This window comes from Patiria miniata, unplaced genomic scaffold (genome assembly GCF_015706575.1).
Source record: "Patiria miniata isolate m_02_andy unplaced genomic scaffold, ASM1570657v1 HiC_scaffold_5, whole genome shotgun sequence".
In the NCBI taxonomy this organism is placed as follows: domain Eukaryota; kingdom Metazoa; phylum Echinodermata; class Asteroidea; order Valvatida; family Asterinidae; genus Patiria; species Patiria miniata.
This window is the reverse complement of record NW_024037072.1, coordinates 31,175,326-31,387,173: the sequence shown is the minus strand read 5'-3', so window position 1 is coordinate 31,387,173 and position 211,848 is coordinate 31,175,326. Positions and strand designations below refer to the sequence as shown.

Genomic DNA, 211,848 nt, shown 5'->3' with positions numbered 1-211,848 from the left:
AGTATTGGGAACTTTGGCAATGGTACCCAGGAAATTCCAGGCATTCCTCATGCACGTGCTGTATCTAAGCTACTGCATGGGGTATTTTATAGCCAAATAACATTTTGAATGGTCATGTTTAAGTGGTCATGTTCAGTTTACAACGTATATACAGCGATAAATACAAGCCGCACGTCCACCTGTGCGTTTCAAGATGGCTTCAATGCACCCCGTGATAAATTATGTCATGATGTTGTCATCCTGCTTCCAGTTTAGCGTCATCCCATAACAAATTATCTAAGGATGTTGTCGTCCTATTTTCAGGATGTCGTCATCCATAATAAATTATCTCAGGATGTCGCCATCCTATTTTCAGGATGTCGTCATCCCATCAAAAATTATCTTAGGCTGTCGTCATCCTATTTTCAGGATGTCGTCATCCCATAATAAATGATCTCAGGATGTCGTCATTCTATTTTCAGGATGTCGTCGTCCCCTTACACATTATCTCAGGATGTCGTCATCCCCTAATAAGTTATATCAAGATATCGTCATCCTACTTTCAGTATGTCGTCATCCAATAATAAATTATATCAGGATGTCGTCATCCCCTAATAAGTTATATCAAGATATCGTCATCCAACTTTCATTATGTCGTCATCCCATTATAAATGATCTCAGGATGTTGTTATCTTGTCTGTAATATGTCGTCATCTGAACAAGTCGGATGGCACTTCCAGAGCTCCGTACTCCGTAGAGACTTCATGAGACATCATAATAAATCAATTTTGGCAGAAAAAAACAGCGACTGGCATAAGGTTTAAAAGAAATCCACTCTGCCGCCAGGCCGAAAAAAAAAAGGAAAAATCAAAATGAAATTTCCACTTCCGCTGTAGTTTCATTGAATAGTCTTCACACTGCAATTTATAATAATGGAGTAAGTTATATAGCGCACGTATCTACCAACAATCAGGTACTCAATGCGCTGGAGATTATGTCTATTATTAAAGAAAGGTAAATACAGTTTATGATAAATTTATTATGAGACCCATTATGTAGCACCTTATAATGGTTTACAAGGTGCTGCGGCGCATTGCAGCCACTGCCAGAAACACCGGGGCAAACCCCATATCTTAGCGATAAGTGTTACTCGGATTTTAACGTGCATTACACAACACACGGAACCTAAGGCTTTTCCTCCCATCCGAAGGACGAAGCAATTAAAAGTGCCTTGCTCAAGAGCACAAGCACCATGTTCACATGGTCAGGATTTGAACCCATGTACCACGGCACACGAGTCGAACACCGTAACCATTGGACCACAGCACCCCATTCTATTCCTCGAAAAACGCAATATATGAAAGGTTTGTATTTGTATTTAAAAAAAAAATTTTTAGGGGGGAGCCCCCGTCATATTTTCAGCCGGGGCCACTGGCCCCCGCGCCCCCTCCGGCTCCTACGTGCCTGTATACCCCCTGGGTAACATAGTTTTCACAGAGAGCTGTAAACACAGTAAAGACAATTATATTATCCCAAAATAACTGCAAATACAAACCTGTATTTTGCAGGGTAACTATAAAGGTAACACCTCTATGTTCAGACACTATGTTCCGAATCCTCTATGGTCCGACATCCCTATGTTCCGACTGCACATATTCCCATTCCTAACCCTAACCTTAACACTAACCCTCATAGAGAGTAACACAATCTTAAGCGCGGGTTGTCGGAACATAAGGGTGTCGGAACATAGAGCAGTCACCATAATTAATAACCAAATGTTTGAGACCACCAACTTGAACTTCGTACGGAGAAACTGGATCATTGTTACATATTTTGTTATTGATTAATTCAACTATATGTGCCTTGCCTGTGAGCTGCAACACCTGGAACTGGAACGAGGTTCCCGTATCTATTAGCTGCGTGGCACCCCATCAGCCGAATCTTGAATAAAAAGAGGACATTTTGTAGCTCTCTACTACTTTCTTGGGAACAAGTGTTTCGCTGCGAGCTAGACATGATGAAGTCGCTATTCGTTCTGGCGTTGATGACGCTCTGCGCTGTCGCGCATGGCAAGAGTTATGAAGGGTAAGTTTCGCATTTTGTATATTTTCTTTCACTCAAACTCAAGGTCACAGAACTGAGAAAAAAATTAATAAAATGTGTTGCTATATCATGCGGTGAGGTACAACAATCGACAAAACGAAACATCCCGATTTGTTTGTTAGTTAAGGAGGCCCATCCATAGTCATTTTGCAGGATATATTTCTCCATTCCACACCGCAATTTTACGCCTACACTTCGCATCGTTTCTTCTAGTAATGGAATTAATAAAAATATAATAACAATAATTCGCATAACTGTTATTCAAAATAAAGTTTTTGGTATTATATGCAGCTTATAAACGTTTTGTGTTACTAATTTGGCGCGATTAATACATGCAGCAATTTTTGCGCAGAAGTATTTGTTTTATTTTCTCAAGGTAGCCCCAACCCAGCCTTGAAAAAAGACCAAAAGCTAAAAAGTCAAAAGTAACTACTTTTAGTTTTTAGCAAATGCTTTCCAGCAAAAGCGTTTGCTTCATTTAATTCTTAGGCCTACAAATGCAAGTAAAAGAAAAGGCAGGTATTGTAAAAGCAAATGCTATAGCTTTTATACATACGACCAAATAATAGCACGAGGAGAGCCATCGTTTTCAATTTTGTATATAACGTTTCCCGAAACGTTTTTTTAACGTCATAACGTTTTTTTCTTTAATAAAGGTACCAAGTATTCACCATCACACCAAAATCCAGAGCCCAATTAGAGCAGATGCATGAAATGATGGACCAAGTACGTAAAGTTGTTATATATCGACGCTTTACTTGTTTATGTAGGCCTACCTTCTCCGTTTTGTTTGTTTTAAATCACTGAATAAAATTAAACTGGAATACATACACGGAATGTGCTATTTGCAACTTTAAGTTGATGTGTGCGTGCTTTGTTTAAAATTTCAAAATTTTCTTTTCCAAACGACATTTAAAGGAAAACAATGTCCTCTTGTAACAAATAAATTTGCTTGTTTGTTTTTGCAGGCCTTTGTACAGTTTAAAAAATGGTGTTTTTTTTTTAAATGGCGTGCTCTGGTTCAGAAATTGCGCACACTATTCAAAACGAATTAGGAGCGTCCCGCTTTTAATTCAAAAGTTTTAATTAATTAATTAACTGGGCCGATTTTTATTCGTGCGATGTCTCGTTGGAAAGTTCATAACTAATGTAGTGCTAGAAAATTATCAATTAAATTTAAAATCTATATTTCAAGGTACCACACCCAAAAAGCACGTATGTACCAACTTAAAATCTTTTGGAAGAAAAAAAATCAGGCTATTCTTTTTTACTTTAAAAATAAAGAACAGCAGACTGAAAGTTTTATTTTATTTCCCGCAAAAGTTTGACAATTAAAATAGATGCATTATTTAGGCTATATCGATTTTGACGGTGTTTTTCATTTTCATGACTCGGTCTTCCCTCTTCAACAACAAATTTCACCCAATGTTTAAGTTTCAACTAAAATAACTGACTTGATTTCCAGATAAGTTTTAACTATATCTTTAGCCAGTTTATTCCAGGAGGCATGGTAACCAATATACCATTCGCTCGATGTACATGTACATTTTGTTTTCGGTTAACTTAACGGAGTACAGTAAACTATAATAATATCAGTTCTGGTATGGATTTTGTTTTTGCCAGATCTACCACAGACTTCGGCTTTGAAGAATGATGAATCCACAGCTCTTTTTTCATTTATTTATTATTATTATTAATATTTATAATACATGGATATTGAAAGTGTGTGTAAGGACGTTTTACGTAGAAATTACATGGGCATATACCTAGCATGCTTGCATACAAAATCTAATATTCCGACGGCACTAAAACACCATGATCATTGGAAATGTGAGTAGGCCTACGGAAACGCCTGCTGTTCCAAATGCTTTCTATCACAATAGACATGCGCACTATTGAGCCGTAAGGCAAAAAGCGAATGCGGCCCACTGAAAATGTACAGGGGTCCAAACAGTTTTGCCATTTTCTCTCAATTTCTCTAGGATTTGTCCAATTTTTCATTGCAAAAGTCCCTGAAATCGTCATATGTATTACTTTCTGGTCTAAGAAGTTTTTTGGAATACAAAATAAAAACTGAAGATAACCAATGCTTTCACCCCGTGCGCACGATGCTTTATCACGGCCTTAATTTCATTTTCACCCAAACCAATCACAGCTAGACTTCTTGAGAACCGGCCCCGTTGGGGAGCCCAGTCAAGTGATGATTCCGGCTACGGACGTGGAATATGTCAAGGAGGCTTTGGAGGCCGTACAGCTGGAGTTTGAAGTGCACATCAAAAATGTCCAAAGTCTTATCGACGAGGAGACGAAAGCCATCATGTCACGTGAGAAGGCACTACCTTGGCTACCTTCGATTACAACAAATACCACAGCTATCAGGAGGTATGACATCCCTGCCCCAAACCAGCGTCTTTATACTGTTATGGTCTCGGGTTCATCTCGTGTAGTTTTTTCCCCCATCGCAATTAAGCCCTCGCGACATCATACAGTGCTCAGAGTATATAGTGCTCATGATTCGTCGGTGAACGGCATCAACCTAATATTGGCCTTTAGTGAAACTTGTATTCGTGTAGGTCCCCCTATTTCATAATTATAACCCACTGTGTGCAAAATCAAATTCCTGTTACTGTACCCTTAAGGAGACATTTTTAGTCATAAGTTTTACCTTTATAGGGAGACACTGGATACTAATGAGGCATTTCAATGTCTCCCTAATGTCACAACTCCTTTTTAGAGGCAAAATGTTAATAGGCTAGATCGATTGCTCATGGTCCAAAGCGTAAGGTAGCAGACCAGTAAATAACTTCCATAGACCCCAATGGTAAATGCTCCCAATTCAAAAATTCGGGAAAAATATTCACAACTCTCCAAGGTGTTCGAGACACACATCAAATTAAAGCTGATTTCTTCATCTTTCATTTTCTGTTCAATTTTTAGGAGAAATTTCCATCTGAAGATGATCACCCCTGAAAATAGTCCTGAAGCCCATCGCCATTTTGAAAAACGATGCCTATACTCCATTGCAAAATAAAGCGCTTTTAGGGTCCAAATTACATCCAAATTACACAGAACTGTAAGCTCCCAGTCCTGTGCACGGCTTCCACCCATATTTTTTACAAACCCTCAAGTTCATGGCCCACAGCATGCTCAAAACTGAAGATTTTGAGGGCATGCAAATCGTGATTTGGCCGGCGTAGGCAATTTCGGACCGATTTACTGGTCTGCAACCGTAAATACACCAAAACCCAGTGGGAATATCCCCCTAATGACTTAATTCTTATTGCTCACTAACATTCTCTTCTCTCTCTCCCTCTTTTTATTATTTTTTATTGTTTAAAAAATGTTTGGGGCGGGATAGTTTCCTAGACTAAGGAAATATCCCTTTCCACAGCAAGGGTCTGTAACGAGCGAGCAGATCATGCAAAAACATGTCTGCGTCTTGATCTCGAGATTCTGACTATTCAGCGGGCGCCTTCTATCGGGTCTTCCGTAACCCTGTGTTGTGTTACAGAAAATGATATCGAAATTGACCAATCAACAGCTTAGTCCACATTTCGGATCGAAATGACGTCATAGCCCCTAAAGACCACTCCGATTTGCTGGCGCACGGGGTCGCATACAATTTACATGCTACGATATATCGAACGTTCAACCATGGTTTGGCCCACGTGAATGTCTGACCTCAGACTTATAAAGGGTGAGTAAAAAAAAGCGAAACCCAAATGTCGGGACTGCTGTTTTAGTGAAGTTCTGCATGTAGCACCTTCTAAATCTAGAATATGAAAGCCCAATTCATAAGCTTTCGTTTAGAACAAGAATCATTCAAATCACTCACGTACTTGTTAAGTTACGAAATTTTAAACACGACCACTGTTATAAAGTTCTGCCCACGGATCACAAAAAAATTGTGCGTTCTTTCAGCAAAACGAAAACAATTCACACACGTCCCTTTATGATTTGATTTCGTTTTGCTGAAAGAAAACTTAACTTCTTGTGATCCGTGGACAGAACTTTATAACGAAGGTTGTGTTTAAAATTAAACTTGAACTTTTTGAATGATTTTGTACTAAATGGAAGCTTATGAATTGGGCTTTCATATCCTAGATTTTGGAAGTGCTATGCAGACCTTCACTAAAACAATGGTCCCAACATTTGGGTTTTTGGTTTTTTTTTACTCACCCTGCATAGTTTCCTTGTATTATTCTAACACTCAATTCCAAGGTGACTTCGTGAGCTAGCGGAGATTGGTGGAGGAAGTCTGTGCTAGTTCTTCCTCCCATTCACCTTCTCTTCCATCGTGGGATACGTCACTGTATCACATGCATTTTGGTATAAACTCACCTTTTTTTCCAGATCATGGACTGGGTGACTAACTTCCGCAAAGCCGAAACTAGCAGTGCGCTCGTTATCGAGGAAATCAACGTTGCCTCGTCATACGAAGGTCGCCAGATCAAGGCATTGAGGGTGATGAAACAAACCAGCTTTTTGCTTTGAGATACAAATATGGTGGGCACAACAGTAGGGCGCAGTGGGTTCCAGTACGGTATAATCTTACCAACTTTTACCCCAACCAAATTGCGCCCTCCTATTGTGTCCCCGGTCGTTCACCATATCTAAACAAGCTAATGATATCATTTTTTTCACTGTTGTCATTATGGTGGAACGGATGTTCATTCCCACCAAAAGCTGAAGAACCAAAACAATCCTTCAAATTTGGGGAAATTTGACAATGAAATAGGAAAGGTCCTTAAAGTTAGTACTTTTGTTAATTTTTTGGTACAAGCAATTATTGTGAGTATCTACTTACTTACAACTTCATGCAAACAAGCAAGATTTGCTTTATGATGCAACAAAAAACATCCCTCAAGTTACGAGTGCAGCTGAAGGTTCAGTGAAAGAATTTTCCAAGAAAAAGGGAAGGCAAAACGACAACTGACCCGAGACCGTTCCGTTAAGCCTCGCCCCATGGCGTTCTGACCAATCACAGCGGTGATTTATGTCCGATATGCGTGCACAAGCGTATGACACGCGCAGCTATGAGCACCTGCATATAATTGTCAAAAATCTTTTGCAATCTATGGTGAGCACGTGTTAATTGCCCACGTGCGCAGTGGGCGGAGCGAAGCGGTTCGTTAGTGTGTTCGTCGGTGACTTCGTCATGCACGCGCGCGTACCTCTGAGTACTAGCCCCATTCGATAAATACTCAAGTTGCGTTAACTTCCGGTCCAATGGACCGATCCAGTAAGCCCCTCCAACTACGCACGTGGCAAATTAACACGTGCTCCTCTCCAATGCCACACTGCATTTTTCTGCCGCGCGCATCATACGCGCGTGCACGCATGTCGGACTTTTGTGCACGCATGTCGGACATAAATCACGGCTGTGATTGGTCAGAATATCATGGGGCGGTGCTTATTGGATCGGTCCATTGTTCCAGTGGCGTAGCCACGAGGGGGGGGGGCGTGGGGGGCGACAGCCCCCCCCCCCCATGAAACCTTGTCGCCCCCCAGTCGCCCCCCCCCCCCCCCCCACTGAGATTTTGAATTTTCTAAAAAAAATATCATTGATCTACATGACGCCCCCCCATGAAATGTTCCAGCCCCCCCCCCCCAGCGCCCCCCCCCCCCCCACTGAAAAATTCCTGGCTTCGCCACTGAATTGTTCCAATGCTACTTAATGTACAGTGGGCGTGGTTTAAACTGAAGTGACGTCACACTTACCAACCAGATAAAGAGCGCAAGATACCTTTTACCAACCTTTCAATCAAATTAGCGATAATGAGCCCCAATTTCCGCTATTGGGCCTGACATTGGAGCAGAAATGGCAAATTCATTGACATAAAGAGTGTTGCCTCTTCTTCTAGTTGACTACAGGGAGCGGGCGGCTCGGTGCTTACACCCAAGGAGGCATTCATGCCAGAGAATGGGTCTCACCGGCTACTGTCATCAACCTCCTCAAAAAGGTAAGACCGTGCTGTGTTGTGTATGCAGGTTTTTAAGTTTGACCAATAGTTTTGTGAAAAAAAGATTGTCAAACATTTTGATGAAAACAAAATTGCCGCTGGTATTTGCAAACTCTCGAGAAGGTGATGCTGGATTTGCGACTGGTATGAAAGAGAACAATGCAGAGTTGAATCGACTCAATCACAAGTCAAATCACAAGTTTAAGCCACAAATAATATTTAGGGATGACCAACGAAAATGGAACGCCTTTGTCACAATAAAGTGTCACGCTTACGATTGACTTTTGATTGACATATGATGATGATATGACTACAACTCCACTCCAACCACGCTTGACTTCAACATGACTATAGCGAAACGAATTTGGAACATTTCTGAGGAGAAACATGCATACGTTGAAAAGGATGATTTTGGAGAAAGGGCTCTGCTCTCTAGCTATAAAAGACAGAAGGCTTCCCTATTTCTAACCTGTATTAAAATAAAACAGGATAAATTGTGACTGATTGGTGACGAGATGACAACATTTGATTGACAAAACAACTCCAACCTGACAACGCTGTGTTGTCAATTAAATGACAGTCAGTTGATCCTCCGTTAGAGAAATTCCTTCTTGAAACCTTCCTTTTTACTTGGTCCTCTTACAATTTGCAGTTCGTCGATGCCTTTAAGGCCGGGGACAGTGTCGCCACTAACTTTTTCAACAAGTTCGACTGGTATGTCATTCCTTCATTAAACGTTGACGGCTACCACCACACTCGACCAGAAGCGGTAAGCCCCAAATTGAGAAGGGATAACGCACGGATCATAGGTTTGATCGAGTATTACTTCAAATTCAATTTAGGCTGCAACTGCGAAAGTTTTCCTTCTGGGTAAATACATTGCTTTCATAGGGTCTTAGGTCATTCACAAGGGGACAAAATCAACCCCCCAAAAACACAACAACAACAAAACCAACAGTGAACAAAACAAAAAGTCGACCGTCCACTTTTTCTCGATTAAGCTTCTCAACAATAAATGGATTTTGCCCTTCCCCTTTCGCTCGGTCCACTCAATTAATGTATAAATATAACGTCCCAAATCTCTCCTCCCCATGTCTGAAAAGAGTGTGTTTCTAGTAAAGCAGAAGTGCGTGGTATCGCACTGGAGATAATTCGTCAGTCACACCACGAAGTAACACCCGTGTACATACCAGTAAAGACTAGCAATCGGAGAAAAGAGCATCTAAAGTTGAACGCCTTCTAGAACAACACTTTCTGTCAACATCGCAGAGTATTTTTAGTTGGGTTTCTCGTTGTGGACACTTGATGTATTGATTTTATTGAATTTTTTGACCCGTTTGTATTTCAAATTAGCAAGAAATAAGAGAAAAAAGGTGAGTGCTAGTTCGTGAAACCAAAAATTTTTGTTTTCACGAAGTCGCACGCTTCAATGTATTACAACACTGTATTACAACCGCATTACTTCGTGGAAACGGAGGTCAGCGTGCAAGGAGAGTGTTACTTCGTGAAAACGTTTGAGCACAGTGAGCGCCATGCATTTCAATGGTAGGCTAATGGAACTTGAGTACTACCGGAACTTCATGAAAACAAAAATTGTCAATTTCGCACAAAAGTTACTGTTATTATTAATAGTAAAGTTCTTGAAGCTTTGAAACCTCGTGAAATGGTAGGCCTTGATTAATAATGTTTAAAAATAAAAAAAAAACTGAAAACCGAAAAAAATATGGTTTAACAAGTGGAGTGCTACTTCGTGGTGTCGGTGACAAATTTCGTCCCAACTCCTCCTTTCAATGGTTTGAGGATACTGTTTTATATTATTAATCTCAGTAATTCTCCGAACCTCTCCAAAAGTTGACTCAAATTAAAACAGGCATCTTAACGATATTCACTTCTGATTCTTGCAGTCGAACACTGACCGTATGTGGCGTAAGAATCGTCAACCAACCTACACTTCATCCTGCACAGGAGTCGATATGAACAGAAACTATGGATACAAATGGGGTAGGGTAAATGTGCAGCCTTGAGGTCAACTCAACTTTCAAAGATAGATTCAAAATGAGAAGAAGTACAAAGAAACTATAAAATATCCCGTTTAAATAGGAGTGTTTCCAGTGGCGCACCCAACGGGGGCCCTCGGAGGCCCCCCCGGTCAATTTTGGTGTTGTTTTACTCCCACGTTTTGACCTTGTGATATGTATGTGGCCTACTTTCGAGTTGAGGAGCCTAACAAACTAGGGGACTTTATAAAGAGCTGTTTTTTTAGGACTGATGCTTAATTGTTGATGTATTAAAAAAAATCATAAATTATAAGGGGCCTATGCACAGCTGGTGAATTCCCATTCGCCATTGCTGGAGTTATCCTACAGACTGCCAATATCAGAAACTGCTTTACATATGACAATAATGTAATATCATTGCTTAAACGAAAATTGCTTTTCTTTTTATTTCAGGTGGAGATGGTTCCTCTGGTTATCCCTGCTCTGAGGCTTACCGCGGGGGAAGCGCCTATGATGCCGTCGAACTCCAGCGGGTCACCAACTGGCTCCTAGGTCTGAAAAATGGCGGGCAACAGTTTAAGATCCACATGGATGTGCACAGCTACAGCCAGTACTGGGTCTATCCGTACAGCTACACTTATTCCTCCTCTGCTAAAGTGCCTGATCTTGCAGACCTGGTGGGTAGATGGGTCTAGTCCCTGGCAAGACATTAAGCCAAGACAAACGTTTTCCCGCTTTTCAACGTGGCTTGCAATTACCGGGGGCGAATTATTTTTTCCCAAACGAGATCGGACAATATCAAAAGAGGGCGCTCTCACTGCGTTATGCATATTCATGATGTCCAGTGCCCAATTTAACGGCTATAAGCAACCGAATTTGCTTAGCACAAAAAAGCCTGGCTTTATTAAGGCAGTTTACCGGCCAAACTCCACGTGATTTTCATGCTATAGCAAACAACAACTGAATACTAATCACGAACAATATACATGACATGGAGTTTTGGTTGGTATTAACCTGCTTTTATAAGCCAGACTTTTTTTGTGCTGTGCAATTTTTTTAAATAAAACCTTTTCGCCCCCCAGTCGCCCCCCCCCCCCCCACTGAGATTTTGAGTTTCTAAAACAATTATCATTGATCTAAATCTAAATAGTCGCGAATGATCCACATGATGACCACTGAGAAACGACCCTTCGACCGGCGACCGCAGACCAGTAAGCTGACAACCGGCGTGACATAGCGCATAATGTTTCGAAAAAAAATTATCATTGATCTACATCCCCCCACTTTTTGAAGGGTGGGGGACACAATATCAAATGTCCCCCCCCCCCCCCCCATTTTTGAACTCGTGTCTCAATTACAGGGCCCTATTATGTACTACAATGTATCTTTTGCTTAGAAAATATTGGTTAAAGTGGTCATAAATTGCGTCAGATAGCACCACAGAGCATTTAGAATCCAAAATTTTGGGGGGCCCTTAAGCGGGCCCCGAACCCCACGCCTATAGCTCAAATTCTGGTAGCTGATTCAATGACTCCAACCGCGAAAACAATGTTCAAAATTTTTTCTTATGCCTTTAGCTAAGAAAACCTCGAAAATTATGTTTAAATTATTATCTTTTGTGCTCAGATGATTATTGGTTAAAGTGGTAAGAAATTGTCTCAGATCACACCACAGAGCATCGAGAATCCATTTTTGGTCGGGGCCCTTAAGCGGGTCCCGAACCCCACGCCTATAGCTCAGAATACCGATAGCTGATTCAATGACTCCAACTTCGAAAATGATGTTCAAATAATTATCTTTTGCTAAGAAAATATTAGTTAAAGCATGGAGGAAAGTGGTAAGAAATTGCTTCAGATCACACCACAGAACATCTAGAATCCAATTTTTTCGGGGCCCTTCAGTGGGCCCCGAACCCCCACGCCGTAAGGGCTTCGCGCTTCGCGCTCGCATCAGATCTGATCAAGGTATGTCCCCCCCACTTTTGAGAAGCGATTGACACCCCTACATGACGCCCCCCATGAAATGTTCCAGCCCCCCCCCCCCATAAAAATTCCTGGCTACGCCACTGTAACCAGGTGATCCGAGTTCGAATCTAAATGGGCCTTTTTCACTTCTTCTTATTTTACCTTTTCAAATAACTGAGGAAGGACCATTTCTCTTGGGTTTGTGATGTGGAGAACAAGGCATTAGATATGCATGTATTCACCAATCAGAAGATGGGAAGTGGATGTCGTTTGGGGGAAAAAAAGATTCGCTACCGGGGGGGGGGGGAGCGCAATTTTTTCCGACCCAGAAGATTTGGGGCCCAGAGATGTGTTTGAATGAAATGAACTAAGTTTTATCCTCTTTTATAAACAGCTACTGAGTGAAAAAAATCACACTGAAAAAAATGATCTTTTTGAAGACCATTACGCCCACTATAAGTATCCCAACAAATTGGAATTTGGAAAAGATTAGTATTTATCGGGTTTCTTTGATTGCAAAACATGCAAGTGTGTACCATACTGTCCAATTCATGGCCAATGTGAACACTCTTTGTGCTACTATGTTTTTACAGGAAAGAGTAGCCAAAGCTTCAGTCGCCAAACTGACAGCTGTGCACGGCAAATCATATCAGACCATGACCTCCGGAGACTGGTGTAAGTACTTCTTCAACCACACTCTAGAAATTGTTCGGTCGGATCTTTACCCTCTCATTCTATCAAATGATGATGCATGACTGTTACCTTTGATAGATGTGTGCATGTAGACTAATTTAAGTACCAGTTTCCTGCATTAGCAGTGGTGTAGCAAGCAGGCCTGGGGTGTTGGGGTGGTTGTGGTAAGAGGGGGGGTACCACCCTTAATGCCCCTTTGTATACAAGTGCCCCTTTTCACCAGCGTTTACCCCCCCCCCCCCTCACCACCACCATATTTGTAAAGAGTGCCCCTTGTTTTTAACACAAGTGGGTACTTACGTGGTTGCGGGAAGTTGATGTTGCGGACAGCGTGCGGGCAGGAGGTAAATTACTTGAGCTCTGCGTTTTGGTAAATGCTTATGCGCGAAATGTACATGGTCGTATGAGCTATGCTGGGTATGAGCTATGCTGTTGTACATTGCCTGTGTGGTTGTACATTGCTGATTGATGTTGCTTGAGGTTACCGACAATACTGTTTACAAAATTCATTGTGCAAATAACAGGGTAATTAACAATCATTCACAATCGGCAGTAGATTTCCAACAAAACGGACCTGCAACCTTGACTTGGCCTTGAAGGTTGCTTTGGGTGATCTCTTGTCTAGGGAAGAGCCTCGGTTTGAGAAGATTGTCCCCAGCTCCTGGAAATAGGGTCGTTTTTCATTCCGTTCTGATTTTCACTCGAGCTTGATAAAAAAAGAAGGATTATCATGATTCAGTCACTTTTATAGCCTGAATAAATCCCCGTCATTTGATTGGTTGGTCGTTGATCATGAATTTTCTCCTGGTACGCGTCATTGAATTAATGTCCCAACGCACGGCCTGGGCACACGGCAAAAATAGAAGTTCCCTTAGGACATCAGCCTGGGGGTTTGGTCAGTATCAAATCAGGGCATAAATGATTATAATGAGCATGCGCAAGGTATACCGCCCCTGTAGTGGTAACAAGCATTTTGATGGACATTTTGAAGGGAAAAAAGGTGATAACACCCAAAAAGCTGCCACTGTTGCAATGCTATCACATATTTTCCAACTCCGAAGGTGTATACCTTGCCAAAATTCGCTATGACGATTATTCCCCTCATTTGATACCGGTGGTCAAAATTTTGGACCGACGCTGATAGCCTACCTTCCATGGTACATGGAACTTCTATTTACCGTGTAAAGGCACTTCTTTTCGTGCAGTGTGGATGGGCCGTGGGTAGGGATGAATAATTCAACACAGGTGATCAACGACCAACCAATCAGATGACGGGGATTTATTCAGGCGTTGCTTAAATCAATATTGAAATCCGTACGCCTGTTTTTTTTTCCCCCACAGACCCAGCAGCTGGGGCCAGTGAGGACTTTGGTTATGAGATCCTAGGAGCCAAGTATTCCTACACCGTGGAGATGCGTGACACTGGGTATTATGGCTTTGAGCTTCCCGAGAACCAGATTCAGCCTTGCGGTGAGGAGACCTATGCTGGGTTCAGGGAGATGTTCCGCCAGGTTCTGCTTGAGGTTTAAAGACTTGTCAGGGGGTCAAAGGATGCAGAACTGTACCGACAGCTCATTACAAGTGAAATGTTTATGTAACACCACAATCTGCACTCCTACAGACAAGTATAGTAATGATAATGAACTTGAAATCTCTAAAATAATGAAGTTAAATTACAAAATAGGTAGATATATAAAGCCTGAAAACCATGACTGTTGGTTCACACAGTGAAATAGCTAGGATACTCCAGAAAGGACAAAATATGCATAAACTAGCCATTTTGATGGATTTTCTTGGAGAAATTTCAGAAGTAACACGAGAAACAAACACATTTTCAAAGAACAAAGGCACAACATTTCGCAGACAGAAAGTTGGACAAAACAGACAGAACAACTTATAGCTGAAATATTAATGCTTGATAGTTCATTAAAAAAAAACCAGATATTTGAAAATATTTGACAAATGCAGGCATTTATGAGCCGGGTGAAAATATTATGAAATGCAATTCTAGTATGACATTGAATGGGAGGTCTGCGGTAACACCATGTGAATGAAAGATATCTCAAGTGAGTTGTTCTGAGAAGAACCAGTTAGCTTAATATCGACGTTTTGAACAGTATGCTCTGCAGCGCTCATCATCAGGAAACTCTCCAGTTTGACATTACAGTGTAGTGTTTTGACATGTATTGTATTAACAATAGTCATCAATATGATTGCACCTCTGCCTCGGGAATTGCAAGGGGGAAAATGTTTTTTTTCGATGTTCCTCTAAAACTTTTATTCCAACATAAAACATTTATCAGTTGGAATCTTTTGCCCTTTTTTTGATTTTCATAATTGAAAATTAATAATCATTGGTTATGATTAATGATCCAAGTTATGAACAAAGAAACGATACTATACCTTTGAATACGAATGAAATAAAGGTGATTTAACCACAGACGAGATTTTGTTTGGACTTAGTTTTTCCATTAAGTGTGTCATGGGCATCGCTGGGATAGGGCAAGGCGGGGCGCTTCCCCCTCCCGCCCCAACCCCCGAAAAAAAAAGAAAAAAAAAGAAAAAAAAAAAAAAAAAAGAGGTGTGAAGTCATATTTTCTATTGATTAAATACACATTTAGCAAATTGAGACTTTGCTAGAGAAAGTACAAGGATTTGTGGGGGAAATGTGCTTTGTCCCCCCCCCCCCCCGAAAAAAAATCCTAGAGACGCCCATGATGTCTGCATGTGGTTTTTATTTCAATGAGAAATGTAGTTGAGTCCATATCGAGTTACAATTATAAAAGGGTACAATGCGGGCGATTCACAATGCAGTGCGCCACCAAGAGTTTGCCACGGAGAGTTCATTTTCCCAGTGCATTTGTGGGAGATGGTCGACAAATTCGCAGCGGGGACATTTGACATTGTTTGTTTTTTCCGGTCAGTTGTTTTCGAAAGCGTATGATTCGAATATATGTTCGCCCTTTTTTCCCTTTTGATCAATATGGTGTTTTTTATGAGCCGGCAGAACGATATGCCCCAATATAACAAAATTAGCTCAAGTTGTCTACTGACACTCATTCAAATGGACCGCGTTTTGTCGACCGTAAACTTGAAAAATAGACTCTCCATGGCAAACGCTTGGTGGCGCACTGCATTGTGAATCGCCCGAAAGGAGTGGAAAAAAAGTCCATCCTTGACTTAGGCCATGCTCAATGTAGGAATGTCAAGTCCCTTTTTTATATCATCATCGTCTTAGTGAAATGCCAAGTCTAGATCCCAGACTGGAGTGTATTTCATTATTCTTCTACAGCTTGCACGACAAGTGCTTTCAACAAGACAAATCAAATCCAGTATTGGGAACTTTGGCAATGCTACCCAGGAAATTCCAGGCATTCCTCATGCACGTGCTGTATCTAAGCTACTGCATGGGCTATTTTTTTGGCCAAGTAACATTTTAAATGGTCATGTTTAAAGTGGTCATGTTCAGTTTAATACGTATATACAGCGATAGGATAAATGTTATACAAGCCGCACGTCCACCTGTGCGTTTTCAAGATGGCTTCAATGCACCTCGTGATAAATTATGTCATGATGTCGTCATCCTGCTTCCAGTTTAGCGTCATCCCATGACAAATTATCTAAGGATGTCGTCATCCTATTTTCAGGATGTCGTCATCCCATCATTATCTCAGGATGTTGTCATCTTGCCTGTAATATGTCGTCATCCTGAGATAAAATAAGTAAGTATCTGAACAAGTCGGATGGCACTTCCAGAGCTCCGTACTCCGTAGAGATTTCATGAGACATCATAATAAATTTTGGCAGAAAAAAACAGCGACTGGCATAAGGGTTAAAAGAAATCCACCCTGCCGCCAGGCCGAAAAAAGGGGAAAAAACTAAATACCTACAATGAAATTTCCACTTCTGCTGTGGTTTGATTGAATAGTCTTCACACTGCAATTTATAATAATGGAGTCTTATATAGCGGACGTATCTACCAACAATTAGGTACTCAATGCGCTGGAGATTATGTATATTATTAAAGAAAGGTAAATACAGTTTATGAAAAATATGAGACCCATTATGTAGCTCCTTATAATGGTTTACAAGGTGATGCGGCGCATTGCAGCCACTGCCAGAAACATCGGGGCAAACCCCAGCTCTTAGCGATAAGTGTTACTCGGTTCTTTAACGTGCATTACACAACACACGGAACCTAAGGCTTTTCGTCCCATCCGAGGGACGAAGCAATAATGGTAAAGTGCCTTGCTCAAGAGCACAAGCACCATGTTCCCATGGTCAGGATTTGAGCCCATGTACCAAGGCAAACGAGTCGAACACCGTAACCATTGGACCACAGCACCCCATTCTATTCCTCGAAAAACGCAATATATGAAAGGTTTGTATTTGTATTTTTAATTTTATTTTAGGGGGGCGCCCCCATCATATTTTCAGCCGGGGCCACTGGCCCCTGCGCCCCCTCCGGCTCCTACGTCCCTGTATACCCCCTGGGTAGGCATAGTTTTCACAGAGAGCTGTAAACACAGTAAAGACAATTATATTATCCCAAAATAACTGCAAATACACACCTGTATTTTGTAAACAACAAAAATGTTACTTGTTTTTGCAGGATAACTAAGGTAACACCTCTATGTTCAGACACCTATATTTTCCGAATCCCCTATGGTCCGACATCCCTATGTTCCGTCTGCACATACATGTATTCCTAATCCTTAACTCTAACCCTCACCGGGAGTCACACAATCTTATGCGCCAACCTCGTCCCTAGTGCTTACTTTATTTCCAACCTCGTTTCCAATAGTAAGCCCTGGATAGGAAATTTTCTCCTTGTATCCTGATTCGGTTAATATTAATATGAAATGTGATACTGCATGTTGTCTCGTTAAGATCGTAACAGTTTAATTGAAATAAAATCGTGTTTTCTTTACTCACGCCATATGCTCGCGCTGCGACGAATTGACTCTCTTTTTACACCAGACACCGCATACAAAAACAAACGCAAATGTAACGCACAGACAGGCACCAGACAATTTCTCATTTGCATACGTGCTCAAAACTCTTGCACCAGGGTGAGAGAACATAGGGGTGTCGGAGGAGCAGTCGCCACAACTAATAACCAAATGTTTGAGACCTCCAACTTGAACTTCGTACGGAAAAACTGGATCACTGTTATTATAAAATGGATTACTGTTACATATTTTGTTATTGATTAGTTCAACTATCTGTGCCTTGCCTGTGAGCTACAACACCTGGAACTCGAACGAGGTTTGTTCCCGTATCTATTAGCTGCGTGTCACCCCCATCAGCTGAATGTTGTATAAAAAGAGGACATTTTGTTGCTCGCTCTACTTTCTTGGGAACAAGTTTCGCTGCGAGCTATAGACATGATGAAGTTGCTACTCGGTCTCGCGTTGATGACGCTCTGCGCTGTCGCGCACGGCAAGAGCTATGAAGGGTAAGTTTGGCATTTATACATTTTTTCCTTTCACTAATGAGAAAAAAGTCTTATGAAATATGTTGCAATATCATGAGTTGAGGTACAACAATCGAGAAAACAAACATCCCGATTTGTTTGTTAGTTAAGGAGCCCCATCCATAGACATTTGCATAACACGGAACAACAACTGCCGTGCACGAGCGAGTGTTTTAAAGAACGTGATAGCGGAAATAGTAGTGCCAACGCAGGATTCCTGACATTTTGCTCCAATTTTTACTTTGATAAAAGGCTACATTAACTCTCACTGCAGAGTTCTTTTTTATTGGGAAAGTATATGCCTTGATTTCGTAATTGTGTGTAACTTAAAACTTCATCAAATAGCCTAAGTAATTCTTTCGAATTGTGTGATTTGTTTCTCTCTTTGCTTATTACAAAAACGTTGGGCAAAATGGGTTGATATATAGACCAACGTTTGTCAACATATCAACAGGTTAAAGTCTTGGGCAAATTCTTCCCAATAGTTGGACAATTTTTACCCAAATGAGGTAATTTCAAACCCATAATGAAAAAAATATGGGTAAAAATATATTGCCCAACAGTGTTTTTATCCAACAATTTTTACAGTGTGCATACACCATTCGCCTGACTTGTTTATGTTTTAGAGGTGGTATATCGACGAAGTGTACAAAGAGAGAGAATTAATGTTGAAACTTAGTTTGAAATGAAACCAGGAAGTCTCATGAATCCATATCGACCAATGGAAGGGATGTGTGCAACAGAAGCTCAGGAAATTAAGTTGACAAATACATAATAGAAAGGTTTGAGTTTAAAACATTTTTTCTATCAACACGAGTTGCGAGGGTCTGTGGTTTTTTTGGTCACCATCTGTTACAAAAAAACAACCAGTTTTCTGTTCTGGTACAATGTGTGCGGAACAAATTATTCCACAAATTGTAAAGCTCATCGAAAGGTTGTTAAAGTTGCTGTATTGGTGTTCTTCAAAAGTTCGATATTTATTTTACATAGGCCTATACAGGGTGGATAAAAAAAACACCGAAACCGAGATATTATTACTAATTGGAACAGAAGTAGGGCACATGTGAATCAAAGGGACTTTAAAATGACTCCCTGTTCATGTCCTTACATTCACGGTTGACTGAGAGGCGACCAATTTTATGAAACGGTCTATTTACAGAATTGCGCCTTTTCATTGTGACGTCTCTTTTCCCCCACCTGCCTTGATTGGCAACCATAGCTTTTCACTCCGTGGCAAATGCCACCATAAAAACCACAATTGAAAATTGGCGCAATTCTCTAAATAGACCCTTTCATAAAATTGGTCACTGCTCAGTCAATCGTGAATGTAATAACTGAAGGGTGTCATTCTAAAGAGGAGATTCAACCCTAACAGAAGACATATCCCTTTGATTCACATGTGCCCTACTTCTGTTCCAATTAGCAATAATATCTCGGTTTCGTTTTTTTATCCACCACGTATATATATATTTTTTGATATCTACTTAATTTTGAATTTTTTAAGTTTTATTTCAGAGCAAATGTTACAAAGCGCACATTAAGATACGCCCGAATTATTGTTAGTCAACAAATAATTTGGACTTTGTAAAATGAAAATACCATAACTAAACATGTGCGGATTGTTTTGTTTGATGTCTCATTCAAAAATATATTTATTTTTTTTTGAAAAATATGTATTTGGGGGAAAAAAACTAAATCTATTTCGGGATGTAGGCCTACGTAGCAAGGGGCGAGAGCCACCATTTTTAATCCTGTATAACGTTTCCCGCAACTGTTTTCTTTAATTAAGGTACCAAGTATTCACCATCACACCAAAATCCAAGGCACAACTGGAGCAGATGCATGAAATGATGGACCAAGTACGTATGGTTGCTATATATAGACACTTTACTTGTTTTATGTATCTTCTCCGTTTTGGTTGTTTTAAATCGCTGAATAAAATTAAATTGGAATACACAGATCGTGTTATTTGCAACTTAAAGTTGGTGTACACGTGCTTCTTCAAAATTCCGAATAAATTAAAGGAATAAAATGTCCTATAACAAATAAATTTGCTTGTTTGTTTTTGCAGGCCTTTATACAGTTTTAAAAAAATGTTTTTTAAATGGTGCGCTCCAGTTCTGAAATTGCGCGCACTACTCAGGGCGAATTAGGAGCGTCCTGCTCTTAATTCAAAATTTGAAATTAATTAATTGATTTACTTGTCATGGGCCGATTTTTATTCGTGCAATTTCTCATTGGAAAGTTCATAACTAATGTAATGCTAGAAAATGCATCAATTTAATTTGAAATCTTTTTTTCAAGGTGCCACACCCAAAAAGCCCATATATACCAACTTTAAATCTATTGGAAGAAAATAATCAGGATATTCTTTTTACTTTAAAAAATCAAGAACAGCCGACTGAAAGTTTTATTTTTTTTCCCGCAAAGTTTGACAATTGAAATAGAATTGAAATAGAGGCATTGTTTATATCTATTTTGACGGTGTTTTTCATTTTCATGGCTCGGTCTTCGCTCTTCAACAACCAATTTCCCCCAATGTTTAAGTTTCAACTAAAATAACTGACTTGATTTCCAGATAATTTCTACTATCTTTATCCCGGTTATTTCAAGTGGCATGGTAACCAATATTTCGTTCGCTCGACTATATATGTACATGTACTTGTTTTCGGTTAACTTAACGGTGCACAGCGAATTTTATTAAAATCAGTTCTGTATGGATTTTGTGTTTTGGCCAGATCTACCACAAACCTCGGCTTTTAAGAATGAGGGATTCACTTACTCTTTTTCTGATATTTATTATCGTTAACATTTATAAAACAACGATATTGAAAATATGTGTAAAAACACATTACATAGAATTTACATGGGCATATGCCTATACCAAGCATGCTCGCATACAAAATCCACTATTTCGACGGCACTAAAACACCATGATCATTGCAAATGTCAGTGCGCCTTGGTGCTTCAGTTGCGAGTCTTTTTGAGAAGCGCATGGTCCTTCTGGGACTGTGCTGGTGCTTTCGTGGACTGTTCTGACGGCTGCTGTTCCAAATGCTTTCTGTTAAATCACAATATACAACGTCCCTAATGAATACAAATTCATGCACGTATGCGCATTATTGAGCCGTAAGGCCAAAAGCGAAAGCGGCCCGAAAATGTACAGGGGTCCAAACACTTTTGTTATTTTCTCTCAATTTCTCCAGGATTTGTAAAACTTGTCGATCTTTGCAAAGTCCCTGAAATCGTCATATGTATTACTTTCTGGTCTAAGTGGTTTTTTTGGAACACAAAATAAAAACTGAAGATAACAAATGTTTCCGTCGATGCGCACGATGCAATATCACGGCCTTATTTTCATTTTTATTTCACCCAAACCAATCGCAGCTAGACTTCTGGAGAACCGGCCCCGTTGGGGAGCCCAGTCAAGTGATGATTCCGGCCACCGACGTGGAATATGTCAAGGAGGCTTTGGAGGCCGCACAGCTGGAGTTTGAAGTGCACATCAATAATGTCCAAAGTCTTATCGACGAGGAGACGAAAGCCATCATGTCACGTGAGAAGGCCACTACCTTGGCTACCTTCGATTACAACAAATACCACAGCTATCAGGAGGTATGACATCCCAGCCCCAAACCAACCGGCGTCTAAGTTAAACTGTTATGGTCTCTGGTTAGCTTTTTCCACCATCGCAATTAAGCCCTCGGACATCATATTGTGCTCAGAGTACATAGTGCTCATGAAATCGTCGGTGAACGGCGTCAAACTACTAATGGACTTTTAGTGAAACTTGTAGGCCTATTCGTGTATTTCATAATTATTACCCACTGTGCAACTGTGGTCGCATAAAATTATACATGGTACGATATATCGAACGTTCAACCATGGTTTGGCCCACGTGAATGTCTGACCACAGACTAGTATAGTTTCCTGGTATTATTCTAACACTCAATTCCACGGTGACTTCGTGAGCTAGCGGAGATTGGTGGAGGGAGTCTGTGCTAGTTCTTCCTCCCATTCACCTTCTCATATGTCACTGCATCACACGCAGTTTGGTATAAACTCTCTTACTTTTTCCAGATCATGGACTGGGTGACTAACTTCCGCAAAGCCGAATCCAGCAGTGCGCTCTTTATTCAGGAAATCAACGTTGCCACGTCATACGAAGGTCGCCAGATCAAGGCATTGAAGGTGATGAAACAAATCAGCTTTTTGTTTTGAGATACAAATATGGTAGGGCGCAGTGGGTTTCGGTATAATCTTACCAAATTACCGCACCCAAATTGCGCTCTCCTATTGTGTCCCCGATCTTTCACCATATCTAAACAAGCTAAATAATATCATTAAATTGTCATTAGTGGCGGAACGGATGTTGGTGCATCCCCAACAAAACCTGAAGAACCAACAAAAAAATAACCCAAGAATTTGGGGGAATTTGACATTGAAATAGGCAAGGTCCTTAAAGCCAGTACTTTTGTTAGTTTATTGGTACAAGCAATACATATGAAAATCTGCTTACTTACAAGTTCATGCAAACATACAGAAATGTTTGCTTTTTGATGCAACAGACAACACCCCTGAAGTTACGAGTGCGGTTGCAGGTTTGAAAGAATTTTCCAAGAAGGCAAAATGATAACTGACCGATCCATTAAGCCCCGCCCCATGGCGTTCTGATCACAGCCTTGATTAATGTCAAAGGAATAATCTTTTGAAATCTATGGTGAGCACGTGTTAATATTGCCCACGTGCGTAGTGGGCGGAGCGAACTGGTTCGTTAGTGTGTTCGTTAGTGACTTCGTCATACACGCGCGCGCACCCCTAGAGTACTAGCGCCCTTAAATACTCAAGTTGCGTTAGCTTCCGGTTCAAATGATTCTAATCCAATGATACTATAGTGTACAGTGGGCGTGGTTTAAACTGAAGTGACGTCACACTTACCAACCAGATTGAGAGCGCAAGATACCCTTCAAATTAGCGATAATGAGCCCCCAATTTCCGTTATGGGGCCTGACATTGGAGCAGAAATGGCAAATTGTTTGACATGAAGACTGTTGCCTCTTCTTCTAGTTGACTACGGGGAGCGGGCGGCTCGGTGCTTACACCCAAGGAGGCATTCATGCCAGAGAATGGGTCTCACCGGCTACTGTCATCAACCTCCTCAAAAAGGTAAGACTATGCTGCGTTGGGTATGCAGGTTTTTAAGTTTGACCAATAGTTTTGTGGAAAAAAGATTGTTAAACATTTTGGTGAAAACAAAATTGCTGCTGGTATTTGCCAACCCTCGAGAAGCTGATACTGGATTTGCGACTGGTATGAAAGAGAACAATGCAGAGTTGAATCGACTCAATCACAAGTCAAACATTTGTCAAATCACAAGTTTAAGCCACAAATAATATAAAGGGATAAACAACGACAATGGAACACCTTTGTCACAATAACTTGTCACGCCTAAGATTGCATTATGATTGACCTATGATGATGATATGACTACAACCACGCTTTCTTCCCTATGTCTAACCTGTATTAAAATAACACAGGATGACTTGTGACTGACTGGTGACGAGTTAACAACATTAGATTGACAAAACAACACCAACCTGACAACGCTGTGTTGACAATAAAATGACAGTCAGTTGATCCTCCACAAGAGAAATTTCTTCATGAAACCTTCCTTATACAATTTGCAGTTCGTCGATGCCTTTAAGGCCGGGGACAGTGTCGCCACTAACTTTTTCAACAAGTTCGACTGGTATGTCATTCCTTCATTAAACGTTGACGGCTACCACCACACTCGACCAGAAGCGGTAAGCCCCCAAATGAGAAGGGATAACACACGGATAACAGGTTTGATCGAGTATTACTTCAAATGCAATTTAGGCTGCAACTGCGAACGTTTTCCTTCTGGGTAAATGCATTGCTTCAATAATGCATTAGGTCATTCACAAGAGAAAAAATCACCCCCCCCCCCGAAAAAAAAACCCAACAACAACAACAGTGAACAAAACAAAATGTTGACCGTCCCCTTTTTCTTGATTAATCTTTCCTTCAACAATAAATGGATGTTGCCCTTCCCCTTTAACCCGGTCCCCACAATTAATGTATAATGATAGAACCCTAACTCCCCCTCCACATGCCTAAAAAGAGTGAGTTTCCAAGTGAATAGTATCGCACTAGTTTCGTCCCAACTCATCCATTCATTGGTGTGAGGATACTGTTTTGTATTATTAACTCAGTAATTCTCCGAACCTCTCCAAAAGTTGACTCAAATGAATGCAGGCATTAACGACATTCACTTCTGATTCTTGCAGTCGAACACTGACCGTATGTGGCGTAAGAACCGTCAACCAACCTACACCTCATCCTGCACAGGAATCGATATGAACAGAAACTATGGATACAAATGGGGTAGGGTCAATATGCAGCCTTGAGGTCAACTCAACTTTGAGCTAAAATGAGTGGAAATACAATTCACAGATATTATATGGATGTATTTAACACACAAATGTACCTCATTTTCAGATGTTTATATAAAAAAAAGAAACGTCTCTCCAAGGGTTTTTTTTCAAAGAAACTATAAACATCTTTCGTTTACTTCGGAATTTGACGGGAATATCTTGGTTGAGAAAAAGGAGTGATTCTAGACCAACACTTATTGAGGAGCCTAACAAACTAGGGGACTTTTCAAAGAACTGATTTTCTTTTGGGACTAATGCTTAATTGTTACTGTAAAAATAAAAGGACATCAAATATGGCTTGTGAATGCACAGTGTCTATTGTGTACAGACTGCCAATATCAGAAACTGCTTTACATATGTAATACCATTGCTTAAACAAAAACTGATTTTCAATTTATTTCAGGTGGAGATGGTTCGTCTGGTTATCCCTGCTACGAGACTTATGCCGGGGAAAGCGCCTATGATGCCGTCGAACTCAACCAGGTCACCAACTGGCTCTTAGGTCTGAAAAATGGCGGGCAACAGTTTAAGATCCACATGGATGTGCACAGCTACAGCCAGTACTGGGTCTATCCGTACAGCTACACTTATTCCTCCTCTGCTAAAGTGCCTGATCTTGCAGACCTGGTGGGTAGATGGGTCTAGTCTCTAGCAAGACATTAAGCCAAGCATTTTTGTATCGGATATGTTTTTAGCTCAAGACACAGAACAACAAAAGTGATTGGGACACATAATTCAACGGCTAATACACACAAACAAAATTTTTCTCGCTTTTCAACGTGGCTTGCAATTACCGGGGGTGGAGGGCAAATTTTCCGACCAAGAATATTTGGGGACCAGAGATGTTTTTGAATGAAATTAACGAAATGTTATCCTCTTTTATATACAGCTACTGAATGTAAAACTACGCTAGTTAAGTTCAGTACGCCCACTATTAGTATCCCAACAAATTGGAATTTGGAAAAGATAAGTATTTATCGGGTTTCTTTGATTGCAAACAATGCAAGTGTGTACTATACTGTCCAATTCATGACCAAGTTGAACACTCTTTGTGCTACTACATGTATGTTTTACAGGAAAGAGTAGCCAAAGCTTCAGTCGCCAAACTGACAGCTGTGCACGGCAAATCATATCAGACCATGACCTCCGGAGACTGGTGTAAGTACTTCTTCAACCACACTCTAGAAATTGTTCGGTCGGGTCTTTACCCTCTCATTCTATCAAATGATGATGCATGACTGTTACCTTTGATAGATGTGTGCATGTAGACTAATTACCTGTTTCCTGCATTAGCAGTGGTGTAGCAAGCGGGCCTGGGGTGGTGGGGGTGGTGGACCTGTGGTGGTGAGTATTTATACCCTCCCAACATTTTGTAAAGACTGCCCCTTTGTATACAAGTGCCCTTTTTCATCCAGCGTTTACCCCCTCCCCCCCCCCCCCAATATTTGTAAGAGTGGCCTTTGTTCTTAACACAAGTGGCCTTTTTGTAAAAATCAAGTGCCTTTTTTTTGTTACCAGTGACCTTTTAAGAGTGCCTTTTTGGAATGATAGTGTCCATTGTCTGATAGTGTCCATTGTCGTCCAGTTTGAACAGCATCCCCATAGGAAGATGGTCCCCCCCTTGATTTTACGAAGGTCAATTTCAGCATGGGTGTGCAAGTGCCATTTTCACGCCGGCACCCGAACAGAAACAGAATCAGAATCATCTACAGCTATTTCCCGTACCGTCAAGCGAGTAAATCCTCAATAATGCAACCTCAGCCACCGCAGCTCGATGCCAACCCGGAGCATGCGCCCTTTTCAGGGCAGTCACTTACAAGTGTCATATGGGACGACATCTCCCTGTTGCAGTTGAATGTGGAAGGCCTAACAAAGGCCAAGATCACTGTCATCGAGCACCTAAAACAGACCCACAAAGTTAGTGTTATTCTCCTCCAAGAGACCCGCGTCAGCAATTCCTCCTTCCTGAAGGTCCCAGGTTACACGTCAGCGAACAAACAAGAACATGGCTTAAACAACTGGACGGAATAGCGTGCCTTTCTGCTGCCTCAAACAAAAGAAGAGAGAAGAAGACTAACTTTTTATCCCCCAAAATAAAAATGCCCATGCTACGCCACTGATTAGTTCGTATAAACCCACCTGACTGTGTTTTAACCAATCAGGACAAAGAATTGGCAAGCAGTGTATTATAAAGAGTGATACTTTCTGCTTTAGCAGCTCCTGGAAATAGGGTCGTTTTTCATTCCGTTCATTAAAGGTGATCAGGCTAGTTCTGATTTTCACTCGAGCTTGATTAAACAAAGGCTTATCATGATTCAGTCACTTATATACAACGCCTGAATAAATCTGTGTCATCTGATTGGTCGGTTATTGATCATGAATTTTCTCCTGGGACGTGTCATTGAATTATTTGTCCCACGCACGGCCTGGCCACAAGTTCCTTCCCATGTTAAATTGAAGTTCCATTCCATGGTTACACTTTTGGCGGCTCTGACCAATCAGATGACGAGGCTTTATTTAGCCACTCGTTTTGGCCTCTTGGAATGGACCATTCCATCCATCACCGAATGAAATTAGTCTAACCATTGCACTCACAAACATTCGTTATTTGTATAAAAATTCAAAGTATTTATTTAACAATATACATGTACAAGTAATGAATGTTTATGAGTGCAATGGTAAGAATGATATCATGAGGTGACCGATGAAATGTTCCACTCCACGAGGCGAATATGAGGCAATTATTATTTGTTTTATGGAACGCCTGAATAAATCCTCGTCATCTGATTGAAAACTAGTGTGACCAGGCAATGTTTTTTTTTTCCCCCACAGACCCAGCAGCTGGGGCTAGTGAAGACTTTGGTTATAAGATCCTAGGAGCCAAGTATTCCTACACCGTGGAGATGCGTGACACTGGATATTATGGCTTTGAGCTTCCCGAGAACCAGATTCAGCCTTGCGGTGAGGAGACCTATGCTGGGTTCCGGGAGATGTTCCGCCAGGTTCTGCTTGAGGTCTAAAGACTTGTCAGGGGATCAAAGGATGCAGAACTGTACCGACAGCTCATTACAAGTGAAACGTTTATGTAATACCACAATCTGCACTCCCTCAGACAAGTATAGTTATGATAATGAACTTGAAATCTCTAAAATAATGAAGTTAAATTACAAAATAGGCAGATAAGTAGAGCCTGAAAAACCAGGACTGTTTGTTCGAACAGTGAAATAGCTAGGATACTCCAGAAAGGACACAATTTGCTTAAACTGGCCATTTTGATGGTTTTTCTTGGAGGAAGCATTAGATTTCAGAAGAACATGACAAACAAACACATTTTCAAAGAATAAAGACACAACATTTCGCAGACAGAAAGTTGGACAAAACAGACAGGACAAATTATAGCTGAAATATTAACGCTTGATAGTTTGATTTTTGAAAATATTTGACAAATGCAGGCATTTATGAGCACGGTGAAAATATGAAATGCACTGAATTCTAGTACGACATTGAATAGGAGGTCTGCGGTAACACCATGTAAATGAAAGATATCCCTTAGTGAGTTGTGTGATTCTGAGACGAACCAGTTGGCTTAAAATCGACGTTGTGAACAGTATGCTCTGCTCGTCATCAGGAGACTCTCTGGTATATCTGATATTTCTGGTGTTTTGACATGTATTGTGTTACCAATAGTCATCAATATGATTGTACCTCTGCCTCGGGAATTGCACGGGGGGAAAATAGTTTTTTTCGATGTTCCTCTAAAACTTTTATTCCAACATAAAGCAATTATGCCCTTTGTGAATTCACAATTGAAAATTAGTAATCACTGGTTACGATTAATGAACCAAATTATAAACAAAGTACAGAAACGATATTATACCTTTGAAAATGAATGAAATAAATGTCATTTAACCACAGACAAGTTTTGTTAGACATAGTTTCCATTATGTTCGTATGTTGTTCTTTTTTCAATGAAAACTCTGGTTCAGTCCAGGTGGAGTCCAAGGCAAAACAATAAAATGGTAGACTTCGATAGAAAAAAAAGTCTTGAAGTCAGGCCCTGACTCCCGGCCACCCTCAATGCAACCCTCAATGCAAGAAAAGTCCCTTTTTTTAACCAGTTCGCGCTGGGATTATTTGGACACTGACCGGACCCAGGCGCGGGATTGTTTTTCACAAAGCTTGATGCCAGACGGGTTCAAGCCGTCATCTGCGGGTAGCACACCCTGATATTTCCAGCCTCGCTTGCTGCGAGCGGGTGGCAGACAGCATGTATATCCATCATCCGTTACATACACACGTCATCCGACGTAAACTGGGTAATATCACCATCGTCTTAGACATACTAAGTCCTAGACTAGATCTGCATTTTATTCTTCTTTTACAGCTGGAGCATGACAAGTGTAGTAAAGCCCCTTTGGGAACAGAGGTTGCTTTCAACAAGACAAATCAAATCCAGTATTGGGAACATTGGCAATGCTACCCAGGAAATCCCAGGCATACCTCATGCACGTGTTGCATCTAAGTTTCTGCATGGGGTATTTTTTAGCCAAATAACATTTAAATGGTCATATTTAAGTGGTCACGTTCAGTTTCTCTCACGATCTACAATAGATATCTCTCCAATGACATCACTGCCTACAGATCGTCACATGCATCGGCATTTTGGTAGTCACATTTGCGTGACACGCATCGGCTGTGCCATATTTCCGAGAAATTTCGAGCAACATGCACGCCTGATGGCGTTAGATGTGATTTTCCTACGAAGATGGCTGTCTATGAGAGGGTCTATTAAAATCACCTCATTCAGCATCATCCTGCATTGCAGCTATGGGGGTTGCTTGCAGTGAATGCCTTGTATATGAAGAGACTTCCCTGGTACTGCGGAGGTTGGCAAACTGGACAGCTGGAACTAAATCAAGGAAAACATGTACTCCATTTAACTGTAAACTGTGGCAGAAACTGCCGTCTTTTTTTCTTCTTTTATATAGGTTCTCCTGGCTATTTCAAAAGATTTTCATTCAAATTCACCATCTCTATCATTCAATTTCGTGTTTGAAAAATTCACACACTTTTAACAAAACCAATTTAGTCATTTACCCTTCAATTTTAAAGTTTGGTTACCTTCTTTAGTCACCAGGTCGAGAATATTTGTCATTACGGATTAAATGCGTCTAAGCTGTTGCCGAATGGCAGCATTCTGAGGTCGAATTCGTTTGATTTCAAAATAACAAGGTTTGGCTTAGACGAGACGAAATTGAATACTCCGGGACGAAAAGGTGTGCTCTTTGTTTGAATTTGCTTGAACTGAATTTGAAATTGTCTGACAAAACACGAAATTAACCATTGGAAGTGCACTTAATCAATATTGATGAATGAATTTGAACATTTAAAACAGCCAGGAAAACCTATATTATAAAGACATTGAAATTAGTTATCTTAACCAAGTGAAATTAAACATATGATGCTGTGATTTCAGAGTACTTCAGTGTAAGACTGGTAATTATTTAACTTATTTTGAAACGAAGAAGAACTTAAAGGAAAACAGAGGGTTTTGATTTTTTAGAATCGTGGACTGCAGAACTCGGACTGTAATTTCATCAACCCACCTTTGGGGTGCTTGAGTTGGTACTCATGTAGCCTAGGCACATTGTCTCAGTAGTGTGTGCCCACACTAACTCCACGCCGTCATCCAGGCAGTGGCTCAACACAAGAGCGCCCCCTAGCTTCTCGTCAACGGATGCCAGAAATGGTGATTCTGAGATATGGGGAAAAACACAGCACTTTAATTAGATCAAAACTTAAACATTGTGAGGCATTGATTCTTTTCTTTGCATCCCTATTCCCTTGAGATTGAACTGTTGATAATCTTGAAATAAAAATAAAAAAATTTAAAAAAAAGTGAAATAATATTAACAAAAGTGAAAAAGCTGGAAACAAATAATTCGCAGTTCTCATGCTGACACGCTAGACAGTCGTGTTCTGTCTGTCAGCGCCCCCAACATTTACTAGCCATGGTGCTGTGTTTCGTGTTTAGCATTTGCTGGCCACGACATGTCTAACGACTTGTCTAATAGGATTTCGGACGGATATTCATTTATGCGCCCAGCGAAATGCATATTCATTACGTTTCCATAGAGAGGGCCAATGATACATTTCACTGAACCGTTGAGGAAGCATCCATTATTAGACTGGGGATATCTTTCTCTTGATCAATGTATGTTTCTCCCAGATTTTCAGTATGACAGTTTTAAGCTCAGTTGTAAATTAGAAAATATCATATGCCAAATAAGAATATTAGGATGGAATATCACACGGCCCAGGAATTAGCCTTTGACCTCTCAAGGAATGGGATTCGCTTGATGTTTTACTGCATTCACCACGCCCAGAAACGTTTCTGCACGTGCTTAAACACGCGAACAACTATGCACAAGACAACTGTGTGGTTGACATGAATGTTCATTAGTCTCCTGATCCTAAACCAATTAGACTGCTCCATCCAAATCTGGTAGCGAGTCCCATAGGTTGTCAGTAAATGGTATCGACCTACACTCATATTGGGGCTGAGGATGTACAAAGCATCCCTGCAAGTTAGTGCCATATTACCCGTTAAACCATTGCCATGACGTCACACTATTGTTAAAAGTGTGGATTCGGATCTACGTATCTCTTACACTGGTCACAAAGTGTGGATTCGGAACGACGAATCTTTAGTAAAGTGTGGATTCGGAATTACGAATCCACACTTTGAACACCTCGGACAATTGTTCTCCATAATGAGCCTGGATAGGACCGTCTGCGTGACAATTTGCTTTCCGAAAATTACCAATGCATCTTCACTATCAGATTCTCCGCTGTCACTGCAAAATCTACATTTAGTCAAAAAGAAATCGTCATCTAAACTATCCATTTTGACGTTAGGAGCATATATACACACAAAATGACTTGGTTGTACGGGTGTACAACTTACGAGTCCACACTTTCTCGTGTATTCTCCTTAACCTACACGTATCCCTGGGATGGTATGCTGTATGATACAGCCGGTGTGTGGCGGGCGAAATAGAACTACATCCGGCCGATTACCGACTTGATTTCAAGTCTAGCTGAAACCTAGATCTCAGGCTGATATACTCACACGATAATTATAAAAATAAAATGTATCACCTTCCCACCAAGTTTTGTCACTCTTGACTCATTCGGTAGTAGTCTTGGCCAAAGACGCTGGTCCAAGACGCTAGTGATCGATAGTGGGTTGTGCATATCTAACGGCATGGTTAGACCAGCGCGCCTGCTCGCACTAACGTCTTGGGAAACCTGTAGTAGCCGTTTTTATTTTTGTTTATTTTCTCCCTAGGCTTTCCTATGGAACGAATCAGCGATCGCAAAATGGTTTATAGTCAGTGGCGCGCTCGCACGACGGTTGTAAATATACTGTACGCGCTACTGCAGTGATCAAGCATTGCTAATAAGATATGCAACGCAGTTATACCCCGCACGAGCACCGGTATCTTATGGGAAGCCACCTTTTTGTTGAAGATTTTAATATTTACACCACCGCCTTATTTACATAAAGTGGCCACGCCCCATTGCTGCAAAGTTCCCAAGACGTTAGTGCGAGAAATTGAAAAAAACAATTGTGCAAGTGCACTCTACAACAATGCAACCTCGCTATTTATCACTGACATCTTAGGGCAAGACTTATTTGGTAGTGATTGGTGAAATAAATGTATAATCTAAGATCTACATATGAAAAGAAATTCCATCAATGTTGAATTGAAAACTAATGTGTTTCATAATTGAATATTAGTCAATGAGGTCTGTCATGAAAATCAAAACAACTGCTCGAAAATCTGAGAATATTTTGTAAAACTGTTTTTTTGTTTTGTTTGAACAGACCTTTCTGCATTCCTGGGGTTATTGCACAAAATATACTTGTAATTCTCCTTGTAAATCAACTTGATCAGTTAAACTGTTCTGAAGTACAGACTTTTTCATCCTGTGTTTGGCCATTAGCACGCTGTGGTGAATAGTCAACAATATCCACATCACAATCTACCATAAATTGCTTCTTGACCAAATCTGGCATTAAACGTTTCCAGCGTACAAGGATTTACCCAAGAATCTCTCCGTGAAGACCCTCTGTATCGCCATGGCAGCGCCATCGTCGGACTGCAGAAGACTGTCACAGCACTCCTTGGCGAGCAGGGTTTTCACGAGATGCTCTCCGCAGCCGGATGTAGAACAAGCCACTGACGGCTTGCCGTCATTGTTTCTGTTCTGGGCCCAGCAGCCGCAACCATATGATGATGCCTGAAAATAGTAGTACCAATGAACAGTAAATATTTACAAAAGGGAAGTTAATTACAGACATCCAAAATGCTTTAAATGCCGTCACTGGAGTTCTCCAGTGTAAAGTGTGTGCTATATTGGCACAATACATGCAAGCCGCAATAATAAAGTCATGGCTCTGCGCCCAAGAACAAAAGCACCTAGGGCCATCATGGTTCCACCTACCATAAGCAAAAAACTCCACACTAACTACACGAGAAAATGCTGAATATTACATTTAAGGCCATTTTCTCCATATTCTGGTATGGAGCTTGCCCAAAAAGTGGTGCGGCGACACGGGTCCCCCCCCCTACTTTTTGTTTCTTCAAATGTTGGCTGATGTTGCAGATGACGCTTCGATCCCCTTAAAACTCTCAAAAATATCCTACAGGGTGGAGCTTGAGGTGACCTCAGTAAGGCTTTAGAATTTTGCACCTATTTACGATATTGACCGACACAAACATTCTTCTGGAAATTTGGATAGTCAAGACAAAAATCAGAGAAAACGGTAACGTCAGACCATATATACAGCGACATCGACATCGACATTGTGCATGTGCTGCCAGGCTGGTCATAAGTCTGCTCCCTTACATATTGCGCTAATTAAAAGCATTTACAGGTTCAAGCTACACGACCATCGCTCCCTCAGTCTGGTTTCCAGACGCACAATTACAAAATTACAACACCGTCTGCAAATCGTGCTTGACTAAATTTAGTGCAGAATATATGGGAGCCGAGAGAGCCCACATAAAGCTTATACTCAATCTTAACCCCATCTAAAAACATGTTAAAATTGTGCAGCAGTAGAACTCCAGTCAAACCAGAGAGTTTGGCGGTTTTGAGACATCATCTTTTTAAAATTTTGCCGACGTGCATGGCTATGGCGATGTGCGTTCAGACCAGAAACCGGAGACTTTTTTTGGGGGGGGCTAGTGGGTCAGAAAGGATCTTTGGAATTCAAGCTATACATTCAAGTTTGTGCTTACATCGTTATTCATAGTAGAGCAGAAATTCAACACAAGTGAGTGGAGAATGCTGATCATACACACAGAATTCTAAAGTCATTAAAAGCTGGGCCCAGTTTGTGCAGCCCATCAGCGAGGGAGTCCACTCCACTGCTTTCTCTTACCTGACCCACTCTACCTGGATGTTTGAGGGCGATGCCCCCACTGGACACAGCACTGCTGACGTTACCACTGGCGTCCACACACACAGCACCTACGGTGTCCAACGGTGAATCTCTGCAATCAACAACATCATCAGTTGGAATGCTGACAGCATCAAAGCATGGAAGTCGCACCTAGTGGGGAAGGAAAAGCAAACACGCCATTCAAGCCATTGGTCTTGTCAGGTATATCTGGAAAAATCAGGAACTCTCTTATGGCTGATCTAGACAAAAACAAATTGTCACCGTTTTCACGAACTGACACTCACATGCTATTGGGTGTCAGTTCGTGAAAACCACGTAATCAACAATTTCAGTTTCACGAACTGAACCCAGGTGTGCGCACGCACATCGAACACTGACGCGAAATAGAATGATTTTGGTTTTCACGAACTGAAACACAAGCATGTATGTGGCAGAAATACAATTAGGACTTACACAAAAAAATTTCAAAACCCTTTTTACTGGTGAAATTAAGATCAGTTTCAGTTAGTGAAAATTACAATGTACGGAGTGCGCGCTAGACGTGCTGCACTGTGCCATGTGTCAGTTAGTGAAAAAGAAAATAAGGCGGTTCTGTAAAATACGCGCGTGCCGCGCACTAACGCTTAACTGAGTGTCAGTTTGTGCTGTCGGTGACAAAATGGTGCGTCATTCAGGAAGTCAACACAAAAATGAGAGAAGCCAAATAGCGGCTGCCTAAAGTGTCTTTACATGCCTTAGGCTCGACCATGTTGTAGCTGTGTCCTTTGCAATTCAGCTTCTGCTAGGAGTCAATTTACCCCAAAATCTATTGAATTAATTTTAATACATGCAGTAGACTTTCAAACCCTGATAGACTACAAATTCCCGTTAAACCATAAAATGATTTACATGGTTATTTGTCCAGCTGGGTTTCTTCGGTGAGCTCAGTTCCGCTGCAGACAGCCTCCTCTTGTGCTTGCGATATGCAGAGAGGGCGCCCTTCGTCAGCAGCACACTGGTCGCAGTCTCCTGAATGCCGTGATCCCGTGCCCACTGCAATGCCCCATTACCTACCAAGAAACTGTTAAAAAATCAATCTAGGTAAAATCTTTATTTTGGGAACTTGCGAAGAGAAATGAAAGCAATGACATAAAGTTAATTACATATTAATACCAGTCTGCTCTAATGCATAATTTAAAATTTGTAATTAAACATAACAAAATTGTTGAAAATTTATAATTTTTGACTTGTTTTGACTTTTTGACCCAAAAGTATTTATGAATTGGAATAGATATGTGCTTGGCCAGTATTAAACAAGTCCATGTTAAGACCAGCGTGGGGCTTGGTCGCATTTAATGGCCCGAGCCGAAACAGCGTCCATTATAAGATAAATCTTTATTCCCTTAATTTTTTTCCTGAAACATGAAAAAGGCTGAATTCCTTTACCTAGGTGGGATTCTTCCACATGACAGTGATCCTTTCATCTGTTCCAATATGAGCGCTCTGCAGACTTTACTGGGATTCTGTATGCCTGAGAAATAATAAAGCAAGTCTTACAATATTATCTGGTACATCGTATCCATTTCTGTACATTGTATCCACGGTCATGCCATCAAACTTCTACATGGTTCATCTTTTGAAAAAGCACCAAGATATGTAATGTACTAGTCTGAGTATCACCCTTATCCACGGAGCCAAGTCTCCTGTACAACGTCTGATATGTCTAAACATGCAAGCCGCGCGCCAGCTAATCGGAGTCGACTTTACTAAATCGTGACGTCATTTCATTCCCAAATCAGGACTAATGGCTTGATTGCTCAATTCGAATGCAGTGTTTTGTAATACAACAACCGCCAGGCGCATATTGCGTAACATGATACAGAGCGCGTGACAGTTTTTTTAAATCCATGTCTATGACGCGCAACGGGTGAATGACCGAAGACCCGATACAGAAAGCGCCCGCTGATTGGTACATATCTAGAGGTCAAGATGCGGTTGTCTTGCATAATTAATCAGCGAATCTGCTCAAATGTAATAGACCATGGCGAAATTACATAGACTAGTAATGTACCAGCACAGTCATAGACTTCACGTCACCTACTCTGTGATAACGAAACCTCTCCTTTAAAAACTTGACTTAAGACCCCAAACTTGGCTGATGAAATGTTTGTATTTTCAAAGTTTACAGAAATTGTGCTCACTAAAGACTGAATAAGGGTAATTAGCAGTATGACTTGCCAGATAATGCTCCAACGGCCCCATACTGCAGGCTCCGCCCGTCCATTATGCTGGCATCGCATTCCACATTGCCGCACAGATTCAGGTTGGACCCCACGCCTGCATTGGTGAATGGACTGTCCTGAAACAGGTGCCAATCAATTATGCAAATTAGGGATTCATGGGCGAAGATGTGTTTCCATTCAAAAGAACAAGCGGTAAAAGACGCGGTGTGACATTACAATATAAAAGCAAATAAACACAGGTCAAACACTTCCATGCTTGGCCACAAAATGACTGTACTATCATGCATCACAGTATATTTAGATACTTTTTGTGAAATGGGGATTGACTCTTATACAATGAAAAAAAAAAACACTGAAAATTTACAACAAAAAAGAGCAAAATGATTTCCGACAGGTATATAATATGAAGTTGAAGTAGTACTTTTTTTAGAAAAGTGGTTACTAGACAAAAAGATGTTTCAACTTTACACTGAGAGAAATTCACCTCTAGGATGCCAACGGTGGTAGTAACTACATCCAGAGCAGAACACTTATCACGTATCATCTTCATAGCCTAAAGAAAACAACAAGGAGGGCATCTGATGAGAAATTGCAGAGAAATTGTGGGTAGCGAAGTTGGTCAAGCATCAGCAGAGTTTTTCATAGGTTGTTGATGACTTCTAAATTCAGTCAATTTTTGAAACCATTATCTGAATTATCTGATGATGTTTCCACGTTTTGATCTGACAGCCTTAAAGGGACATTACACAGCCTTAAAGGGGCAATACGTCCTGGAATATGTCCCATTGGGCTACAAAACGCATTTTCAACGAAATTTTAATCAGAAAGAACATTTAAAAGTACGATTTAAACAACCACACAACTATCCTTTAAAAACTAGTTGTTTTTGTGTTATTCTTGTGTATGTTGTGCCCATTCTTGAAAATCACGCATTCTCGAGAATGGGCGCGCATTCTTAAGAATGAGCGCCCATTCTTAAGAACGAACACGCGTTCTTAAGAATGAGCGCTCATTCTTAAGATTGGGTGGGAATATCATGTGCACAATTTATGAATTTTGCCCAATCTTAACAAACATTGCACGACATAATTATGTTAAATGAATTGTATAGCGGTTAAAAGGAAACAATTCATATAAAGAGGAAAGAAAATGTTCCATGCTTCTGTACTCGTATAACTACGATAATTTGAATCAAATTAAACCTGTTATTATTGCTTTTTCTGCCCACTATGGGAAGTTTTGTAATAACGGAGGACTGGGAACTAGTCTGGGAAGTGCTTTGTTTAGGCTAGATAAGTTACAAGTCCCTGCATGTATCATATGCGTGCCACGAAAAAAAAACGATGTCCAGAAGCTGCCAAAATTGCTCTTTTGACTAGATAGAATCCAGCTCTGCGACGTTATGGTGGGGTGTGAACAATAAATTGGTGGAAATTTAAATGGGAAATAGCATAAGCACTATGGGATGTCGCAGTATTCATTCTCATTCTTCACATTCTTCATTCTTACGTCCCCCCCCCCCCCCCCCCCGCTTTTATTATCCCAAAAATCAGAATTCTTTGCACTAGTATTATTATGTCTCTTATTTTTTCCCGGTCCCCCCCCCCCCCATATCAATACGCCTTTACTTATCATATCCACTCTACTTTACAGCGCCTTGCGTTGCAATCAGTGAACGAGGATTCAGCTAGACTTGCCAAGCGCAGCCGGTGCTCGGCATCGACAAGACCGTTATCTTGTCGCGCATTCTCAAGAATGTGCGCTCAATCTGGAAGAGTTATTTTTTGCCAAGATTGAGTAAGGATCCAGTTGCACATTCTCAAGAATGTGCAGGCCCATTCTCGAGAATGCGTGATTTTCAAGAATGGGCACAACATGTATACTCATGCGAGAACGAATTTCGGGGTCCACATTTGCAAACCCCAAAAATCGGGTTGTTCAGTGATAGTTGTGATTCCAGCCGTTAAGTGTTCACCTTCGTGTAAGAAACCACATTTTATGCATTGGTGCTGTGTATGTGACACATGTGTATCGTACAAGAATGAAAATGACATGAAAAAAAGTATGCGTACTTCGTTGTGTCCAATGTAAACAACCATGTTTGGTTTTTTTTCTCGGGAACATTAGGTTTCCTTTCAACTAGACCATTTAAATAGCGTATGTAAACAATCCAAAACATTAAATTTTGGGGGATTTCAGGCCGTAGTGCCCCTTCAAATTACAAAAACTAAATAATCAAATTAAACCATTTCACTTCTCTTGTTTATCACTAGAAATGAATAGATGAAATATGGAATAGATGTATAGGGCCTACCTGCACACAAGCTTGATGACATACTGCTTTATATTCTCTCTGATTGACAGTGGAATGATACCCAGCTCCTGCACCAAAAAAAAAAGAACTTACTTTTCATAAAAACCTGCAAACATAACTAAAATTACTTATTACTTGTAATTCTGTGCCTCAAATGAAATCAAAGTTAGAATTTAGTTATATATAGTAGTGTTCCCTAACGTGGTGCACTTCAACGTTAACCCCAAATTTTCTTAAGCATTTTGTTTTTAAACTTCTTTGTTGACAAGGTTGGCGTAGCGGTACTTTCCCCGCCTTCCACCGCTGTGACCCGGGTTCGAATCCCGCCTGGGCCAATATGTGGATTGGGTTTTCAGTCCCTACCTGATTCCGTGGATTTTTTCCCAGAATATGCACTGTGCACTTATCAGCTTATATAATGTGAAATATAATGGGGAAATAATGCCAAAATAAATTTCTCTGCTAACTTTGTCATGGGTAGGTAAACTTGAGATTTATGCACGGTAATGGTTAGAGCTTGATAAAATTTCACTTCCTGTGAAATTTCAGGTAAAAGTTTTGCCCTAGCAAGGCACTAGAACAGGTATCCGAATTGTCTTGGAACTGTTGTGCCCATTCTTGAAAATCACGCAATCTTAAGAATACGCGCGCATTCTTAAGAATGAGCGCGCATTCTTAAGAATGAGCACAAGTTCTTAAGAATGAGCGCTCATTCTTAAGAATGCGTGGGAATATCACGTGCACAATTTATGAATTTTGCGCAATCTTAACAAACATTGCACGGCATAATTATGTTAATTAAATGAAATGTATAGCGGTTAAAAGGGAAACAATTTATATAAAGAGGAAAGAAAATGTTCTATGCTTCTGTACTCGTATAACTACAATAATCTGAATCAAATTAAACCTGTTATTATTGCTTTTTTCTGCCCACTATGGGAAGTTTTGTAATGACGGAGGACTGGGAACTAGTCTGGGAAGTGCTTTGTTTAGGCTAGACAAGTTACAAGTCCCTGTATGTATCATATGCATGCCACGCAAAAAAAAACGATGTCCAGTTAGTCCAGAGGTTGCCAAAATTGCTCTTTTGACTAGATAGAATCCAGCTCTGCGACGTAATGGTGGGGTGTGACGTGTGAACAATAAATTGGTGGCAATTTAATTGGGAAATAGCATCAGCAGATTAGCACTATGCCATGTCGCAGTATTCATTCTCAATATTCACATTCTTCATTCTTACGACAAGACCTTTATCTTGTCGCGCATTCTTAAGAGTGTGCGCTCAATCTGGAAGAGTTATTTTTTGCGAAGATTGTGCAAGGATCCAGTTGCACAATCATAAGAATGTGCATGCGCATTCTTAAGAATGCGTGATTTTCAAGAAAGCGCACAACAGAACCGAGTTGACCTGGCTGGGACAAGTTGACCATGTTGACACGCGTTACGGACCTAGCCCTATTTTATGGCCACACACTGCAGTACCAGTAGAATCGCTTTTTATACCCAAATGTACAGCAATGAATCCAGATGTGCAGTTTTGGTCCTCCATCACTCGCGATCGGCGTATGCGGGTTTAGTAGTGGCGGTAGTGCGCGTAAAGTAAAGATCAATCGATTTCACGAAGCTGATTCAAGGGCGGCGCCATTTTGAAGAGACTGATACCCTACATACTGTCTACGCATTATTACTTTATTGAGGCAGGACTTCGCTCTTATCTAGTTCCCTTAACTTAAATGCTGAAATCTGTGCATAAATCAAGGAACAGACTATTCACCCTGCTCGTCAATTTTGTGTTACGTGGTGTTGTAAACAGAACGTCAGAAAGCAGGTGGAAATTTCACCGTAAAGTAAGATTGAATCGGCAAACTTCAGTTTGGGAAGAATGTTTTCCGACGCCAATTTTGTACTATTGTGGGAATTTGTGAACAAAGTCAATGTGGGCTAAAATTCGAATGAATATGTTTGTTTTATTTCTCCATGGTTTGTCCGATCGTGTCTGTCTTTTTGTTCTTGTGATTACGTTGTATTGTCCAGGCTGTTCTACCTACAACAAGCCTTGGCTTATGTGAACAGCCTTGCATTTCCTATAGTCATGATAGTATACTATTACATATATTTTTTTAACTTCGCTTGCTATTAGTAATCTTAATTTAAATAATTAGATTCAAAGCATTATTTTTCTTCATATTTGTATTCGTATATTTAAATATCAATGTATTATACTTATATTTCCAAGTTTGTCTTGGTTTATTAAATGAATGTAAACTGAATTGAATTGAATTGAATGAAAAAACATGTCACATGATTTGAAATAACTTGTTATCCCTAGCATGCCTATCCACAGCAGATAGATAGCGGATGGTGGCCTCACTAGTCTCTGTGGCCACTTCTCCATGCTGTGGCATGCTATGCTAATCTGGTGGTCAAAGTGCTGCAGGAATTTGACAGTTTCCTTTTTTTCCCTCAAGGTGCATTTTGGTTTAATCATGCCCGTTTTTTTTCCCCTCCGAAGCAGCACCTCAATGTCTCTTTTTTCTGCCCCAGTTTTCAGAACCATAGTCTCATCTCAAGATTTGTATGACATCAATAGACTCAAGTAAATCATTTGACCCAGATTTTTGTATTTACGTTTGTTTTGTTATCAACAGCTTCACCCGAAGGGCAGTGACTGAAACAGGTATGGAATCTCAGCTGAGGGAGTATCGGGCCCGCAAGGCGAGGGAGAAGATGAAGGAAAGCAACAACCAGCCAGGAGTATGGACACGGATTTGGGGGACAAATACCACGTCAGATGGTCACGATGCTGGAGATCTGTCAAAGGATTCTGCTTCATGTGTATGTATCTTGGTTCTCAGCATGTGCTCAAGTTTTGTATGGGAGATCCTATCGACCTTGTGGGTTAACCCTAACCCTGCAGGGTATTTGGATAGAAACCCTGCCAAACTCAGCAACATGCAACATTTGTGTAAGTGACAAGCCTGCCCAGTGCAGCAAGATCCATCAGGTCAAAAGTCTCAAGGCCAAAGTGCCTCATAGTCAGTGGTCACCGAATGCAGCAGGAGATACCTGTGGCATTGTTCTATGGAACTAGCTCTCATTGTCTCGGTAGTGGCCGTTTATGCACTGGTATCGGTAGCTGAATGCATCAAAGTGCACCAGACTTTTCCACCTGATTTTCTGTGTTGCGTCTGGCAGGGTTAGGGATTATTAAGGCAGAGTTATGCGGAGAGCAATGGTATGAGCAAACGTTTTGCTCATTCATTTTACTAGGTTCAAATACTACAGAACACTGTCGGAGACACCTGCAATGCATTTTGTACATTGTCAAAGGCACCACAACCAGAGCTGTAGACTAACTTTACAACATGGTCTTTCAGTACAAGACCTCTCTCTCAATGTGAAGATGCTCTGTAAAAGATCCTAACCCTAACCCTGCTCAATCCAACAGGATCCAACTATTTTACATACCTGCTGGGTTCTGTTGGATTGAGCAGTAAACCCCTTGTATATATTCCTGTTAAAATCTGTTGGATTCAGCAGACAACTGGAAATATTCAGAGTCGGATTCTGTTGGGTGCTGGTAAATAACGCCAAGTTGGACTCTGTTGGATCCAGCAGACAACAGAAACATAAGGCACAGTTGGATTCTGTTGGATTGAGCATGCCAGTCATTTTATATGTTCAGGTACCCAACAACTTGGCAAGTTGGATTGTGTGGGACTGTATTGGATTGAGCAAGAAACTCATATGAGTAACGGTCGGACTCTGTTGGATTTAGCAGGGTAGTCCTGGGGAACTACTAGGGGGTTAGGGGTAATTACCTTGTCATTGAACTCTAAACTGGTATGCTCCTTATTTATTGATCCTATTGATTACGTTTCTTGGGTATTTGAGTTTTCAAAAACAGTTCTCATTCAGTGTTGATTTACTTTGCATTTTTTTCAGAAATTGACGACACCTGCTGTCAACAGCCTTCAGGAACACACTCCTAAGAATCGTGTTCTCCAGTTCATAGCCCAGGACAACTCGTTTTTTACCAATTTGTTCGTCTTGAAACTCCTCCTATGGATTGTTCTCTTTGCTCTATTCCTTCACCTTGAGTTTGCGGCGGTGTACGTCGTCGTGTCGTCCTTGTACATTATTTACTCTACCCTGGGAACCAGGCAAACCAGGGCACCAGGGGAACTCAGTGCCTACTCGGTGTTCAACCCAAACTGTGAAGAGATCGAGGGAACTCTGACGGCCGCTCAGTTTGAGCGGGAACTGAAATACGGGATCGGGTCAACGAAGAAATGACACTCAAGTGGATTTGAACAAGGAGGGAGATTTTTCATATCACAATAAGCTGTATTTGAAGAACAAGACAGGTTTGATGTGATAATATTCAGTTTTGAATATATGCCATTTCATTTGTCAGTACTCAGCCACTGAAATGTGTTTTCAAAGCAGCAACTGCCATGCTTCTGTTTCATCAAAGGGAAATTTCTGAATATAAATTTTCAGTATAATACATGTACATGTACTACTAAGGGAATAATAGTGTGATGGAGTAGGCCAAGGCCCCTAACTGGTTTGAAACATTACATTTATAATTAGTATACCTCATAAATATTCATGATCGAGAGCCAAACTCTCACTGGTCAATTTACCAACATTGTTTACCAAGCGCACGCATGAGGAATTTGAGGATGCGTGAATCCGCATTCATAAATACGCATTCGTAGTAGACTGTCGCACGGGTTACCCATACGACAGTCTACTACGCATGCGCTTTACAAAGCAATTGTGGAACTGTCGGTTGGGTGTAGTACGCATGCGCGAACATCGCCCAAGCAAGCTACACACGAAGAGAGATAGTTGCACAGTACGAGTAAATGTTAATTTCTCGAGCTCAATGATGCCGAACTGGAGAATATTTATGGACAATAAAGATGCCTCCTGTACAAAAGAAAGTTGCCCACAAACTACTGTATTTACAACTGTTGTTACTGTATTGCAAACGAACTGAAATAAAAAAAGTGAGGTTGAGCAATAAGATTTTTTTGGTGAGCTGGACAAGTTTCTCCAAAGAGGTGCACACTGCCAACGAAAAAAAAATGGCAGCTGAATATGTATGAGGTATAGTAAAACAAATATAACATGGTTTATTTTGGGTGGACAGTTGATATTAGCTCCCCTCGGTATTGGAACTTGACAAACTAGTTCCCGAGGCTAAGTTTGTCAACTTCCAATACCTCACGGAGCGAATATTGACTGTCCACCCTCAAACCATGTTATATTTGAATACTGCCCCATGATTTTTTTTAAACAAAGAAACATGGAATTTTTTGCTGGGAGAATTTTTGCCAGAAATGTTTTTTTGTTATTGTAACCTTCAAATGAAGGTTGACTGAGGAAGAAGCAGTATATCATTTTTGGATTTTTTCTTGATGTGACCAGCCACCTTTGGTGGACTGGTTGTTGAGTTTAGTTTTTCTCTTGGAAGGGCACAACCTATATCTCCCCCCCCCCCCCTTGTCTTAATTGCGCAATGGAATGTAGTGACGTCTGGCAGCTTATGCCCCAGGGCAATTCCCATAGCTGACCAGGGCCTACACCCAAGACCATAGTGTAGATAGGATCACTTTGCCACTCACTTTCCCACTGAACACTGTTCCTTGAAGACCTACTGCAGATCCAGACACCAAACCTGTTTAGCTTTTGTTCCAGTACATAGCATCTTATTGGTGAGTTTCATCTCTGTCTTCTTGTTTTTATTAGGTACTTGATAGTTTATTATTAGCCTGATTGAGCTACCTTGCACCTTTGATTAATTTGACTGGACACTCAAGGAAATCAAGTTGTTTTGTTTGTTGAGTATAATTCTGGCATTTAGAATTGTGTTCTAAATTGATTTGTGATTATTTCTTGAACTGATTGCGACCAACGATCATTGCAGTGGATAAACTTTGTTCACTGACCATTTTAATGATGATGAATATTTACATATATGTAGCTTTAGGATTATTAAATTCATAGATTTACTAGTAATAATTCGAGACTAAGGAGGAGACCGATTTGGTTGAGTCAGTTGAAGTTCAATCTTTAAGTGATTATTGAATGATGCCAGTGTACCTTTATTAAGTTGGAAATGCTGGAAGTTGCATGGTGTTTTGGCTGAACCTTCTACAGTAGTTTAGACCATGTGACCACAGGCCTATGCTTTTGTGTATATAGTTCAGCAAGCAGTGCCTCTGCTTATCAGTTAGCTTGATCAGACACCACAGGTGGTTGGGCTCTGCTAGAGACAATGAGGCCCTTTAAGAGATTATGTTACTGTCTTCTGGAGTAAAACCCCCTTAGGGCTATTTAGCTGAGTGTGATGCTGGTATTTAGGAAGTGAGTTTATCAATTGCCATATATCGATGGACTGTAAGAGTGCACAGCATTGCATGTATCGATATTGATGTTTTAGCGATGAAGTTGCTTTGTTTCGATTAAGTTTGTTCCAGTAATTGATATACAATCATTGGCACATCGCCACACAGGTTTATTCAGTGGAGCACTGATGTTTTGAGACTTAATAGTTTTCTCTTTGGAGACTGTGTTCTTTGAGTTGCTAGAAAGAGCACAGGTATGTGTTAGTATAAGCCTCATTAAGTATTCGCTCTCTTTTTTAGTTGATCTTTACACAAGTTTATGTTTTCCTTTATTAGAGTGAGTTACTGTATAACGACTTAGATTATTACTTGTTTAGTTTTAGTTTTCATTTTACTTATTATTGTTTCTATTTCTTTCCTTTTCTTATAGCCAATATACCAACCCCTTTTTGTTTTGTATGGTTACTGTTGTTTCATGCAATAAAATCAGCTTGAAGAACTTGATCCGGTTACATGCGTCGTAGACAGGATTCAAGCTTCTATTAAGGGGTTGGTAATATAACTTGGCAAACCTGCAGGTGAATTACAGAGTGTGAGATTGTCACCAACCCACACCATGGATGAATTGGAGGAGCGAGTGAAGGTGCTGACAAAGCGCTTAGATCAGCAAACTGGCCCGGGCACAAAAACTAAAGTGGTGGTGGTCCCCAGAGAACGAGGTGCGAAGCTGTCAGGGCGACCTCGTACCGATAAGGACCCTGAGGTCATCGAATGGGCAGAGGATATGCGGCGCATGACCAGTGACCTGACCGAAACAGAAGGCGTCCAGTTCATTCTAGACCACCTTGAGGGGGCAGCAAAGGACGAGGTGCGGCTCTGCCCTGCTGCTGACAGAGACACGCCAGACAAGATATTAAAGCAAGTCGTGAAGACCCTCTGCCCCCAGGATACCCCATCGTCCCGCTGGGGGGAGTTCTACGCAAGAGTGCAGCGAGGCGGGGAGTCAGTCCAGGATTTCTCTCTGCAGCTGATGAAGCTCCTGCGGCGGGTGGCTCTAGTTTCCCTGACCGATGGCATAAATGACCAGGATGCCGTCCTGTGTGAGCGTTTTGCAGCTGGCTTAGCTGACCCTACACTGCGGAGGGAGGTCCGACGGGTCATACAGGAAAACCCCGGCATGGAGTTTTCAGAGCTCCGTAGCAAGGTGATATCATGGGAGAGTCCATCCACCACAGCTGTGACGAGGGCGGCTAAGGCCTCGGAAAGTGCCTTGCAAGCCCAGCTCGACCGCCAAGGAGGCCAGATACTCGCTACGCAGGAGGCAGTGACCAGGCTGTGTGAGCAGGTGTCGTTGCTGTTGTCACACCAGAATGCTGCTACAGCAAGACCAAGCAGACCGAGCCGGGGACCAGTGAAGTGCTTCAACTGTGATGGTACAGGCCATTTCGCAAGTCAGTGTCCTAGCCCCAAGAGGAGACAACAACCAGCGCAGGCAACGGATCGCTGGGCTGATGCACCCCTATTCTATCCATCCCCAAAGGACAACGAAGACCGCCCCCCTCAACCAAAGATGTCCCCAAAAGCCAGCCCTCCATCGTAAAGAGCCAAGCGGTGGAGGGGAGGGAAGGTGGCTCCCCAACAAATGCCTGCACCGTGGAAGAGATGTTTAAGAGAGCAGTTGCAAGGAGCCCCGAGGTGACTGTATCAGTAATGGGTCAGGATGTTCGCTTCATTCTTGACACTGGGAGCGAAGTGACCATCCTGCCAGAGAGTATCTACCGATCTTTGGATGGTGGGCAACCGCTGCAAGACATATCCAGATGGCTGAAAGTATATGCAGCAAATGGCATTGAGCTTCCGTATGCGGGCTACACGGAGTTGGATATGGATGTACTTGGGATCCAGCTAGGCAGGGTGGCAGTACTCGTTTCACCGGCATCAGGGGCAAGTGGTAGTACCATTACAGGCTTGCTCGGCTGCAACGTGATACGAGAGGTACGCTCAGCCCTGCTGGAGGAGAACGGTAGCAAATACCTACAGTCACTACGTGACAAAGGACCTTGGGCGAACGCCTTGCTGGCATGTGAGATGGAGGACAAGGAAAGTGCCAAGACAAGATTCGTAAAAGTTGGAGGGAGGCAGCCGATCCTCATACCAGCCCAGAGTAACAGGGTGGTAACTTGTACAACGACAGGGGCGCCGAGAAGAGCACCTCAATCAGAAGTCTTAATCGAGGCTGTGCATGGGCGCATTGGGAACCTCCCGCGGAATGTAGCAGTAGTGAATACCTGTTCCTCCTTCCAGGGTGGACTAGTTTCCACTAGGGTTGTAAATGTTGGTGAGGAGGACGTATGGTTGCAACCCAGGACACGACTCGGAGTCATGTCTGATGCAAAGATCCTCCATTCGGAGGAATATACCACGCAAGAAACGAGTAACCACCAAATGGTTGACCCTGAAGAGGCCACTGCCCATGCGAACTGCATCACGACAGATGTACCGTCTGATGGACCCCTACCATTCAACATTGACATTGGTAATGCCACGTTAGAACCAGACCAACACAAGCATCTCACCAAGTTATTGAGGCAGTATGAGGATGTGTTCTGCCATGATGACGAGGACCTCGGTTACACATCGACGATAACACACAACATCCCTACTCATGATGAACGACCGGTCTGCGTGCCTCACCGTAGAATTCCCCCGCACCAGATGGAGGACGTGAAAACACATCTCCAAAAACTTCTACGTCAGAAAATAATCAGACCGTCAACAAGCCCCTATGCAGCCCCTGTAGTCGTCGTCCGGAAGAAAGATGGGAGCATTCGACTCTGTGTCGACTACCGGGCTCTGAACAAGAAAACCAGGAGCGACGCTTACCCTCTACCCCGTATTGATGAGGCGCTCGATTCCCTTAAGGGAGCAAAATACTTCAGTTCCATCGACTTAGCCCAGGGCTACCACCAGGTAGCCGTTGCCGAAGAGGACATCCACAAGACAGCCTTTCGAGCAGGTACTGGGGGTCTGTATGAGTACTTGAGGATGCCCTTTGGGCTGAGCAACAGCCCTGCGACCTTTCAGCGATTGATGGAGGTGATTCTGGGTGACCTTAACTACAGCAGCTTGCTCCTCTACTTGGACGACATACTGGTATTCTCGAGTGGGTTTGAAGAACACCTCCAACGACTAGAGGTAGTCCTTCAGCGTCTGAGGCACCATGGCCTCAAGGTGAAACCTAGTAAGTGCCACTTCTTTCGTCAAGAATGTCAGTACCTGGGCCACATTGTCTCTGCAGAGGGTGTTGCAACCGACCCAAGAAAGACTGAGGCAATCAGTCAATGGAAGACGCCAAAGAACGAGCATGAACTGCGCTCCTTTCTGGGGCTTGCAGGTTACTACCGGCGATTTGTCCAACACTTCAGCCGAATAGCAGCACCCTTGCATGCCTTGTTGACCAAGCAAGGATGTCAGAAGGGTAGAGGACGCCGCCGCCCTAGTCCAAGCCAGAACCAGGACTTTGCCAACCGCTGGAGTCCTGAGTGCACCCAGGCTTTTGAGACTCTACAAGAAAGACTAACATCCCCACCGATTCTTGGGTTCCCAGACTTTACCAAGCCATTCATCCTGGAAACAGATGCCAGTTTCGACGGCCTGGGGGCTGTCCTATCTCAAGAACAAGAATCAGGGCGAGTGGTGGTCTCCTATGCCAGCAGAAGTCTCCGTCCAACCGAGCGAAACATGCAGAACTACAGCTCCATGAAGCTTGAACTACTAGCACTGAAGTGGGCTGTCACAGAAAAATTTCGTGACTACCTCCTGGGCGCAGAATTTCTCGTGTTTACGGACAACAATCCGTTATCATACATCAAAACGGCAAAACTCGGAGCCACAGAGTTGAGATGGGTTAGCCAGTTGTCTCAGTTCAACTTTCAGATAAAGTACCGGTCTGGCAAGGCAAATGCAAATGCTGATGCCCTCAGCCGTCATCCAGTACACATTGAAGAGGCCGCACAAGAATTGACCCAGTCTGCACCCCTTCATGAAATCTCTGGCGTGCAAACCCGAACCGTGAAAGTACGCAGCACTACAACAATGGACACACCCCCCACCACTTCGACATTACCCGGATACTCCCCAGAGATGCTCGCTGAACTACAGAAGAGAGACCCTACCATTGCTGGCTTCGCGAGGAACTGGAGATATGGCACAAAGCCCACATGGCTTGACCTGAAGCACGAAACGAATGCGGTCAGGGCCCTCGTTAGAAGGTGGGACAGAGTGGCCGAGAAGAATGGGGTGCTCTACATCAAATACCAAGACCCCCTGGAGGGAGAATACCACCAGCTGCTGCTGCCTGCAGAGCTCCAGCCAATGCTCCTAGGGGCTCTGCATAATCAGGCTGGCCACCAAGGCCAGGAACGCACTCTCGCACTCCTACGAAAGAGATGTTGGTGGCCCGGGATGTCGGCTGATGTGGAGAGGTGGTGTAAGAGTTGTGAAAGGTGCACAGTGGCGAAGGCACCAACTCCCAGGGTCCGTCCGACTATGGGTACTCTCCAAGCAGACAAGCCACTAGACATCCTAGCCATCGACTTCACGACACTAGAGAAGGCGTCAGATGGACGCGAAAACGTGTTAGTCATGACAGATGTCCTCAGCAAGTTCACGCAAGCAGTCCCATGCAGAGACCAGAAAGCCTCCACTGTTGCCAAAATCCTTATAAAGGAATGGTTTCAGAAGTATGGAGTTCCCCGCCGTATACACAGTGATCAGGGTAGGAACTTTGAGTCCCAGCTTGTGAAGGATCTGTGCTCAGCCTACGGGATCTCAAAGAGCAGGACAACAGCTTACCATCCAGAGGGCAACGGGCAGTGTGAGAGATTCAATCGCACTTTGCACAACCTTCTCCGTACCCTACCCCCTGAGCAGAAAAAGCGTTGGCCAGACCATCTACAGGAACTAACGTTCATGTATAATTGCACCCCTCATGCATCCACTGGCCTTTCCCCTTTCTACATATTCATGGGTCGGGAACCACTGCTGCCAATTGACCATGTGATGATGTTTGATGAGGGTGTGATGGGAACGCCACCAACAGAGCCTTGGGTGGCATTACATCAGCAAAAACTGAGACAGGCAGCTGAAATGGCCATCGACAGCATACAGAGGAAGAGCGCAGCCAGGTGTGGGAGACGGGACAACAAAGCGAACGACAAGGGCATTGCCCTAGGTACCAGAGTACTCCTACGGAACCACGCTCCTGGTAGGAACAAGATTGGAGATCACTGGAAGGCAACGCCCTACAAGGTGATTGCGCGACCACAAACAAATGTGTATGTGGTGCAACTAGCTGATGGTACTGGGCCGATGAAGAGGGTTACCCGAACGGAGATCCTTGACACAGGAGACAGTGTTCCCAATGGTCCTCTCCACACTGATCCTTCTCAACAAGACAATCTACGAGACGAGGGAAATGCAGCAGATCGACAACTGCCGGAGATGGTCATAACCATGTATGCTTCAGACATAGAACAGGGACCCACCAGCGACCCCACAGATCCAGTATCACCATCCCTGGCTGATAGCCCCGTCATAACAGAGGAAATCCCCCAGAAGGCCCCTGGAGGGCGAGCAGATCCAGTCCTAACATCCCAGCCTGATGATTCTGTCTTAACAGAGGAGACCCCCCAGCAGGCTGCTGGAGAGCCAGCAGATTCAGTCCCAACATCCCAGCCCGATGATCCTGCCTTAACAGAGGAGACCCCCCAGCAGGCCGCTGGAGAGCCAGTGGACCCTGCCCCTCTTTCCTGTTCCAGTATCCCTAATTTAAGTGGAAAGACTTCAGCCGGGATAACCAGTCCGAGCATGGCAGCTCCGTTATCCCAGCCAGGCCCTGATGACTGTGGAGCCCCAAGTGACCAGCAGGATGGCCCTTCCCAATCCATCACAGGAGGAGCGTCTCCAGCCAGTGCCCCAGTTGAACCAACTCCGCTACGACGTTCCAAGAGGATCGGAGCAGGGCGTCACTCTAACCCTTACCATCTTCCATCTTCTTCATCTAATCGAGTGACATTCATCGATGGACCAGCCCACCTGGACTCCAGCCAAGTTCCAACTAGGACAGGCCAGACGATGGACAGATTCTGAGGAAACCTTGACGAACACTTGTAATGTGCATTGAAGTTAAATTAACTCTAATTTGATAAGTAGTTATCCACGGTCATTGCTGTGGAAAGCAATGCTTTTAACAGAGGAGAATTGTGACCAGCCACCTTTGGTGGACTGGTTGTTGAGTTTAGTTTTTCTCTTGGAAGGGCACAACCTATATCTCCCCCCCCCTTGTCTTAATTGCGCAATGGAATGTAGTGACGTCTGGCAGCTTATGCCCCAGGGCAATTCCCATAGCTGACCAGGGCCTACACCCAAGACCATAGTGTAGATAGGATCACTTTGCCACTCACTTTCCCACTGAACACTGTTCCTTGAAGACCTACTGCAGATCCAGACACCAAACCTGTTTAGCTTTTGTTCCAGTACATAGCATCTTATTGGTGAGTTTCATCTCTGTCTTCTTGTTTTTATTAGGTACTTGATAGTTTATTATTAGCCTGATTGAGCTACCTTGCACCTTTGATTAATTTGACTGGACACTCAAGGAAATCAAGTTGTTTTGTTTGTTGAGTATAATTCTGGCATTTAGAATTGTGTTCTAAATTGATTTGTGATTATTTCTTGAACTGATTGCGACCAACGATCATTGCAGTGGATAAACTTTGTTCACTGACCATTTTAATGATGATGAATATTTACATATATGTAGCTTTAGGATTATTAAATTCATAGATTTACTAGTAATAATTCGAGACTAAGGAGGAGACCGATTTGGTTGAGTCAGTTGAAGTTCAATCTTTAAGTGATTATTGAATGATGCCAGTGTACCTTTATTAAGTTGGAAATGCTGGAAGTTGCATGGTGTTTTGGCTGAACCTTCTACAGTAGTTTAGACCATGTGGCCACAGGCCTATGCTTTTGTGTATATAGTTCAGCAAGCAGTGCCTCTGCTTATCAGTTAGCTTGATCAGACACCACAGGTGGTTGGGCTCTGCTAGAGACAATGAGGCCCTTTAAGAGATTATGTTACTGTCTTCTGGAGTAAAACCCCCTTAGGGCTATTTAGCTGAGTGTGATGCTGGTATTTAGGAAGTGAGTTTATCAATTGCCATATATCGATGGACTGTAAGAGTGCACAGCATTGCATGTATCGATATTGATGTTTTAGCGATGAAGTTGCTTTGTTTCGATTAAGTTTGTTCCAGTAATTGATATACAATCATTGGCACATCGCCACACAGGTTTATTCAGTGGAGCACTGATGTTTTGAGACTTAATAGTTTTCTCTTCGGAGACTGTGTTCTTTGAGTTGCTAGAAAGAGCACAGGTATGTGTTAGTATAAGCCTCATTAAGTATTCGCTCTCTTTTTTAGTTGATCTTTACACAAGTTTATGTTTTTCTTTATTAGAGTGAGTTACTGTATAACGACTTAGATTATTACTTGTTTAGTTTTAGTTTTCATTTTACTTATTATTGTTTCTATTTCTTTCCTTTTCTTATAGCCAATATACCAACCCCTTTTTGTTTTGTATGGTTACTGTTGTTTCATGCAATAAAATCAGCTTGAAGAACTTGATCCGGTTACATTGATAGAAGTGCCTTGTTTGGTTTTAAATTACTCCGTACATTTAAAAAAGCAATACACAAAGCATTATTTTTTCTGATATATTTTATTCATTCTTTTGTCCGACTGTACAAGATGTTTATTTAGTGTAATAAATGCTTTCATTTAAGTCGCCATGGAAACCTTATTGCTAAGCTGGAGTTTTCTTTCACCAGATACTAAGTCTTACAACAGAATGTATGCATTTAAGATACATAATTTTACACTGCCATGCTTTACTGTTAACATAAAAATAAAATGTGGTGGTTTCGCTGAACATAATTGAATAAATATACATGTGTTCTATGTGCGGGATGGGCTTATAGGGATGTCAGTTTTCAGGCTATAGCCTGAATTTAGGCCTTTTTAGGTTTTGGAAAAACAAATTCAGTCTTTCCATTCCTGGCCTTCACAGGCCTGAAAAATAAATCCTCCTTTAACAAGCTCAGAGAGAATTAAGTGATCTGCGGTTCGCAAGTGTTGCCTTTTTCCGCGGTCGATATTTGTGTTTTGGAAAAAGTCAAATTTTGTGCATATTTAAACGACGACCTCCTCAAATGACCCCTAGCTGACCTTTGACCTCCAATTTTAGAAGACTTGTGATGAACCCCCAACCAAGGATTGCTCCATCCAACTGACATTGAAATCCATCAAATTCTGTAGACAAAGAAACATTTGAAGCATATTTAAACAATGACCTCTAATGACCCCTACATGACCTGTGACCTCAGTAATCCGATGAAGAATTGTGTCTTCCCACCCAAGGGTCACTGCATCCAAGTTTCATCAAAATCCATGAAAGCAAGTAGAAGTTATACATTTTTTCAAAAACTGAACTGAAACTTTAACATGCATACGGTTCTACGTTCACACAGAATTTAGGACTGGTTATATCTCCCCAAACTTTGTTAAGGCAACACACAAATTATGCATGCGATGCTCCATGACAATCACCATGCTAGCTCTATGAATTGTCAGTTCAAGGTAGACATACATGTATCTCTATACACATGTGTCACTGTGGTGTAGCCGTGTCTTTATGGAGTATTGTAATCATTTAGTGCAAGTCACATTTTTCAGGCCCTGGAGCACCACCCACTGGTATCCCTGGGGTTTACTAAATGCTGTGTGAACACAAAAATAAATATGCAAGGTTTTGTTAATGTACATGTACATGGGGCTTCATTGTAGGCCTATTAGCTTGGATTTCTACCTATGGGAAAAAGTATAAATTAATTGAAAGTGTCGATGAACTTCACCTATCCCTAATAATGTAAGGAGATAATTATATTACATTCTTGATACATCTAGAGCAATCTAAGCAATCAAGGGAACACGACTACCGTATTTCAAACCAAATACAGGGGAAATATCTGTAATAATATGGGGGAATTTCTTTAATTCCTTCGCTCACTTCATTCCAAAAATTCATAACTGTATTCTCATCAAAACTCAGAAAAAAAGTAAGCAATGTAAAGTCCGAAGACACATATCACGGTAGAATGGAGTTTACTGACGATGTCACAAGCTGTAGAAGCTCCTGGTAGGGGTGAATGTCGGCACTTGACACTCCCAGAGTTTGGATCTGGATGAGGAAAAATATGAAGAATTTACTTATACTTTTTTTTCATGGGCATTCATTTTAAAACAAATGCTAAGTACTATTATAAAAAAAAAACTGAGGTGAAAACTGTGCATGCAATAATGCAGACCTTTTAAAAACATTGCCAGACTTCAATAAAAAATTTGTTTTTAAAATTTTTCTTTCTTATTTCAGTTATTCTAAACATTTGAGTATGTACATCACGTTATTCTGTTCATTAATTCTGAAATGTGGGTCAAATTTTTAGTAATTTGGTGTTCCTACAGACTGCTAAAGTAACAGAATAATGCCATGCTGCAATCTACTCATTTCACAGTAGAAAGTGACACTACCACATCAAAAAAGACAAAATTAAGTAGTGGATAACTCCCAAAAGTAGATCTAGTCGCAAAAAGAGACTTCTTTACCTGATCTCCAAAGTAGCGCACATCCAGCGCCAGCTGTAGTCGGATCTTGTCATCATCACTGGTACCCTGCTGCGTGGGAGCAGCCGCAGCATCTGTCTTGCGCAGTGCCTTGAGTCTCTTCAGACTGTCCTCCATCTTCTTGACCGAGGACAGGAGCTCAGAACTGATGGTCAGGTAGCTGTGGGGCCAAAGGTCATAGCCCGTCATGAAAGTTGTGCATAAGAGTTAACTAGTTCACATCGGAGGACGTGACACACACTGGCTGTATTTATACACAGGCACGGCTGACGGGTTAAAACGTCAAGATTGCCTGGACTCGCCTCCAGGTGACGTCTTAGCTAGCTATTTCCTTGTGCCTTTTGCACTCACACACAAAGTCTGTGAAGTCTGTGGAGGCGGACCGTGTGTTGATCTTGAATTGGCCCTTGTGCACGGCCTATTGGTCGACAATTAACTTCAATGCACACCCCCGGAGTATTGAAACATATGAGGTTTCAGCAAGAAATATCGTACAAATATTGTTGAAATGACTCTTGCGAATCAGAGGCAGAAACCTCAATGTTACAGCTATTTCAGCATAAAAAAGTTGCTAGAATTTGGGATATTTTCAGTAATAAATATTCTTTTCTTTGGTGATTCGTTGTGTTGGTATGCCAATGAGCAAACCTTTCTTACAAATGTTTTCAATGAGCAAATTTCGGGTTCACAATTTAAACCGAAAACTGCTAACTGAACAGTGGCTTCATGAAATGACATCACAGCAACAGAGCCCTCAGTTGTCCAGAAAAGTGCACTTTTCAATAACATTAACCAAAAAAGGGATGTCAAATAGTTTTCATACATTTAAGAGGAGTAGAAAGTTGCACAATATGTGTTTCTACGAAAAATTTATTGGATGGGGCCTTTAACAATGCTTGCAACATCTCAAATGACAAATTCTTCAAGACTGAACTTGACTCATCTTGTTGATAGTGTCCTGTACCACCGCTACGGCTTGGCTGTGCTTGCCCTTGAAATGTTTCAAATCAAAGGCTACTTTCATTATGTTGGAGAACAGTTCACCCTACCTAAAATGTGTAAATGAGGTATCTTCATGTCATTATATAAACAGAAGATACTGACCCTTGACAGATGCTAGTCAAGATGCCTATCAGCCACTGGTTCCTCCGCTCCTCTCTCAATTTCACGCCGTGCTCATCTACAAACAGCTGCATGGGTTTCAGTGTGTTGCTGACATAGGCTGATGGTTTGTTGGGAAGCTAAAAGATGACATGAAACAAATGAATGGACGTTTTTATATATGTGGTGCACTTGCCACAAGACTGGGCAGGGCTGTAATTGAGTGAATCATAAGTCAATCACAAGTCAAGTCACAAGTCAAGTCAGAATTAAAATCACAAGTCAAGTCACAAAGCAAAATGAAGTTCAGACACAGCTGTTATATCGTTTTTATTCTTTAAAATTTCGTAAACGTGCACATTTTTTCGCTTTTTCCAAATTGATATATATCGCATTTTGGAAATATAACTCTTCACTGGATATCATTGGAACATATTAATTCACCGGTAGTCAATTGTACACATGTTTAATTACAGTCAACCTTGCACATAGATTGTTCACTGTGGTACGAACCTCCCGATTGGTTCTCCGGTAGAGACGAGGAATATCATTGGCTGATTTCAGATGCACGGCACACTGGCTGCAGACGTCCTTGGCAATGTACTCTAGGAAAGCCTCCTGTTGTCTGGAAAGGCTCTCCTGAGACTCCTTAAAGGCATCTGGGGGTCAGAGGTCAAAGACGATAACTTTGATTGGACAAAGCGAAATGAGTCAGCAATAGACTGGACACCTGCCCCCAAATCATACAAGTACAGTGGAGCGCAGCTATAAAGAACATTGCGGAATCCACAGAAATTGTGCGTAATATTGATCATTCGTTATAGCGATTTTAAACTACCGGTGCTTCGGTACTCACTTTTCAATAAATAGTGCACTTCATAAATTCACCCTCCACGCCTTGGTAGTTACTGTAAGACGTCTTTGAACATGTGCCGACTATTGAATCATGTAATTGCACAGTTTTCGAGTTTACTACCAACAGCAATGGGTGGCTTTCCCCTTCTATTCCTTGGGAAAATAATAGCCACTTCACAGTGGTTTAAAACCATATGTGACCCAGACATCGGTACATTTAAGGATAATAAACGGTCAAAATTCATATAAAACACACGAAGCATGTTCAAAAGCCATCTCTGGGTTTAGAAAACTAGGTTGGAAATTATATAAAACGTAACTCGCCAATTTTGTCAAAAATCCGGAGCAAAATTCTAAAGAGGGCGCTAGTTATGCATAGCCCCCTCTTGCGACAATTTCTGCATTCATATTTTTCCCACGTCCATACGGCTTATTACCGGCGCGGTATTGACACATTTTTTTCTCGTTAATTTTTGTTTTACTGGATGAAATAAAGATTATACTAGGTTGCAAATTTACGGTTCTAATGTAGTGATTTTGTGGTATTATTTTACATTATGTGTTGGTTTGTGACCCAAAATACTACTTAAATAGTAATCAATTTTCCCCAAGATATTTCTACCGTCCTTTAAAAACCTTTCATAATAAAATGCTGAATGTAGTAATCAGTTGTTGAGTATTAGATTGATTCAATCTTCGTGAATTGAATGGAATACCTGCTGGTACTATTTTCGACTTATTGAAGGAGAAATTAAACAGGTCATCTTCGGTGTTCACTCTTTGGACAGGAAACTTGCGGAGTACTGGATCTGCTTTTAACCAAAGACGATGAAATACGTCACTTAGATTGTCCTCTTGTGTGGTTTTCCTGGATAGCTGTTCCCTGTACTTCCGAATGTTTTTTTTTGGTTATTTTCAAGCGCCTCTTCGGAAAGTGTTCCCAGGCCATGGCTTTTGTTAGCTGCGACCAACTCGGCACTATGTGCGAGAAGCTGGTGCACTGAGCACGTAACTCTGAAGCTTGGAAACTTCTCTAGGAGCATCCTGCTTGTGTCTTTGCAAAGCGTGACAAATTCTGTAGATGAACCCAGACGGAGAATTATCGACATATTCGACACGATCTGTGAAAGTTTTGCTCTCTCTTGACCTCTTTCCGGTACACATTCCATCAGGACAAAAAGGAATGGACGGCCGTCGATGTCAACAAAAATATTCTAAGAATTATTAAGATCTCTATTTTCAATTAATCCTGAAGAAGTCTGGTTTAAATCACAATGACAGCTCCGGTCTGGAGTTGGTTGCAGAGTCCTTGAATATCGGGTTTCCCTGGGTCGGGAAAACACGTCTGGTTGGCTGAGATGGTCTTTACTTTTCCCCTGTGTTTTCCTTTGCCCGAAAAATAAATTGCAACCCGTGTCGATTGTCCAAGAAAAAAAAAATCGAAAACCAAGTTTCTCTGTCATTGTTTTTGCGAAATTTTCTTCAATAACCTACCCTACAATCCATGCAATCGATAGTAAATATACGTACTTTATTGTAAATGCACGAAATACTTCGCTTTCGTCGCAAAAGTCTCCTCTCTGTATGCAAACACGACGCGATGCAGACGTACAAACTAACTGGGAAGCATTGCTCGATTTTGCTGACCATGCGTATCAACAGAGGGCGCTATTTCGCGCACGAGGCGATATTTCTTTCGAATTTCTGTCGAAAACACCGTTCCGAAATTCGTCTTGTACGGCCAAAAGGAACATTTCCGATAATTTTCCGCGATTTAATATTGACAAGGAATGTTCACTCATTCAAAATATTACCAATTTATGACATTTTACGGTGGGTACTAGAAGGTACTCTTCAAAATGTGCGATCGTAAATGTATGAAAATATTACATTTTGTTCCATTTTAGTCGATTTTTTCAATGTTTTGTTTCAGTGTCATCCAATAATTGGTCCATATCATACTATACACCATTCGAATGGGTATGAGATGGGCAATATTAAAAGCAATATTAAAATTGAAAACGAGCCTTTATATGCTTTGGCAAATACGTTATATTTCAACAAGATATGAATCCTTTATTTCATTTAACTCACACATCAATGTACATAACAATTGTTATATCTCTAAAACAGTGCATTAAATTTGAAAATAGTTTTTTTTATACTAAAAACTTGATTTTCAGACTCCAATCGAAGGTTTTTTTTACTAAAACTAAAAATAAAAATTGGACCCGATGTCTGGGTCTTAAACCACTGTGCACTTGTCACTCTTCTTTTACATTCGGTATGTTTTGTACACCAAAATCGGGAGCCAAGTCAAGCTATACCATTTTTTCCCCCCAAGTTCTGCTATTCTTTGCTGCCCGAGTACAAAAACTGTTATTTCGAGTACGAGTACTTTGACATTAGAGTACAAGTATGAGTTCGAGTACTCTAAAAAAAAAAAAAAGTACTCGAGTAGTACTCGAGTACGAGTACAGAGTATGAGTACTACAACACTGTTACAAAGGAAGCGTGGGGAGAGACCATCTGCTCTTCGTGCATGGAGTCTACTTGACTTGACAATGCTTCCTTCCCTGCAGTCTGATTGGTCCAGTTCTCAAATCTTTTCAGTACCTAATCGTACACTCGCACTTAAGGGGTTGGGCGAGAAAAACTTTTTGTGGAAAAGAGAGTGTACCGGTGTTTGGGTTTTTGTTATGTACTACGCAAGGAGATAAAGTTAAATGAGCATACAAAAAATACCTACCTGAGAGAATGTCAATAAACTTGCAGTTCACCGCAACGACCCTGGGCAGGATGATGCGGTCAAACAGAGCGGGTAACTGAAAATAGCAATGAATAGATAAATGAAATAAAAAGGATTCTCTACACAATACATAAACAACTGAGCAACTCTTGTGAGTAAACATAGTTAGTAAGAAATATATACAGAGGTTTGACAACAGCTACGTTTTTATTTAATATGAAACATGGTCTAGTGACTTATTAATGCTCAGTTATTTTTGTCTCTCTACAGGGTGAGTAAAAAAACGAAACCCAAATGTCGGGACAATTGTTTTAGTGAAGTTCTTCATGTAGCACTTTGAAATCTAGGATATGAAAGCCCAATTCATAAGTTTTCTTTTAGTACAAGAATCATTCAAGATGCTCATGTACTTTTCAAGTTACGGAATTTTAAACACAACCACCGTTTTAAGGTTCTGCAAGGTTTCAGCAAAACAAAAACAATTCACACACATCCCTATGTGATTTGTTTTCATTTTGCTGAAAGAACACTGAACATTTTTGGGATCCGTGGACAGAACCTTAAAACGGTGGTTGTGTTTAAAATTCCGCAACTTGAAAAACACATGAGTGATTTGAATGATTCTTGTACTACAACAAAGTTTATGAATTGGGCTTTCATATCTTAGATTTTGAAAGTACTACATAAAGAACTTAACAATAGTCCTGACATTTGGGTTTTGTTTTTTTTACTCACCCTTTATACAAATGTTCAATTTGAATAAGTTTTGGATATCAAAATGAATCCAAAAGAATACATTTCTATAGAGCGTCCCAAAATACCTGCAACATTCTTTGCAAGGCTGTAGCGTCGCCACGGAAACACATACCACCATTATTTCTATATCATTTTAAAGCTTGGAATCTTAACTTTATCCCTGGTAAGTATTGGTTTGATTTTCAAAAGGGTTTGGAAATGATTCATGTTCAAATAAAGGCATGTCAAAAACAAACTCAACCGATTTCAAGGAAAATCAATCATACACATTTTTTTCTAATGTGGGAATGGTTCGTGTTCATGATGTGATGATCTCGTTGCAGTTTACTTTCTGCGTTTGCTATTCTTTTCGATCCATGTAGACTACACCTGCAATGAATTCACAATATTGTTCGTCGTTTCAAGTTCAATTTTGAAATTCAAGTGCAAGTATGTACCTATTAAAAAAAGTGCAAAAAGTGTGACTAGAGTTTGCATCTGATGTACCGCATCATCGATTTTCCTTGAAATGGGTTGAGTTTGTTTTCGACATGCCTCTATCTGAACATGAATAATTTTAAAATTATTTTAAATATCGCACCAATATTCGCCAGGGATAAAGTTCAGATTCCAAGCTTTAAAATGTCCAAAATAATGGTGGTACGTGTTTCCGCGCCGACGCTAGAGCCTTGCAAAATAAGTTAAGGGTATTTTGGGATGCGCTGTATTGGATTAACTTCAAACTGGTGTCATTTTCAGGGAAGCTTGACTCCCGTCTTGACTTTTAACGGATTCATTTCATGGTAAACTTTTTCGACACTCATCAAGGATTGTAAGGGCCACACGAGTCCACAGTCAATAGGAATGATACCAATATTAACTGACATCCATATACTGTGTGCAGAGGCTGTTGTTTTGAAGAGCATCATGGAAGAAAGTTGAAATCTGGTCGAAGATACAGCTGAATGGCATTCATTCAACTAAAATTTTATGAGAATTGCAATGGTTATGAGTATAAGTCCTCTCTATGCATTTGTCATGTGTGGTATTGCACTACAATGAAGGACAACTGACTAACTGCAGGAGTATACAGGGTGTCAACTGTATGGATGAAAAGAGGCTTCTCTGAGGCAACTACTTGTTGGCACACTGTACTGAAAATTGCTCCAAGTGTAGTTTCCATTTACCTTTTAATATCTTGTTTTGGCCCTTCATCAATGTCATTGTCTAAGTACAATATTAAAACAGAGATGAAACTGGCCTATGGGGAAAAAATCGGAAAATAGGCCGACCAAAAATCTGTAGTGGAAATCTGGGCCGCGCCACAGTTATACATATGTACAATAAACTTTGTTCCCAATTTCTGGACACTGCCTCCTGTTTTATTTTAAATCCAAACAAAATTTTACAATGTGAAAAATGTACAGTGTTTCCATAAAATTAAAAAGCCTGAATTAAGGTTTCATTTCCATTATAGACAAATGGCTGCTGCCATTTTCTGCGGAGGCACCAGGCTGGCGCAAGCCGCACTTGGGGAGTACACACACACTCCGGGCTCCTTCGACCAATAGGAATACCAAAATGCGCACGCGCCTCGTCTTTAAGAACACGTGCAGCATGCGCGTGAGCGAGACACCACCGCAGTAAAAGCTTCTAATTCTGGTTGCCGGATTCTACCAAACACGATATGAATTTCACCTTGCTGCATATGTGATCCACGTCCACAACCAGGCTGACAATCTGGGCAACTGTGACCGGTGGATTAGCAGCAGCGGCAGCGACGGCCGTGCTGGTAGAAGCAGCAGTGCTGGCAGCACCTGCAGCTGTGACTGTCGCCGTGGCCTTGATGCTGTCACTCTGTGAGCTGGGGTCACTCGATGAGGCTGATGTTGTCCCTAGCTTTGCGGTGTCTGACGGCTTGGATGGATCGGTCTCTGGTTTTTCCGTCGCAACCTGTGGATGAAGGTATTCATTAATATGGACCACCCTTTCAGCGGCGACAACTGACTATGACAGATTCTTGAATGCCACTGCTGCCGTGTGCCAGGAGCCAAGCAAAGAAGTTATAGTCTAGGCGATATTTTAAAAAAGGGCTAATTTAGGGCAAGAAGAGGTATTTTTTGAGAAGAAGTTGGTAACCTAGCTATTTTACCTAATTTTGGGTTTCTGAAATAATAATAATGATGATGATAATAATAATAATCTCCATGAATGCTATAATAGGGTGACTTTCCCATAGACTTGTGCACAAACCTAAATTGTCACCTAACCCGAGCATACCTTCGGCCAAAAAAAAAAGTCTCCGGTTTCTGGTATGCGCGCGCGTCACCGTAGCCATGCGCGTCGGCAAAATGAAAAAGGGTTTTTTTTCAATGAAAGATGATGTCTCAAAACCGCCAAACTCACTGGTTTGACTGGAATCCTGCTACTGCACAATTTTAACGTATTTTTAGGTGGGCTAATGATTGAGAATAAGCTTTATGTGGCCTCTCTGGACTCCCATATATTTGCACTAAGTTTAGTCGGGCACCATTTGCAGTCATCAGCCAACATTTGAAGCAAAAAACAGGTAAAAAAAAAAAAAAAAAGCCGCGTCACCGCACCACTTTTTGGGCAAGCTCCATACCAGAAACTTTTTTTTTTGGCCTTATCCTGCCTCCATGAATTTTGGTATAGGTATGTTTTGGACCACGAGGAATCGATCTAGATGGTTTGCGACGGGAAAATTCCTTCTCCTCAGTGTGGTTTTAAAAGGGGGACACTAATTTGTCACCCCAATAAGGCATGTCTCCCTCTTTATAGCAATAATATGCAAAATCTGTTGCCCGTACACAGCATTCAGTAAATTTAATACTTTAGATTATAATAGCAGCCATTTTGGATTGCTACTATGTCCTCACAGTTATTCAGTCACTTAAATGCTTGAGAAAATGTTATTGAAGTTAGGAAGTGTTAGTAGAATCACCAAAATAAACTTTTCAAAAAATAAAATAATAATAAATATACCCAAATATGGGAACAAATACATTACACGACAGGTATTAAAGATTTACGCAAATTAGGCAAATTTCCACTAAAAATCCAGCTTGGTATCCATCATTTTCAGATTCAGCTACCCAAAATTAGGTAAAATATCTAGATTACCAACTTGTACTCAAAAATGCCTCTTCATGTAACATTTTTTGAAATATCGCCTAGAATATATTACAGGTCTACACACTTTCAGTAACATTATCCGTAGATATCGCATGGTCATGGTATGTTTTTGAGCAATATTCTTCAAAATACTATTGTCAAGTTGTATGCTGCTATGGCCTAGATCATGTCTGAACCATGTGCAAGAGATGATTCCATTGTTCGCGCTGGCACCAACCGCCATTTGCAGGCATACAGCAAACCAAACTCATCTCACTGGTGATGTCATGGTCATCGTGTAAATACTCAAAAACTTTCATCGTCACCAAGTCTGAAACCCTGTCTCCCGCCAAAGTTTACCTCCGATACGTAGACCTCATCTATCCACACAGCACTGCGAGATAGCAACTGCAGCGTCAGCTTCCAGAATCGGTGGCAGAGGGGGGATAAGTAGACGTCCTGCTGCCAGCAGCGATGAAGGCACTGCCACAGCGTCTGGAAGGCATTCAGCTCCAAGTCTGATGTAGCTTTATAGGACAAAGGAAAAACCATTGGTTAACAACACAATGATCCAATAACGCTTGTCCCAATACCCTCAAAAACTCTGTAAATTTGTGAGAGAATGATGTGAGAGACAGTCCCATGCTTACTACTTTGACATTTGTGCTAGGTTTGCGGATATACCATTAAATATCTCTCCTTTGAAGATGTGCTGTTCTGAACAGAATCAGAAGTGAGAGCTGTTCTGCAGTTATGAGCAACCTCTCGTTCAACTTGCAAGCCAATCAGCCTCCTCCGCATCGCTAACTTTGAAGTCATTGCCGATGGGATTCTGCACTTCTATTTTTGAGTGACTCACTTAACTTGAACTTCTCCCAAACTTCAAAGTTACCGTAAACATTTACAGACATTGTAACGGATACAACATTCAGATTTTTTGGAGATGACAAAAGTGGTCATTGCCATACCTTCTTGAGCTTGTGTGTTGAAGGGTGTCATAAGGGCTGTCTCAAAAGAACCAGCAATCTCCTGAAATCTGATATGAAAGACAACAATTAATTTCTTTGACATTTTTGCTTAGAACTTTCCTATATCCTAAAAAATCCATCACTGAGCAGTAACCCAACGGCACATACAATGATGATAAGGGTTGACCTGAAAAAAGGGGGGGGATTTGAAAAATCTAAGGTCTTCTATCCAGATGGTACCCAAGAATTTCTCCAACAGGTTTTTTCAATAGCTGCATCCCTTAAACAGAAATAAGCAATGCTCTGAAACAACCAACCTAAGTAACAGAAATACGTGCAGATTTTAAGTGTGAGGTTTTTCTTGTATGCGTCAACAAAAATAATGCAAACCGTAATAATGCTAATAGTATCACTTTGCATCAGCACTTAGCTCAATCTTTTCATGAAAATAAATAAAAAACTGCAAACTCCTCACTGACTGGATTGACTTGAAATACACAAACCAAAACAGCTTGAGAGTTTAACATTTTGACATTGTTTTAACATCTAGGTCTTGCTAGGATCAAAACGTTGGACCCTCTCCCATAATCCATGTTTAAATGGTTGTACACTCATCTCCTGCAGCATATTAAATGCGAACTTTTGCTGAATTCTTCAGTAACAGTAAAGGCGTTTGAGGCAGAGTAGGCACCTGACAGAAACTTTCGACCAAAACAGAGCAGGCCGGGGCTTCCATGACGAGCGTGACTTGTCCTACCTGAGTTGGAAGTAGACTGGCAAACTCCACCTGGTCATGAAGGAATGGTAGCTGGGATGAGCTCGAAGTCTCTTGACGCTGGCCTGGGAGCCACACTGCAGCTCAAAGCGCTCCACAAACTCCATAGTGGCCAGGTATTTCTAGTCACGAGAGAAGAGGGAAATCAGAGTAAGCATTAAGGACGGCTCATACTCGGCGTGAAAGCCAACGCGAACGCAAATTTGTGACAGGCAAGTTTTCGCGCTGCGAGTTCACAAAAGTTTAACGCATTACAACTCTGGCGAATTTCGCAGTGAATGCTTTGTGATGTCACATTCGCATTCGCATGATGTATGAATCGGCCTTTACTCACTGCCTGTGACAATTCTATGCAGACTGTGATGACTTTGTTTTGTTTAATACTGTGGGGCAGTTTCATGGTGGCTGACGTACATTTTGGACAAGTCAATAGTGCGCATTATAAAAGTCATGATCAAAAAGTGGATTTGAAACGCATTAGTTTGTTACTACAATGATTTAAATAAAGAAAAGTCGAAACCAAATTGCAACAAACAAAACTGTTTCTGATTATTTATTTATTATTTATTGAAAGCAGGGCATAAAGAAATCACCCGAAACTGATGATGAACCAAGAATTGGGAAATGCATTTAAAGTCTAGTTCATTACAAAATATTACATTATAAAACCACAAGATCAGACCTCCGTGATACGTTGTATATTTGTACGCGACAAACGGCCATAACTTGACGGTACCAATAGCAGCAAGTGCACAAACATTGTACCGTAAGTCACTGCAAATATATTTTCGCACAGTTTTGGAACTCAAGTCTTATTACCTTTCCACTCGAGTCAAATTGAGTGTTCTGATGAGGGACTCGAGTTGAGTTGAGTCATTTGCTCGCAGTGACTCAAGTCGAGTCGAGTCAGTTACTCGTTGGGACTCGAGCCAAGTCGAGTCATCAAAAATTTGCGTGAGTCATTAACACTCTGTCTTTAATACACTCATGAGGGGCAGCTATGCTAAAGGATTTGTCGTCACAGAGGTATGAATTTGTAAAATCTATAAATACACAGTAAACTGTAAGCTTTTCAGTCAACTAAATCTTGAGAGAGTCAAGCCTTAGCTCAACACCCTAGGAGCGCCATACTTACCTCGTGAAAAGCTGAAGGATTGCCAGCAGCAAAGATAGATGTGGTTCGTGTTTCCAGACTGCTGGCTATCTCAGGCCAGACTGCATTGACCAGAAAGTCATATCCTCTCACGACATCCTGGCTGCTGGAACTAAAGGTTGATGAGCAGAGAGGCAAACAGATTATTTAATGAAAGCCTTTAGGAAAACCCTAGAATAAAATTTCAGGGTTTAAGAGATTTCAGACCCTCAGTCTCTGACGGCTTGGTCTTCGATGATAAATCTCTAAATTTCATTGCTAACCCCCTCCTGCAACACAAAAACTCTACATAAATAAGTTTGCTTCCCTGTCCTCATGAAACAAAGACAAAAACTGTTTCTTCTCATTTTGTCACTGCTATACAATTGTATGCCATAAAAGACCATTAAAATGGGAGATAATAGTGGAATGGAGCAAGGGCTTGGTTGCCTTCAGCTGGGGTGTTTCAAGTTTTTCAGTTCATAATGATCGTCTTGCGCATGTGTTTCACACCAATTTCACAATAATATTAGCATACTCATCATCATCATCATTTTTTAAATCATCTTTTACTTTTTAAATTAAAATATAAGTCATAAATCCTACAAAAAAATTCAAAAAAATTAATTGTTTACATAATAAAAGACAAATATAAACCTACAATGATTACAAAATTTCTGTTTGAAAGAGAAATCATAGTAAAAAGAGGATAACGGAGCAAAATGAGATATTTTGATAAAGTGACTTGAGTTCTTAAAAACAACCTTTTTGGAGCAGTGGGATTCTGCCAACAGCCTGGTTTTGCAATGGGGAATCACACATACCAATGACCGTTTGTGCCACACTCACCTGGTTGTTGGTGAGGTCACCTGCCTGATCAGTCTGCAGTGCTTGGGAATAAAGTCCAAGACACGGGCGTACAGCCCCTTCAGTCCCTGGGGCTGGTTCTGCAGCGACTTCTCATGAATCACCTACGGACAGAAATCAGATACAAAAAGTGAGGGAAACGGACGGTCATTAGTAGCAGGACTTGTAGGATGTTCATCACAAGACATTCACAAGACAGACAATCACAAGACAATCACAAGACAATCACAAGACAATCACAAGACAATCACAAGACATTCACAAGACATTCACAAGACATTCACAAGACATTTACAAGTTAGTGTACAATTCATGCCATTTGTGCCAGTGTGGAAGTCGAGACCATCACCAGACCAGACACAAGACCAATTGTAGAGCAAGCACAAGACCATTCACAAGACCAGCCGCAAGTAACAGGGCACCAACATTGACGAAGGAATGCCTTTGCTGCAGTTCATTGGAATAGCTTGTGACTTGATTTGAGACTGGAGGTCTTGTGTTGGTCTTGTGATGGTCTTGTGGGGTCTCGGCTACAACACTAATAGGTGCGCAAATGGGTGAGAACAACCTATGTGTCCCTCCCACTGGAGATCTCAAAAGTTCACAGGACATATCTCGTCTTCAGAGACTTCAAAACAGATGTGCAAGACTTATCTTTCAGACGCCCAACCACACCCATACCTCTCCTCTGCTCAAACAATTACACTGGCTCCCAGTCACCCAATGCATTCAGTTCCGCACACTGGTTCACACTTACAAATCACTGAAACACTCTGCACCAGATTATCTCTCCTGTCTTCTCACAATCCAGAATTGTTCTTACTCCCTTCGTTCTTCTGCTGGAGAGTCCCTTGTCATCCCCAAGTCACGTAAGCAGGCAGGTGACAGGGCCTTCTCCATTGCCGCCCCCCGGTCATGGAATAGCCTACCCATCCCCATCAGAAATTCTGGCAGTGTTTTGTCCTTCAAAAACACTCTCAAGACCCATCTTTTCCTCAAATTGTAGCTGCCATGGCTGTCCTCTTTTCTTGTCTTCTCATTCTTTGTTTTAGCCCCTTGTATCCTTTGACATTTGGTGCTCTATAAATCCAGTTTTATTATTATTATAATCCTGATCAATCCCTACCCACCTCGTTCATATACGGCCTGACGGCAATCTTCCTGAACAGCGCCTCCACGTCTCTCATCTTGTCGATGGTGGCGTAGGTGCGTAGACACTGCTTGAGGATGTCCTTCTGCCCAGTCTCCAGGCCCTCTTGGAAGGACTTCTCTAGGCTGTGCTGCAAGGTGACAGTGATGGCCGCTATCCTCTACTCAGAAAAGAGTGGAAGAAAAGATCTTGAAGATCTAACGATACTACCTGAGATGTGCGTCAATGGTCTTTCTCTTTCTTTCTGTTTGTTCGTCATATATTTCCCTTTGAGACGCACTACACATTCTTCTGTTTGTTCGTATCCATAGACTGCAACTGTCTCCAATGCCAATTGGATGAGTCATGTTTACATGTTTAAATCCTCAAACGTAAAACGTTCTAACTTTGCTTGTAAATTTCCAAAATGTTTAAACCAAACCCTCATTATAAAAAAGTGACATATGTCACAAGTTGTGATCAGATCCTTCACAAGTCAGGCAATAATTCTGGTCACACCTAGCATGGCACGAACAGAGAATAGGTTTTCACTCAACTTGACAATAAATGACAAGTAATTTACTTGAGTTTGACTTGAGAAGTTGTGGTGACTTGATTTCAACCCTGAACTAGCCACACACGACTGGAACAACATCAAATCAGTGAATTTAAACATTTTTTTGACAGAGTAAAAAACCTATACAGGGTGGATAAAAAAAAAAAAAGCCGATATATTATTGCTAATTGGAACAGAAGAAGGGCACATGTGAATCAAAGGGAGATATCCTCCGTTAGGGTTGAATCTCCTCTTTAAAATGACAACCTGATCACGTCAGTACATTCACGGTTGACTGAGGAGTGACCAATTTTATGAAAGGGTCTATTTAGAGAAACTGCGCCAGTTTTCAATTGTGGTTTTTGTGGTGTCATTTGTCACAAAGTGAAAGGCTATGGTTGCTAATCAAGGCAGGTAGGAAAAAAAAGAGATTTCACCATTAAAAGTGGCGCAATTCTCTATAGACCTTTCATAAAATTGGTCACTGCTCAGTCAACCGTGAATGATCAGGGTGTCATTTTAAAGAGGAGATTCAACCCTAACAGAGGATATCTCCTCTTTGATTCACACGTGCCCTACTTCTGTTCCAATGAGCAATAATATCTTGGTTTCGTTTTTTTTTATCCACCCTGTATACATGCATATATACCCAATTATAAAATATAATGGACAAAAAAAGTATCAAAATTGCAGATTGTTCTCAATCAAGTAAAAAAGACCAGGTTTGCACTGCCTATTCCTAGATTGGGGACAGATGATTAAACTCTGCAAGGAAACATGGCTCATGACTAGTAACTCAGGACTCACCGGTCGTATTTTCTCCACCAGGGGTAGGCCCTTGCTCTGTGTGACATAGTACTGAAGCTGGTTGAATTCCGATGCCACTCTCTCTATCTGCTGTCCTGACAACTCTCTGTCAAATCATCCATTCCATTTTTAAACAAGGTGGAAACAGTATGCCCCTTCGGCTTCGCCGCGGGGCATAAAAATGGTTTACCAGGCTGTGTCATACAATGAATATGGCTTAGGACTGCTTCTCAGCTGGTTACACTAAACACCTATATGGCCAAGCAGGCGCGGACCCAATGGGGGGGGGTGGTTTAGGGGGTCAATAAACCCCCCAAAAAGCAGCTGTCAACAAAAAAAAAATTCCATAGAAATCAATAAAAAATAATGCTAAAAACCCTCCTGCTCTGACACCCCAAAATAATTATACAGGCATTTATATTCCTGTAACCAAAATACGGACAGTGCCTGCTTGGTTAAGGGGGTATTTGTACACTATCCTGTACTATAGTATTAATAATTGTCGTGTTTGAACAGTGCCCCCATTGAAAGTATGGTACGAGCCAAGTGTCTGGACAAAAAAACCTGTCTACATTTCAGCCATAATTTGCTGATGAACCCCCCCCCCCCCCCCCCTGCAAAAAATCCTGGATCCGCCCCTGCCAAGTAAAAGAAAAGTTTCTCGTCTGGGCTTTTTGAAGAAAAAAAAATGGTGGCACCCCCCCTTTTTTTTTTCTTCCCCAGATTGGTGGATTTTCCAAGATGGCGGATGAATTCGTCCATTTTCTTGACTCTTTTGCTGATACAAAAGTGTCTCCAAAAGAGCCATTACCCTTTCTACATAACTAAAATGTTGTTGGAAACAACTATAAAGACAATACATTGAAATAATATATATTGCAAATGTAGGATTTCAAAAAAGAAAGGGAAAAAAAAGAGGCGGGCGGAAAAAAGGAAGCGGGGGAGGGGGGGGCGAGAAACTGATTAATTTTTTTACTTGGCCCATTTGCTATAAAGCAATAATTTCTGTGTAGCAGGGCCCAATTTCATGGTGCTGCTTAGCAGTCTGGCTTATAAAAGCAGGTTACCAGCCAAAACTCCATGAGATTTTCTTGCTAAGCAAACAACAGCTGAATGTTAATCACAAACAATATACATTACGTGGAGTTTTGGCTGGTAACCTGCTTTCACAAGCCAGATTATTTGTGCTAAGCAATTTTTGTGCTTAGCAGCGCCGTGAAATTGGGCCCTGGTCCATGTCAGTGAGCCCTGAGAGCCATGAGACTCACAGAGAGCCATGTCACAAACCTGAGTGTTGAGACTTACATGCTATCCTCTCCATCCTCCCCATCAGTGATGACTGAGGACCCTGCTATCTTCAGTATGCTCTCCATCTTCTCAACCGACTTGGTGATGTTGATCAGTCTCTGCAGAATGGCCTGGTGGCAATAGGGCATGGAAAAAACAATTGAAGACAGGGATTGAAAATATCCCTTGGAAAGCTTGACTGAATAAAGTGACTAACTCCCTAGGCATTTATGTAGGGGATTTTCCTAAATCCTCACACAGTCCATCACTGTTACTGGCACCCTCAGGTTGACCTTGCGAAGACACAGATCAGTCGGCGACTGACTGTTAGGGACTGTTGTGTAGCCAATCTACGTGTGGCAAGAAAGGCCGAATAAACAGATGCGGCCGTCGAAGATCGTTTGATTGTAATCAACATGCGCGCCACCATTTTGAAGAAGTCACATGACTACACGTACGTCTATGCCGCAGAATCGTCGTCGCATCGTGGGTGACATGAGCATGGTTACAATTATTCTGTGCCGAGATGCAACTGGTTCCATGATAATCAAATGATTTCTTAGTTCTGTGACCCGAGCAGGACTTGCACTTGATGCTGATTGTTTCAACGCAGCCTAACCTGTTTGAAATTTCAGCTCAGTGGATATTACACTTTTCAAGAAAATAGTGAAAAACTATGCACAACCTTTTGATCACAAAACACAATTTCGTCCATAGCACTCTTTACTTACAATAAAAAGTCAACTGACTGATTGTTAAAAATCACCTACATTTCTCGATTTCTTCTAAATGACAGCAAGCCAGACGGAATAATAATATTTCACAGGGCGTTTAGCACCAGTTACGATCTCACCCAAACAGTCACAAATCCCGCTATTTGAATATGATTTTTCACACATCCTTGGGGGTCAGGGTTAATCCAAGTATGAGTTTTGACAATAATTAGGTAAGTTACTTTTGGGAATAATTGCAAATGTCCTCCCCACAAAAGTTTGGAAATGGTACTTCTTGGATGATAATGGCTCGGAGTCTACCTTTTTCTCTCGTATTCTTGCACGGGCCGCCATTTTCTCCTCCACAACTCTGATGGCGTCATCCATGCCCTGTCTCACAGTCTGGAATTCAAGACATTTAGCATCAGAACGGGCAAACGTTGTCCGTGGTAATTCAAGTCTGAACGTGGGCTCTTATAGAGCCTGCGAGTTGACCTAAAAAACTGGTGGGCAATTCCAACGTTATGTAATGTCCGTTACAGAGCTTTATAAGAGCTCAATGAATGAACCTGACAATGTATTTTTTAAGTCTTATACATCCATCATCTAATAATGATCAAGGAGATTACAGACTAGGGATTTTGGATCATTTCTCTGAATCATTAATTAGATATCACGATATCGTGGACATTAGATCGGGGCGAAGTAATGTCATCCGATGAAAACATCTATTCATTTGTACACCAGTTTTCATCGGTTGCTACATGTATGTGTTACCATTCGGTACTCCAGACTCAAGAACCATTGAGTTTCAAGAACATAGGTCTGGGAGCTAGATAAGCCATTTAAAAAAAATCCCACATGTCTGTGGCCACCATTACACTTCCTTTCATAACGATGAAATTGCCCAGGTAAGATTTAAAAGAACTGTTTGACGTCCTATATTTTTATGTTTGTTTCCCAATTGGACAGGCTTACATGTATTTGATCAAGGGCAATGTAGTTCTATAGTCTTGCGAAAAAAACGCATTTACACACTTTATAACTTTTGAAAACTACTGTACAATGTTGACCAAAAAATAACTGAACAATTTTGAGCTCAACTTCCATTCAATTGATCGTGCACATTACTAAATGACAACCATGAGAGTCTGTGACTAGACTAGTCAGTGTTTGGCACCAGGATGTCCGAATAAAGAGTGAATATGAACCAGCAAGACTTGCATGTTGTTTTGTCTGGAGTTAACTTTAGAGAGCTGCTAAGCTGATGGTAAAATCTGAAGGAGTCTGCTTACCAGAACTTCCTCCTTGAACTGACCGAGTGGAATGGAGAGATTACCAATTGCTTTGTCCAGCCCTACCTGTAAAAAAAAAATACAGTTACAGAAGTTATTGTCAAAGAAATGGCTATTTTCTTTCTTCATCAAATGTGATACAGAAAAGTAGTCAGAAAAAAAACATATAACCACAAACTGGTTTTCTTATCATTTCCTGTTGGGGGGGGGGGGGGGGGGAGGGACACATTTCAATAAAAGGACAATGAATGGACAATGCTAGAGTTGAGCTGATGTCAAAAGTTAGCTGCAAATTTAAAGTATTGACAGCACAATCAATGTCTCAGATCTAATATCCCAGATCCTACAGATTTGTGATGGTCAGTAACTCCACGACAATTTGCAATGGTCTGTGACATCACCACAAACTACCTGTATGGATTTAGCGAAATTTAATTCTAGAAGTGGACCTTCTAACCGGTTTGCTCAACCTAGCTTTCAGAATTGCGCCACTTGTCATGGTGAAATCTCTTTTTTTTTTTCCCCACCTGCCTTGATTGGCAACCATGGCCTTTCACTCCGGCAACCATAGCCTTTCACTCTCCGACAAATAACCACAATTGAAAAGTGGCGCAATTCTCTAAATAGACCCTTTCGTACAACTGGTCACTGCTCAGTCAACCGTTAATGTAACAACATGATCAGGGTGTCATTTTAAAGAGGAGATTCAACCCTAACAGAGGATATCTCCCTTTGATTCACATGTGCCCTACTTCTGTTCCAATAAGTAATAATATCTCGGTTTGGTTTTTTTTTTTATCCACCATGTATAGTATTCCAGTGATTGCAAGTTCAAATGCTGTTTTTGTTAAGTTTCTCCCCCCTCCCTCTCCTCCCCCCCCCCCCCCCCCCCCCCCCCCCAATTTTTAGAACCTGCACTCACTAGATTGGAAGACAGGTTGACAAAGTCTGCATAGTCCTTGTTGATCAGCTCCACCATGGCATTTTTGAGAGACTTGAAGTAAATGTGAAGGTCCTCTCGAAGGGTCTCAAGCTGGACCCGGCGACGGCAGTCGGCAACAAAGGCATCCACGTCAAATGAGTCCTGGAAAAAAAGAAGCAGATTAAATCTCTGTTTATCCAGAAGTAGAACTACCAGTACATATTTGTGATCATTTATCACAAATAGCACGCGAATCCGTGCGGTATGCCCTTGCCAATAAATGGTAAATTTCACTTTTTCATCCAGATCGTAAGTAAACCTTAGTACCTAAATCTTAATCATCGATCTCTAGTTGGCGTATTTAGTAATTCTGTAGACGTCTCGAGGTGAGATTTGATGTTTTTGTTGGCAAACATTTGGGTTGTTAATTATTCCAAACTTGCTTGGACCCTACTATCACAAGACCAAGTTACTCAGAATAGCCAAGGTTTACTAAGGAAGAACATGAAGCAAGCTGGCGCAGTCGATATGACTAGGGTTGTCAGTTCCGCGTCGCGCACACATATGAAGACACCCACGGGCTACGTACGCTTTATCAAGAAAATCTCTCCAATTTTTTCCCTCGAAAACAGACAACTATTTGCTGTCAAACACATACAAATTTCACACCGATGGAAAGCTTACAGTTTAAGCTTTCCAAACATGTCCATAAAACAGGCGTTTGATGTACCTACATTGACCCAGAGATTTATGAATAAACCTCCACCCCGGTTGTCCCCCGAAATTTCTGATATCGCACTAGCAGCCCACGTTTATTGGCTGAAAACAAGTAAGGCTTGACTTTGACGGCTTCTCCGCAATCGGCATTAATGTGATTGGCAGGTTGATGGATTTTTTTGTCTCCTTGATGGTTATCAACTTGTTTGGCTTTACACGTTGTCGTAACTTGTCGATAGCTGATCCAGAACGAAAGTTATGACGAATTGAAAAATTAAAAGAATTACTAAGGCCAAAAAAAAAAGTCTCCGGTTTCTGGTATGCGCGCGCGTCGCCGTAGCCATGCGCGTCGGCAAAATGAAAAAGGTTTTTTTTCAATGAAAGATGATGTCTCAAAACCGCCAAACTCACTGGTTTGACTGGAATTCTGCTGCTGCACAATTTTAACGTGTTTTTAGATGGGGTTATGATCGAGAATAAGCTTTATGTGGCCTCTCTGGTCTCCTATAATATTTGCACTAAGTTTAGTCGGGCACCATTTGCAGTCATCAGCCGACATTTGAAGCAAAAAATAACAGGTAAAAAAAAAAAAAAGCCGCGTCGCCGCACCACTTTTTGGGCAAGCTCCATACCAGAAACCGGAGACTTTTTTTTTTTGGCCTAATGTGACATTTGGAAAGAATTCTACACATGGCCTCCACTCATGTTCCTTAATATAACCTGAAAAGTACCAAAAGTTGTTAATCTCATGAACAAACACTATTAGGAGCGCAAAAATTCTTTGGTATGCCCTAATACTCTAACTTTTTCTGTCATGGCCCATGGACTTTGTGCAGGAGGTCCGAGTGGTGGCCGTGTATGGAATTCTTACCGCTACGAATAATACGTGGGCTGATGTCTTCACTGCATGGCATATAATTTTAACACAAAATAAATATCTCCTTAACTACTGATCCCATTATTGATAATTCAGAAAGGAGTTTGTTCCATTTTCCAAGATTCGATGAAAGTTTTTGGCATTACAATTTTCATGTTAAACATGTTAGGCCGAGTAAAAAAAAGAAATAGTTTCTTGTCCGGGGTTTTTGAAAAAAGGGAGGAAGCGGGGCTTTTTATTTTTTATTTTTTTATTTTTTTCAAGATGACCGCCTTTTCAAAATTTCCTGCAACCGTTGGTGTTCCACTGTTCAAAGACACTTTTAAAGATGAAAGACAAGTTGGACAAGAGAACTGAACATATTTACAGTGTCATTTAGAGTTGTATTGGTATTGGTATTTATTTTCCAATGAATTTGTAGACTTTTTCGGTGTGTTTCTACTACATTTTTCAAAAATAAAAAATAATAAAAAAATCCAGGCAGCCTCCAAAAAGGAAGCGGGCGGGGACGAGAAACTTGGTTGTTGTTTTTTTACTTCGCCTTAAAAAGGAATTTTGACCTGTGACAACCATATGCGTTATTATTTTATGAGCCAATCAGAGAAAGCTTCTGTAAAAAGTAGATAGTGGATATTTTGCCGGAGGTAATGACGGCAAACTAACGTTTACTAAAGGTTTGCCGGCGGCAATCTATATCAACAGAGGGCGCTGTACTCTTAGATAGGGCTGAATTATAAGATGTATTAAATTCCCACCAAAAGTTGTGTAGCGCGTTTGGTGTAGTGGTTAAGCAAAAGCTCTAGTGAGCGGGATGACTCGGGTTCGATCCCGATCCCCGCCACATTTTAAAGGTTTTTTTTCCCATCCCCAAATAAATAAGAATATTCTTCTTTTATTATTTTAACATGTCTCAAACATTTTATTGCAGAGATTTACATTTTCTTTTTCAGATTTCTGGCTCTGGAGGATTTTTTTTTAAAGGGAAATAAAGTCCGAAATTATAAAATGGTCTGAATCCCATCTTGTGAATACAAGGTTACAACGATAATATTGGCATGGAGCCAGACTAAAATTTGTCACCAGAAAATGTTAAAGTACATAAAAACAGTAACTGCGCATGTTCAGTGCATATCCGGCAAACTAACGTTTACTGAAGGTTTGCCGTCTCCGGCAAAATATCCACTGCCTAAAAAGTAACGTTAATTAAAAGAAAACCGGCGCCGGTCAAGTATCCACCATGGTCCATGTCCAGTGCTAGTGGGGCACTGGCTGCCGGCCTTCACGAACATGACGAAACATTTCAACCATCAACACTAACAGTAACATGACTAAATTTAAAACAGATCAATCATTTGATTTGTGAAGCACAAAATCTAACCACTTTACCTTCATGAATTCCTCTTTGTCGAAACATAGAGGAGTTGCCGAAGTTGGCATTGGCATCAACTTGAAGCTGGCACCTGAGCTCATATTGCCTGGCCTTTTTTATTAATATTACTACAATACTAGGCCTAGTATCTGTCTAAAAACACGATTTTCAGGCTTATAATATGCCACTGCACTAAATGAACTTTTCCATTCCACGTCTCCGATTAGCTTTTAACAAACACTTGAGGGCGCTCTATATACACGCCGCTATTTTCAAGTCTTGCAAATTAAAGGGTGCTGGTGGCATATTCGCGGCTGATGATACTTCCGCGTACGTAAGCAGCAGCACCGGCACTAGACAAGTCACTAAAATACACGCAAAAGTGACAGAAGTTTTCTTGAGTTTTGGTACGTGGTGTATGGTTTTGATAGATGGATAGCGGGAAGAATCTGCAGTATCCTCTTGGAGATTGTGGAGCTGTGAAGTTTGGGACACTGTTGTGCGCTTTCTTTGCAAATCACGTAATCTTAAGAATGAGCGCGCATTCTTAAGAACGAGCGCGCATTTTTAAGAAATGAGCACGCAATCTGAAGAATGAGCACTCATACTTAAGATTGAGTGGGAATATCACGTGCGCAATTTATGAGTTTTGCGTAAGGAAAAAAAACAACATTTGCAAACATCGAAAAATAAAACTACCAAGTTGTTACGAAATACCTTAATATAGGAATAGATGTTGGTAAATGACATGCTAAAGCATCCTGTAAATTAATGGCACCTGGTGTGAAGCCATTTTCAAGAAAATGGTATATTTGTATACATTTCCAACGCTGGTCGGCCGACCACTGTTGGAAAAACCTAACTATTTTTCAATTACTGCTCCAAATTTACCATTTTTTTTTGTCCAAATTTTGTTTTGCTAGCTATTGGTTCCATATTCATGAACGGGTGCAGGCCAGCTAGACTGGTTCCCTTACCTTACAATTTTCCCGTATTTTTTATCCATTTCATCTTTAGTGGAGTCAGGGAACCAGACTACTTGAATATTTTTGTTTCTTGGTTTTTCCAGCATTTTCGAACACAAAACGTCAAACATGTCAGTGCAACAATATTTGATCTATTATACTAACCCCCCAAATAGTTCATTTCTGAAAATTACAGCAAAAGCCAATGATGTACATTCCCTTTAACAAACATTGCACGGCATATTAAATTATGTTAAATGAAATGTAGGCCTAGCATGCCAAGGCCCCTATAGCGGTTAAAGGGAAAATAATTCATATAACGAGGAAAGAAAATGATTTATGCTTCTGTAGCCCTACTCGTATAACTACGATAATTTGAATCAAATTAAAACCTGTTATTATTGCTTTTTTCTGCCCACTATGGGAAGTTTTGTAATAACGGAGGACTGGGAACTAGTCTGGGAAGTGCTTTGTTTAGGCTAGACAAGTTACAAGTCCCTGTATAGTGTATCGTATGCATGTCACGAAAAAAACGATTTCCAAAAGCTGCCAAAATTTCTCTTTTGACAACCGGTAGATACAATCCAGCTCTGCGGCGTAATGGTGGGGATGTGAACAATAGCAATTTAAGTGGCAAATAGCATTAGCGCTATGGGATGTCTTCACATTCTTCATTCTTACGCCCCTCCCCCTTTAGTTATCCCAAAAATCAGAATTCTTTCCACTACACTATTATTTTGTCTCTTATTTTGATATAATTTCATATCCACTCTACTTTTCATTGTTAAATCTTTTCCTAGGTAAGGCCTTGCGTTGCAACAGTATAATTGTTAAGAATCAGTGAACGAGGATGCAGCTAGACTTGCCAAGCGCAGCCGGTGCTCGGCATCCACAAGACCGTTATCTTGTCGCGCATTCTTAAGAATGTGCGCTCAATCTGGAAGAGGGTTTTTTTGCGAAGATTGTGCAAGGATCCGGTTGCGCAGTCATAAGAATGTGCATGCCCATTCTTATGATTGCGCAAATCACAAGAAAGCGCACAACAACACCTCCTCAGTCCTCAGACACAGTCTTTTTTTTATTCTACTTAAAAATACTTTGTCGCTCATATTTGCAACCGCTTTCCTTCCTCCATGGTCTTACACTTACTATGGAAATGGAATAGGCTAAGCCTTTATGACCCCATATCCAATTTCTTTCCAATAGGTGAGGCTGCATTCACCAGATGTGAAGGGAGGTTGTTCCATTCAGAAATAATTACTCAGACATGTCAGATGGAAAAGAAGGTTTTTTTTCTGCAGTTCAACCCCTTCCTTAGTCCAGGTTTGTAGAACTTTAGGTTGTGACCTCTGACTTGGAATGGGTTGTCGTGTCTCTGGAACTTAGTTTGCTCTCCTCAATGCCTCCCAAGCTGTTTAGGATCCTGTACATCTCGATCAAGACGTCTCGTTGTCTTTTTGCTTCCAAACTGTACAGGTTCAACTCCTCCAAATCTTTCTGTATATGTTTTGTTTTTCAAGCTTAGGAACTTAGGGTGATCTTGGTTGCCCTGCGCTGTACCTTTTCTAACACTGACACATCTTTCTTGAGACTTGGGCTCCATGCTTGGATACAGTATTCAAGGTTGGACAGATGTATGTCTAATACACTTGAGATTTGACGGGATTTATAACTATAGTCTTGAGCCTTTTACTAAGATCCCATATCCATATTCATTCAAGTAACTGTCCAAGGCATTCTTGAATTGATTGACATTCATGGCCTTCATGACGTAGGCTGGCAAGTTGTTCCAGTTGTCAATCACCTGTTGTGAGAAGAAGTGCTTTCTGAACTGTAGACCTTTCAGCATTCTCTTCTTGAACAGCTGTGAACTGTGGCCTCTTGTGGTTGTATTGGACATGATGAAGAACTTCTTTGAGTCTTTGCCATCAAACTCAGTGTGGTATCTTTAGGGGAGCGGGCACTAGGAAGAGTCAACTAAACGTGGCGGCCATTTTGCACGAGACACTCTCCGGTGTCGTTTATTCCACTTCAAGAGAGGGCGCTCTTTAACATAAACAGTAATACGTTAACACATTACACTCCTCCCCCCTTAGTTTTGGACCCCATGAACTTTCAAGTAAAAAAAAAATAAAAATGCAAGGAGTTACTTTCCTCAGCAAATTATTTCACCATACAAAAATGAGATACATGGGAGTGTCCCTAATTTATCATTGGTCCTATAAAAGCAGAAATATTAACATATGTCCCCTTTATCCTTCCAAAATGTGTTCAAAATCCTAATTTTGCTAATTTCTTGTTTTTGGAGAATAACCAATGACCTTGGTTAAATTTATAACTACATGTACATGTATTGACTGTTTAAACACATGTATTTCTGACAAAATTGTGAATAAATTTTAATACAATCACATGTAACCATGAACACCGTTTCTTTTCTTTTTGTTTTGCGTACAGTTATGTAGTTTACAATTACAAATCAAGTCTATCGGGTGCTTTTCTGTTTCTTTGTGGATAACGCCTCTGAGAATTTTCCGTGCAGTTTGTCCCTGGCCCATTTGTTTCCCGCACTGGACTACTTTGTGAATCCCTAGCTAGATTTTGAGGAGTGACCTGACATTTATCAGGAGTTTTCACATCGGTCTGATCACATGTGTCGCTCTTTTTCTCTTGTTCTGGTGACTGTGGCAAGTTTACTACTAATTCTGGACCGTTTGTGTAACTTGGGACCCCTACCGGTACAACAGACTCTGACTGATTTTCTTCTTGGGAGGGAAAAATGTGGTCAATATGCACATACCTGTTTTTGCCATTTTTATACACATGAACAATGTATGTACGTGGTCCACAAACTTTGACTACTTTTGCAGGCAACCACTTGACCAGACTGTTTTCATGACTTTTGACCCTCACTTTCTGATCTACCTGGAGTGTTCGCTCCTTTACTCTACCTTGGTCATGATATACCCGTTGTTTTTCTTGTTTACTCTCTACTTTTTGTGCCAAGTTGGGTTTCAAGAGAGAAAATCTTGTTCTAGGTTGCCTCTTGAGGAATAACTCTGCTGGAGTTCTACCTGTAGTAGTCTGTGGTGTGTTTCTATACATTATGAGAAAATTGGCTAGTTTGTGATGCACTGATAGATGCTGCTTTTTCGGGTTTGGATCCAACATTTGTTTGATCAGTGCTCGTTTGACAATTTGAACAGTCCGCTCTGCTGCTCCATTTGAAGCAGGGTGGTATGGTGCCACTCGGGTATGTTTGATACCGTTTCTGTCCATACACTCTTTGAATTCAGCTGAAGTGAATTGTGGCCCATTGTCTGAGACGATTTCTTCTGGTAATCCATACGAGGAAAACAACCTCCTCAAGACATCCAGAGTTTTTGCCGTAGTTATCGTTTTCATGGGGTACACTTCGACCCACTTTGAGTGACTATCAATCAAAATCAACAATTGCTGACCTTTTAGGTCGGCAAAATCAATATGTACCCGTTGCCAAATTCGGGTAGGCCACACCCATGACTTGAGTGGAGTCGTAGGAGGAGCATTTCGGACTGATAGGCACGTGGTGCAGGCGTTTACAAGGTTTTCGATGTCCTTATCTAACCCTGGCCACCACAAGTAGCTACGTGCTAGGCTTTTCATACTACACATGCCCATGTGTTGGTTGTGGAGATCACTTAACAATCTGTCTCTATGCTTACTTGGAATAACTACCCTTATCCCCCACAAAATACAGCCCTTATCAATTGACAATTCAGCTCTACGCCTGAAGTATGGTTTCATCTGTTCATCTGGAACAAAACCTGGCCAACCATTTGCTACAAAGTCATACACTTTGGCTAACTCTGGGTCAGTTCTAGTGGCTCTACTGATATCATCTGATGTAACCGGCAACTCATCTATGTATGAGAAATACTTGACCTCCTGTACATTAGAATGGTCAACCTGTCTTGGTAATCTGGATAATGCGTCTGCATTTCCATGGTCTACAGAACGCCTATACACAATCTCATAAGTGTATGCAGACAATATGATAGCCCATCTTTGCATTCGCGCTGCGGCCAATGTCGGAATGGATGCCTGCGGATTGAAAATGGCTGTGAGTGGCTTGTGGTCTGTGACCAGAATGAATTTCCGTCCAATCAAGTATTTGTGGAACTTCTTGACTCCAAATATCAACGCCAATGCTTCTCGCTCTATTTGCGCATAATTTCTCTCACTTGGTGACAGAGTACGCGAGGCGAATGCAATGGGTCTTTCTTCCCCATCTGGCATTACATGCGAAATCACAGCACCTACTCCATATGGAGAGGCGTCGCAAGCAAGATGTAATTCTCTACTTACGTCATAGTGTACCAACAAAGTACTTTCCATGAGCTGGATTTTACTTTGCTGGAAAGCGGTTTCACAGGCAGCAGTCCATTTCCACTTCACATCTTTTCGCAAGAGCTCATTCAAGGGGTGCAACAGCGTTGAAACATTTGGAATGAATTTTCCATAGTAATTCAGTAGTCCCAAATAGGACCGGAGCTCAGCGATGTTTGTGGGGCTGGGAGCCTGCTTGATCGCTTCCAACTTCTCTACAGTTGGGTGGATACCCTCAGCATCAACTACATGCCCTAGGTACTCTACTGACGGTTTATGCCATTCACACTTTTGGCTTTTTACCCGCACATTATACCTCTCCAAACGCTTCAGGACCTCATCGAGTATTTCACTATGCTTTTGTTCAGAGGGTGCAGAGATGAGGATATCATCTAGATAACAGACAACTCCCTCAATCCCCTGCAAAATCTGATCCATCACACCCTGAAATATCCCGGTGCTGATGATACCCCAAACGGTAACCTATTGAACTGAAACAGCCCAAGGTGAGTATTTATGGCCAGGAACTTTTTGGACTCTGCATCCAACTCGAGCTGTAGGTATGCTTGTGCGAGGTCGATTTTTGTGAAAATCTTTCCCCCTTCTAGTGTCGCAAATAGGTCCTCTGCGTTTGGCAAGGAATACTGTGTGTCATCTAACAACTTATTGATTGACACCTTGTAATCACAACACAATCGCAAACTACCATCAGGCTTAGGTACTGGTACAATAGGCGAGGCCCATTCACTGCGTTCTACCTTACTTATGATGCCTTCATCTTGCATCCTTTTCAACTCTTTTTCTAGTTTTTCTTTCAGAGCATACGGTACGGGACGCGCCTTGCAAAACACAGGTTTAGCATTATCAATCATATGTATGTGCGCCTTGAACTCAGTGATTGGGCCCCCCTTCTCACTAAATACCGTTTTATACTGTTCTTTCAGTCCTGCCATATCCTTGGCTGGATGACTGACATGTGGAGAGTCCTTGGCTGCTCCGCTTGTGTCTTGTACTCTGAAGATCTGAGGCCAGTTCACTTTGATTTTGTCCAACCAGTTCCGACCGAATAAGGCTGGCTTGTCTCCCACCACTACGTACAGTGGCAGTGTCTGTGTCTGACGCTCGTACGTTACTGGCAGAGTGAGTTTTCCCCGCACTTCTATGGATTCTCCTCCATAGGTTTTCAGTTTCACGGACGACGGTTCCAATGTCCAGCTTGAAAACTGCTGCTGGTAGGTCTTATCCGATATGATGGATACAGCTGCCCCGGTATCCAGCTCCATCTCTACTGAAGATCCTGCTAGGTCAACAGTCACAGCGATGCCCCTTGCTGGTGAGCTCACCGAACTTATCGTGTAAACCAGAAAGTCGCCTGATTCATCACTGTCCGCGTCTGCGGCCACGTGTTTCACCGACTTCGAAGACTTGCCATCCTTTGGTGTCTGATTCTGGTACCGTTTCTTTCTGCATGCCTTGGAGATGTGCCCAACTTTATTACAACAATAGCATGTTGCTCCTTTGAAGGGACATTCCCTTGGCGAATGTTGACCTGTGCATCGGTAGCAGTTCCCACTTCCTGGTTGGTTCTGTGCCGATTTAGGCCCACCACTTATTGCAGTGGGTGCTGGCTTCCTCTTTGGAGCGAAGACTTGCTTGGCAGTCATCTTTTTCACCTCCAGACTGGCTCTTGGTTGTATATGTAGTTCCTGAGCTTGCTTATTTGCCATCTCAAATGCTACCGCCAGCTGCAGTGCCTTGTCAAAAGACAGCTCTTTCTCGGTTAACAGCTTCTTCTGACATGTGGTGTTGATCAACCCACACACTAGTCGATCTCTTAAGGCATCCTTCAGGAAGTTTCCAAACTTGCAGGTGGTTGCCAGACGCTTCAGTTCGACCACATATTCATTCACAGATTCCCCTGGTTTCTGGTCTCTTTTGTGGAATTTGAAGCGCTCTGCGATGGTCAAAGGTTGTGGTGAGTAGTGATTCTTTAGCAAGGTTTTCAGTTCTTCCAGTGATTTATCACTCACTTTGTCTGGCGATACCATTGACTTCAACAGCGAGTACGATTTCGGCCCTATGACCGTAAGAAAAACACTCACTGCTTTTGCATCCTTGATGTCGTTGGCAATGAAGAACTGGTCCAACCTTTCCAAATAGCACGTGAAGGTTTCCTTTCCTTCGTCAAACTCATCCACTTTTCCGATGATCGCCGCCATCGTATAACGATCGTAATCTATAACTTTATCTCAACAATTTAAGACTCTGGTACCTCAGGATCCCATCCTCGTCGCCAATTTTGTGGTATCTTTAGGGGAGCGGGCACTAGGAAGAGTCAACTAAACGTGGCGGCCATTTTGCACGAGACACTCTCCGGTGTCGTTTATTCCACTTCAAGAGAGGGCGCTCTTTAACATAAACAGTAATACGTTAACACATTACACTCAGGATCTTGAATGTTTCAATTAGATCTCTCCTTTATTCTCCTCACTTCAAGTGGGTTCAGATTCAGCTCTCTCAGCCTTACATTGTATGGTTTCCTCCTCGATCCAGGTACCAGTTTGGTTGGCCTCTGTACTTTTTCAAGACAGTTGATGTCTTCTTTCTGCATCAACCTCTGATCAATGCATCAACCGTGCGAATCGACACACTCACTCAGCCGTTATTGCACGTTAAATTGTAACCTGGTTGTAGCTGCAAAATCGCACAATTTTGTATAAAAAGCCAAATAGTTGAGAAAATTGAAGAATCAATCGGCCATCTTGGAAAATCCGCTATCTTGGGGGAAAACAAGCGCCTGCCTCCTTCATTTTTTTCAAACAGCCAAGATGAGAAAATATTTAATTTTTTTACTTGGCCTTATCGGTTTCCGTCAAAGTTTGTAATTTTCTGCAATATCCTGGACTAATTAAGTTAACTGCCATAGTAACAACTTATTTTATATCCAATGCAGTGTTTTAGAAGCCAAAAGAGATATCGTCATGCAAACCGTCAAAGCCAGAAAACCAGTCAAGAAGTCCAGCAGAAAAGAGCCACCCTCTTCTGAGCAGACTCCGCCCACACCTTCCAATGCACAACATCCTCCACCAGCCGAACCAATTATAGAACCCAGACTCCCCTTCTGGGAAGTTGTCATCTACTTGGTTTTGGCAGTTGGGTTACTGTCTACAGCCATCTACAATGTTTACGTTTCTTCTCAAGGTAAAACATGTACAGCTGGAAAGTACAAATTTACATGTATTTGTCCCTTTGATGTCAATCAAACTACAGGTTTTGCCCTTCATCGACGTTTAAACACCGCCGCAAAATTCCATCTTACAATAGTTTATGCGGTACCCGCTGCTATGTACATCGGATTCGAACCATCCAACCGATCCCGTTAGCTTGGTGGTCAAGTGGTAAGACATCTGCACTAGAAAGCAGGAGGTCGTGGGTTCGAGTCCCACCCGAGTGATTTTTTTCCAACTTTCACTCGGGAGGTAACACACTGAGTATACAGTGTTTAAATGTCGGTGAAGAGCAAAACCTATAGTTTGATTTATATCACCCCGACGCAAAATTCCATCTTACAATAGTTTATGCAGTACCCGCTGCTATGTACATCAGATTCAAACCAGCCAACCAATCCCGTTAGCTCGGTGGTCGAGTGGTAAGACATCTGCACTAGAAAGCAGGAGGTCGTGGGTTCAAGTCCCACCTGAGTGATTTTTTCCAACTTTCACTCGGGAGGTAACACACTGAGTATACAGTGTTTAAAGCTATAGTCCATCATTTGAAGCCATCCGAAAAGTAACTGGCGTAATTACTGTTGAAAAACAAACTTGGTTGAAAGATAGTAAGGGAGCTAAACTCCCTATGAAATTATTCTTCTGGGAAGCTGTCATTTTGAAGTAATCAACGAAAGAAGGCATTTCCAATGGTGATTCTTAAGAAGCACCGTAGGAAAATTTAAATTAGTAGTTCGTTTTGTTATTCAGCGCAGCGCGCACAAGTATTGGAACGACGCACACGCGCGCGCGGTTGTTATAATTCGTTGGATCAGTGCGCGACGTCGCGTATAGCTGCAATTCAAAACAATTCAAAACATGATTCAGTAACTTTTGATTTGAAATTGAGATCTTAGAATGCTGTTTTTCTCGGAATGTACAGCTGAAGCTTAGCTGAAACTTCATCAGGTTAGTTGCTCAGTATCCTTCATTAGATTTTGAATCTTTTGTTGCTTCAAACGAACAAAATGCACAAATTACAAATGATGGACTGTAGCTTTAAACGTCGGTGAAGGGCAAAACCTGTAGTTTGATTTATATCACCCCGCTCCAAAATTCCATCTTACAATAGTTTATGCGGTACCCGCTGCTATGTACATCAGATTCGAACCAGCCAACCGATCCCGTTAGCTCGGTGGTCGAGTGGTAAGACATCTCCACTAGAAAGCAGGAGGTCATGGTTTCGAGTCCCACTCCACCGAGTCAATGACTCGAGTCATTACAACTCTACGCATAAGTAACAAAAGTTTAACCTCTAAGATATTCGTGGATTTCAGTGTTTTTTATTCTACTGTTGGGCATCTGCAAGGAGAATGCCCACAAGAGTGTTTATGTTATTAGTCTTTGCAATGATTATGTATTTATAAAAAAACATGGCGTTACGTATGGGACCAAAAAGGGACCTTTTCTTGGACATCCCCTAATCTATTACATCACATAGTCATGTTGATAATAAAAGAATTGGTTTTGAAAATTAAATGTTAAGCTCTGTCATTAATTCTCGTACTATCAAAACATCATGATCAGGCCGTCCAACTTGTACATCTTGTTTTATCCGCAGCTTTTCATTTCTAACCTTGTACTTGTGATTTATTTATCATGCCAGAACATATGGATGGGTTTGGCTCATATATCCTGCAACCAGGCTGGTCATTCCTTGGGAACAGATACAAGGTAAACCACCCCCCCCCCCCTTTTCTTACATATCTCACATTTGTTTGTGCACAAATGCAAGATCAAGTCAGTAGTTGCAAAATATTCCATTGAGCACTTTTGTTACAAAATTTTGTATACAGCAAACTGCTATGCCTTTTTTATTTTGTAAAAAAAAGAAAACCTGTTTTATACATATATTGCAATTTGGGTAATATAATAATAGAAATATTATCGGAGTCATATCTACCAACGTATCTACTAACTATTAGGTACTCAAGGCGCTGGAGATATGTCTATTATTAAAGAAAGGTGAATAAAGTTTATGAGAAATTTAAGACCCATTATGTAGCACTTTATAATGGTTTACAAGGTGCTGAGGCGCATATTGCAGCCACTGCCAGAAACATCAGGGCAAACCCCTTCTCTTAGCGATAAGTGTTACTGGGTTCTTTAACATGCATTACACAACACATGGGACCTACAGCTTTACATCCCATCCGAAGGACGAAGCAATAATGGTAAAGTGCCTTGCTCAAGAGCACAAGCACCATGTTCCCACGGTCAGGATTCGAACCCATGTACCACGGCACACGAGTCGAACACCGTAACCATTGGACCACAGCACCCCATTAACTTTGTTTAGTTGATAAATTTGAAAATTGCAAAGCATTTTGCGATGCAAATTAGGGAAAATCACTCATTGTATTCATGTGTTTATACCTATTCCTTGAGTTCTTCTAAAGCGCTTATATGAGGCATCAGCATTAGTGTGTTTATTTAATAATCCACTGATTACTTTTCATGTAAGCAGAAGTCTCTTTGAAATGGACTTATTCAATTACAACTTTCATTTATTTCTTTTTTGATAAATTCTCCAACCAAATGGATTGACAAGAAAACTCTGTTCTGTCATTTTCTGGTGGCATCCATTACATGTGACACACATGGTGATGTGGGAAGTAGATCTCTGACATTTCTTTTGCCCTATTTGATTCTTTTCCGATGATTCTGTGGCAATCTTAATTCATGCCAGGACATATCTGATTTTGAGTGGAGTTACTGGACAGCTATGATCACACCATTCCTGCTGGTGCTGTTGGTTGGTCACATCAGCCTCGGACAAGTTGTGGAACACACTATGCCAAAGGTCAGTTACTATATGAGGGCATCCCATTTTATTTTGTTGGTTCTCCTTTCCGACCGACCCAATTGAGTTTTTTTAATTAAAAAGTGAATTTCGAACTTTCAATTATTTTCCTTGACCCAACCACAAAAAAATTGATAATTTGGAATGGCTCCTAAAGTGCATCTATAGCTGCATCACGGGAGAGCAAAACCTAGTATTAAAGCCAGAGTCCATCATTTGCAACTATCCAAAAAGTAACTGGCGTAATAACTGTTGAAAAGCATACTTGGTTGAAAGATAGTAAGGGGACTAAACTCCCTGTGAAATTATTCTTTCTGGCAAGCTGTCATTTTGAAGAAATCAACAAAAGAAGGCCTTTCCAACCGTAGCAAATTCAAATCAGTGCTTTGTTTTGTTATTCGGCGAAGCGTGCACAAGCATTGGCACGAGGCACACGCGCTCGTGGTTGTTATAATTCGTTGGATCAGTGCGCGACATTGCGTAGCTGCAATCGGCTCAGTGAGAACGTGTCTCGGACGCTGAATTCAGGCCCAATTTAAAACATGATTCAGCGACTTTTGATCGGAAATCGAGATCCTAGAATGTTGTTTTTCTCGAAATATATAGCTAAAGCTGAGCTGAAACTTCATCAGGTTAGTTGTTCAGTATCCTTCTTTAGAGGAGTCTTTAAGATTCTCATCTCCCCTCTTCAAAAATCCATGAAAAATCTGGTTCTCTATGTTGGTTTTTTTTGTTTATTTGTTATTTGAATGAATGTGATCACAGTTCAAGAAGCATTTTCTTCTGGTGTACTCCCTGGTGTGTCTGACGGGTCTATTTGGTCTGAAAGCGGTCGTTGTCTTCTGCTTGTACACCACCTTTGCCTACCTGGCGTCACGGACAAAGTCAGCAGTGGTGGTCTGGGTTGTCATTGGTCTGGAAATTCTCAGCTTGGGAGTGGATTCCATATCTGAGTACATGGTGAGTCCTGAATTAATATAAATGTGACTAGTTATTAGGTCAGCTAGGCATCCCTTTTTTGTTCTTTGGTTCTCATTCCCGACCGACCCTACTTTAAGCTCCTGACCAAAGAAAAAAAACCCACTTTTTTTAAGACCACCGACCCCTGTCTTGAACCCCCTCAAACAAAAACTAAATAAATGAACAAAATTGAATACCAAATTAAGTTTCTGTGTTATTTGAAAAAAGTATACAAATAATGAATGTTTATGAGTGCAATGGTGAGAATATTCTCATGAGTTGAAAGATTGGAGTTGAATGGAACATTCCATCTTTCAACGAAAGAAAATATTCTCACCATCGCACGAATGCAAAACATTCATTATTTGTTTTATATAACATCCAAGTAGATCTTTGTCATTTGATTGGAGGATAAAACTTTAAGAACAAACAAAACCCACAAAATTGTATTATATCACTACTTTTTTTCAGCTTGTTCAAGGCTAACAAAGGTTTACAAGTCAAATCATTGACATGATTGACAATAATGAAAATTAACATTGTAAGTTCTTAAAAAGGCAACTGCATCAACTTCAAAGGTAAGTTTTGTACTGCTGTAACGCATGATATGGTCTAAATAGCGCAAAGATCGTATAGCGCTGGGCTGCTGCACGTCTTAGCGTGCGCGCGGCGTGCAATAGATCAAAAGGCATGGGACGAAAATGCACTGTGAATGGAACCAAAAATGCAGTTATGACGTAGGCAGTGCAATGGTTCGATTTATGAATGCCACGTGACCTACAATCCTCCAATCAACTGACAAGGATTTACTTGCGCGTTATATACAAAATGATATCCGTCAATAGTATGAATGTTTGTGAGTGCAATGGCAAAAAAAATTTCATGAGGTGACAGATGGAATGGAACATTCCATCCGTCACCGAATGAAACTATTCTTTCCATTGCATGAATGTGAAACATTCATTATTTGTTTTATACAACACCTGAATAAATCCTGGTCATCTGATTGGTCAGAGTCACTAATAGTTTGACTGTGCAATGGAACTTCTATTTACTGTGGAAAAGAACTGGAATAGAAATGTGCAAAAAAAGTTGGGACAAATAAATAAATGCCATAAATTTTCGTTGGGCTTTTGAAATTGATTCAACAGCACGCTGTCTTCCCCGATGAAGAACTGTACAACCATGTGGCATTCGGTACGGCTCTCTGCCTGTGTCGTCTTCTCAGCTTTAGCCTGGAGTACTGCAAACATGCCAAACAATCGCAAGAAGCTGGTGCCCACCACCAGCAGGGCACCGGTGAAGCCTGGGGGTTCTTTGACATCATGGTGTACAATTTCTACTTGCCACTATTTGCCAGTGGACCCATATTGACTTACGAGAAATTTTCAAAGCAAGTGAGTTGAATAAATTTTTTTCCCTTTGAAAAACTTTGATTTTCAATTTCTTTTTTATTGTTTGTGGATAAATTCTGTATTCATTCTCTTTTCAGCGTTTATTGAAAGCAGAAGTACATATAAAAGCAATACGAGATGTGGCACCGAAAATACCTTTTTGGCTATATAATGGATCTTTTAAAAATAGTATCTCTCACCCTTGAATTACGTCCATGGACATTGCACAAATAGTTCCATAGGTAGCTTCTAAATTGAATAAGGAAAATTTCATGTCATCCAGGATCACACATTGAAAGTTCAAGAAAAAAAGATCCCCCTCCCCCGCCTGATCCTTCAAATTCTACAAAGGACTTTTGAGAGATTTTATTAGATCCAGGAAAGTAGATGGCAGCCACATCACACCCCTTGAACATTGAAGTATGAGTAATGTTTTATACTTGTATGCTTGAAGGGGGGGTTACATTGAAAAAACCCTGATCATTTGCCTGTGAGTCTCTTTTCTTTCATGACACATAATTTTACTCCTTGGCCCCACAATGTGTAAGGCTTTAAAGTAAAACATGCATTTACCCTAACTCCCAAGTGTCTTTTACTAAATGCTGGACAAATTCCACCAAAATCCATCACTGACCCTGCTTCACATAAGGACCAAATCTGCTGAAATCCACCTCAAGACCATCACTTCTATAGGTGGATTTTGATGGACTTCATACAGATGGCTTGCCTACCAAAATCCCCAAAATGGGGAAATGGATTTTGATGGATTTGGGGTGGTTAAGGTTAAGCAGCCCTCATGGATAACCTTGCGACAGCACGAAACAGTCAGCAGGATCAAGCTGTGCCTGAGCTACGTCCATCGGGAACAAATTAGTCACCGATGTTTTTGCGATCTGAGTGAAAACTGCGAAGATATTGAGACGATCAGCATAAGTCTGCGCTAAAAAAAAATCAACAGTTGCAAGAGTAGAACAATTTGAAATTCAGTTGCAGTCGTGTAGCCAATCAGCGTGCAGTAAGAATGGCTGAATGAACAGATGTGGCCATGGAAGGTCATTTGTTATCAACACGCTTTTACCGTTATTCAAGAAGTCACATGACTGTCTATGCCGTGGAATCGTTGTTGTGTCATGGATGAAATGAGCAAGTTGCGATTTTTTTTGTGTCGAGATCCCGCAGGTTCCACGAGAATCACACGATTTCTCAGTTTGACGACCTGAATATGACTTTTGTGCTTGATGCTGATGGTCGCAAATCGCAGGTCGACCTGAGGCAGGCTTTATGTTCACACCAAGCATTTTGGTGTGGTGAAGCACACAAAAATATGCACAGTATACATTATGTGGAGTGCTGTGGCGTCGTGGTTAAGGGCACTGGATTCGTGGTCTGTGGGTAAAGCTGCGGGTTGTGGGTTCGAGTCCAGCCTGGGGTCATGGTGCGTGTGCCCTTGAGCAAGGCACTTTGTCACTCATTGCTTCTCTCCACCCAGGAGTAAATGGGTACCAGTGAGGGCAGTGATGGTTATGTGATTGATTTAGCTTCCTTGCGCCTAACAGGCTGCATCGAGCTGTATACTCCCCAGGGAGCTGAGATGGTATATGGAATGTTTAATTGACCCAATGATCAGGGGTAATAATAACGTAAAGTGCTTTGATCTTTGTTAAAAGCACTATATAAGAACCTGTTATTATAATTACCATCTTACACTCAATTTGTGTACTTTCTCTCCAGATAAATCAGGTTCGAAGGCCATTCACAAGAGACGAGGTCAAGAAAATTCTCAAGGAATTTGGACGATATATCTTCTGGGCGCTCTTCGTTGAGTTTGTTTTACATTTCTTGTACTTTCCTGCATTCCATCAAGTGCGATATGTGTTCCAATTCCTTCCAACATGGTCATTAGGTGAGTGAAAAGTTATACTTACAAGAGACATAATCAAGGGAATTAAGGCGTTGAATCATTTTTTTTAACTATGTGATTTTTCACTTTTAGTAGAAGTGCTGTGTTCTTATCACATTGTGTCAGGCCTTCTTTGTGTGTGCAACATGCAGGATATGTCTGGTAACATGTTCACAAAAAGCTGAAGTGGAGTTGATTTTATTTATTTGTTTGTTATTTTAACTGGGTAGCCCATTCAGTGGAATGCACCGGTCTCCCGTGGGGCCCAGCAAAGAGAAGACAATTTGAAGAAATTACAGTTTCATACGTGGGAGGACAACTCAATAAGAATATTCTGAGGGAAAACCCACGGAATCAGGCAGGGCCTGAAAACCCAATTCACATATTGACCCAGGCGGGATTCGAACCCGGGTCACAGCCGTGAAAGGCGAGGAAAACACCGCTACGCCAACCTGACTCCCCAAATTGAAAATTGGTCACTGCCAAAAGTCTTCTTTTTTGTGCCTGAGACTTCTGTCATATTGTAAATTGCTTAGGCAACGGCCATTAATGACCCGATGTGGACAGGGAGTGGGTTTTGCACCGTGGATTTGCAATAATAAGTAAGTGAACCAGCCAGTTGACCCCGGCAAGCTCGGTGGTGTAGTGGCGTGCACTAGTAAGCAGGAGGTTGTGGGTTCAAGTCCCACCTGAGTGAGCTTATGAATTGTTTTCTCGCAATCCCTTTGACAACACTGCTCTTACCTTACAGACTCTTTGTGGACTTGTGAACAAAAGAGGTCCACAGGATGCAGTGTGAACGCTCTGTGGACTTGCACACGTCCACACTAGGTTCCCCCTCTCTGGAAAACAGCTTTAGAGGCATTTTTGGGTTAGGTTTATCTGTCGCAAAATGCAGAGGAACACTCCAGGAAATCATGATAACAAAAAATATTGTTTTCTCTACACAAATACAAAGGAATGTCCACAATAAGTATGTAAGGTAAGACTATATGAGTAAACAGTGTTTATAAAATACATCAGAGGCAGTCCTTCTGTTTTGAGGCGTGGGATCACACCCCCATGCCATCACATGCTTAAATGCTTCCTGAGAAGTGCGAATAATCGCACGCCTAAATCACTCAGTACCGCACACTTCGGCATACATTTACAGCATAATGGTACTTCATAATTTGTGAAAATTAAAGTACGTCGGTAAAGAGAAAACGGCTTTATTGTAAGCGAAGATGAATATTATGAAAACTATCAGATTGTTCAGTCCCAGCTTGGACCACAGAATCACACACCCAGAAAAATCACATGCCTTAGAAAAATCACACGCCTGGAAAAATCCAGGTGTGCCTTTTTCCACACACCTGTGATTTTCAAATCAGAAGGACTGCAGTGGAGGGCAAATAGCTGTCTCATCTAGCCAGATAAATCACTCGACTTCATTTATTTTGTTTTTTGTAATTTTTTTCATTTTTGTTTGTTTGTTGTTGACAGCTGGTGTCGGGCTGTGCCACTTATTATTCTTCCAAGTCAAGTACCTAGTGACTTACGGCATACCGCGGGCCATAGCGCTGTGTGACCGCATAGATGCACCACTGCCGCCTATTTGTGTGCTTGGAATGTATACATTCCAAGACATGTGGAAGTAAGTGATCAGGAATATCAACAGGTTTTGGTACAAATTTAACGATTTCGGACAATCAGGCAAGGCATGATATTACATGCACACAAGGTTTTCTCATACTTAGATGCAGTTTTCTTACATGAATTGTCTCAAAGCTTTCATTTTCAAAATAAACCATTGCAATCTTCACAGCGAAATATTTGAAACCTATAAACCTATATTTCAACTTTTGAGCCTATTTTGTTTTTAAAGGAGCCCATATGTCCTATAAAAAAAACTTTACTTTTTATTCCTCCATTTGTTTTAACACATTAATAGCACACTTCTTGTCCAAATTAAGGGAAGTTTTATTTTTATTGAGGGGCAGGTAGTTTGGTGTTGCTGTATATACCTATCTTTTAACCAGTTCGCGCCGGAGGTCGTGTATACATGCAAAGGTTTTGCGGTATTTGGAACAGATGACAGATAAACACGTGAGGCCAGAAATATCTGTCGGCGACCCGCTCGCAGCGAGCGAGGCCGGAAATATGAGTGTGCTGCCCGAGGGTGATGGCTTCAACCCGCCCGGCTTGAGGTCGAATGAAGAGTAATCCGCGCCTTGTTCCATTCTTATCAAAATAACCCCAGCGTGAACTGGTTAAGAAAGATTTTAAAGCATTGTCAAACATATTATGCAATTTTACTTAAGTTTATTTTTCTTCCTGTCCTTCATGTGTTGTGGGGCTGATGTTCTACATTTGTGTGTCTTTCTATTCCAACAGATACTTTGACAGAGGTCTCCATTCCCTCTTAGTGAGGTAGGTTAGATACTAGACAAATAATCTGTTTAGAGTGCTTGTGCTTAAAATGAGACATTTATTAATTTCAACAGTTAAAATCATTGTTTTAAGGCTGGTTTATAGTCGGTCTCATGATAATATTTGTTAAACACTGGTGGTAACTGCACACCAGGTCTTTTTGTTCAACGTAGGTGCAAGATATTCAGCTGTGAATGCGACAGTCATGCATTGCCACTGCTGAACCTATAATTACTTATAGCTGCTAGCATTGGATGTTTGATGTGAAATTCAAATCGATGCTACCCCTTTTAGTAGAAATAAGAAGATGTTTAGTTATTAAATTTTAAACATTAAGGATGCACTGCATAATGTCAACGTCTAGTGTTTCTTCTAGCATAATATAATATACCTTCATGGACGATTGATAATATCATATTCCTTCATGGACGATAATATCAAAGCAATTTTTCAACAGTTCTTTCTTTTATGTAACCAGCCAGCTAAATGCCAAAATTTGCTTGGAAACCTCTGTGCATAAGGGAGCAACAGTTCAGCTTATGCATAGTTAATGAAATCCAGTCATCCTTTTTGCTTGATGGTGTTCCATGCTCCATGTTTGCATATTCAACAGTTCTGACCAATAGGCAGTGTGATTGGTGAGAATTCAGTGAGGTCACTGACCATGTCAAAGTTCACAGTGTTTGAACTCTGCAGTAATGATGTGCAAACCCGACCCGAAACCGACCCGACCCGAAACCGACCCGACCCGAAACCGACTTCGGGTCGGGTCGGTTACTCTCAATCAACCCACTGAGTATGACAGAGAGAGAGTCGATGGTTTTGCAACAGAATTCATGCCACGTGGGTAAGGGCAGGCACAAAAAAGTGATCACTTTGTCCAAGCAAGGTATTCGGGGTTTTTTCGGGTCAGGTCGGTTCGGGTCGGTTTTACCTTACTTTTTGTCGGGTTAGGTCGGGTCGGTTTGAGGGAGTTAAGATCGGTTTCGGTTCGGATTCGGTTTATATCTCTAATGTTTCGGGTCGGTTTGGCCTGGTCAACCCGACCCGATGCACATCATTACTCTGCAGGGACATTGCCAGTGTCATCTAGCGACCAGTCGCTGGAATTTCAGTGACGGCTTTAAACCATGAAGCTGATTGTGCATCAATTTTTCAGTCATGCAACCATGGCATTACAGACTGTAAATCGGCCTTATAACTTGGTATTTTCGTAAAGAAAAGTGTTGTAGGACTTCAAGTAAATACCACAGTGGGAATACAAGCTTTCAACTTGGAGAGACAACTTGTCACATTCACATTTGACCTACGGCTTATGTCCTGCAATTATTTTGCCTCTACAATGTTCTTCAGTTCCACACATTCACAAGTGCATTTGGAAGCTTCTTAAATAATTAGCACTACAATTCACAGAAAATAATCGAACTTAAAATGCCAGTGTCCTAACAACTTAGTTGAGTAACGTCTCTATTTATGTTGTACTGCTCGTAACATACAAGTGAACGACAGCTTGATAAACTACAGTACAGTATATCTAGGGTGTCTAAAAAGAACAAACTCTAAAATTGCCCTCTTTTTCACATTAAAAAAAAATACACATATCAATACACATGTAGAGAGAAGGTTTCATTAGCTTTTTAACACCGAAAAAATCTTTCCAATCGGGTGAATATTTATTGAGTTATGGCCAATTGAATACGAGTACCGCTTTTTCAGTTTGTCCACGGCAACTGATATTTTGACTGCCGCAATAAGAACATGGGCCGAAACTTGCATTTGTGAAAAAGACTACCAAGTAGAGGGCAGAGACAGAGCAGCACAATAAACATCTAAGAAGTTAACTAAACAGTCATTTACAGGACTACCATTACTTCCAAAAGGATAAATGATCATTGTTGCAAAAAACAAAAAAACAAAAAAGAACCACATAAAGACAGAAAGATTAAAACATTAAAGAAAGCAAAATTACCCTTACCCCAAATCCATTACATTCCTAACAAATGACAATTGAGACCATGGACAGATAGATCGGCAATTATTTGTACTTAGTCTTGGCCATAACTCAATAAATATTTACCCGATTGGCAAGATTTTTTCGTTGGTGAAAAGCTCATGAGCTATAGTCTCCACATATGTGGAAATATTTGCGAGGTATTTTTTTTGAAGCTGTGAAAAAGATGGGTATTTGAGGGTTCTTTTTTTTAGACACCCTGTATATGCTTCAAGTTGAATTTGAAAAGGAAGACAAACTCTTTGGTAGTTCTGTGTTTTTGTGGATCCCTTGTATTCTCATCCCTTTCGCTCATATCCCACAGCGTCATCTACATTCCCATGGGTGGTTCCAAGTACGGCCTATTCCGTCAACTCCTAGCCTCGGTAGTCTGTTTCTCCTTTGTCTTCGTGTGGCATGGCCTGGAGAGGCATCTTTTCTACTGGGCCCTGATCAACTGGCTCGGCATTGCAAATGAGATGTTAGTCCAGAAGTTGGTCGATTGGCTTGGAGTCATGTCTTATCTTGTAAGTCACTGGATGATACACTCAACCAAAAAAGAAAGTCCCCCCCCCCCTTCCAATACTTTTTTGTCTAACTCAAAAACTACTGAGCACCTCTCGCTCAAATAATGACTAATCAGTACAGAAATTCCTTAGCAATCCAGCCATACTCTCTATTTGGCCCAAAACAGTGATAATGTGTACGAATTTATGCAATTTATGACAAACGATACTGAAAGCAGTTGCACTTTTGTATACGTGCAAGTTTTGGTTCACTCTTACCTTGCACGCATTCAAAAGTGCAACTTTTTTATCGGTACCATGTGTCATAAATTGCATAATTTTGTACACATTATAGCTGTTTTGGGCAAAACAAAGAGTATGGCTGAAATGATAAGGAATTTCTGTACTGATCAGTCGTAGTTTGAGCAAGATGTGGCCAGTAGATTTTGAGTTGGACAAAAAAGTATTGAAGGGGGGGGGGACTTTCTTTTTTGGTTGAGTGTATAACAATCTTGTAGTTTGTTTCTCGTGGGAAAGAAAATTTACTTGTTTTAAATTTTTAACTTCTATTCATAAACACCTAAGACAGTTCACCCATTCCTATTGGTCGAGAGCACATCACGTGGTTGGTCTTAAAGGGAATATACAACATTTGCAAACATCGAAAAATTAAACTACCAAGTTTTTACGAAATACCTTACTAGGATGTTGGTAAATGACAGTCTCAAGCATTTTGTAAAATTATGGCACCTGGTGTGAAGTCATTTTCAAGAAAATGGTATTTTTGTAAACATTTCCAACGGTGGTCGGCCGACCAGCGTTGGAAAAACCTAACTATTTTTCACCTACTGCTCCAAATTTACCATTTTTTCCAGTCCAAATTTTGTTTGCTATTGGTTACATGTTCATGAACGGGTGCAGGCCAGCTAGACTGGTTCCCTTGCCTTACAATTTTCAATCATCTATAAATTGATCCATTTTATCTTTTGTGGAGTCAGGGAACCAGACTACTTGAACATTGTTGTTTTTCTTGGTTTTTCCAACCTTTTCGAACACCAAACTTCAAAAATGTCAGTGTAACAATATTTGATATATTATACTAACCTCTCAAATAGTTCATTTCTGAAAATTACAGCAAAAGCCAATGATGTACATTCCCTTTAAACACTTTTCTGGTGTCACATGAAATATAGGCTCCTATGAAATCCAATGCCTATTCCGTTTTATTGGTTGAACGTTCACAATCCTCATATAGGCACGCGCAATACTGCTATTATGTCATAGTCCTAAATTTCAACGCACTTGCCACAGCTGTATCTGCACGACATTGTGCAGATACACGCTTTTTCAAAAAGGGGAAGGGGATTAAGTACATATAGTGTTATTTCCACATTGTCAAATTAATACTAAAGGGTATGTGTAGCTGATGGCCTGTGAGAAAGATTTGCAACTTTTTAATTTGTTTCCTGAAAATTAAAAAAAAGGTGAATTTCTTTGGGTTTTTTTTGGGGGGGGGGGGGCATGGCCCCCGTTGGTCCCCCTGGATCTGCCAACTACCAGACTGGGAAGACTCAGGAAGACTTAAACGATGTCAAGATTCAGGACGACTCGTTAAGACTTGTTCTCTTATGTTTTTTTTGTTTGTTTTATCAATAGAAACACAAGCTGCCGCCCTCCATGTACTGCAGATTACTGGGGCTAATCCTTACACCCAACTTTATGGCCCTGGCTTTGTCAAATCTGGTGTTCTTAGGAGGCACTCGCATAGCTAATATCTACGTCAACAGTCTTACGCATTCGGGTAAGCTGTGCAAGAGTTTTGTTGTAAAGGTCTGTCTCTTTTACAGTTTCGTAACGTCCCTTTTTAAAAATAAATAAGTTCTAAAAAATTGTCTAGGTTTCATAGCAATCTGAACCATGTTGTGACTGAGTTTGGGGTCATACGGATCACAATTCTAAATGCTTCCAATGCTTCCATACTACTTCACCTGGCTCATTGACTTCCAAGTTTTAGGTTGCTGCCATTTTCAGTCAGAGTTGTAATGACTCGAGTCATTGACTCAACTCGAGTCCGAATCGAGTCACAATTTTTGGTGACTCAACTTGACTCTAGACTCTAGTCCCTATGGACGTGAATCGACTCAAGGCACTGCGAGCAAATGACTCAAGTCCCTCATCAGAAGACTTGACTCGAGCGAAGGCTAATAAGACTCGAGTCCCCAAAATAAAAGCAAAACTTTGCGAAAAATATTTGCAATGAATTTAATGGTGCAAACTTATGTTCACGTCACTTTGCGAAAACAGTACGGTACAGCGGCCGCTTGTGATGTACAAATGCACGTGTCACAGACTCCCACCTTGTGGTTCTGGAATGCACAAAATACTATCCTGGGAACCGAACTTTAACACATTTCCAGCTCTTGGATTTGAATGCCAGCTAAAGTTAAGCCCTCCTTTTAAAAATTATATAGATACATGCCCTTTTTTAAATAATCAGAAACAGTTTTGTATAATGCAAGTTGGTTTTGATGTTGTCAGCAATCAGGGGTAAACTTTCTAGACCCGAAGCCAAACCAGATAGCCTATAAGACCGAAATTTCACTTCTTGTTAACTGTTAGTTATACAAATAACTTCATCTCTTGTCTTTTTTTGTAATATAGTGTTCAAATATTTGACTTGAATTGACTCAAGCTAAACATTTGACTTGACTCGTCTAGACACTGCGACTCGACTAGACTCATTTGACCTTGTTGACCTGATGATGCGAATCGACTTGAGTCACTTCTTTAAAATGACTCGACTCGAGTCACAAAATCAGTGACTTGTTACAACTCCGTTTTTCCAAGTTTCTGGCTTAGCATAGCAAGAAGCATAAATGTATACATGTACATGGCTTTTTGCATACTTGCAAAGCAATGCGAATGATGAATTGTCTTTCGTATTTCACACACATACGGTTTGCCATCTTAGATTGGCATTGATATGAACAGAGATTTTGGAGCCCCAGCTGTACAGTTCAGATGCTTGCTTCGCAAAACCAGAAGACTGAAATTCATAGTCTCTTTATCTTTCTCTCCACAGATTCGCCTTGGCCTTTCGTCACTACTTTTGTAACATTTTATGTTGTCCTCCAAGTCACCAAGGCAGCACATCAGTATTTCGGCAAAACCTATTTGTGCAAAAAACTTTATGCGAACTGAAGAATGACTTAATCCAACTTTAATTGTGCTTAGTATTTTTTCTTGCCTGAAATAGTTTTAAAGGAGATGTGAAGATGTTGAAGTGACTGTATCATTTCATATTAACTATTTTCGTTTCAAATAATGTATACAATTTTAACTTTACATTGTGGAAAGAATGCAGTATTTAGACGCCACTTCTCTGGTTGTGTTTTTCCATGGAGAGTCAAGTGGATTTTCAAAGTGTTGTAACTGACACTTTGTTTAGTTTTTGTTGTTGCTTTTGTTGACTAGCCACCGCCCTCCGGCTGCGTGTTTTGGCGCGTTGGGTCACAGGTGTTCTGACCTATATATCTGGCTAAGTGCACACTCTAGAAATTACTTTCTATAAATAGGTCATTAAAAGGTTTGGCTACTCCAAGTTGTTACAATGTAATACATTTTGTGAAGCTGTGATTGACTGCTTGCCTAGTGCCTATGCTGGGAATCAACAGTTGCAGTTCTGATAGGCAGTGCAGCGAGTGGAACTCACAGTCTGTTTGGCGAAATAAATAAGGGCTTCCTTTTGCATTTTGCTGGACTTGGAGGACAAGAGCCCAAGAGGTTCCCGCTACCGTATTTTCCAACAAAATTGGAAATGTTTCTCGTCTCAGATTCATGCCTTTTCAACATTTTTGCAACGACTGACCTTCATTGAGATAATAGGGCCTATATGATGAAAAAACGTCATCAGAATGCAACATTCTTTCCCACTATATAGCTCATTTTTATTCTGGCATAACTGTACATGCATATACCAAAATATACCAAAATGCCCCAACCAATTAACAGCTTGGTTAAACTACATCAGTTCCAAATAAACTATTTTCAGATTCAAATTTTGTTACATTTTAAATTAGTGATACAATTACCGGTTGGCGATAGTTATCCGTTGGTTAATAAGCCTCTGTACTGATGACGTCACACTTTGTTTACGTGTGTGCTTTCCTATGGTGCTCAGTGGACCGTGGGCCCCCACTGGCTTCATAGGAAAGTGCACATGTAAACAAAGTGTGAGGTCATCAGTACAGAGGTTTACCGGTATTACTACATTATCAGTTGTATCACATCCCCCTTTTTTTAATAAAATGTTAAATATTTCGGGTTCACTATATCGATCTTTTGAATTGAAATCAGGCAATCATTTTATCTTTTTTGTTTCCACAAAATTGTATTTGGTTGAAGACATTTCTGATTTTCAATTGATTCTTTTGACGTGTTGCCATTATAATTTACAACATTGTAACCAATGTAGAGACATTTTGTACTTCAATAAAATATATTATGAAATATAAGTAAGATGCCTTTTCTACTCTTTAATATTCGATTAAAACGGACGAAATTGAAATGAAAGCACACATACATGATGTACAATAAGAGAGAACATAATTGCGCTCCACGTGGATCGTGTGGTCGTAGAGCGCCCTCTATCGGTAGGTCTGGAGTTCTCAAGCAGTTTTCTTTCACGCATCAATAATTATGATCCCAAAGAAGTGAAGCTGAAACCGTTAATGCCGTTGGCGATTGCAAACAACATGAACATCGTGTTATTTAGTCAAGATGGGAGAAAGTAGTTAATGTTCCTTAATTTCTGCAATCGACCCCGCATTTGGAGGGAACAATTGGTAAGTTGGGACACTTGTTTTAAAGTGTAGTCCCAGTATCGGTTCAGGTTGACAAACTTTTGTCACCGACGATAGCGACTCGAACAACTCGCCGTTTGTATGAACTCGATCGACCGCTGTGTGTTCAACTGGAAATTCAAGTCGTCCGTTGTACAACCATGGAGACTGCCTCTGTACTTACTTACTGTCGCTATTATAGTATTAAATACGACTAAAATACGAATCATGCTTTGTACAGTCGCCGGAAAAAATGTTGCAACCTGATTACTTCTGAAATCAGAAGGCTTCTCTCCGTCAGCCGGAGAGAAGCCACCTGATGACGCCACTTTTTTCTTCATCTCAATGAAGGTTATTCATTGCAAAACTGATGATAACAGATAGGAATCTTGGACAATACTTAGCCCCATAAATGTGACCAATTTACTGAACTACCTCCGTAAATAAAGGCAACACTTCCACCATGCACAAAAATGTCGAACTTTGTCAAATTTTGATTTTCACATTTAGGCTTAGTTTGTAAAAATTGTTGTGTATTTTTGCTCTAGAAGCATACTTACCCTGTTTATAGGCTAATAAATCAGAAAGTGCTGCCTTTTTCAGATGTCTAATTTTCGTGACATTTCATGTTGTGGTGGAAGTGTGGCCTTTATTTACGGAGGCAGTCCAGTAAATTGGCCACATTTATGGGGCTATAATTGGCATTAGAAGGGAAAGTGGAATGACTCTGTGACTGATCAAACAAAAGGAGAGTTAATTGTAAATAGGCAGCAGGAGCACTATAAAATAGCGACAGAGGCAGTTTGGCTAATCATAGACATACTCGGAGCATGCCATGGGACGTGGTTTGTCTTGATGATAAAAATTGGGTGCTGACGAATCTGACTAGTCCTAAATAATTGTATTCAGACTGAGAAATAATTGGGAAAAAATGTTGCGACTTGACGCCACTTCTGCGATTGTGTACAAAGTCTAAGGCCAAAAATAAAATTAGTTCGGCTTCCAGTTTCCCTACCTTCCCTATTCTGACAGCCCCTACCCTAATTTGTTTATGGGAAAAATGAGGAAAAAAAACATCTAAAACCATCAATTGCTACCTTTTACCCTTGGCTACACACAGACGCCTCTATATAGCCGTCCACAAAAAAAATGGCCAAAAAAAAAATTCCCAACCTACCGGTACCTACCCTATTTTCAAATGCCATGTTATCGGAAGCAGAACTCTTTTTTTTTTTTGGCCTAAAGAGAGCCAAGACAATTTTCAAAGTATTTCCTAACAAAATTGGAAATGATTTTCAGTCCCAGATTCATGTCTTATCATTTTTGCAATGAATGACCTCTATTGAGATGATATATGAAGAAAAAAGTGGCGTCAGGTTGCAACATTTTTTCCAAAAATTGTTAGTTTAAGCACGGTAGGCTTCCTGCCCAAAAAATTATCCATTAACTTTGTTAGAATGCCAGAAAGAACAATTTCACAGGGACTTTAGTGCCATAATATTACTATCTTTAAACCAAGTACGCTTTTTAAATTCAACTAATAATTTTGTCAGTTACTTTTTGGATACAAATGATGTACTCTATCTTTAATTGTTTACTGGACCACTAAAAACCAACACGAAAAAATATTAATATTACATGTATATATGCGGGGCCTATACTAGGCCTACATCATTTTAAATTGTTTTTGCCAAATGTGGCAATAAAAATTTGAGGTCGGTAATTTGGCCTAAAAAGATCCAGGTAGGATTGTTTTTTTTACGCTTCATATTGCTGTGCAACATCACATCTGGTGTAACTACATGTACATGTACCAATATATACAGAAAAGAAAATGTGTGTTTACAAATATGCCCAGATGTCTATGCCATAACCAAAGAAATTGGATACTCTTGTACTTTCCAAAAGTATGCAATACTGCCGGTACTTGAAGCCTGGTATAAATAATAATGAAGAACATTGTACCGGTACATATACACACAACAAACAGATACTGCATAGGCACAGTTCTTTTGTACATAATGTCATTGCTTCAATTTGGTGACAACTTTGTTTTCAACTTGTAAAGTATTACATAACTGTCACAATTATTTACTTATACCAAAGTGTGTTTCAATTAAGCACCAGTTTCAGGCAATTCTAACAAATGTAAGTTGCACAAATTTTGCTTTATACATGTAAATATCATTAAAACTTTATGTCACCCACATATCTGTAAGAATGTTGGCTGTAATGTAAACAAATTTAGGATTTTTCTCTTTTCCCTATGCACTCCATTTCCAGATAAAATGCACTCTCAATCTGTACTCACGGACAAAAGTGATTTTGTTGTTGTTGTCCCACTTTAGTTTAGTTCACCCGATTGTTCGTTTGCAACAATAACAGACAGTGTAGGGGTTCAGTAACAAAACGTTGTGCAAGCCTCATTTACAGGCCCTGTGGTTGTTATGTTTGGTCAAATAGCCCAAGCCACAAGGATTCCACACAACCAAAGAATCTATCAGCACACCACACACTCTGGTCTCCCGCTGCCCCACACAACAAAAGCGCTGCGTGTACTCGCATGTCATTGCAGCTAATTGGAGTTTTTTAATCCCATCATCCCTTCAAAACAAGACCAGTTGTTGCCCCAGTACTCCTCTACTTCATCCCCCATCAGAATGCAGCGGCACATGGGCAAAGTTTAACAAAAACAAGAAACCTTTCAGTTTAGACAGGCAGTGAAAAGACAGGTGAGATTTTTGCCACCCACTACAAGTGAAACCACCGTCTCAATACCGATTCAGCCGATGGGCAGAACACACAGTGCATACTGCCCAGACTTCTTGCCTAATCTATATTGATCCGCATAGTGGCCAAACTAAATATTATACCGCTGTGCCACATTTGTCGTCGTTGTGAACAGCCGGAACAACACGGACCAACTGGTAAGTGTATTTGCCTAACTCATCTTCAAGGGTGCGACAAGAGGAACGTTACAGGAGTTTGTGTTGTCCGTTTGGGTTAGCTGTTTGCCCTGTTAGACATAAGGAGTTTCGGGATCAATCATCAAATCAAACATGTGAAGACTGCAAGTGTGAAGAGAAACTTGAAGTGCACTTTAGTAGATTCTTTTAAATTGTAGCTGTACAGTTGTGTTAGCAACTGGTCAGATACAGCATTTGTTGTCTGTCTCAGGTGAGTTACATCAACCGATGCGTTGCTGCTAATAATTGATTAGAGGCAAAATTGAGTGTACATTTCTGTACCTTTCCATTTGAATTTTAATTGAATTCAACTTCTACTCGTTTGTTTTTTTTAATTTAAGCCAGTTGAAATAGTGTGTACTATTTATTTGTTTTATTTGCAATGTATTTTGCACCTATATTGTCAAATATTGTCTTTTTATTGCTTCCAACAAAATTGTAGCCATGTAGAAAGGGTTATGACATGCTACAACTGATAATGTAGTAACCAACGGTCGGTGATATGTTATTCGTTGTTTAAGATTATCAGTTCTAACGCGGCACTTTTGGACAAATTTTTGTATCTGCCATCTTTGAAAATCTGCCATCTTGGGAAAAAAAGAGAAAGAAAAAAACGCCCGCCTCCTTCATTTTTTTACAAAGTCCAGACGAGAAACTTTCCTTTCTTTTTCAAAAAGTCTGCACAAGAAACTATTATTTTTGTTACTCGGCCTTACATGTTCTTATTCTTTATATTTTGTTTGGCTTGAACATTGTAGAGCGTACAACAAAGGTAACTTTAGCTTTAAAAAAAATCATTGTCAAAGTTACATATGTACAACATTCCAAGAACACAGGCACATGTAATAAATCCCCTGTGAAGGATACTTGCACGTGTTCATATGTATTGTCAAACTTGGCTACTTCCAGACATGAGGTTAGCCTGATCTCAGAGCTCCTAGTAGTGTGTAATCCACTGTGAAATATTCATTCTGACATGTTTGTGTAACTTGCATGTACCGTACAGCATGTTCTTTCATTCGCTCTGTTACTCTCATTGCAATGTTTTCACAACTGATTCAGCACAGCGGATATTTAGCAAGTTTTAATCATTTCTGGTTCACTGGTAAAGCGTGTTCCTTTATGGAGTAGACAACTTTTGTGAATTTACCATTTTCATTTTGTTTGAAAACCACAGAGAAGTAACCAAAAAAAACTCTGTATTGTGCTTTAAAGTTCAGTACGTGTATACATGGATTTTCCAAACTTTTGTATCATGTACAGTGAGAATGCACACTGTGAACATTTACCTGGTACCACTATTGATTTGAACTTTCTAACCTTTTTTGTTTCGTTTTATTTTAGGAGACTATTCTTGAAATTGATTTTTGCAGTCTGGTGAAAGGCATTGCTGGTAGACCTATGAGGATGGTAATATACTGGATGAATACATTCGTTTGGATGAATACATTCGTTTGGATGAAATGTGACAGAGAGTAAAAACATTGATACAATTTGTTAGTGGCAACTACATGTGTATATGTACATGTATTAAGAAAGGACATACTAAATACGTGTGAACATATAGCATTCCAACAACAATCAAAATGGGATGACGACAACGAGTTCTGGTGATGCAGGACGTTCCACTCCACAAGAAACCTTCACCGCATCAAATTGACAAAAATCCACCATCCGGTCGGGAGCTATGCTGACCCTAAAGAATCATGTGACCAATAACGGGCCAATGGGGAGCCCCAAGCAGCCCCGGCAGCCAATCAAATCCTGGACGTCGAAGACCGTGAAGACCGGGGAGAGGTCGCGACAGAACGGATTGATAAACTCGCCACGGGGATTGTACAACAGAGGCAAGGTGCCCATCACAGGCAAGCAAGGAGTTGGAGGAGAATGGGCATTAAAAGAATGCGAGGTAAGTAAACCAGTATGCTTATTATTGTAAAATGCATGTAATTGTTTACAGTTTAATTCATTTTAATCTCTCCATTGTGAAACCTTACAAATTATTGATGTACCAGCTGCCAAAATTCTCTTGTTGCAAACCACATATTTAACCCTAACCCCTTGGGAATATTTACTAGAAACTATCCTGAATCCGCCAAAATCCATCAATTTTGCCATGCTAAAAAAATTTGGTGGCCAGTGAGTCCATCAGATTCCACAAGTTAGCTGGGAGTAAATCTGTTGAGATCCTGAATCCATCAAAGTCCCCCAACTTCTTAATATGGAGGTATCCTGAATCCATCAAAATCCTGCAGTACCGCTAGGCTTCATGTCCAGAATCCATCAAAATCCCCCAACTGTTTCAATATGGAGTTATCCCGAATCCACCGAACTTCCCCGGAACAGGGGGATGGATTTTGATGGATTCAAGTACGTTAGTGTTAATAAAAAAATAATCTGGATAATGTGTTTTCGGTCTTGGTCAAAATCAACCCTTCAAAATTTGTGGAAAAAAAAAATCTCAACTGCTTGACATCAGTTTTGCAGTTACATGTATATTAGAGGCAGACAGGTGATCTAAAAAGGAGATAGCTGTTGGAAACCTTTAAATAAAATTAATAACAAAAACTATGCATTATTTTATGTGGAATAAAAGGGAAGGCCGAATTAGAATTTAAAAAAAAAAAATTTAACATCTTGTAGAAAAATTATGCATTCATATTATCTTTAAATATACAGTGTCCTTTAGAAATTCAAACTTTCCTTGTAAATCATGGTAAACTGTGTTCACTGTTACCAATCCTATGGTTTGAATCTTTTAAAAAGTCCACAGGAGTGGGACTGTGTTTAATTTGTCAGGCAAACAAATATCCTGCAGCTCAACTTGTTACAGACCCAGCGAGTTCATAAAACCATATTAATCAAAGTTCAAGATGTTAGCAAACATCACAGGTCACAAGGACCTGTGTTTTGTGAATTGCAGAGGTCTGAAACCCCCCCCCCCCCCAAAAAAAAAAATATGTAAAGCAATAAATAAATAACTTTGTTGTTCACCATTGGAATGAAACCAAAATTTCAGGTCATGTGTTAAGACATGACACATTTTAGGGCGCGAATTTCATCAGCCTTGTGCAAGAGGGTGAGATTTAAATGTCATATGAAAAAATTACTAACTTTCAGAATGTCGATACAGCGCTAGAGACGGTGGTGGAAGGCGCGTGCTGCAGCTGAAAGCTTCGTGTTTTGCGCCAATGACATCAGGGGTGATCCTGCATTCCTTCAGAAGCTTCTGGCCGCAGCCACCATCTCCAGCGCTGTATCGACATCGGAGGACGCCAAGTCGAAAGTGGCAGATTCTGAAACTGCTTTTTTTTGTATGGTGTTAAAATCTCACCTTCTTGCACAAAGCTGATGAAACTCGCTCCATAAAATCTGTCATGCCTTGTTTACATGATCTGAAATTTTGGTTTAATATCATTGGTAAACAACAGAGTTATTTAGGAACAAATGTAGGACTCTTATTTTTTTGACTCGTAGTACATACATGTATATAGGTACAATATCTCTATATTATAGGGGATCTTTTGGCTATTCAAATATTGTTGACATCAGTCTTTCTAGGAAACCTTGAATATGTTGTTACAGACAGTGAGTTGTTGCTCACTAGAAGGACTTGTCGGCCACTTTATACACCCTTTTTTCTTCATGCTTGTCTTCTCTGAACCCGCCGGATCGATACCAACAATAGCTGGGCCATTCAAACAGACCACGCGGAGTGATTAAAGACCATTGAAGACTTGGCATCAGGAGGGGGTCCTTACGCGTCGGTCCATCGTCCATCGGTCATGTTATAGATTGATAGCTGTCATTAGTTGTGACGCCGAGAGTTAAGAAGCCTCTTTATTGGAGCATTAGGAGATGTTTAGTCTTTATTGTTCAATTGGTGAGAGATAATCCACCTTTTAGAAAAGTGGGATTAGGGTCAGTGGGGATTATTTATCACATGTATTTGTACTGACGGATTTGTGTGCAGTAAATACGGTTTGAATAATTGAGACGTTATCTGCAACACTATTTGTTTTAATTCATGTTGCATACATGTCTGTGACGGTATAAAAGGGACATGTTTGCATGCAAATGGCTCAACTTTTGCATTTTTATTCCCAAAAGAGATCATGAGAAAAAAAGCTACATTACACGTAAGATTTAAGGTCACAGCTGACTTTATTACATTTGCAATGTATTCATATTCATATTTATTAAAACAAATAGTATTTTTTTCCACTTAATCAAGGTGAACAGAAAAGGTTATTAGACAATGATTTAAATGAACAGATGAGATTAAGCGGTGGGCTTCTCCAAAATGCAAGCTGGTCAAGTGGAGACGCCCGTGATGTGCAGGAAAAAAATATCATCGTAAATATATTACACTAGTTCCTTTAAGCTACTCATTTAAGAAAGAAAGTCAAAATGTTCAGAAATTAATGTAAACCGCACATTGAGTTAATCCATTACACAAACCAAGCTTAAACCATTGCTATGACGTCACACTATTGTTAAAAGTGTGGATTCGGAACTACGAATCTGTTACGCTGGTCACAAAGTGTGGATTCGGAACGAAGAATCTTTAGTAAAGTGTGGACTCGGAATCACACTTTGAACACGTCAGACAATTGTTCTCTATAATGAGCATTAATAGGACCGTATGCGTGAAAATTTCCTTCCGAAATTACCAATGCATCTTCCCTGTCAGATTCTCCGCCATCACAACAAAACCTACTTCGAGTCAGAAAGAAATCATCGTCTGAACTATCAATTTGTCGACGGAAGGAGCCGGGACAAATGTTGCAACCTGACGCCACTTTTTTTCTCCATATATCATCTCAATGACGGGCATTCATTGCAAAAATGATGATAGACATGAATCTGGGACTGAGAAATATTTCCAATTTTGTTAAGAAATACTTTAAAAACATTCTTGACTCTCCATAGACTTTGTACACAATTGCGGAAGTGGCGTCAGGTTGCAACATTTATCCCAAGTCTTTTCATCTCCACTCACTGTTACTGCCAATACTTCTTTTGACGCAATGGTTTAAGTCGAAGAATACACTCGCAAGTGTGGATTCTTAATTTACGAATTCACTCGGCGCTTCGCGCCTCGGGAATTCTTAAATTATGAATCCACACTTTCTCGTGTATTCTCCTTAACGTAATCCATCCCCTTTCAAAGTAAGAATAATTGTTTATACGCGTACGCAATTTGCAACATTTACAGAAAAAAAATGATATCTTTATCAGTTACTGATCAGTCAATACGTACATAAAATTTCCTGCTAAACATTTGTGAAGTAAAAATGTTGAGGGAAATTTTATTTTGGGGGCAGTAAACTCTAAAATGCATCTTTTACAAGAAAGACTTGAATAGGCCTGCCGTGAGTCAGCAAGACATTATTACCGCTGGGCCAGTAGCTCGATTACTTGAGTACTCGCGAGTAGTATGCTACTCGTTGTTCTACTCGTGGGTTTTCATCTATTTGAGTACTCGTCCTGGCGCAACAGAAGCAGGTACTCGTGAGTAGCAATTTAGGTTTTAGGATTCTCGGCTAAATACGTCCCCTACAAACGGGGAGTCACTCCCTGCACGTCTCTCTCCCTAGGATTTCATTCGTTAAAAAAAATTCAAGCAAATGATCCATAACGTCGCACAGTAAGGATATATCAGTGCTGGAGAATGTGGTGTGACTTGCACGCAATTTGTTTGTGAGTTTCTTCGATTCACACTATTAAACGCATGTCATTGTTCTGCTTTGATGGGAATTTGGTTAACTTCTCGCGACTTGTCGACTACTCACAAGTAATTTCTTTGTGAGTACTCATTGTAGAAAAATCCACTACTCGCCCTGGCCTAGGTATTATGCACTTTTGCCTACTGTCAGGAAATCTAAGCAGCCCTCAAGGGACTGTTGGGTTTCATTGTCGTTCCCTGTCTGACCAACCAAACTGAAATGAAGTGAACACATTTTCATTTGCTCATTGGTTTTCCAAATTTCACCCGGGTGATGCATTCCTCTGCTGTGTGGATAAACCAATTGACAAACTCCAATTTCCAATTTCCAATGAGTGTACACAACTTATTTCAACAGCAGACGTGATAAGGACTCGGTGATAAAAAAAACCCACTTCAATTAAGCAAACAAATCTCGAATCCGTTGGCTTTTGAACCCCTGCACTGCCAGTGTACAAGATAACCCAAATTATTTTGTGGACGACATTGCCCTCATGAACTGTATAATTGGGTCCAGGTAGGGGTGCGCTACATGTATGTGAAAGACTTGCTTTTTTAGTTTTAGCGAGTGAGGTCATTGTTGTTTTTTTGGTGACAAACATGAGTCCTGCGATAGCACGACGTTCTTCTCTAACGGATGTTCAGGGGTTTAATCAAGTGACGTACAGACAGAGTAGCCAGAAAAAGCTGAAAGAGGTAGGATTAGAAATTTGATAGCAGTAAGCGAGTTTGGCATACCTTCTATTGTTCAGGAAATAGTTTTTGTACAGCAACGTCCCAGATGTTAGTAGTAGGGCCTAAATCTGTACAGAATTATTGGGCTTGCCTTGTGGTTTGAAAATCTTTTAAAGCGTTTTTAGTGGTTGCTTGTTTCCAATAAGCATTTGCGAGTAACCTACATGTATACCCTTTGGGATTTACATTTGAAAACATCTGGTACACTGACTTGCTCAGAATGCTTGGCACATATTAACTTTGAATTCTCCAGACCAAAGACACTGTTGCTACACATGATTTGGGGCAATTGCATAGTTACATGTACGTACGCTCAGCACCAATACGTTGTTCACAATGGGTGAAAATGGCACGAAGACACCAGACCATGCCGGAGCTGGGGGTTGCTAGCATAAGGCTTGCCCCGAATCACGTGATATACCCAGTAGTAACAGTCTCTTTGGTCGGGAGAATGCAAAATTAAAATGTGCAAAGCATTGGATTAAGTCAGCGTTCCAGATCTTATTCAAATTTAACTCGCAAATGGCTTATTGCACTGTATATTTGTAGTCTGCTGTTTAAGTCTTACATACATGTACATGTAAAATGAGTACAAAGTTCTGAAATACAAGCCCATAGCAGTTAGCACACATTTATTAATTGACATTACACATGTTACATGTACCGGTACCCCGGATGGAATAAAACAATGTGTGCATGTGATTAAAATTTCAAGCCAGTTTATTATTGACTCATACTCATAGTGCATCAAGAGTTCAGTTGCAAAATTTCCCCATGGGGGGTTACCATAATATTTTTATAAATGTTAGTCAGCCACAGCGAGCGGGCCAATTGTTACCGGTACGTGTCTGTGACAATTTTCAACAGGACTTCGGATTAAGTTTGAATTGAATTTTACACATGGTTGGTTGAGTGAACAATAGCAGACTAAATGCTTGCACATTCACAGAAAGGGTACACACAGCATACACTACATGTACATAAATACATATATTCATGTACAAATGTATGTGTGTACCGGTATACTGTACCAGTATGTGTCCAATTTTTTTTTCTTTTTTGCACTGTATTTTAGACAATACAGAAACTCATGTTTAGATACTAAACACGGGTGTTGAAGAAATATTTACAATACAGTGCATACCTATATGTACCGGTACCTATCTGTAGAGATGCATTGTCAAAAACACAATCCCTTTGATTGAAGTTTGTATTCTTTGTTACCATGGTGACAGGTTCGAGTTTATATTCAGTGATCACTCCTCAAAAACTAAAATTTTCATTGTGTGTGAGGATCCTCAGGTTGAAAAACCAGATTTGCATCATGAATGTTCATAATGTAATACAATGTATTTCAAAAGTTCATTTGACAATGTACGTGTACATAATACGTACATGTCCCCGGTATACGTGTACATTTTCAAGTCTTTGAGCCAAACATTTTACATATAAATCTGAGAAAGGTTTCAAGATTTAAAAATTTACAATTCATCATGATTAGTAACCTTTTCACAAAACACTGGCTGATTGTCACCCCCCCCCCCAAAAAAAAAATGGGTATGGTACATGTGTACATGAAGTTTCTTTAAAATTGCATTTTCCAATGTGTCCCAAACAGTGTCCTTGGCATGCATACTTTCGGCAGACATTCTTCATTTCAACAGGTATTAGAGACATCAAGTGATGAGATTTCTCTCCTTGTGGGTAATTGCCTCATGCTGTGTGCAATGAATAAATCCATGGCTCTAGCCCTGTAGATGAGGAATGGGCAGGATGCCAAGATTCCCCCCAACCCCAACCATCCCTAACCCTGCAGACCCCCTATTGTTTGTTCTTGAATAACAATAATGCCGTTTTTGTCAACAGGCAGTCTGTAATCTGTAGGCAGGAGGGTTTAATCCTTTCAAATTACCACTCTTTAACATCAACACAACGCCTAACCATGGGTGTGTGCTGCTGCCTTTATGTACCAGTCATACCCGTGTATATTTACTATCCTAATCCATGCAATTCGTGCCTGTTTATTAGAAACTCTTGGGATGTTGGCCTGAAGTTTGGTATGAAATTTCGGCAGACTTCTCGCTTCAACGTTAGAATGGAAACATTCAAAGTCTACTTGAAAACATTTGACACAAACTGAGAATATGCCTCACGCATTGCACTTAAGGCCGTGTTGGGAACCCACGATCAAAACCTGCGATGATTTCTTTGGCTAAACGGTTGGGTTTCACGGCACCGTCGACGTCCACGGAATGCACTCACAATCACAACGTCTCTTTTCTGGTCTGGCAGGAGCACACGACGTGGTTGAATGGCATCCTCAAGAAGCACAGGTCTAGGCCAATCAGCGATCTGCGGAAGAGCATCTCGGATGGCCTGACGCTGGTCAACATCTTGGAGATTTTATGTGAGTCCATTTCTTTTTTTTCCTAATCTTGTGATAATCTTGCGTGGGCTGTTGGTTTGTTTAAGAAATTTTTCCAGATTTCAAGAATGTTGACTTTTTGCACTCGCTGTACAATCATTAGAGTGTATGATTTTCCATAATGTCAACTTATCTGTTGACATGTTTGTATCAGCGCTTTTGAATATCCACTTAAGGCTTTCTGCAGATGCATCCTATATTAAAAGTTCCTATGGTGTCTGTCTGTCTGTTGTCTGTGTGTCACTGAAGTGGCGGTCACACAGCAAGAAGTGTGAGGTCACACATGATGTCTGATGTAAAAAAAAAAATTATCTTCCACACTTTCAATATATTACAACATTATCTCTATGAAAACACTCCAAAACGTATCGCTATTATGCAAAACATGACGTTGAGGATAAAACAAGGTTGCAAAACTGTACGTCGATCGAATCTTTACCACGCCCACTTAGGGTCAACATGCAAATTTAGGTCACAGTAATACGAACAAACGTCAACTGAGGGCGCACTGCAACATTATGGTTAATAAGGAATTGCGATGAATATTCCTTCATAAATCTGTCAAGTTTTCACTCCAAATTGTGGAATTTCCCACTTCCAGTTTTTTGAATAGCAGGGGCTAATTGCAAAGGTAGGCTCTCTGCAGCTGATGTGCTTGAGGGGACAATGAATAATTTGGATATTTTGGGGGGTTTATCGGACAAAGACAATGACGAAAATGTCTGTCTCAGTGGTCAGCTGATTGTGTCAAGTCCCCCCTCGCTGATTTGCCTTAGCAGAATGTTGTTATTTATTTGCCTGTTTATTTGTTTTTTTTCCACTGATATTTTTTTTCCAACCAGCAATCAATGCTAACTTTACAACTCCACCCTACTAGTTAGCAGGTGGAGTAGTATCAAAATATGCCTGTTGATTCTGTTGGCAAGAAAAGAGGTCAGTTTTGTTCATGCTGTAACAACTAAATGGGATAGAATTCAACCATTGTACAGGTGTGTCCAAAAGCTTTTTACAGGAGTGTTATGCGAGGTCAACTTCAAAGGAAACTGTATTCAACTTTGTGTAAACTGACACGTTCAGCAGTGGCCATATCGTGATTCTCATTGTATTGCAAATATTAATAGTAGGGCCTATATTCACTGTCATAATATTGTGGAGTTCATTGTGGTGGTATTTCTTTAATGACCTGATTGGATTGGGGCATGCCAGGTCAAATGGTCAGTAACCTCATTCTGGGGTCATGCCTGATACACACTGATTTATTTCCAGATCCAGGGTCCATGTCATGAATTGTAACCAGCTTGTACCTATCAATTACAGCCCTAGCGTTTCCAATCTCTGCTTTTTGCCTCTTTGGGTTTCAGCTTAACATTTTAAGCCAAGTAGATAAAAAAGAGTTCCTTAGGCCCAAAAAAAAAAGTCTCCGGTTTCTGGTATGGAGCTTGCCCCAAAAGTGGTGCGGCGACGCGGCTTTTTTTTTTTTTTTAGCTGTTTTTTTTTTTTTTTTTTTTGGCTTCAAATGTCGGCTGATGACTGCAAATGGTGCCCGACTAAACTTAGTGCAAATATATGGGAGTCCAGAGAGGCCACATAAAGCTTATTCTCGATCATAACCCCATCTAAAAACACGTTAAAATTGTGCAGCAGCAGGATTCCAGTCAACCCAGTGAGTTTGGCAGTTTTGAGACATCATCTTGTATTGAAAAAAAAAATTTTCATTTTGCCGACGCGCATGGCTACGGCGACGCGCGCGCATACCAGAAACTGGAGACTTTTTTTTTTTTGGCCTTATCCGGGTTATTTGAGCAATGGGAGGAGGCCCGTTTGTTTTTGTTTTTGTTTTTCAAGAGGGCTGATTTTCCAAGATTAATTCTTCCATTTTCTTGTCTCTTTTGCTCGAAGGCCCCCCCCCCCCCCCCCCCCCCAGCTGGCGAGGCAAAGCCTCGTTCTATATAATATACCGGTATGTACAATTTGTACCATGTATACTTGTATGTCAAGTCTGTGTTCATTTTAAAACTCATCAAAAAATGTTTTGGTGAAAGTACCACATGTATTTAATGTTGGGTGTCAATAAGTTCTTTCAGGAGGTGTGCACTTTTGAGTACGTACCTTAGGAATTATTGTTGCATTCAAGCTGCTTGATCATCATCACGTAATTCAGTATTTTTTCATTTGACCCACAAGAGTAAAGCTGTTAAGGAATTGAGGTAAAGATGTGCATTATGCATACTACATGTACTCTTCAAAATGTTGTGAATACATAGCAAATTTCGACAAGTTTTGCAACAACCCATGCATATGTACATGTACGTGTATTTTATACGTGTATGCACACGTACATGTCTACGTGCATTATTGCTTACACGCATTAAAGTTACTAGTGAGAATTCTCGGAAAACCATAACTTTTAAATGCTGCTGTAAATTCCCTTGATACTTCCAAAGTTAATTACACTGTACGCATTTTTCCAGTGACTTTGAAAAGCAAAACAGGAATTCCTTTAGATAGAATATAAACACTCCCAAACCAAGAGTCAAAGGTTTAATTGCCGCTTGATAAATCAAAGTGAATAATCACTGGTCTGACACGACCTGCATTGAAATTCCTGGACCTACCGGTACAACAGCTAGTGAGAATTGGCTTGATAAATCACCATAGCAACCACTGTGCTTTGATGACCTTATGACCCCTAGAGCTATAGTATAGGTCTTGTTTGATCGTGCCAAAACTAATCCAACACAAAAACATTTTGCTGGCACTGGCAGCTCTTGTTGCAGCAGGTACACTCTTTATTCACACTTGAACTATTAGAAACCTGTGTTTTGTATACATGTACCAGTACATTGTACACGTACATAATTGATATTCATGGTCAGGATGTCTTAGTCCTCAAATTCCTGGTTTAATTACACCAAAATGCAACATCCAAGAGTTAATATCCAAACCTTACACACAAAAACCAAACCTTTTTGTAATTTACGTGTGAAAAATTGGTCTGTCATATGTAAACATTGATCAGTGTTAAATCTTTCTCAGTTTGAACATGTACATGTATACATTCAACATCCATGTATGTACCGGTATTTACATTAATTGAAAGACAGTAAAAAATGTAAAAAAAAAAACAATTTTGATTTTTGTTAGAAAAATCCAACTCTTTTGGTATCAAACTCTTGAAAGGCCCATGCAGTGTAATTTTTACATGTGTAATGCAATCCTAGAAAATGCACCTTTGTGTTCCTGGATTTTACCTCATGTTCAAATTTTGTTTTTTTATTTTGCCACTTTTTATGTTTTTGCTCTAATGCCAAGTTCCATATTCGTGAGCAAAAGTGTGATGTTATTTCAGGCAGAAACCTAGCTGTTACCGCTATTTCGGCACCAAAGGTTGCCAGAATTTTGAATATTCTGCTGAACATTGTGAAGTTTTTTTTCTTTCGTAATTCGTTGTAGTGTCAGTACTGCCACTACAGGTACATGGCAGTAAGCCAAAGAGCAAATTTTTCTCACAAATACTGTATTTTCAGTGAGCAAATTCTGGGGTTCACATCTTGAACAGAAAACCCCTAAACTAAACAGTGTCTTCCTGAAATGACATTACAGCAACAGTGCCCTCAGTTGTCCGGAAAAGCATTTTTTTTCAAAAAATGTTTAAAGAAGTGCACTTTTTAAGAAAATTAACCAAAAAGGGATACCAGATAGTTTTCATAGACGAAATACAAAATGTGTTCCTCAGAAATCTTTTTTTTTTCCCATTAATTGCCATGTACCGGTATGGACGGAATCGTAAACGGTGTGCTGTGGCATTTGAGCTCTCACTGTCCGCTGATTGTGATTGTGAGCCAATTATGTATCAAATCTCTCAGTATGCGGAATTACGGTAAATTCTGCCTGCAAGCTGTGATTGTGTTTCTGGAGTAGGCCTACACATACATATATGTGTCTTAAAATAAGCATACATGTATGTTTATAAACATTTGTAGGCTGGATACTGTTGACATATCTTCCTGTAGCACTAGCACTCTTCCATTGTTTGTTTTTGTATACCCAACTTGACCTTTGACCTTGACCTCTGATCCCTGCTGGGTTCCAATAAGGGTTAGTGTTTCCAGGGCAAGTGGGGTAGTTGGAACCACATACCATCGCCACCTCAGGGATGCCATGGCACAATGCAAACATTGAGGTGTGTGCTGTCATAAATTATGGCAATGTGGAAATACAAGCCAGGAACTTTAGCTCCATGGTTTAACAAGTTTTCTGCACCTTTCTTGTGCACAGGTGCATTTTTATTAAAGCGATATAAATTTAATACGACTGCACTTGCTCATAAAGTTATGTGGGATAAACAGAATAATCAAGGGTTCTTATTGAACTAAAACAATTATTGTTACGAAGAAATTCAATTTTTGGGAATTTTTAGACTGCTTTCCTTTTTTTGTTGTCTGATGTAGTACCCATGATACATGTAACTTAAACAATGTAAGCTTTGTTCTGCTCTTCCTTTGTGATAATGTAATATTTAAAAAAAAATTAAGGAAGATTCCACATTTGATTTGCTGTGCAAAATAGACTTGTTTGTTAATTAATTGTGTTTACCGTTAAAAGTGCCCCCTGGAAGAATATATCTTCTTGCCTAGATGTAGGTTCTAGAACTGCATTCACTGCATCACCAAGAAGAAAACTGAACAAACTAACAGACGGAGTTTTACCTCTTTTTTTTACATACAGTTCATGGCAAGATTCAGGGTGTACAGACGAGGCCCATTATCCGTGCACAGCGGCTTGAGAACATCAATCTGTGCCTGAGGTTCCTGGAGAACAGAGGTGTGGAGATCCAACACATCAGCGCAGATGGTAATAAATTGTTTCCTCCTTATTAAATCCTTCACTCTGTTTGGTTCTTGGCTCTTGGTTGGTTCTTCTCCTAAATACTCAGCGTGGGAGTTTATACAGGAGGCCAGAAACACCGGGGCAAACCCCTTCTCTTAGCGATAAGTGTTACTGGTTTCTTTTATGTGCATTGCATTACACAACACACGGGACCTATGGCTTTACGTCCCATCCGAAGGACGAAGCAATAATGGTTAAGTACCTTGCTTAAGGGCACAAGTGTCCACCCAGCGGGCTCGAACCCACGCCACTGTTGCCTCTGAAACACCAGAGCATGAGTCCGGTGCTCTTAACCGCTAGGCCGGCCATGACACTCCATAACTGTTTAATCAGGCTTTTTTTCTTTAGGAGTGATTCACAAATATTGAGTCACCATGCATATGTGTTGCAAAGGCCAGTTTTTGTATTCACTGTTAACATCTTACCTTTCTTAGTTCATTAGGCGTCCTTAATAATTCAACATACGTGTTTAATACCAGCCAAGCACATTTTTATTCCCATAACATGCAGTCAGAAATACCTGTAGGTCAAAAAGGTCGAAAATTCACAATTTTCCAACGATTTTGTTACAACAATTTTACCTAATGTTTCGTGAAACAACCCTCTTGCCATGTCTATGGTACGTGCCTTGCACGAATAGTGCTAAAAATTGCGCAGTACGCGTGACGGGTACTGCGCGATGTGGTGCAGAACGCAGTGGTGTTTAAAACCAGTTTGCGTTTTAGTAACCGTTTAAAACCCACCCACAATGTCTTTGATTTTATTTAATTTCCCATTTTTTGTTTTTAGAACTGACTGACAGCAATCTGAGAGCAACTCTATCCCTTGTCACCTGCTTAAGGAAACGATTTGAGGTAAATATACCACGACAAAAACCCTTGGACTCTAAGCCTTGCCCAAACAACACGATCTATCAGAGAAAAAATATCTGATTTTGTTATTCTGAGCAGAAGACTTCAAGATCTTCCATTGTAGGAATTGATCCTGTTGAGCATGTTTCACACTTCAGTAGCCGTGGGTAGTTTTGAGTTAACCCTAACTGCCCTGAATCCTTCAAAATCCTCTTTGCCAAAGTGGAGGAATTTGGAGGATTGAGATTACATGGCAAAAAGTGCGTTACTGATTTCGTAGGATGCACTTTGTCAAGGTCTTGGGCCGGACCTTGTGTTGTTTTTGCTCAGCCATGCATCAATATAGACCTGTATTATGCTTGAAATCCTCCGTACTGCCCCAGGATGTCACTGGCCAAGCCTCAACATATTGACAGTCACTGCCGCAGGATTTTGCAGGATTCAGGCAGTGGTCACGCCTCCATATTCAAGAAATAAAAGAGGAATTTGCAGGATTGAGGCTACATCCTAGCAAAAAGGCCTAGGGAGGTAGGGTTAACAAAGTCCTTGTGAAATATTTTAAGCAAGGTATTTACAAGAAATCAAACTTGGGGATGCAAGTCTCCTGCAATTATCAGATTTCCTTCTTTTTTGGAAAATAATGTTAACAGCATAAACTGTTCTTGTATGCCTCAAATTTCAAATGTCAGAGCCCACTCAAACATTCCTGTCATGATCTTGAACTTGTTGAATTCTACAGGCATTCCACACCAGTAACAGCGCCCACGGTGATGGGTCCAGTCTCTCCATAGACAAGTCCGTCCGACCGCCGACAGAAGACAGTATTCAGCCTCCGTTGGGCCGAGAGGCGAGCATACATAGCTTCCATAGCCTACACAGCATTCACAGTCAGGTATGATGAACATGTTTGGCTGTCTTCTTCTTCCTAACCACATATACCGGTACCTGTGTAGTTAACCTGGATCCTTCCTCCGTCCTCCAAAACCCTCCTCTGTGCAGTACGTAAGGCAGTGGCACATTCTTTGTACTGTCATTTTTATGAGGCATGGAGCTCCATGTATGTTCAGTAAGGCCAAAAAAAATAATAAGTCGGTCTCTGGTCAGTGCGCGCGTCAATTTTAATCATGCGCGTCAATCTTCTTTTTTTTTCCAAAATGTTCCGCTGTAGCTCCAACAGCGCCCTTTATTGCCGCACCTCCTCAATTTTTTGTACCAAAGAGCACCAAGGAATGGGAAATTGCACCAAGGCAAATGATCGAAAGCACCAAGGCAAATTATGCAGGACACCAATGTACATGAGGACACCAAAAAAGCAAAATAGTACCCCACCTTGTCTGTACAATCCAAGCTTGAAGAAAAAAAAAAGCTGCGTCACCGCGTCAATTCCGGAACTTTGGTCTGACCAGAGACTGAATATTTATTTTTTTTTGGCCTAAAAGTGGTGTTGCAGTACTCGGTACTCGTACTCGAGTACAACTCGAGTAGGTCTCCATAAAGAACTCGTCATTGTACTCGGAGGTCCAAGTACACGGATCCGTTTTCACAAATTTTGTACTTGAAGGTCCAAGTACTAATAGACTAGGGTACCTGTACTTGTTCTCAAGGGTGAAGCTGGTCAGATGTGACAGGTACTCGACAGCTTGGTACTCAGCAGTACTCTGTACTCAGATAAAAGTAAAACAAGGGTTGTGAAGTGAAGAGGACTAGGAGGATTAGTCCTACAAAATTCTGGGATTAGAGATAAACAGCTAAGAATATTCCGGTTTTGTTGATCAGGCCATTGCAGGTTTTTTCTTGTACAAGCTCAGTCCCATAGGCTGCCCTCAGGTCAATCTTGTGACAGCACAGAACAGTCGGTGACTGACTTTTCAGGATCAAGCTGCCCCTGAGATACAACTGTCGGGAACATATCAGTCACCAATTTTTTGCGACCTAAGTGTAACTTTAATGATATTAAGACGATCGGCATCAGTCGGTGCTCAAAAAAATTCAACAGTCGCAAGACTAGTGGAAAAAAAAAATCAAAATTCTGTGCCGCGACGGAACGTGTTCTCGACAGGCGGGAATCAATCACAATCGACCTGTGTGAAGTTACATTCAGATCTCATTTCATTGTGTAGCTAATCAGCATGCGGCAGAAATGGTCGAATTAATATTTTTGGAACATTGTTGCATTGTTCTTTATTGTTCTGTGTGTTTTGCAGCATTCAGATGGCATTCCTTCGAGACCAAAGAGTTCTGACATTCCAGGTAATATCTCAATCTCAAGAGTCACAATTTTCTGCCCTCTTTAATATCATGTTTTGCCTAGGGACTGCAAGTACCCGTAGCCGCCTGATTTGCATGAGCAACTGGTTGTGGTTTTATTTAATATTCATTTTCATATTCATATTGATAGTTATTAGACCAATTCGCAGCTGAAAGCTGAACTGCATGGTTATTTCATGAACTTCAATAGAAAACTAAACACAAGTTTGTAGTATAGCGGTGATGATTTATAATGGATAAAGCATGTATCAGGGGTGGTTATTCCTATATACCATTGATCTGAAGTAAAACATTGCTGAGTTGTGTCTCAGAGTTTTCTGCCATGTTGTGAATCCTCCTTCATCGAATGTTTACAACTGACGCACTTGACGATTGTAGAATGTGCGTTAGCTGCATACAAGCCTGACGACACCTCAGTGTGTAGGATCGATAAAATACACCCCCTTGTAGGATAAAAAAAAGTTGTAGAATCGGGAATGTGGGGGCTGGCAACCAGAAATAAAAGCCTTCTTTTACAGAGCATAGAGACACCAAAAGTCAGAATTGGTTGCAAGAAAAACTAGAGCATGAACGGTACATTTTTAATTTTTGGAGGTAGAAGCCCTGTAGATTTTTTTTTTCATGGACTTTGTGCCCCGCTGTTACATTATCCTTTGATTTTTGCTTCTAGCCACCATTCCATCAGATGATGAGGGGCCTGGTTTACCCATCAGTCCCACGGCCCCAGTCAATGGGGATGCAGAGCTGGTCCTACCAGGGACCATGGCAGATGCCGACCCCGATGAACCCAGGCCTGAATCAGCAGACAAGACCGAGAACATTGTCATCCCGGTAAGTTTTCTTTTTGTTGGTTATGGGTCATTCCGTGTCAACCACCCAATGGGTTAAACTTTGCCTCCTTTCAAATTGGTTTATATTTAGTGTATGGGGTAATTTAGGCTGAAACAGCTGAAATCTTAAGTTTTATCTGTTACGCGAGTTACCGATAAACATCTGATTGCCAAACCAACCAAATTCTATTTTGTTGGCCACTTTTTAGTAGTTTAGACATTTAAAGGTAGCGTCCATCACTTGTAATTTGTGCATTATGATCGTTGGAAGCAACAAAAGTGCTCAAAATCTAAAGAAAGGTGCTTAACAACTAACCTGATGAAGTTTCAGCTCAGTGAATGCTGCATATTCCAAGAAAACAATATGCTAGGATCTTGATTTCAAATCAGAAATTACGTCAGTGAGTTATTGGATAGCTGCAAATGATGGACTCTACCTTGAACTTTTAGGGATCTTCGGTGAGAAAAATCTACCTGAAATTCTTTGACTTTATAGAACAACATCACATAATTAGACACCCCTTTAAAGCTACAGTCCATCATTTGTAATTTGTGCATTTTGTTCGTTTGAAGCAACAAAAGAGTTCAAAATCTAATGAAGGGTACTGAACAACTAACCTGATGAAGTTTCAGCTCAGCTTCAGCTGTACATTCCGAGAAAAACAGCATACTAAGATCTAAATTTCAAATCAAAAGTTACTGAATCATGTTTTGAATTGTTTTGAATTGCAGCTATACGCGACGTCGCGCACTGATCCGACGAATTACAACAACCGCGCGCGTGTGCGTCGTTCCAATACTTGTGCGCGCTGCGCTGAAAAACAAAACGAACTACTAATTTAAATTTTCCTACTGTGCTTCTTAAGAATCACCGTTGGAAATGCCTTCTTTCGTGGATTACTTCAAAATGACAGCTTCCCAGAAAGAATAATTTCACAGGGAGTTTAGTTCCCTTACTATCTTTCAACTAAGTTTGTTTTTCAACAATAATTACGCCAGTTACTTTTCGGATGGCTGCAAATGATTGACTCTAGCTTTAAACATAATGAGAGTTACCGTGGAATTGCCCTTATGCGATTGTCTTGAGAAATGTGGGATCAATTCCAATGCTCAAAGTCCCGTGTACAGTACATGAGTTTCTTCCCCTGGTTGTTTTCACAGTCAGTCACCCAGCTGGACTCCCAGGGCGTGTCCCAGCACGGCGCCAGCTCAAGGAAGCATCAGTTTGCCAGCAGCCATAAGAGAGCCTTCCGTCCACCGCTGACGAAACGCAACTCATCAGGGACTGGCAGTGTAAGTCCATGCTCATTGTATGGTTATCTGCTGTCAGGTGGTCCCACTGATCTTCATGTCAAGAAATCTGCATCTGCTCTCTGACAGGCTTCCAAATATTCCTACTTCTCCTATTTTTTCCTTGTTCTTTAATCTTGCTCCTGTTTTTGCTATTTTTCTCCTGAAATTCCTACTTTCTCCTACTTTTTTTCCTACTTTTTTGTCCCACAACACCAAAAAATGAAATCTCCTTGATTATTATTCATAACAGTATTACACACTGTCATATGTAAATCACACAATGAAGGGCTTGGGTGCAGGAGTACTGCAACTGTACTTCCAAGAGCTTAGTTGAGGATGGAGCACAAGTGTTGTGAGTACAGAACATGCCAAATGAGGCTTATGATGCAGTGGACATGGGTGAGTAGCAACGAAAAGTACTCCTGAAAGCCAGCAATAGTCCTCCAAAGTCCTACTTAGTCCTTTTTTTTAAAATTTGATCCTACTTCTGTTCTACTTTTTCACCTGGGTCTGCCTGAAATAATTACGTACATGTCAGGCATGCAACTTTTCCTCGGATCTGCTGATTTCCTCGTTTTTTACTTCTCATGAATGCCATTACAAATTGAAAAACACTGTACAAAGTCTTGTGTGGTTTGGAATTTCCTCGTTTTTTCTAAATTCCCAGTTGCATGCCTGACACATATTTAACTATGAATTCAAATAGAATGAAATTGGAATGTCAACTTCTGCTTCAGACTTGTGTCTTTAGCTGGCCGTCCTGTTAGACGACATACTACAACTTCATATGAAGCAGTTCAGGTTTGTTTGTTCTCTCTTGCAGCCTGTGATGTCTCGCTCTCCCATCCGGGACGCCCTGACACAGTCAGTAGAGGAGAAGCTCAAGAGTCTGCTAGACAGCCCAAACCCAGGCGGAGGGGCCCGCAGGAATATGGTATGTGTGCATGCTAGCAGTGACAATACAATGGAATAAGAGATAACCAAAGTCACAAAGTATAAAAGATCAATCCAGCACTATTCATAGTTTTGGGTGGCATGGGTGGCTTGTGCGTAAAGCGCTTGCCTCTCACCAAGGTGACCATGGTTCGAATCCTGGCCGCGGATCACATGTGAGTAGAGTTGTGTGTTGGTTCTCTCCTCTGCCACAAGGGTTTTTCTCCGGGCCCTCTGGTTTTCCTCCCTCCGGAAAAATCAAACACTTTCGATCTCAGGCTGTGCTCCGTGGTCATATATGGGTCGATGTGGTCGGCAGCCATAGGCGCCTTTACGTGCCAGTGGCCCGACCACGTTGTAGCCGCGTCCTTCGCAATTTAGCATCCCAGCTGCGAGTAAGGAGGATTAGCCTCCCAAATTATTATTATTATTATTATTATTATTTCCTTAACTTCCTTTGTGAAAATCCCTCACATTTCCTCCTCTTATAACTGTACTAAGAACACTCTTGCCTTTCAATACCCATCAGATTGAGAGTGTAGCTACCTCAGTTACGTATAAAATCCTCAATTTTTAAGAAGAACCCTCAAAATACTTGAAAGCCAGAAACGGCCCCCAACCCCAACCCCATCCCCACCCCCAAAAAGGTTTGCAGAGAGGAAAATAGTGAACTATTAGTAAAACATTGGGGAAGAACTGAGATAAAAGTCTTGGGGATACTGCAACATCTCACCACATTAATTCCAATGTCCAACTTTGGTGTTGATCTTGCCTTGAAGCCTATTGATGATGGTGAACTGCTGGAGCCCCCGCCTCCAAGACGCCGCAGTTACCGTGGTGACGACGACGACGATGAAGGAAACGAGGGGAGTGTGACAATCGAAGAGAACAAGCTTCAAGCCATGCTAGAAGACCCTGACAACTTTGAGGATTACCACAAGGACTGGGACAGATATGTCTCAGATTATATTGTGAGTTTCTTAAGTCATTGTAATCACTCTTTCTACTGTCATTGTCAAGTCCATCACAAGTCTTTTAGTCCCAAGTCAAGTCACAAGCTATTCAAATGAATTTTGACAAAGGCATTGATTCCACTTTTACTTGTTCATTCATCTTTTACTTGTGACTCAACTTGTGAGTTGGCTTACGATTTTTTGCGACCGGCTTTTGTGATGAACATTTGATGTATTCAACTACAACACTGACCGTCACTGGAAATGCCAGCATCTTTAAAGGGAATGTACATCATTGGCTTTTGCTGTAATTTTCACAAATGAAGTATTTGAGGGGTTAGTATAATAGATCAAATATTGTTACACTGACATGTTTGAAGTTTTGTGTCCGAAAATGCTGGAAAAACCAAGAAAAACAAAAATGTTCAAGTGGTCTAGTTCCCTGACTCCACTAAAGATGAAATGGATCAGTTTATAGATGCCGGAAAATTGTAAGGTAAGGGAACCAGTCTAGCTGGCCTGCACACATTCATAAACATGTAACCAATGGCAAACAAAATTTGGACTGAAAAAAAATGGTAAATTTGGAGCAGTAGTTGAAAAAAAGGGGTGTTTTTCCAACGGTGGTCGGCCGACCACAGTTGGAAATGTATACAAAAATACCATTTTCTTGAAAATGGCTTTACACCAGGTGCCATAATTTTACATAAGGCTTTAGACTGTCATTTACCAACATCCTAGTAAGGTATTTCGTAAAAACTTGGTAGTTTTATTTTTCGATGTTTGCAAATGTTGTATATTCCCTTTAACTTCTGACTTTTCAAAAGGTTTTTTTTCCTTATGAAGGCATTATGCTACAATAACAACCAGTTTAAAAAAAAAAATCTTTTAACAATTGCGAAGCAGAATATTCGGAATTCAGAAATTGAATTGTTTTTCAATTTGCTCACTTTTGCCAGGATGATTGTTTGGAAGCTCATGACTATCGATGCTAAAATGTTAAAAAATTGCTTTGCCGAACCCAAATTTCTTGGCTCTGCTAACAGTTAGTAAAAAAAAACCTGCTTACTATAGCAAAAAATTCCGTGCTTACGGTAAGTGTATTCCACATGTGAGCGAGGAAGTTTGGCTTCTGCGCATGCGTATGCCCGCAACTAAGGATTCTGTGCTTACAGGGTTAGCACATAATTTTTCTGCTAGCGCGGTTAGCACAAAATGGTGATCGTAAGCGTGGAATTATGTGGTTAGCAGAGCCATGAAATTGGGACCTGGACACATACAAAATTGTGAGGCTTGATTTTCCATTTGTCAATAGATCTATTTAAGACATAATGTCACGCTTTGTTTACATGTGTGCTTTCCTATAAGAACCAGGTGGGGACAATTTATGTCTTAGATCTATTTGTGTTTAATTTTTTTCTTTCTTTGTCCAGCCGTCCCATTCAGCTGAGAAGACAGAAGGTCCCCGAGCCCAGCGACTCTTGGATCGCCAGTCCTCCCAGCCCAGCCCACCCCCGACGTCACAGCACAGGAGCCTGCCATTCTTCCACGCCCCTCCCTCCCAGCACATGGGGCCGGTGCAGAGCTCTCCACCCATGGCCAACCACTCTCCATACCTGAATGGGTAAGGATTTCGTTGGTCTGTCTTACAATATGGCATGCACATCCTGGCTACATTGTTTTAAGGGGTTATATCATCTGACCGGCACTTGAGCAATATTAGTACCGATTTTTGGAAGATGCCACTTTCGTGCAAGCGAGCAAAGTACAGAGTATCCAGAAGTTTGGGGTAACATTTATAGTTGTTCCTCAGATTTAATTGCTGATCTGAGTTTTTTCTTGTACCTATTCATTTGCATGTCTGTTAAATACAGTGTTTATTAATATTACCAATATCTCTTCTCTTTTCATCTTGAAAAGAAGAAATTCTTTTGACATTACATATATGCCCTAGTGAAAGATCTTCAACTTCTTATTTTTGTTGTATGGTAGAAGAGTCCAGTCACCAGCTCTTTTTTTTATGTGATTTAAAGCTACAGTCCATCATTTGCAGCTATCCAAAAAGTAACTGACGTAATTATTGTTGAAAAACATACGTGGTTGAAAGATAGTGAGGGAACTAAACTCCCTATGAAATTATTTTTTCTGGCATGCTGTCATTTTGAAGAAATCAATGAAAGAAGGCCTTTCCATCAATGCGTCTAAAGACGCATCGTTGGAAATGTCCGTCAGTAGTTCGTTTTTTTATTTGGCGACATGACACACATGTGTGCGCGGTTGCTATAATTCGTCGGATCAGTGCGCGACATCGCCTAGCTGCAATCGGCTCAGTGAGAACGTGTTTCGGATGCTGATTTCAGGCCCAATTTAAAACATGATTCAGCAATGTTTGATTTGAAATCAAGATCCTAGAATGTTTTTTTTCTCAAAATATATAGCTGAAGCTGAGCTGAAACTTCATCAGGTTAGTGGTTCAGCACCCTTTTTAGATTTATAGCGCTTTTGTTGCTTCAAACGAACAAAATGCACAAATTACAAATGATGGACTGTACCTTTAATCATCCATTTAAAAACATTTGCATGAATTACAATTTGTCCCATCTCCCAAATCCAAGTGTATAATCCCTTATTTTACCTAACAATAATAATCCTTATTTATGTCCAGTAGGTCCCATTCCATGTCCAGTAATGATCCACACAGCCAAAGCAGTATGTACAATGACAATGGAAGGAGGAATCATCATTATAACGGGGTAGGTAATAATAATAATAATACCAGAGTCTTATATAGCGCACGTATCTACCAACAATTAGGTACTCAAAGCGCTGGTAACGATGTCTATTTTTAAAGACAGGTAAATGATGTTAATGAGAAATGTGAGACCCATTATCTAGCACCTTTATAAAGGCTATACAAGGTGCTGCAGCGCATATTGCAGCCACTGCCAGAAACACCAGGGCAAACCCCTTCTCGTAGCGATTAGTGTTACTGGGTTCTTTAACATGCATTACACGACACACGGGGCCTACGGCTTTACGTCCCATCCGAAGGACGAAGCAATAATGGTAAAGTGCCTTGCTCAAAGAGCACAAGGACCATGTTCCCACGGTCAGGATCGAACCCACTTACCATGGCACACGAGTTGAACACCGTAACCATTGGACCACAGCCCCCCATAGGTAACAATGTGTATGAATTGAAGTATGAATAATATAAGTAATTCCGCGAGTGCGATTGGAACACGGAATAATGTAGTGCATCTGTGTTATGTGGGACACAGACGCACTACATTTTTCGTGTTCCACGAGCGCGAGCGTGAAAACAAATTTATCTTCAAGCAAACTTGACGCACAGTAAAGATGGAACATGCACGCTGTACACAAACTTTTCAGCGGTTATCCTATTGCACGTGCGTGTTGTATGGAATGGCGCTCGCATCTTAGAAAAGTGCATTACGCGGAGTGTGGGATGGAGGGAGGCCGTGCTACATGGTTATATATAGCACGGCTTGTTGCCATGGATCGACCAATCAGGATCAAGGATTCAAGTTTGCTTGAAGATAACACGTAATCACTATTTAAATCAATTTTGCAAAAAAAAAACCAGAAATGGCAAGCTCTTGAAAAATCTTTTTCATAAACAGTAGTTAGGTCATATTCAGCAAATGAATGTGCATACTGACCTTTTGATATAAGAAATTACATATAGTGTTTGATTTATTTTAAATCATTTTTACTTTTGTTTTTCAGATGCAGCAGTACTATCCAGGGGAGGAATCACCAAACCAACAACGGAAGCTGCCCAGCTACACGGATCACATCCAGAGACATCCTCCCAAGCAGCGCGCGCCAAACTCAAACAACCCCAGGAACATCTACATCCCAGAGGGGCCCAGATCCCAGAGCAGTCCCATGCGACAGCCTCAAGGCTACCCCCAGGATTGGCAACAGCCAAGGAGGCGTGAGGAACAGTATGAGCCCAGGCTGAACTACGGACCGTCTCGGCGGGACTACGACCATCGAGCGACTGATGAAGACCATCAAAGAGTCAGGCAGTACTTGAATAACATGCACGGCAGTGCTCCGTCCAACCCCAGAGGGATACCAATGGAAGAGCTTTCTAGAAGACATGACTACCGGTATCCACAAGGCAACAGAAAGCCAGAGCCGAACACTCCTTACATATACCTGGACCGTGTGCCCCCCGATTCCAGAACTCAGCAGACCTATCTTAGGAATGGAGGAGGTCTGGAAGGCTCTAGAGACTTTACATTCAGCCCCAGCGACTCGTCTTCCCGATCGAGCACCCCACCATTACCTCCACTCTCCCCGGACAACTCGGACATGGATTCCATGCCAAATTCGCCCTATCTGGGGAAGAAAATGCAGCGGTCCATCAGTGTGGGTGTCCTGCCCGCAGGAGTGCACATGCCGTCGCACAGACTCAACGAATCCGTCATGGGTATGAAGAAACGGAAGAACAGTTCCAACCGGAGTGGCGGCCCAGCTCACAAGACGTTTGAACCCAAGTCATCGTCAAGGAGGAGTGCGGGTAAAGGGCGTAGGAAGATGAGCAAAGGAGTGAAATCAAGCAGCAGCAGCAACATCATGATCAATTCAACGTCGTCCAACAAACGGAAATCCCCAAATATTAGAGGTACTTTTGGTTCCTGTGTTGGTGGACTATTCTAAGACAATTCAAAATTACACATTTCAATATTGGTTTGAGATTCTTGAAAAATGTGGTCCCTGCACACTTTTCCAAAATATTTTTCACAGAAATGCCCAGAAAATGGGGACAAATTTCCAGTTATGTACATAATGTGTTACTTCCAGTATTCATTGTCATTTTCACTCTCTGACATTGCAGGTATTTCCTGAAGCATTGTTGTGGAGGGAGGCCATTAGTTACTTTCAACTTTCCACCTCCACTCATATCATTCTCAAAACAAAATTTCCTGTAAATTTCCTTCATTGACCTTTCTCCATATGTCTCTCTTATTTATACCATCAACTTGCTTTCCAATCCAACAGCCTTGCCAGTTGCCCCTCTTCACAAAGTCCAAGAGCACACCGAGCACACGGACAGCGATCTCAGCTCCCACCATTCAGATCGCCGTAGCGACTCCGACGATGACAACGATGAAGACAACGACTCGGGCTCGGTGTCCCACCTGTCCTCTCTCAAGCCCACCATCAAGGTCTTGGATGCTCACCATCAGCAGCAGTCGGCGACGGAGTCCGTGGAGCCCCCCGATGCAGACAACATCCGGCAGCAGCTGGTGGCCCTGGAGAAGATGTACAAAGAGATCCTGGAGGTGATTGGGAATGACCGTAGAGAGCGGCTGCTAGAGAACCCAGGCGAAAGGCTGTCTGTCAGCTCCATGAGCACCACATCTGCCAAGACCCTGAACAAATCCAAAGGTAATAAGTATTTACAATTTCCCCCTCATATTATTTCATTGAAAGTCCTTTTCATATTAATGTTAAAGTCCATCTCACATGTTGCCCGTCTTGTAGTGGAGTCTGACAAGTGTAACATGGTTCAGAAAGAATAAAGTCTGAGTATCTAGACAGTGTGGCCTGAGTACTTTGGTTATGATCATGGTTGAGAACTGAGTGTTGCTGACATTTGCAGTCCTACTCCTTTGAAAATATCCAGTCAACATAAACTTGGTGGTTAGGCTTAGTTCCTACTCCACCACCTTATACTTCAATCCCTCCAGTATGTTTTCTTAACTTCACAGTAACTTAACTTCACAACTTCGCAATAACATGAAGGGCAAAACCTAATATTGAACTCCATTAAGACTCAGCCTGATATGAAACTAGCTCGGGATGGAGCCACGGTTGAAATTCATCATGCAAAGTTAGTTATTCACTCAGATTTTATTTTAACTTTATTAGTGATACATTCTAATGATTGAACTTTTTACAACTGTCCTTCTGTTGCGATCTTTTGTCGGCAGTCCCCTCTTCACACAAGCCCAGCAAGCGACGGGAGAAGGACATCAGGCTGGTCAACAAGCGTTTTGCCCGTGTGGAGTCCCACGTCGTCACCTTAGCCCGCAGCGTGGCCCACCTCTCCTCGGAGCTCAGGTCCCAGAGCGCAATGTTTCACGAGATTGAATCACTGCGCCATGAGATCAACCAGATTCGAGACATGCAGGTACTGAATGCCAGCGAGGTGCTGAACGGAGGCATGAAGTTCAGACCCATCGTGCCGCTGTGTTCCAGCCCACAGAAGATCAAAAAGTTGACCAAGTATGTAACTCTGTTTGGACTTCATGTATGTGGCTGCTACCCTGAATTTATCTTTTGTAAATTCCATCACTGCTAAAGGATTTTCATGCTGAAATGTATCAAAGAGTAGAGCTAATTCTTTAGGGCAATGGAGAATGGCACAATTACGTTTCAATGATTCTTAAGTGATGAAACGTGCTTTGTCTTTACTTTCCCGTGAAGTATGAAATGGCTTTTAGGCTGATAAATGAAAGATCTGATGTTATTTGTAGAGGTTGTCAGTAATGCCTTTTTGTATCAAGAGGAACTTGTAGCCCTACTTAGCTATTTTGTATACTCCCAAAGGAGCTGAGTTGGTAATCAGAATGCTTTATGGGCCTGACAAGCAGGGGTAGTAATGACGTACCTTAAATGCCATGTTTGGTTATGTTTGCGTCTTTCACTGACAGGATGTCATTTTTATTAACAGGACCCTGTTTTTTTTCGCTCTCTCTTTTTTTGTCAGATTCTTTGGTGAGGAACCACCCCTGTTAACTATGTTCCTAAAAGAACTGGGATATGAGGTAATTATCATTTTAAATATTTCTTTTTTGTTTTACAGTTATAACGTACTCATACTTGGAAGAGCATGCGTTGGTAGTAAGGTGTCTAGACTCATGATCAAAGGGTCAGGGGTTCATATCTAGCTGCTGGCTGGAGGCAAAAGGATGTTAAGGGAAAGCATGCGTTGGTAGTAAGGGGTCTAGACTCATGATCAAAGGGTCAGGGGTTCATATCTAGCTCCTGACTGGAGGCAGAAGGATGTTAAGGGAGAATATCAAGACTTGGTGACTGACCAGCTGTATGGTTATTGTGTAAATCGAGGACACACATGTGACACATCCTTGTGTAATTGAGGACAGGACTGAAATCAAGAAGGTCCTCAATTAAAAAATGAAATCGAGGACGTCCTTGAATAGAAAACGTGTACAAAACTAATGGGAGCGAATGCAAAAAAGTTAGAGTGTGAACATAAGAGGAACAACAGGAGATCCTTGATTTACCCCATAAACAAACCTGTGTGTATGGGTATGTGTGCACACAGTCGGTTTCATCAGGATAACTCGAGAATATCTTGGCGTAGCAACTTCAGACGTGGGGTTTCCAGCAGTCTGTTGATTTTTTACCCATACATCAAAGGTCAAGGTCATCATTATTCAAACAATAGAAATGGTTTCATCAGGATATCTCAAGAATTTTTTAGCATATCGACTTCAAACTAGGTATTTGGAGTCCTTCAGAAGCCTATTGGTTTTGGACCCCGTAGGTTAAATGTCAAGGTCATTATGGTTCAAGCAGTAGAAACAGTTTCCGCCAGATATCTCAAGTTTTATTGTCATATCAACTTCAAACTTGTAGGGTTGGTTTTGGGGTACCCTTGAGTTATGAATTGAAGCTTGTGTTCGCACTGCACACATACAGCAAAGCACAGTCATGAGATTTAATATTTGTTCAGCAGGGCATTTTGTGTTAATCAACACATCATTCTTTTTGATAACAAAGTATTGTTTCAATATTACTTTTCAGAAATATGTGTCATTGTTTGAGAGGGAAGGCATCGGTATGGTGGAGCTACCCTACCTGAGCGAGGAGAGACTGGAGAGTATTGGGGTGCCGACTGGGCCCCGGTTACGCATCCTACAAGAGGCACAGTTGATGGTTTGAAGTACGAAGTGTGACTGTAGATTAAACAAGGTGACACAGGGAATTGTCCCTGTATTGAAAAGAGATGACATGAGGCATCCTCTTAAACTTCCAAAAGAGCCTCAAGAAATTTGGTTGAGAGCATTGGTGTGCCGATTGGGCCTCGGTTACGCATCCTACAAGAGGCACAGTTGATGGTTTGAAGTACCTAGTGTGACTGTAGAACAAAACAAGATGGCACAGGGAATCGTCCCTGTATTGAAAAGAGATGACATGAGCCTCAAGAAAATTTGATTGAGCCACTCCGAGCAAGATGCGTGAGAGCATGGGGGCTACGCATCCTGTGACAGGTTTGAAGTAATCAGTTCGATGATACAATAAAAGAGATGGCAAATGGTGTCTCATACCTTTGACTTCCCACCTTTGACTTCCCACCTATGTCTATGACTTCAACATAAATCTCTGTATCTTAGCTAAAGACCTTTTGAACATGCATTTAAAATTTGTTGTGTCATGACTTTATTTATTAGCATTTAGTTTGTGATCTCATTATTTGGACCTTTTTTGTTCGAACAACTTCCAGTTTATTATATGGCACAAAATCACTTCCCAATATTTCTGTATATTTTGTTGTAAATATTTTGTACAAACTTGTTTGAGTTTTTAACTTGCCATTTTCACTATGTATCATGTTTTTTTTATGATAACATGTACTGAATGTTTTTAAATCTATTCTCAGTATTCTCGAGGTCAAGGTTCAAATCCCACTTGAATCAATTCTCTTTTTGAACTTAAACGTTGGTGGAAAGTGACACTTGTCTGCTTCCCTTTTTTATTTATTTGATTTTGTTTTTAGCCTGTAAAATACTCCTTTTAGTCATGAGTATCCTTATATCATTATGATCATTTTGTCATTAAAACTTAATTTCCAATCAAAGGAATTCTGATATAGTCGCAAATTCATATCTTGCAGTTTATGATTAAATTGTTCATGTTGTATATTCGAGAATCTATAAAAACTGGGGCAAAAAACGGAATACTGTTTGTATTAATGGTGAATTGTTTGGGGGTTTTTTCTTAAATTTAAATTTGAATTTGATTTTTGCTAGTCTCCGAGTACCTGACCGACTCACTCACCGACTGTCACTTGTGGATTCCCATGTACAGGGCAAGTCAAAATGATCTGGACCCAAATAAAAGAAAATATTTTTAAAATATGTTGCAATTATCAGAACAAATGCAAATGAGATATGTTATAGGCTGGTGTTTTGGACACATTTTGGGGAAAGTTTCATGTATATCCATTGTACCATTTTGAAGAAAAGCGCTAGTAAAGAACACATGCTAAAAAAAAAAACCACTCTAACCACTGTTCCATGGTTCAACAAGTTTATTGAAATCACGTACCGATGTGACTGTATTGTTTGAAATGCAGTCACATCAGTACGCGATTTCAACTGAGATGCTAGAAATTATCAATTTAATTTGAAAATTTATTTTTCGGGGTGCCACACCCAAAACACGTATATACCAACTTTTAAGATTTTTAAACCCTACCCCCCTCCCTTCTTATTCCAAATTCCTGTATTCAAGTAAGGCTTTTTATAGAATTACGCTATATTTTGAATCATGTCTTTCCTAAGAGCGACTGAGCAAACTATGTAATGAGTTTATACTGGTTTGAACCAATAAGAATTTTGTAAACAAGACTAGTTTTTATTCATATTCATAAAACTCATATTTTTGTATCCACTTTTGAATAATAAAATGGCACCAAGTACGTTGTACTGAAACAAAAATTAAAATGTTTTTTGTAGTTCACTTTATTTTGTTCTACCTAATGATGTGTGACATTAAAAAAAACAAGTACACGTTTGCAGGGCGGCAGAGACCAACATTGTATAATGCCCAGACTGAAAAAAATTTCCACACGGAAATGGGGGCATCAAATTTTGAGTAAAGCCGTTTTTTCAATATATATTATTGCATCAGATACCGCGGTATTGTTTCGAAAAATGGGTATAAAACGGAACAAAAGATTGTAAAGGTCTCCACAAGGCAATTTCTAAAGGTGAATAGGTCTCTACAAGGATTTCACGAAATAGATATTTGGATTGCACTAAAAAAAAAAAAAACCCGGAATTTCCAAGGCATGCTTATCCGTCGCAAATTATAGTATTTTATGTGAGGGATATTTGGTTGGCATTTCAACCCAGGAAAGTAAATCTGGTTAAAATAGGAGCATTTTGAGAATAGCCTTCGACCCTCACGATTTTGTACACGAGAACAGCGATGTCTCCTCAAGGATACAAATTTTAGTATAGGTTTGTAGGCCGAGTACGATCACATTTTTTCCCCTAAACTTAATTTGCTGACCGGTTCTACATGAATTACCGACAAACTTGTTATGAAGTAAAACAACTATAAGTGTTATAATGGGTTAAAATTGCGGAGGAGCTATTCCTTGTAGAACGGTCAATTCCCAGACGTTGATACGCCCACTCAAAATAGAGAAAAGACTAGAATCTCAACATTAAAATGGAGAAAATCTTAAACAGCGTCTAATAAAGCGTACGATGTAAACAGCGGAAGATATTGAAGTGACGTCAATGTGCTAATACGAATGTCGAATTGACTGCCGAGACTGGGATAAGGTCTCACGCGCATGCGACATTGCAGGTTGGCATTTTCGCGCGCCAGCGGTTTTCGTCGCTGGCGCCCCCGAGGGCTGGCAATGAATGCTGCATGTTTTATCCATCACCTCGAGATACGCTGTGCTCTGTCGATGACCTCCTGTGTGCATGCAAAGCGCGAAACGACGATGATTCACAGTGGGGTTAACAACACTCAAACACTGGCATGGAGTGTGGTGAGCGACCTGTGCGGGTGAAATCGGACAAACTGACGCCGTGTACATACACCGAGGAGTCTTGACTTGGGCATTGAACACGCGCGATAAGGCATCAGCATACAATTGGTGCCTCCATCACAGATATTGAAGACACATACGTTTTGCGCGTACACACTGTGCTATCTACGGTAGACGAGAGTGAATGATGCGGGCCAGTGCAGTGACGACTGCAATTTGTGTACGTGTGTTTCTTTGTATCGGCGTATCCACGTCCCACCCGTGTGGATATTAGGAAATATTCTCATTCATAATGAGCTCCTTATGACTGTGACTGAAGATTTCTAACACGGTGTCCTCCCAGTTGTCACTGCACGATATTGAAATGGTATGATTCTTACACCGTAAGGTTTGTTGACGGATATCAATGGATGCAGACTGGGGACTGTCAACGGGAGATGAGATGCGGTATTGGATAAACGGGTTAATGGTCTAACGTTATCTAACGGCCAAAGCCTGAGGCGAAGACAGGACTCTCGCGCTCCGGTGAACTCTGCTATCGCGATTATTGCACAGGCCTAGCTTCCCATGTGTGATGATGGAGAGGCCACTTGCAAACTGCATCCCTAACGTATAAGCACTGACATATGGAGAGTGCAATAGGGTATAGGCCTACATTGTAACTGGATTATAATATGGACGTGTACTCTCAGCTACGCGGAGTACTGTTGTGAAGGAACTTAGGATCTGAAGTTTGCTTAGGCCTACTATTGACGAGCTACAGTTCAGTTAATCTGAGGACGTGTTTTGACATCATGGCCGCATCATCGCTGCTTGAGAAGATAGGAGACTTTCTCGAGTGCCAGATCTGTCTAGAAACCTTCAAGCATCCGAAGGTCTTACAATGCCTTCACACCTTCTGCCGAAACTGTCTGGATCAGATGGCCCCGAACGGGACCGACACCGTGGTTTGTCCCACCTGCCGCGGCGAGACGGTTCTACCGGGGGAAGGGGTGGTGGACCTCAAGAACAACTTCGTTTTGGCCAATCTCTTGGAGTTGGTGACCTCTCTGCAGAAACCTTTAGTCGGTGAGATCACTGCCGATGGGAACTTCAACACTTCATTCCTCTGCTCCAACTGCGATGATGAGAACGCGGCTCACGCCACCTCGCGCTGTCTCAACTGCTGTGAGTTCCTGTGCGCCGAGTGTGTGGCTGCACACCGCCGGTTGAAGGCCCTCCGTCACCACGTCATGCGGGACATCCACGCCTGGCTAGCGGCCGGCCAGCAGATGGGTACAAGCCGAGACCCGAGCACCGAGCAGAATGGCTGCGATTCCAGTGCCGTCTACAAGTGCAACGAGCACACCAATGCCGAGGTGACGGCATACTGCGAGGCTTGCGACCTGCTGATCTGCGACACGTGCAGCCGGACCGAGCACGTGCGCTCCCCACACCGCCTGGCCACCATCCATGAAGCTGCTGAGAGACAAAGGGAGGAGATCAAGACCATCTTGTCTGACTGCAAGAGGAAGCTTGGGGTCTTCTCCACGGCCATCGAATGCACGGTACAGATTGCAAGGGATCTCCAACGTCGCACGGATCGTGCACAGAAGGATCTCCAGAACACGTCCAAAGAATACATCCGCCTGATTCAGGAGGAGCAAGCCCGCCTCATCACCGAGCTACACAAGAAGAAAGAAGACAAAGAAAGTGAGATGGCTGCCCACATCGACAGTCTTCAACGGGCTGTGGACATGATTCGCAACATGTGCTCCCTGGCAGACAACTCACTGATCAACGGTAGCCACGTGGACATTTTGCGCGCCAAAACGCAGCTGATAAACCGCCGACAGCAACTGGACCGTGTGAGTATCCGCAACATGCCCATGGATACGAGCTCGCTTCGTTTCGTTCCCAGCTCCGAGCCTAATGTGATAGAGAATAAACTTGGTCACATTGAGGATTAAAACAAAGGACGTGTTGTATTTCCATTCCATTCATAGGTCCTATGTCTGCACCTTGGCTTATAAAAACATAATTTTATTGACCGCATGTTTCAATCGCTCATTGACTTCAAAATATTACCCTTGCTTCTCCAGCAAATAGTCTCACATTAGTGCCGAATCTGAAAATGACGTCTTGGCTTTTCATTGAGTCATATTGACTCGGATTTTACCATATATGCTTCAATCTTCAAAGGTACCAGTATCGGTTTTTTAACGGATTGGACGACTGTGGCACATGCCGCACCGTTCTGTGCATTTTAAATCATTTTGCTCGTACTGCGTTTTCCTTCTTTAAAAACCGAATACGAGGTGCACTTGGGCAACCCAACCAAAATTCCAAAATTGACGAGAATACGACCTCTTAATTTGAAGTCATTCTGGAATTAAACAGTATTTTGAAAGTCAAGTTAAATCAGTGTTGGAATATGATTTTTATCAAATGTTGGAATTATTGATTTTTATCAAAATTATATAAGTGTCTATATTTCACGTACTTTCTGGTGATTTCGTATATATTTGCTCCATCTAGTAATACAGGCTTGGGATAGGAACTTGTCTTTTGACAGTCGTAAGATGCACAAAACATTTTTATATTGCAAAGAAAGGCATTATACAATTGGATAACACCCATCAGAAGATGGGTAAACAATGGTAAAGATTGTAGCAGAATTTCTAAGGCACCACACAGCAAATTGTAATACCGCGCATGCTTTGTGCAATTTCTGTGAAAGGTTTTATAACGTATTTCAAAAGTGCTAACACATTAAAACCTGTTGTACTTTTGTGAATTTATAATATTCGTTCTATATTTCGTTTTGGCTTTTATTTGTCTTGACATTCCAAAATGAGCATTTAAGCAGCATCAGATATGATTGAGATAAGGGTGGACACAACCCGAGAGCGTTGTTTGGATGTGGTAATGTAAACTCTTTGGTATTTACCCGAATTCATCCACTTAAATACATGTACGGCCTTCTGGCGTGTCCGCCATAACTCAAAATGATTGTACAGGGTGAGTCAAAAAGAAAGTGACCGAATTTAAAAAAATTGGCTTACTCAATTTCATACAAAAAAGCAGGCATAAAGTACATGTTATTGACTAGTAGTAGTAACTGTGAAAATTTCACGTAATTTGCAAACCCGAATCCCAAGTTACGTCTATTTTAATATTAAGACCAAAACATTAAGCTCTCCACCACTGATCATTTACCATTCTACGAACTGATGGATACCCATTATATACAATGAAACATGGACGTTTTCCCACCTCGATTAATGGAGGAGAACTTGCAAAGGAAAACATACCAAAGTCGCCATTAATATTTCAGGGGAAAAATAGATGACTTGTTCCTGATCCTCATATTCAAAACACAAATTCTGACGGTAAAAATACTGGTCAGTCTTGATTTAAATGATTAAAATCTCATTGTATTTGAATGCTTGTGTGTAATCTGTAACTCCTCCTCGGCACAATAGCTTCCAATGGCATTCCATGGACAGGAAGTTCTTTTAGTAAAACCAGATGAGTGGAAGAACATGCTCGTTTAAGATATACTTTATTGGTGTTTGAAATTTCTTACTTTAAAAAAAATCGTTAATTCGGGTCACTTTCTTTTTGACTCGCCTCCGTAAAGGGTAGAATTATAGGGAAAGTCAAGCAACAAGAAAGAGTCGTTTGAAAACACTGAGATTACACTAAAAACATCGTCCTTTGCTTTCGTTTCAACGAGTGACACGTTTTTGAAAACTCTAAAAAAAAAAAAAAATGGAGAAAAACACATAACAGTGGCCTTTGTATTATAAGCCTAGATATTTTCATGTGGAGACAAAAGTTTATTTACGATGAGTGTTTTAGTTGTGTGTATTTGACCAATTAATTTGTCGGTGTATCTTCTTCGAAGTAATTATAATAATGATTCAGGCAGCTGTTCATAAACTTGTTTTCCAAAAATCAGTAAATTGTGTAAAGTAGAATAATTGCTATTTATTTTCATTTTAATTATTTAATTCAGCTTTAAACCGAGTTCGCGAGATGAAATGTAATCACATTAAAAATAAACATGTAAGGAGTCTCTGTAATATTATATGCACCTTGGTGTCGAAGATACAAGTCACATATTCGTCAAAAACTTAAACGTAACTTCACTTTCCCATTCAAAAATCTCTGGCTGTTTTGTGATTTTTCAAGTGTTCATCATTATGCAAGTAATATTGTACAAAGTTGTCAATTGCAATAAAACGAAAGCCGCCCAATATGTGTAGCAGTACAACACGGCATTACGTTGTTGTTGTTGTCGTTGTTGTCGTTGTTGTCGTTATTATCGTTGTTGTCGTTGTTGTTGTTGTTGAATGTTTGCGCATGTGTGACTCTATACCTGTGGTAAAACCACGTGAAGGCAACTTCCTTTTGTGAATTTTCGCTGGTCCCCGTCTGACGAGGGCTGAATGAGCTGAATCTGGCCCATTGTGCACACAGCTGCATGGAAGGACTTCCAGTAAATAGCCAGTCTGAATCATTAATTGAAAGAATTTCGTGAACTATGTGACGAGCTTCATTATAGGCGTGGCTTGTCTGGTACCAACAGTTACTTGTGAAAACTCAACCGTTTGAACTGATTGGTTCATGACAAAGCTACGCAAATGTTGAGTTTCCAGACCATGACCACATGAACTCACGAAACAGTTTCACTGCCACACGTTGCCGCCAATTGCAATTCTTGATATTTTCTCTCTAGGGACGAACAGCAACCCTTACAGCTCCATCGTGTTTTAGAGACGCTGGAAGCCATGATGTCTGTGGTTATTTTGGTCTGAATCAGAACCCTTTGCCAAACTTGAGTGTCGGATCCAGGCAAGCCTCATGAGATGGGGTTGAGGGGGGGGGGGGGTAACCCATCAACCTCGGGTTGTTCAAAGAAGTCCCTATTAACACCGGCAGATCTAGACATTTTCCGGAGAAAAAAAGAAGACAATCCGATATTTGAGAGTATTGAGGGGGGAGGGAGACGGGAGGTCGTGGGCGTTATTTGGCGGCCCAAGGGGCCTAAAACAATCTGACAGTGGTCCCTAAAAGACGCTCCGAATGCCAGGTGAAAAAAATCTAGCTTTAAAAGCAAAATGTCAGGAGGATATGCCCCTCATATCCGCCACAACAGCGTGACGGGTCACGCATATCCGGTCGACACCTCACCCTTAATACTTTGAACCGAGTACTAATTAATTTAGGTCAGCCCTTTTATTGTGTCATGGCAAAATCTCAAAATGAGCGCGGACAAAAATCATCGCAATTCCGAAAACAACTTCGAATTCCACGGGGGTCAAAATCTTACGGGCCCCTAGGCCAACAAGCCGAACTCTAACCTTTAAAAATTGACATAGTCCTCTGGCAATAGACCTAACTACTAATGGTGATATCGTCTTTTTTAGCGCTCATATCCCCATTCTCCCGAACCCATCATCCGCCCCGCCCGACTTAAAGACATCTTGTGCGCACGAGACACACTGTCCAGACCGGGCGACGACACGAAATGACCGGCGGAAACACTTTACCGTCCCCCGTGCGCCACTGCACTCGGAGCATGCAGAGTATACAACTACATGACGGGGGGGGGGGGAGTGGATTTTGAGTTCAGTGTCCCCCAGAGTATGGCAGCATGCAATGACATGGCAGTGTTTATAATTATTTTTAAAAGTGATTAGGCACAACTTTATTCAGCCAGTGTTAGTTTCAGTGCTGCGCCGTCATCATCAACATCAACATTGCAGTCATGAAATACATGATTATGCAAACAGATCATCGGCGGTTAATTATGCAAAACAAGACTGCGTCTTGACCTCCAGGTTCTGACCATTCAGCGGGCACCTTCTAACGGGTCTTCGGTAAACCTGCTGTACGTTGTATTACACAAAAATGGCAGCCAAATTGACCAATCAACAGCTTAGTCCACAATTTCTGAAGTCGACTCCCCCTTTGGCTGGCGCGCGGGGTCGCATAAAATCTGCCGGCTCACATAATAATATCTGACGTTGGTTACGTCGGAGAGAGCTCCCAATCCGTTAGACAACGGGTGATACTCAGACTACCAGCCCAGCCACCCCACCCCCCCCCCCCGACACATACACCACAAATTATAACCAAAACACCAAACTGGACCCCCCCCCCCAAAAAAAAAGGTAAAAAGGTGAAGTTTTAATAATTCCAACATGTGTGTATGAGAGTTTCGAACACATTTGAGACTTCTTCTGCATCGACAGTGGCTGCGGGACATTTCAAGCCCGTGGCTCGCTTGAGGGACTCCGGCTCATTATAGTTCTCTGCTCTGCTTCAGGTCCACAATAATTGTTGACAATGGAACCGAATTTTAAGGTCCCATCTTTAGTTTGGACATGTAAAATGATCATGGAAGCAGGGATGAGTCGAAGCTGCAACGAAGCCGAGGTATATAAAAACGGTCAATCGTAAGGAAATTGGGGGCGCTCTTTAAAATAACTAGAGCGATTACCCGTGTACGTGTACAATGTACGTCCGTGTACTTGTACGCGTACGCATACGTGCATGGGAGGCGTTGAACCGTGACACACACACACACGTAACGAATTCAAAAGAACTTCCAGGAAGTTATTAAACACCCATTGCCGAGCTTGTCAGCTGTACATGTGGTGGTGATTCATACAGACAGCTGAACAAATTGTCCTAATCAACACTAAAGTTACGCTTCTAATTAGACTTCAGAAGATGCAGGTATGTGCTTTTGTTCCACTGCACCGTTCTAGGATGAGGTTTGACTGACTGTGGAGTAGAGGTAAATTGCTTCCTAATTCCTTTTCTTGCCAATTTAATTCAGGTAGGGGGCTTTCTACTTTCTGATTTGATCATTGATTCTTCGAAATCCTGTGACTTTATTTCATGTGAAAGCTGGTAAGTTTAAAGCCATAGAATCATGAGAACCATAGAGCCTAGTCTAGAACTGTCTAGCTAGTTATAATAACTTTGTCTCGTAACATTGTGAATTTGATGTTTTTGGCACAAGTGCTGGTGTACGTGTGGAGAGTGATTTTGTAAGAGAAAAGAGTTATAGCAATTAAATTACTATTAAACAGTTTATTTGTTGTTCAACCTAAATTTACATTTACTATACTATTTTATTTCCAACGAACATGGACATGGTGGAAGAATATGGCATGTTTGATAATAAATCCCTTTTTTTGTAGTGGCTGTCATTATGGCAGTCGTAATGTGATTTTCAACTGGTAACGTTCATGTTGTTACAGTATTGCAAAATTATCATTGCAAATCTATTATTATCACAACTACCCGTCCAACCAGAACACTTCGTTGGCTCGATTGGTTACACCACATATGTTCCTTCCTCCATGGTTACACGTTCGACTACTGTGCCAGGGATCCGGGTTCGAAACCGCTGCCGTGCAGCTCAATTAAAAAAAATAGATAGTGGATATTTTGCCGGAGGTAATGACGGCAAACTAACGATTACTAAAGGTTTGCCGGCGGCAATCCATATCAACAGAGGGCACTGTACTCTTTAAAATAGGGATGTAATGGTGTAATGGTTTTAAGCAAAGGCTCTAGTATCGGGTAGACCCGTGAACGTGGCGTAGTTTACAAGCCACGTTCACGGGTCTAGTATCGGGATGACTCGCGTTCGATTCCGACCGCACCACATTTTAAAGTTGTTTTTTTTCTCATCCCCAAATAAATAAGAATATTCTTCTTTTATTATTTTAACATGTCTCAAACATTTTTTGCAGAGTATTACATTTTCTTTTTCAGATTTGTGGCTCTGGAGGATTTTTTTTTAAAGGGAAATAAAGTCCGAAATTATAAAATGGTCTGAATCCCATCTTGTGAATACGAGGTAACAACGATAATTTTGGCATGGAGCCAGACTAAAACTTGTCACCGGAAAATGTTTAAGTACAAAAAAACAGTAACTGCGCATGTTCAGTGCATATCCGGCAAACTAACGTTTACTAAAGGTTTGCCGTCTCCCGCAAAATAACACTGCCAAAAAAATAAGGTTTTTAAAATATGTTTTCTTTACTTTCATGTTTTTAATTAAATCGTTCTTTTTTGAGTACTCAGTAGATTACTATTTCATCTTTGTAAATCGTAATGCGTGGCTTGGAAGGATTGCATTTCCTCTTATATGATGAACTGAAATGGTTTCTAAGTCTATCTGTATTACTGCTCATGTAGTCAGAGGATTAATTCAGACCCAAAATCGCAAATTTTGAGCAGTTTACAACACTTTCAAACATGGGTAGACATGGTCAATGGTCGTTCAGTGTCTGATGTCTGCAAGGCCAAGTAAAAAAATAAACCAGTTTCTCGTCCCCGCCTGCTTCATTTTTTTCCAGCTCGCCTCCTTTTTTCCTTTTTTTTTTAATGATACATTCACAATTTTGCAAAGTACATGGCTTACACTGTCAATATATTTTCTTGTTATTTGTTTCCAACAAAATTCTGTGTAGAAGGGTAACAGCACCTTTGGACACAATTTCAGCAAAAGAGTTGAGAAAATGGAGGAATCCATCCACAATAATGGAAAATCTGCCATCTTGGAAATAAGAAAAAAAATAAAACGTGACCGCCTCCTTCATTTTTCCAAAAGATCCTGGACGAGACACTATTTTATAGTTTTACTCAGGCTGATATCACTATAATTCTGCATTCATATGCTGGTCTAACACCTGACTGGTAGACTTTTCAAATTCTACCATTCTATGATGAACGCACAGATTATTATTAAGGGAATAACAGTGTGAGGAGCCGGTCTTCACTGCGTGATAATGACCGGGTGTGGGGGTGACCGCTGTTAATGGACCGAGACAAAGTCGAGGTCCATTAACAACGGTCACCCCCAAACCCGGTCATTATCACGCAGTGAAGACCGGATCCTCACACTGTTATTCCCATTAATAAATACCTTTTTAACGAAATAAACAGTTAAAATGCTCCAATTTTGTGACTTTTTTTCCGGCAATATTACCAGACTTTTTTGTGTTCATGTTCATGGGCCATATTTTAGCTGATGCGTGGTACCCTGTCTCTTCAATAAGCGTTGTTATATACACCACAGCCGGGCCCAGGCTGCACTGGACAATTGCAACGTCTTCATTGCGTACGCGTACGACTTCTGCTGCCGTAGCCAAACAAATTACAACAATGTTTTCATATTTTTACCTTACGGAGGAAGCTGAAATTTCGTGTACACATTCCTTGTGTCCAGAATTACAAAGATGCTTGGTTTAGGAAAGGTAAATATGTCGATGGGCGAAGTATTTACAGAAAATAAATCGTAGATCTACGCTTTCGTCGTAACATCCTCAGTATAGTGCACTGCCGCTGTACGATGTCGTTTCAAAACTTCCTTACGCGCGCGCACCCCATCGCGACTGTATTGCGTACACGCGCGTCAGTCAGGCGCGGTTCTACGGGGGGGGGGGGGGGGGGGGGGGGGGGGGGGGGGGTCTGTAGCCCCCAAAAATTTTGTCTAGCCCCCCCCAAAATAAATTCCTTAAAAAAAAAATTGCATTAGCAAAAAGAAGGATTGTGATGCGAACGGTCTTCTTCTAAAGAAGAAATAGCCGTGTCAAGGGTGCATTAGTTAATATATTGTGAATGATTTTAGGATTTTATTGGCGCTCCCCATTGAAAATATGGCATGAGCCCCCCCCCCCCCCCCCATTGAAAATATGGCATGAGCCCCCCCCCCCCCCCCCCCCCCCCCCCCCCCCCCCCCCCACCTATTGATTAGCCCCCCAAAGTGTCTGGGAAAAATAACCGATCAACATTTCAGCACGCCTTCCTGAAAAAAATTTGGGATCCACCGTGCTAGCCCCCCCAAAAAAAATATTGGTTCTAGAACCGCGCCTGGCATCAGTCTCACACGAAGGTGGTTGAGCGCATGTGCAGTGCAGTGTATTGTTACAAGCTGCCGTATGACAGTTGTAAATTTGGCCAATCATTGCCTTCCATGGGGACCATGGGGCTGGATCAATGCTGGTTCAGGGAACATTTATTCACTTGTTCTTTGAAGCCGGTCATTATCACCGTTAATGCCCGGCCACGTGATCGAGTCTCGACCAATCAGAAACCATCAACTCTCCAAGGTATTTATTATTATTATTTTATTTCTGGTAATGAAACCAAGGATTCCTCAAAAGTGCCCTAGGCACTGTAGCTACCAAGCCTGAAGAAACCTGTAGAGAGAAGACAATGAGAAGAAGTTACAGTTTTAGAGGTGGGAGGAAAAGCCCAGGGGAATATTCTGAGGAAAACCCACGGAATCAGGCAGGGACTGAAAACCCAATCCACATTCCACACGTTGGCCCAGGTGGGATTCGAACCCGGGTCACAGCGGTGGAAGGCGAGGAAAGTACCGCCACGCCAACCAGACTCCCAATTGTAGGCCTATACTGCAGTGAAACACTTCCAACAGGAGCTCTCCTGCCCCATCAAATGTGTCCCATATACTCTATATTTAGAATTAGAGCCACACATATTCGTCAAACCGATGCATGCCAAATTTCCCTGAAAAGTAGTGTTGCCAGAATTTGAAATCTATACTTCATGTTAGCTATGTTACCCTGCGTTATTTGTGTTCATTGAGCCCTTAGGCAAAAAAAAAAAGGTCTCCGGTTTCTGGTATGCGCGCGCGTCGCCGTAGCCATGCGCGTCGGCAAAATGAAAAAGGTTTTTTTTTCAATAAAAGATGATGTCTCAAAACCGCCAAACTCACTGGTTTGACTGGAATCCTGCTGCTGCACAATTTTAACGTGTTTTTAGATGGGGTTATGATCGAGAATAAGCTTTATGTGGCCTCTCTGGACTCCCATATATTTGCACTAAGTTTAGTCGGGCACCATTTGCAGTCATCAGCCGACATTTGAAGCAAAAAAGTCAGGTAAAAAAAAAAAAAAGGCGCGTCGCCGCACCACTTTTTGGACAAGCTCCATACCAGAAACCGGAGACTTTTTTTTTTTGGCCTTATTCAGCACTGTTTTTATTTTGAGTCACAAGCACAAGTTGCCTCCGACTTTTATTGTATTATACAGCAAGGGTTAAACAAAAAGTGAAAGCACAAACGGGACATTTATTTCGACAATAATATGAGGCATTTTTGATATTTTCAATATCATTCCTCAATATCGAAAATTTTGATATTTCGATATAATTAACAAATTGCTATCGGCGATATCGATATCAAAATAATACCGAATAATCGAGCAATATCAGTATATCGACAGTTAAGCCCTCATGCTCGATATCATCGGCACTGCTCCTGAATGTCGTTGGCACTACCTCAACCCAATACGGTGATTGTTGGAGGATTTTGAAGGATTGAGGCAATGGTCACCCCTCCCCTGAACAAATTCAAGAAAAAAAGGATCATTATGGAGGATTGAGGCTGAATTCACTTTTTACATGGTAGCAATTGGAGGATTTTTCAGGATAAAGGATGGCTCCTAGCCAAAAGGGCCTAGCTGGTTATTAAGCAGGGAACAGTAGGTTTCCAATATTGTAGTTGGCTTTTTTTACCAGTACTAATGTTAAAAATGATTAGGCTGATGTAAAGGGGCGGGGGGTAGGAGGGACAGCCACCCCAATCCTCTTTCTAATTTGCTGTTGCAACAAAAAAACAAAATTGTCACCTTCGTCCACTGCACCAGTCTATACCAGCATTAACTTATTTGTATAACGAGATAATAACATATTTACATAATTATCTGTACACAGGTTAAAAGAAATAGGCTGGCTGTCATGTAGAGGAAGATCAAAGTTTAGTTTTTGTCGACAGCATTTATGTACATGTTGCAACCACAATGTGCTGATAAAGGGACATTTCATCCTGGAATGCGCCCAATTGGGCTTCAAAAAGCAAATCAGAAAGAGTATTTAAAATAAGGATATAACCATCCAAACTACCATCTTTTTAAAACTGGGTGTTTTTGTGTTATTCTTGCAAGAACCATGCTAGAACAAATTTTGGGGTCAAAATTTTGACTCGAAAATTGAGCTGTTGAGTGAATCTTGCCGCACAGTGCACCGCATTCTGTGGACGTGCGAGAAACAAGGTTTGTGTATTGGTGCTGTGTGTATTACATGTATGTATCGTACATTGAATGGACAAGGGTGGAAATACGTATGCGTATGCCACAAAATGTAAACAACCATTTTTTTTTTTGTCTGTCTTTTGTCGGGAACGGCATTAGGTTGTTTCCTTTGAACCAGACCTTCGAAATACGATAAGTAAACAATCCAAAACATAATATTTTTCGGGGATTTCAGGCCGTAAATAGCTAGCGGTACATAACATTGTTCTACTGCACGTACGGTATTAGTGGAACAAACCCACCAAAAACACCGACACAGGAGCGCAAAGTCATAAACTCTTAACCTGTGTGGCAAGTATCATGCCCAAAGTGGCAACACTAGAAACAGACTCAGGAAAAATGGGAAACGGGGATCCTTCTGAGAAAATGCATAACTTTTTTGCAGAACCTGAAAAATTGTGGGCTCCACTTACAATAATTTGTGCCCAGTGTGCACCGCAACAAGTTCATGTAGACACACATAATCTCCAAAATTGGTTTAAGAATAAAGTTTGCTTAACCAGTTTGTGTCAGATGACGTGTTAACACGATCTGGCAGTTTTTATACACAGGCATGGCTGACGGGTTAAAATGTCAAGCGTGCCTGGATTCGCCGGGTGACGTCTAAACACGCTAATCCCTCGTTTGTTTTGTACACAGTACACACACAAAGTCTGTGAAGTCTGTGGAGGCGGACCGTGTGTTGACTTTGAACTTGGTCGCTGTGCACGGCCGATTGTTGTACGATTTACGCTCCGTGGGCACACCCCAGAGTGTTGAAAAATATGAGGTTTCGGCAAGAAATATCATACAAATACTGTTGACATGACTCTTGCGAATCAGCATTTGTGGTGTTTGGCTGTATGTCAGAAGTTGGCTGCCATATTTTGCCTCTTTTGAAAATCAAAATTTTTGGAAAAAAAATAATCCCATCCCGAAGTGGTTAACGAGGCTTTCTTTTCAAATTCAAATTATATCAATTGTTGTGCCAAAAATATGATCAGTTGACATCCTGGAGTATGTGTACAATTTCTTCAGTGTAAAACAAGAGGGCTCCCTGGACAGGACTGCTAAATACATGTGTACTGACAGTATAGTGAATTTAAAAGGAACTGAATCTTTAACTTCAAATTAGTAGACTTTTGGTTCAATGTGTTTAGTTAACCAAACAGGGATGTGGTCGCAAAGTCACCGACTTTCATTTTACATAGTGTAGAGTACTATTGTGTTCTTGGGACTATGCACTCGATCAACTCAATATTGGCATTTCCTAGTCACTCAGTTCATATTTTACGCTAACACACTGTACACTGTATGTGGCTACCTGCATATTATTCACATGGAATGCAGTTTTGCTGCATATGCCCTCCCAGCTGCATGCCATCCCAGTTCCCACAGTGTAGTCTGGCGCTGACCTCTGCATACAGTAAATTTAGACCACTTGCTCATAAAGTTCTGCACAAAATCTCAGGATTTTTAGAAGCCGAGCTGTGCTATTATGCTGTTTCATTGTTGAGTCACATTGTATGTGTACTTGTTAAACAACTTTTAATAAGTGCTTCAAAATGTACCTGTATTCATTGTTTGCTTTATGTTCTCTTTTGTTTATTTATTTTATTTGATATTTCTTTTTTCCAGGTGTGATCCACAGTAATGCTTGACTGTCATTCCTTCATTGCTCAAGGTTTTTGGAGCTAATATTTTTTCATGATGGCTCTATTGGCACCTAGTGATAATGGATGTATGCCAGCCGGCCGACAGAGGAGAAACAGCTACTTTGAGGTAAGTCATATTTTTGTCAAGTTCTCGTATCTTTAGGCGCGGGATTGTTTTCACGAACCTCGATGCCAGATGGGTTCAGGCCGTCATCTGCGGGTAGCACACCCTGACATTTCTGGCCTCGCTCGCTGGGAGCGGGTCGACGACAGTTATTTCCGGCCTCGCTTGTTGCGTGTTTTTCCGTCATCCGTTCCTAAAACCGCAAAACCTTTGCATATATACACGTCATCTGATGTGAACTGGTTAAAGATCAGTCACTTTTATGTGGCAAACATTGACCAATTTTCAAGATTTTATTCATTTGAAACAATTTACAACATCATATTTAAAGGGGAGTTTCAGCTGTAAAAAAAAAATAAAAGTTTAAAGCTGCTCCGCCCCTCTGCTAAAAGCCAGAGTGCTCAGAATGGAAAATTGGGTCAATGAGGGCAGCAAACAGAAAAGGCCTGTTTGCGTACGTCGTGGTTCGGCTCTCACACTCCCCCCAAAAATCATAGGTTTTTGGTCTTTTTTGGTTTTCCACAGCATTGAACGTATGCATGGATGCTTCAGGGAGAAAATGTTTGTAAAAACTCTGTCTCTCACCTACTTTGTTAAATATGTTTGAAATATTTGAAACCATTTAAAAGACAGGCGGCATTAATTGTTTACATAAATTTGATTTAGACATTTACAAAAATGGCCGATCGAATTGCAACTTACCCACGAAGTTTATTTTTTAACCAATCAAACTGCATGGAAACAGGAAATAATGTCTTAATGGTACTTTCCGTCTGTATTGCGAGAGTCCACGAAAATCAGGCCCACTCGCACTGTGCGGGGATTCCCAAACACAGTTAATGCACTGTGAATCTAACACCTCATGTGTTGCATTTTTAGTGATGTGTTCAGAACAAAGTGTCCCAATTCATTGATTTAATTTTTTAAAATGGGTGGGGGGGGGGGGGGGGGTGGGGGGGGGGTAATACCCGAAGATATCAGAAATTGTGACAGGTGAATTTTATTTTTGTAACCAACATGTATGTATACATGTATGTAGGTTATTGTTTTTGAGCTACGATTCTATAAATTTGGCTGTTATGTTGCGTTCCGTCGATGTCCGCTGTTTTTTTGTCAGCGCGGGAAAAATCATGTGACTGAACTGGACATACTGTACATCATATTCCTTCAGGCTTCCTTGATTTTAAAGGGAAGATACAACATTTGCAAACATCAAAAAACGAAATGACCAAATTATCACGAAATACCTACTATATTATTAGAGAATGATAGTCCAAAGCATCCTGTAAAATCGTGGCTCTTGATGTGCTAAAACTTTCAAGAAAACTTGTATTTTTCCAACGCTGGTCGGCCGACCAGTGTTGGAGAAAACTGGCTTTTTTCAAAAACTGCTTCTAAGTTTTCATATTTAGTTATTTCGCATTTTCTTTGCAAATAATTACACACCTGTGAAGGAGTACAAGCCTGCTAGACTGATTCTCTGACCTTACAATTCCCCAAAGTCTAAAATTGCTCCGTTTCATCTTAAGTGGGGTCAGGGAGCCAGACTACAAGAACATGATTGGTTTTCTTGGTTTTTCCAGCATCTACATTGTATAAGCCCAAAACGTGAAACAAGTCAGTTTAACAATATTTTCTATAACATACTAATACTTCAAATCCATTTAAGTCGGAAAATTGCAGGAAAAGCAAATGTTGTCTTCAGCCTTTATGTTGAACATGGGCGATTATAAATATATCAAATTTTCTCAATATTGAAATTCCGATATATCGATCATTGAAAAAAATCTGATATTGATGAAACGTATGTTTGCCACAACGTGACTGATCTTTAAGAGTGCAAGTACGTAGATGCTTCAGAGAGATCTGTATGATAGATGTTATTTCACTAACTGGTGAATAATCATACCTTAACATTTTGAAGGATCTTGCATCTATCTACAAATCTTTTGTAAATTTAATAACAGTGAGCATCAAAAAAAAAACTGGTTTCTTTCAGAAACTGCTAGAAAGTGAACTACATGTAGCAGAATCACTTTTCGATGTCTAATTCAAAATGTCGAAATCAATCAAAATTTACTGAGCATATTATTTTTTGTTTGAACAAACACAATAAATGGTTGGAAATTAAATATAATGTCTGACGTATGACCAATAGTTTCACTCTCTTCAGATGTACATGTATACTTGTCTGATGAAAGTTCAAATGCAGACAAGTGAAAACAAAATTGAAAGGAACATCCTGTCGTTCTCACGCAATAAGTTAACAATAGTAAGAATTCATTATTACAAATCAAGTTACATGTATTGATATTTTTTTGTATAAGGGATGCAAAGTTTCTTTAAAGGGCCCATGCAATGTAATTATTGTAATGTAATCCTTGAAAATGCACCTTTGTGTCCCATTTAACCTAATTTTCAATTTTCGTTTTGCCATTTTAAAGGATATATTTGTGCCTTTCTCATTTGTTATTCTAATGCCAATTTCCATATTCATGAGCAAAACTGTGATTCATTCTGGGCACAAACCTCAATATTACAGCTATTTCAGCACAGAAAGTTGCTAGAATTTTGGATATTTTGCTGTCATGAACTTTCTTTTCTTTGGTGATTTGTTGTTGTGTCAGTACCTGACAGTAAGCCAGTGAGCAAACCTTTCTCACAAATGTTTTCAATGAGCAAATTTGAGTTGACAATTCAAACAGAAACCCGTTAACTGAAAAGTTTCTTCCTGAAATGACATCACAGCAACAGCCCCTCCGTTGTCCTGAAAAGCGTGGGAAAATTCTAAATTATTAAAAAAGTATACTTTTCAATACAATTGACCAAAAAGGGATGTTAAATAGTTTTCATACATTTAAGAGGAGTAGAAAGTTGCACGAAACGTGTTCCTAAGAAAAATTGCATTTACCCTTTAAATATGTTTCTCAGAAACTTTGGAAAATTTTGGGATCAAACATATGCATGAAAAACCATTGAACTTTGACTCCAGCATCTGATAATCTTTGAACATGTACTTCGTTTTCTTTCCACTGCAGGCCCTGTCCAGTGTCTCAAGTGATCTGAATTTTGTGGCCTCGGATCTCAAGAAAGCCCCGGCCCCATTCAAGGCCAGTTCCCCCAAGTCCCCCCTGGCCGTGACTGCTAGTTTGCCAATAGCTGCAGGTCTGCTAGATAACAGGTTGCAGCAGTCATACATGTAAGTCCAAGTACATTTCATTTGTAAGGGCTGAGTGACACAGATAACAGAATGCACTGCAAGTTAAGGAACCCTCGGGCAGAAGAGGCTACATTTTTACAACAGTTTATGGCAGTTTCTTGAACTGCATGGAATTAAATTATGCAGCCTCTTTTGTTTTGGATTTTGTCCGGAACCAGGAGTACATGTACAGGGTTCCTTATTGGGTAGAAAACGCAATAGACCCCATAAGGAAGTCTTTAGGAATCTATCTACCCCACAAGGGAAACGCTATGGAGTTTGAGATTTCAATAGGAACAAAAAAAAGAAAAAAGAAGGTCTTAGCTGTTAACGTACATGTAGTAAGTATTCATACCGGTACATTGCTTGTCAGTAAATGTCTGTTAACCCTTTCAGAACTTTTCAGATTGTTGAAATCATATTTTCAATCATGTCGAAAAAAATATCCATATCAGTATCGCATCAGGCCAATAAAAAATATTGGATCAGCTTTTAGGAGCTGTATTGGGTTAAAGGGAAAATACAACATTTGCAAACATCAAAAAATAAAACTACCAAATCATTTTGAAATACCTTGCTGGACTGTTAGTGAATGACAGTGTAAAGCATCCTGTAAAATCATGGCACCTGGTATACTGCCATTTTCAAGAAAAGTGGTATTTTTGTATCAATTTCCAACGCTGATCGGCCGATCAGCGTTGGAAACAACTGGCTTTTTTTTCAAATACTGGCCCCAATTGACCATCGCACTTGTTTGCAATCGATTACAAACCTATGAACGGGTACGAGCCAGCTTGAGACTGGTTTCCTGACCTTACAATTCCCCAATGCATGTAAACTGCTCTGTTTCTTCTTATATGGAGTCAGGGAACCAGACTACAGGAAAATGATCGTTTTTCTTGGTTTTTATAGCATTTTCGAACCCAAAACCTCAAAAAAGTCAGTGTAACTATATTTGCTATATATTTCCAACCCCCCAATTCCATCCATTTCTGAAAATTACAGCAAAAGTAAATGATGTATATTCCCTTTAAACACTATTTCCGACACAGCCTCGACATACCTTGTGAGGCGTTCTGGAAAAAAAAACATAAAAAAATACCGGTCTCCCATCTACCCCATTCTCACAGACCACCAGCGGACCGATACCAACATCTGAGGATATCCGGGAACTTCTCCCCGGCTACCAACAACAATGCATCCACCTTGTCTACCACGCCTAGCCCACACTATGCCCAGGTCCCTTCTTATAGAAAGAGGGATTCATCAAGTCTCCCTCGATCATTTGAGGTTTGTCTTTGTTTTTTTCTCACCATTCCATTTATTTGTGTTCTGAGATGGAAAGCTGGTAAACAAAAAGGGTTTTGAAACAGCGATTTTTTCGTCTCTTACTTTGACGTCAGGAGATTTGTGGTCCCTGGCTTGGGACTCTTGGTCCTTTGAGGGTCTGTGGTCTGCTCCAAGAGGCAAACTTTACAGTTTCTTTAAAGGCATATAGGAGCACTTGCTTGTCATGCCTTTTGTTGGTTTCACTGCTCAAAATCCAAAGAAGAATGTTCCGAACCTAACCTGTTGAACTTTCAGCTCAGTGGATATTACACTTTTCGAGAAAACAGTGAAAAACCATGCACAACCTTTTGAACACAAAACACGATTACATTATATTACACTGTATTTCCAATAATCAGTCAATTGACTGAGTGTTGTAAATCACCTACATTTCTTGATGTCCTCTAAATGACAGCAAGCCAGACAGACTAATTTCACAGGGGGTTTATAAGAGAACCAGAACCAGAGGTGCCAACTCTCCGGGATTTTACGGAAGTCTCCCAGAAGATCAAACTCCCGACATCCCGACACATCTAAAATATCTCCTAGATGTCCAATTTTCTTTTTTTCATCAAAAAATCAAATTTTGCTTTTGCTCAGCTTGTACTTGTAGCAACCGAATTCTGTGCGAAATAACCTCATACGTGAAACATGGTTACCTTGCAGCAGCAACGCGAGCAAGGAACGGGGACGAGGTGTCAGTCAGCATACACATTGGTCTGGCTTCACTCGTTTCATGTCGTGTTACAGTGTACATGTAGTTAATAAGTCCAGTCTCCGAGTGTTATGACCAAAGCACTTTTTACGAACGTTTGTAAACTTCGTGTTCATGACTGAGTTGCGTCGGTCGTGTAAACAAATTAACAAAACCCGGCCTTGACATTGGTTTATTTGTTCAGTCAGAGTATGTTTCCAAACAATGTAACGTGACTGCGGGACTTGTGCGGCTGTTTAGGAGGTTGTTATACTGTTATTTACTATGGAACAGTTGCCCAGTTTCCGGACACATAACGCAATTGTTCTTCGTTAGTTTCATGAGACGAATGGGCTTTTCTGTACCTGACCGACAAGGGAATCATGGCTTCCAGACCACAGTAAATCATGGGCATTGGGTTTGAGCAGTGTCCCATCTCTACTTCCCCTACCCCCCCCCCCCCCAAAAAAATCGCACATAAAAAGTGTGACGCTAAAAGCCAGTAGTGTACCAAAGTGCAAAAAATGACCTAAAAGCTGTTATCCATACACTGTACGTCTGCAAATAGTGTCCTCTAGTATTTATAAGTCATTAACATTAAGGGGTGACTCATGTTCCAGGGATTGGGGTTCAAGTTCACGTGCTGACCATATGTTGTGTCCTTGGGCAAGCCACTTAAGGGGAATAAACGACATTTGCAAACATCGAAAAATAAAACTACCAAGTTTTTACGAAATACCTTACTAGGATGTTGGTAAATGACAGTCTAAAGCATCCTGTAAAATTATGGCACCTGGTGTGAAGTCATTATCGAGAAAATGGTATTTTTGTATTCATTTCCAACGGTGGTCGGCCGACCACCGTTGGAAAAACCTAACTATTTTTCAACTACTGCTCCAAATTTGCAATTTTTTTCAGTCCAAATTTGTTTGCTATTGGTTACATGTTCATGAACGGGTGCAGGCCAGCTAGACTGGTTCCCTTACCTTACAATTTTCCGACATCTATAAATTGATCCATTTTATCTTTAGTGGAGTCAGGGAACCAGACTACCTTAACATTTTTGTTTTTCTTGGTTTTTCAAGCATTTTCGAACACAAAACTTCAAACATGTCAGTTAAACAATATTTGATCTATTATACTAACCCCTCAAATAGTTCATTTCTGAAAATCACAGCAAAAGCCAATGATGTACATTCCCTTTAACCCATCTTGCCCTCCCATCCAAGGAGTACAGGGAACAGGATTAGAGGGGGATTACCTGTGATAGACTGGCATCCCATCCGGGGTGGGGGGGAAGTACATGTAAAAAAGTCCCAGTCATATATTATGTCAAGGAAACTGGATATGAAAGTGGAAGTTTATTGACAGGATGCTCAAATGTTTTGCTATAAGGAGTGGAAATAAATCCAAAACTCAGCTGCAAGACTAGTCACCCTCTCGAAGCCCCATCAACCCATATCACCTATTCTCCGTAATCTGCACTGGCTCCCAGTCAAGAGGAGGATAATCTACAAAACCCTTCTCCTAACATACCAATGTCTCCATCGTCTCGCCCCTACTTACCTCCAGCAATTAATCCATAAATATGAACCCCGTAGAAATCTTCGATCAAGCTCACAATCCCTGCTCGCCTGCTCCTCAACATCGACAAGGTCATACGGTCAGCGAGCGTTTTCATCTGCAGCCCCAACCCTCTGGAACAAACTACCCAATCACATCAAGGAAGCCCCAACCCTGGACGTTTTCAAAGCTAATCTTAAAACCCATCTGTTCACTGCAAATGAAATATAATGTTAGTGTTTTCCTCTGTTAATTGTTCAGCGCATTGGGACCCCGTGTAAAATGCGCTTTATAAGAATGGTTTATTATTATTATTATTATTATGTGTAGTAATAAATTACAATTAAGTGACATTTAAATTACTTCAAAACAGGCAGAGCTACATGTAACCTTTTAATACCTGTCTGTGGTTCTATGTATTGAAAAAACATCCGATTAAAAACACCTTTTTCTCGCGGGGAAGTTCCCAAACTGATTTGTGTCAAGTGTCAGGAAGCTGTGGCTGTGACCTATGAGATGGAAAGAAAAATACATTAACTGAAAGTGAATGGGCAGAGTATAGAACAATGTAAACGCATACCGGAATCTATATCTTTACAAGCGTACGAAAGTGCATGCCAGGTGTGTACCGGGATCTATGTTTAAAGGAACAATAACAAGAGTTTCTCAGTAAAGTTTACATGTACATTACAAAACTCTAGTGGTTAAGGCAGCACAACCTCTGCAGAATCAATTGAACAATGCTTCTGGATTCATCAGGAAGTAGTCTGCACATATTCATGGTTTTAAATTATTAGTCTACAAGTGGACGAAAAAAATGAAACATTGTGAAGTGCCAGTGGCGAACGGTTGGAAACATTTCCGCGCAGAGATGTAGACGTCTGCTTGTTTTGCTATCAAATTATGGAAATTGTAAAGTTCAGCGTACTGGAGTCGTCAAGGCTACATGAGGATCAGTACCTTGGTGATTGGTGGATCTCAACAGCGTGGTTTCATTCGTCAACAATTTCATGGCTTTTTGAGTGTTTCTGTAGTGATGTTCTGCAAATACTGTTTATGAGTGGTTAGTCTATTGCCTTGGGTTGAGCGTTTCAGGTTTCACTCGATGCATCTACATTTGTATGTAGGTGATCATGACAAAACTGTTACATGCATCGACTCTACCTGTTTCTGACCAGGAATTGCTTGCAACTAGCACAGTTTATTTTCTTGATCACTGCAATTGTGACGTTGTGATCACAATGCACCTCACGGAGTGATGAATACTTTAACCAACTCTGGTAATGTTTGACAGAGAATCGGTTCAAGTGCCGTACATGTACTGATAGTGAATGGAAGGTGTGATGCCAGCGTTGCATTGGATGGTATGAATGATATGGGTGGCATGGTTTACAGTGGGACAGTTTGGACCATATCTTTGAAATTGTTTCAAATGATGAACTGGAGACTACATGTACTTGTGATTTGAAATTGGTGTGTGTAAACTCCACAGTTTTGAAGAGCTTCATTCCTGTTTGATTGATGTACAACCCCTTCATCCACCACGACAATGCACCGATATGTTTAAGTCTAATTAGATGTGCCAGCTCCTACATTACAGGTCTCTGACAGAAGATTGAGCTTTTGCCACACTTATTTCCAGTATTTCCGGCTATGCCTTTGTTCTCCCTTGGGGAAGCTTGATCAGACAAACGTAAATGGGAGATGGAAGAAAATCTGGACCTGAAGTCAGAACCAAAGGCTGACCCTAATTTACCCGAAAGCCACTCATACGTCAGTCTAATTCATGCTCTTCTGAAGGATGACCGACAAGCGTACGTGAACATGCAGAGTCTGGTGTCCATCAGCGAGGAAGACATCGAAGACTCGGCCCTGAGCTTGTTATCCCACGGTAGACGATCCAAACGCCGCAAGAACAAAATGCCGTGCATCCACTGCTCCAGTGTCCCTTGCTCTTGCACTATTGGTGAACTCCAAGAGAACCTGAAAAACGCCTCCGAAAAATGCCAGTTTCTGGAGATGCAGAACAAGGCTTTGTGGGTGGAAGTGGTGGCCCTGAGGAACTGGAAGAGTCATTACTCATCTTACAAATCTCAAAGGTCCAAAGGAACGAAGGTAAGGGAAAGATGGAATTTCAGATGTGGGACCAGACCTTATAAAATGGTCATTATGCACCAATCCAAGCATGCGATCACCGTGTCATAAGGCCATTGTTCAGAAGAATCGTTATTGAGCAGTTGTTTTGTATAGTTGCTGGCACAGGAATTCTGCCTTTATACTTCCGAGTGATCCGTGATTGTGTGTGCTTCTAGTAGATTGGTCTATTCCACTAGTGATTAGAATGAGAAGGATTCCAACCAGGGCCCGTTCACTAGAGGTAGCAAAGCACAACTTTGCTTTAGCGTTAGTTAGAAGTCTGTGAGTTGTAAAGGCTTACATGTAGCATGAGTGAGCGAAAGTTAACTTTGTGATTCCAATAATCAGTGGATCTTTCCTTACTGTTGAACCTAACCTTTTAAGCCCTTATGGCTAGGAACAATCCTCAATCCTCCAAAATCTTGAACTAACGCGTATGTTCAAATGAAGGATACCCACTGCCTCAGTCCTTTAAAATCCTCCAACATCCCTGCCTCTCAAAATGCTTGAGCCTCAATCCTCCAAACTCCTCCTCCTCTTCAAACACCATTCATCCTCAATCCTCCAAAATCAACTGACACTGAATGTCCGGCCATGTGCCCTCAATCCTCCACAATCCTCCAAAATTGTATGTTGTATTCACACTCAATCCTCCAAAATCCTCCAAAACTGCCCAGAGGACTTTGGAGGATTGAGGAGGGTTCGGGTCCGTAATGCATCAATCCAGTATGTCTGTTTTTTTCGAGTGTTATTCATCATGTTAATTTTTGTTATGTTTTGCTTATCAATGCGTTATGTCAATTTTATATTTTGCTCGGTTATAGTATAGTACATACAGTGGAACACCGCTATAACGAACATCACGGGATCCACTGAAAACGTTCGTAATAGCGATCATTTGGTAAAGCGATTTAAGCTGCCGGTGCTCACTTTTCAATAAATAAATAACACGCCCTGGTTACTGAAAGACAACTTTAAACATGCGCGGACTATTGAATTATGTAATTACATGTACACAGCTATTGAGCTTACTACCTACAGCAACAGGTGTATTACCCCTTTTATTCCTTGGGAAATAATAGTCACTTGTCGCTCTTCTGTTGACATTTTTCAACAACAGTGTTCGGTAGGTTTTGTACAAAAAAAATAAATAATTGGGAGCCAAGAACGATGTTCCGTATAGCCGAATGTTTGGTATAGCGGTGTTCGGTATAGTGATGTTTCACTGTATATGCATGTCTTACCGTATGTGTATGGTATATTTTTCCCTTGTGGATATATTTGTATTGTTGAGGTCAAATAAATAATGACACTGGTTCAAACCCAAATCTGAACAAACCCTTTTCCACGACAGCAGGCAAAGATTTCTTCTGAACTCAGTCACTGAGGCTTCCCCCCCCCCCCCCATCACCTAGAGTTGACCTCTCAACTACCCTCTCTCCAAAGGTGTTTGGCTCTTGTCCATAAAGAAATATAAAGTTAACAAAATATTTGCTGCGGAATTGTGCAGAGGGTGTGGCAAGCAACAATTCAGGGTTCCACCTGTTCCATTCTGACTAAAATTAGTTGCAATCTTTGACATCTTTTAAGTACTTTTAATTGATAATTTCCTTCCCTGCATGTCTCGGTGTGCCCTTGATTTACGTTTTGTACTATACCTGCCTTGTGGTTTTCAGTTCAAAATTTGGACTTATTCCTGCTTTACAGTGATATCTTTCATCATATGCAGCAATTTTTGCCGTCCAAATGTTGACTTATCATGATCCTATGTTACAATGATAAATACGCAGTGCGTCATCTTGGTCGAAAGTTTCAAAAGCCTTCGCAGCCTACACATGTATGCAGCACTGTCACTCATCCTTGTTGATTTCATTGCGGAATGATTTTTTTTTTTTATTTTGACAAACATTCAACAAGTACTTCTCTTCTATGAAAAACCTGTTAGGAGAGCTCAACTTCCCTGTTACGGTTTCAAAAGGGAAATACCATTTCCCTGTGCAGACGCTATTATAAGTACTTCTGATATTGATATGGGAATTTATATTATGACATATCCATTATTGCTTCATGGTCACCTCAACTGTCCCCTTACTATTTTTGCCAAAAGGCAATGAATTACTCCCTTCACACGAACAAAACCCAAACCAACAAACAAAATTTGCATGTACATGTATTTGTACAGCCACAAGACTAATAAAGCTGGTCTCAGAGAACACAAAATTGTCGATTTCAGAATTTTCAATAATCGATATATATCGGAAATCCAATATCGAGAATATTCGATATATCAATTATCCCATGTAAAACTTAAAGACAATAAAGATGACACTTTGATAAAAAAAAAAAAAAAATGAACATATTGCTCAAACTTATTAAAACAAATCTCAGCACTGAGATCTTGTCCAGAACAGGCGTTTTTTTTTTTTAATAGTTTTACACTGGGGGAGACCGCGAATTCCAGCAAACGCAGAGCAGAAAGCGACGCCACTTGGCATTTCGCTATGTGTTTATTTTTTAGTCACAAGCACAAGTTGCCGCCAAGTTTTATTTCATTATGCAGCAAATGTAAACACAAATTAACAGCACAAACGGGAGATATATTTTCACGATGATATGATGCATTTTCAATATTTTAGATATCATTCCTCAATATCGACATTTTTGATATTTTGATATGATTAAAAAACTACTATCAGCGATATCAATATTAAAATAAATTTTAATAATCGAGTAATATCGCCGGTGCTTACATATGCTTCCACAGAGTAGAAATTGATGGGTAACTGACCTACGTGTAGGATGTATGCAGCCTGCCCAATTTGATGTCATGGTGAATTCATGGGCTTTTTCTATTAGGACTCAGGAAATTTGTTGGATAAAGCCCATCATACACAATTATTGTTTTCTCCTGAACACACATGATGGTACCACCCTGCTATCTACAGTATATCCCGATGATGACTCATTTAAAACAATTGGCAGCAACATCCTGGAAGTTTTGCGTGTAATAAAAGATTGACCGTAATCAAATAAAAGCTGGGGTTTTTTTGTGTTCATGATAGTCGCCTCTTTCTAAATAGTGTACAACAATGCAACCATAATAAAGACATAATCCAAAAGCAGCTGACTTTTATCTTCTCAAAACTTGAAGCAGGGAGGAAGGAATCTACATGTAGGTCCCACTAAAAGATCTAGTTTTGTTCCTATGATGGAGCTTATTGACATTTGGTGTGCATGTGTACATGTACACATCAATACTTGTACATGTACTGTATATTGGCAAAGTTTAGTTAACCTAATCAGACAGAGGGTTGTGTAATTATCGTCGTTGTATTTTTAATTCACATTGCAGCCCATGACTGATCGTTCTTCACTGTTCATGGTATATAGAACAAAATCAAACAACCTAGCAGGCAAGCATTTGTTATTCATGTTGGCTAGGCATTCTAGGAGATCAATTTGCTATCCTGCAGCACACTTGGAACATCCTAAACCATGTAGTACCATACATCTATGTTATTATAACTTATGTACATGTACATATGCAGAGTTCGACCTTAACTCTTTTTACTAGCCATTCGGGCTACTGAAACAGACTCTTAACTAGCCCGCGGGCATTTTCACTAGCTTGCATGTTTTTCTTTTATAGATTGTCTCATAAACATGATAAACACTGTGCATATTTGTAAAATGTGTATCCTGAAGCAATCGTGTCAGTGTTTTTAATAAACAGATCTAATCATTTAACCCTTAAACAGTTTATAAACTCACAAATTGATACAGCTTTGCTTTCTGAATTTGATGATGTATTTCTTCCTGTCCTTTCATCTTTGCCACATCCCAATAATTTTTGACTCGCCAGCCGGTTTCCTTAAGGAATAGTATGACTAGGCCGTTGCTGTTTTGTCTAACATTTGGCTAGCGGGTAACGGCTCAAGTCGAACCCTAGAACTTATGCATACATGTATGTTCGCAAGTTCCGGTATTTCACTCTTATTGAGTATTGAGAATAGGCCACACTGACAAACAAAATTAGCATCCGTGACAGAGCCAACAATCCCGGACTTAAACAACAACAGGGAAGGAGGATATACCGGTAGTTCTTGGCAGTGACACTACCATGGCAGGGAAACTTAAGAAGATGCTTGCTGCAGGGGCTCCAGACCCCGTGCCAGGATCAAAAACTCATCCAAACATTTTGCCTCGGGTGACTTCTGTAGCATTTGAAATCAGAGATTTGGAGTAATTGAAAACACAATGATGAATTGATTGTGTGGAACAGCTCCATGGGCATATGTACTGGTAGTCTGGTACTGAAGATATACATGCTGTTGGGACAATGACAAAGAAAACGCTGGAACGAGTCTGATTTCTGTGAGTGGCTCTTTTTGTTTGTGCTTGTTTGTTTGTGTGTAAGTCCTGTATGGCGTCTTAATTAGGAGACTTCAGTTTATTTTTAATTTTTAATGTTGTTATTGGCTAAACTGCTGCATGTGCAGATGTCATAAAGTATGTCGTAAATTGGTCTAGCTAATATTCTAGTTTTTAAGGCCAATAAAAAAAAAAGTGTTGTGTGTTTCTTGCTACATTGATAGAAATGTGGAGGGTGGATACATACAAGTTTTTTCAGTGCTCTAAATTTTAATAATCATAAAAACTAAGGTGAGATAATGGTTGAGTTAATTTGGGGTGTTTTTTTTTGGCATGCATTCATAACAGTGAATGTGAATCAAGTTCAACTAATGCTGATTATTCTGCATTTGTTGCACTGATAAAAAGTTCTCGCGGGGTATTTTTTTATTTATTTATTTATTATGGTTTATTTATTTGAATTAAAAGCAGCCCACAGGCTGAAAACATTCAAATTTACAATATTTTAGTTAAAAACTACTAAAAATACAATCAATACATCTTTAAATTGTAAATTAAAAGGTACAAATCATAACGGGAGAAATTATTCATTATCATTAACAGACTTCTAAAGACTTGCTAAGACAAGACATTGCTGATTAAAACTGGAGTGTAAAATGATTTAAAATTATCATTCAAAAAGAGAGTATGCTGGTTCCCGGCCCACAATGAGTATCGATAATGTACAGGACGTGAACCAGTCTGCTCGCAAAGCAGGTCTGTTTGTGACCAAAATAGTAACCTTTTTTAATTCAGAGGGTTGCAGATATCCAAAAAAGGAAAAAGGAGATTTGTTTAGGTTGGAATAAAACATACAAGTATATAACAGTTTATTAATACATAAAAAATATAGAATTTGTTGAAGAACATGGCGAGTGCAGTTTTAAGCATGTTTACATTTGTGAAATAGAAAGAACAACACAGGAAATGTATGTTTGCTTGTATTAAAATACATCAGAAGCATATCTGTACCCACCCAGGAAATGAGACACGCAACTTTTACTTTCTCCTGGAATGTTAAGGCATCATTGTTATGGCGAAACATAACTGTGCAGCAGTTCAGAATAAGAAAGTTACAAATGTCAGGATATGAGGGAAACATGCAGATAAATAATCAACGTCATTATTATTTCAAATGTGAAAACAAAAGTTAGGCTATATAGTCCTCACCATTGTCAGCTGCTGTTCGGTGGAGTAGCGAAATGTCTGCACTTGTGAGTCAGGGGTTTGGGTTCAGATCCTACATTGAGGATATGATCCAGAAGTTTATTGCTTGCCTGCTGTGCAGTTTGGTTTATGATGTCATCTCTGCATACTGGTGAATAAATAGTCTATGGAATATCCCCTTGCACAGCAAGGGTCTATGATATGCAAGCAGATTCAGCGATTAATTATGCAAAACAAGACTGCGTCTTGACCTCGAGATTCTGACCATCCAGCGGGCGCCTTCTATAATGTATATCTGGTCTTCCGTAACTCGTTGTTGTATTACAAAAGACATGGTATTCAAACTTGACCAATCAACAGCTTAGTCCATATTTCTGATCGAAATGATGTCACAGTTTCTAAAGTGCACTCTGATTGGCTGGCGGGTGGGCGGGGTCACATACAATGTGCATGTTATGAGACGTCAACTGTGACTCATGAATGTCTCATCCTAGTGAATTGGGTCCTCTTCAAGTGAATTTTGGTCTAACAAAATTGTGATCGAAGTGGGGTTGGAACCATTGTCGCGGTTGAAAGTATAGCCGTGTTACCGAGTGGACTTATCATTTTCAGAAGTATTGGATTTGGGTATGGGTTTATTTCATTAACCCTAACCCCTTGATGAGCACTTTTACAAGAAAGCATCCTGAATCCCCCAAAATCCACCTATATTCTCATATACAAATAAATGTTGGTGTCCTGAGTCCATCAGAATCCACCAGTGAGTCCATCAGAATACCGGTACCTCGTACACAGCAGGGGGTGAACATATAGCCAAGGAGTTAAACTGTTGAGATCCTGAATCCATCGAAGTCTCCCAACTGCTCAATATGGAGGTATCCTGAATCCATCAAAATCCTGCAGTACCGCTAGGCTTATACTGTCCTGAATCCATCAAAATCCCCCAACTTTTGCAATATGGAGGTATCCTGAATCCGCCGAAATCCTTTGAAACAGGGGTGTGGATTTTGATGGATTCAGGTACGTTTTGGTTAACACAGCAAATTTGTGCTCTGTTGTTTACATTCACGTACAATATGAATCATCGGTGGATTTCTAAAATTTGATGATAAAATGTGTTATCACTTAATTATGCCAATAGGCCTACTATCTTCACTCCACTGGCGACAGTTGCCGATGAGAGTTTAATTTTGTGCATTCGAAATAGAGGTTTTTAGGGAAAACGTGTGTAAAACATGCGATTTTAGAGCCCCAGTTTTTCGTTTTTGGTTATTGCATGATGTTTTGTTGTGCCTATTTTAATGTCTCACACTTGCTTACATGTACAAGCCTGAAATACATGATTTATTATTCTAAAATTTTAAACTTTGTTTCCCTCGATCTGTATCATGCTGTGTCAAATTTTCTGAAAAACCAAACTTTGCTGTTAGTTTTGACACGCTCTCACGTACGTGTAATGAGCCAGTTTTACTAGGTGATATGGTTTCTACTCTAAACCAATCTAATACCAGGAAATACTTAAAATGTTTTTAATGCTAATGCTGCTTCATGTATGTACATGGATGTGATAGGGCTTGTAATGCTGCCACAGTAGTACCGTGTAATGACTGTTGCATGTACTTCCTCATTAATTGTAATCACAAGAGCCCGTTAAAAAACTCTAACTTCAGTTATACATTGTAGATCACAGATATAATGATAATAAGAATGTGGCACTTTATGCCAAAGGTCTGACAGCGTGTCAATTTTTTTTTTGAAGCAGCAGCTCGAGATCAGTGCATTCTGGTCTCTATACCCTCACAGGTACTCAGTTATACTCCTAGGTGAAGAGCGGCAATCGTAGTAAAGTGCCTTGCCCAAGAACACAAACACGGTGTACCCTGTCGGGGTTCGAACCCATGTACCGGGGCACGTGAGTCAAACACCGTAACCACTGGACCACGAAAATATGTGAAGAAATGAAGATTTTGGCAAGCAAAGCAATGCTTCACTGTCATATTTCCTTCCATAACCCTAACGCTTCTTATCAGTCACTGTTCGGGTATCTTTGAATATCGCTAACTGATTCCCCCTTCTTTGTAATTTACATTTGCTTGTTTTACACATGTAGTTGTCATCTTGGGCCTTGGCCCATGGCTATTACATGATTAGATAGGGTTGCCCAATGAAAGGCTTTAACTTTTAAGATAGAAATCTACCAAAATTCAGGGCTATTAAATCCAGAAATATTTTCACCAGATCAGTGTCAAGGTATAAAGAGAAACATTTGTTGCTACAATAGAAAAGGATATCAGTTTGAAATCATTACAAATAGTAAAATGCAAAACAAAAGTTGCTTAAAGATGAACAGAAGTTTTTAATGATGGACATCTGGACCCATTTTTGTAGCACTGCTAATAACAGTCAGCAGAAAACTTGTGCTTACTATAGCAGAAAATGATGCTGCTGCTAATTAAGCCATATTTCATGGCGAGGACGTGCTAACTGTTGCCCGCATGGAGACTTCTATTATTACGCCACTGATTTAGACAACTGTTTTACTTGGGGTTAAGCATGCTTTTGCTGTGCTTACTGTCTTACAGACTCTATGAAATAGACGGAGACTCTGTTAGCACAAAATTGGCTTATAAGTACATTGTAGCGCTTTGAAATTGGATCCTGAACATTTGACTTTGTCAAATTGAACATGTGCTTTGTTGTCAGTTATTATGATTATGATACCCTAAAACCACCAGTTATGCAGTTAAAGAAAGCACTTATCCCAATAGTAACCCACTTACATTTCATATATTACACCCTTTGTGGCAATAAGTTGTCAACGTTGCTCTTTAACATTTTTGCCTTCTCTTCTATCATAACACAGAGCCTTTTTCTACCGGATTCAGCGCAGCCATCCCGGGCATCCTTCCACGAGGGGGTCATCAACCCCCATCAGCCCCCTGGTCACTTTGGTGATAACTCCATGGAGCTGTCCTTACTGACCAGACTGGTTCACACCAAGCCTATCTGGTTCCTCCCAAACACTCAACGGGCGGCGGCCATACACTACCTCCAGGGACAACCAGTCGGGGTGAGAAACTATCTCAGGGGTGGGAGATGGGAACACAGAACAGACATAATGGACGTCCTCTTTTGGGGTGGAATTCAGTTTTTTGGAGAAAACCCTCCGAAAAAAAATCAGACGTCGAAGATTTTCTGACACATTTTGTTGGCTCCGAGCATAATTTGCAGCTTTAGACTATTGAATAATCTGGGCCAAAATTGCATGACAAAATTTGTTTTCAGACATTTTCAGTTGTCATGAGCTACATGACACATGTACATGTATATGACGAAGCAATCAGTGTACTTGAGCGGGATTGAGCACAATGACATTGACTTATTTTTAAAAGATTCAAGATGCAAGATTCAAGATTTGTTTTATTAGTCATGTAAAACAATTACATGAGAGACGATCTGGGAAAAATTTGAAAAAAAGTTGGTAACAATATTGCTTGCTCAGATACATTTCATAAAGATATTCTCTGAAACCAATTGCACAAAATCCGAGGGGGGGGTAGGCTAGGAAGAATTTATTAGATTACATGTATTTAGGGAGTATTTAGCCTCCCTGCCCCCGAAGAGCCATATCTGTGAGCCTGTCAAAGTATGTCAAAGTACAACAGAATTATAACAATAGATCCCACATGTCTCACACAGCAACCGCACTCCCGTCAGCGCAAGAGGAAACTATCGTTGTTTGAAGGAAGTTGTAGGGAACAAAAGGAAATTGAATAATAGCAAAAGATTAAGGGGAAAATGAGACTCTGTCTCATATCTGAAAATGTACGTGCTGCAGTTGGAAGTGGAAGTCTTGTAAACTGCACGTACGTGATGTGCTCCCCTGTTGGAATGGGCTTAGTGTCTGGTGTCCGCGTATGTTTTGGTGAGTTGAAAATTGCGAGAACCAGAGTGAAATGCTTCTTCTGTTTTGAGAAGTTTGTGATTGTAGCATAGGTGACTCAGTGGGAAGGTCCTTGGTTCAGTGTAGTAACCCTTCTGCTGGCTAAACAGGTGGGTCACTGTTGAAGGAGTTACAGTACACAGGTGGAGTTAGTCCAGAGACCGGAGATTAGAGAAATCTCAGTTGCTCGAAAAGCTGCTATATTGGGTTTCTCTTGATGCAGTGAAAGTACACAGATGCAAAGTTGCAACTCTGCTGAGTGTATGTACATGTACACACTTTCTTGTTCCCTAGTTGTGGGGACATACATTGTACACTCGTCTGTACAAGGTACTGGTATTTGTGGGGACCGAAAACACTGTTGAGACAGCAGAAAGTCCCCATAACTGGGTCCTAATTTGCCTAAGAATAAAAAACTTCCCCATAACATGGTGTACCGTAGGCCTGCACATTGATTCTGATTGGACAACTAATCACGATATGGAATAAATTAAATTCATGCTTTCACCACGGATATTTGTAACAACTTTCAAATCATTTGTTTAAAACTGCAAGTTTGTCATTTGTAAGGCTGTCAGTGAATTATTTTTTTGTTTTCATTAGTGACATGAAGCCAATTTATTTCCATCAATCAACCAGGCTGAATTACACACTTTTTATTTCTTTTTCCTGTGAATATAATCCAATTTCCCGCATCAGATAGCACTATCAATAATGTAAACCAGTGTTGTTGTACATGTAACTCGTACTTGACTTGTTCCATACTCAAGTACATTTTATTTGTACAAAATTTGTACTCGTAATATGATAATGTACTCCTATCTCATACTCATACTCATACTCATACTCATACTTATGTCAAAGTACTCGCACTCATACTCATGGAAGAAGTTCTCCCGCTAGAATTTTAGATTTTTTAAGAGGAACGTGCAGGAAAAGCACCAATTTTCTTTTTGAGGCGCTTTTGCATTTAGCTAGTTCGAAAGCAAAAAGCCCTTGATTTGTGAAACCATTGAAATGGAAAGTTACTCATCATGGAAAGTGCGTGTACTTGAACTCGTGGAAATAGAGACCATTCAAAATGATACTTTTACAGGATAGTAAGTGGCTGGGAAAATGTTGCTTGTTAAATCACCATTTTGTTATTTCACAAAATCACAGCTTAACTTTTTGATGTGAAATGCACATTGCCCATAGTATGTCAGAGGAAATAACCACGCAAAACGGTGATATAAAAAGCAAGTTTGTTCCAAGCCGCAAATGTATCCTGTACAGGTTGAGTTAAAAAAAGCGAAACCCAAATGTCGGGACTATTGTTTTATTGAAGTTCTGCATATGGCACTTTCAAAATCAAGGATATGAAAGCATGATTCATAAGCTTTCTTTTAGTACCAGAATAATTCAAATCACTCATGTACTTTTCAAGTTACGGAATTTTTAACACAACCACCGTTTTAAAGTTCTGTCCGCGGATCACCAAAAAAAAGGTGTGCCTTCTTTCAGCGAAATGAAACAATTCGCACACATCCCTATGTGATTTCTTTTCGTTTTGCTGAAAGAACACTTACCTTCTTGTGATCCGTGGACAGAATTTCAAAATGGTGGTTTTGTTTAAAATTCCGTAACTTGAAAAGTACATGAGTGATTTGAATGATTCTTGTACTAAAAGAAAGCTTATGAATTGGGCTTTCATATTCTAGATTTTTAAAGTGCAACATGCAGAACTTCACTAAAACAAATGTCCCGACATTTGGATGTTTTTTTTCACTCAACCTGTACACGTACCATTTCTAATGGTCCCTATAGAACTTGTAATCTCACTCATGGAGAAAATGGCCTTGTACTCATACTCGTACTCATACTGTATGTACTCGCCTACAACACTGATGTAAACTGACCAGCCAAAAGGCTTGTCTGGTTGTCAGCTATCCTATGATTGCTAAGCTTTGAGGCTAAACTAGAAATCTGACAATCAATAAATGAAAGCAAAACATGGTGAATCGAATAGGAACAAAAACAAACATGGAAAACAGAAAAAAGAAGTTACTGATTGTTATTGTCGTTTTAACATCCGTGTATGATACATTTGTTTAGAGTTATTCACCAGGATGCTAGACACAGTCTGTATCAATCGGCGCTCGGTTTGGTTTCTTAATTTTACCATCTGCTTGTGACCAATCAGATTTGCCCTTGTGAGTGTTGTTGGCATTGTGATTTATGGAAACAAGCGCTTCCTTTATATTTCTGTTGATGGGGTGGTATTCTAGTCATAACAGGCATGTGTGATTCATCCCACTGTTTCCTTTTGTGTGAGCACCAAATCTGGTGTGACATTGGGTTTATTTTTTTATAGACTCCCAATTCCACCGGAAATGTTTAATCATGTCTGAACCATTTGTCTAGTATTGGGGGGGGGGGACCACAAATTTGATTAAACTTGTCAATTTACATAATCCGTGTTGCAAGTTGCTTTGTTTCACCAATGGCTTGGGAGGTACATGTAAGATTTTTTTTTTATAGTTGTTATCAGTTCAAGGTTATTGGAATGATTGTTATTAAGAATTCATAAATACCTAAGACAATTTACCCATTCCTATTGGTAGAGAGCATGTCACGTGGCCGGTTTGAAACGGTTGATAAAACACGGGCTGGCTGGTCTTAAACACTTTCCCAGTGTCGCATGAAATGTTGACTCTATGAAATCCCATGCTAGTACCACTTTATTGGTTGAACGTTCACAATCCTCACATAGGCATGCACAATACTACCAGTGACTGGCAGTGAGGCAGTATTTCAGAGTCCTGAATTCACACTACACCGACACAGCTGCGTTCTGCGCCACATCACACTTTACGTTGTCTCCCTATAAGGAGTTGTTTACCCCTTCTGGCAATAGAGCCATACCATAGCACAGCTAGAGGAGTGTTTCTAAAAACAGTAAAACTTCTAAACAAAATTGTTAGAAATTTATAATATTTGACTTGGTTTGGCTTTTGGACCGAATTTTTTATTTTTTGTTTGACCAAAAATGTATGAAAGGAATTAACAAATATGTGCCTGGTCAGTATTAAACACAGTTATGTTTAAGGCAGGTTGGAGTGCAGATGCTGATACTGATAGTGACCAGAGCTGAAGTCACTATCAGCATTCCAGACTCCAACCGGTCTTAAACAAAACTGCTGCTTTGCACTTATGGCAAGCAACTTTGCAACTTTTTTCAGCATTGAATATTCATGAAGGGGTGTGGTGCAAGTTAGTCATCAGATATTCTGTGTAGCCAGGGATGTTCCAAAGTCATGATGCATCCTGGAGAGACAAGTTGTTATAATTATGTACATATTCAATGATGAATATTTATGAGCTGTTGAATGATTCATTTGCAGACTTTTGTCGTGTGCCAGGCCAGAGACAAGGACAACCTTGTGCTGACAATGAAGCATCCAGGGAAAGGAACGGGACTGTACATTGAGAAGCTGCCCGTCCTTATCTCCAACAATGGTAGGTCAGATCCTGGTTGGTCAGATCCTCTTCCGAGATTGAAAAGTCAAATCTTCAAGGACACTGAACAGAAATACAAATGTCTAATCTAGAATCTCTGGCACATGTGCCAGATGTCTGCACATTGTTTACATCTGTTAGTGAAGTTGAATGGCTCATCAGTTGATTATCATTAACGTTCACTAATTGTCATTTATTGTCATCGCTTGTCATTCAGATTGAGTGAGTGTCACCAGTTGTCATAACTATTACCATAGACTGCCACTGCTTTTCATTGACTGTCACCAGTCTTCATCGAGAGTCATTGGGTGCCATCAATTGTCACTGTACTCTCACCTTTCCCTGCATGTTGTGTTTCTTCAACCTTTCCCTTCGTCACATGTAGTTTTCAGCATCATTTTGAAATTCCTGTACATTTTGCTGTTGCAGTGTATTGAGTTATTATCAGTGTGAATTGAAAGACTTTCCAGAATTTAGTCATTGTCGGTTAATCACCACATGAAAGTGAGATTGAGAAATCTTTCCTTTAGTTGACATTGCCAAATATGGGTTGATGGGTGGTCTAGGGCCGATCAGATGGCACACAACCAGGAAGTTCCACGATCAAAATCTCATTTTTCAGCAATGTATGTTGATGTGCAGTGATCAGATGACATGCATTTTATAATAACGAATCAAAAACTATCTTGGGAGAAAAAAAATTCCATTTCTGATTGCCTGTTTCTACTAGGTAGCTCAAGTTACAAACTATGAGAGAGAAAGTTTGAATAAGGAACAAACCCAAGATATTACGTTCTATGGGTTCATGTCAAATGTATGCAAGTTATGAACATGAAATTGGGCTGTTTCAATGCAATCAATGCTTGAGCAATTTTTGAATAGTTGGTTGCGGTACCTGCTGCTATATCAGATTCGAACCAGCCATCCGACTCCGGCAAGCTTGATAGTCGAGTGGTAAGACGTCTGCACTACAGTATGTCTTCCCAAAAAGTGTCTGTCTGACTGTTATTAAAACTACAAACTTCGAGGTCAATTTTGCAAATTTAGGCTTGTGCAGATACCTAAGATCCTAAGCCTTGGCCTCAACCACTACAAGTTTCATTTAATTTCAGTCACGCATCACTGCACAATTATCAATTGATCACAACATTTTTGGACACTGTGACCAAGTTCCATGCCTTAATCAATTTCAGTGCCATTTTCTGTAAGCTGTGGACAATCCTACATGTTGTGAAAAAAAAGGCTGATACGGTTTGGGATTGGAATCATTTGCCTTTGAGCGTTACACTGAGGTCTTGCCATGATGACTGATAGCCAGGCAAATGATTCCAATCCCAACTGCAGCCCTTTTCACAACATGAAGGATTTTGCACAGCTTACTTAACACGGTACTGAAATTAAATAAGGCAAGGAACTTATCACAGGGTCCAAAAATGTTGTGATCAATTGATAATTGTGTAGTGATGCATGACTGAAATTAAATGAAACTCATAGGGGTTAAGGCCAAGGCTTAGGAGTAAACATTTTTCAAAATGGACTTCATGGTTTTGTAGTTATTTCAAAAATAGTCAGATGGACACTTTTTTGGAGGGACATACTGTAGTAAGCGGGAGGTCGTGGGTTCGAATCCCACCCGAGTGATTTTTTTCTCTCAATAACTCAAGGCAACACTGATATGTCAATAATAATATGTTGGTGAAGGGCAACACCCAATGTTAAAGGTTGCATTTACAATGGGTTAACCTGTGTGAAAGTTCTCCTGAGCACATACCATGATAACACCAGTGGATATACTTATTTGTTTTTCTACACCTGGCAATGCCTACAGGTGTGAAGTTGTCCAATGCCACGGAAGAGTTCTCCACCATTGAGGATCTTATTGTCCACCACCTGTACCACGAGGGCACCCTGCCCTGCAAGCTGGCCCTCCCACCAGACATCATGGCAGCTGGCAATATCAGAGCGTTGCAGTCACTAGCACTCTTTGAAGAAGGTATGTACTGGGCCCAATTTCACAGCGCTGCTAAGCACACAAATTTGCTTACCACAAAAAAAGTCTGGCTTATAAAAGCAGGTTACCAGCCAAAACTCCATGTGATTTTCATGCTAAGCAAACAACAGCTGAATACTAATCACGAGCAATATACTTCACACAGAGTTTTGGCTGGTAACCTGCTTTTATAAGCCAGACCTTTTTTGAGGTAAGCAAATTTTTGTGCTTAGCAGCGCCTCGAAATTGGCCCCTGGTAGCTCTTGTCAAAGCTTTATTGGGGTTTCAGAGTTAAACTCAGCACTGTATACCTATTAAACATTAGTCCCTATATTGCCCAAACCGCCCCAAACCGCCCTGCCTTTTCCTCCCTGTACCGCCCGACATGGCCCAAGCACTCAGTGGCTTTATGGATTCCTCAGTGCAGTGAATAAGTACTCTGTAAAGGCCGGTTCGTACTTCATGCGAAAGCGAATGCAATGCGAATTTGAAATCAGAGTTGAAATGTGTTCAACTTTTGTGAATTCGCAGTGTGAAAACTTGCCCTGACATCACAAATTCAAGTTCACTTTCACACCGAGGATGAACCAGCCTTTAATAGTACAGTATACCGGCATGCAACTTTTCCTCGGATCAGCTGATTTCCTTTTTTTTTCACTTCCAATGTGTGCCATTGAAAATAGAAAAACACTGTACAAAGTCTGGGAAAAATTTGAATTTCCTCTTTTCTTGTGATTTCTCAGTTGCATGCCTGAGTATAGGAGTGGTGCTAATAGATTTATATCTTTTTGATTTGATGAGTTTTCATTTGAAGTTGTGCCAGTTTTTTTCTTGGCACGCAGTAGGTACTGAAGTACTTGGCAGACAGTATACAATATATATATAGTTTTCACTTAAGGGACTATAAAGTCAAAATGAGAATGAATGATTGTATTAGTAATGCAACAGGCCGAGCTGGGCGAGACGTGGCACGAGTCTGGCTGTAATCAGCCAGGTCGCGCCACACAAAACAAGCCAATAACTATAACAGAAATGAAACTAGTTAATTAAAAACATCAACTAACACTCACAGGTATAAAAGACCAGTGCAGGCGTGTGGCTGGAGGAGAACACACACTTTGAAAATGCGAAAAAATGAAACTGAAAAGAATATACCCCAACGTAGTTTGAATAATAAAAATGACCAACAACCCACTGTCCGCAGTGGCGTTATATACCTGTAGAGTGCCCGTAATTGGGAAAGGGAATGTGGCACTGCATAACTTAATTTAAATAACTGGGCGTGCCTTTCCAAAAATGTCCACCATGCATGTTGGGTGAGGCTTTCTGTTACAGTAATGTCTCCGTCTCGGAGAGAGCTAATGATTTTTGTGTTTTTGCTTCAGAATTCTGGAAAAGAAACCAAAGCCGGCTCGGTGTTGTGGATCAACAAGCTGAGGGACCAACGGATTTCCCAGGACTGGTAGGATCCCCCAGGGGTTGGTCCACATTTCCACCTCCATCAGCAAAACAACACGAGATCCAGTCAAGTAGTTTGACTTCGTCCATGGCACCCAGTCTGCCATCGCCCCAAGGATACATGGTCATGAACAAGCTTCCTATGTTTGCTGTGCTGACACCAGAAGCCGCAACAAGTACTGGGACAATGCCAAAGTTGGACAGTGGCGGGCAGGGCCTGCCCAGTGTATCCATGCGGCATCGTAAAGTGGACAGTGTCACTGTCCAGGGACACCTCCACAAAAGCTGGAGCTTTGACGACAAGAGCACTCCGTTCAGACAGTCGGAGTTCATGTCTATGATCCCGGCAAGGGACGTGAAGCGAGAGAGCATTGATGATACACTGCTGGCCACGACCGGGCGGCAACCCATCCGATGCAGCACACAGAGCCAGCAAGAGTTCCTCCTCCAGAACCTGGGTCACTACCCTCCACCCCTACACAGCCCTCCCCCGCCTCCAACAGACTCTCTGTATGCTGCTGGAACCTTGCAGCATCCTGTGGCGCCTCCTCTCCCCCAACGCGGTTCGGTGGAGTACTACAAACCCTTTGAGAGCACACGGCAGGGACATCACCCTCCCTCAGCTTTCGGTTTCGAATCCATAGTACAAGGAGCAAATCAACCGCCACCACTACCACAACGCTCTGCCTCGCATCCTCCTCAAGGCCCTCTATATCAGCAACCCATGGCAGCCTCATCGCTCCTGCCAGACTTTACCCAGTATTCATCCCCAACAATCCTCTCGGTACCTCAAGGTTCTGGAAGTGAGTATGCCAAATTAGAAGCCCAGTTGGCTTCACTGGAACAAACCGGTGTGCCACAGACTGAAGCTGACCCACCACAGCAGCCCACGTTCGGCTCAATTGAAGGCCAGTACAATTTGGCACCTGTTCTCAAACCCTCAGTGTCGGCAACACCATCACCCCTTTCTCCTGAACAAGTAAGCAACCCACTGTTTGAGTTTGATCCTTTACTTGCATCCAGCCAACAAACAGAGACTCCATCAACTGCATCTCTTCCATCTCAGGATGTTTTCAGTGCAACACCCGAACAATCACCTGTCTTAGCTGAATCACAATCCCAACACCAGCTCCCTCAGAGACAATCCGATGTTTCAATTGGACAGCTCGTGAATTTGACAATGGACAGTAGCGAGGATGAGGAAAAGAAATCAAGAGAACCCAAATTGGCAAGATCAGGAGGACAGACCCCTGAGTACAGCAGTGAAGACTGGGACCAATCAGGCGATGATGAAGAAGAAGACGAAGACAAAGAAGATGAGGAAGGAGACAGGTCCAGAGGGGATCGTAGCTCCTCCACAGCTGATACTCAAAGTAGCCACAGCAGCGGAGCACAGTCTCAGGCTAGTGGGGAGCACACAACCAAAGACCTCAAGATGAAGACGTATAGTGACGAGGATCACGATGAGCGAAGCAGCGTTGATAAACTCTCTGAAATAACACCCTCGCGGACCAAGAAAATCAAGAAATTAAAGAAGAAAAAGATGAGCAATCTGAGTAGAATTCAAAAGTATGGTGAGTAATTTAAATACAGCAAACTTACAACCTTTGAGTCTCTATAAGTGCCGGCAATAAATTTGTTTTAAGGCTTTTCATGGTGGAGACTGCAAGTGACTATCTCAAATATTTTCTATCTGTGGGTATTTTTCTTAGTTCTGAGAAGCAAGGGAAAGAAGAAGAAAGACAAAGGAGATCCTGCTGAGGAGATCCAGGCAGCTATTCACAAGTAAGGGATATCGCAGGTTTGGGTCTCTTGGTAATTGCGCACTTCCTATTGGCCCGTATTACAAGAACATATTTATTCCCATTCATAAATACCTTTCGGTCAAAACGTCAAAACAGGTCCAAACTTATAAACTTCCAGCGATTTTGTTCCTCATTTTTTGTGAAACACCCTTCTAGCTTTGTGTATGTTATGTGCCTCACGTGAGTAGTCCTAAAAATCTTATATGGAGATTGGCGCGCATGCGGATACTGCTCGATGTGACGCAGAACGCAGCGGTGCTGGGAGAAAAAGTGTTTAAAACCAGTCAGTGTTTTATCAACTGTTTACAACCACCAACGTGACGCGGTCTAGGAATGGGTTAACTGTTGCAATTATATATGAATACCTGGTAAAATCAGTCTGTGCAGATAAACTTGTCCATAACATATCCTAGATATGTGATGAGACGATTCCTGTTTAAATTTATAACACCTCGCCCACAGATACTGTGTTTTGATTGGCCGAGAGCAAGTTACATGATACTTTCTATTTTTGCTATCTTTCTGTGCATGGCCAAAAGTACTATACCCGTAGCAACCAAAGTACTATACCATTAGCAACCAAAGTACTATATCCACGGCGTGGTATTTGTGTGCAAATGCATGTTGGTGTGCGCATTGTGCGCAGCGCGTTTTGTTCCAAAGAAAGCGCGCCGCAGAATTGGGTTCAAACATTTCATGAAGGACTAGTTTGGAAGAGAGAAATACATTTGCCACCAATTTTGTATTGAAATTGAAGTTTATTTCAACTGTGTTCAGATTCAAATAATTTAAAATATTAAAACCAAGCAGAATCTGTGGGTGAAGTGTTATAAACCAAATACTGCATGCTTTATCTCGTGGTGAAGTAAAACTAGCCTCCCTCGGTGATCCATGGAGCATTCTATTTTCTAATTTTCTTTAAAAAATATTCTATTTTCTAAAATAGAATGTCCATGGATAACCTCGGGAGGCTAGTTTTACTACACCACTTGAAGCATTAAATATTTTTGTAATAGAATGAGTCCAGTGACAATGACCAGGAAACCCTGTGTTTCTCCTGCAGACTTGCCAGCAACAAGAGCAGCTACTTCAGCATGATGATGGAGTGCTTTGTGCAGAACATCAAGGACAAGGAAGAGAAGGAGAGACCAGACGTCTTGATCCGTAACCTCCGTCAGTTCATGAGTGGCATGAAGAACTACCTGTTTAATCGGCGAGAGCCCGAGGTAGACGCTGCCATGGATAAGGTGAGATTGACTGATAATAAAAGCTGAAGGTTATATACAACATTTGCAAACATTCAAACTCTCAACTACCAAATTGTTATGAAAAAAGTCTACTGGGTTGAACATAAATAATAGTCTCAAGCATCCTGTGGAATAATTGTGCATGGTATGCTGTCGATAAGAAAAGAGGAAATTGTATCAACACTAACGATGATTTGGACCAAACCATCATTTGTGGCTTTTTTGTAGAAATAATGGGCAAAAGACGGCTATTTACATCATGGGTCAGTGTTGTAGTCGAGTACATTTCCATGAGTACGATTACGAGTTCTTTGCCATGAGTACAAGTATAAGTACAAGTACTTGTATTTATTTTGACTGAAAGGACTATTTGGCACAGAATGTATGTTTGCATAGGAGGGCTAATGCAGACATCTTAATCCCCGGACCACTGAGATTGCGTGGGTAAGCTGGCCAGTTTTTGAACGTGATATCGGAGTGGAAAATGCAGTTAGTGATTAGAATGATCGAGTTGGTGATCGGCAGTGGTGGGAATCGAACTAGGTAACAAGAGATCAACAGCAAGAGAAGCACCACTGTACAAAAAAAAAGATGTGCCAATTCTGACCACTTGCTTGATCATGGAATTTGAGTCACACTCCTCTTCCAAAAAAAGAAAAAACCACCAGTTTTTGCTTTTATTTATTCATTTTTTACTATTTCATCTACAGTACTATGATCTGACCATGGCTGAACTGGATGCCATTGTAGAGAGCGCCATTCACAGTTACATCTTACTCCCGCTCAAGTCCGAAATCTACAAGTGTTATGTCAACGATCACAAAGAGTCTGGAGCCCTGGACGCGTTGGATCACAACATGCAGCTGGCCCGGGCCAAGACCCCAGTGGAGCTGGGAATAAAGGTAAAGGGAGGAGGAATTGTTAAACAGGAGGATCCTGATCAAATCATCTACGCGGCGGGGATCAATATCTGCATGTTAGATGTCTGGATTCTGGTGTCAAGCCAGAGAATCACCCTAAACTTGAAACTCATAAAAGTTAAAGGGCCTGACATTGTTTCTCACACAGTCTTTAACAAAGGCAAAGTGAAATGGGAAATAAGGAGAGCCCGATTTTTTTACCAGATTAGAATCTTTTGCATGTCTATGATATTATACGTGTAATGGCACCATTAAGGAGACACGTTATCGTAATTTCTTCGCACGATGGGAGACGTCGGTCATAAGGGCGACATTTTCATGTCTCCCTAATGTCACAGCCCCCCTTTAGAAGCACAATTATTATTAATATTTCTGGTAATGAAACCAAGGATTCCTCAAAAGCGCCCTAGGCACTGCAGCTCGCAAGCCTGAAGAAACCTGTGGAGAGAAGACAATGAGAAGAAGTTACAGTTCCAGAGGTGGGGGGGGGAAACCCCAGAAGAATATTCTGGGGAATCAGGTAGGGACTGAAAACCCAATCCACAGGTGGCCAGGGCAGGAATCGAACCTGGGTCACTGTGGTGGAAGGCGAGGAAAGTACCGCTACGCCAACCTGACTCCCCATAAATGCGGTAACGTGTCATATTTGCAAAACAGAAATCTTCTGGCAAATAAAACTTATGGTGTTTTTTTGGGTGTTTTTCCGGCATTACTTAGAAAAACTACATACCACCTGAGGGTGAAAATCTGGAGAAGATTCGTGTGTATTTCCATCAGCTAGAAGAGGCCTACTCGCCCATCAAGAAACTGCAGCATCTACTAGACATAGTCAGGACTGTCTATGACACGGTAAGACATTAACATCATCAGGAATTCCTCTTTACAAAGCTTCTCTCTTTTTCTTGTGACTTTTGTCAAAAGAGGCGCCGAATTCTCCTTTTATTACTTGAATAGCTACCAATGCCTCCTCTCCTTTCAGATTTTTATTTTTTTGGAGGAATCTTGTCGAGTTTTAACAATCAAACAGCTGGAACAGATGTTGATTTGTCCTCTTTTTTGTATTCACAAAGTCCGACAGGAGTTTGCCTGCTGTTGGATCTTGTTTGGTTCCGCATGGTCTGGCTGAAAAGTCAAGCTACTATAGGTTTATTATTTTTTAGTGTCGGTGATTGTATTTGATAGTTGCAGAGTATTCTTTTGATATTTTGTTTGCAACAAAAACTAAAACTGTGTCGCAGCAAAAGAAATGCACAAATGGGAACCTCAATCAGGGAGCGAATTGGAATCTTGAGCTCAAATTGCAGCCGGCTAGATTCATGAGTTTTTACTATTTTGGGCTTTTTGTTTGCTTTTTTTCCCCTCCAGGTGGTTGACCAGAACTCCGGCCGGGGCCAAGCGGTTCAGTCCATGGGAGCAGACGGTAAAAATATTAACTAGGAATTATATCCCCCCCGTCTGTTTATTAAAATTGTTTTAATGCATGTTCCTTATACCAATCAGGCCTGTGACATTGGTGTGAGTGCAAATGCCTTATACATGTATTTATGGGCATTAAGGTTCCTAAGCTTGTCTGCATGGCAAAATTGGATTTGAAATAAACATTTTATGAGAAACTTGGATCTCAAATTGAAATCTCGAAAGATCTTGGCAAGATCCTGACTCCAACAAATCAGTTTACCTGACGTTGAATGTTGACACCAAATTATTTCCTTATCCATTCATTAAACTTGGTGGCTCTCCATAGGCCCATTGATAGACTTGCAATGTTTGAAATTTCAATTTTACAATTGATAAAAATTCACGATGCATTGAAATGTCTTGGACTGAAAATCTAAACTACAAGAATTTCTCTGACTACTTCCCTGGCAGAATTATGATGTTAGACTTTACCAATTTTTTTTTTTTGGCCAAGTTAAACACAGTACTTGTAATTGAAGATGGTTGATTGAAATGAAACTCACTTATGCAATTATGGGCATTAATTCGTTCTTGTTATTAGAATGCAGATGGAAGAACTAAATTTAAGGAAAAAGAAGGTGCACAAATTTGAAGATTTTTGGTGGCAACTGATTGAATCCGACTTTTTTTCGTCTTTGTAGATTTCCTTCCAATGTTCATTTACGTGTTGGTCCAATGTGAGGTAGTCAACATTGAGATTGAAGCTGACTACATGTGGGGACTGCTAGAGCCCACAATGTTGTCTGGAGAAGGAGGCTACTACCTCACCACCCTCAGCAGTGCAAGTGAGTTAATTCTTTGTATTAGTCTTGGCCTCAAGGTTATCATTATCTTTCAGGTCAATTATATGGCAAACATGGAGATAACATAAACAACTGGCCATAGTTAAGAAAGGTTTGGTAAATAGTTCTTTGTGTGTATGCCGTTTGTGCAGAGAATATACATGCATGGGCCATGGCAGTCAGGTTCCCAGAATGCTCTATCTTTCCTTGACATTTTATGTGTGTGTGTGACAGAGATAAGCTGTCATCAGAGTCCTTAGATAGTGTGGAAAGTACCTCGGAATGCCCAATTGTGAGTCCTTTTACTGGACTATGGTCTAATACAATTCTCTCTGATAACAAAACCAATGATTCCTCAAAAGTGCAGAGACACCCTAGTTCGCCGAATGCCTGGCTGAAGAGTGAACACAGTGATAAAATGTTCAGTGTAATGAAAAGCGGGAAAATCCCAGGATCCGCATGGGTCATTCTATAAATTTGGGGTCCACTTTTTTCCTGTCCCTGTAAAATCGGACATCTATGATTTTATAATTCTGATGCACTCCGTAAAATGCAGAAGTTCTCAAAGAGTGATTGTGATTATGAAGAACAAACTGTGAAGTCATTTCTGATGATATTTGAAGTTCAGAGTTCACAGGGACAGGAAAAATTTCACAATTTGGATTCAAAATTTAAAGACTCAGATTTGAGGGGACTTGAAGCGGGGACACACACTCTTGTTTTACTATACTCTCGAGGACAGTGCTTTGTGTTTGCCTTTGTCCCTGTAATGTAACACTCTCCCATCGAGTAAGCACACGAACCTACCGCAGAGGACTGTTTGGAACAAAAGACCCAACTCCCGAGGACTGAAATGATCTGTTGTTCTCCCTTTGTGTGTCTGTCCTCGGGGGGTTATGTAGAACACGTACACACAGGTAGGAGGTGTGTCAAGTACCCAACCTGATTCCCTTCATTTTCTCTGCGTTCAGTTTGTGTCTTGAAGCAGTTTGAGCAGGAGAACCTGTTCACAGAGACCAAGGGATTCCTGTCAGTCATGGTTGCCGTGGGCGATACGGAGGATCACGTAGTTCACAAAACGCTGCCTGTCCTTCCGGGAATGAACGCTGGCGATGTCTGTAAGTTGCTGAAGAAATCTTTATTTAGTTGGAATGATTGACTGATTTCAACTTCTATAGGCTTTTATTTCACTCTTTGGACTCAAGTACCTGCAAACCATAGATGGACTGTGTACTTTATGCAAGAGTACAAGCCCTGAGTGTCTTTGTCAAGGAATCCTTGCGATTGTGAGCAAAGTGGCAGTCAAGTGCTGTCTTGCTTTCTTGTCAAAAGACAGATATGGGCACTGAGTCAAAAAAATGTCAAGTTGTATAATTTGGTGGGTTTGTTTGGTGGTAAAGTTTTTCATGTTTCATGTTTTAGTTCTTGTGTTTTCAGCGCATATCCATATGTTAGAAATATCTGGTATATTTTAAAACTGAACTTAATGATGTTGTGCTTGTGTGTTTCACATTCACTCCAGCGGTGATGTGATACAATGTTTGTTACCTGTGAATATGCTGAGATACCAGTTGTTTAGATTCTGTTTTATGATTGGGTTTAATTACCTTTTTTTTTTTTTAATGTTCCAATTATAAACTATGTTCAGTTTTTTCTCTTTGGCAAAAATGCCTATAATCCTGATTACTCATTGACATTAGGTTTTGATGACTCCTGATGACGAGCAGAGCATACTGTTAGAAACGTGGAGTTAAACCAACTGGTTCTTCTCAGAACCACACAACTCACAAAGAGATATTATTCACATGGTGCTCCCGCATGTCCACCATGCAAACCTTTAAAGGGAATATACAACATTTGCAAACAGCGAAAAATAAAACTTCCAAATTTTTGTGAAAAACCTCACTACGATGTTGGTAAATAACAGTCTAAAGCATCCTGTAAAGTTATGGCTTCTGGTGTGAAGTCATTTTCAAGAAAAGTGGTATTTTTGTATAAATTCCCAACGGTGGTCGGCCGACCATTGTTGGAAAAACCCAACTGTTTTTCAACTACTGCTCTAAACATACCAATTTTTTCCAGTCGAAATTTTGTTTGCTATTGGTTACATGTTCATGAACGGGTGCAGGCCAGCTAGACTGGTTCCCTTACCTTACAATTTTTCGGGCATCTATAAATTGATCCATTTTATCTTTAGTGGAGTCAGGGAACCAGACTACTTGAACACTTTTGTTTTTCTTGGTTTTTCCAGCATTTTCGAACACAAAACTTCAAACATGTCAGTGTAACAATATTTGATCTATTATACTAACCCCTCTAATAGTTCATTTTCTGAAAATTACAGCAAAAGCCAATGATGTACATTCCCTTTAAGTCGCATTTGATATTAGGTTTTGTAAAGGAAAGGTAAATACATGAGTTTTTGTTCTTTTTCTGTATTTTACAGCTCGTATTCTGGCTCATAAGATGAAGATTGATAATGCTCACTTGTACCAACTCTACTTAATTACAAGAGAACAAGGTAAGGCCATCAGACTGGTTGGAGAAGTCTCTTTGCATGGAATCACTTTGAACTAGATTGGTGCAAAGCGATGTTCATTTCCCAAAGCGCTAAATATCACCCTCTCTGCAGTATGGCAAATCTTGATATTTTTGGTTGAAATGTCTTGATTTATTGAATTTGGGCGTTTCACAATGCAGTGCGCCACCAAGAGTTTGCCACGGAGTGTTCATTTTTTTCCGGTGCATTGTGGGAAATGGTCGACAAATTCGCAGCGCGGGACATTTGAAATTGTTAGTTTTTTCCAGTCAGTACTTTCGTAAGCATGATTCGAGTATCTGTTTGCCCTTTTCTTTTCTCTTTATAAATGTGGAGTTTTTTTTGTAAGGCGGCAGAACGCTATGCCCCAATCTATAACAAATTAGCTCAAGTTGTCTACTGACACTCATTCAAATGGGCCATGTTTTGTCGACCGTAAACTTCAATAATGGACTCTCCATGGCAAACTCTTGGTGGCGCACTGCATTGTGAAACGGCCGAATTGAAATAATAATTGATATCCTGTCTGAGGGATCCCTGACTGCCATTTGGTTGAACTCACTAGCCCATGTTACATGCATGGGGCTCTGACTAGTGTCCACATTTTAAAAATTGCCACGTTAGGAGGCAGCTAAATAGGGCTTTGATAGCTCCATTGTTATCACACCAATATGGTCTTTCAGGAGTCAGGTTCTTTTTCCGTTGGTGCTTTTTTTCGCTCAGTTTATTTACTCTATTTCCACTCAAACTTGATTAATTTAACAGTGCACCATGGCTGTTCCCCTGGCCCTGTGATTTACGTGATAATCTAAAAACAAATGTTTAGAGAACGCAAAAGCATCCAGTACAACTTTTCCAGTGTGATGTTTGTCATTTTCAAATTCAAATCGGATTGTACGACAGCTCCATTACCCCTATCTTTCTAAGGGGGAAAAAGTTATCTGGAAAACATAGCAGTTGATGCAAGGTCGCATTGTTGCCTATTTTAATGGTATTTGTAGACCAGAAAAAAGTGTTACAATTTGGTTCATATTGGCGTGTTAAAGTAAGGAAGTTTTTTGTCTTTTTTTTTGTCTTCATTTTTTTAAAACAGATATACCAATAGGCGACAACGAATGTCCTCTAGAGATGAAGGAGAATGATGCCGGTCTGACCAGACCCTGCTTCGGTTACAAGATAGAAAACCGACCAGTCAAATGGTTCCCTAGAACCCTACCCTCCTGAACCGGCCGGGACATTGCGAGCAAGTTCCATCAAAAACTGTAGCTAACCATACTGTGACTTACTTCTATCAACTTCTGCTAGTCGATGATGGTTAATTGTGCTAGTCCAGTGGAGTATTCAGGATGGTTGGTCACATTGCTGGCAAACCCAAAAGCACATGTACTATATTGTATTACATTGTACTACATTGTATTACATTGTATTAATTCCCTGATGAAGCCATAAAACCATAGAGTGCTCGGACATTTTGGAGTGGTTTAGGGCGGTACCGGAAGTAATGGGCTAACCATAGTCGTGCATACTCTAATGTACAGTAGAAGTCCATGCAGTTTAATGGCATTTGATCATGGTTTGACTGGACGTTGCATTACAATATTGATGTGCAGGCAGAACATACGTCAACCATCAACCACTAACCAACGGTCCCTAATGAAAGTTGCTCTTTAATGAAAATCTTGCCTTGAATGTACAACTCAAACATGCCACCATGGTTAAAGAATTGAAGAATTTTGAAAGGATATATGTGGGAAAAAAGGAAATATTTATCGATGGTATCAATAGGTTAGGGACTTTTATGAAAGAAATCTGATAGTACAGGACAAGTTGACATTTCACATTGTTATTCTCCATTCAAGTTGTTAATTTTTTTTTTGGGGGGGGGACATTTATTTTATTCTTTTGACTCAAGTGTCAAAACAACAGATGAAACCCTGTGTCTTACTCATGAGAACCAGTGCGTGAATTTCATGGGATGTGTATGTGCACCAGTTTGCACGCATGTGGCACACGTTACTCATGAGCAATCCTCATCTGAAAGTGCACTGACCATGAAGTTGTAGTCTCCATTCAAGTTGTTAATGCTCCAGTGCTTATCACAGTGCACAATGTTAAGCCAAGCCTTGTAGCGTGTGCACTAAAGACGAATTGGAATAAGACTAATCTAAACAAGAATTGCAGACTACATGTATTTCTAACATGTAGTTTGCATTCGGTGATGTAAATTCAACATTGGGTTATGCTAGCAACCGACGTTCGAGTCCCACCCGAGTAGTTTGTGTTTTTGTTCTCACAAATACATAAGCACACAAACAACACTGGGTAGGCATTACATTCACTGTGTGGACTTCCGAACAAAAGAGGTCCACATAAAACAGGTAGAGGCGACGTTGTGTGGACTTAGGCAAGTCCACACAGTGTTTCCCCATTTCTGGAAAACAGGTTTAGAGGCATTTTGGGGTTAGCTTTATCTATGGCAAAATGAAGAGAAACACTAAAGGGGATCATAGAAAAACAATTTGGGTTGAAAGAGTTTTCACAGGTTGAGAAAAGTGAGTTTTTTCACTGGTTTTTCTTAACTACACGAAACCAAGGGAATGTCCACACTTGGTATGTAACGTAAACATGTGTGAGTATACATTGTTATAAAATTTGTCGGTGACCGGCAATACCCAATATAGAAACACAGCAGAGTTGAAAACCCCCCTTGGCTTTGCACTTTTATTTAAGAAAGGTTCATTTAGCCAGTGTATACAAATTCCCTTGATAAAAATTTATCCTGTAGTCTTTTTTCCTGTGATGATGCAAAGCTAGGTAATGTGATTTGGGAAGGGGAATTTCAAAATGACTTTCATCCCATCCCTTATTAACAGTATACCGAGCAGAGCTGCTTAATCAACAGCCAAGGGAGGTGTGTACCGCCCTCTTGTGAGGAAAATGGCTGCTTTGGGATTTTCCTGTTAACTTTTTGAGTATGGAATTATTCCTGTAATTAAACAGAATTAAAACAATAGACTTTGATGTTCAAACCAATATAATGGCTGTCTATCTCTAGTGACCGCCATTTTGAGCAGTATGCAATGAGTTATATTAAACAGGTTCAGCAGAGCAACTGTTGAAAACAGTAACTTGCGCTAGTGGGATATGTTTTTAAGAAGTCAAATTTGCTACATTTTCATCCATAATGTTAATCTAACATTGTGTCTTTGCTTGCAATCTTGACTGTGAAATATTCATGATTATTGATGATTATTGCTGAAATTTTATATATTGTAAAATACATGTTACCAGAGGCATCGTTCCCTTTTGGGATGTTTGCTGTGATACATAATTTAAAACCAAAGAAGTTTTATATGTAAGACATTTTTCCAAACATTTTTATATATATATATCTATAGCCCTTTTATTACCAAAAGAATCATTGCAATTTATGAAATGGTACTGGACAGACACTGTTCTTATAAATGGCATTATGCAGATTTTCATTTTAAAAAGTTGTTTCTATCATTTTTATTTAAAATTCAGAATTATTGTGAGATCTTCAGATGTAGGTTGTTGGGAGTTGTTTTTATATTCTTTGCAACTGCAGTTTCCGAATGATTTAAAAAGGTTTAAAAAAATGAAATAAATACAATTTTGGAGGATTCCTGTTTTGTCTGTCAAGAAAAATTAGCATTTTTTAGTGGATAGTTGTGATGTGTTCTTGCAAAATAAGACAGAACTGGGCCATAACCAAGAAAACGGCAATAATAATAAAACAAATTAAAAAAATTGCAAACTTTTGTGTTCGTACATTCAATTACAAAACAGCACTGTTATCTTTACAGCTCTCTGAATCTCTTTGAATCCGAAATTGTATATCCCCCCCCCCCCCCCCCCGACCCCTCGCCCAGTTCTATCTGATTTTGCAAGAAACATGTCAAATTTATAGTTTTGGATAAGACCGTCGGGTACGGAAACCCTAAAAGGACATTCAAAAATAAAAAATTAAGTTGGTGTGACGGAATTGATTGATTCCCAAATTACTCACACTTTGCATATTCTAGGTGATACTAATCTCGGCCAATTATCTCATGCGTACAATATGATATATCTTGTGCGCATGAGATATTTGGGTTTTTTTTAATGTCCCTTTAGGGGCTCTGTATTCGGGAACAATGTACTGAATATTGTACAATTTTGAAGGTCAAGCCATTCAATCCAATATTGTCAAACAATGAACTGATGTTTTCAGTAAAGTTCAAAGTAGACAACTGTTTTTTCTTTGACACTGTGTTTGGTGTGTTTTTTTAATAAAAGTTTGAAGAATGGAAAATCTTTGTCCAGTCATTTTGTGTCTCCTGGCTTGAAAAAATACTAATAAAATGACTAATCAGAGCCTTTTGAGGTGGAACAAGACTTGTAAAGCTATTCATCTTAAAGTTGCGTACTCCATGCTCTTCAAAAAATGAGTTGTAATTTGTATGTTTTGTTTTAGTGAAAAAAAATAGAACTTTGGGCGTCTGCATCCCTCTGAAAAAGGGATTTCATTTTGCGCACGAATAAACCTGTCGTGTGAGAGCCGAATTACTGTCCAGCAGCCAACAATTCAAATTTTGGGAACAAATTAATAACTAAATGTCTGTGGATTTGTTCAGTCGATGTCGCATTATCCCCTGGCTTTTAAGCCAAGAAAGTGGGATCTTGCAATAGTGTATTATGTGTGTGTTCCATTTTGATTAGGTTAATATGAAAAGTCAGACTTCACTGTCAACCAAACTTGGCGACAATAATCTTTGGGTAGGGTGACTTCAGATGATTTGAAACATGTGAGGTCAAAGGTCATCTAGGGCTCAAACGAGGTCATTGTTTTTGGTTAGGTCAAATGAAAAGGCAGACTTTACTCTCAACCAAACTTGACAATAATCTTTGGGTAGGGGGACTTCGGATGACTTCAGACATTTCAGATCACCGTCAAAGGTCATCTAGGGGTCAAATGAGGTCATTGTTGATTTGGGTTAGGTACCCTGAAAAGTGTGCTTACTAACTGACTGTATAAATACTGCCAACATGCAGGAAGATTTCGCAAGTTTAACTTTTTGGAGTATTGTTTTTACACTGGCATCAAGGATGAGAAAATACCTGTGGGGTGAAATTAGGACTCCTATGAAATATGGACTCAATGACTGTATCATCACAACCTCGTCCCCAGGGTGTCGAGCAGTACGCGCCCACCACTAGCTGCTCTCTCACCCTGGTATTGGATCATTTGCATGTGCAAGATTTTTGAACACGTATGCAAATGAGGAGTAGTCTGGTGCCTGCATGTGCGTTACATTAGCGCTTGTTTTGTATGCGGTGTCTGGGGTAAAAACAGAGTCAATTCGTTTCAGCGCGAGCATGGCGTGAGTTACGAAAACACGATTTATTCAATTAAACTGTTACATTTTTATCGAAACAACATGCAGTATCACATTTCACATTAATATGAACAAATTGGAAAGGAAATGAGTATTTTCGAGAAGGCGTGGACGAATGATCGCGAAAACATGTACTGCACGTTTTGAATAACACCACCAAGTACACGATAAAATCCATTTCTAGCCAATTGAGGTATCCAATCAGGATACAGGAAGAAAGTTTCCTATCCAGGGTTTACTATTGGAAACGCGGTTGGAAATAAAGTAAGCACTGGGGACGAGGTTGGTATCATCATGGCTCAGCGAGCAAACAAAGGGAATCACACTGACCAGATTTCATAGGAGTCCTTATTTTATATGACACCGGGAAGCAAGTGGACACTGTACATACACTAGGCTTGCTTAATTTTATTGATATTCTGGTGCATAGGGCAAGCAACAAGCGTTCAACTTGAAATTATAGGGAAAAAATTACAGAAAATAAAAAAGCATTGCATGCTCACATGTATCACATTTCCCTTCAGGGAATAAACAAATCTGAATCAAAACTATGTGAAACTTTCTGCTTATAAAATGTTAGACTTCTTACAGAATATAAGGGCATTGAATCAGATAATTGCTTTGCAATTAATTTTATCTTATATTTTTCGCAAAATGTTTTTGAGCATTTTTCGCAAAATGTTTTTGAGCATTTGAACTAGATGCCTCTCAAACTTGAGAAATCATTCAAATTGTTCAAACTGTTTGTCAGTTAATGAAATAGTTTTAACTCAACTTAAAAACACTAAATAGTTTCACAAATGTTCTGCTTTGTTATGCATTAAATAAAATTTCTACACTATATTTTCTGCTCAACAATTCCATGCAATTTAAAGGTTGTTGGGGCATCTATATAAAATATCTGAAATACTACACAAATAAAACATGGTTTGAGGGTTGATAGTCGATATTAGCTCCCCTCAGTATTGGAAGTTGACAGACTAGTTTCCTCGACTTCGCCTCGGGAACTCCTCTGTCAACTTCCAATACCGAGGGGAGCTAATATCGATGATCCACCCGAACTAAACCATGTTTTATTTGTTTGACTGTGCCTCATACATATTCACAATAATTCCATGAAGTTATGCTTAAGTTTTCTCGGTAAATGTTGTTGTGCCCCATCTTTTCATGTAGCTGCTGCATGTTCGCACGTGCGCATGTTCACACGTGCACACTACCCCCGTGCGCTAGTTCCACGATTGCTTCATGAAGCACATGCGTAGTAGACTAGCGCACTGGTAACCAGCACGATAGTCTACTAGGCATGTATACTTAACCTGTGCGTGAAACCGTGCGCGCTTGGTAAACAGCAAAACTAGATGCTGACACGTGATGGTGAATGGACCAGTGAGAACTCGGCTCTAGATCATGAATATGTATGAGGTATAGTAATTTCCCATAGCTCATTTGAATTTAAATTAAATATAGAAAAAAGGCACAACATTAACATACTAAAATTTATGATGGACTTTGCTCCAAAGTTTGGATATTATTCTAATTTCAAAAATAATATCAGATAGTAACAGCAAAGCAAATCACAAAGGTATTGTTTCTCTGACAGTAAAACAAACGTACCACTTGTAATTGTTAAAGGCTCAAGGAGAATATAAACAAAGTTATCGTTTGATTTTCGAAAGACTTCTTTGTTCCCAAACTTAATTCCTTCATTGAAGATTCTTCATTTTATCAATGAAAGATTTAATCAAGAAATGCAATTTCAAATCAAAATACTAAATTGCTCTTGATAAAAACAAGATAAAAGAAAATGTTATAATGCTGTCTCATCCACAACAGCCACCATTATAGATCATTTACATCTCTCTTGATTTAGAATCAAGTAAAGATTTTAAAATTTGGATAATTGCGTTGTTTCACCCCAAAAAACCCCAGATGTGTCAGCATCACCAAAATAAGGTAAAAAACACCAAAAAAACATACAACCAAAACAAAGATGCAACAATAGCACATGCAAGTTATTTAATCACATTTTACATGATTTTCATGATAACCCTTATACAATTAAATAAAGCACACATTTTGCAATATTTAGTAATTTGACGTCATATGTTGACCACAACACAGTTATTTCATTAAATTCTTGCAAGAAATTTCAAAGACTTTTATCGATGCGCACTGAAAATAAAAAAAAATCCATGTCTTAAAGCGTAACATCTGTAACGGTCGTTTGCAGCACTTAATTCAGCTAACAATGCATTAACCATGTCATGTACCGAATAAAGAAAATTCTCTTTCACTAAAAGTATTTTATTTTTTTTTGTTTCAACTTGGTTTTAGGCTCTGAATGTAACGTCCGTAACGGTGGAATTGCCCATAATACAACTGAACACTTGAGAGTTGGGGGGGGGGAGAGAAAGATTTCATACTTGTCATTGTTTCATACGTCACTGTTACATCCAATGCAGGAAATAGGAACAAAAAAATGGTCAACGTGATTGATAAAAGTCATGAAAATACAACCTTCCAATTTTTCGTTGTCATTAATGCAATCATCCTTCAAATGTACTACAATGTACTTGTTTTTGTTGACTCTACTTTAAAGTCATGATGTATTACACACAATGAGCATCTTGCTTGGCCGACATCAACGCTTTACAAGTATTTTTTACTATAACTATAATCATGGGATGACAATCTAACCAAATTCATGGGAAAGTGATTGCAGATATCCTCTTGCCTGTTAGCACGCTGGCGGCAAGACACGGGATGCCTGGATTTCTCTACTCCTGGGAGGGCATAACTGTCTCCACCTTGGGGGGCAGAGCCGTCTCCACCTTGGGGGGCAGAGCCGTCTCCACCTTGGGGGGCAGAGCCGTCTCGACCACGCTGAACTTGACGCCATGCTTGTCAAGTCTCTCGATCAAACTAGTCCTGGAGAAAGCTGCTGCAGGGGAGAACACACCACCACTGGGGATAAAAAAAACCCTATATTTACAGTGCGTTCAATTTTAGCAAGATCAGAAAGAAGAGAAAAATACAGGGTGAGTCAAAAAAAGCGAAACCCAAATGTTGGGTCCATTGTCTTAGTGAAGTTCTGCATGTAGCACTTTCAAAATCTGGGATAAGAAAGCCCAATTCACAAGCTTTTTTTTACTACACGAATCATTCCAATCACTCATGTAATTTTCAAGTTACGGAATTTTAAACACAACCACCGTTTTACCGTTTTAAGGTTCTGTCCACGGATCACAAAAAGGTTCAGTATTCTTTCAGCAAAACGAAAACAAATCACATAGGAATGTGTGTGAATTGTTTTTGTTTTGCTGAAAGAACACACACTATGTTTGTGATCCGTGGACAGAACTTTAAAATGGTGGTTGTGTTTAAAATTCTGTAACTTGAAAAGTACACGAGTGATTTGAATAATTCTTGTACTAAAAGAAAGCTTATGAATTGGGCTTTCATATCGTATATGTAGCAAGTGCTACATGCAGAACTTCACTAAAAGAATAGTCCCGACATTTGGGTTTCGCTTTTTTTTTACTCACCCTGTACATAAATAAAAGCAATAACATAACATGGACAAACATACAAAATGTACTACTTCAACACACAAGACGGAACTGATTCAAATCTCAAACCAAGATACCTCTGCCATTATGTTTGTTAACATGCTATACAACTTCGTACATTTTGCTATAGATATCTCTCAAAATACTCCACAAAAATTCTAAGCCTGACTCACATCTATTAGGTTACAGTAGATTGCAATTGAAAGTTAACACTGCGAATGGGAATGGGTAATTTTGTGAAAAGAATGGAGGCAGTCCAGTCTCTGGGACCCAGAGGTTTAGTCTTCACAATGGACTATTATATTCTTCATGACAAAGGACCAGTTTTTAACCGTTATTTCACCTTGCAGGCATATCATCCTTCTCCTTCAAGACCACAAGGCCTGCTTGCACCATCACAATTGGTGTGGCCACGTACCCAGGCTCTGTAAAAACAAACAATCATGTCAAACACTAAGCTTCGTTTGAAAGGAACTCAACTGCTGTGGCTATCCTTGTGTGCTCCTCATCTGTCTCAGACGAGTGTGGGGAAAAGCCCTCAATAAAAAAAATCCAAGAAAGGACCTTTCAAATTGGATAAAGATACAATCAGAGCTGCGGAAAACACCACAAACTACTAAGCTTTTTCTTATATAAGGCATAATAGAGTTTATGCTGTCATGACCATGCTACAGCGCGTCCCAAAATACCCGCAATTGTTGTTGTTTTTTGCGAGGTTCTAGCGTCGTCGCGGAAACACGTACCTCCATTATATTTTATACCAGTTTAAAGCTCGGAATCTTAGCTTTATCCCTGGCGAGTATTGGTTTGATATTTAACAGAGTTTTAAAATTATTCGTGTTCAAATAAAGGCATGTCGAAAACAAGCTCAACCGATTTCAAGGAAATTGATGATGCAGTATATCAGATGCCAACTCGAATCAACGAGCTGTTGAAATAACAAAAACAAACAGTTGATTCATTAAAAACACATTGAACTTGAAACAAAGAACAATATTGTGAATTTATTTAAGGTGTGGTCTACGTGGACCAAACAGAAAGTAAAAGGCAACGAGATCGTCACATCATGAATATGATGGAGCATTTCCATATTGGAAAGAATGCGCATGATTGATTTTCCTTGAAATCGGTTGAGTCTGTTTTTGACATGTCTTTATTTGAACACGAATAATTTGCATGGTTATTATTTATTTGAACACGAATAATATCAAAACCCTTTTGAGTACCAGGGATAAAGTTAAGATTTTAAGTTAGAGCCTCGCAAAAAAAGTTGCAGGTATTTTGGGACACGCTGTAATACTATGCAGCCACAATAAGCATGCTTGCAAAACCAAATCATGTCATGTACTGGAGCAAAGTGGTCTGGTGGGGGGCCTCTGGTCACGTACATGTTCCTGGGGGTAAATCCAAATCCTAACTAAAAAATAATGTTCTACCTCCAAGTAACCATTAACGCATGTCCTACATTGTATTACATTGTGTTTAGTCACTGAAGAATCAGTAAAACCTTAGAGTGCTTGGGTGGTTTCGGGCGCTACAGGGAGTAAAGGGTTAAGCTTTCCAGTCATCAGTCAAATGGTGTGTAAATCTTCAAAGATTGCTAAAATTCATAAACTTATCATTCATTTTGGGAAGGGTGGTGGGGGAGGGAAGGCATGTGAGGGATAGCGGCAAAACTTGTCTCACCTGGCCCGGTTACCTTGGTTACCATACTGACATCATGAGTGGTCTGCTCCTCGTCGGCACCGGCACTGAATCCCTCGGCATTTAGCACAAAGCTGAATGTGCTTGCATCCATCTGCTCGCGGGTAGGTCCCTCATGGCTGAACAAGCCACCAGTAAACAACCTGGGGTACTGAGGACGGGAATAGTGCATTGGGAAATGGACAAATGAAAATCAAAGAAGAAAATCTGATCTTATCACATGTGACCTTTCAATACAATTGACAGGTGGGGAATTGTGGGGCTAAGCCCAAATTTGAAGGGGTGGTTGGTTGATTTGTTTTCAAGTACATTTCAATCTGTAAGTCCAGTTGTCTTTGTTCCATCAAACATTTTAATCCCATTTTATAAGCTGACTGTGCATTCACTGGAACACAACGGCAGGACTTTTAGATGGCATTTTCTCAAATATTACTTGTACAACTTTCGCTAGTGGCATTTTTCCGTTACTGAACTCAGTATCCCCATAGGTTATATACCACTGCAAAGCTCTTGTTCTTCAGAATCCAGTAATAAAAATATCTCAATACTCAAGAAGTCCTTTCAACCAGACCTTTGAAATAGGATAAGTAAACAATCCAAAATATGACATTTTGGGGGGATTTCAGGCCGTAACGCCCCTTTAACCCTAACTCCCTAGCATCTTTTACTAGGAACTGTACCAAGTCCATCAAAATCCATCAATCACTGTGCGTCCAATACAAAACTGTACATGACATAATGGAATCCACCACTGACGCACTGGTTGACATTCATGGACTTGCTACACATTGCTTAATCACAATAGCAGTACAGGAAGCTAGGCAAAATCAATGGGATACCCCTAGCACTGCTTCAGGCCATTAGACCCAAGTCCATCATACTCCATCAAAATTTAGTCATGCCAGGCCTCCTAGGCCAAGTCCCCCAACATCCACCAATATGGGGGATGGATTTTGATGGAGTTGGGGTGGTTAGGGTTAAGCACCTTTAAGCCTTTAGATTTTGAGCACTTTTGTTGCTTCAAACGAAAAAAATGCACACATCATGACAAATGGTCCATTCTACCTTTAACCTGCAATGTATTCTGTAGGCGTACATGTATGTATTTGGCAATGTATTCTTCTTGCCCTCACCTTTTCCAGTAACTTTCTCCCAAAGTTGAATTTGGCCAAGAAGGAGAAGATGATGCCGAAGAAGAGGACCATCATGAGGGCAAAGAAGCCACCGATCTCAGCGTAGGCGCCATACTGGACCTGGAACAAATAAGTCACGAATGAAGTACAAATGCAATGGGCTTCGCACACGGTGACCCCAAGGAGAGCTTCGTGTGAGGAACACACTGGTATTTTTCATCGGATTGTGCAATGATGTTCAAGTTCTCTTTTTGTCACCACAAAGGGGGTTATTATGAATGAAGTACACTGTATGCAGCTGGTCATATTATACAAATATTAACTGCTTTGAGAGGCGAGGTAAAACTAGCCTCCCGAGGTGACCCATGGAGCAGTCCATTTTCCCGAGGCGATAGTCGAGGGAAATAGAACTCTCCATGGATCACCGAGGGAGGCTAGTTTTAATACACCATGAGTTAAAGCAGTCAATATTTGTTTTATAACGCCTCACTCACCGATTCTGCTTGATTTTAAGAGTTAACTAATTAATTTAAGCAAAATCCAATTAAAATGGACTTCTATTTCAACATGAAATTAGTTGAAAATTTAGTTGCATTTTCTCCAAACTACATGAAATGAAATGTATGTCCCCAACTCTGTAGCGTTTAGGAGCAAGCAAACCTGTGTGCATGTGCACACAGACCTGTAGTTGCTACATTGGTTTCTATGCAAATAGTATTTTTCAGACCGAGGCAGCCATTGTATAGTCTTTTTGGCTGTACAAAGTAGGATAGTAAAAAAGAGCAAATGCCATGTGACTCACTCTTGGCCAATCAAGATACAGAATCTGTGGGTGAGGTGTTATGGTCTATGTTTCTCCCTTCCACTGATCTATACATAGGTTTTCAGCTTGTGCCCTGGCCATACAAACGCCCTACACTGTACAGTCTGGACTGTCAGTCTGAATGGTTTACTGTTGCAAAACACCTGTAAGATTGATGTGAGTTTAATTAGCTTTGCATGGTGGAAAGTGTAACTCTCTTTGTAAATGTGGTTCTGGCAATACCCCGGAATATCAACTTTTGTGACCATGATCTACGAATTTGCTTCCAAAACTCACTTACAAAGAGAATCATAAGTCCGAAGTTTGAATCTGGATTATCACAGGTCTGTCACAAGTCAATCACAAGTCAAATCCCATATCCATCACAGGTCGAATCATAACCCAGGTCACATGTAATTAGTATCAGGATATGAACAACACAAACAACCTGTGTAACAGGTCACTTGAAAAGCTTGTGACTTGACTTCAGACTATTGGACTTCTGATCAAAGTTTGATGACTTGTGATCTCTTGCCTACAAAAATGAAAATTGTTGGTATATTTTTGGCCTACGCTGTGTGTCCCCGGGGGTGAAAGGGTTCATCTTTTCTTGCCGCCTTACCGGTCGTTCATCGTTGTTCTCATACAGAAAGCGTTGTGACCTGCGGACGACAGACGCATCTGAGCCAGGAAACACAGTGCACCACTTCTTGGTCTTCTCACTGTAAAATACAGCTCCTCTGAAAGATGATAACAAAAATACATGACTCTTATTTGGTCCAGAAGAAAAGAGACTACCTAACATTTCAATCTTAGCAAACTATTTTCTTTTGTTCTTGAGAAACAATTTGCTTGTATAAAAGTGTCAGGCCCTTTCATTTTTGTGATTTGTACATTTCAGGTCAATCAAGTCAGTATTAAAGCAGTTTGCAACAGCCTTTTCTTTCTCCCTCAAAGGAAACAGGTCATCGATTTCATAACGTTGCGTTCCCTGTGCTTTTTCTGTTAACCCTAACTCCCTACTTAGTTTTACAAAGCAGAAGACCATGTCCATCAAAATCCATCACTCATTCTACTTCACATAATGCTTCAGGACCAAATCCATTGAAATCCACCACTGGTGTTGATGGATTTTGATGGACTTGGTACACTAAACATGGCTTAACTGCCTAAATCCCCAAAAATGGGGGGGGGGGGATTTTGATGGACTTGGTAAGGTTAGGCTTAAAGCTATAGTCCATCATTTGTAATTAGTGCATTTTGTTCGTTTGAAGCAAGAAAAGTGTTCAAAATCTAATGAAGGATACTGAGCAACTAACCTGATGAAGTTTCAGCTAAGCTTCAGCTGTACATTCCGAGAAAAACAGCATTCTAAGATCTCAATTTCAAATCAAAAGTTACTGAATCATGTTTTGAATTGTTTTGAATTGCAGCTATACGTGACGTCGCGCACTAATCCGACGAATTACAACAACCGCGCGCGCGTGTGCGTCGTTCCAATACTTGTGCGCGCTGCGCTGAATAACAAAACGAACTACTAATTTTAATTTTCCTACGGTGCTTCTTAAGAATCACTGTTGGAAATGCCTTCTTTCGTTGATTACTTCAAAATGACAGCTTCCCAGAAAGAATAATTTCACAGGGAGTTTAGTTCCCTTACTATCTTTCAACCAAGTTTGTTTTTCAACAATAATTACGCCAGTTACTTTTCGGATGGCTGCAAATGATGGACTATAGCTTTAATAAATGTTCAACTTGTATGTTTTAGGCCTATTCCAATCAACTGGTATGTTTTAGGCCTATTCCAAACAAAATCTCCTTTTCCCTTTTTGAATGTCTGTATTACTCTGAAAAAAGATGGTTTTTGCTTTGGGTACAAATGGATCCGTCTTGCGAGCAAACTGGCTACTGGTCTGTACATTATCAATACTGATTGTTGGGAGGGAACAAGCACACATGGCACAAGCATTATTGTCTGGCGGCCAATAAATCAAAATGGAAAAGTAACAATTCAATAACTACACATGGGCCTAGCAGCTCAACAAATCATCATGTCTCTCCGTAGTCCGTTACTTTAGTTAGTAACAAACGTTGACAACGTCTATTGCTCTTACATATTTTGACCGATTTCAACCAAACTTTGTCAAAAGTATCAGTAGACCAGTCTCAACATGTCACATGACCAAAGTGGGGTCAAAGGTCATCATGGGGTCACAGGGTCAAAAACTTCAAAATGTTACTCCTTCCCGAAATTACATGGCACAATCATGGGACTCATGCATGAACACGAATTCGTTGGCCCGCAGCTTCCGAGATCTGGTCAAGCTTGTTTATCAGTGTCTCTTTCAAAAGTGAATAACTTTTATACTGCTAGGAAAATAGCAATTTAAAAAAGAAATATGTTTTTCGGGATAAATTCGAAAATAGCACGGAACATTATCTTTTAAAGGTATAGTCCATTATTTGTAATTTGTGCATTTTGTTCGTTTGAAGCAACAAAAGTGCTCAAGATCTAAAGAAGGGTACTGAACAACTAACCTGATGAAGTTGCAGCTCAGCTTTAGCTGTATATTTCGAGAAAAACAACATTCTAGGATATCGATTTAAAATCTAAAGTTGCTGAATCATGTTTTGAATTGGGCCTGAATTCAGCGTCCGAGACACATTCTCAATGAGCCGATTGCAGCTACGCGATGTCGCGCACTGATCCGACGAATTATAGCAACCACGCGCGCGTGTGTGTCGTGCCAATACTTGCGTGTGCTTCGCCGAATAACAAAACGAACTACTAACGGAAATTTCCAACGGTGCTTCTTAAGACAGGCATTCTTTTGTTGATTTCTTCAAAATGACAGCTTGCCAGAAAGAATAATTTCACAGGCAGTTTAGTCCCCTTACTATCTTTCAACCAAGTATGTTTTTCAACACTAATTACGCCAGTTACTTTTTGGATAGCTGCAAATGATGGACTCTGGCTTTAATGAAAACAAGGATAAAACAGTAACGAGGGCTCTTGCAGCATTCCCAAGAGGATTACACAATCTCTTGTTTGTCGGAACTTTAATTCTACTCTTATCCCCTCCCCAGCCCCTCCTTCTCCTCCCCCGCCCCCTTCCTTACCTCCTCTGAAGCTTTGGGGTATACTTGGGCATCGGCTTGTAGTTGAACTGCTTGCGTAGCTTGGGCAACTCATCAAAGTGAGCGAATCCGTGAATGGCCGACTGGTATGTAGTGAAGTGACCAGCACCACCCTGAACAAAAATTGGTAAAAAAGTATCTCGATCCAGAAACAATCCATTGCATTTGTGAACTAATTTCACAAGGTGAGAAAAACATGTTTGACGTTTTTGGATTTGCCCTGTCAAACGGAACATCTTTCACAATCTGTTAATTGCCAAATTATTAATCCAGACAATATGCATGTACTTGTAAATCCAACTTCAATAGGTAAGTTTACTTTCACACGTTGTATTTATCCATGTCATAATATGTAAAAGAAAAATGCTGCATGTACTTCTCAGACTGATTATTATCTTCTTGATTTCGTGCCATACATGTGACCAACACCAATGTGATTTCAAAAACAAACAGCATCAACGGCAGCCAAAAAGTAATAATGACAGTAGCTACAGCAGCAGATGCAGTAGTAGCAATGCAACAAGCACCAGCGACCAAAACTGACAACAGCAACAGTGGCAGCAGCAATATACCTTTATCATGCTGCCACCATTTCAGTCATGTTCGCTGCCACCATTTCAGTCATGTTCCCTGTATCCAATAACAGTGCTGATTTTTTTGTGTGCAAAAAAGGAACCAGACTATTTTTCCTTCCAGCCTCACTTTGGTTGCGTTGATTTGAATGGGGAAAAAAAATCAAGATGGCTGCGGCATGATGATGTCTACTGTAAGAATAGAGGACGCTATGACTCACAAGCAGTGTTATCCCGGCAAAATCAGAAATGGTGACATGTAAACCTTACCTTTGGGCCTGTGTGATAAGACACAAAGCTTTCCACTGTATTCAAAACACCTGAAGAAATTGCAAAATAGAACCAAAAATGCAAGTATTAGCCGAGGATTCAAAATTTCAGAATGTATCTTTTGGGTATTAAAAGTTTCTTGACAACTTGAAAACCGAAAATGTCAAAGTGGATGGGTTTGAAATCAAAATATGGCACAATGTCACTATAACAAAAATGACGAGGTCCGCAAAATAATGTTCGTTTATACCGGTCATTTGTTATAGCGTTATAGGGAGAATACAAACCTTAAATTGTGAATTCACTCACTGAAATCTTTATTATATATCATTGACGTTTACTGGTAATTTTGTTTGCGTTTTGGTGAATAGCGATGAAGTCATTGCTATCGTGGATACAGTGTTGTAGACAGGTTCCTAGCTATCCTTTGTTATCGAACGTTGTCTTTTTGCGGCGTGGCGGGAACCAGTTTACCAGAACTGCCGATGAGATTTTTATTTTTCTGACATACTATTGCAGTTGAGAGACATTCTCAGTGAGACAAATCACCAATACAAATGCGTTTTCCGAAGAATTTAGAAATGTTCGGTATAACTACAAATATTTCAGGAGCCAAAAGAGGATGCTAATTATAGCCGATTGTTTGGTATAGCTGTGTTTGTTATAGCGGCGTTCCACTGTATAGAGATACTAATTCCCATTTTGGATATATTTGAGATTTTTTATTTCAAGTCACGTTTACAAGGTTCAAATCTCTAATTAAAACTTTACACTCAAGTCAAAACTTTGGAGATTGCCACGAGGATTGTTCAACAGGTGCATACCAGGAAACTTCTTTTTGGTGAAGACTACCGACATATCCGCTGGGATGCTATCAAAGCCGCAGGCACCTACGACAATCACATCAGCTGCTTTGGCTTTTTTATCATAGTTCAGCTGGATGCCTTCCAGAAACTAAAATGAAAGGGGGAAAATGGTGACAAAAGAATGGCCCAGTGTCAAAATTAACTAACTTGCAACACCCCATGACTATTCATTTATATCTAATTTTTAAATTACATTCATAAATACCTGAGGCAGTTTACCCATTCCTATCGGTTGAGTGGTTTTAAAACGCCGATAAAACACAGCTGCATTCTCCGCCACATTACACCGCACGCTAATCTCCATACATGTATAAGGAATATTTAGCACATAACGGGGCACATACCATAGACATGGCCAGAGGGGTATTTCACAAAGCATAAAGTAAAATTGTTGAACAAAATGGTTGGAATTTTGCCCATTTCAGACTTATTTTGACTTTTTGACCGAAAGGTGTTTATGAATGGGAATAAAGATGTGCTTGGCCAGTTTTAAACAAGTACTTTACTGTCCCTCGTCTTCGGCTCAGGCCATGGGCGTCGCCAGGATTTTTTCTAGAGGGGGGCAAAAATGTTTTTTGCCCAAAAATGCTTGTATTTCTCAACACATTCTCGATTTATCACTTTTAGAGGGGGGCAGGGTCATTTTGGCCCCCCCCCCCAACTCATTAAATTTACACCACTTTGTCTTCGCGCCTCTTTTTCTTTTCTTTTTTTTTTTTTTCTTTTTCTTCATTTTTTTTTTTTTTTTTTGGTTGCTTTTCCGGGGGGGGGGCAAGTGCCCCCCCTTGCCCCCCCCCCTCGCGACGCCCATGGCTCAGGCCGTTATCTGCAACCAGGCCATGCACATATTTATTCCCTTATTAAAGCTCTTAACCCTTATCCTCCTGGATCCTACAAAATCCACCAGGTGCTTTTGGAAGGATTTTGCAGGATTTAAGAAGGTAGAGCCAGCTGCTTCAACTGTACATGGAGCCAGATGGAATGAGAAGAATCTGCATTAGGTTTTCAAAGGATTCAGGAATAGTCCTGTCAATTTCCAAGGGAAAGTTAATTTAGTCATCGTCCTGCATACACTCTCTGCTTATCCTCCAAAAGAGAAAACAAATCAATATTTCTGCTGGTAATTTCTGGGCGCAGACCATTATGAGCTGTACCAATTAGTGCACAGACATTGTACCAACACAGTCCCAATTGCATTTCATAAATGTATTGATTATGAGACAGCATGGTAGCCTGTGCAATTGAGGATTTGTAAACAATAAAAGGTCCCATATCTGAACAAGAAAGAATAAGTGAGCTTCATCTTAACTCTTTCAGTGCCAAACTCGTATATGTACGAGGTATATTTGTTAGTACAAAAGCGCCAATCTCGTACATGTACGAGGTAATGTTCGTACTTAAAATTGCCAAACCTTGTACATACATGTACGAGGTAGAGTAAATATGTTATCAAAAGGGGCGCTCTCGCTCTTTCTAATGGTACCATTTTCATGCATGTACGACCTGTATTTATTTTTTCATTCAAGTTCTTGCGAGAGGGCACAGCACTAAATCTCATATTTTCTGCAAAAAGTGCGGAATTCCCCTGTGTTCAGGCCAGTGTTTCAGGGTGTTATCACTATGTTTGTGACTACTTTTGACTTTCCAATATATCAAGGATATACCAGAGAGCAACAACAACAAATTTAGTGAGTGAAACGTATTTACTTTTTTTTTACAGAATTTCGAACAATTAACAAAAACGCTCGAAGTTGGGCACTTTAGGGTTAAACTTTTCAAATTTCGCGGGCACTGAAAGAGTTAAAAGTGGCTGCATTTTGTAAAGAGTGTAGGGATAATTCCAAAAATAATGATAGGCTTTAGGACTAATTTTCGAAGTGACAATATCACCCAAAACATCTGTGTCACATTACATTCCAAAAATTAACAAAAGGTGATAGATGGTTAATCTACCTTTAGCTTGATAGTGTTTTCTTAACTTTTGAAGTGTAGGCATTTACTGTTGGTGTCTTTGGCAATTTGTTTTCTAGGTCATGTTTAATATACCCTGTAAATAATCAGCTCTTGTTGAGTCCAGACGACTGTCTGGAATGACGACCCCAAAGATCTGACGGAAAGCGTGTACGTGACACTAGGCACATCCAATATCTAGCGATGTCAAATGTCAGACTATTCCCACCCTCCCCCCCCCCCCCATAGAAAAAAACCTCAAACAAACCAAAACAAACGCTTTATCAAAGGCATTGTTGCGCAAAGGACAAAGACCTACCACATCAAGCTAGCAAATCTTTTCATGGATTATCACAGTAAATCACCATGTTCATCGTTAAGAAACTTATCTGACCTGGTTTTTTATCATTTGGTTTGTTCATTGACAACCATAAGTAATCTGAGGTAAACACTGAAATATTTTTTTTTCCCAACAGGGATGCCAGAGGGTTTTTTGTTTTTTGCTGAAGGGCCTGAAAAATTCACGTGAAAGAAGACCAAATGCACAAAATGATTGCAACACACCATAAACACATTGCAATATGTCTACATTGAAGTTACAATTCATACATTCGTGTATTGAGCTACATTTAGCATGGCAATTACTATGGAGCATTGCATGCACAATTTTTTTTCTCTGTGCGTGCTACAAGAGGATTTATTTTTCCGGTCTGTGATGGGATGGAATGCCTGAGTTTGTTTTTCCAAAACCCGAAAAAGCCTGAATTCAGGCCATGGCCTGAAAACTGGTATCCCTGTCCCAAATACATACATAAATCAAGTTGTGCTGATTTTACAAATTAAATGGCATTTCATCTTTGTTAGACTGATGATGTGACTGACCTGTGAAAGGCTTATTGTTATTGAATTTGAATATTCCTTTAAACTGTCCATTTTCTGGTCTAAACCCTAACCCTGCTGAATCCAACAGGATCCAACTGTGTCATATACCCGATGGAGTTTGTTGGATCATTGAGCAGTAAACCCCTTGTGTACATTCCTGATGCAAAATGTTGGATTCAGCAGGCAACTGAACTGCATTATAACGCCATGTTGGACTTCGTTGGATTCAGCAGACAACTGAAAATGAGGCACAGTGGATTGAACAGGAAAGTCCGGTTGGACTCCGTTGGATTTATCAGCAGACAACTGAAAATATGAGGCACAGAGGATTGAACAGGGAAATCCATTTGGACTCTGTTGGATTTACAAATGTAGCAGGGTAGTCCTAAGGAACTACTAGGGGGTTAGGGTTAAAGAAGTTTAAATTGATTTAATCTGGATGTGATTTAAAAGCCTGAGGTTTTGCCCCTCTGCGTGTTAAACAATGCGTAGTTCCCCCCCCCCCCATGAGAAACGATAAGTAAAATTAAATGTCTAATGAGTGTTTCTATCTATACAAGTAACCATTGTAGACTACATGTACTGTACATAAGAAAAACCATTATTAACAAATCAAAAATACCAATGTGGCTTTGAAATACTTTTACAATATACATGTAAAAGTACGTACATCTAAGGTGACAAAAAAAAAGACATGACTAATATCAAAGGTGGAGCATGACAAAACTTCCGACTGTAAAAACAACACATAGGCCAACAGTTTACATAATTATGTACCATTTTCATCGTGGTCATTTTCTATTGTTTTCCAAAAGCACTCGTGCAGCATGCTGAAACCTGCTGTACATGATAATGTAACTTTGAAATATGATAATGTAACTTTGTACATGAACGCTTTGCCCTCTGAACCATGTATGCAATCGGTCCAATATGCATGTAACGGTAGAATGCAGAATCAATTATCCGTCTGGCTTAAGTATTGTTCAAAGTTCAACTGTACATTTTTCTTTCCAACGGCAGTGATGGATGTGATCATTAATCCACCCTGCTTGCACCTCGCTGATGAATAAATTACTTATTAAGTGAAAGTGGCACCATGTTATTTGATGTGAAAACATGCTGTGTGTATCTGAACATTCTACTTTTGTTATTACATCAAAAGCTGAATTACTTTCAAACTCGACCGAGTAAATCTCCTTGACGTTCATGTAAGATTAAATGCATACACAATGACACTTTTGTACATGTACATGTAAGTATTTAACTTGAAGATTATATCTTTAGCGATTTTCAAGAGTTAAAAGCACAAAAACAATTATGCAGCGCAAGAACAATTATCACAATACCCTATAATTCCCTTTAAACCCAAATAAACAGTATGAAACAAAGATAATTTTCTTTATCAGGTATCTAAATGTCTGAACAAACTTTATCGCCTTATTACACAAATAGGGGTTTCCTTTAGTCAACGACTGACATGTTTCCCTGATTTGTCTAAATCATTTTACCAACAATGGCATTTGAACCTGATTAAGAGAAACGAATCCCTCTAAATGTTGAATGGCAATGATTCATGGGTCATTCCATGTCAAATCACCCAATGGGTTAAACCCACCCTCTTCAAAGATGCTCACATTTAGTATGTGGGATAATTTTGGCTAAAAAAGCTGAAATCTTCAGTTTTAGCACCATCGGACAAAAGGGTTTGCACTACAACCGCCAGTTTTGGGTGATTTTGGCCAAAATGGGCGTGGCTGCCAATTTTTAAATGACCATATCTCCATAACCTGTGGGCCCAATTTGTTGATCTTGGTTGCTTTGGAAAGGTAACATCACGAGGAATCCAAATTTACGAAAGTATGTTAGTCCACATTTTGTTTGCAATCGGTTAAGTAGTATCAAGGAACCAAATTACAAGAACAGCACTTTTTTCATTGTTTTTCCAGCATCTATGAACACAAAACTTTAAACAGATCAGTGTAACAATATTTGCTATAGAATACTAACCCTCAAATCCATCCATTTCTGAAAAGTACATCAAAAGCAAATGTTGTATATTACCTTTAAAGGGAATACAACATTTGCTTTTGCTGTAATTTTCAGAAATCGAAGGGTTTGGGGGGTTAGTATTTTATAGCAAATATTGTTACACTGACTTGTTCCTGAAAATGACAGCATACCAGGTGCCATGATTTTACAGGATGCTTTAGATAGTCTATCACTAACAGTCCAGTCAGGCGCTTCAAAATAATTTGGTAGTTTTGTTTTGTGATGTTTGCAAATGTTGTATATTCCCTTTAAGGATTGTTATACATGTACATAATATTCCCTGCGAGGTTTGCCTGAATTTTTTCATGTTCCATTAATGTGTAACAAGCATGTTACTATGGTTACCTGTGGTTCTCCACTGATGTCAATATGATGACAGCCGTTCTCCACACAAGCCCTGACAACCTGCTCGCCATAGAAACGGTACTATGAAAACAGAAAAGACAAAATGCCATATATTTGAAATTAACACTCAAACTGAAAGAATGCACAGAATATAAAATTATGATCTCAATGTTGCCATCTCAATTGTTTTTCCTAATTCCTGCAGATCCATGTTCCAAATTAAATTTGCTGTGAAAGGTTTAAATTTCACCAGTTGGATTTGATTATTAGGCCAAACAAAAAATATTCCTGCTTCCTATTACAATGCATTTGAAAATAAGGTAGGTAGGTGGGGATTTTTTTGGGGGGGAGGGGGCATTTTTTTGGTGTACGATCCTATGTAGTCAAGGGTAAAAGGTAGTAATTGATGGTTTTGGGGGGTTTTTTTTCTCAATTTTCCAAAAATAAATTAGGGTTGGGGCTATCAAAATAGGGTAGGTAGGGTAACCGGAAGCAGAACTATTATTTTTTTTGCCCTTACCATTCGAAATTATTCACATGGCTAAAATCAGATGCTATTATTTAACATGTGCCATAGCCTGCTGGACCAGCGAACAAAACTATAAACAAAACCTGTCAAATCACAACAAACACCTCCCGTAAAAAAAACACGATAGATGATGAAGGCAAGGATGAAATGTATATATTTATCCTTCAGATGCACAATTCTTTCAAAGTCATTGTTTGCAGGACCAGTTATTTGAATTGTTTTTGCATTTATTTGAAATGAAAAAATGTACAAGTAAATGACTGTAAAATATTGAGAGCGAGAGTACCAGAACTCGTCATGGCAGTGTTCCATTTGCAGTATGCACACTGGCATAGAACATACACGGTACATGTACATTAACACCCACAATGCACAATCCAGACAACATTAATTATGTGCGTTCTTGACCTCTGCGTAACATCTAACATCTGCATGCTACCATTACATGAACCGCCATCAAATACAATTTGAATACATGTACATCTGTTATCTGCATAAAACATTGTAATCATAGCTTCCCTGCAATGCATGTTTGATGACGTGTACATGTGTGTATGTTTACATATGTACTAATGTGCCGTGCATGCCACAGCATTTCTCATATGAAAATGTTTTTTTCAAATTACATGTAGAAAAATTACGTTTTGATTTACTTTCAGCAAATATTGCAAGATTCAAATTCACATATAAATTTATATACCGGTATCTATTTAATGTTTTTCTCTTCGACCTGAAATTGTGGACAGAAGCCTGCACCTTAGTGTTTTCAAACATTAAACTACAATAGCAAAGCACTTGAAGTTATCATGTCTAGACATCTGCGGTGAACAATGCTAAATGCTGTAATGTTATCAAATCATGCAAACATGATCATTGAACTGTCCCAGAATGCAATGTTTATTAATATAACGATGGTGACAATTTACCAAGACTCTTGCAATGAATCAGACGTCTCGGCAAATTAGGTCATGAGACCGTGAAAAAAAGGACTATATCACCATGGTAACAATACATCACCCAGCTACTGACTTAAATAAGCTGTATAAAAATCAACGAAGAGTCGAAGACATAAACTGACAAAGACATAAACATATCTAATCTCAAAAACATGATATTTACTCTTTGAAGGCCTACATGCAACGTTGTAAAAAGAAAACTTTCGTAAAAATAATTTGTAAGTTTTTGGGGGGTAATTGTTTTGTTTAAATGGCAAGAGAGAGATTTAGAGAAAGGTTATATGTATGTGTTTAAAGCTAAAACCATAGCATATTTACAATATAATTATACCAGTAGCTTGACAATTTGTGCCCGAGTTGTACTAATATTTTTGGATTTAAAACTAAAAGAATGACTACAAGAATAACATGCATGTACCGGTATTTAAGAAATCTATTCCTGAAACTCACCGGTCCCACACAGTTGAGCAACACCTTGCCTTGTTTGCACATGTCACTCATTGACTGGTTGTCGTTCACATTGGCAAGAATGACACCCACCTTGCTCAAATCGTTTCCTGAAATTCAACCCAAAATATCAAAATGATTTTCTGATTAATTAAAGCAATCTGCTGAAACAATTCTTAAGTGCAAACATCAAGGCAATGTAAGGCTGTCATAAGCTCATAACCAAATAAGGTAATGAAGTTGACAGTATGCAGATGTGAGAAAATGTAAATGTTGGAACTTTCAACCAATAGGGAGCCTTCATAATCCTTGGTTGTCCGCGCTGAACAAAAGTTGTTTACACCTGTCACTGTGTAATAGCTATAGCTAGGAGGGGTTGCATTTCACACGATGTTTCCTTATTGGTTTAACCTTCCGTAGTGAAAAGAAATAGTGAAAAAACATTTGATATGCTATATCTTCCTGGGATCCCATCTGAAATCAGACATCCACCAAATGGAACGGGTTCACGAATCTGCAACTACCGGTATAGCACATCACCAAAGGCCAGTAAGGCCTACATGTACGCCACTACTTTAGAACCATGGATAAAATACCCTCAAACAACGAAGACAAAGGAAAAATTCTGCCAACCGGACACCACTTTTTTCAACTAATTTTCTAGCGCCAAAAGTTACCTCTTTTATGGTTATTCCCTCCACTTTCCCTCCTCTACTCTCACCCCCTCCTTTCCTTAATTTCTATTTATCAATCAGTCGCTCACTTCTTCGAGATTCGAACCTCGGATGCTTGCTTGATACACGAGACTCTTAACCGCTAGGCCGCGCACGATCGCTGTTGCAATGATCAATCTTTGGGCGTATTTGAAGTATCCATTGAAATAAACTAAATATTCATGAGAAAATAAATATTCATAATGACGTATTGCACTATCATTGGCCGGCTCATGCGATGTCATGGTTGTCGATGTCATGCGTATAACGTATCGCTGTCTTCATGGTCTTCCAGCCACTTTAATCAGTTTTGACCAGCTGCTTCAACTTAGTTCTGCACGACGTGTGCATCCAAAATGTGCTCTAAAAACACATTTTAAAAACACTATTTTGTTTTCGCATTTAAATTACACAGCTTCCTGGATTCCTCTTGGGTGAAATCACAAGGTGAGGTGAAAATTGATATGTTTGGCGGGAGGTAAAGTGGTGATCCAGTATGGATTTTTTCCAAGGACTTGGGTGGACTGGACTTCAAGTTCACTGGCGACAGTGGCGTGAACAAAAAACACAAAAAGCAAACCAACCTGTGGTTTCAGCAGCCTGCTTCAACACCCCCTCCAACTTCTCCTTGTTCCTACCGGCCACAGCCCAAGTCAAGTTGCCTTCTTCCTCGGCAACACGGGCCAACTCCTCCGCCACATACTGCCCCGTGAAACCACTCGCCCCAAATATGATGATGTCGAACGACTTGTCGTGCTTGTCTTCGCCCGTTTCAGCCATGTTGTATGCTGAACAGCTCAAGCTAGTTGTGCCAGACTTCCTTCCGCGTTGCTCTTATTATAATTATGAGACAGGCGCCTCAGCTCACGACACTAGGCAGCCGCATACGAGGTGCGCTAGTTTTGTTGTTATAATTTATTTAATGAATAATATTTTGCGCAAACTTCACGGCCTTGTACTTGTACACAGTCTGCTACTTGGGTGCAGGTCAACTCGGTCCCACACCAACTCGGTCCTAATAACTCGGTTCCAAGTCAACTCGGTCCCAGGACAATTCGGTTCAAAGTCAACTCGGTCCCAGTTCAACTCGGTCCCAGTTCAACTCGGTCCCAAGTCAACTCGGTCCCAACGTAAATAAAGGTCAGATAATTCAGGTCTCTTCTTTTATCACGGACGTGGCGCGGGCCCTAACGTTGATTTTCGCCCCTAGTGCCTTGCTAGAGCAAAACAAAATCTCAAATTTCACAGCAAGTGAAATTTCATCAATCTCTGAACATTCTGGTTCATAAATCTTGAGATTTTTTTATTTAATGGCGTGATTTTCCGATTATATTTTGAGGTGCGCGCGCACCGATGAACCTTTTAAATGCACAAAAATAAAGACAATAGTTATTTGACAAACTTGCAGTTGGGTGTGTGAGTTGAGATATTAATGGTTTATCAGACTTCGTCAACTTTAAAGAAAATCTTCCATGTTCACTTGGGATTTTCCGAGATTTTTTCAAGTGCGCCACAACTCGGGAACACGCGTAACACGTCGGCCAACTTTTTGCCGGCTAATTTCCGGACCATTTGAATTTCAGACTTAATTTCATGACACTTATTGTTCACAAGGGTTTAAAAGCAAGCAAGTAAAAGAACCAGTATTTAACTAATAAAATCACGTTTGGCAACAAAGAGGCAACACCGTGGGAGA

The 211,848-nt window shown here is 40.5% G+C and overlaps 10 protein-coding genes and 1 pseudogene across 19 annotated transcripts; 8 read left to right on the top strand and 3 right to left on the bottom strand.

The window, feature by feature from the left end:
• The first annotated feature begins 493 nt into the window (after positions 1-493).
• LOC119741373 lies at positions 494-15,133 on the top strand (annotated as a pseudogene).
• Positions 15,134-18,067: 2,934 nt separating this feature from the next.
• LOC119741241 (carboxypeptidase B-like) lies at positions 18,068-28,239 on the top strand. Its single transcript, XM_038216986.1, has 10 exons — positions 18,068-18,157; positions 19,965-20,034; positions 21,563-21,790; positions 22,256-22,366; positions 23,243-23,341; positions 23,863-23,979; positions 24,484-24,580; positions 25,034-25,257; positions 25,707-25,788; positions 27,463-28,239. Exons 1-10 carry the CDS (start codon positions 18,087-18,089, stop codon positions 27,648-27,650), a joined length of 1,287 nt encoding a protein of 428 aa, XP_038072914.1. The 5' UTR covers positions 18,068-18,086; the 3' UTR covers positions 27,651-28,239.
• Positions 28,240-28,368: 129 nt separating this feature from the next.
• On the bottom strand, positions 28,369-40,282 carry LOC119741243 (threonine aspartase 1-like). Its single transcript, XM_038216989.1, has 10 exons — positions 40,145-40,282; positions 38,642-38,709; positions 36,812-36,880; positions 36,323-36,443; positions 35,531-35,615; positions 34,994-35,165; positions 34,085-34,255; positions 32,742-32,937; positions 30,237-30,385; positions 28,369-29,539 (listed from the first exon to the last, which is right to left on the bottom strand). Exons 1-10 carry the CDS (start codon positions 40,188-40,190, stop codon positions 29,456-29,458), a joined length of 1,161 nt encoding a protein of 386 aa, XP_038072917.1. The 5' UTR covers positions 40,191-40,282; the 3' UTR covers positions 28,369-29,455.
• Positions 40,218-43,706, top strand: LOC119741242. Of its 2 annotated transcripts, none has more exons than XM_038216988.1 (3): positions 40,218-40,338; positions 41,290-41,476; positions 42,587-43,706. In XM_038216988.1, the coding sequence occupies exons 2-3, from the start codon at positions 41,321-41,323 to the stop codon at positions 42,935-42,937; spliced, it is 507 nt and encodes a 168-aa protein (XP_038072916.1). In that variant the 5' UTR covers positions 40,218-40,338; positions 41,290-41,320; the 3' UTR covers positions 42,938-43,706. The 2 variants fall into 2 exon arrangements, with proteins under 2 accessions (XP_038072916.1, XP_038072915.1); XM_038216987.1 differs by lacking the exon at positions 40,218-40,338 and adding an exon at positions 40,373-40,488 and having other exon boundaries at positions 42,587-43,704.
• Positions 43,707-44,003: 297 nt separating this feature from the next.
• LOC119741180 (conserved oligomeric Golgi complex subunit 2-like) lies at positions 44,004-76,960 on the bottom strand. 2 transcript variants are annotated; one of them, XM_038216892.1, is made up of 20 exons: positions 76,753-76,960; positions 73,773-73,934; positions 72,851-72,916; positions 71,877-71,957; positions 70,861-70,973; positions 69,556-69,661; positions 68,194-68,373; positions 67,046-67,167; positions 66,200-66,329; positions 65,047-65,186; positions 64,290-64,357; positions 63,682-63,848; positions 61,885-62,139; positions 59,452-59,527; positions 56,361-56,506; positions 55,851-55,987; positions 54,729-54,906; positions 53,790-54,303; positions 52,701-53,375; positions 44,004-44,066 (listed from the first exon to the last, which is right to left on the bottom strand). In XM_038216892.1, the coding sequence occupies exons 1-18, from the start codon at positions 76,834-76,836 to the stop codon at positions 54,211-54,213; spliced, it is 2,304 nt and encodes a 767-aa protein (XP_038072820.1). In that variant the 5' UTR covers positions 76,837-76,960; the 3' UTR covers positions 44,004-44,066; positions 52,701-53,375; positions 53,790-54,210. The 2 variants fall into 2 exon arrangements, with proteins under 2 accessions (XP_038072820.1, XP_038072819.1); XM_038216891.1 differs by having other exon boundaries at positions 52,701-54,303.
• LOC119741372 lies at positions 45,617-46,600 on the top strand. The gene has a single exon (XM_038217123.1). The coding sequence runs from the start codon at positions 45,617-45,619 to the stop codon at positions 46,598-46,600; it is 984 nt and encodes a 327-aa protein (XP_038073051.1).
• On the top strand, positions 76,927-101,817 carry LOC119741181 (protein-cysteine N-palmitoyltransferase HHAT-like). 3 transcript variants are annotated; one of them, XM_038216893.1, is made up of 12 exons: positions 76,927-77,065; positions 85,022-85,269; positions 86,941-87,008; positions 88,024-88,137; positions 88,903-89,097; positions 90,249-90,494; positions 92,223-92,394; positions 93,877-94,027; positions 94,768-94,803; positions 97,119-97,320; positions 98,956-99,100; positions 100,382-101,817. In XM_038216893.1, the coding sequence occupies exons 1-12, from the start codon at positions 76,932-76,934 to the stop codon at positions 100,498-100,500; spliced, it is 1,830 nt and encodes a 609-aa protein (XP_038072821.1). In that variant the 5' UTR covers positions 76,927-76,931; the 3' UTR covers positions 100,501-101,817. The 3 variants fall into 3 exon arrangements, with proteins under 3 accessions (XP_038072821.1, XP_038072822.1, XP_038072823.1); XM_038216894.1 differs by having other exon boundaries at positions 77,037-77,142; XM_038216895.1 differs by lacking the exon at positions 76,927-77,065 and adding an exon at positions 84,524-84,621.
• Positions 101,818-101,991: 174 nt separating this feature from the next.
• On the top strand, positions 101,992-135,739 carry LOC119741179. 4 transcript variants are annotated; one of them, XM_038216887.1, is made up of 19 exons: positions 101,992-102,143; positions 106,451-106,516; positions 106,674-107,015; positions 113,862-113,976; positions 118,723-118,848; positions 119,674-119,738; positions 120,475-120,627; positions 121,940-121,985; positions 122,674-122,834; positions 123,995-124,126; positions 124,950-125,060; positions 125,839-126,030; positions 127,446-127,636; positions 128,678-128,765; positions 129,763-130,669; positions 131,047-131,436; positions 131,982-132,276; positions 132,761-132,818; positions 133,822-135,739. In XM_038216887.1, exons 3-19 carry the CDS (start codon positions 106,794-106,796, stop codon positions 133,957-133,959), a joined length of 3,390 nt encoding a protein of 1,129 aa, XP_038072815.1. In that variant the 5' UTR covers positions 101,992-102,143; positions 106,451-106,516; positions 106,674-106,793; the 3' UTR covers positions 133,960-135,739. The 4 variants fall into 4 exon arrangements, with proteins under 4 accessions (XP_038072815.1, XP_038072816.1, XP_038072814.1 ...); XM_038216888.1 differs by having other exon boundaries at positions 106,451-107,015; positions 128,681-128,765; XM_038216886.1 differs by lacking the exon at positions 101,992-102,143 and adding an exon at positions 104,651-105,067 and having other exon boundaries at positions 106,451-107,015.
• An 857-nt stretch (positions 135,740-136,596) lies between these two features.
• On the top strand, positions 136,597-140,072 carry LOC119742002 (E3 ubiquitin-protein ligase TRIM71-like). Its single transcript, XM_038217997.1, has one exon. It carries the CDS (start codon positions 137,602-137,604, stop codon positions 138,754-138,756), a length of 1,155 nt encoding a protein of 384 aa, XP_038073925.1. The 5' UTR covers positions 136,597-137,601; the 3' UTR covers positions 138,757-140,072.
• A 3,283-nt stretch (positions 140,073-143,355) lies between these two features.
• On the top strand, positions 143,356-186,579 carry LOC119740437. 3 transcript variants are annotated; one of them, XM_038215752.1, is made up of 17 exons: positions 143,356-143,536; positions 150,550-150,693; positions 153,729-153,883; positions 155,020-155,179; positions 168,052-168,258; positions 172,515-172,629; positions 174,458-174,622; positions 176,005-177,651; positions 177,790-177,862; positions 178,946-179,129; positions 179,840-180,031; positions 180,767-180,898; positions 181,415-181,469; positions 182,149-182,292; positions 183,261-183,407; positions 184,736-184,810; positions 185,922-186,579. In XM_038215752.1, exons 2-17 carry the CDS (start codon positions 150,619-150,621, stop codon positions 186,050-186,052), a joined length of 3,657 nt encoding a protein of 1,218 aa, XP_038071680.1. In that variant the 5' UTR covers positions 143,356-143,536; positions 150,550-150,618; the 3' UTR covers positions 186,053-186,579. The 3 variants fall into 3 exon arrangements, with proteins under 3 accessions (XP_038071680.1, XP_038071678.1, XP_038071679.1); XM_038215750.1 differs by having other exon boundaries at positions 153,729-153,889; XM_038215751.1 differs by lacking the exon at positions 143,356-143,536 and adding an exon at positions 143,578-143,597 and having other exon boundaries at positions 153,729-153,889.
• Positions 186,580-191,714: 5,135 nt separating this feature from the next.
• On the bottom strand, positions 191,715-211,164 carry LOC119740436 (saccharopine dehydrogenase-like oxidoreductase). The gene is made up of 11 exons (XM_038215748.1): positions 210,737-211,164; positions 209,443-209,549; positions 207,508-207,588; positions 202,240-202,369; positions 201,416-201,465; positions 200,556-200,686; positions 198,058-198,175; positions 196,634-196,753; positions 195,483-195,651; positions 194,140-194,221; positions 191,715-193,191 (listed from the first exon to the last, which is right to left on the bottom strand). The coding sequence occupies exons 1-11, from the start codon at positions 210,930-210,932 to the stop codon at positions 193,005-193,007; spliced, it is 1,371 nt and encodes a 456-aa protein (XP_038071676.1). The 5' UTR covers positions 210,933-211,164; the 3' UTR covers positions 191,715-193,004.
• Positions 211,165-211,848: the final 684 nt, after the last annotated feature.

Bases quoted from the DNA above. Each gene is read 5' to 3' on its own strand.
- LOC119741180 (XM_038216891.1), bottom strand. From the start codon at position 76,836: ATGAGCTCAGGTGCCAGCTTCAAGTTGATGCCAATGCCAACTTCGGCA. The intron at 63,849-64,289 runs GTATGGCAATGA...TGTCCTATAAAG, and splicing joins CAACACACAAGCTCAAGAAG to CTACATCAGACTTGGAGCTG. The intron at 54,304-54,728 runs GTAAAGAAGTCT...TTCCTCATCCAG, and splicing joins TGCGCTACTTTGGAGATCAG to ATCCAAACTCTGGGAGTGTC.
- LOC119741242 (XM_038216988.1), top strand. From the start codon at position 41,321: ATGGAATCTCAGCTGAGGGAGTATCGGGCCCGCAAGGCGAGGGAGAAG. The intron at 41,477-42,586 runs GTATGTATCTTG...CATTTTTTTCAG, and splicing joins CAAAGGATTCTGCTTCATGT to AAATTGACGACACCTGCTGT.
- LOC119741241 (XM_038216986.1), top strand. From the start codon at position 18,087: ATGATGAAGTTGCTACTCGGTCTCGCGTTGATGACGCTCTGCGCTGTC. The intron at 18,158-19,964 runs GTAAGTTTGGCA...TCTTTAATTAAG, and splicing joins CACGGCAAGAGCTATGAAGG to GTACCAAGTATTCACCATCA. The intron at 20,035-21,562 runs GTACGTATGGTT...AACCAATCGCAG, and splicing joins TGCATGAAATGATGGACCAA to CTAGACTTCTGGAGAACCGG.
- LOC119741372 (XM_038217123.1), top strand. From the start codon at position 45,617: ATGGATGAATTGGAGGAGCGAGTGAAGGTGCTGACAAAGCGCTTAGAT.
- LOC119742002 (XM_038217997.1), top strand. From the start codon at position 137,602: ATGGCCGCATCATCGCTGCTTGAGAAGATAGGAGACTTTCTCGAGTGC.
- LOC119741181 (XM_038216893.1), top strand. From the start codon at position 76,932: ATGAACTTTTCCATTCCACGTCTCCGATTAGCTTTTAACAAACACTTG. The intron at 88,138-88,902 runs GTCAGTTACTAT...ATGTGATCACAG, and splicing joins TGGAACACACTATGCCAAAG to TTCAAGAAGCATTTTCTTCT. The intron at 99,101-100,381 runs GTAAGCTGTGCA...TTCTCTCCACAG, and splicing joins CAACAGTCTTACGCATTCGG to ATTCGCCTTGGCCTTTCGTC.
- LOC119740436 (XM_038215748.1), bottom strand. From the start codon at position 210,932: ATGGCTGAAACGGGCGAAGACAAGCACGACAAGTCGTTCGACATCATC. The intron at 209,550-210,736 runs GTTGGTTTGCTT...GTTGAATTTCAG, and splicing joins GCAGGCTGCTGAAACCACAG to GAAACGATTTGAGCAAGGTG. The intron at 207,589-209,442 runs GTGAGTTTCAGG...CTGTTTTCATAG, and splicing joins TGCTCAACTGTGTGGGACCG to TACCGTTTCTATGGCGAGCA.
- LOC119741179 (XM_038216887.1), top strand. From the start codon at position 106,794: ATGCTGACCCTAAAGAATCATGTGACCAATAACGGGCCAATGGGGAGC. The intron at 113,977-118,722 runs GTGAGTCCATTT...TTTTACATACAG, and splicing joins CAACATCTTGGAGATTTTAT to TTCATGGCAAGATTCAGGGT. The intron at 121,986-122,673 runs GTAATATCTCAA...TTTTGCTTCTAG, and splicing joins AAAGAGTTCTGACATTCCAG to CCACCATTCCATCAGATGAT.
- LOC119740437 (XM_038215750.1), top strand. From the start codon at position 150,619: ATGATGGCTCTATTGGCACCTAGTGATAATGGATGTATGCCAGCCGGC. The intron at 179,130-179,839 runs GTGAGATTGACT...TTTCATCTACAG, and splicing joins TAGACGCTGCCATGGATAAG to TACTATGATCTGACCATGGC. The intron at 181,470-182,148 runs GTAAAAATATTA...TCGTCTTTGTAG, and splicing joins TCAGTCCATGGGAGCAGACG to ATTTCCTTCCAATGTTCATT.
- LOC119741243 (XM_038216989.1), bottom strand. From the start codon at position 40,190: ATGGAGGACCAAAACTGCACATCTGGATTCATTGCTGTACATTTGG. The intron at 32,938-34,084 runs GTAAGAGAAAGC...TACTATTTTCAG, and splicing joins ATCCAGGTAGAGTGGGTCAG to GCATCATCATATGGTTGCGG. The intron at 30,386-32,741 runs GTAAATCCTTGT...CCCATATCTCAG, and splicing joins CTTCACGGAGAGATTCTTGG to AATCACCATTTCTGGCATCC.